The 229,946-nt window shown below is 48.1% G+C and overlaps 3 protein-coding genes across 7 annotated transcripts; 1 reads left to right on the top strand and 2 right to left on the bottom strand.

Moving 5' to 3' along the window:
- Nucleotides 1–21,630: 21,630 nt before the first annotated feature.
- LOC149370669 (uncharacterized) lies at nucleotides 21,631–71,964 on the bottom strand. Of its 3 annotated transcripts, XM_089562710.1 has the most exons (15): nucleotides 71,735–71,964; nucleotides 71,518–71,607; nucleotides 70,841–70,946; nucleotides 67,146–67,299; nucleotides 64,220–64,258; nucleotides 61,026–61,121; nucleotides 59,765–59,869; nucleotides 55,494–55,583; nucleotides 52,647–52,736; nucleotides 47,688–47,823; nucleotides 45,866–46,089; nucleotides 38,305–38,350; nucleotides 27,432–27,572; nucleotides 24,322–24,411; nucleotides 21,631–21,923 (listed from the first exon to the last, which is right to left on the bottom strand). In XM_089562710.1, the coding sequence occupies exons 2-15, from the start codon at nucleotides 71,603–71,605 to the stop codon at nucleotides 21,844–21,846; spliced, it is 1,485 nt and encodes a 494-aa protein (XP_089418836.1). In that variant the 5' UTR covers nucleotides 71,606–71,607; nucleotides 71,735–71,964; the 3' UTR covers nucleotides 21,631–21,843. The 3 variants fall into 3 exon arrangements, with proteins under 3 accessions (XP_089418836.1, XP_089418847.1, XP_089418840.1); XM_089562721.1 differs by lacking the exon at nucleotides 55,494–55,583; XM_089562714.1 differs by lacking the exon at nucleotides 64,220–64,258.
- Nucleotides 71,965–72,189: 225 nt separating this feature from the next.
- On the top strand, nucleotides 72,190–79,173 carry trus (programmed cell death 2 like trus). Its single transcript, XM_089562701.1, has 6 exons — nucleotides 72,190–72,489; nucleotides 72,940–73,112; nucleotides 75,365–76,042; nucleotides 76,820–76,936; nucleotides 77,835–77,992; nucleotides 78,938–79,173. Exons 1-6 carry the CDS (start codon nucleotides 72,391–72,393, stop codon nucleotides 79,072–79,074), a joined length of 1,362 nt encoding a protein of 453 aa, XP_089418827.1. The 5' UTR covers nucleotides 72,190–72,390; the 3' UTR covers nucleotides 79,075–79,173.
- An 8,044-nt stretch (nucleotides 79,174–87,217) lies between these two features.
- Nucleotides 87,218–163,703, bottom strand: Pask (PAS domain containing serine/threonine kinase). Of its 3 annotated transcripts, XM_089562683.1 has the most exons (19): nucleotides 163,552–163,703; nucleotides 145,985–146,162; nucleotides 117,913–118,061; nucleotides 116,920–117,169; nucleotides 115,480–115,644; nucleotides 114,024–114,167; nucleotides 112,968–113,102; nucleotides 112,095–112,400; nucleotides 111,051–111,205; nucleotides 109,573–109,903; nucleotides 105,716–105,926; nucleotides 98,057–98,329; nucleotides 97,147–97,337; nucleotides 95,714–95,881; nucleotides 94,408–94,671; nucleotides 91,463–91,645; nucleotides 91,025–91,175; nucleotides 89,706–89,843; nucleotides 87,218–88,253 (listed from the first exon to the last, which is right to left on the bottom strand). In XM_089562683.1, exons 1-19 carry the CDS (start codon nucleotides 163,575–163,577, stop codon nucleotides 87,934–87,936), a joined length of 3,738 nt encoding a protein of 1,245 aa, XP_089418809.1. In that variant the 5' UTR covers nucleotides 163,578–163,703; the 3' UTR covers nucleotides 87,218–87,933. The 3 variants fall into 3 exon arrangements, with proteins under 3 accessions (XP_089418809.1, XP_089418822.1, XP_089418817.1); XM_089562696.1 differs by lacking the exon at nucleotides 145,985–146,162 and having other exon boundaries at nucleotides 163,552–163,699; XM_089562691.1 differs by lacking the exons at nucleotides 145,985–146,162; nucleotides 163,552–163,703 and adding an exon at nucleotides 132,605–133,025.
- Nucleotides 163,704–229,946: the final 66,243 nt, after the last annotated feature.

Raw genomic sequence — 229,946 nt, 5'->3', positions numbered from 1 at the left:
TGTGCGGCGCCGGAGGTGTTCCTCGTTGGGCGTGCTGGATCAGACCTTGTTGGCAACCCAGATCACCGCTGGAGAGCCGGCTCTCCCACTGTTCTGCACTCGGTTCTTTACGAAAGCTGTCGTTTTTACTGCATTCCCACGTGATGTGGTACAACGATGGTTTGCTGCCACACCACGGGCAAGTGTCCCGATATTGCGTCGGGTAAATCTTGCTAAGGATACGCAGGTTTGGGAATGTTCCTGTCTGCAATCTTCGCCAATACACTGCCTCTAGTTGATTTAGATCAGGATGAGGCGGCGGATAGCGGATCCGTACCCCCTTATAGTAGTTGAGAATGTCTGAGTACGTAGGGCCGACTCGGTCGGGTAGATCGTCCGATTGGGAGGAAGCTCGGCTCGTATACCCTCGAGCTACCTCGTCGGCGCGTTCGTTCCCCGCTATGTCGGTGTGTCCTGGCTCCCAGTAAATGCTATGTGTGACTTTTGGTGGGGTCGCGCTCTGGAGGAGCCGGAGTGCGGCGCGACCTATGCGGCCGTTCATGTAGTTAAGGCACGCTTCTCTCGAATCTGTAAGGATGGTAAGGGACATGCTGCTTCGATAACCGGCTACCGCCGCTAGTGCTACGGCCAGCTCCTCCCCTTCGGTTACCGTGCAATCCCTCACTGAGGCGCTAGCTAATTCTTTTCGGTTGGAATCAATAACTACCGCCATTGTGCTGTTATGTGAGCTTACTGTATACGGAGCCGCGTCCGTGTATATCGTGGATTTTGTAGCTAGATTTTGTTGTACATACCTCGCCCGGGCTGCCCTACGGGCCGCATGCAAGTTGGGGTCCTTGTTCCGGGGAAGGGAGCGAACCTTTAGCGTCTGGCGAATTGCGTCCGGTATGTTCGCAGCACGATTCTCGATTTCCGCAGTTCCGCCTAGCCCCAGTCGCCTAAGAACCGAGCGCCCCATAGGAGTCTGCTGGAGCCTAGCTAACTAGCTAACTACGTGACCAGTTGGGCTTCTTCGATCTCTTCGAAGGTGTTGTGAATTCCAAGAGCCAGTAGTTTTTCGTTGGAGGTGTTCATTGGTAGATGCAGGGCTGTCTTGTAAGCTTTGCGGAGTATGGTATCTGCACTATCCACTTCTCCTTTGTTGAGGTTGAAGTACGGGAGGGCGTAACCCACGCGACTGACCACCAGGCTCTGAACCAGGCGCAGGGTATCCCCCTCTCGCATGCCGCTCCGCTTCTGCGACACGCGCGTGATCATTCTGCGGCGACCTGAGTGGTCGATTGCTTGAGAAGGCCGAGCGTACGGCCGCATCGCTGGTTGCTCTGCAGCCACATTCCCAAGACTCGTATTTTGTCTCGTTCGGGAATTAGCTGTCCTTCGAGGGAGACATTGAGGGACCCTTCCTTGTGTTTCCCTTTGTGGACTCGCAGGAGTTCGGATTTTGCGGTGCACTGACATATTCTTCCACGCAGGTAGCCGCTGCTTGCAGTCGTTCTTCTTTCTGGCCGAGCTACCCAGTGGTAACCCAGACCGTGACGTCGTCAGCGTATATTGCGTGCTGTATGCCTTCGATCTTCTCGAGTTGCCTCGCGAGTCCGATCATGGCCACGTTGAAAAGTAGTGGCGAGATGACGGACCCTTGAGGTGTGCCTTTGTTGGGGGTCGAAAATTTAGCGCTGCGAAGGTCTCTGAGCCCAACCGTTGCAGTGCGGTTGGAGAGAAAGGCCTTCACGTAGCTGTGAATCTTCTCGCCGCAGTGGAGGTTGTCGAGTCCTTCCATTACAGCCGTGTGGCTAACGTTGTCAAAGGCCCCTTTGATGTCGAGGGCCATAACCACGTTCTCGCCTACGCTCGGGACGTTGGTGAGGACTTCCTCTTTGAGTTTTAAGAGGATGTCCTGGGTGGAGAGGTGGGCTTAGATGCCGAACATACTGTGGGGGTACAGGTCTTCGTCTTCCATGTAGCTTTGGAGCCTCCGAGTAACGACTCGCTCGTAGAGCTTGCCTAGGCAGGAGGGGAGTGAGATAGGTCGGAGATTTTCGATCTGGAGTTTCTTACCCGGTTTGGGGATCATTACGACCTCTGCATGCTTCCACTCTTCAGGAACCGTTCCTGCGGCCCAGTGCCCGTTGAGGAAGGTGGTCAGTTGGCGACCGCCTCGTAGCAGAGGTTGCGTACGAGTGCGTTCTGGATCTTGTCTGCTACCGCCGCAGTGTTGCGCGCGCATGCCTTTATGGCAGCGAACACTTCTTCCCTGGTGATCGGCCTGTCTAGGTGGGTGTTCGGTTTCCCCAGGTATGGTTTCGCGTATGCCGCAGGCAAGGTCGTTCCGTAGCATTTCTCTTTGGCCTTATCTAGCAGTTCCTCTTCCGTACCCTCGAAGGTGTGGATGAGTCTGCGGATAGCTTTCCCGCTTTCGGCCCTGGTTTGGGTAGGGTCGAGGGGGGTATTCAGTATATGCCACGTTTTGGCCGTGCTGAGGGTGCCGTCCAGCGAGCTACTGAACTGCTGCCAGCTCTGCCTGGCCAGTTGGGTCGCGTACTCCTCCGCTATCTTGGTGACTTCTGCGATCTTGAGCTTGAGCTTCCTGTTAAAGCGCTGCTTCTTCCAGCGCTTGGTGAGTCATCGACGCTCCTCCCATAGCCTGAGGAGCCGAGGGTCCACCTCTGGTGTTTGCTCGGTGCGATCCACTTCCTGAGTGTACCGCTTCTGGATGTCTTTACGTTGTGGACACCAATCATCTATGGAAGTAATCCCCCCTTCCAGGTCCGCGCAAGCCTTGCGGAAAGCCGGCCAGTTGGTGATCTTGGCCGTGCCGAGCTTTTGGTGGCTGCTATCGTGGTCTTCAGGATATAGTGGTCACTGCCTAGATTCTCCAGCAGATTCTCCCACGTTGCGTGTTTCACTCCCCTGACAAACGTTAAGTCCAGACACGTATCCGGGCAGATCGAAGTGCCAAGGCGCGTGGGTTGAAGTTCGTCTGTTAAGACGGTGCATTGGATCGCTTCCGCCGCGTCCTCGACCTGTATACCTTTCTGATTATTAATGGGGTATCCCCATTGCTGTCCGCGAGCGTTGAAGTCGCCTACAATGAGCAACGAGTTGCTTTTCGCAAGTTTGCTGGCCCCTAGAAAGAGTGTATGAAAATTCGCGTCTCGCTGGCGAGGCGGGCTATAGAGGTTTATGAGAAAGACACTGTTTTCCTTACGCTTCTTTTTGGGAATAATTTCCGTCGCTAAGTGTTCAATTTTGGTGTTGGGAATTGGGCCATGGGCTATGGCTACCAACTTTTTGCTGACCAGGGTTGCCGTGCCTCCGCTATCGTAGCACGTATATCCCCTGAGTGACGGTGTCGTGTTAGTTTCCTGTAAAGCTATTATATCGGGTGTGGAGTCTTGCGTATGTAAAAACTGCATTAGGAGTCCCTGCTTTTGGTCACTTCCTTGCCGAAAAGGAAGGGTTGCCACCTTTTTGAAGTGAATGGCGATGTAACGTATTTGCTGCAATCCGCACACAAAAATCGGTGTCGACGCACGAATTTTACTGGCCAGATCGACCGGTGATGGTGACACCTGTATTTCGTTTTTTGGTCTTTTTTGCTTATAAAAACCGAGTAGACGCGTGAAAGCATGTGTTCATTCTTCAACTGGAGGGTCGTGACACTTAAGCTCCGCCTTAGAGGTATGGCACGATAGCTTTAGTTGGTTAATGGTTTGGTTTATGAGGTTTAACGTCCCAAAGCGACTAAGGCTATGAGAGACGCCGGGAAATTTCGACCGCCTGGGGTTCTTTAACGTGCACTGACATCGCACAGTACACGGGCCTCGAATTTCTCCTCCAAAGAAATTCAGCCGCCGCGGCCGTTTAGTTGGTTAATGCCCACAGATGGAGAATTCACTATTATCTGCTTAACATTCATAGATCGCGGCGAATCCTCATTCCACATGTTCCGGCGGCCGTTGTCTGCCGGCGCCACTATGACAAGTAAAGCAGCTTTTGGTTGCTAGTATGCATAGGAGTTGCTAATTGGCGACATTCATTAATGACGCCATTAGCAATCTTAAATAACTCGACGTTGTCTGCTGTGTAGCCTACTCTACGGTTCGACGCGCTCACATAAGACCTTTTATCGCAGTCAACCCAAGCTCCGCCGTTTACTGATAAAGAAAAATTGTAATATGCGGAGGGCCATAGGCCTATTACGCAATCTAATTTAAGCTATAAGATTTTTGCAAAAGTCTTGGCGAATCGGCTACAGTTTGCAATGTCGACTGCCATTGCACCTCATCAGTCATGTGGTTTCAGGGGCCGTTCCATGCATTCAAACTAATCAGCTACATATTCCCCGAACAGTTCTACAGCTTTGTAGCAACTCTGTCGAACAACTGGCAATGCTTCAAGGTGACACTGCGAAGGCCTTTGATCATGTCCAGCAAAATTTTCTGTTCTCCTTTTAGAACACGTTATTGTTAGTTCAATTGTTTTGCAAAGAAAAACGTTTTGCCACAATAATTGCTTCACCCGCTTGAGTGTGGTTGTCTTTCACAACCCGCGTCCATCTTTCCATCTGTCAAACAGGGCTGTCTATCGCCACTTCTCTTCGCATTGTATACTTAGAGCCGCTACGTGTGGTCATTTTGCAGAGAGCGCAATTCGAGGTTTCCGTATCGTAGGTAGTGAGCTCAAAATAGCTTATGCAAATGATCTGGCGTTTTTCTGCGCGGACAAGCCTAGCGTGCATGAACTGAGCAGTTAGGCGCAGTATCGAGTCGAGTTCCCACATGAACCGTTCCAAGAGTTGCAGTCCGTGGTTTGGATTGTGGGTATCTATACCAGCTGAATATGTTGGCGTGGCATGGTCGTGTACCGCCCAAGTACCTTGGCGTCGCCATTAAGCGCGTACAGGCTGTGGGAATCTGGCTTTCCGCCGTCGCCTTTGCGCGGCTGTGCCGGCCTACCGCGTCGTTTCTCCTCTTTCCCTTGCTCCCGCCTCAGGCGGTGGAGAGGCGGCTAGGTGACTAATCACTGTCATTTGGCCTCAGCTCCGCCCCGGCTCCCCAATGGCCTTTGCCATTGGCGCCTTTTGGCGGGAATTCCGGGACCCGCTTTGGTGGCCGCGCACTGCGCGACCGTCCGAGCGGGGCCCAGAGAGAGATCCCTCCGAGACAGCGTAAGGTGCGTACGTTACTGTTTGTCCGTGCCGGCCGTTGCCGTTCGGACCAGTGCTTACTCGAGCTCGCCCGCACGTGTCCTCTGACCTGCAGCGGCTCGAGCCTGTCCAGCGGGGTCCAGCGACCTCCGACAGGCGTACCTTGCGTTGTTTGCCCACTCTCTCTCGCAACCGGCCCAACGGCCGACACGAGAGCGAGATCACAGCACTGCCGCGGGGACATTCTCCTGCAGCGGCGTGCTAGCGGCGCACATTGCTCGAGTCGCTTCGTGCGCGCAGCGGAGCCTTGCTCCTCGCGCGCCCCGGGACGGGGTGACGATTGAGTGTGTGTGTACTGCTGAAGGACGACGTGAATAAACGTCTCCTTTGTGAACTTGGACGCCTATTTCTTTGCGGCGAATCGCTCTCCTCCCAGCGGAGGTTGAGTGCACCGCATCGGTGTCCCAGTGTGTGTGTGTGGTGACGGCTGATCGGGGCCCTTGGCTCGCGCGAAGCTCGAACCCGCGGTGGGTGGTGGCCTGTGTCCACTTAGAAACCCACAACTGGCGCCCAACGTGCTAAGTCATTGGCGCTTACGCCTTTGATGGCACATTAGCCGAGCAGGTCGCCTTGACGATCACGCTTGCGCACCATGTCTAACCCCCCCAGCGGGGCACTCGGCAGCTACATGTCGGCTCCCTACGGAGTTGTAGCGTCGTTTGATCCGCTGGCTGCTGTTCCTTCGAATAGCTAGACACCGTGGTTGACCGCGGCCCCCATCGGGGTTTACGGCGCCACAACCCAAAATGTCGACCACGCAGCTCCCATTGGAGCTGTACCGGGAGCACCCTGCGGTGCATCCGCTGGTCACATGCCTCAGCTGTGCAAGCTTTCCGTCCAGTGCGAAAGCAGTTCGTGTCACGCTGCCGCAACCGGCAGTTTCGAACAGCAGCAGCCGTGCCCCGCGAGCAGTCAATTCTGCTCTGGGAACGGCGAGGCGCTGGCCCGGTTCCCTGTGGAAACCACGCCGCTCATCGAACTAGGAGCCTTGCCTCCCTCGTTCGTGCAGCCCACCCAAGCCTCCACTGAGGCAGGGGTGCAGTGCGCTTAGTTGGCTGATGCGGCTCCGCGAGCCTGCGGGTCGGCTGGCGCGCTGAGCTCTCCTGATACAGCATTACGGCTTTTCCGTGCAGTGTCGAAAGGGGAGCACAAACGTGGTAGCTGACGCGCTATCCCGTGCCCCACTCGCCAGCGGCGCCTTGACGCCTGTAGGCGGAGGGGGCGAAACAGCGGACGAGCCGCCGGGCGGCAAGGAGGGGGAGCCCGCAAACGGGTTAACCCATTCCGCTAACCAGGCAAGCAGCGCTTCGCAAAGCGGACGAGAGGCAAAGCTCTTCGTGAGCGCCTCGGAGTTTCCGACGCGAACGGAAATTTTGGCTGCAAACCTGAGTGGGGACGAGACCATGCTCCCCTCTGGGATGACTGGAATCGTTTTCAGCCGTAAGAGCTACTAAAAGCCCAGCAAAATGACCCCTTTTGTCGCGAGGTGAGCGACGGTCTCAGGGAGACGGAGCGCCGTGACGCTACTTGTATTGTAGCGGGCGCAGGGGGGCAGAAGCCAGCGTGTGTCGCGGCGAACCCCGGGGATTCATATTTGCTGGACCATGATGGGCTCGTGCTGAAATACATAGCCACCGATGACGAGTCCATCGACCCGTTCTAGGTGGTTATCCCCAAAAGTCTGAGAGGCGCACTGTTGAGATTCTCTCATGACGAACCACTGGCCGGTCATTTGAGTGGCTCCAAAGTTTTTGCAAAACTGAGCCATTCGGTGACGTGGCCCGGCATGAAGCGTGACATTTTCCGCCATTGCCGTTCCTGCCATGTCTGTCAAGCGGTGAAGTCACGGGGCGGCAAGCCGCCTGGAATGATGAAACCGATTGACAGTGTGCGTCCGTGGCAGATGGCCACCTGCGATTTGATGGGGCCTTTCCCCAGGAGCAAGCAGGGGTTCATAGACCTGAAGGCCTACGCGTCACGGTCTGACGAGCTTGCGCCGGTACCCATTGGTATCAAAGGCAAGCGCAAAGGCACAACTGGTGCTGCGGAACGCAAGCGTACGGAGCACCGGTACAATCTGAGGCGACGGTCACCGGCGTGATTGATGCCGGACGGCGGACTTTTCCGCAACCGAAGGCACGCAGCCTCAGCTAGCTGGCGAGCTTTCTCGTCAGGCCCTACCCAGGTGAAGCACGGTGTGTTATTTTTTGTTGTTTTTGCAGCATGCTCAGTTCCAGCCTTGTGTGTTTATCTATTTATTTATTTGTTTTGCTTGAGTCAGTTTCTAGCCACTTTCGTTTCCTGCTTCTCTCGTCTGTTTTTGTTCTAACGGACCGATATGTACATAGGCAAACTTCAGCCCGCTCGTGGTTGCTCTTATCTTCTAGAAGGAATAGATTGGATTAGGTGTCGTTTGTACAGCGCGCCTTTTCTCATTTCCGGCCCGACTGTGGGTGGTTGGATCGTTAAGGAGCCGTGTGTCGCGGTGCGAGTTTTGTGCGGCCCGTATGGAGGGGAAGTTGGCGGGGCGTTTGGGACGATGGGGGGCGGAAAGTGCACCCTTTGACCCTCGCCGCGGCGCCTCTGGACGCTTCTGATGAGGGGATCGTTGTCGCCGACCAGCGTCCGCGCACGTGCCGGTGTATGCGTGTTTGTGGCTGTGGCTGTGTGCGCGCGTAACCATGAGCCAAGGCGACGCCTGTGAGTTGTGCCGTTGTGTCCTTCTGCGTGAGCGCGAGGATAAGGACCCCTCGCTGTGGCCAAGGTTACACATCAGGACGCCGTCGAACGTCCTCGCCCGTTTCAGCCGGCGTGAAAGGGGTGCACTAACTGTCTTGTGAACGAACGTGATGTCGTGTCCAAGGGCGCGAGGTCAGTGCTCTGCCGCGGCCCCGTCGTCATCAACGCACCCTACATCAACGGACAGAGAAGAACACCATCAGTCGTCGGCCCTCCCAACCCGTTCAACTTGAAGTCTGCGAGCGGTGAGTCGCCGACAGGCCCACTGGGCCGCGCCATCGAACTTTGAGGCTGACATCCACCTGTAACATAGCTGTACAGTTCTATTCACATCTCCTTGTGAACCGTGTATATAATCTGCAAGCTGTTTTGATTTACTGAAGCGTATGCAAGTGTTGTTTGCCTTGTTTTCCCTTTGTTTTCTTACGTTGTTCTGGCTTGAACTGAAGTGCAGCTAGTTTTTTCTTGTGTATTCATTTCTTTACTTTTTGAACTGAAGTGTATCTAGTTTTTTTGGTGTATTCATTTCTTTATTTTGGAACTGAAGTGTAGCTTATTTTTTTTGTGTGTGTATTGATTTCTTTATTTTGGCCGCGTGCTTTGCCGATGGGTAGGAGGGCATTTAAGGAGAGGGGGATGTGGGAATCTGGCTTTCCGCCGTCGCCTTTGCGCGGCTGTGCCGGCCTACCGCGTCGTTTCTCCTCTTTCCCTTGCTCCCGCCTCAGGCGGTGGAGAGGCGGCTAGGTGACTAATCACTGTCATTTGGCCTCAGCTCCGCCCCGGCTCCCCAATGGCCTTTGCCATTGCCGCCTTTTGGCGGGAATTCCGGGACCCGCTTTGGTGGCCGCGCACTGCGCGACCGTCCGAGCGGGGCCCAGAGAGAGATCCCTCCGAGACAGCGTAAGGTGCGTACGTTACTGTTTGTCCGTGCCGGCCGTTGCCGTTCGGACCAGTGCTTACTCGAGCTCGCCCGCACGTGTCCTCTGACCTGCAGCGGCTCGAGCCTGTCCAGCGGGGTCCAGCGACCTCCGACAGGCGTACCTTGCGTTGTTTGCCCACTCTCTCTCGCAACCGGCCCAACGGCCGACACGAGAGCGAGATCACAGCACTGCCGCGGGGACATTCTCCTGCAGCGGCGTGCTAGCGGCGCACATTGCTCGAGTCGCTTCGTGCGCGCAGCGGAGCCTTGCTCCTCGCGCGCCCCGGGACGGGGTGACGATTGAGTGTGTGTGTACTGCTGAAGGACGACGTGAATAAACGTCTCCTTTGTGAACTTGGAGGCCTATTTCTTTGCGGCGAATCGCTCTCCTCCCAGCGGAGGTTGAGTGCACCGCATCGGTGTCCCAGTGTGTGTGTGGTGACGGCTGATCGGGGCCCTTGGCTCGCGCGAAGCTCGAACCCGCGGTGGGTGGTGGCCTGTGTCCACTTAGAAACCCACAAGGCACAGTGAAAATTACTGGAAATATCGCGTATCGATTGTACAGCGCTATGCTCGGACATTTAATTGTCCCACATGGTCTCTCAATATTCTGCAATGCTACCACCTGTAACTTGTTTCTAGCAACAAACATTTTTAGATCGCAACCCAACCCAAGTCCCACCAATGGTTTATAGCACCTGCCATAGAAGGGCAGTGGCGCATCACTTGACCACTGCACCAGGAGTGGTAGGAAGACACCCTAGGGATCTATGAATGGAGATAATGCTCAATTCCGCATATGTCGCTATTCCCTTTGTCGCTATCCGAACAAATGTCATCCGTGACCACTGTATGTGGACACCGCGGAACCTAAGGAAAATCGGAACTGCTAGCGCGCCTAATTAGCATTTGGCCGAACTACGCAAATCGACCATAATTTTTTTTTATGTTTGCAGATTATGCACTGCGCCCGGAATTCTATTCACCGCTTCCGCAGAGTTTTTTCAACTCTTTTTTTTGGGGGGGGGGGGGGGAGGGGGGGGTTCTTCCATGAAACCCGTGCGACGTGATTATCCTTTTCGGACTTGTCAGCGCGGGTGGGCTAGGCTTAGTCCATATTTTGTAGCACGTACAACACAGGGAAGCCGCGGGAGTGAGGATCGAGGGCTCTTGGCGCTTACAGCATGGCTCAGCAGAATCAGATGTCCAAAAAACAGTGCTGTCATAATCGGACAGTCTGCCAACAATCAATAAGGAGATGCCATGAGTATATGTGCGATTGGGTTAACTTCAAACCTCTGCTTTTTTAGCATCGATTCAATCTGTGATTGAGGCAGAGATGTTAAAGAATTATAGACACCAAATCTTTGCTTGCGTATTTTCTTGTTTCAAGCAATTCGTTAGATATTGATACACAGGGACCACCCCGCGGTATTCGTCTACGACCTCTAAATAATCTATAATTAAATTTCTCCTTGACGCTGTTTCGGTTTCAACTGCAGAACGATGGCAGTGACGTGCACGTGAGGAATTAAAAATCTGCCTTCATTTCCACACCATGCCTGCTATCTTTTTATTCCCGATGCCCCAGCTCAGGAGCTCCTCGTAGCGATGGCAGATGCCGAGGCTAGCAAAAAATCTTTTCCTTCCTTTTATTATGATGTTTATTAAAACTACCACTACTACTACTACTACTACTACTACTACTACTACTACTACTACTACTACTACTACTACTACTACAATTACTCTTAGGTCGTTTTTTGTCATTCCAGGTCTTGAAAGAGGCTGGTTTAAGTGTTGTAGTGAATAAAACTTCGTATCAGTTATTATATTAGAGTTTTTCTGGTATATCACGTGACTTAAACACGAACTTGTGGAGAAAGAAAAGAACTCAGGACAGGTGGTTGCGTCACAGTTTTGAAGCCGCCACGATGGCAGCAGTCAAGTGCGGCATCCTGGACCAAGGATCGACCACGGCGCCCAGTGACCCGTAAAGGTAAAGAACACTTTAAATTTATCGATAATAAAGTTTTTTCCGTCCGTCCGTCCGTCCGTCCGTCCGTCCGTCCGTCCGTCCGTCCGTCCGTCCGTCCGTCCGTCCGTCCGTCCGTCCATCCATCCATCCATCCATCCATCCATCCATCCATCCATCCATCCATCCATCCATCCATCCATCCATCCATCCATCCACCCACCCACCCACCCACCTCACCATTGCTCCCCCTACTTGACTGCCGTCTCAGAGCGCGTGCGCGTGCATAGCAGGCATTGTAGCAGATGACGCCGCTGCTACTGGCTACGCCTCGGTCAAAGACCCCCAGTAGTCCTTGCAAAAGCGCGTAACTTCCGGCCACGGAGATAGTGCTTCCGGCACACTTTTTGGCGTGCAGCTCGGATACCGAAGGTAGTGACTGCCTCTTTTGAGTTTTCCTTTCTCCATGCACCAACTACACGTCACAACCATCGTTCGGTTAATTGATAAAACCGAAACAGCACGAGAGAAGAAATGCAAAAATGAATTATCTAGCGGCCATACTAAGACCTTCACGTGCCCGCGACCTGTATAATGTTATTATGTTAATATGTAAATAGTTTTATTACCAGTGTACTCCTCCTCCTGTCCTTTCTACTATCCCCTCACCTCTTTCTTTTCACTTCTACACACTGCCTACTATCCTTTATTTCTGCTGCCCCAGCTCAGGTGCTTCCAGCAGCGATGGCAGATGCCAGGGCTAGCAACAATCTTTTCCTTCAATTTACAATGTATAATTAAAACCACTTACTACGACTTAGCGGTCATACTCGAGTACAACGCGGTTATCTATGTATTCTAATCCTAACGCATCCTTTCAAAGAAGAAAACGCGAAGCAAAATTAGGACTCTATAGCTCTTTGAAGGTTTACCGGGGTTTAACGTCCTGAAGCCACTCATGCTATGAGGGGCACCGTAGTGAAGGGCTCCGGAAATTTAGACCACCTGGTGTTCTTTAACGTGCACTTACATCGCACAGTACACGAGCCTTTAGAATTTGGCCTCCATCGAAATTCGACCGCCGCGGCCGGAATCGAACCCGCGTCTTTAGGGTCTTTGAAGGAACCAGGTTGCGCTATAAAAAAGACAGTCACAGGAAAAAGCCAAAGACACAGACAGAGCGCAAACTATCAACTTGATAGTTGATAGTTTGCGCTCTGTCTGTCTCCTTGGCTTTTTCCTGTGGCTGTCTTTTTTTATAGCGCAACTTGGTTCCTTCAAAGCAATGCACCAACTTGCCCAACAAGAAGTTCTTCTAAACTGTCTTTAGGGTCAGCAGCCGCGCGCCATAACCACGGAGCTACCGCGGCGGTGCAGAGAGAGATGTCAAAAGGTAGTCCTGCGCGTTTGAGGGTCGGCACGGCGCAAACCCTCGAAGCTTACTTCAGGGTACGTCTTTCTCTTGTTCGGACCTGGCGAACATATTGACAGGCGCTGAGAGATATGAAACGATAAGCAAAAACCTCTCGCTTCTTTTCAGCCAACTCCCAAGCTGCCACTTCTGGATCTGTGTTTCTGCGCCGTCCGACTGTTGCTTCTTCTTCTTCTTCCATGGCAAAATCTACTTAGGCTCATACAAGCTTTCATAATAAGTAGAGTCAGCTACGCCACGCCGTACCTAAATCTCAAAGCAGCAGAGAGGAACAAAATCGACGCTCTCATAAGGAAGTGCGTCAAGAAAGCTCTAGGCCTGCCCATGTGCACATCCTCGGAAAAACTCCTATCACTGGGCATACATAACACGCTTACAGAGCTCGCAGAAGCAGTCCATACATCACAGCTAGAGAGACTCAGCATAACACATGCGGGAAGAGCCACACTAGCCAAAGTCAGACTCAAAACAGACAGGGGAGCTAGACAGAGGGAGGATATCGACATGGAGATTAGGAGCAATCTCAGGATTCCCCCTTACCCAAGAACATGCACCCAGAAATAAACAAGGAAAGAAGACAAAAACGGGCTGAGGTGATAGAACGCATCTACGGTGACAAGTCTCAGGAGGAGGTCGCCTACGTAGACGCAGTGGGTGATAGACATAGTCAGTACACGACCGCCGCGGTAGTGAACGGAGCGGGTAGCCCCATTACGGCCGCAACTATCCTAGGGACAAACACTGAGACGGCGGAGGAGGTCGCAATAGCACTAGCTTGCGTCGGTTCCAAAGCTAAATACGTCATAAGCGACAGCAAAGCTGCAGTCCAAAATTTCAGTAGAGGAAGAGCCTCTTCCCTCGCTACCAAAATTTTAAGACAAGGGACATTGAATAGAACAATCAATATAATCTGGACCCCCGCGCATGAATCTGTCCGTGGCAACGAGGCGGCCCACGAGGTGGCTCGAGATCTTTACCACCGAGCTGCACAAGACTGGCCACCGCTCGCTGATCACGGGAGAGAAGGGCGACTAATCTCCTGTCAGGAAGTTACAGAATATTACAGACAACTTCGCAGGTACTTTCCCCGCCTAGCATAACACTCAACAATCAACAGGCGGTGGCGTGGAGGCGTCTACAAACAGATGTCTACCCACACCCAATTGTAAGGAAACATATCATTCCAGAAATAGAGGACGATAAATGCAAGAAGTGCGGAGCGAGAGGGTCCCTCGACCACATAATATGGGAGTGTAGCCAATCCCCAGGCAGGGCAAACAACATGAATAGTAGAGACGCCTGGGAGACCTTGCTCCGGAGCTCGGACCCTGAGCTCCAGCTCACCGCCGTCCGACTGGCTGAAGAGGCCGCCGGGATACAAGAGGTCCTGGCCAGCATCTGACGCGACTACCCCATGCGGCCGAATCTCTCCTGATCCTCCTCCCTCAACTGAGGGTATAGGACGGGGGAGGTCTGGATGAGGTAGTCTCATTCTGTTGGACATTAAAGGTTTTTCACTCACTCACTCCATGGCGAGTGTCTGCGCCTGTTCGTTGTTGTTGTTGTTGTGATTGAGAGAAAAATGAAAAGGAAATTGCACGGGCCTGCCTACTGGCTCGAGCCGAGCCACCCCCGCTGCCACGTGCAGATAGAGGAGAGGTAAAGGATCAGAGTAAAGAGAAAAAGAAAAGACACGCGTCGCAGCAACAACCGCGTCCGCCGAAGCGGACGCTGCTGAAAAGAACAGATAAGCGGCCAAAGCCGCGCACGCTCCTCCTGTTCTATGGGCAAGCGCGCCTTATATACCCCTCCTTTCAAATGCGCACGGCTGCGGCGAAAGGTCAAACGGATGGCAAAGAGAAGCGGCGGCGCAGATGCGCAGTAGCGCGCGGGGGCGACGACGGCTGCGGCCACCTGCGCTCCGCGTGACGTCACTCGGTTTCGCGCATGCGCAGCTGTGGCAAGTCTGTAGTGTGGCTCACGCGAAGCGCGGTGTTGACGAGCCTAATGAAGTTTATCGCTTCAAAACGGAAATAAGTAAAACACATTGAGCAATATGTCTACCGCAACCATGGATTTTCAGTTACTTAAAACCGCTGTTCCGATTAGAAAATTGCGAACGTCCTTTCCACCACCTCGGTCACACGTACGCCCAGCTCCTAGAAACCAAAATCTTATACAATTTGTCTTGTTAAACGTATTCTTTTTCGGCGCCTGGTAAGTCGTTGTGCCATGTCATTTTTTAGTGGCTGCCATTTTGAAACCAAGCGCACGTTTCCGGTATGTTTCCTAAAGTACGGATAACACGAATCTGCATCTTCTCACCTGCTTGGCTTCCCGAGACTTCAATATGTTTCAAATAAGATAAAAAAAGAAAAATAAAACATCTAGGCTCCCAGCACCGAAACATTATGGTGTTACATTTTTGTCATGGTCAAATGTTGTTTCAGTGTCCTTAATACACATTTTTCTAATCTTCCTGTAATATTACACATAAACGTCAAAATAACCTTAATAAAAACATATTGCCGCGTCTACAACAATAGCCACTAGGCGGATGTTCGGCACGCAGCTCGTGCGCCACGCTGTTCGCTTCTGAATAAGTAGTTGACGTTTAGCCCTGGCCGTCTCGGTGTGCTGTCGCATCTTCTCGGTGTTGGTGGTTTTCTGCCGTCTAGACGCGAGCTACCAGCACCAACTGCTACTTGACACTGGTGGAGGTGAAATGGTGAAACAGCGCAGCACGAGCATACAGGCCCGCCAGTTGTGACGGCACACAACCAACCCTTCGCAAGAACCAGCAACGAGGGCCGCACTTCAGCTCTCACGTACACGACGGACGAAACCATCGATGTACCCGCAAACCACAAACCTCCCATAGATGTCCAGGTTAAGTCTGAACGTCTATGTACCAAAGCAAAATCTCTCAGACGTCTTATCTACCAACCTTTTTTCGTGGAAAAGCTGGAGACGTACCCACAACATTGTATCTGCCTTAACCTAGACTCCTCGTAGATATTACTTGTCACGTCCTGGGTATGTAAGTGAGATATATAATTTAAGAATTCCATATTTTTCAATCGTTCGATATTTCGTGTTGCCTTATGCGAATATTCGAGAAAGATCCGCCAATGGGCCTACTCAACTGGATGTCCGTCGGCGGGCGAACCGTATACCTTTGGCCACCTTTCGGACGGCCGACGGACGTCTACCGGCTGTTTGCGGATGTTCAGCGGACGTACAGAACATCCGAAACAGACCTCTGTAGGCCGTCCGAAGGATATCGGTGGTTGCTTGGGAACTTTGTCAATGCCAACCCATGCAGCGCGCACTACCGCCTTTAAAGAACGACAGGTGTCCACTGTTCCAGGAAGCCCAGTTATGCGCCTTTTCTTTGCTTTCGAAGCACCTGCTCTTGCGCGACTAAGGTGTCCACTGACCCAAGCGGCCAGGAGGAGGAGGTAAACTTTATTAAAGAAGAGGTCTTAGGCGCGGATTGGGGTGATGTTCAGGCCTCCCCGCGGCGGGCTCCACTTTTAGGCCGGACGCCAGGTGGCCGACCGACGATGCCGTTCGGCCTCTTCGGCCCGCTCCGCGACACGGAGTTGAACCTCCGGGTCCGAGCTGAGCAGCGCGGCCTCCCATTGAGATTGGGTAGAGAGCTGCAGACTGCGTTGGCTTGTCTTGATTACATATGAGTAGAGGATGCGCGGTATGTCTGCCTTTTGGTGTCCACAGAGGGAACAGACGGGGCTGAACTGCTCTGGGAACCAAATGGAGTACATGTAGGGATCAAAGAAATGCTGGATTTTAGAGATTATGCGCATTTCCTTTCCTTTCGAAGCTCCCGCTCTTCAGCGGTTTCGTAGGTGTCCACTGTCCCGGGGGGGGGGGGGCATTTACACGCCATTCCTTTCGTAGCTCCCGCTCTTCATCGGTTTCATAGCTTAAAGCGTGACTAAGGTTTCCATGGTCCCAGGGGGGCCAGTTACGCACTTTTCCTGTGCTTTCGAAGCTCCTGCTTTTCGTCAGTTTCGTAGCTTAAAGCGCGACTAAGGTGTCCACTGTCCCAGAAGGCCCAGTTACGCGCCTTTCCTTTCGAAGCTCCCGCTCTTTATCAGTTTCGTAGATTAAAGCGCGACTAAGGTGTCCACTGTCTCAGGGGGGGGGGGGGGCCATTTACGCACCTTTCCTTTCGAAGCTCCTGCCCTTCATCAGTTTCGTAGCTTTAAGCTAAACTAAGGTGTCCACTGTCCCAGGGGGGGGGGGGGGGCAGTTACGCACCTTTCCTTTGCTTTCGAAGCTCCCGCTCTTAGTTGGTTTCGCAGCTTAAAGCGCGATTAAGGTGTCCACTATTCCAGGGGGGGGGGGGGGGGGGTGGAGGGGCAGTTGCGCGCCTTTCCTTTCGAAGCTCCCGGTTCGTAGCTTAAAGCGCAACTAAGGTGTCCACTGTCTCAGGGGGGCCAGTTACGCACCTTTGCTTTCGAAGCTCCCGCTCTTCGTTGGTTTCGCAGCTTAAAGCGCGATTAAGGCGTCCACTATTCCAGGGGGGGGGGGGGGGGGGGCAGTTGCGCGCCTTTCCTTTCGAAGCTCCCGGTTTCGTAGCTTAACGGGTCAGTCTACTCACCGAGATGAGTGTATAAATAATGGCATATTCTGGTAGTTGGCACCCTATAACATCAATAACGAGGGAATTACTGCTCCCGGTTTAGGCAGGAATTTATATTTTATTTCGGTGTTAAAAGTCGCGTAAAAATGCATGGTGGCGACCCCAAACGTTCATTTTGTTCAAGAAGGTGGTAGTCTTTTTTTGTAGAAGCATAAGTGAATATACTACATACCATTTGTGTGCCCCAATGTCAGAGAAACGCACGTTTTGTTCTAGTAAACTGTAGAAGGCGTACCGCTCGCCTTTTCTGTAAATCACATTTACACGTGCGCAAAGTTACACGCATAGTTACACGTACGCAAAACGCAGGCACATTCCCACTTTTAGTTCAGCGTATGCTAGCAGAGACGCAAAAATAAACTCAGCCTATAGCGACACCATCTGGTTGTCAGGACGGAAACCATTGCTGTAAACAAACCGACTCTCCACTTAAGCCTAGGAACGGCAGAATCGTCACTCTAATTATTAAAATAAAGCAAATTTATCTCTTATATGCGAGATGAGACGAAGCGAAAGACCGGCGCCCCATTTATGGCCAGTGAACGCACTGAAAAAGGCAGCAACAACGAGAATTCAGTCCGAAGCGAGAGGTCCGGCTTCGATGGGCGCCGCCATGTTTGTCGCCGTGCGGCGGAAATCCAGATGGTTGCCAGATGAGACTACCATCTCATACAGATGTGTTCCCACATAAATAAATTCTATTTTAAAATGTTCTACCGCACTTCTTGGCACCGCAGCCGGCCAAAGGGTAATTTGAGTAAAGAGCTATCGGTTGCCGCAAAGAAAATATGGTCGATAAAATTCAGTAGACTGACCCTTTAAAGCGCAACTAAGGTGTCCACTGTCCCAGGGGGGCCAGTTACGCACCTTTCCTTTGCTTTCGAAGCTCCCGCTCTTCATCAGTTTCAGTTTCGTAGCTAAAGCGCGACTAAGGTGTCTACTGTCCCGGGGGGGGGGGGGGGGGGGGGGGGGGGGGGGGGGGGGCATTTACGCACTTTTCCTGTGCTTTCGAAGCTGCTGCTTCGTTGGTTTCCCAGCTTAAGGCGCGATTAAGGTGTCCACTGCCTCAAGAGACCAGTTATGCGCCCTTCCTTTGAAGCTCCCACACTAAGGTGTCCACTGTCCCAGGGGGCCAGTTATGCACCTTTCCTCTATCTGAAGGTCAAATAAAATCTCCATACAAGGTGACCTTGGCATTACCTAGCATAGTGAAGCTATCGCTTCAAAAACGGGGTGGGGGGCTTTAAGCTGGCCACTTGGTGTCTCTCTCCCTCCCGTTTTTTTTTCCTCCATGAACAGAATGCGGCAGCGGACTATGGCCCAGTGTTGCTAACAGCTGTTTAATTTGCATCCTAGTATAGTTAATGTGAAAAATTTATGCAACAGCACTTTATTACCGTAAAACAAGGTCAACCACATCCGAGTGAGCCAGTGAACCACTCAGGCCAAGGAGTGAACGACCAGGTTCTGTGCTCGCCGATACTCCTTAAACTAGTTCACGGCATTGCTGCAGTATGGAGTCCATTTCGTGAAAATCTCCAATGCACACTGCAATATGATCATTAACGTCGTCATCAGCCTGACTACGTTCACTGCAGGACAAAGATCTCTCCCATACCTAAGGTTGTCAGCTGCAGCCCTTATTCCCACAAACTTCAACTCATCTGCCCACCCAACTTTGATGATGATGCTGCATTTTTATGGTGCAAAGTATTTTCTTCGACTCAATGTGGGGGCAAAGACCAATTTCCCAAGCATTTCACCCCTAATAAGCAAAGCACCAGACCAGGGGAAAGCTTTTACCCATTGTTTCACCAGTGGGTACCCGGTGGCACTGGAGATCGAACCTCGCACCTTGGGCAAGCAAGGCAGGTGCTCAGGCCACTGCTGTGGTCGCCCACCCAACTTTCTGCCGCTCCCTGCTACGCTTGCCTTCTCTTGGTATCCAGTCCAATTACCCTTAGCAATCATCCGTTATCTTGCCTTCGCATTTCATGCCCTGCCCAAGTCTATTTCTTCTTGATGTCCTCTAGGATGTCCAAGTTTGTTCCCTGATCCACTCTTTCCTCTTCTTGTCCTTTAACTTAGACCTAGAATTTTTCTTTCCACAGCTCGCTGTGTTCTCAAATTAAGTTGAACCCCTTTCATTAGCCTCCACATTTCAGCACCATAGGTGACCCCCGTAGGTGACTGTACTGTTGCACAATCCGCTTTGGCACCACTGTTCACCAGAAGCATGGCCTGAAGACAAAAAGTGAATTTGTGAATTGCAAAATAACTATTTGCAAGAGCCATAACCCTTTATTCAATTCTTTACATAATTCTTCTTGAACAGATTCTAACATGCTCTGCTATGGGAAGGAGATTGCCTCTTGGCTGTATGCACTGCTGCAAATACATCCTTGCACTGTGATACAAGAATGACGTTTTGTTTGCCCTGCTCTTTCTTCCTCTTAGATTTGGACAGGGTGCTTGGGTTCCTCAATGCTTGGATCATCTGAACGCACGAAATGACACTACACATATACGACATTGAATCACTAGCACTCGAAAAGAAGACTGACACGTTCGTAAAAAAAATTAAAACTTGTCCGGATAATGACTTCTGCATTTTTGCAAGTCTCCTACGGTTATGGTTATATGGGGTTTTATGGCGCACAAGCAACTGTGGCTATCATGCGCCAAACACAAGGTTAGATGATGCAGTGGTGGAGCTGGCAACTGGCTTCTTGTAGCAGCTTTTGTAGCAGGAAAAATGGCATTTTGTAGCAGTATTCGAGCTTTTGTAGCACAAAAAGAAAGCTTCGTACCAAAATTTCATGCCACAAAACAGTTATTTTAAATAAAGAAGCATTGTTGTATTTCTGGAACAGGCATTTGCTCAGACGTTTTTAGCAACCACAGCCATGCAAGAGCAAGCTTCAATCCCAAATGCAGTTTAAACTGCTTGCTTCCTTAAATAGAGCCGAATATAAGCAAAACAGGAGGTTCTCCTAAAAACACAGCCGTTTTTATTCAGAAGAGCGACATAACGAGATGCTCAACAGAACTATAAAAAATGATACCGTTCTTAAAACAAACTTTCAGGTACTATTTCTTCCCTTTTCTTGATGAAACAGTGCCGCTGCGAGCTTTTCCTGTCCATTCTTCAGAAGGGCTTGTCCACTCTCAACGTCTGCAAAATGTTTAGACTTGACACCTTTTGTGAAAAGCAGCTCAGCATTGGCGATCATATTCCTGGCCAGTCTGATCTCTCCTTGTACCTTCTCTTCATTCTGACCTCTTTTCTGGGTGTCTTTGTCCTGTACATCACAGTCTTGTTTCGCTTGTTTTGCACGGGTCTCTTCCCCTGCATCCGCCTCCTACCATTGCAGCTGACGCTTCCGCGATCCTTTCACCGCTCTGATTAATCCTTGTGTCATAGGAATGGCAGCTGGATTTCGGCCGAACCGCTGGGAATATGTCATGACAGACCGAAGCCCATTTACACTTTCTATTGAAAGGGACGATCGGTCTCTCAGCACCCGCAGATTTTCACTGAAGCCCCTCTCCAAATCAGCATTGCCGTGCGAGAGGCGCAGAAGTGCTTTTACGAGTGTCGCCAACAAGAGATATTTTGGAGCCCCATCTTGCTTGAGGTCGAAATTTTTTTGCCAGAAATCATCAAGTCGTTCAGACTGTGTCTGGCTAATATCTTCTGTGGCACAGAGACTAAACTCATCCATCAGGGCGGAGACTTCGTGTGCTGCAATGACCTGTGGCAGTTCCTTGGCCAAGCTCCTCAGGTACATAGTAGACATTTCTTCTTTGATGTGGCTTGGATGTGTGCATATGAGGTATATATGCTTCAGTAGCTCCCACTGCAGTCACGGAGACATTTTCTGCCCGGTATAAGTTAGTCATAAGTTTTGTTACCTTTCAGCTTTGACAAAGACATCGAAGACGTGAAGTGTCCATCCACACAGGCAGTGCGCTGAAGTGGTGCCTTCGTTCACCTTCAGTTGCAAAGCAGCGACGGCGATGTGGCTGCCGGCAGACATCAGTTTTGCTTTCACGGAAATGAGCTTCGGTTTCGTTCTCGGCAGAGTTATTGGAGTTATTCAGAGATATTTCGGCGCAGGCGTGGCGCAAAAGTAGGCAAAAAACCGATTTTGTAGCAGCATGTAGCAGGATTTCCCATTTGGCGCAGTTTGGCGCAGCAGTTCCACCACTGATGATGTTATGTTAAGTGTATAGATGGTACATTATATTAGATTTAAAACATTGGCTTTGTTTAGAAACTTGCAAACAAGTGAAAACTTCACGAGTGTTTGCTCGCCTAAAAGCAATGCGGGATGAAATGGAACGTCTTCATTGTAAAATAGAGTAAAAATTTTTTCAAGTCTCCTACAACTTTAATAAAAAGAAAAACTGACTATACTTATACTACAATCCCTAGTGCTTTCTTTGGCTTTTAAAAACGTTGCTGCCTGCAGCTATCTGTACTCTGGTGAGGCAAAGAAACTGCACTGAGCATGCTGGCACTTGCGCTATGAATAACCCGGAAGAATCCGCAAAAGAACCTCAAAAACTGAACGCAAACTGCTTTAGTATTTCATCGCAAGCAAACATCTTGCCATTTGTTTCGCGACACAAAGTAGCTACCTGCTTGATCATATCAGTTAAAAGGCGATCCCATCACAATGGCTAGTCATGTTTCTTCCCTTTAATCTCACAAGGCCTTCAAAGGCGCTGTTACAATTCTGGAAGTGGAGCTTGCAGTAGCATTTGGCAACCCTGAGCAAATACAGCTTCCAACGGGTTGGAGTAAAATCGAAGTTGATAAAAGAATGGCACGTTGCATAATGGCATGAATCGAAGGACAACTCATTAGAAGTCTCCAGGTGCCCCGTGGCAGTCTTCAACTCCTCCAGCCAAGCCTCTCCTTGATGGAAGACTCGCCCACCACAGACCTCAAGTTCAAGGGGGTCACGGCGAAGCCTGCAAGGAGAGGGGGAAAGGGGCCAGGAAAGACAGCCTCATGTATCACAGATTTTCGTAATAAAACATGCTCACATCAACCAAACATTTGCTCATTATAAGCGATAGCATAACAGCCCCATGTCCTCGCACCCACTGCCGGTATCACACAGGTGGTACGTGGATGTATCACCTGCCCCATGGAGAGGAGGGTGAGGCCAAAGGTGGCTGCCACGGGAAGAACACTATCACCTGCCATAGTTGGCAGGTGGCGGATTTGGAGGAGACACTTAAGCTCAGTATTAAAGGTATCACACGATGGCGTAATGGGTTAATTGCCCTATACGCAGAAAGTCATTCACTACATTCATACGCCCCTGGGAGTCCTCATATCCCTCCTGGCGCAGTGGTGCAGCGGTTAAGCAATGCACCCCTGTCCTGCGATAGCAGGTGCTCCCAGTGGTGGTCCTTGCGCGGTCCTGGCTGCTCTTCTGAAGCGACCAATCATTAATTTAACTGCCACCTGCCACGATGGGCAGGTTGTGATGACACCGCAAGGTTACGTGAACAAGGTGGCCCATCTGCCAGAGCCATGCTCATGACTTTTCGCTTGCAATGCCAACGTCGACAACGCCAACACCAGATCTTTTTGGTGAACAGTGCCTTTAACGCTATCACATTAAAATTTTCTGCGTGATGAAACCTTGGGCGAGGATATACACTGACCACCTTCCTGAGGACTACTCTGTTTATAGACAACTACATCAGTGACAGCGTTTTATACCCCTGTCACACGGGCAAGTTTAGTGACACTTTCACGAAGTGTACTTCTCCAGAACGAGTGACACTTTCGGGGCGTGCTGCTACACGGAAAAATAAAGTGTCATTCGGAATTGATGGTGGTGACGATGGCTTTTCAAGTAAGGGACAAAAAATATTACTTTTCGCGCTTCAAAGCTTTAATGTACAGTAGATTCCAAACTGCAAGCAATTTTTTATGATTATCAAGGAGCTCTGTGCAATATTGGCGATTACAAAAAAGGCTTCGCAAGACGAGACAAGGCAGGAGCAGTACTTCACTTTTTGAAGCATCATGGCGACCCACGGCGATAACGTTTCTGCGTAGCTGACACAATCTGATTGGCAAAAAGTGGTGGCGACATACATGTGCATTCGAGCGCCTCCTTGGATTGCAAACACTGCACTGTTGCACCGTCACACCGAAACGGTTGCAGATGGTTGCTACGGTCGCCATGCTAGTCGCCATAGCCATACCGCTGCGGCTGCCTAAAAAATTATTGCAGCTGAAAACAAGAATGTCGGAATATGTGCAGTATATATATTTAATGGCAATGCAAATAAGTTTACATGAACAAGAGGGCAAAAAAAAATAGCTGCGTTCAATAAAACGTCATTTTTATTGCCGACGTTGTATTCTAATTTCGAAACGTTTCTACCGAGGCTATACACTTCGCCCCTCGGGAAAAGTGAAGTGAGTTCCCCAAACTCACTTCTTGCCGAGTGCGTTCAGCAGCAAGTGTCATTAAAGTTCATCATGTGACACGATGCGAATCACACTACAGGCGAGTGTCACTCATTGAAAATGACACTAAACTTGCTCGTCTGACAGGGGTATTACATGTTAAGAGGGGACACTGGTCTTTGAGACCAAAAAAATCGATTTTCAAAAAATCACATTTATGGAATCTACAGCTATTATTTTCCAGCTGCATTAATATCTTCCTTGAAGAAATCAACATGTTGACCATAATATTAAATTCATATCATTGTGTGGGCTGAATTTATGCTGGAGCAGAAAATTTAATGGCATAAAGATTTTGGACATCTGACTGTCTTAGTACGTCGATATCTCAACATCTAGGACAGACAGATGTCATACGCTTTGCTAAGGGAAGCTGAAGGCATAGTATATGCAATAATCAGAGCAGATTTGTCCAATCGCACTTCAAAAATTTATAATTTCACAAAGTTTACCGATGCATTACATTCACACCTTGAACACTGATATTCCAAGTGCTGTAAAATTACTAATGAGGGTAAAATGGAAAAATGGTTGTGATTATTGCACTCTCTACTCATCATACTATGTAGCCATAAATTAAAAATGATTTTTTATTCAGCAGTTTTTTTTTTGCACCGAGGTACTAATGAATGACTAATTAAAATTAATTATCTTGGGAACCGACTGATTTATGAGAAAGGTAATTTCATTGTTGAAATCAGTATAAAAAAACTGAGCAAGGTGGTACAGTTTCATCAGGATTGGACTAAAAATAAGAAAAATAGGTCTAAGACCAGTGTCCCCCCTTAACCTCTGGTAGGCGAAGCGAAAGGAGCGTAAGTGACATGGAGCATGCTGTTATACTTTCGGCCACATCTGTACATTACTGCTGCATACCATGCTTCAACCTGAGGTTTCGATGGCGCCTCAGTGGTGGAGTCAGGTGCAGGCGGTCATCTTCTAGCCACTGCTCGCTCTCCACGGCAGCTGCCAGGAGTCCAAAGATGGGCATGTGGCAAAAGAAAAAGAAAGCGAAAGTTAATTCCGAGGTAAACACACAATATTTTGACCAGGGCAGGGTTTGCACAATATTTAACCCAGAATTCAAGGAAAAATGAAGCAATAATCAAGGAGGGCAAAAAATATGTTTACTTGACCACACGGACTACGGCAAAAAATCTTTACCTGACCACATAGGCTAGAGAATGTTTAGACTATGAACCTTTGAGAACTCGCCACTCATTTCCTTTTTATGGACGCAGTTGCAGTTATTTTTAACCTCAGTGTCCTTAGGGAGACCACCTGTAGTGGCTTCAGCTAAGATAAATGCGTTCCACAGTTTTATCTCACTGCACAAGTTGTTGATCTTGAGCTACACTACGTTTCATTTCCAACTTTTCTGCTTGCTAGCTGCTTATTCTAATTCATTGGCATTGGAAAGGTCTCTGCAAGTGGAAATGGGACAGACAGCTGAAAGGCTAAGAACAAACTTTAATGTGTTAACCTAGGATATAATGAACCAACGTATGCCACTTCGTGCCTTTCGTGCCTGGAGCTTGGATGTAGTAAACTTAGTCCACTGACCTCGGATATATCGAACGTAAGTGTACCACCTTGGGCATAACGAACCTTAGTGCGTCAACTTCAGATGTAATGAACGTTTGGCTGTGAACACATTTAAACAGAGTACCAAGGATTGCCTAAGGTTTTTTCTTTTTGTTTTTGGTTTCTCAAGAACAGATCATATTCTTGCCTTCAACTTCCCAGTACACTGAGGAGGCTTCTACGGCTTATGACTGCACTGCAGTTGGTTTGTGTTCGGTCATGTGTTCCATATGAATTTGCTTTTGAACATTGAAGCCATTTCTGTATTACGCTGAGAACAGCTTGACTGTCCTTATGCTCATGTGCAGGAAACTTTTAATTATGCTTCTGCCGCTGCTATGTGCAAGCATTCCCGACGGTTATTTTTCAGTGCACGGGAAGCTGACAAGCTTGGAGCTTTCCAGGTTGCGTTCTGGTATGACTTACCCATGGTAGCAGCAAAAGTGTTTTTTTGGAAGAACACACACTTTACTCAAAACAGCCAACTCAAACTAGCCAGGTTGGAACCTGTGCTTTTCGCAAGGTTTGGCATTATAACAAGCACCGCACTGTGCAAAGCACGTGACAAAATGGAGGTGCAAAGCCACTTTGCATTGAACAGCATCACTGGTCCAGACTGAATCAAGGTTTCGCGGAAGTTGCTATACGAGGCTGCAGCGACCACCAGGGGAAAGCAAATACAGAAGGGGGTGGCTGGTGTCGACAATTTCAAAGGCAAAACCTGTAAAATTCAGGTCTCAAAGGACATAATTTTGTGAAGTCGGTATATCCACAGACTCATTTTTCAGCTTTTCGTCACTTTTGCTTTTCGTCATTCTCTACTTTACATTGATAGATTGCTGGGGGTCCTCACATACCACTCCTGGCGCAGTGGTGCAGCGGTTATGCGAAGCGCCACTGTTCCAGCAGGCAGCTGTTTAAAACACAGATACCGGTGGGGCTCGTGAGAGCCAGGTTGCTCTTCAGGAGCAACCTCTCACGACCAATCATGAACTCCCACCTGCCACGGTGGTCAGTTTGCTTACAATCCGGTGGACAGGTTGTGATGACGCCACAAAGGTGGCCCACCTGCCATCTAGGTTGCTCCTCTGGGGCTTTTTCGTGGATTTTTCGCTCACTACCAATGATGACACCGACTTTTCTGCGACACAGGAGCCTTAACGCTATCGTATTAGAAACTGTTGCTGAGGTTACTTTGCTGATTCAAGAAGAAACGCGACAGCATTCACGGGACACTGTGGAGCTGACAGTGAGGTGACACCAATGCGCACTGGCTAAGCGGGCTACGTCTTTGCTGAGAACATCCAGGGATGTCTCCACTCCGGGTGGCAATGGTTTCTCTGCCCACGGCTACAATCACCCACCCGTCACTCGATTAGGTCATGGCTAGGTCATGACGTTTGTGTTACTTGTGTGCCGTGCGGCCTTAAGAAATTGAGGCATTGGTCAATGTTTGTGTTGCTCTCTTCATTATTCTGTCCTCTGCGTCGTTTCGCATCAAGTATTCACACCAACTGGCCCTAACTATTATGCGTGCAATCAAACAGCTTTTTCTCGCAATTTTTGCCATCCTACACCAAAGGCAGCCACGTTGTCATTTTCAGTTTCATGCCTGAAACAGCTCTGGTCCATCTGAAAGCGCATGACTTCGACAGGACCCAAGTATCAGTTTGTATTATTTGTCTGTTGAAACGAAGCAAATTCAAATTAACCCTTTGAAGGTTTTTGCCGTATATGTACGGCGGCGGTTTTCTGTCCCGCAAGGTCTTTGCCGTACGGGTACGGTTTCGATCTTCCGTTTGAAATTTTGCGCCAAAAGAACAATGCATGCTCACTGGGGGATGCTGCCACCTCTTAGGACTTACAAGAAGTGTTTGAATTTTGTGCTGCCTTCTTACGGAGATAAGCAGAACTTATGTCTAGCTTTAGCACGGCGGCACAGACTGCGGCAACACCCCTTTTGTAGTTTTGGTTTCGCCGCGTGATCGCAACGGAGTCGCGCGAAATTTGTGTTTTCTTTTTGTCAGCACTATCTTGCAGGGGCTGCCGAAGTTGATTTCTATCTTTATTGGTGCTACTCTTAGCTTGCTTATCACCGTTGCTATTCTATTGAACATTTTCCAGTTGTGAGTGATGCTTTCACCAAAGTACTGTTCCTAATTTTTTTTTTACTATTTATTCTCGATTATATACATTTTGTAGATTTAAGATCCGCAATAAAGTAATTTGACCACCTGGGAAAGTTTTCTTCAAAATAATTTGACCCTCAAAGGGTTAAGCTCCGGCAACACTTCTACTACACACGTGGTACACAGCAAACACGTGGTGAATAACCGCCGCCGTGAAGCATCCAGAACTAGCCAGCACATGTCTGGTAGCAAAGATCACAGTAAACCACGTACCCAGACGGCTGTCCCCACGCCTCGCTGGATGGCCGTAATAGGGCTGGTTCTTGAAGGTCACGCGCTGGTCCTTGACCCACTTCTGGTTGCGACGCAGTGGGACGTGGACAAACTTGCAGGCACCACCCTGTTCATGTAACCCTGCAGCAAAAAAAACAAAAAAAAAAAACTGCTGATTTGTGTAGCTAGGCCAAATGCGAATCAGGTGCGTTAGAAGTTTGGCTTTCGCTACGGTTCCGGTGCTCAGATCCAGTGTTCACAGATTGCGGTCGTTCAGATAGCGATGATGGGTTAAAGGGACAGTGAGGAGAGCTGTATTGATATTTTTTTTTAACGCAAAATCCGATAGTTCAGCATTTCATGGCTTTGTTGCCACTTGGCCGGCAGCGAAAGATGCATTTATTTCTAATAAATTTGGATTCGGAATTGAAAAAGTTTTTCCCGCCACTCGATTCAAACTTGGGATTCTCTTATGACGACACAGGACTAAGTGATGTGAAACATGACGTGAAACATGACGTAACGCAGACTCCATGATTTCTGGTGGCCAGCAGTGCGGCCCAGCAGCAGCCGAAAAGAAAGCTCCCGCCGGCCACACGTTGAAGGCATCTATCGGCTATTGCGGCCGTCGCTACCGTCGCTTCGTTTACGTTTCCACCGGCATTTTGCCAGCATTACGATGGATCCCGCTCTCGAAGTCGTCAACGAAGTTCTCGCAAATAGACACCTTTAGCATACCGTGTACCTTGTTACCGCTAGCAGAATACCGGGAGCCCGCCTACCGCCGGTGAGCAGGCGCTGATTGGCAACAATGCTGCAGGCGCGTGTGTAGCTGCCGGGTATGTGGCGCCATCTGGCGACGTCAAGAAGATTTGCGCATGCATTGGCTGCGCCTCGGTGATTCATGGCTCTTCGTGTCCTAGTGGTGCTAGAACCATTGGTTCTAGCAACACTGTTTTTTCCTATGACGTCATCAGGCTTGTACTTGCGAGTTTGGCCTGTGGCGGCGATACCTGTATTTCGCTTCTTGCTCTTTTCTATGTTACAAGAGCTTTGTTGTCAGTTAGAGTGGCGTTTTTGTAATCAGAAGCTGGTATTCTGTCGATACAAGCCAACTTCAATTTCTCCTCAGTGTCCCTTTAACGCTCATATGCGCAGAATTGACTGTTCTCTACATTCTTAGATCTGTGGGAGTCTTCCTACTACTCCTGGCACAGTGGTGCATCGGTCAAGTGATGTGTGTGGGTATTTTAGATCACCCCTGACACATAACTGTAGTGCTTTTGTGAAAGCATGATTTCTCCAGATTCTAGCTTTTTTACATTCATTGTCATTGGTGCAGATAGTGACAACATCATCATATAAATTTAGGAGACTGCTCACAGCTCAGTTTCTTCAGACAAAGGCCACTGCCTTGCTGAAACATCAAGCAGAGTACAGTGTTTCTTCGCCATGTTTTCTTCAAGTGTGCGTGTATGCGCACACAGACATGCACACACCTGGCCAACCTGCCACAAACACACACACAACGGCTAATTACGGGGAGTGGCCACTATAAGTGCTACAGCACTAAAAAAGAAGTTGAGCAAGCATGCCATCATGACTTCCTTTTCGGACGCATTCTGCAGCTGGGCAATGGCAAGAAAAGGCGCTTTGCATGCGGCAGCCGTGTTTTGATGGAGGCGAAACACAAAGGCACCCGTGTGCTGTGCAATGTCAGGGCACGTTAAAGATGGTGGTCAAAATCATTTTGGAAACATGTCCCCTCACTCTTCTATTACAGTGACACCTTGTCAATTTGGAGAACTGGATAATTTGAACACCTCGTCCGGTCCCGCCAAACAAATGTATGAATTTAGCCTCGCTTGCGATAATTCAGACAGCCAGTGGAGCTCTCGTGTGCCAAGACCTGGGGACTGGGTGATGTGGTCGTGAACAGTTAACAGTGTGTGCGAGTGGTGCTGGTGTCCGAACAAAGTGTAAAGGCGCCATACTCATTGCCGCGTCATCAATTAAGAGGGTAGGACAGGATATTTTTTTGTTTCGCATTGCGCTCTGCCATTTTCTTCTTTTTGTTTTTGCTGTGCACGGGTCATGGTGTTTGTGTTATCACAAAGCCTGAATGCATTTTACAATATGTTGCGCTGTCTGTTTTTGCAGAGTGTGTGTGTGTGTGTGTGGGCTGCCGATGCATTCACTGTCCTAGAGAGAGACAGTGCGACAGCACGCATGCACCGTACCGCTTCCCCATTTGGTGGACCTATGAAAAATAGCTACTACTGCCAAGCAAATCTCTCACAAAGCAGTCACCGACCACAGATTTTTTTTTTCAAGAAATAAAGATATGTTGATGTGGGACACGTTGTACATTTTTTTCCGGTCCTCCTCAATCATTCAACGTTTGGTTAATTCGGACATGGCAGCTGTCGGCTCGTGCATTCACCTATCGTCCGAACGCAGCGCTGCGTCGGTTAATGACGCCGACAGGCACTTTTCTAGTCGTTCCTTTTTCCTTTTAAGAACAAGGCTCGCTGTTCCGACGCAAATGTGCGTTCCCCTCACGCCCGTGTTATTCTCGTCATGGGCTTTTTGGTGTTTGTGCCATAGAGCCTCCTCATAAGGCTTCACTGCATTTGTTTCATTTTTTTTTGCAGTATTTTTTTTCGGGTGCAGGTATGGGCCATCTTGTGTACTGACCTTTGGATAACCCCGCTTCTCTACTGGTCCCCTGAAATCTTGTTTATGCAGGTTTAAGGGGGGACATGGGTCTTAGAGCATTTTTTTTTATTTACAGACCAAATGCAATGAAACAGCACACAGTTATTCAGTGTTTTCTGCTGATTTCAAATATGCAATTTGTTTATTTCTAGGACAATTAGTTCCTGAGATATTAATATATATCATGCCATTGTCTGCTCAAACAATAGAAAAAAAATGGGCCACCAGAAATTTAATTTTAATATGTGGGTAGATACTACAATGTGTGAGGAATGCAATGCTGGAAGCAGGTTTCAGTTTTTTGTCCGTGTGGACAAATGGGCTTAAAGTTAGTTTCATGTGTGTCATGTGTTTTCTGGCACTGCATGTCTGGTTAACTCACTTGAAAACTAACTATTGCGCCCATTTGTCCACACGGACAAAAAACTGAAAACTGCTTCCAGCGTTGCATTCCTCACACATTGTAGTATCTACCCACATATTAAAATTAAATTTCTGGTGGCCCATTTTTTTTCTATTGTTTGAGCAGACAATGGCATGATATTATTAATATCTCAGGAATTAATTGGCCTAGAAATGAACAAATTGCATATTTGAAATCAGCAGAAAAACTGAATAAGTCTGTACAGTTTCATTGCATTTGGTCTGTAAATAAAAAAAATTATCTAAGACCCATGTCCCCCCTTAACATCTGAAAGCGACTCAGGCTATCAGGGATGCCGTAGTGAAGGGCTCCGGAAATTTCGACCACCTGGGGTTCTTCAACGTGCACTGCCATCGCACAGCACACGGGCCTCTAGAATTTCGCCTCCATCGAAATTCGACTGCTGTGGCCGGGATCAAACTCGCGTCTTTAGAGTCAGCAGCCAAGCGCCATAACCACTGAGCCACCGCGGCGGCCCTTGAAATCTGACTTCATGAGGTTTTACTAGACATGTTCATTTTAGTTGCTATGGGTATATCATTTAGTGGATTTCATTTTGTGTGACCACATTACAGGTTGCATACTGTTACGTTGCCTAATAAACTGGTTTACATTTTTGTGCAGGTTTTTTTTTTTTTATTTGGTGCTGAGTTAGTCGAGTTTTTATTTCAGTTTGAAGGCCATACACTATTCCGGGAAAAAATAATAATAAAATAAAAAAAAATAAGGGCAATAACATTTGCCAGTTTATCTTTCTCTGAAATATTTTTTTCTTACTGAACGGATATTCGGTATTTGATTCGTATGAGAAAAGTTTCAAAGTCGCGCACCCCTAAATACTATTTCCAATCGATCGTCAGCAGAGCACATAAAACAATGAAACTTTTTCCCCTCACAATGAACAACATTTTGGAGCAAGTCCACTTCAGTGATGTTCTTGAAAGCAAGCAGTCAATTGAATTCTTTCTTTTGTGTGTGCAACCAAATATGCCTACACAGTTCAATATCCAAATTGACTTTACCAAAAATGGCCACCAAAATCTGTCTGCACTTCCAATGGCACCGCTGACATTCTGTTTAGAATCAGAATGCACAGGCAAATCCACATAACAATGTGACTCGGCACAAGGCTGCGTGAAACAGTTTTGCTGACTGCTCCGACTCCCTGCTTGAGGCCCACGGCCTCTGGTGAGAGGCAGCTTTCGAACGGCCCGCTCTTTCGTTTGCTTCATGATAGTGTGAGTTCATTTGAGTGTGAAGTTATTGTGTGGATGGCAACAGGTAACACCATTAGACCTTTCATAAACAGTGCAGCTCCAAAGCGCTTTTGCTGCCATTTCATTGTGGAGCATGTTAAACTTAACAACCCGCTGTCGTCCCGTGTCAGTGCACTCAATTCACTTTAGCACTGCAGACGAACATTGCAGTACCGTTTTTATTTTTCTTCCTGGGGCACCTCACACAGGCATTGCTATGTACATGACGGAGTACATAACAGCAGAACAACATGTTGCCAGTATGTTTGTGCCCCACGTCGCAAAACCTCTTCGAAGAATCAGAGAAGCCAAATTTCCTCCTTTTCGTCCAGGCTCACGATTTCAAGAAGCATGTGACCCTTACTGAACGCAGCATGACACGAGTGCACGCATACCTCACTGCCATTCGCCGGTGCCAAAATGCCGACAGGCAGCACAGCCTCAGTAAGAAATCTTGCAGGATGAAGACAGGGGTGCTGACTTATATAATGAGTGCAAAAAAAAAAAAAAAAAATACGATTTTGATAGCCAGTGTAGCAGGTGATTATGTCCATTGCTTGAGTTTCTGGAGTGCCGCGGCACTGACTGTGAAATGGCAAATGAGCAAAGCTGACAAATTTTTGGAACTAAATGTTGTTCATGATCTAGGCCCAGTCCGATTGCCTGTATAAAGTTCTGGCTTGATTTCATGACAATGAAGTTTTCCGTGGGTCCTGGAAATTTCATTGTAGTGGAGTTCAACTGTACTAGTAATAGAACTATAGTAGTAGAAGTAGTACAGATGTGGCAGTAACTGTACAAGCTAGATGCAGACAAACAACAGCCGAAGGTTGGAAGGAAATCTCAATTAAAAGACAAGATGATAGTTCAATACTTACGGAAGTATGAGACAATAAAAAACCCTAAAAGGACAAGAAAGGGTCGGTACAAAAAAGACACAGCAGCTACCAGGTTATTTCATGAAAGAGCACCGGAGAATATGTGTATAGTTGCACTACAGCCAAACCCCGCAACAACTAATGCCGCTACAGCGAAACTTCCGCCACAGTGAAGTATTTCTGATTCCCTGTCAGCAAACCATACATGGCATTTTTTCGAAGCGCTAAAAGAACAAGGACGCAGAGAGAACAGACAAGGACGAGCGCTACTAGAAATGAAGTTCAGAAGGGTAGTAGTTCTAGTAGCGCTCGTCCTTGTCTGTTCCCTCTGCGTCCTTGTTCTATTAGCGCTTCAAAAAAATGTCAAATCTGCACCAACTAGCCCGATCCACTACCCTTCTGGACTTCATTTCTACAGTTGAATCCCGCCACAACGAAATCGGCGGGGCGTACGAAAAATTTCGCTGTCGCGGAATTTCGTTGTCGAGAAATTACAGACGAGTCGGCTGATCCCGGGCTGGCGTTGCATATGTCTCCTCGCCCAACGCCGCCTCTCCTCCTCCTCTTCTCTTCTTGCCCAAAGCCGCCTCTCCTCCTCCTCTTCTCGCACAACGCCGCCTGTCCTCCTCCTCCTCTCTTCTCGCCTAACGCCGCCTCTCCTCCCCTTCTCCGTTCTCTCCTCCTCCTCTTCTCCGTTCCTTCTTTCACCACCTCCTCTACTTGCCTCCTCCCCCACATCGCTTCGAGAGCCGTTGGGCCTCATCGCATCTGCACCGCTGCGTGCTACCACGGCGCTCTCGCGGGCTTGCTGCCGCCGGCCTGGCGTTGCATAAGTCAATGCTCACGCGCGCTCCAACGAAACGTCTCGATACTGCTACTCGGGGTTCAACAGACCCCTACGATGACAAAACGCCGGCTGTAAGCCGCCCTAGGCTAATATCGCAGTTGGCTGCGTCACCTTCTTGTGTTGAGCTGAAGTGCCCGACGCAAGTGCCTTACCGATGTTTTCTTTGCTCTTCAGTATCGTTGATAACGAACTCGGCGCGATGCCAAAATCTGCGGCAATAATCGACTTCTTGTTCCCGCTTTCTGCTTCGGCGATAATACGCGCTTTTTCTTCTAGTGAAAGAAATTTCCGCTTCTTCGCTGGCGGCGACATCCTAGGAATTCAGCAGAGCAGAGACGCGACGAGACCACGCTAAACGGTGCACACACAAAGGAAGAAATGGTGAAGCGGAGTGGGCTTCTTCCTGCACTCTCGCGTTTTCCTTTTTTTTTTTCTCCGACAGGACACGAAGCTCCGCCCACCGATGGCTCCGCCCACCGGTCCACACAGACTGCCTGAAACGCGCTCGGTGCCTAGCAGACGACGCGGCCGAAGACGCTAGCAGATGGCGTGCGCTGGCGCATTTTACACGCGCTTTCGAGGAGCCCCTCTTCGCTTGGAGGCCGCGAACGCTTACCAGCCAACACCGCTAGCAAGTTATCATGACGCGCTTTCGTGCTTGACAGGAAACCGCGAGCACCATGACAGCGAGCTACATCAATCGAAGAAGCCCAGCAAAGAGCCAATGAGCGGGGCGTGACGTCACTTCAAAAATCACGTGGGCATCTGGATAAAAAAAAAAAAAGCACACGAGGGTGTGCGCGAGGAGGATGTGCGATTGAGTGCGCATACCCCCCCCCCCCCCCCCCCCCAACAGTCTGCGATGCAAAAAAATTAAGGGCGGAAACGGGAAAGTCGCTCTTCAGCACTCAACTTCTGAAGAAAGACAAGACGGAGGGTCCACTCACCCGCGAAAATTCGCAAAAAAAATTCGTAGAAGCGAACACATGCTCGCAAAGTACTTCGTTTTTGAGGAAATTTAAATTTTAATAGTCCTATGGGGGTTTCACGGGGAATGCAAATTACTTCGTTGTGGCGAAAATTTCGTTGAAGCGGCGTTCGTTGTACCGGGATTCAACTGTAGTAGCGCTCCTCCTTGTCTGTTCCCTCTGCGTCCTTGTTCTATTAGCGCTTCGAAAAAATGTCAAATCTGCACCAACTAGCCCGATCCACTACCCTTCTGAACTTCATTTCTAGTAGCGCTCGTCCTTGTCTGTTCCCTCTGCGTCCTTGTTCTATTAGCGCTTCGAAAAAATGTCAAATCTGCACCAACTAGCCCGATCCACTACCCTTCTGAACTTCATTTCTAGTAGCGCTCGTCCTTGTCTGTTCCCTCTGCGTCCTTGTTCTATTAGCGCTTCGAAAAAATGTCAAATCTGCACCAACTAGCCCGATCCACTACCCTTCTGAACTGCATTTCTAGTAGCGCTCGTCCTTGTCTGTTCCCTCTGCGTCCTTGTTCTATTAGCGCTTCGAAAAAATGTCAAATCTGCACCAACTAGCCCGATCCACTACCCTTCTGAACTTCATTTCTAGTAGCGCTTGTCCTTGTCTGTTCCCTCTACGTCCTTGTTCTATTAGCGCTTCTAAAAAATGTCAAATCTGCACCAACTAGCCCGATCCACTACCCTTTTGAACTTCATTTCTAGTAGCGCTCGTCCTTGTCTGTTCCCTCTACGTCCTTGTTCTATTAGCGCTTCTAAAAAATGTCAAATCTGCACCAACTAGCCCGATCCACTACCCTTCTGAACTTCATTTCTAGTAGCGCTCGTCCTTGTCTGTTCCCTCTACGTCCTTGTTCTATTAGCGCTTCGAAAAAACGTCAAATCTGCACCAACTAGCCCGATCCACTACCCTTGTGAACTTCATTTCTAGTAGCGCTCGTCCTTGTCTGTTCCCTCTGCGTCCTTGTTCTATTAGCGCTTCGAAAAAATGTCAAATCTGCACCAACTAGCCCGATCCACTACCCTTCTGAACTGCATTTCTAGTAGCGCTCGTCCTTGTCTGTTCCCTCTGCGTCCTTGTTCTATTAGCGCTTCGAAAAAATGTCAAATCTGCACCAACTAGCCCGATCCACTACCCTTCTGAACTTCATTTCTAGTAGCGCTCGTCCTTGTCTGTTCCCTCTACGTCCTTGTTCTATTAGCGCTTCTAAAAAATGTCAAATCTGCACCAACTAGCCCGATCCACTACCCTTCTGAACTTCATTTCTAGTAGCGCTCGTCCTTGTCTGTTCCCTCTACGTCCTTGTTCTATTAGCGCTTCTAAAAAATGTCAAATCTGCACCAACTAGCCCGATCCACTACCCTTCTGAACTTCATTTCTAGTAGCGCTCGTCCTTGTCTGTTCCCTCTACGTCCTTGTTCTATTAGCGCTTCTAAAAAATGTCAAATCTGCACCAACTAGCCCGATCCACTACCCTTCTGAACTTCATTTCTAGTAGCGCTCGTCCTTGTCTGTTCCCTCTGCGTCCTTGTTCTTTTAGCGCTTCGAAAAAATGTCAAATCTGCACCAACTAGCCCGATCCACTACCCTTCTGAACTTCATTTCTAGTAGCGCTCGTCCTTGTCTGTTCCCTCTGCGTCCTTGTTCTTTTAGCGCTACGAAAAAATGTCAAATCTGCACCAACTAGCCCGATCCACTACCATACATGGCAATAGTTATTTCCCCAACAACGAACAATTTTCGGAGCGAGGTTCCGCTACAACAAATTTTTTCAGAGTAAGCAGCTGTTTTTTTGTTTTTTTTTGCACACCCAGGTACGCCCGTATGCTCGTTAGGTTTCACCAAAAAACGCTGCCGAAGTTGTTTGTGCTTTCAACAGCACAGCTGACACTGCTTGCGGTGCGGCGCACACATGCCTGTGAAGGTTTTGCCAATGGCTCAGACTCTGCACTTGCAAACCGTGGCTGTTGGTGCAAGGCATTTTTCGACTTTTCCGCTCGCTTCGCTGACAACGGCACAACGAAAATTAGTTCTGCACTGATATCAAAGTGAAGTTACTTTATCGACGGAAACCGGTGAAAATGTTGGACGTTTTACGATAAGCGGAGACCAGTTCCAAAGCGCTTTTTCTGAGGCTTCATTGCAGAGCACATTAGGCCTACAGATACTAAGCAAGCAACGCGCAAAAATTTGCTGTCGCCTGACGCCAGCCAGGGTGAACTCAAGTCTCACTTTTGCACCGCAGGCCAATGTGGTGGCAATATCTTTTTTCATTTTGGTGAACCTAGGCACTGGCCTAGTACAGAAACTGCTGCATAAATGACAGTGTGACGGTGGTTCTAGGTGGAGTCTCAATGTAACATTCTCGTTGGCATGTTCAAACAGCATGCCGCAAAATGTTGAAGAACTGAAGCAACTGCACTTCTGACATGTTGCAGGCAGTTATGGTCTATCAGCTCCCAGTGTAACATACTGTGACGAACACGAAGCTGGCAGGGGCGCGGGACGGAGCGCCCGCGCTAGGCCAGCGGCCATTAAATCATCTCATAGCCATGGTTCACCACGTCTTGTTCTTTGGCTGGCCGCCGCGTAACATTTGGTGTGAGGTGCTGGGGTCCCTTCATCGCCATCCTGGTCACGGAGCTTCGGCGTCCTGGGCCTGCCGTGGACGTCGGCCGTGAGTACCTGGTCAGCGCCGCACGGCCGTGCCCCAGCCCGCCCGACCTGAACCGACCTCGACGCTCACCCCAGCCCCGTCCCCCGCCCGGACCACACTACACGACGACCCAAGACCCGACGGACCCAAGACCCCACTGACCCAAACGTGAAGACACCGTCCCCCTGCCTCTGCCGCTCGGTGCGTCCAGAGACCTCGGCCGTCAGCTCCTGGCACCCCACGGCCCGGATGCTTCGTGGACCAGGACTCATTCTCTCATCTTTCTCATCGTGGCGGCCAGCACTGCACCATCTTCTACATATTGTTCGATCCTTCACTCAAGACCATCGCCATTTCGCCGTCTGTTCGTCACCGATCGGGACGATCGCTCGGAGGCCCCGGGTAGTGTGACGAAGACGAAGCTGGCAGGGGCGCGGGACGGAGCGCCCGCGTTAGGCCAGCGGCCATTAAATTATCTCATAGCCATGGTTCACCACGTCTCATTCTTCGGCTGGCCGCCGCGTAACAATACGTAGTTACACAGTGTAACGCAGTACGTAAGGCTACTACCATATCATACCAATACCATCCGCATCATTAGTGACAATTTCTCTGCTTACATTAAAACCTTTCATGCTGATTTCTGCTGCCTCTTCCAACAGAGCTTCAGTGTAGTATACCACTAGATTCTCTAAGCCTTCTGTTCTTGTGTACTATTTTCGCCTTTCACTCTTTCAGCCCATTTTCTTGGTGGCTGCTTACAGGGCGAGAGTTTCAGTGCTAAGAGCTCCTCTCTTTAATTTACTCCCTTTTATGAAGAAAGAACCATTTTTCAAGGCAATAAAAGCAGCAAGCAGTCTTGTACGACCTGACAGAAGTTTTCCCCATTCTGAAGTTTTGTCGTTCCGCACAAGTATTAGATTTCAAAGCTGGTTTCTGCGCACTCATATCTAATTTGTACCAGAAGAATTTCAGGACTCACAAGAACTATGAACACAGCCTTTCATTCACAGCTTTAGCACGGAGTTAAGAGTTGCACAGTTCCAAACATGTTTATCGCTTTCTCACATGCATGCACATCCAAATGAAGGTAAGAAATACGGTGCTTACTTTCATGGTACTGGTTCATATATCCTGCTCCATCCAGCAAGCTGCCCTGCCAAGGAAATAAACATAACATGCTGAACAAAAACTAATGCATAAACTGCAAAACTTACAATTACGCTGTGTTTTTTTGTGTACTCTATGTGTTAGTACAAATTGTTACACCATCCAACACTCATGCTTCGAGAATGCATGAGATGCGAGCTACTCTAAAGAATAAAAAGTAAAATAAAAGATAACGCACCACAAAGGCACCATTGGGCACATTAGTGCACTGTCAACTGCCGTTATAACCTGTGAAGATATGCACTTTAACAGCAGGTACACAGGCACCCACTGGACCAAAGCCAGTTTTTTCATCACGCACATTTACCTTCTTGCATTTACACAAGATATTTTGGGACATTTGCCTTCTTTTCTGCATTCTACAAGTAACAGAAGCTACTTCAAAGACATCTACAGTAGCCGACCAATGTTTCGGACTTTGTTTAGGAACTGTTTTTTGACTTTTCGGACTAAAATAGACATTGGCAATAATGCGGAGATCATTTTATCGACCGAAATTTGATTTTTCGACCTAATATTGATACATGCATTCGAAGAAGAGACAGAAGTAGCGCATGCGCTAGAAGAGGAAGAAGTTAGTTGGCTCTCTCGCGCGCGCTCGAACCACTAGGGGACCGCCGCAGGTTTTTCGTCTCTGCGCGGGTGTTCTTTTTGGCGTTGCACGCTACAGTTTGGTGGAGCAGTGCTGGGTACGCTTCCCGACCTGCAAACTCCGTACAGCGTCACTACGGACCTCACACCGGTTCACCAGCGACCCAGCCGCCGTCTCCGCGGAGAGTCGCCTGAATTTGGGCCCCTTCCCCCGCCAACAAGGACGACACAGCCTCGACCGCCGAGTCCAACTGACATGGCCACTGACACCAGGACCCAGCCGCCGATCCAGCCTCTACCGTCGAGTCCAACTGCCATGGCCGCTGACACCAGGCCCCTGGCGCCGATCCTTTGCCACCCACCGCGAACAGCGCCATCTTTTCACGGTGACGTGTTCGAAGACGCTGAGGACTGGCTGGAGACGTTCGAGCGGGTCGCACGCTACAATGGCTGGTGCGACGAGCGCAAGCTGAATAACGTCTACTTTGCCCTGGAAGAGTCTGCTCGGACGTGGTTTGAAAACCACGAGGCTACACTTCCCACCTGGGAGACGTTTTGCCGGAGTCTCCTGGCTACGTTCCCCAACGCTGACCGCCGGGAGAAGGCCGAAGCTGCGCTGCACTCCCGAAATCAGCGCACGAACGAAAGCGTGCGCATGTACACCGAAGACATGACCCGTCTTTTCAAGCGCGCCGACCCCAACATGACAGAGGAGAAGAAGCTGCGCCATCTCATGCGTGGGGTTAAGCAGGAGCTGTTCGCGGGCCTCGTGCGCAGCCCACCCCGCACGGTGGCGGAATTTCTAACCGAGGCGACCACGATGGAGACGACGCTGCAACAACGGGCCCGCCAGTACAACCGGGACATCAACTGCATGGTGCCCGAAGGCTTTTCGTCGTGTCTCGGTGGCAGTGCAGACACCTTGCGTGAACTAATTCGCTCCGTTGTCCGGGAGGAACTGCAACGGATCCATCTGCCTCAGGTTGCACCTGCGCCGCTGGCAGCGCTGTCCGAAGTTGTCAGGGACGAGGTGCGACAGGCTGCGCAGGCACCTCCTGTCCCCGAAGCGCCATCCCGGTTCGATGACCGACCCACGTACGCATCTGTTGTACGTCGCACGACAGGCTACGGTCCCATTACCCCAACGCCTGGCGTGAGCAACATCGGCACATGTCACGCAAGCGTGCCTGGCTACGGTGTGACCCCGTCGACCTCCGTGAGTAACATCGCCACGTATTCTGCAACCGCATCTGCTACAGCTGGGCCACGCCCTCGCAAGTCGGATTTGTGGCGTACACCGGACCGCAGGCCTCTCTGCTACCACTGTGGGGAGCCTGGTCACCTCTACCGCGCCTGTCCGTACCGCCAAGTGGGCCTTCGCGGTTTCCATCCCGACGCACCCTGCCCTCAGAACGGCGAACGACCGCATGAGATTGCACAGCATCTCTGGACACGCCAGAACCCTGCCTACTCTGGAAGGCGCGAGTCCCGTTCCCCTTCGCCTCTCCGTTATCACTCTTCCAGCCCTGGCCGCCAGAGTAGCTCTGCTGGCCGTCGCTCGCCGAGTCCGCGTCGGGAAAACTAACACCAGCGACCTCTGGAGGCAAGGCCGCTGATGTCGGGACGTGTCAAGATCCTCCATCGCGGAACCCTCGAGCCGACGATACCCGGACAGAGAGAGGCAGCGACAGTATCAGATACGCTGCATCCGATTTGCGTGTGACAATTGATGGCACTGACATTACCGCGCTGCTCGATACCGGTGCTGATTACTCTGTTATGAGCCGTGCCTTCGCTGGAGAACTTAAGAAGGTTCTGACACCGTGGACGGGGACCCCCATTCGCACCGCTGGTGGCCACCTAATTTCCCCTGTGGGCAAGTGCACGGCTAGAGTTGGGATTAGTGGTTTTACGTACGTTGGTGAATTTGTCGTACTCCCCGAGTGTTCCAGAGACTTGATTCTGGGGATCGACTTCCTGCAGTCGAACGGCGCTGTGATTGACTTTCGGGAGGCACGTGTCACGTTCTCGACCAAACAGGCCGTGGCGCGCTTTGACTCCCGCGATCCCTGCAGCAACGCTCTGCGCATTGTCGAGAACGACGTCACGGTGCCGCCGCGGTGCAGTGTTCTGGTGCTCGTGCGGAACGACCTCTTTCATGACTACGAGGGCCTAGCGGACAGCCATAGTCCACTGCTGCTTAAGCGGGGACTTGCCGTTGCAAGAGGTCTCGTCCAACTACGTGACGGCCACACCCACGTCCTCCTGACTAACTTTGCCAACGAATATCAGCACCTGGCCAAAGGCATGGCTATTGCCTTCCTCCACGACGTTGCTGAGGTTCCAGGTTTGTGCACCGTGGGAGGACCCTCTCCGGAGTATGCTGGCCCACATCACGTTCTTCAGTCAGTCAGAATAAATCCTGCCTTGCCGTCGGTTCAGAGGGATCTTCTGTCGGCCCTCTTGGCAGAATTTGCGGACTGTTTCGCTACGTGCTCGAAGGTCGGCCGAACTCCACTCGCCAAGCATCGTATCATCACTGACGAGACTACGCGACCCGTCTGCCAGCGCCCATATCGTGTTTCCCCGGTGGAGAGAGAAGCCATTCAGAATCAGGTTGCCGAGATGCTTGCAGACGATGTCATTCAGCCGTCCACCAGTCCGTGGGCATCGCCTGTGGTTCTTGTCAAAAAGAAGGACAATACTCTGCGTTTCTGCGTGGACTACAGGAAACTTAACAGCGTGACCAAAAAGGACGTTTACCCGCTGCCCAGGATAGATGACGCGCTCGACCGATTGCGGAACGCCAGATACTTCTCGTCATTGGATCTTAAAAGCGGGTACTGGCAAATCGAAGTGGACGAGAGAGACCGGGAGAAGACGGCTTTCGTGACGCCTGACGGCCTCTATGAGTTTAAAGTGCTCCCATTTGGTCTGTGCTCAGCACCGGCTACTTTCCAACGCATGATGGACACTGTCCTCTCCGGCTTGAAATGGCAGTCCTGCCTGGTGTACCTGGACGATGTCGTTATATTTTCGCCCACCTTTGACCAACACTTGGAGCGGTTGCGCATTGTGCTACAAGCGCTCAAATCCGCGCAACTCACCATCAAAGCCGAGAAATGCCATTTTGGCTTTGAGGAACTTCGCTTTCTTGGTCACGTTGTCAGCGCACAAGGTGTTCGCCCGGACCCTGACAAGACTGCTGCCGTCTCAGGTTTTCCACGCCCAACTGACAAGAAGGCCGTTCGCCGGTTTTTAGGCCTGTGCTCCTATTATAGGCGCTTTATTCAAGATTTCTCGAAAATCGCGGAACCGCTGAACGCACTGACCCGTGACGACACGACCTTCCTCTGGGGGACCGACGAAGAGGCTGCATTTGTCGAGCTTCGCAGCCGTCTGCAAAGCACTCCGATACTCGGCCATTTCGACGAGCATGCTGCCACGGACATCCACACTGACGCCAGCAATGTTGGCCTTGGTGCAATACTGATCCAGTGGCAAGACGGTGCAGAATGGGTCATCAGTTATGCTAGTCGGACACTTACGCGCTCCGAGACCAATTATTCTACGACGGAGAAAGAATGTCTTGCAGTGATATGGGCCATCTGCAAGTTCCGACCGTACCTCTACGGACGACCCTTCCGTGTGGTAAGCGACCACCACTCCTTATGCTGGCTGGCGAGCCTCAAAGACCCCTCAGGACGCTTGGCTAGATGGAGCTTACGCTTGCAAGAATACGACTTAACAGTAGTATACAAGTCTGGCCGCAAGCATCAGGATGCGGATTGTCTGTCGCGCGCGCCTATCCCAATCAATACCGAAGAAACAACCGATGATTTTCCTTTCCTGGGCTCTGTTAGTACCACCCAAATGGCGCAGCTTCAGAGGGCGGACACGGAGTTGGCGCCGCTCATCGATTACCTCGAAGGCAGTGAAGCTCCCATTCCGCGTGTTTTTCTTCGAGGGCTTCACTCCTTCACTTTACGGTCTGGTGTTCTCTACAAGCGCAACTTTGCCAACAGCGAAGAAGTGTTCCTACTCGTCGTACCATCCCAGCTGCGGTCTGAGATCTTGAGTGCCTGTCATGATGCACCATCCGCCGGCCACCTTGGAGTCAGCCGTACACTCGCGCGGATTAGACAAAAGTATTATTGGCCCAGGTTACTCCCATCGGTGCGGGCCTACGTCAAAACATGCCGTGAATGCCAACGTCGGAAGACTCCTCCATTGAAACCGGCCGGATTTCTTCACCCCGTCGATCCACCGAAGACCCCTTTCCATCAAGTGGGCATGGACCTCCTTGGCCCATTTCCGAAGTCTTCGTCTGGAAAGCGTTGGATAATCGTTGCGACTGACTACCTCACACGGTACGCTGAGACCACGTCTCTTGCCAAGGGCACTGCTGCTGAAGTGGCGCAGTTCTTCGTCCACAACATTGTCTTGCGTCATGGAGCACCCGCCGTTGTTATTACTGACCGGGGAACTGCTTTCACGGCCCGCTTAACCCAGTCCGTGATGACTCTGACGCACACGAGCCACCGACGTGCTACGGCGTATCACCCGCAGACAAACGGGTTGGTAGAGCGACTCAACCGCACACTAGCCGACATGCTATCAATGTACGTTGACGTCGAGCATCGAACTTGGGACGCCATTCTGCCGTACGTAACGTTTGCGTACAACACCGCCCTGCAGGAAACAACCCGACTGACCCCCTTTCAGCTTGTCTTCGGTCGCCAGGTGACCACTCCGTTGGATGCTATGTTGCCCGTCGACCCTTACTGCGACTCTGACGCTGACATCGACGTAGATACCTTCGTTCAGCGTGCTGAGGAAGCGCGTCAACTGGCCCGCCTGCGCATCCACCGTCAACAGGAGGCTGACGCCACTAAGTACAACTGTGGACGCCGTTTCGTCAGTTATGCTCCCGGCGACCTTGTGTGGATTTGGATACCTGTTCGTCGCCGCGGGCTCTCTGAAAAGCTGCTGCGCCGATACTTCGGCCCTTACGAAGTAGTGCGCCGCATCAGTGATGTGACTTATGCAGTTGCTCCCGCCCCGACCGCTTGTTCATCGCGCCGGTCGCACCGAACTGAAGTCGTACACGTTGTTCGCATGAAGCCTTACCACGACCGGCTACCTGACTGAACTGCGGTCCACTGCAGCTGTGTTCTACCCTTTCGCTGACTTTTCACTCCCAGCCGCATCGTGTCGATGCTGCAGAAGAGGGGGGCAGTGATACATGCATTCGAAGAAGAGACAGAAGTAGCGCATGCGCTAGAAGAGGAAGAAGTTAGTTGGCTCTCTCGCGCGCGCTCGAACCACTAGGGGACCGCCGCAGGTTTTTCGTCTCTGCGCGGGTGTTCTTTTTGGCGTTGCACGCTACAATATAGACTCAAGCGAGCATCGCTGTCACAACCAACTGGTTTTTCACTGCTGTGAAAGGTGCCACCTTCGATCTGAATGGAGTCAATCCGAGAGAACGATTTGGATAGGCTTGGCTATTTGTTCTTCATCGTTGCCACTCGAGGTAGTGGCACATTCTTCGTTGCCATTGATGTGGCCTACAAGGAAGAGCGCATGGTCACGATGAATACGGAAAAGCTGCAGCGTCTGCCAAGTCTGAGGGGAAAAGAAGGAGGGTTCCTTTCCTTGGTCTTTGCAACTTTCGTTGCTTCACGTGGTGCATACTTTGCCTTGCATTCTCAACATGACCTGAGGCCATGCTGCGCTTTCTGTTAACAGTGACGTCAGATGGCGTAGACGTAACGAAAGAAAGACTACGGCTCAAATGCAGTCTAATATTATCAACAGCAAAATCGATGAAGATTGCGACTTTCAAAGCTGGCATTTCGCAGAAAAGTGTTTTTTTTTTGAGTTCACGCATTTTTCAGACTGTTTGATTATTTGGACCATTTTTCATGTCCCACAGAGTTCGAAAAATCAGGTGGTGACTTATATACCAATGGTTCCCACCTAGAGAGTGTTCAGCACACACCACTTTTAATATCACTGTCATCACCAGGTGACATATGCTGTCCTGTTTGGTTGAAATGTTTTCCCAACCTATATGTGCTAACTATGCCATGATGCTGAACATCATTATAGCAAACAGGTAAAAAGGTAAAGCTCAATGTATCCGAAATCAACAACATACAATTCAGACATTTAAAGGATGGCAACTAAGGAGAATGTTATTAAGGAATAGGAAGGGACCTCTTCCAAAATTTTACCACCATTTTGAAGGCGCTCAGCCGCGATAAACAGTGCCAAAAGCCAGTGCGGTTGGCTTTCCCTCACAGCCCTGCCAGCACATGGCGACAGAAGGTCAGATGTCAGTTAGAGTAGCTCCGCTGCATCACAGAAGTTGCTTGGAAAATGCTACATAAGATTGAAAGCTACTGCTGTTATTACCACCTCTGTGACAGCTTATTAACAACCATTCGTGAGAAACGTCTGCCCTGGTGGTTCTGGGGCAGGGTCGACGGGTATGAATAGTGAATGCTTGCCGACCGCATGGCTAACAACCCTCCATGCTGCTAAGTCTTTGTTGGCCTTGTTGGCAAACGCGAGATAAAGGCGTGGCCCATGGCGTGAATGCTTGCCACTGGCACCACGTGACACTGTGGAGTTCGGTATATCCATTTTACATCCAAGTGCATTCAGTATACAAAGATAAGAGTAGCATGTGTTAAGTTAAAAAATTTTCAGGGGGCTTGGTAATTAGTTGCGCCCATATTCAGTATACCAAGGTTCGAATGTATGTGTGTAAGCATGTCACCTAGTGCCACACAGCTTGGCGTCAAGACCACTGTCACTGACAACCGGTGTGACACTGGAACTGATTATGTATGTCACACAATGCAAATGCCTCTTTAACTGCTTTTCACGCCATCGGACAACTCACGTCGCACTCTGCATGGAAATGGTGGGCTTGCTCCTGTATCAGGTAGATGTCGCGGAAGTCTCCGATGCCCATCTGGAAGATGTCCTGGCCCGTGAAGAGCCACATGCTGGAGGGGTTCACGCCGTGCCACATGAGCAGCTTGGCATACACGACCGCCCTGTGGCGCACCACGCCAGCCTTCTTCAGGAACCACATCCACGTGTTCACGCTGGGCTTGTGGAAACCTATACAACACGCAGCCATGCACACAAAGGAGTGGATTAGGCCAGTGAAGTGACTCAGCTTCTCGGAAATCATCAGGCCACAAAGCACGGCACTAAAACTAAGTAAAGGACAGAACTGACTCACTTTTACTTTATCATCATCACCATCATCTTCAGCCCGACTACACCCACTGCAGGACAAAGGCCGCTCGCATATCTCTCCAATTAACCCTGTCCTGTACTAACTGCGGCCATCGTATTCCCGCACATTTCTTAATCTCATCCGCCCACCTAGCTTTCTGCCGCCCCCTGCTATGCTTGCCTTCTCTTGGAATCCACTCCGTTACACTTAAGAACCAGCGGTTATCTTGCCTTCGCATTACATGCCCTGCCCAAGCCCACTTCTTCCTCTTGATTTCAACTAGGATATCATTAATGAGCGTTTGTTCCCTCACCCACTCTGCCGCTTCCGATCTCTTAACGTTACACCTATCTTTTTCTCTGTACACCCCATTTTTGTTGCATCTTAATTCACACGTGGCTACGTGGCCATTTACTCGCAAACAATGATCACAGAGTCCTTTTTTAGCCATGACACCAGGAGTTTGAATCGAGCGGTGGGGAGGTTTTTAAATCCACTTCCCCTGGCAAGAAATGAGTCTTTAGCAGCCACACCAACATCAATGTAGCGAGAAAGAGCCAAAGAATCATTTTTTTTTTTACCTAGAATAAATGTTGGATGGGGTTGTCCTTGGTGAACCTCTAAAATCTTATCTGTTCAAGTAACAATACAGAAAAAAAAAAATGCTCAGACATTTAGTTGCATTCTGGGTTGGCAATGTGACAGTATTAGAAGCTGCTGACGCCTTTCCATTGAATTTCACGTAGTTCTTTCTTTTTATGTCGTCTAGCTGATGGTTAGATGTTTCCCTAAAGGCATCTGGAGGTGATGACATCGATGAAACAAACACATACAGTAGAATCTTGGTGATACGGATCGCAAAGGGCTGCGAAAAAATTCATATCATCCAAAATTTTGCATCATCCAAACAAACAAAATTCGCATGCAGAAGCATGAAAAATGCATTCACACAGATCTGTTTACGGCTGAAAGGTTTTAGTCACGGCCGTGCAGCCACAGCTTGCTACTCGTGGTGCATAGAGCACGACCGGTGATCATGACATCAGCGATGTGCGGGCCGCACGCCACTACTCACTGCTCGAGGTGCGTGATTAGCCACTCGTGGTTAGCCACTCGCGATTAGCCGGCAGTGCCCTCAAGGGTGCGGTCGCGGCTCACGCGTTCATATCACCCAAAGTAGCGCAGAAGAGTACGGAACTTTCGAAATTAGGCGCACTGTACCCAATGCACTCCGGCCGGGGAATTTCGCGAATTCATATCAGCCATGTTCTTATCACCGAGATTCCACTGTTGATGTCATCACCCGTCTGCTGCTGTCCCTCCCAGACTCCAGCAGATGCGCAAATTTTACGACAGATGACATTTTCTTCCCAACGGAGCTTTGAACGGTACCGCATTAAAAAAGCGTCCTTTCAACAGCTAAGAAAGGGTGAAACACTGTCCAAGCCTGGAAACCCGGGCACTATCTACGCCTCACCGTTGTCATTGGCGTAATTTTGGGCAGTGGGGTACTTCTGCCGGTACCGTGGCGCTCGCCAAGTTGTTGGCGTGTTCGAGTGCCACGAGGTGCCCGACTGCTTCCCCGCATTGGCAGGAACATCCTGCAATGGTTTCTGCAAGACAGAGTGAAGGCAAGAGATAAGGTGAGATTTACAAAATGAGATCGCTGAATTCAAAAGCACGCGTTGCAAAAACAAAACTACAAGTTATATTTCCTTTTTCGCATTTTGCAAAACAACCTCACAGCAGGTGCTATTTTTACATACGCAATTTATGGGGGGGCTCGCAGCTTCCAGCAAAATGTTTTTTTTTTTAAATTTTTTGACGCATTTATTTAACAAAATTTTATGCGCATTGGAAATAGCTTTAACTACACTCACAAAATTTCACTGTTATAACACCAGAAAATTGGTTCTCATACATGTATATTTTCCTCTGAACCTTGTAAAAAAGCTACACAGTTAAGAAAATGTGAGAGAAGGCATGTTCAACATTCATTCAACAATCATTGCATTACTACTGATCTCTTACAGGTAATGACATTATAATTTTTTTTTTTTTTTGCAAAGCAGAAATGTATGTTCTAGTTATGGTCTAGTTCGAAATATATACATACATACATACATACAAGTTTTATTCTCCACAAAGAAGTGGAAGGAGGCGGAGGGAAAAGCCGTACATTTGCGGCTTGAAAAATCCTCCGCCCCCTTACAGTGTATACAGCAGCAGAGTGGGGCAATAAACAGTCGAACAATAAACAGTCGAACATAAACAATTGAACATAAGGATAGATCTGTGCGTTCATTCACACAAAGAAAGAAAAGTATGAGTAGCAAAATATTTGTACATATTTGGAAGAGACATACTGGATACATCAGCGGCTTCTTTTTCTGCAGCATTCAATAATCGCGGAAGATTATACCGGAGTGTTTGTTGTCCATAGGCAATGCGACATTTTGGAATTTTCCATCGTTCTGGAGTTCTGGTGCTGTAGGTGGGATAATTGGGCCTTAATTCTGCCATTTCAGTAAAAACTGTACTCTTTCGTTGGACGCTTAAACGGTACTGCCTGCATAATTTGTATTCGTATATATTTCTTACTTTTAACAAATTAAGCGAAGCAAAGATATGTGAAGAAGGTGTTGTGTATTCAACGTTTTCAATTATTCGTACTATTTTTTTCTGTAGCCTTTCAAGCTTCAACAGATTAGTTTTCGTTGTTGTTCCCCAAACTAAATGAGAGTAGTTTAGGTGGGAGACAAAGAGAGCGTTATAGACCATTAGTTTAACTTTTTTTGGAAGAGTATAGCGGTTGCGATTTAAAATTCCAGTTATGCAGCTCAGTTTGCTGATTATACTATTTACATGATTATTCCATTGTAAAGTTGAATTAAAATATACCCCTAACACCTTGACAGTATCTACCACATCAATGGCTGCGGATCTAAACATTACGGTTCCTTGTAACGAAATTTGTTTACTTTTTGGTCGAAAAATTACCACCTTTGTTTTGTTTGCGTTAAGTTTTAAATTATTGCTGGAAGTCCACGAGTCCAATTTGCGCAGAACATTATTTGCTTTAGTAATTCCTTCAGCTTCAGAACGTGATGGCACCAAAGCACTCGTATCGTCGGCATATATAACGAACTTGGTATCTGAGCAGATGTGTACAATATCATTAATGTACAAATTAAATAGGACAGGGCCTAAAATGCTACCCTGTGGGACTCCTGAAATTATTTTTTTGCTGTGAGAAATGAGACCATTTATGTCGACATATTGAAATCTATTTGATAGGTAACTTTTGAGCAGAGCCAAAACATGTCCCCGTATACCATAATGATGCAATTTTTCAAAAAGGATAGTGTGACTAATATAATCGAAGGCTTGGCTAAAATCAACAAAAATACCCATAACAATACATTTCTCTTCAAACTGTTTTAGAATATATTCCTTATGGTCCAACAGCGCCAGCTCTGTAGACCTGTCCCTTCTAAAACCATATTGCGAAGTAGTTATAATATTATGCTTGCTGCAGAAGCGCGATATTCTATCTAGGATGATTTTCTCTAGTCCTTTCGAGAAGGCAGGAAGAATTGACACCGGTCTGTAGTTAGATACATCATTTTTATCACCTTTCTTATATAAGGCTATCACACGGGCGACTTGCATTTTTGTTGGAAAAACAGCGGTAGAAATGCAGAGATTAAAAATGTGCGCTAGAATGGGGCTGATTATACGTATCACATACTTCACGGGTCTTATTTGTATACCATCGGCATCAACACTATGAGAATTATTTAAACTCAAAAAGAGAGAACACACTTCATTTGCATCTGTTGGTTCAAAAAATATTGTGCTAGAGTTTTTCTGCCCTGAAGTTTTGTATGATGTTGTCGGGTTTTTAGTAAAATCTCTGATTAACAAAGTAGTCATTAAAGATATTTACCATTTCTTCTCCTTTTAATATCTGTCCTTCATAAAAAATTTCTTCAACTATCTGTTTTTTCTCGCTCCGACCCATCAGTGCATTTAAGTTATTCCACATTAAGTCAGTCCGCTTTACGTTGGAACCGAACATGTTCTGATAGTATAGTTCTCTTGCTTTTCTTAGCTGCTTAGTCAAGTCATTACGAAACTTTTTGAACGTAGCGAGATCAGATGCTGTACGAGTTCGCATAAATGTTTTAAACAGGCGTTCTTTCTTTTCAATCTTCTTCAATAGGTACTTTGTCACCCACGGTTTTCGACATCTCTTATTACCCGTGTGGCGTTTGAATACGAAGTGACGTTGGTATACCGAAAGAAACAAACTCAAAAAGGCGTCATAAGCTACGTTCGCATTTGTTTCCTGAAGGATGTTGTCCCAGCAAACTGTTCCCAACTCATGATAAAAAGCTTCTAAGAGGGTAGGTGTAACAGGCTGAAAAAGATTAGACACTTTATGGTGGAAGTTTCCCCGAGTACTAAATTTTATGCTACAAAACACAGGCAGGTGATCACTAATAGGGTAAGTGAGAACACCGGAACTGACCAGGTTAGCATCATAATTTGTTATTACTAAATCTAGAATTGTTTGCGTGGACGACGTTAGCCGTGTGGGAGAAACAATATGGTTTATACAACCATTAGATAGCAATGCATTTTCAAAATCTGTTTTCTTCGCACAATTGCTACTCATATCAACATTAAAATCACCGGCAAGTATCACATTGTATCTGCTTTGGTTAACAAATGACAATAGATTATCTAAAAAAACAAAAAATTCAAGGAGAGAGCCATCCGGAGGGCGATAACAAGTTGCAATTACAACGTCTTTGATTTGCAGACAAATAATCTCAAAATTATCTGTGACACAAGAAAATTCTGAAAGCAAGGCAGGTTGTAAGAGAGAGCTTACTAGCGCAGACACACCACCACCGCGACGAGTGGTTCTATTAACAGAAAAAGTTTTCATATTAGGAAGATCAAAAGTGTCAGAACTGCTTGTTTGCCATGTTTCTGTTATCATCAGAACATCAAAACAGTTCTCAAGCTTTTTTAACAAGGACTCTAGTTCAGCAACCTTGTTGAATACAGACTGTGCATTTAAGTGAAAGCAACGAAGATAACCATGTGTCTGACCACCAAGCTCTCTTAAGAGTTCTTCTAAGGTAACATGCCCTAGGTGCGCCATTTCAAGATAAGGATCACGGGTTTCCGTCTACACGAAAAGGCATTTAGCTACCAAGTGTGGAAAGGTCACTTACGCTCTTGATAACCTTAGCGCCATCGCCACTCTTTCTACGCACCAAAATTTTCCCATTGACATGCCACACATATGCAAAGCCAGACTGTTTAGCCCACTCTTTTGTGGCTTGCAACAACACTCTCGAATAGTTGGTCATGTTTTCTGTGATGTACACTGAGTCGCCTTTTTCCTTAAGAACCACCCTTTTCTGCAGCCAAGCGTCTCGAAGATCCTGCCTTACAAAACGGGCAATCACACCTTTTGTCTTCCCTGGTTTCGCCGACATCCTATGAAGCGCGAGGGTGTCCGCCTCAGTGAGATGATTCATGCCAATCTTATCCGCCACTTCGTTGACTTTTGACAAGAGGTCCTCTCCTTCCGCCTCAGGAATGCCATGAATCTCAATGTTCAAGCGCCTGCTGCGCCACTCTAAGTCATGGACACTGAGTTGTAACTGAGTTATATCTTTTGAGCCAGCGTCTCTCTCGAGCTTGCCAATTCTGCCTTTAATTCCTTTGATTTCCTTATCCTGCGTATCAAGACGCTCTTTAATAGTGGCAAACTCTTCATGCAGCATCTGGATTGAGCTCTCTACTGCATCTAGCTTTTCGGTAAGAGGGAGAAGGGAAGTCAGTTTCCTGTTCATTTCTACAATAAGGACTTTCAGGTCGGCATCCGTATTCGAGTCACCGTTTGAGGCGTCACCCTTGCCTCCAGTCGAACGTTTACACGCTTCACACTTCCAAGCCTTCTTAGTCGACCCTCGTTTTGAAGCAAATGTTGTTTCACTCATGCCTGAACATATCGCGCCATGAAAACAAAATTCACACTCACTGCATGTAATGGCATTATCGTCATTCTTTAACTTTTCGCGACATTTGCAACACCGAGTCATGGTGACCAATATCGACTAGCAAGTTGGCAGCAGCGGCAGATAGCCAAGCAACATGCACGAACTTAATATAAAAAGGTTTGACCAACCTGTAAAACACAGCGAAGAACGGATTATTCGACGTCCGCCCCTCTCCGCCGCTGCTGCCAAAGTGCCCGGCGAAGTACGCCCCCCGTTGCAAAAGATTCCGCAGCTTCTGTGAGGTCAGCATTATCGTGCTGTCCCAACTGCCTTCCAGCAGCTGCCTCCTTTGAGGCTGGGGCCTTGGTGAGTGTGATAATGAAGCCATAATAAAGCAGAGCCAACTGACTCACCCTCGCAGGAGCAGGGGATGAGACTGGCACCTTGGGATTGCTCGCTGCCACTGGGTGTCTTGGCTGCAAAGAGCTGGTACCGCTGCTGGCCTTTTCATGCAAAGGGGACCATCACATAGTACAAGGAGCCAGTTATTACATAAGTGCACACTTACTGCCAGTGAAAAGTAAGCGAGCATATAAGTCGAACCCGGATATATCGAACCCGCATATTTCGAATTATTGGCTATATCGAACGCACAGATTACCCCCTTGAAAATACTATGTAAAAGTGTAGGACAGTTGTGTTGTATATCGAATTAAATTTTCGCCACTGAACTGGCGTCAGCGTTCAGCCTGATTCGGCGCTGTTGCTGCGAAACGGAAGGCACTGGGCTCTCGCACCTGGACAGTCTCGAGAAGATCGAGACCAGTGTTTTGAACTTCGTGTCCCAGAGGAAAAAGAAGCAGCCCAAAATTAGTGATTGTTTTTTCCGCGAAATAAAGCGCTTTCACACTGCGTGCCCATACTATGTGATTCGCGGCTGTTCCAAACGGTAAGCCATAATTTGTTATGATCGGGAGTGCAGTTTTAGCCTATATCTGTATATCGAACTATTTTCCGATCCGCTTTGAATTCGATATATCCGAGTTACACTTATAAACGTTGCATATTTTGAAACCAAAAACATCTTGAGCTCCATTCTGGTCCTAGGAATGAAAAAAAAAAAAATCGGTTAAAAAGGTTGAAGAAAACTGCTTTGCGAGGTGCGTATCTAGGCAGAAAACTGTTATGGAGAAAAACTTGCATTTGTGCGTTTAAAACAATTTTTTTAGAGTACTGCCTGGTCGGTTTCAGCAATGAAACGTCGGGACAGCATAAAAAACGAGGCATACACGTGGATGTGACAATTTTCAAATCACTTTTTTTGGCCATTTATCTTGGATTGCAAAGCCGCATCCCCCCTTTAACTATACTTTTCTGCTCCACCCAACCATTCTGAGGAGTGCAATTCATTTTCAGACCCATCTATTTACTTGTGTTGCACTTAAATCTATGCAAACATCTAGGCTGCATATCATCTCCGACATCTCCGACACCGAACGTATTATGCAGGTAATGATGACGAAATCATGCATTAAATGACCACTAAACTTTTTGATTTAACAAAGTATCGTACACTGCCGCACACAAGTCGAAATTTTTTTTTAAAAATGTCCTTCCAATGTTGGGGGGTCGACTTATAATCGGAGTCGACGTATATGCAGAGTCTTAAAAGTGGCCTATATGCGGGGTCAAAAGTAATTTCGACCGAGTCGCAGATAATATCAAACCCCATGCGCTCGTAATTCCATAATAGTTGTCAGACACGGTGCGAAACTGGATCCGCTTAAAAAAACCTGAATTTATTTGAGATATGCACCAAAGGTTTGTTTTAATACGATAGCAACTTGTTATCGACAAACCGTGGGCGTTCCACGGAAAAATTTCCAAAGGCGCAATGGGTCAACGATGCCTGGTATGGACTACCAACAGACACAGTCTCTGCGCGTTTTTCACGTGCGGCATCTCGGCACCGCTTCCGACGACCAGTGGCAGCAGTGGCTCATTAGATGATGATCGCGACTGTGTACCCACAAGCGAGGACGAGTCAGAGATGTCTCGCGAACGAATAAGTGTTTCTTTATGACTCAGCCTTCTGAAAAACTTTTTGGGCGAGCTAGGACCACAGGGTGCGGCAGCGTTGACCTAAATTCGAAGTCTAACTTTTTTTGCACAAAGGGGGTGGCGAGCTGGGGGGTCGATTTATAATCGGCAATATACGGTAATTTTACACCGCATTCGACTTAACAAAGTCCTCGTGCATCGCATGCATATACCAGGAGTCTCCTGGACAAGACTATGACAACGAAAACTTGAGGTGACACAGACTGCAATTTGCATGTGCCCTTTTATGAAAAAAATTGGCGTGGTTTAGCTCTGGTTAAACATGGTCGGTTGCGAAAGCTTAGCTTGCTTAGCTGCTTCTGATACTTCTCATTTTCGCAAACGTTCTTTTCGTTATTCCTCTGTTTCCTGGGCACGTTGTTTCTCGATATGTCGCCAAGTAACCCCTTCTGAATGGCAACATCGTCGGGCACCTGCTGGCAGGTGTCTGGCGGTTCATGCGTTTGCATCATCCACAACGGGTTGAGAAATAGTTTCACCACCTCGAACTGTAGCATAAAGTAATAACGTACTCTGGCCGGGACATTTTAAAATTTCTACCAAGGCAAAATTCGAATCAATTGTACTCGTATCATGAGATTCTACTGAATTTCCAAAGTGCCATCTACCAAGAGCATTCCTGGATCTAATTTTATTCGGACTGCTGAAATATAGGAATCTCGACTTAATGAAATTCACGATTTAAAGAATTTTTTGACTACAAGTGACTTTGTTACACTGGGGTTCAACTGTAACTCATTCAGGCAACTGCATGACTTTACACTGCCTATCAATTTTATCATTTCAAAAACTCCGCATTCATTGAGATGCTTCCTGAATCTACGTACACATAGGTGCTGAACAGCACTACTTTCACTTAATGCTGCAAAGAAACACAACAATACTATGTAGTGCTTTCCACATACCAAGAGCTAAAGCACTATAGTAGCAGTTTACTCAGGCCAGAATGCTTTCAGAATAAAAAATTTGAGGTGCTTGCCTATGCAATGGTCTAGTTCGAAATATATATTTTCTCTGAGGCCAGTATTACCATGATGTCCCAACTGCCTTCTAACAGTATTCCAACAGCTGCCTTCTTTGAGGCTGAGGCCTTGGTGTGTCTGATAATTAACGAAAATAAAGCACACCAACTAACTTACCCTCGCAGGAGTAGGGGATGAAACTGGCACTTTGGGATGGCTGGCTGCCACTGGGTGTCTTGGCTGCAAAGAGCTGGCACCGCTGCTGGCCTTTTCATGCAAACAGACCATCACATACAAAGAGCCAGTTATTACATAAGTGCACACTTACTGCCAGTGAGAAGTAAGTAAGCATATAGTATGTAGGCAGCAATAAAGGCATCCAAGTATAATGACACCATTTCCAGCAACAGCAAACAGGTAAAGAATCGTTTTCTTTTGAATTTCTCTAGTGCTGAGCATTTTTTTGTCCAGCTCTGCAGAAGCACCACAGCTAAATCTGCTTAGGAGGCATAAACCTCATAAACTTCACATCTCTAATATTCGCAAGCTAGCTCTCAAAGGATCAACAGACATGGCAGCGTCTGCACTAGCAAAAGGCCTCTGCATGCTTGCCTTATTGTTTGTTCTCCAGCCTGTCATGACGGACTGAGTAACTTGTATCAGCTGTGTGCAACACAAAGCCCAACTTTCTGATTCGATTAACAACACACAGTGAGGCAACGCCTAGCCATAATTTAAGGCACTAAAACAGGCGTGCTACATGAGCACAGTGAGCCACCACCCCTACATTTTTAATAACCAGTTGGCAAACTGCCACTGAGGTTTTTTTTTTTTTTCTAGTATCTGGGAGAGTAGTGGTGGTAACAATACCTTCCTTAGGAAATTACAACAATGACGCTTCCCCTGTTACGCTTCCAAGGATTGTGGAAAGCAATTAAAGACTACAGGTACGGCACGTTATTCCGAAGTACCACTCCCACAGTGCTTCCACTCAGCAATGTCAACCCAATGAAAGCACAGTTGTGCAACTTAATATAGCTGTATTTCCGAAGGACAAGCACTCCCAGTTACAGACACGTTGATTATTCTGATCAATTCTTCACACCAAAGACGCAAAACTATACAAAACTGCAGGTGCATAAAACAATGGCAAAAATGGCATGCGTGGCAGCTAAAAATTAGAGGTGTGTGATGCAGCTGATCTCGGATATATCCAACCTAAAGAGGATTGTGAAATATATTTTGATATCTCAATATTTCGACATATAAAAAATTTGCAAATGATAAGCATATCTGTAACCTGGACGCTAGAATACATTGCATCGATGCCAAGCATCGTTAGGCCTAGCTTGCTTTGCATCGAAGCCATTGCGGGCAGTGCTTTGGAACTAGCGACTAGTATCATAAGAACTCTGATCCTATTACTAGTACACTATAAACAGAATAATCTCTGATAGAAATTAAGGTACAGGTGGTTTTCGCGACGCCTTCGGCAGCGAAATGAGCGAAGCACGCCAGAAGAGGGCCACCGCCTAGAGGCACTGGCTCGTTAGGTTGGCTTCACCATATGACAAACTGCGCACAAACTGCTGCCTAGAGCTGATCTGGCTCCTCATGTGAAAAGCACACCTTCGTTGCATCGAATGTTTTTGTAAATGCGAGTTTGATAAATGCCAACAATAGTGCTGTACTTTTGCGTGGGAGTTTCGGGGGAATGTCCTGACCGTTTGATACATTTGAGATCAACTACACATTAAAGTTTTCAACTTGAAACAAACAATAACCATACGAGTATTTAAACTTCTCTCTTGTAAGTCTAGCATTCGAATCCACAAATAATTAAAACTCAGTGTATTAATTAGTTACTTCAGCGCAGTCTCCAAGATATAGGTTTGCAAAGTCAAAACATACTGAAGGCCATGGCAACAGAATACGTACACTCCTGCTAGTCCAGATAAAGAAGGGCCAACTTTTTCTTCTCGTTGCCCCTTCTCAGAGATTTACTTGCGCACAATGTTACAGTCTGCGGTTGAATGGAGCTTCAATTGCAAGAGTGGGCACCTATTGGCGCGTATTCTACAACCACTAACTACGTATCCAAAGCCACCACCCCAAGTTTTGCACTCATGTAACCACCGCCGGCACAGTGTTGACTTCACTGTCGCTTCTGTTGAACTGTGCTCGCACCGTTCACTTAAAAAAAAAGACAAGCATATGCACCAAAGTGCATTTTTTTCTCTGCGCACGTCCACGAGTTCACCCAAATGAAAAGGAGACACTTGGTTTCATGAACACCTTTTCTTACAGACCAGCTTCATACTCTCACAACGCAGACCACACAGATGTATCATGAGGCCCTCAGTAAAATCTCAACATCATCCATGAGCAGAATGCAACATTTCACCTTTCCACGTCCGAGTTCAGTCTTAATCAGCTGCGAGCGTGAGTCATGTTTCTACACCAAGGCCTTGCGATTGCGTTTACCGACCGGTTACAGCGGCTATCTCACTGCACAATCAAGGAATATAGCGCACGTGTGTCAACATTTGAATTTACTCTAATGGTACTTCAGCAACCAAAATCACAGAAGTGAGGACATTCTTGAAACAAGAACGCAAAACTGGACTCTACAGTTCGGTTTCAAAATTCGTTAATGGTATCTTCCTTAACAGATAAGGTAATAAACTCGCAACTGTGCATAGCATGCCAAGAAAATGAAACAGTAGCTTGGGTTACTGGACGACGGCTTGCAACCAAGAACAATAAATACCCTGCATATTTTCTCTACTTGAGACTGTGCTGATGGCCACCTACTATGCTGCATTAATTATACTTGTCTAGGGAGCAACAGAGCAGAAGGCCTCAAGCAGAACCTGCATAGGAACTGTGAGAAAGTAAAATCCCATGCAGAGTTCTCAAATTTTGTCTCCGATCTAATCTGTCCCTCACGCCTTCAATTAGCGATTTTAACCCTTCTAATCTAACTACAAGGCTGCTGGCACAGGGACCAAAGGGTGGCGCACGATTTCATTGCCTTTGGATCTCCATCTCCCTCCGACTGCTGGCCTTCCAATTGCATCATTAGAAGATTTTTTGCGTTGAGCAGTGCGCGTGCTGTGACGCCATACCGCGAAGAGGGGGATGAATGCATAGACTCATAGACCAACAACATGTTTCCAACATAACGGCACTTGCGGAAGCCGGAAATATTGTCTGCGCCATCATCTGCTGCGAAGCGCAGTTGGCTTTCACTCGCTTATCATAACGTTCTTCAAGTTAGAAGTGTCTAGGCTGTCGAGTTTCTATGACCATATTGTCACGTTGTAGTGACGGCAGTCCAGCAGTCAGGAAGACACCAAGAAGACTTGCAAACGACGCTCTTTATTTGGGCTGACTAGCGCCCCCAAAAGAACTGAATCACTTGGCGGCAGCGTAAGCAACAAACGTGCTCGTCAGTCGTCGAACTACGAATGCCCGCCGCTCGCGGCATCGTTCACTTTAAAGCCGGCAAGGAAACTTCGAGATAACAGGTCAAGATCATCTACAGTAATATGGAAAAACGTAGATGCAGCTCTTCTTGCCTATGATGAATCGAGATTAGTCCAGTCACTTCTCGCGTCACAAACAAAAATGATAACACCCCTTTCCTGCGGCCTTGAGCGCGAACGAACGGCCACTATAGTGATACGTGGCAATATTTGTGAGGAAATGCAATGCCACAACAACATGCCAGACCCAGAAGCTTGTGCGCCTTGAAACAACGCTAGCAGATAGAGTGCCTGTTGGGGGTACATCCGGCATGATCACAACATGCATTTATGATGTCAGATCTGAAATTACAATGCATACTTCTTCATGCTTTTTTAAAAAGCACTTGTCAGCAGACAACAAACAGCCACCTTCAGAAGTGCACAGCGAACTGAGAAAATATTTTTGGAACGCTTTGTTTACATCCGTTTCTATACACCGTGCTTCATCATAATAAAAGTTCTATCTTCCCAGTAGCCCCCAACTGAGGCACTTCCGGCAAGCACATATTGTGGTGTTTTAAAAATACATCCGCTTTGAAATGACGTTTCATGCTTGCGTACTTCGTTCTGAACTGCATACTCTGCTTTTCTTAATGAAGGGACGATCTTATGAGCTCACTGTGAAATAAGGCAACCACTTACAAAACTTTTCCTCTTTATGTGCATTCCTATGGGCTGCCCAATGGTGACAACAGTGCCTCCACATCTTGCCTACGTCACAGTCAACTAGGGCTGCAACTTGGGTGGTCTTAACACAGCAATATATAAGGTACTCAAGATTCGTACCCTGCGAACGTTAGTCTTGTAGGCCATGGTATATATCTGTAGTTTCAGAATTCATAATATTTATGAACACTCACAAACCCTGCACATGCTGCCTTGACACTGAAATGACCGGTGAGAGGTATGTGCCCATACCTGTGACGTGGGTGCTGGAAGCAGGTACGGGGGGTTGCTAGGGCCTGGCACAGACGGGCCTTGTCCTGGCTCTTTCTTGACTGGCATTGTCCCCCTGGCCCCGCTCTGAAGGATTGGAGAGTCCCAAAAATCGGTTGTCATCTGAATATTCAGTCACTTATATACTAGGTATTCTTCGATTTGCGAACCAAATAACTTGAGAGCTTGCTATTCAATTCATATTTGAATGTTCAAGTATTCGCACACCACTAATTTGCTTCAGACATTTACAGCTCAAGCCAGTACATCATTGACCTCGAGATATTAAAAGCAACATTTCTTGTTACTTCTCCTAATGTCGTTATGAAACAGGTCAAGCATTTCAAGCAGGCCCACTGAGGTAGTATTCAGCTGCGTAACCAGTTTCTTAGAAACAACATGCATCCTTCCCCAACGGACTTTCTAGTATGAACACAGCTTAAAAGCTCCTAATTCTACATTCTGACTGCGCTCTTTTAAAGCAAATTTGGCTAAGAAAATAGCCTGGAGTATTTAAAGATGCACTGAAGGGGAATCTAAGCTCGTCTTTTTGCAACGGGAACTCTATCTACATGTTCCCAGCATTCTTAGAAACTGATTTATTGCCCTGTGCGGCCGATTTCCCTAATTAAATCAGGTTAACCTCCGGCTCTCGCCTTTTTTTTTATTTCCCCACAGACGGTGGGAGGAGTCGACCAATGCATGGAGTGCCTTTCAAGCAGTCGCGTGGAGACTTTGCTTTCGGTTTTATTTAGTTTTTTTTAGGTTTCCGTGAATAAATAGATCTAGTCAGAGACTACACAGCTGCAAATTAGGCCCACGGAAATAAAAATACGCATGGACTTGTTGCTTTCGCCGATCACTACGTATCACTCCGCCGACGGCACAGCGGCAAGCCGCCACAGGACAGGGTGAAAGGTTGGTCAACTCCTCCCACCGTTTGCGGGGAATTCAAAAAAAAAAAAAAAAAAAAGAAGGGCTGGAGCCCGATGTTAATCTGATTTAAATTAGGGAAATCGGCCGTGCAGGGCAACAATTCGAAGTTTCCAAGAACGCTCGGAACGTGTAGATCGAGTTCCAGCGATAAAAATACAAGTTCAGATTCCTCTTCAGTGCTCCTTTAAGTCTTGTAGGCCACAGTAAATATCTATAGTTTCAAAATTCGTAATATCCCCGAACACTAAGAAACCCTGCACATGCAGCCTTGACACTGAAATGACCGGTGAGAGGTATGTGCCCATACCTGTGATGTGGGTGCTGGAAGCAGGTACGGGTTGCCTGGCACAGACGGGCCTTGTCCAGGCTCTTTCTTGACTGGCACTGCCCCTCTGGCCCCGCTCTAAAGGATTGGAGAGTCCCAAAAAATCGGTTGTCAGCTGAATATTCGGTCACCCGTATACTACTAGGTATCGAATAATTTGAGAGCTTGCTATTCGATTTGTACTCGAATATTCAAGTATTCGCACACCCATAATTTACATCACACATTTACAGCTTAAACCAAGTTTACAGCTTAAACCAATTGAGTTCAAGATATTAAAAGCAACATTTCTTGTTACCTCTCCTAATGTCGTTATGAAACAGTTCTAACATTTCAAGCAGGCCCGCTGAGGTAGTATTCATCTGCGTAACCAGTTTCTTAGAAACAACACGCATCCCTCCCTGATGGACTTTCTAGTATGAACACAGCTTAAAAGCTCCTAATTCTACACTCTGACTGCACTCTTTCAAAGCCAATTTGGCGAAGAAGATAGCCTGGAGTACTTAAGGGGGGACCCTGGTCTTGAAAAGAAAATTTTATTAATCTAGATATAGTAATGAAATTCTCAGGCCACATGTGTTTTTCTGCACTGATTCTAGATATGTCATTTAATTTCGTGTAAAACAATTCCTTGAGCACTTGTGCAATTTTTATGCAAGTATTTTGGGAAAAGTTTTGCAGAAAATTTGCTGCAGGAAACTCGCTGAAATGCATGCCATTGGGTTCTCTTGACACCAAGGAATGCAATAAGGGTAAAATTATCATCCTGGCTATCATAGAACTTGAATTATAGGGTACTGAAGCTGCCACTTCAGAAATGAGAAGAAAAGTGTGTATTCCTGTTTCTGAAGTGGCAGCTTCAGTACCCCATAACTCAAGTTATAGGATAGCCAGGATGATAATTTTACCCTTATTGCATTCCTTGGTGTCAAGAAAACCCAATGGCATGCAATTCAGCAAGTTTCCTGCAGCAAATTTTCTGCAAAACTTTTCCCAAAATACTTGCATAAAAATTGCACAAGTGCTCAAGGAATTGTTTTACACGAAATTAAATGACATATCTAGAATCAGTGCAGAAAAATACATGTGGCCTGAGAATTTTATTACTATATCTAGATTAATAAAATTTTCTTTTCAAGACCAGGGTCCCCCCTTAAGGCCCTGAGGTAGTCAGTGTGCTGGGCAACAACAGGGCCCAAAAAGAATGCAGTGACATGCTAAAAAAAAGGCTGCCTCGGGGATAAACATAACCAGTAAAACAGCAACAATGGATAAGATGGTTGGTTGGTTGGTTGGTTTATGGGGTTTAACGTCCCAAAGCGACTAAGGCTATGAGAGACGCCGTAGTGAAGGGCTCCGGAAATTTCGACCACCTGGGGTTCTTTAACGTGCACTGACATCGCACAGTACACGGGCCTCTAGAATTTCTCCTCCAAAGAAATTCTAGCCGCCGTGGCCGGGATCGAACCCACGTCTTTTGGGTCAGCAGCCGAGCACCATAGCCGCTGAGCCACCGCGGCGGCAACAATGGATAAGATGTCAAAAACCTTTCAAATGGAGCACATGCACAAGCTGCACAAAAAGTAAACTGAGCACAATGCATAACTATTTGCATACAGCGCAATGCAAAATTAAAGAATCTGTAATTGGCTCTGGCTCAATGTTATAGCACTGCTGTGGTTGCGCATGACTGGGACACACCTTGCACAACTACTATACTAAGAAGCGCGTGAATACCGTTGAACTATGCTCCACTAAATTTTTGTGCGATCTGCACATGACCCAACAGTTGAAACATGTGCTGCATGCAACAGTGAGCACATGAAGTTGTTACACTGAGGGCATCACGCAAGCCAGCGGAAACCAGCACTCCAGCTGACAACAGGAAACAAACAGCAGCAATTATGATGATGATATTATAACTTTTACAATAAGATGATAAATGCAGATCACCCTACGAACCCCAAAGAACTTTACAAGAGTAGTAATATACCACAGCGAAGCGAACGCAAACAGACTTATTGAGTGTTAGCTTTTGATCAGTTTCCATGCAGTGAACAGATCTGTGGACAAACTGGCCACACACAAGCAAACCTAAAGATGGTTTCACAGTGCAAAACACCAGTGAGACAAACAATAAGCTAGACAGCGAAAGGGACGAAGTCAAATAAAACAACTTGGCTGTCAGCAGTTTCACAAGAGTCTGTGTTCTGGAGATAGTGAATGGTTTATTCTGCAAATCCTTATGAAACCAGGGCAAAATTTGGCATGTCAATAGCGGCAGCTAGGCTGTAAACAAGTGAACATTTTACAAACTCTTCAAGCTAAAAGGACAACAGCTTGATCTAATCTATCACTCTGAAATGATTTCCTTCCCAAAGTGACTTCTTTTCACGACGTGGTAAAGTAAAGTGTATGTGGACACCTGCAGTACATTCCTTTAGAGAGCACATTGCCACTCTTGACGTGCACGGTGATACCACTGCTGTTCTTTTTGCACCAATACAGCACAAGGCGTGAGATGCACTATGCACTTAATTGCTTAGCGAGGGCCTCGGCTCTGGCAGCCTTGATGCCATAGGAAGCATAAGAGGGTTCTCACACAGCTTCCACCCTCGCCGTTCGATGACTTTCCACGTCACACCAGCGGTAACTCAGGACGTTCCACGTCCGCCGCTTATGAACGTGGGTGGCGCTGATGAACACTCTCAAGGTTAGGTTATTTGTAAACATAAATACCCCCGAAAGCAGAAGGTTTGACAGCCGTCGCTGTAGCTCAGAGGTAGAGCACCGGACGCGTAATTCGGAGGTCGTGGGTTCGGATCCCACCGGCGGCATGTGGTTGTTTTTTCTTCTGCTTTTCTAATCAACTAGCTTTAAGCGACAACATATTCAGTAATATTCTTACTTGATCAACACCACAAAAAAAAATAATAAAAAAAATCCCCTGTGCTCTGGTTTCTGTGGCTGTTGCCTTCTCTCATACGTTCAAACATGTTTACTGACCCACTTAAGATAAAAGTGCCACCTTAAAACTGTTATTTTCTGCCCCATTATTTTTGGACAAGCTGCTCATAGCATGAGTATTAGTTAATGATGATGATGAATCATAAACAAATATGGGGAAAGCTGAGACTTGACACACAGTGGCCTGGCTACAGCCATGATGTACTCACAGAGTTATCAGTGTCCCCAAACCGCGACCTTTGCGGGTTCTGAGACAGGATAAAAATAGGAAGTACCATAAAAATGCATTCTGTAACCACATGGTTACATGCAAACAGTAGAATCTGTTAAAAAAGAAAAAACATGCCAGCAATAAGGCTAACAATGTTCTTTTTGGTTCCATAGACACACCGTCGCATGGTACATCCAAGATTTTAAATTTTTTTTCCTTCAGGAGAATGAGATAGAAAGTAAAAAAAAAAAAACCCTAAGACCTAACTCGTCAGAAACATGTGACTTGGGTGTTTCTCAATGCTTCCTGTAACTCTCCTAGTAACACCTCAGCCATTCAGTCAAATTTATTCCATAATTGAAAGCCACAATCAAAAACAAATAGGACACACTATTGCCAACAACCGGCAGTGAAACCAAGACACTTTTGCTTGAGTGCGCACGGTGCTGCTTGGGATGAGTAGCACCATACTTGCAAGGTTCACAGAGAAGGCATTAGGGAGATCTAACGAAAGGGGGTGGGGGGGGGGGGGGGGGGTAAAAAAAATACTTCCCAGGAGTCGAGGGATGGAGTTTTGTACAGGCATTAAAACCTGACTGACTGACAAACTGATGTTTTTATTTATTTGCAAAGCTGCAGGAATTGCCTGTTCTGCCCAACCACTTATGCTTGCCCAAATACCAACATGCTACAAAATGTTTGATGTGGCAGACTTCCTGAGCAAGGCGGCAAGAGGTACCGCCTTGCTTAGGAAGTCCTTCGAATAGACCTGAGGGTAACAAAGCCCACCCCTATGACACCTGCCAAAAGAACGTGTCCGAGAGCCAATGGGTGAGTTTTCTTGCCATTACTGAACTGCCTCTCTCATTCAGCATTGCTGTGCAGTATAGAGAAGATTCCTAAATCTTGTCGGCGCCTTTGAGCTGGGAGATGGCGCTTCACTATACCTCCACTGCACACCAGCCCGTGGCCAGGGTATAGGAGAAGGCTATGGGCCCTACACAGCATCTGCCACAGTGGCTCAGTGAAATATGGTATATTTGAGAGTGTTACAGTGTCATTTCCACTCCTCAAAACCAATTTCCAATTTCTTTTTCCCCGAGACAGGAGCATTTTCAGAAGAATTCCGTTTCAATTCGGAAGTCTTCCAGATAGGGAGACCTGGCAAGTATGCAGAAAGATTAGAAATAAAGATGCACAAAACTAAACCAAAGAATAATAAGTTTGCAGCCACTTTTGTGGTGCAGTGGGTAGGTATGCACACAACACAAAAAACATCAGCACTCAGCAGTGGTGTAGAGTTATTACTCAGCTGCAGCCACAGCTTCTTCAGCCACAAATTTTTATTAGCCATAATGCATCTTGCAAAGTGCAGGTATCACTTGCAGCAAAATTCCAGTACAACCGAAAATGACATTCAGTGACAGATTAACCGGTTGCTCCAAGATAGACATTTGAATTCCGTCCCTTTTGCATTGAGAAATAGGGTTGGCACATGTTACTCATTATGATTGATGAAGTCTGTCCCTAGTTGCAAGCCCTGTGCACTGCCTACAGACCTTTCCATTGGGTGAGGAGGTGGTTCAAACACCTCCTCTCTGGGCTGTTGCAAAGCCCTTCCGCTGCCGCTCCACTGTGCTTACGTCAGATGCGCACAACAGCCCAGCAAGCGATATTGCGACCTCCTGGCAGCCCTCATTGAAAAGGTGAACATATATATACCACTAAAAGCCACCTAGTGGCCATTTTAGAAAGTACGCTTCGAAAAGCACAGCTGCTTTTCATTAGTCACAATAAGGACGGCCTATATTCGCAGCTGGGATTTTTGAGTTAGTTTTGCCACAGCAGGAGCAATAAGAGTGCAGCCTTGGGTAAAAGTTGCCAGCTTCTGGCACTCCTGACATTTGGGATAGCCTAATCCATATATGTGCCAGGTGTCACCTGAGACCAGCGTAAAAGATCCCAGCTGTAAAGTGTAGCTGGACTTCGCAGGATTAGTTTCATTGGCTGGTCAACCACCTCGACAATCGAATTCATACTTTTTTTTTATCCACACCTCTACTTTGCAAGCGCCTGTCATACTTTGCAAGCGCCTGTCATTCGCACAAAATGTTGAGTCTTGGCCCGATGTCAGACATTGTGCTGCGAGGCACACGATCCCGCTGAGATTGTGTGCCCCTGCAATCTGCAAAACGCTTTAAATCTTCCTTTGGAATGACGTACATCAAAAGCTCGTCAACTCGACCCCCGTTAATTCATGAATCTTGGTAATTCAAACTGCCAAGTGGTCTTGGCCAGCACCCATGTATGTCTGTGGCATTGTGTGCCCATTAGTAATTCGGACGCTACGGATCTCACACTTGTCAATTCGTACGGTTGGTTGGTTGGTTTACGGGGTTTAACGTCCCAAAGCGACTCAGGCTATGAGGGACGCCGTAGTGGAGGGCTCCGGAAATTTCAACCACCTGGGGTTCTTGGGCTCCCAAAGCAAGGCTGTGTCCAGGTATCGCCAGCACAGCAAACGGCTGTCCGAATAGCCCTATTCAAACCTGAATTCCATGCAGGAAAGTTGCAGGCACACTCCGACGTGCAAGTAATGCACATAACAGCACACTGATGACACAAAGATGACCCAGTCTCCTACAACAGTCCCACCACTTAGTGTCGCTTTTGCTTTCCTGAGCTTCACAGCAGCCCACAGCAACAGTGGTTCAAGCTGCAACGTCAGCCAGCCAACCGAGCCTAGCTGCACGCCATTTTGAACAGCTTGGCGCGTTGCTGGTCTTTTCCTTTCCTTTGCAGCGATACAAAACTCCACCCAGGTGATTCAATGCAACACAGGTAGAGATTACCGAGAAATATTCCCAACAGCTGTGAGCTATCATGCACTTAAAGAGCTTCCCGCTTCCACTGCCCTCGCCTACCTTGTGGTAAGGGTGCACCTTCCAGTGGCAGGGCCTCTGTGTCTGCTGCCTCCGCACCCTGATGGGACCTGGCTTCTGTTCGGCCACCAGTTTCCTGATGTGGGCTGTCGCAGCATTGTACGCTGCCCGGGCTATCAATTCTTCACCAGGGCCCCTGGCCATCACGGCAGGCACAACCGGAATGAAGATAATGAGAGAAATTAATACCAGAAAATAAAGAGGAAGCAGTGCAATTACATCGGGGTTTAATAGCACTTACGGTACTAGCATAGGCTCTGTGCCTCAGGATGCAATGTTAACAGAATCCTTGATGTAACAAAGTGCGCTAAGTTTACGGCGCCGTGTGCACAGAATCCATAGAACACCGTGCACATTTAGCTCCTGTATAACGAAGCAAATTTTGCCGCACTTTCAACATAATGAAACTTGAATGCTGGCTTGAAACCAATTCGAGGAAGCATTGTACCGTGTGGTCGAGTGGCTGAGCGCAATGCGTACTGAAGCGTGCATCAGAGCGCGTACATAAAAGTGGGTACTGCCTAGCTGGCAGAAGTACAGCTGCAGAGTGCATAGGCAGATAGAGATGCGATGATGAAGATCAGTGGCGAGCGCACATTCTGCCACACTGTCTTAAGGGGGGACACTGGTCTTGAAAAAAAAATTTTTATTAATGAAGCCACAGTTATGAAATCTTCAGGGAATATGTATTTTTGTGTGCTGATTCTAAACATGTCATTTACTTTCATGTAAAGCAATTCCTTGAGCACTTATGCACTTTTTATGCTAGTATTTTGCGGAGAGTTTTGAAGAAAATTTGCTGCGTGAAACTCGCTGAAATGTATGCCATTGGGTTCTCTTGACACCAAGGAATACAATAAGGGTGAAACTGTCTTCCTGCCTATCATAGAACTTAGGTTATAGAGTTCTGAAGTTGTCACTTCAGAAATGAGAAGGAAAGTGCGTATTCCTGTTACTGAAGTGGCCAGCTTCAGTACCCTATTACTCAAGTTCTATGATAGCCACGATGATAATTTTACCCTTATTGTATTCCTTGGTGTCAAGAGCACCCAATGGCATACATTTCAGCGAGTTTCCTTCAGCAAATTTTCTTCAAAACTCTCCGCAAAATACTTGCATAAAAAGTGCATAAGTGCTCAAGGAATTGTTTTACATGAAATTAAATGACATATCTAGAATCAGCGCACAAAAATACATGTGCCCTGAAGATTTCATAACTATGACTAAATTAAGAAAATTTTCTTTTCAAGACCAGTGTCCCCCCTTAAATAGGTACAGATGAGGCTAGCAAATGTGGCGTTAAACCACACGAAAACACGAGTGCCAGCACAGTCAGCAAGGTCAGCTTGCAGCTATCGATAGCCTGTTAAAAATCAGCGTTGAGTGCGGCATGCTGCCTGTGAACAGAGCCAGTGCACTGCGTTTACTGCATTGATCAATTCCTGAAACTCTGTGAAAGAACTGGAAGAGTACAGGCCGTTGGCACACCTGTTAGTCATGAGGCCATTCTTACTTCTCGCCTCACACCTCGCTCCCCACTTAGAAGGTGAGCGCACAGCGGAAAAGCAAAGAGGTGCGGGGCAGTGCCCTCCAGGTGCCAACATGGAGAAAGAGGGGTAAACAAGTTTGGCTCACTGAACTTCCTTCCTTTGTTTCCCTACCTCTTTCCCACAGGGCTGTTCACTGAATTTCCTTCCTTTGTTTCCCTACCTCTTTCCCACAGGGCTGTTCACTGAACTTCCTTCCTTTGTTTCCCTACCTCTTTCCCACAGGGCTGTTCACTGAACTTCCTTCCTTTGTTTCCCTACCTCTTTCCCACAGGGCTGTTCACTGAACTTCCTTCCTTTGTTTCCCTATGTCTTTCCCACAGGGCTGTTCATTGAACTTCCTTCCTTTGTTTCCCTACCTCTTTCCCACAGGGCTGTTCACTGAACTTCCTTCCTTTGTTTCCCTACCTCTTTCCCACAGGGCTGTTCACTGAACTTCCTTCCTTTGTTTCCCTACCTCTTTCCCACAGGGCTGTTCACTGAACTTCCTTCCTTTGTTTCCCTACCTCTTTCCCACAGGGCTGTTCACCGAACTTCCTTCCTTTGTTTCCCTACCTCTTTCCCACAGGGCTGTTCACTGAACTTCCTTCCTTTGTTTCCCTACCTCTTTCCCACAGGGCTGTTCACTGAACTTCCTTCCTTTGTTTCCCTACCTCTTTCCCACAGGGCTCTAGTGGTGGCGAGGGAACGCGCCAACGTGTTAGTGCTGTGCCTGGGGACTCCCAGTTACGAAAATGATGCCGAGGACGGAGAAACCAAATTCAAGATGGGTGCATCGACCCTATCACATGTGGGTGCGTGATGCAATAGATGCAATGGGGCATTTCACGAGTTCACAACACGGTTAAAACGCAGTGAAATTTCTATGAGCACAAAAACAACGTACAACACTAGTGTTGATTGCAAAGATCACGCAAAAGCAGCGCGATCAAGGCTTTTCCAGTGAGCGAGCCGCAACATGTTTTCAAGGATACTTTGCATGCCAGGAGATGAGTTTTGATGTAGCGAAACTATGTAATGAAGTACACTGCGGATTTTACAGACTCCATTATGCTGAGGTTTAACTGTAGTATGGTTGTCCTTGTAGGTAAAGCCACTAAATGCACGCTCGCAGTCAAAAGTTCATGGAACACAATATTAGGGGAAAAAAATCTCAATTTTGTACAGTCTTTTTACTCAACCCGAAATAGATATATACAACCCAATTCTGAGTGTGTGAAGTGCACAGAGCATTGCTGAATTTCGTGAAATGTGCCCACAGTACGAAAAGATTGAACTATAGACAGTCATCCATCCTGAACACTCGGTGCATGTCTCATGGTACTCAGCAGCTAAGTGATCCATGGTAGAGAAAGGGCAGGAACAACGGAGTTCCTGATAATACAAAACAAACTGAACAAGGGTTGATGGGGGAGACTCAGTGTGCTTTGCCAACATTTCAACAAAAGGTTTTTTTTCGTTGCTACCATAACAAAAAAAAGCTGACAAACTCAGGTTGGGTCTATGGGTTCACAGAATGGCACTCTACAACACTATGGAAGATGTTTAAAAACAGTCTACAAACAGTGCACAAGTGTTCATGAATGCTGCACACGGTTCGATTTTCTTCCATAAGGAATTCAATCACTGCTCGTAGTTTACAACATGTGTGAGACACCGAAGATATTTTCATAGATCAATATAATGGCGCGATCTGTATGACAGAGGTGATAATACACATACATATACGAACAACAAGCTCCCTAGGATGAAGCAGTGTGACCACGTTCTACATAGACACGACGCATTACTGCGCACCTCAAGAAATTTGTGATCTGAGGACAGATCAATATTAGTGCGGGGTGTGTGAGTGTGAGCTTGCATTCCAAAGCATCGTGCATGTGCGAGCACGAAGAGAAGAAAACGATGAGAACGAACAAGTAGCAATATGCATAAATCTTGTTCCAGACTCCATATCGTCTTTACTCGTCTAATTCAACATCTAACACACAGTAAGTGTTGTGCCGTGGCCACCTAACCAAGATGAACCTGCCACAACGTCTGTGACGACTATCAGCCTACTATGGTCAGACAGCGCCTATCACACAGTCAGAAAAAATTGGGCCAAGAACTATTGGCAAGAAGACTTACCTTCCAACAGCCACCACTTTAGGCATACTTCCCAGAAATGCCTCCAGGGAAGTGTGTCCAAATTCTTTGAATGGTATGCTGGTGCCGACAGTCGAGCAGTACTCCTCTGACAGTGAAGAATCAAATACAAAAATCGTTCAGTTTTTTACTCGCCAAAGTTAAGCATTGGTAGCGAGACATGCCACTGGCCAACATCCTAGATCAATGTTAAACGAATGGAGTTTTTCGACAAGCCCCTGGCGTCAATATGCGAGCACAGTGCCATTTCCCCTCTATCGAAAGTCCGCCGTGGCAGAGGTCGAACGCACAAATTCATGCTCAGTACGAGAACGACACTGTCGTTGAGCTGTAATGGCGAGGTATTAAGGCAAAAGGCAGTTCATTTTAACATGCTCCGAGTGACAAATGGCACCTTGACTCAACTTTAATCGCCATGCATTCGTTCTTTAGCTTACAGCTATGCTTCGGTTAACTGCGCAGAGGATTCTGGTGAACTTTGTTATAGTTTCACGAAGTTCGACACGTTTAGACTGCCTTTTCCTTTGCGGTTTCACTTGGCACAGCCAAATACATACACATTCTTAATGCGCTATGATTGCATCGCATTACGAAACCCCATCGGAAGAAAAAATTCAGAAAGACGCGCCAAGCTTTCCAGGTTCGTAATGCACACTTACGATCAAGGCGTCGCAAGGGGAGACCATTTTGCTCGCTTGCAAGGATGGAGCCCAAGATGGTCTCGACTTCTGCGCGGTCCGCGGACATGTCTGTAAATCAAGGAATTCGGTGACAATCTCTGCGATGACAGTCCTTCCAGCGGGAAATAAAGTGCGCGTTAAAATTGAAGGAGCCTTGCTGTCTCTAACCACAACAAAGAAACACGAGAACTGTCACCTCGCGAAATAGGTGCAGAGTGGACAGCTCTGAACGCAGCGCCTAGAGAACTTGGCGACCAGTGGCAGACACAACAGCCCTGAAGGTTACTTGCAAATGTTAGAAAACAGGCAGCAGCAAACTATTCGGCCCGCTAGCGTCCATGCAACTTGAACCTATCGCCCTGACAGCAACATCCGACCAACTGAAACAGGCGCCGAGGAGCTGCTGGCGCTGCTGGTATCGGTTGCCCACGTGCCGTTACGAGCACTACTGCACTAAAAGATGGCAATAAAAGCTACCCAATAATGTGAAAATCTTATATCTGCTAGTAGTTAGGAAATTTTGAAAATACATGAATGTAACACTCAGCGTCAGTTATTAGCTTGTACATTGTAGCACATTTAAATCATGTTTAAACAGTGTCAAAGTGACAAACAAAGTCAAGTCAATCCATAAAGGCTTGCCATCGTCTGCTACGCACCGCGTTGCTTGATCTGTTGACGGCTGACTGTCTGAACTATTCATTTTATGTTATTCGGGTCTACTCTGGCGTGTTTAATGCAACAGCATGCGGGCGTAAGGCATGTTTCAGTGTTCTGTTTTTGTATATCACGTTGACCTACTATTTATTGTGAAAAACAGCGCTCATCTACAGGCACGTGCTTCTGGGTGACATGGCTGCGTCAACGCAGCCTGTATTCCTCGGCCTAAAAGATGAGCCTGTGAAAGGCGGAAGCACGTCGTGGCAAACGAACAAAGTCGGAGGAGTACCTGTGAGTGCCGACCGTTCTGTTCCATTGCTCTTTTCGGTTTTCTCGTCTGCGGATAGTCGCTCGTTCACTGACTAACTACTTACAGTGGTGCAGCTGCGTACACAGCTGAAACGAAGTCGTAAATCGTTGGTACAGCGAGTGATGTTCATAGCTGTGTCATCATGTTTCGGATTTCTTATTTTGTGTATCAGCTCTGAGAAATAGTTGATGTGTGTGAAAGGTATTCAGTAATGGTAATTAGTAGCCCATAAAAGTAATCGTCGAGCTAGATGAACGTGGCTTGATATGTAATGAAAAAAAACAAGGGGAAACGGCCCTTTAATTAGCACCACTTATGTCCTGACGACGCCGGTTTGGGAGCGCCAAACTTCGATTCTTTCTCTGTTGCCTCATTGTGTCCCAAACGATGCTTGCCTCGATCACTGTTTGTGATACGAATCACTGTTGCAGGATTGGACGACAAGTGCCCTAAAGTCATTGCCAGAGCTCGTATGCCCTCTGTGCTCGAAGCGCCTGCTGCTAGCGCTTCAGATCTACAGCCCATTGGATAGGTGTGACTGGTACCACCGAACCATTTACATCTTCTGCTGCATTAACCCAAGTTGCTGGAACAAGCAGGAAAGGTGCGAGTCTGAGCCGTTCTTTGCGAACGCCTTTGCAAATCAAAACTCAGTAGCTTAAAGCTGTCTTGAGTAATCATATTGTTCGAATGCTCATACTCTGTTCTTTTTGATAATTTTTGCGGGCTTATACAGTCCACACAAAGAGGTTAAGGCATGCACCAAGCTCAAAATACTTTGATAAGTTTGGCCCTTTTATTAGCAATGTATTTGTTCTTCGCAACTAACTAAGCAGTCAGGACCTTTTCCTTAGCGTTTCATTGATGCTCGTCGCACAGTCTGCAGCCTGCAAAACACTTTTGTAATGCGTTGAAGAGATCAGGCTTAAAACCATAGCCGTACTCATGTGGAAAGGCCATTTGGCCCAGGCGCAAAAAACCATTGGGTCCAATTAGGGGTTCCAATGATCCACTTGGAACGTCGAATGTGTTACAGTTGTATATCTGGAACCAATTGATTTCAATTGGACATTCCAATATCAATAATAGAACCAGCTGATTCCAATTGGAACCAGTTGGAAAGCTCAATTGTACCAAATGGCCTTTCCACATGAGTGCGACTATGGTTTTAAGCCTGATCTCTTCAACGCATTACAAAAGTGTTTTGCAGGCTGCAGACTGTGCGACGAGCATCAATGAAACGCTAAGGAAAAGGTCCTGACTGCTTAGTTAGTTGCGAAGAACAAATACATTGCTAATAAAAGGGCCAAACTTATCAAAGTATTTTGAGCTTGGTGCATGCCTTAACCTCTTTGTGTGGACTGTATAAGCCCACAAAAATTATCAAAAAGAACAGAGTATGAGCATTCGAACAATATGATTACTCAATAGTTATGTGTGGCAGTGAACTTTTTCCTGTTTTATAACTAGATTTCCTCTTTGCGTGTAATATACAAAAGTAATTTCAACTTTGGTAAACAAATAGCCAAAAATTAAATTTGTTGTTTTGCTGAAACTTAATTTTTCTTTGCTTTCATTGTGGAGGGGCTTGTATACACATTATTGCTGTACTCATTCATATCTGCGGTACAAGCTGTTTTTATATAGAAGCATTTAGTTGACTGCAGTCTCTCAATATTCAGTTTCTCATTCTGTAAGTTTTCTTGAATCCTGAATGCTTCTCTGAAGTGTTACTAAACACATTCGGCAAAAAGCTTTAAAACCATCAAGAAAGATTAAAAAAGCTAGACACGAGAGAGACGGAAGCAAATAAAACTGCTTGTATGTTTGTGTGGTGCGATGAAGTCTTACCAGTACTCATGGAAACTAAGGAAAAGGGTTGAAACTAGATTGAGGACATTGCAGCGAGCTATGGAAAGGAAAGTTATTGGTGTTGGTGGGTGTAATATTAAAAGACAGGAATTGTATCATTGAAGTCAATGCAGAAATAGGGCAGAGTGGGTCAGGAGACAAACATTAGTTGGAGATATCCCAGCTGAAATCAAGAAGAAATGGGCTTAGGCGTGGCATGTAATGCCAAGGAAAGATAACCAATGGTCCCTCATGGTAACAGAACAGATCCCAAGAGACAGCAAATGGAACGGGGGCGGCAGAAGGAAGTAAGGCGGATGGATGGATAAGATTAGAAAGTTTGCAGGAAGTTGGTTACAGGTGGCACAGGACAGGGTTAATTGGAAGTCAATGGGAGAGGCCTTTGTCCTGCAGTGGATGTAGTTAAGTTGATGACAATCATGATTTCTGCATCAGTTTTGTTGCTTAGAACTATTAAGCTCTTTTTTCCTGCTTTTTTTTACTTTGTACATTTAGTAACCCCCTCTCATTAATGAATGAATAAATACAAATAATAGATTATTGTGTAAACATTAGCTTTAGTTTTTCATGATGAATACTTAATGTTGCTGTGTCTTTGTAACATATATTTAGTATTATTTATAGTTGTTTTAGAGTTAGAGAACACTAATAATCAGGTCTGTGTATAGAAATTGTGGTTAAATTTCATGTGAAAGTAGCAAAAATATTTTTTAATTGCTATAGAGTAATAAGGTACAACATTAGTTGAAAACTAATTTTTCCTCTTAGGAGTATTGGCAGGGCATGGTTATACGTTCAAATATCGTAAAATTATTGGCCCCAGGAATGAGCTCTTTTCACCCTCTGCTGGGGTAACAAATAAAAAACAAAACTTTAACTGCTTGTCAGATTAGCTTGCAGGAAACCCAAAGAGAGTAGCTGATAACACGCACTCTGACTAGGCGCAGTGTTTGAGGACCTTTAACACCGTACCTTATTGTGCAGCTGGAAGGTTATCCGGAGTCAAGAGCGCTCTGCCCCAGCGGGAGAGAGCAGTTCCTGTTCTGCAGTGAAGCCAGCCATGTCAACCGACTGGCTTGTGGGGCAAGATGACTGGGACGATGACTCGTGGAGTGACGAATCCCCACATCACCAAATGGACAGCAAAGACAGTGCTCAGAACTTGGAAGCTTGTCTGGACTCAATGAATGTCTCATCACCGACTATCGCATCACCGACTGTCTCATCGCCGACTCTCGCATCGCCGACTCTCGGATCATCGACTATCGCATCATCGACTGTCGCATCATCGACTGTCGCATCATCGACTGTCGCATCATCGACTGTCGCATCACCGACTGTTGCATCACCGACTTTTGCCTCTGGTGCCTTGCCTTCACATGAAGAAACCTCAAATGATTGTGAAATGGAAGAGGGAATCCCAGTTCAGGCTGAGTCTCTGGAATCCAGTAGGGCACTGGAAGCAATGAGTGCCTTGAAGAGCAGTGAAGAGGAGCGCAAAGCATTGCTTAAGGATCTGCAGCAAGTGACCAGTTTTAAGAGTTTTTACATTGCCGTGGTGGAAGAAAGCTCTCTGCCTGGCGAGACTCCCGCTGACGTACGTGCCAGAAAGTTGTTGCAAGACTACGAAGCTGGAGAAGGAAATGTTTTCCGGATGCCCGGGTACATGTGCTTTTCAGCTTAAATCTTAAATCCTAGTGTTCATGACTTTGGTTCTTTATCAATACACACATATGCTGTGATAGTAAAGTCATGCTAGCGAAAATTGTAGTTATTAACATTTAAAATGTTTCCAGGGCAATTTATTTTTTAAACACAAATGTGCAAAGTTTCATCACCACTGCGTACTGCTGTTTATGGGTCACTTGATTCCCTTTCACTGTTTTTTTAACCAGTTATATTGCCGTCATCTTATTTTAATGGAATACGACTTTTGCAGTTAAAAGATGTGGAGCACATTATGTAATCATTACAGTTGTTTGAATAGTAGAGGAGAGTTAGGCTGAGATGTCAACTATCTTAATCATTTTTTTTTTAACTAATCTGCTCGTGCATTTCATTTTCCATCTTCTCTTGGAGGCTGTTGTCTTTGTGGTCCCGAAGGTCCCATACTAGTACAATGCATGAAAACTGACCTGCACTGTTTATTTAGTTTGCATTGTGGCCAGCGAAAAAAAACAAAAAAAAAAACTGCCATGCTATTTGTAATTTTTTTATGGGTAGTTCAAAATATTAAGATTGTCCTTAGGATGTGGCTCTGGGAACCAACGTTACTGGTAACGTCATTCACCGGCAGCTGTAGAGAAATTGAAAATTTGCATAAACATTGTGCCTTTCTCAATTTCACATTTGTCTTTTTGAGTTCTGTGACAATGTGGTTTCAGGGGCGCGAAATCTTGATCACCACTGGTGTAACAATCTCTGTAAACTGCTTTGCAGCAAGGGGCAAGGCAGCACAACATATGCTCAGGAGACGTATGAGAAGCCGCAGTACAGCGACACCGCTTTCCACAGGTTCCACAAGCGATTGCAACGGTGCCCACAGCAGCTGATCAGGTGGGGGCTTTTCCTGCGGTGTTTCGCAGCACTTCGAGCTGAAATGTACTAATATACTGTACTGTACTCATATCGCGTGTTGCGGAAATAAACGCGCCCCGTAAAATGCTTCTTCCAGCTAAACGGGTGCATTATTCGAGCTCAAATTTCGCATAGAAATGGCATTTGGTCGGCAGAATCGTTTAATACCACGTTTGCTTGAGGTACTTACCTGATTCGAACAGAATAAGTCGGACATTCACATCGTCTGCGGCGACGACGAAGGAAAAAAGCTGCTGTATCAATTATCGCACCGGTGGCGCCATCTCGTTTGTTGGTCGTGAAGAATCAGCAAAGGAAGGGGTTTCGGGGGGTTTGAAGACGCTCTTTCAACTGGTTTTTTAATGGTCACAGAAAACTTACCTTGGCAAAACTAAGTTTTCAGCAAGTTAAGTTTTTTGTGAGCATTAAAAAACCAGTTGAAAGAGCGTCTTCAAACCCCCCGAAGCCCCCTCCTTTGCTGATTCTTCACGACCAACAAACGAGATGGCGCCACCGGTGCGGTAGCTGACAGAGCAGCCTAATTTTCTTTGTCGTCGCCGCAGACGATGTGAATATCCGACTTATTCTGTTCGAATCAGGTAAGTACCCCAAGCAAACGTGATATTAAACAATTCTGCCGACCAAATGCCACTTCTATGCGAAATTTGAGCTCGAACAATGCGCCCGTTTAGCTGAAAGAAGCATTTTACGGGGCGCGTTTATTTCCGCAACACACGATATACTGTACTCCTATGCCCAGGCAAATAAAAATGCAGTGGAAGACGCTGCACTTGTGTTGGGCATGCGCATTAATGATGCCAACAGGATATTATGTTGAACGTAACCGCTCTCACCTTACTCGTTAAAATATGCGAAGGTTTTGTTGGGAAGGAGAGCCACTGTTCATCGCCGAGCCCCCGTCATCCTGGCAGCCCGGCAAGTGTGAAAGCTGTGGAGCGAGGCGCTGCTTTGAGCTGCAAGCCATGCCGGCTCTCATCCAAAGCTTAGAAGTGGAAGGCATCACCCAGTTGCATGGTGAGGAGTGATGCCTTCATGCCACCTGGCACTCTTGAAAGAGGTGTCTGGGGCATGGTATCCTATACAGGGTGTTTCATCTAAGACTGCCAGCAATTTTTAATGATAGGCTTCTTGAATTAGAGGAACTCTTTTTTTTTTTTACGGCGTAGCATGTGTGTAGTGCGGGGCATCAGAATACAGCGAAGATTTGCTAACTAGCCTGCTAGTTAGCAAATCTTCGCTATATTCTGATGCCCCACACGACTCACAATGCTATGCCGAAAAAAAGAGTTCACTTGCACCTACAGAGTCAAGTGTTGGTGTTGGAAAATCACAAAAACACTGTCGCTGTTGAACAGGGTCAATACGGGAAGAGGATGCCACATGGGCGCCATGCCTGCATGATTGCTCTATGTTAACAGGTTTCGTGCAAAGTTTAAAAATACTCCTTCATGCTACTGTCAAAAAAAAAAAAAAAACAATTCCGAAACTAACTAAAGTACAGTCAGATTGCTCATAACGGGGCATTTTGCACCATTGTTCAAATTGAACGGTTTGGTAGACACGGTAAGGAAAGAGTTAACCAGGCTGTTAGTTGGCATGTCTTAGCTGTATTCTGATGCACCACACCACTTATAATGCTGTCCTGAAAAAAGTGCTGTACTATCTCAAAAAGTCTATTTTAAAAATAAAAAAAATAACGACCTCTATGTCACATGCATCCCTTTAAGTGTCTTCATCCAAGACGTGGGAGTTAGCGTGCCTTCTCTATTAAAAATTTATTGCTTGAGGAAATGTTCTTGCCTGCCTGTCGCCCTTTAAAGTTGCCGCTGGTGAAAGGTGATGCTTGTAGCACGCAGGACAAACTTTTAATTATTAAAAAAAATTAACGTGTGATGTGGCTCCAATTCGATGTTGCTATTGGTCTTCTTTTTGGTGATGCGGTGTTTCAATTTATTCCAGGTCCACCAGTGGAGTTTGGGACTGTGCTCTTCTATTCATGCAGTGCGAGCTGCTGGAAAGATGGAGACACTTGGAAGTCAGAGGTGGCACTCGTTCAGCCAGATCCAGACGCCGCATTTTGGGACAAATTTGGATGACACGTGGCCAAAATGCAGAGTGTCTCTTTTACACCGCAGCTGCCCGCACGTTTACCCCATTGCTGTACATATGGGCCTGAATACAATGGCTTGAATGGATTTCAAGAACCTCTCATGCTTTTATTTAAGACCGTGCACATTTTTTCAATTTGGCAGAGTAACTTTAAGTAGCACTCTGCATCTATCTATCTATATCCATCTGAGGAAGCCCTAAAAAATTCAGGGGGCACTTTGGCTCTCTAAAGTGCTGCAAGGCCTTTCCTGGCACAATGTTTGGCATTGACTGCAAGACTGTTTGTGCTGTACTAGTGCTTTATTTGACTAAACAGTTTGACTACACATTACAACTACACACTTTGACTGCCGACTCTGACTGCTTCTTTAGCACGACTCTCTCTCTGCTTCGATGAGTTCGGTTGTATCCATGCCTCTGTTCGCAGTAATGAGGTAGATAATGTGGTCACCCACGGACGCCTTACGCCCCCTGTCGGAGCGGACGGCAACTATTCTATTAGTTGTCGTCTGCTCTAAAAGGGGGCGTCAGGCATCCGTGGGTGACCTCATTACTGCGAATCCGCGCACTCTGACGTCATAACCATTTCGACCAACCGAAAAGCGTGACACCTCTGCTGACAACCTTCTGTCGACAACGATGAGGCATTAAAATCAGCTTCTGCCCAAGTTGCTCTTAAGATGCGAGGCTGTCCAAGGCATGCAACACTTTTTAAGTGCGGGCATTCACGCATAACTGTGCTGTGCCTTTTCTTATCTTACATTGCAGATGATGCACTGCACTCTGTTTCCATACGTGTCAGCCACCTTGTCTTCAACTACTCAGGACGACAACAGATTGAGGCGAACAACATAGAAAAGAGCTAAGAGGTTTTGGGGCTCCTTGAAGGGGTGTTATTCCGGAAAACGAAATTGGCTGTATGTTAAAAATTGGTACCTTTGTAAGGACACTGTCACATGATCTGGCCTTGTTACAGAGATTTTATTTGTGTATAAAACAGAAATAAAGAGAAACTGCCATCGACACTTGCATCAACTGCTTTTGTGATGCAATAATGAAGTTCGGTTGAAGTGTGGTCACTGCGAAAGTCCAGGAATGTGGTACGACAAGCTCCTTGGTCACAATGATAAGTTGCATGACATTTTTCTTATTTTGCCTTGGGTGCACTGCTTAACCCATGCTGCCAGTGCGACCATGTCAGATCAATGCTTTTTACTTCTATCACAGTAAATACCAAGCCTTACTTGCCTACAATGATTTCTGTAATGAAAGCAAGGATGATGGCATTTGTTTACTCCAAGAGTGTGACAAACTGCAAGCACTTTGCTAGAGACATCTTCCTTGTAAAAAAAAAATAATTCGTCCAGGTGTTTATAAAAATCAAATTGTAAGACCCTGATGAAAGGCAAGTAGACTCATGGAACTGCTCCTTACGGAAGCAAATGAAAAATGTGCGATATTGTCTCTACCGTCTTTTTGATGGAGCGTTTTTTTTTTTTTTGCTTACTGCGGCCGCCTTGAGAAACATGGAAAAGCAAAGATGTTTCATCATTCATGAAAGCAGAATTTGGAAGATGGAATGAGGACTTTTTTTTTTTTTCCTGTGTTACTTCATGTGATAAAAGAATGTAAGTACTAGAACATTTCTGCTGTGGCTGTAAAAGTACAAAATTACAATATAAAACCTTGGAGGCAGTAAATATTGTGTGGCAACCACGATGTGCTGGTTGAGGACTGCGCCAACCATAGTCTGTTCCTTAAACCATAAACAAAACTTGGTACACAAACACCTGACCAGAACATTCTGCTCTGTTAGATGTGTTAAATATATGCCCATTAAGATGTGTACACGTAATATGCGAATTCTACAGGGTGCCTGTATCCCCACAATTCTGAGTGAACCGTTCAGATTGCTGTTCATATGTTGGCCAATTATCATTTTCCTAGGAAATGAATTAGTTCACAACAAAACTTGTCTCTCGTATATAGCTGTGTGCAAGCTTTCATCAGTTGAAGTGAAACTTAGTCCATGGTTGTGCTTTACCGGTGAAATTATTTTTGTATGGTGCGTTCCTTTCTTGCGTACTGCACTTATTAACTCCCGTGTTTGTATGTTGCAGATCAGTGCATGCAGTCAGGGTTAAAGAAGGGGTTAAACTTTGCAATTAGCTGTGGTCTTTGTATAAAAACGCACAAATAACCTGAGATTAAATTTACTTGTAAGTAGCAGCCACATCAACGCACGATCCGATTGTTATCAATGAATATTATTGATTCGAACACATCAAATAGCATTTCGAGCCTTCTGTTGTTTGTCATGCATAACAGTTCACAACATTCAGAATGGGATTAAGCTTCAGATGCACAGAGGTCATAGTTGTACCACCAGTCACTCAAGTAGCAGGTGGCAATTATTCATTTGTCTTTGGCAGTCCTCTCCAAGATGGAGGAGCGCAGTAAAAACAAGGTAACAGTTATGCTGTACTCAATCGAGAAAGCACATGGCAGCTCTTAAAATTACCGCACATGTTAGAAATGTAGTCCAGAAGAACAGCAATTTGGGCCTTTTCGTAACTCATGACGAGGTGTGGAAGTCCAACACACAAGGACACAGCAGAGGAGTGGACGGAACAAGCGCTAACTTTTAAACAACTTTATCGAAGCTCACATTTCCTAACAAGAGCACCTTCTCATTCGTAACCTTCCGTAATCTGAAGCCTTCTCATTCGTAGCCACACTGAAATTGAAACCTAAGGGCAAGAGTGGTGGTGAGGAGGAGACAGAATAAGTAAATGCAAAAAAAATCTTTTTTTTTTTCTAAGATATCAGAAAACAGTGCTCTTTATAGCTCACATGTACTGAAGGCGTGCTAATACATGTGAGGTTGTTAAGAAGTGTGAGCGTCTATAAAGTTGTTGAAAGTTGGCGCTTGTCCCATACACTTCTCTGCTTTGTCCTTGTGTTTTTGTGCTTCCCCACCTCATCATGCTAATTTTTACCTGAAGGAAACATTAACAGCTCTGGCATTATTCTCATTTGCAACTGTGACATGTGCGGAACAGCCCTCGCAGGCTCCAAGGTTGACTAGTTTAAGTCAATGCGTACCCTAGTACTCTGTGGGATGGCATCGCAGAACACGCAACTCTGAGCAAAAAACGCGTAATGACGCAATCACAAGGCTTAGAAGTTGGAGACAAATTGGGATCAAAGACTATGAAACGGTGCTCCTTTATCCCTGCCATACCTGCATGTGGCTGGCTCTCTAGGAGCAGTCTGAACTGCTGACTGTCCTGTAGTTTCAGATTCCAGTGCGACGTGCGCTCCGGAGTTTGCTCTTGCATTGTCTACCACTCACCATGGAAAGCAACTGGCAGTGTATAGGGTTTTAACGTAGTTAAACCGAGTAGACGTGTGAAAACGTATTTAGCCTGGTTGGCTTATAGTTTTGCTTTCCTGGGTTGTCCACACGTCTAGTGACGATTACCGTATATTGTTGATTATAAGTCAACCCCCCAGCTCGCCACCCCCTTTATGCAAAAAAAAGTTAGACTCCGAATTTAGGTCAACGTTGCCGCACCCTGTGGTCCTAGCTCGCCCAAAAAGTATTTCAGAAGGCCGAGTCATAAAGAAACATTTATTTGTTCACGAGACATCTCTGACCCATCGTCGCTTGTGAGGACAGTCGCGATCATCATCATGTGAGCCACTGCTGCCGCTGGTCGTCGGAAGCGGTGTCGAGATGCTGCTGGTGGAAAACTACATCGCACGTGGTGCGACGCGCAGAAATGGCGAAAGGCATACAACACGCGAAAATGCTTCTCGGCTCATGTGACTGGTCATGTGTGGTCTAGTTTTGGATTGGATTTGTAGCCGCCCATTTGTATTAAACATTGCCAGCCCGCCAAGCTTAGGCCGTTTTTCCGTGGAACGCCCACGGTTTGTCGATAACAAGTTGCTATCGTATTAAAACAAACCTTTGGTGCATATCTTAATTAAATTGTTTTTTTTAAGAAAATCCACTTTCGCACCGTGTCTGACAGTTATTATGGAATTACGAGCGCATGGAGCATGATATTATCCGCGACTCAGTCAAAATTACTTTTGACCCCGCATATAGGAAGACTTTAAAGGTGCACTGAAGAGGAATGTGAACTTGTCTTTTTGCCGCGGGAACTCTATCTACACGTTCCGAGCCTTCTTAGAAACTGCGATTTACTGCCCTGTGTGGCTGATTTCCCCAATTAAATCGAATTAACGTCCGGCTCTCGCCTTTTTTTTTTTAATTCTGCCTTGTACGGTGGGCGGAGTCGACCAACGCGTGGAGCGCCTTTCACCCAGTCCCTTGGTGGCTTGCCGCTCTGCCATCGGCGGAGTAATACGTAGTAGTGAATAGTCCGCGCGTATTTTTATTTCTTCGGGCTTATTTTGCGGGCTGTATATCTGCAAATGAAACTATTTATTCATAGAAACCTAAAAAAAAAATAAAGCGAAAGCAAAGCCTCCACGGGACTGGGTGAAAGGCGCTCCACGCGTTGGTCGACTCCGCCCACCGTACGAGGCAGAATTTAAAAAAAAAGGCGGGAGCCGGACGTTAATTCATTTTAATTGGGGAAATCGGCCACACAGGGCAATAAGTCACAGTTTCTAAGAATGCTAGGAACGTGTGGATCGAGTTCCCGCGGCAAAAAGACATGTTCAGAATCCTCTTCAGTGCACCTTTAAGACTCCGCATATACGTCGACTCCGATTATAAGTCGACCCCCCAACTTTGGAAAGGCATTTAAAGAAAAAAACGTCGACTTATGCGCGGCAATATACGGTAAGCGTGATTGAGGTTAAGCTGATCTAATCTGTTTGTTCCACAGATGAAAGCTGATGAAGACGTTTTGCAATGCACAGCACAAGGGTGTGTTGCAGTTTTTGATCGGCTGCGGTGATAGCATAGTATACCATTGTGCAGTCATCAGCGAAGCTTATCGTATCTGTTCAAGATTCTTGGCAGAGTTTGACCCCTGAAGTAGTGCTTTCGCAATAAAACTGCCCACTTATATGTAGCAGTGCAATATCATTATATATTTAAAACTGCAAATGGAACTGATGTCACCACTGCCATGGCAGTGTTGCAAATGGCTTGCCATATGCTATGTTACACACCACAATTCAATTGTGAAAAAGGGCTGCAAATAGTTACCGTTGTCAGAGGGAGGAGTTGAAACAATGAAAGAGCACAAACACACACCTGCTTGGGCTCTGACAATATAATGTTTATTTGTCGTAATAAATACACACAGTACATACATATGTACACAGTCTCAGGCAGGACTCGCCAACACATGCTTTGCCACTGTCGCCCGCGCAGTAAAACAGCCGCATTTTTTCTTCCCTCCCCGGACCACAACAAACGGACAACAAGTGCAACCTGTGCTGCTACAAGCATCGTCAGACTAGTGGTCCTTCTTCCAACTGCTGCTTCAACCACTGCAGGTACATACGTGTGTGCTAGGGAATTCACAACAGCTCCACTGTGTGCATCAAACAGGGCAGCAACACCAAATTGGCAAACGGAGGACAAGGGCCCCAACATGAATTCAGCTACGATGAAGAAATTAAAAGCATATCTAAACGCCCACTGACACGATCAGGGAGCAACGAATTCTTGCGTTCAAGATAACGTAATTTCAGTTCAAATCAAAGCAGTGTTAAATCGCTGCTTAAAATGTAAAAAAGTAAGAAAATTGAAGATCAGTGGTTCAGTTTACAATGCAATGATATAAAAACTGGCAGCAGGCTGAAAAAAAAATTACTTTCAATAAAACTGTCGAGCACCAATGAGAACAGCCCACGAGGTTCACCTCATCAGCTCTGCGAATTTGCACGCCAGGTCATATCCCGATGGACATTGAACCTCCCATGGATGTCCTGAAGACATCCTGAACATATGTCCAGAGGAATTTCAATGCTCATTGGGTATTACAGCAACATAAAGGAGCAGAAGAGTAAGCTCTTTAACATTCATCTTTGACTAAATGCGCCCAACAATGAAGACTTATCTATTCAACAACAAACTGGAGCAAGTACGTTTAAGATCTGAAAGCTAAGCTATCGCGCACAGCTGCGAGAAACAGGAATTCGGACTTGCAACAGCACTTTGCAAAGTGAATCTAACACACTTGATGAAACTATAGGAATGGAAACTTTTGGTTCAGGCATTCCAACCTCATGATGTAGTCCGTCGCAGGATTATAGTATTTAATGCTGCTTATGGAATGATCATGAAACAAGAGTGGAATGCATGCAATCTAAAGTTACAGGCTATGCATGTGCCTAGCAAAAATAAGTGTTGCAGTAAAAGAAGCTGCTGTTTGATATGTACACACATAAACACTTCTTTTTACCTTGTCCACGCTTATCACAAGATAGAACTCTTCCTCCTATGCTCCATCAACGACTAGCTAGTTACATATATATACTATTGTGATGCAAATACTTTGCTATTCTCCATTTTTACCCTTCGCAAAATAGCACAGTCTTCTTACATTCACCCTTGGCTTGCAGCAGCACAAAGACGATCCGCTGCACTCTATCAACCTCTGGTCTGGAATGGACGTGCGTGACACACTTTTCAAACAGTGGCCACATGTACACTTGGTCTGCGTAAGCAACGCACAGGTTGCATTTCATCTCAGCACATCAGAACTCTCGGAACAAGTGCCATGCTGGATTGGTCTATGTACGAGTGCTTTCTTAATGTAAGATGCCTTTGCAGAAAAATAACTACTGCAAGCAAAACGGTGTAGTACATGTCGGGGAAGGGTGGGTTTGTTTTTCGTCAGCTTGTATCGTGTGTTGTGTAAATCAGAGAAAATCAAAAAAAAATTCTCTCGGCTTAACCGCACGTTTGTTCGGGCTCAAATTTCGCACAGAGGTTGCATTTGGTGGTCAGTTTTGTTTTATACTACATTTAGGTGGGGTACATGCCTGATTCAGCCAGAATTATTTGGAAATTCCCATCGTATGTGGCGACGACAATCCAAAACTGAAAGACATCTTAGCAATGGTACCCATGGCGCCATCTCGCACCCACCGGAGAAACCCAGCTGTGCTAAGTTGGTGAGCAAATTATCTTTGCTTGGTGCTCTCTGCTGCGAAGCAGCGCGAGACATCACCGAAAATGCGAGCGTACAGCGATCAAGAGAAGGCCATGGCCGTGACTTTGATGCGAGTCCAACTCCTCCCCACCGCCCTCCCCAGTGGAGAGCTCGTTTCTCCGATGGTTGCGAGATGGCGCCACGGGTACCACTGCTGCGAAGTCTTTCGGTTTTGGTTCGCCGTCACCGCATACGATGGGGATTTCCTGATAATTCTGACTGAATCAGGCAAGTACCTCACCTAAATATAGTATAAAACAAAACTGACCACCAAATGCAACCTCTGTGCGAAATTTGAGCCCGAAGAAACGTGCGGTTAAGCCGAGAGAATTTTTTTTCGATTTTCTCTGATTTGCGCAACAGTCGGTAGAGTACCAGAATATAAAAAAAGGAAGAAAAAGGTTGCTGTAGAACTGCATTGGTAAGCAAACACTGCATACACGATGGATTAAGCAAATCCTGCTGTGACCAAATTTACATTAGGACTGCGCAGTCGTGAACACAGCAACCATAGTTTTGAACATATATTAGAAAAAAAAAAAAATTCAAGTACGAAACTTTGATGCACAGCAAGCCCGAGAAGGGTCGCATTTTGCAACGAAAACTGTGACCTCGTATTCAAACGAACAAAGCAACACTGACAATGTGGTTGTGACCTTTCATCACATGTGACGTTTCCAGCTTACATGCTCTGCCACAATGCGGATGAAACCAAGTTTTGAAGTATTGTGGACAGAAATGCCCACAACATGGTTTGCAGTGGTAATCTGCTATCATACTTGTGTGCATTCGCTGGTATCACTAGAAAATGATCTCTTGATTTTGCAAGCACTAATCCTTGCTTTTAAATGCTCAACAAAGTTTGCCTATACTGGCCAAGGCTGCTAAGCTAGAGTTGTAAGCCTTACAGGCAAACCATACCGAGAAATTAAACTTTTCTACAAGTTATGAATTTTTTAGGAGCCGAAAAAAAAAAAAAAGGACAAGGCATTCACATTTTTATTACTGGCTTGGGTAGGTTGGTCGCACCAAGCGAAGTCATTTACACAATAAAAGGAAAAACACTGCAGCTAAAAAGTTAAAAAAATAAATAAAAAGACTATCCACGTCGAATGCACAATCCAAGGGCCCACTCATCTGCATCCTGCAGTGATGTGATGGAACAGAACGAAAGACGATTTCGAGGCTCGCTCCACTGTACAGTGGGTAGTTACAAAGCTGCCCAGTTTTGACATTCCAGTTGCTGTGACATGAACCTTGATCTGGTCACACAAAACCCTGATCCAACAGCTTTGGATAACATTCTCCCCGACCCACTGAGAGATCAAATGTCCAGTCTGTCTAGAGAAGAGCTCAAATGTAAAGAAACACGAGCATGTCGATTTCCTTCGAACGTCAGTGGGAATGGGAGGATATCTCCACCATCACGCAGCTTTGAAGTACGCCTTTAGTTCCCTTGAGATCGCTTTAAAGGTTTAGGCAGAACTAACCTGTTCCTTGCCCTAGCAGCTGCTCCAACGTAATGCGGAAATATGCAAGGAAAGTTTAAACAAGCTGCACATTCTCGTCAGCCACACAGAAAAGCAAAAAGAAAGGGGTAACCCTCGGGAGACTGTTCGGTCGACACAGTGGAAACGGGACTGCAAATGCGGAAACCTGTGTGCGTTCCATGCACATTTCTCAGCAGCTTGTGCAAACCTAGGAGCAGGCTTCCAGTTCTCTCGTGATGTCTTCCGAATTGTAAGATGCTGAACCAGCGTCTGTGGTGATGACTGTGCCAAGGTCATTGCACGACCCTTCGAGCGAAGCCAGGTTGTTGTGTGGCGCAGCTGTCGCACCAGCTTCACGCGATGACGAGGAGCGAGACCGCACTCGGCTGGTCACCGAACTGGCGCAGCTGAGGCTCCTGTGGCGTGACGACGACGGAGCGTCGCTCTTGTTCAGGTCGTAGAGGCTGCAGCTGAAGTAGATTGAGCTGTCCTGCTGGAGGTACTTGGACGGGTTGATCTCCTCTGGGGCTGCGTGGAAGCAGCACACATGACAAACCGCACACCGCTGGTGCCTCCATTGCTAAACGTCAAGCAGGGGTTCTCAAGTACAGCAAAAGCTCAGTAATTCAGCCCCTGTTCCCTGCCCAAGCCTATGCAAGTCTATGGCACTGGGCGCTTGCTAATTCGGATGCTGTGGGTCTTCCACTGGTCGATTCGAACAGGTTCCCAAAGAAAGGCTGCATCCAGGCATGACTGGTATGGCAAGAGATCACAGAAACAGGCCTCAAAACCAGAGGTACACGCTGCAGCGTCGCTCGCGCACCTCTGACGCATGCGTGAAGGCCGGCGTGACGACAAACGGATGGCCCAGTCTCCGAGAACAGTCTGACCGCATAGTTTCCGTTTCACTTTTATCAGCTTTGCGCCAACCCACAATGACGGCGGCTCGACCAGCCGGCATGAGCCAGCGAACCTAGCTCAGCTAAGCTAATGTTACAGTGGTGGGAAGGCTCACTCTGGCCACAACAGTATGCCGATATGTGGCTCTGCCACACCTAGCACGAACCTTATTTTCAAGTAATACCCCTGGGCTCGCTTTTTAAATAAATGAACGCAGAAATATGGCTGTTCACAAGAATGAGTAGTCACTAAAGCACCTCCACTGTGACCGCTAAAAGAGGCGCAGAAAAACTGACCCAGCTTTTGTACAAAATTGACCGCAACTTGGCTCCTAATCTTCTTGACAGCATACGGAACTGCGGATGGCAGCTTGTAGAAGATCAATGTTCTGTGAGCTCACTTTGAAAACCCCCGATCAAGAAAATGAATAGCAAGCTGAGACTGTAAAGTATCTGTAAATTGTGCATTAATATCACTATGTGATGTTACCCGCGGCTGAAGGTGTGATGTCTATGGTCCTTGAGATTTGCAGCATTGTTATGAAAACTACGAAGGCTGTGATGAGCCCGAAGCAAGCTGCACAAAAGCTAATTTGTTCTGTGCATTCGACAAAGTGCATGAATCCACTGCCATAAGATGTGGGCAAACTTCACTCCTAGTGTATCAAGGAGGCTTTTTTCGCGGAGACCAAATATATATGTGTACATAAAAAATGCAGAACACACCATTGCAACTCGGTTAGGTATCTACAGGGTGACATATGCAGTCACATCTGAAGACTAAAACTGACTCGAACGTGGTTATCTCTCACACACCAATCGTTAATTTACCTGCCATGGTGGGCAGTTTTCCCACAGTTCCGGTGGGTAGGCTGTGATGAAGCCAACGCCACAAGGTCGCTCACAACCCAGTGGGCACACAGAGGGACCGTGCAAACTGACAGACCATGGCTTCTCATCTGAGTGGAAACCTTAGCACTGACACACTAAAAATAACGAGATTAACGGGAGGCTAGGCTGCGCACCAAGGTTATGAGGCACGTCATACTATGGAGGGAGTCGGAAAAGGGGGAGGACTTACTAGCGTGGACGACGTCCTCGAAGCGGTAGCTCTCGGGGCAGACGGGCTGGACAGTCCATCGGTGGCGCTCTGCCTCAGCCAGCGTGCAGCGCTGCTGGGGGTCGTGGTGCAGGAGCCGCGACATGAGGTCCCACAGGTCTGCGCCATGACAGTGGCAACATCAACGATGGCTGCTCTCGACTACACCTCCACCAGGCGAGAATGAACACTGAGGACAGACTGAAGTTGGCCTGCATCTATAGATCACTGCATTCCAATGACCAACACAGTACTTTCACCACCGGCTCCATAGGCTGATGAAATAAATGTTTATCCTCCTCCTTTCTGCATCCCCGAGGCTAGGCTATGCCACCATTCGCTTTCAAATGGTAATCGCAGAGTCCTTTACAGTCTTGATGCCATTAGCTTGAATCGAGTGGCAGAAGAATTTTGGATGCAATTATCTCGGGAATAAATGCGTATCCTGACCAACATCAACACAGCCAGAAGGAGCCACAGAAATGATGTTCACTCTGAACAAAACGTGGATGCCATTGTCCTCCGTGTCCCTTTATAAAACACCACAATAAACGAAGGACAACTACGAAATGAGCTAGTGTGCTTGTGAAGTACGACAATGACAAACCCTTTCAGGTGCTTCACATAAATCATTTTACACAACGTCTGATAGGGTTAAGCCACTCGGTTGCCACAAGGCAACCAGCCAAACAGCTGTCTGCCTCAATGTCTCTTTGCCATGTTATAACGTGCATATCTCAGATTCTCTATGTGTAGGCTGTTTAACACTTACAAAACAGAGAAACAGAGAGCACGTGAAAGCCTCACTTCCTTACCTCCCAGCTACACACAGCATTCGAGAGGCATTTTGAAGCCTTTGGCAGCGTCTTACAACTGCCGGCCCCACCTGATAATGACAAAGGATGCATGAAGTGCGAGGCTTGGGGTGCAGCATGCAGGGGGTGGCGATGCAATCATGGCTTGGAACCCACCACTGATACCCCACCCATGGAACGAAGGGCAGGCCTGGGGAAGAGGCTGTTGGATGTCTCTACCTCTTCCTGCCAGTGCCCTTTTACAGTCTGCCTAGCTGGGTCTTGCCTGGTCTCACTCATCATACACTTTTTCGACGGATCCTGGCCGTCATGGGTGCCTGGGCTATGATGTTCAGGGCAACAGTTGGCATCGATGCAACACACATTCCCTCTGCATTCTCTCTGCCACACACTTCAGGCCTTGCTTCTTTCCTTCGTCTCTCCACATGTTCCCAGCACGCTTCCCATAGCTCCATGGAACTACCAGGCATTCTGTCAGTAACTTACCATTGGAAGTTGCATAGGGTGGCTTGAGCACTGCCGCAATGGTCTCCTCCACGTCGAAGAAGGGGTTCTCGCCGTAGATGAGCGTGTACAAGGTCACACCCAGGGCCCACATCTCCAGCTCGGGCCCCGCATACGGGTTGCCCTGCAGAACCTGAGGGCGAGAAGAGAGAGGGGAAACGGGAAAGCAGGGGTAATTTTTTAAAACCTTTGCTATAGCAATTTAACGCCCTTTCAAGACCAAGGGAGAGGGGAAGAGAGAAGAATGCAGGAAATATCTGCCTGACCACGATATCAGCCTTGTTTAATGAGCAAGCCAAACAGGTCCCCGTGACTGACCTACCACCTCAGTAGTGGCAAACCATCGCAGCTAAACACTATAAACACCGGAAAGACATCAGCAGTGGTGTTTCACATGCGCGCTGCACAAGACCGCCATACCTCGGGACTGCAGTACTCGACGGTGCCACAGAAGGTGGTGAAGTGGCGGTCGGGGGCCATAAATGCAGCAGAGCCAAAGTCAATGAGCTTCACGTTGAAGCGCTCATCAATGATGATGTTTTCGTCCTTAACGTCGCGGTGTAGAATGTGCAGGCCGTGCAGGTAGGACAGGGCGCTCACCACCTGGGATGGAGAAAGGTTCCAACGTGAATAAAGTTGTGCAAATAATGACATACTTTTTCAAAAAAAAAAGAAACAAATAAAAATGAAACCCACAAACAAAGTGGCAGACATTACCTTACTTAACCTGTTCCTGTGTACCGTATAGTGCGGAATATAGGTACAGTGGAACCTCGATTATACGTCCCCCGGTCATGCGACGACCCCCATTTTACGACGAATTTGTGCGGTCCCGGCAAAGCCCCCATAGAGACAATGCATTAAAAACCTCGGTTATACGACGCAAATTTTAGAAGGACCCCGCTTCGTACGACGGCTGGCTCGTACCGTCCGTCAAAAAAGGTCGTCAGCAAACGCAGGCCGGGATGTACCGTATTTTCGCGATTCTAAGCACCCCCCCTATTTTCGGAAAAAAATTTCTGAAAAAAAAAAAACTTTGCATGCGAATCTAAGCACCCCCTTTTTTGCGCGGAAGAGAGCGTTGCCGAGGCCGCCAAGTGCACTTGCTCTCTTTTTCGTCGAGCCTGTGCAGTCGGAGTCCCGAGGAAGCGCGGCCTGCGCGTTGTTGCCACTGAGAGAAGGATGAAAAGGAAAGTGCACGGGCCCGCCTACTGGCTCCAGCCAAGCCACCACCGCTGCCAAGTGCAGATAGAGGAGAGTTAAAAGATCAGAGGAAAGATAAAGAGAAAAGATAAGACGGGCCTCGCAGCAACAAATGCGTCCGCCGGAGCGGACGCTGATGAAAAAACAGATAAGCGGGCAAGGCCGCGCTCGCCGAAGCGAAGACAGCGGCTTTCACGGCGCTTTTTGTAATGGAAGTAATGGATGCCATGTGCCCCGACGATAAAAGTGGAAGTGGACAACGATGCAGAGGTTTGCGCTCCATTCCTAGTTATGCGGACGTGTTGCAGAGTGTCGACAACATCCGGCGCTTTGCTTGCGCGCGCGACGATGTTGGCGACCTACTGCCGGACGTGGCAGCCCTTGAAAGAAAGTTGATGCGCCAAGGTTGGGCAAAGGGACGTCGTGCTGAATAAGCCCTTCAAAGACCGCGTGCGTGAACTCTACAATCAGTGGATGGCGGGCGACAACCCTCCCACCGGCCGGCTGTGCAGGCCGCCTCTCGCCACTGTGGCCACCTGGGTGGCTCAGGCTTGGCGCTCGCTGCCCGACGATATGGTGGTGCGGGCATTCAAAAAATGTTGCAACTCGTTGGACGGTACCGAGGACGACATGCTGTGGGACGCAGCCAGCGCAAAGCAGTCGTCTTGGGACGAGAGCTCAGACAACTCGGACGAATGAGGAGGTGGTGGCACCAGTGAATAAAACGAAGTTTTGTGCCTCATAATTTTTATGTTGACTTTTTTTGCTTCAAGGTAAGGGGGTCGACCTATATTCCGCCTCGACCTATATTCCGCATTATACGGTATATACGTCGGTCACAAAAGAGCGAATGCATATTGCTAGTGTCACTTTAGAGAGGCTATTCCTTCAGTGATGTACAATAGAAAACAAAATGAGATATCATGTACAGCCGTGTGTACGTCGAAACCAAATGTAAGTCAACTCCTCAACTTGCAGCCTTGGCTGACTGAAACAAAAAAAATTAGCTGCAAAAATGAGTCGACTACAAGTTAAGTGGAGACTAGGGTCTTGAAATCACCAAAAAATTCAAAAATTCTGACTTTGCAAACAAAGATGTATTCGGGATCAATGCACTCTGAGGTTCCTGCCTGAAAAACTTCAAAATCTGAATTCGACCAACAACTACTAAAATATCTATACATTTCGCATATACAAAGCCCAAAAACGGTGATTTCGCAGCAAAGTGCCGCAGGGCTTTGCGCCCTTCACTTTCTACGACTGCATCCCCAATGGCCGCCATCTGGTTTTTGTTTGAAAGCCCCTTCCCGAATGCCTGGTATTACTCACTTTTGCAAAATGTTTTTTGAACATCCGCATTTGGCTGTTTTTTGGGGCCTATACACAACCTCTGAATGGCTGGCGCGTGCACTTCAAATACGATTTTCTCAGCACCCCCACCCACAACTTTCAGTCTGTTTTTGTTGTTCAGTCTGTTGCAGGCTATCCACGCACGGTGCCGATGTTTGGCAATGTGTTGTGATGCAGCATCTGTTGACAACTTGGCCCGAACATATTTACGCCCCAAGTTAATGCACTCCATGCCTGTGCACCCTTTAGTTAGCTTGAGCCAACACGTGTGTGACGCTGAAATCTGCCCATGTCAAATCTTTGCACTGAGTGCAGGCACAAAGGTGCCCTGCCTTCACTGCACCACCATGAAAGCTTCACGGTGCCCGTACGCATGCTCGGCATTTGTGTGTGACACGCTGGAAGCCGCCAAACAGAGGCGATGAAGTGGCAATGGAGCCTAGAGTCTCACTTTGGCCGGTCTGCCATCACCATTCCACGTGCGCTAAACCTAGGCTTGTCAAAATGCCGGCATGGGGTAAAGCATCACCACACGGCGACATTCACAATGGAGAATGCAGGAACTCTGCCAGCATTGCGCCATAAGAGCATAGACTGCACTGCATGGATTTCTAAGGGACCTTGGATTAGACTGGTTCAAGAAAATATAGGAGCTGGGAGAACGCAGCATCCGGGAACACAAAACTAGGGCTCTACTCTGCTGCGATATATGGGAGTCCATGATTAAATTCCCCACCCCGCGAAACAGTAAACAACATGAAAGAGCCAAGAAGCGCACCTGCAGGCAATGTGGTTGTGACGTTAGCGTATACCTGTCGGAAGATGTAAGAGGCCAGTGGCTCGTCCAGACAGGGCGCCCGGTCGATGAACTCGAAGAGGTCCATGCCCGCTCCGTGCCGCTCCATCACCATCTGGAAGTGGCTGGCATTCTCAAACACATCCAGCACCCGCACCACGTTGGGGTGGCTGAGCGTGGTGAGGAGGCTCACTTCCAGGGGCACCACCCGCCCCATCAGCCGGTCGTGCACCCAGCTCTCCTCGTACACCTTGCTCTTGCGGATGAACTTCGTGATCACCTGCGGAGGTCAGGTAATGAAGCAGCTCTGCATTGCAGCATCGTCGAAGCAGCACATATGCAGCGACAACTAGCTGTCAGAGGTACAGTACGTAAAAATGTGGAAAATTTTCCTTTCTCCTCACGGAACTACAGCAAAAGCTTGCTAAATTTTGCACAATAGTTTTCACTGATGAGTCTGGCTTGTCCAAGTCCGATAGGGGTTAATGTGTATTACGGTGCTAGGGAACCTAGGCAAGCCGCATATTCCTTTCAGGCACTTTGCACACAATTGTGTAGACCGCAAACTCGCAGCTTTTTTTAAAAGACTATTGCACCTAGCAGTGATTTCATTGTTTCAGTTGAACTGAGCACCTTTCTTGTCGTAAGTTGGTTTTTTGTGCCATGCAGCGTACGCAGTAAATAATATTTCACGTAACAGTGAGCCAGGTAGCACTTTATCCGATATTTTTGGGCACACAGATTTTGCCATGACTGAAAACATTAATTGTTTTTCCTAAATTTCGAGCGTAATGTGCATCTTCAAAACACAAAGTGATTCCACGGTCCCTACTGTGCTTACCTGACACATGAGAACATTTCGATGTTACTACTTCAAACAAATCTGATACTTTGAACGGAATTCTCCACATTGTTGTCTTTCACGCTCAAAAACTAACAAATGCCCTTTCTTGAGGCCTAAATATACTACTTAGGCAAAAAAAATAATTGATTTCAATCGAAACAAAAAATGGCACCTGAAAGGGATATTGCAGATATGCTGCTGTCTGCTATGAAGATCTGCTACCCATGGAAAGCTAGATGGAGGCAGGCTAACGCTGATAAATTTGATTGATTTACGGTTCATTTATGCACCAAAGCAACATTGTGACCCATGAGACGTGCCACAAGAGCCACTTGGGGTCCCTTTAATGAGCACTGTAACCTCTGTACATGGGTGGCAATAAGGGCAAAACCTGCAACCTTGGACTCAGCAGAACCAAAAGTCACAGGCACTCAGGCATCACAGGGCTTTCAGGCTTAGTGATGCAAGGATGACTCACAAGGAGGCGGTCTGAGTTGCGGTACGCCATCTTGACACACCCGTAGGCGCCCTTGCCAATCTGCTGCAGGGTGGTGTAGTGCTCTGAGTAGACGCCGCTCGTGTACTCAGACTCGTTCTCGGCAGACTCATCGTGCGGGGAAGGCGAGGCACCTTTCCGCTCCACAAGCTGCACGAGGGCATGGGAAAGGAGAAATTCACAACACATTTTGAAAGGCTTTTCAACAAAAAAGTGTGTCATTTAATTTGATGTGAAGCAAGTCCTTATTTTCTTATGTAACATTCTATGTAAGACTTTTCTGACAAACTCTTTTCTGAAGACTGCAGCAGGGAACTAGCCAAAATGCATGCCATTGGTTAGAATTTGACTGTAGTAGTAACTCGGGGCACTCAAAACTTGGCAATGCAAAAAGAGCACCACTTTACGCCCTGTATTTTTCTTTTCCCATAGCAAGTTGCACTCAAGAGAGTATAAATCACAGTATACACAATAAACACTTTTCATGGGGGCTCAAAGCTTGCCATCAAGTGCACACTGCTAGGTTTTTTTCGAGCCCTCCTATGTCTTGTTGTTCTTGCACAATGAATAAAAATTGAGAGATCATTTAATTGATAGATAAACTAAGTGTTTAAACTGATTCTAGTTGAAAAAAAAAAAACAGTATGCATTTAAGAGACCATAATTTTCCCGAGGTAAGGTCACTTGGTGGAATACACTGATTATACAAAAGTTTCACTGCAGAGCATTGCTTCAATTCAATCTATGTGATTTTCAATACTAAATTAAAATTATAAATGCAGATTTCATCCTCATCAGGATCTAGTTTCATGGTGTTTAACGTTCCTAAGCGACTCAGGCTATGAGAGACGCCGTAGTGGAGGGCTCCAGATAATTTCGACCACCTGGGGTTCTTTAACATGCACTGATATCGCACAGTACGTGGGCCTCTAGCGTTTCGCCTACATCGTAATGAGACTGCCATGGCTGAGATCAAACCAGAGTCTTTCTGGTCAGCAGCTGAGCGCCATAACCACTGAGGAACCACGGCGGCTCATCCTCATCAGGATGTCCAATTAGTCAAAAAAAAAAGGCAAGAGTTTTGATTCCGACCATAATCTTGAAACCACATTTTGGACAGTAGTTAATCCCTTTATTGCTTTACTGAAAACAGACTGCAGTGCTCACAGAACAGCAAATGAACAGAGGAGCCATGCATAAGCTCGTCCTTTCTGTGTTGCACTACCTTCCATCCTCATTACGATCAAAGTGTTCAAGCACCTGCCTTCCTCAGTCATCCTTACTCCACGTTCATTCCAATGACTTGATGTAATGGATCAACTGAGTGGTCACTCTCAGGTGAAACTAGACCACATCTGTGCGCAGCTTTCTTTCTCAAAGTAGTAATTCAGCTACAAGGGAAAGGCCCTGCTCACGTGATCACTGGTGTCCTCCCGAGACGCCTCGGTGTCGGAGCCAACTGAGCCCAGGGTGAGTGAGCGGAGTGGCGAGGATGGGGTCGGGTACTGTGGGGGGCACCCTTCCACCTCGAGGTCACGTGACACCCAGAGGCAGTAGATGGACGAGCCTTCCTCCAGGTCCACCCTCCGGATCTGGTACACAATGGCTGCACCCACGAGGAGCACATCTGAGCAAGCACAACACTGCAGCGAGCCCCTAGAAAGTGCCTAGCTAGCAGAGTTCGAATCTTTGTCACAGGATACGTACCCACGCAATGAGGAGAACAAGACAAGAGCTGCCCTCTACAAAAAGAGCAGTGACACAGTGAAAGTTCTGCTGCACAGCTGCAGACATAAGTAAATGGAGCAGGCAATCGGCTTCTCACATTTTCGACACGTTGCTATAGTAAGTGCCGGCAGGTAGTGGATGGTAGTGCACTTGTGAACAAAAGCGTTTCTTCATTTTCAGTAGGGAACCCGTGAATGCATTTAGAAAAAAATATTGCACTCCATTTACTTTGTCCACATGTGTACATGCTCATCTTTCCCACATCCAGTCCTAGACGAACCACAGGAAGGCTCATGCCAACAACACGAAACATACCATATTCACTTGCATGATGAATGCATTTTTTTTGTCACAAAAATTGACACTAATTTGCAAGGAGTCTGAATTATGACGTAAAAATTTCACTTAATTGCAACGATTAATGTCGGGGATGCACTTATTATGCGAGTGCTATTGTACGAAATTAAATACTACACTGTATTTATTAGCCGTGAAGACCTGTCTCCAGTCACTGAACTTATTAAAGCATCTTCCTGTCCACATGGTTCAGGCCAATAGAGACAACAATGAAATAACAAAAAGAAACAGCAGACTCACCGATGTGTGAGCCATCCCGATGCCTGCCAAGGCCTGCGTAGGATCCCTCGGCAATGCTGAGGAGTGAGTCACAGCTGCGGAATGTCTTCAGCTCTGCCTGGAAGGCACGCTCATTGGCTGCCTCGTCCGCGTCAGCGCCCGACGCAGTGGACGGATGCGAGTCGTGACGACGCGCCGGGGCCTCCTGGGTGTTCTCCTCCGAGCTGTGCATCGTGCTCGAGGTCATGGTTGATGTGGAGTGGAAGCTGTCCGATGTGGGCAGCCTCGCCTCACCTGCACAGTTTGCCACCGCAACATGACTAAACATGACTGCAACATGTCACTGCAAAATGACAAGCAACTGAATGTTCAATCTTTTTTTTCACGACCTTTATAAAAAGCACGTAATTATAGTACTAGGACTAGAACCAAACTGATATGTTCTAAAAAAATGGTGGAAAGAAAACTAAAAAAACTTATTATCCAAGCCACCTAATCTTTAAAAATCTAACTGCTGAACAAGCTATAAAATCATTTATTGACAATTTCACCACACAAAAATGTTGAACAGCTTTAGCATTTCTTTCTTGGCAGAAAGCCTGAACAGATCCTTTTTGACTGCTCGCAGAATTCAATACACATTTGTAATCTCCCTAGCGTAGAATAAACTTTGCCACACATCCGGGTCTGCCGACAGCAATGACGAAAGTTCCCTCACACCAATGCACCGCGGTGGCCGACTGTTACAGCAATTTTGCTTTCCATGCTGCGTTCACTGACCCGGCTCGCTTGCATGCGAGCGCGTCATAGATCTCAGGTACTTTGCCCCCCTTGCAGTAAGGCACGGCGAAAAAGCCTTTGTGTTTTGTCATGTCTCATCCTCATGGGAACGGCTAACTCGCGTGTAAATGCAAATTATTTTTTGATGATTTGAGGCTCTGCACTTTGGCAGTACAAAGAAGCCACCACAGCGGGAAACTGCAACTCTATGCCCCCTGGTTTAGCCCACTCGCATGCTTGCACATGTGCGGGTGGTCAGTAAATATACCGTATTTACTCGCGTAATAGGCGCACTCGCATAATAGGCGCACCCCTAGTTAGGGCGCGAAAAATCAATTTTTTTTATTTCCGCGCATAATAGGCGCACCCCGAACTTGGCACTGTGATCAATACTGTATTTACATGATTGCAATCCGACGCCCCGCCACCCCCCGCTTCCCAATCTTTATTTTAACAAAGTTTTTGCTGAACTGACTGCTAGTCCCTACTAGTGCTGCTGCCGTCGCAGCTGCTGCGGACCCACAGCACGTACAACGACATCGCGTAGAACAGCCGCACACAGTTTTTAGGGATGCTCACTTTAAACGTCTGTTTAGAAAGCTTCATCTCCAGCCGGAAACGTTCCCGACTTAGGCCCGCGAAAACCTCGGCGCTTGGAGTCGCGTACGAAAATTTAGGGACGCCGCAGTCGCAACTGCGGCACTTCTCGGCCACGTCGTATTCTCCGACCTGCCGCACGCTTGCCGCGTTCGAGAGCAAACTCCCAGCCGTGTAGCTGTTAAGGTGCTTGCCCGTCGAGCTAGAGCTAAAACATCAAAGCTCCGCGGCAAAGCCATAAACCACGATAACTATCGCGCTACCGCAAATCCCGGCACTTGACAGCAACAACAACAAAAAAAAAAAATGAGCTGGAGATGCTGATGGCGCGAGCGAGGAAAACGATGATGATGATGAGCTTGGCCTTGAGCGCCCTCCGTGGGTGGCGTCAGGAAGCTCCTGTGCGCGTGTGTGGCCTCCGCGATCAAGCGGCCATTGCGCGCAGCCGGAGCCGATCGCAGAGGCCTCGGCGCGTGCATTCCGAAAGTTTCGGTGCGGCTCTTACACGGACCTTTTTTTTTTAACATTTTCTTCGCGAAAACGGGGTGCGGCCCGTACACGAGTGCGTTTACGCGGTGTGTTCAATTTTGCGAGTCGAAAAATTTCCAGAAATTTTACCCCGCGTAACAGGCGCACCCCGAACTTTGAGCCGGGTTTTCTGGAAAAAAAGTGCGCCTATTATGCGAGTAAATACGGTAATATATGACCAGAATTTGCTGGAATTTTAAATGTAACTGAGAAACTTATCTGAGAAGGTATTAACTAGGGGTGTGCGAATATTCGAAATTTTCGAATATATTTCGAATATTATATTTTTAGTATTCGTATTCGATTCGAAATCCAAGTATTCGTGTTCTTTCGAATATTCGACCCGACGCGAATATTCGTATCTAGCCGAATATTCATTGTGAGCACCGGCGTCCATTTCAGTCCGCAAGCCCTATCGACCGAGACATAACAACATGGCGGCACCCAGAGGCAATGCGCGTGCATGAAGGAAAATTTTTCCTTCGAATTTTTCCTTCCTCCAAGGGCCATGCCGTATGCGCTGCTGAGCTTTTTTGTGGCTATACCTGCGAAGCTGCTATAGTCAGAGCTGTGCACGAAATACCTCGCAATACGTGCCAGTTCAGTGCCAAGTGAGCGGGCATTTTCTGTGGCTGGAGGAGTCGCTTCAGCTAGAAGGGAAATAATTCTGCCTGACAATGTGGAGCAGCTGGTTTTCCTTCACGACAACCTTTTATGTTCATCCCAGCAACGCGCTTTTGTGCTGATGGCAAGCTAGCCTTAATCAATGCTGTGTACTAGCCATCCTCTCTGATATTTCCACTCCTCTAAGAATAATGTTCGAGACATTGATACTTTTTGTGCAGCCACACATACCTTTTGTGTTCATTTAATCATCGATAGTTGAACTGTGATGTTCTTTGGTGCTCAAATAAATGTTTTGTAGTAGTTAAATGTGTCTGTCCTTGATTATTCGATATTCGATTCGATATTCGGAATCAAGTATTCGTATTCGTCGAAAAATTTGATATTCGCACACCCCTAGTATTAACCTAAAGAAAAAAAATAGCCAAACTCTATGGGACACCTTTATTGTGACCAATATTGGACGCATGAAATGGGAACTAACCAGAGCTGCACTGTATATTACTGGAAAAATGATGTAGCTGAGTCTTTATTTGTACGTTAGCAGGTTATGTATACTCCCTCTTCACCGCGCCTTTGCACTAAAGAAGTGAGCTAGAAAACAAGGACTATTCAGAAGATTAGTTTTAAAAGCTATAAACATGCTCCAAAAGACTTCCAAGTTCAGTTAACATGCTCTTAAAGGGACCCTGAAAAGCTCTTTGCCAAGGTTAGCAAAAGCCCACGAGAGATCGGTATTCCATCACTTGTCGGCGCACCGCAAAAATTGTTAAGCGAACTCCATCAACACCGAAGATATCGCCGATTAAAAATGATGTTCCTCCCCTCCCCCACATACCACCCTCAACTCATACACGCGGGGCTCGCTCCGAAAAAAAAAAGAAAAGACGGGCCGATGCTCCGCCCATGCATACGTCAAGCAATGGCGCTCTGCTTGTTTACTTCCGGTGGTCGCAGACACATGTGCGAAAGTGAGTGCGATTCACTGCGGTGCGCTGTTGCGAACGGCGTTGCAACGTCCGATCGCAGCTCGTCGCCTGCGTGCAACTTGCTAGATGTCAACGACGAGCCGCGCGCGGCAGACGCAACGACGGGAAGCGGGAGCCAAAGCGAGCACGGAGAGCGGCAGCGTCGTGATGACGTACAGCGCGCTCCTCAGGGCGCTCGGGGCCGAGCCACACCGGGCCGGCCTGCCAGCCTTGACGCCGGCCGCCGGCGAGTGAAAAACGCGCTAGTATTGTTTGTTCACGTTTATAGCAAGCCCTAGGATAGATGCATGTCAAAAATGCATCACTTCTGACGGTCGTTGGCCAATACCGAGCTGATCGTACAAGTGATGAATGCGATACTAGCAAATTTCATCCCATAGCCGCTTTGGCGCTGCTGCGGCGCTTCGCCTGCCTCCTGCTAGCTCCGTTGCTGAAGGCGTCGTGGAAATCGAATATATATTCTATTATGGGACGAGTTCGCAGTAAAGCGATGTGAAGAGTAGGCCTTTTGATATAGCGCAAGCGACTTCCGAAGCGCCGTCAGCGATGCGAAACCATTAGGCCTAGCGACGACTAGGGCAGCCTGGGACCAGCGCGCAGTTCGTCGCCCGGCGTTGCCGCAGTCGGTGTCGTTGCCGAAAGATCCACTTTTTAACAGACATGTTGTCGTTGCTCGAATCTAGAAAGCATCATCTCTGGTAGAATGGCTGTTTTGTATTTCCTTGTGCGAATGTCAAGTACGCCGAGCATGCCGGCCGGCCGACCGGCCTGGATCAGGTCTGCCGGCGTCATAAAAATGAGCTAAAGAGTGTTCTTGACGTAAATAATAAACCCTAGGCCAAGAAATGTGAAAAATGTGTCATTTTTGAGGATCGCTGACCAATACTGAGCTGCTGGTAAAGGTAACAACTGTGATACGAGCAAATTTCTGGCCACAACCGCCTTGCAGCTGCCGCTGGCCTGACGTTGGGGTCCGGCTCGCCTGGCGCCCGCTCGCTTCGCGGGTGAAGGCGTCGCGGAAAGTGACCATACTATTACTTTATTGTGAGATGACGCTGTTGACTGTAAAGCGATGTGTAGAGTAAGCCTTTTATTGTAGCTCAGGCGACTTGCGAAACGCCGGCCGCTGCCTCTTCGACGCGAAACGAGCTATAGACCTTATGCGAAATGCACTGCCATCTAGCGGTCGTCGCGCGCGATCCGCCATGTTGGAGGATAGCCGCCGGATTCACAGCACGTACTGGTGCACGCTCATCGCGCGCGCTCGAGTTTCACCGTCCTCAGTATGCCCACATATTGCTTACTGTCTTGCTTTACGCAGAAGGGTCACACAGACGCCCAGGGAAAAAAGGCAAGAGCACTTGATCTGAGCGCATTTCTATTTTTGGACTGCGATCCCCGACATCGGCGACACAAATGTTGCAGTACCGTCGCTACATGTCGAGACGTCGCGAAACGCATTTCGTTATCGCTATGTAGCGAACGAAATTAGAAATAAGCTTTGTAGGCACGAAGAAAATATCACACAAAAGTAGTTTTTCTCCTGCGATTGCCCGTGAAATGCTGCGATTATCGGCCTCGCAAGAGAGTAATCGTGATCAGCTGTTCAGTGGTACGGGTCGCGCTTTGTGAGAACCGTCGCTCCTAGCGTTATCCGCCGCAGCGGTTACACGCGTTAGTTTTAAGTGTGAATATTTGTTTCGACAGAAACACCAGCAAGTATCAAGTGCCCGTGGCACGGAACGTTTGTGCACTGCAAGTCAGTCAATCGTTTCTGTTAGACCAGGGAAAGGTGCCTATTTTGTGGAGCAACGGCTTGATTGCATGTAGCGATTTCACTTAACCGACTGGTTTCCACGAAACCGTGTGTTGTGTAAAAAAAAATAAAGGACCGTAAGGGAAGCCGCTCAAGCGGTACCATAGTTCCAACTAGTAGCGGGAATGCATAACGCATGTAGAATCCTCCAAAAATCTCAGTGCACAACTGCTTGCTCGTCGTGGTAAAGCCATAGACACTGCTGCATTCACGGGCTACGTGTTTTTAACGGCGATAGTCCAAGAATGGTAAACAGTTGTGTAGTGGGGTCGTGCGAGGACCTAGGGGTCTATGTGGCCGGTAATAATAATAACGTGTTTTCTTTCTCTGTCTAGGGCACTAGGGCAAACTAGGGGCTCTGGGCGCTAGAGCACTAGGGCAAACAAACAAATGCTGTATGAACTTTTCAAGGAAAATGAAAAGCGTCGCATGTTGACAGGCCACTTTTTTCCACACTGCCAACATGAGCGTGAAGTTTACTATCGTTTGCTTTCGGTGTCGACGCAACACACAGAAAACGCTACCACAACAGCAGCAATTCAAGCGGCATGCCCGTTCGCAAAAAGTATCCAACCAAATAAAAACTGACTCAAACTAGACTGAAATGCGCACATTTTTAGCCGTAAACGAAAATTACACTTGCTTCGTACATTTCTTGGTGTTCAGCGTCGGTAAACTGATGTAGGACTCCGTGAAAAACTTGTATCTCCGTACCCGGTGGCGTTCGGAAAGTGTTTTGGACGCGTAGTAAGTGTCTGCGAAGTCGCTTGGAAACTTGGGCATCAGAAACAGGTCGACTGACCATTCAGTCATGTTTACAGGCTCAAGTGACAGGAAACAAGATTTTCGAGCCAGCACAGCAGTAAGGAAGCTAACACAGGGCACGCCTAAATCCAGAGAGCAGAGGCGGAACGAGCTTCAGTCATCCTCCAACATGGCGGATTTACGCTGGTTCTTCTTTTCTCCGATAGATGGCAGCAATTTTGCATAAGGTCTATAGGCCTAGCGACGACCACGACAGCCAGGCAGCAGCAGAGCTCGTCGCTCGGAGAGCCCGCGAGCGGTGCCGTTGCCGAAAGCTCCCAACATAAGCAGGCATGCTTTGTCGCTGCTCGAGTATAGCTGGCAGTCTTTCTGATGACGATCGGTGCCGCGCCGTCCAAGTTTTCGCACATCTGTCTCCTGATTGCTGCTCGAACAGCATGGATCCGGAGCTCGAAGCGCGGCTGCGTGCAGCCACCGCTGAGATGGGCTTCGAGCCTTTCAGTACACGCCATACCGAGACCCACAGGGTGACGACAGCAGCGATATATATAATTCTAGTACACTATAGCAGCGACTCGTCGGCGCAGCTAGGAAACTCGCAAAGGCGGGCGCCGAGATTTGACGAAAACACATGCTTTTGTGAGCAGACGAATTTCCTTCTTTACCGGAAGTACCACATTAATTTCAAGAAATGCGCTGGATTCTTACCTCTGTATACGTATGTTTTAAAAAAATAATAAGCAATCAATAAAATAATATTTCAAGGAGCATCAGTGCTCAGTTTCAAATGAAATGTTGCAAAAATTGCGCGTGACGTCAATTGGCAGAGCCAATGAGAAGGGTCGCCCAGTCCATGGCCAAGGCTGCCCAGTTTACGTCAAGTGGTAGGGGCGGGTAAAAACGCGCGGTGAGGCGTCGCCCTAATCGGCTGTGAACGGCAAGTTTGAAAAAGTGTTTGTAAATTATTGGTTCCACGCGCAGCTTTCTGAATCAGACTAGAATACTCGCAGAGACCACCTCTACAGAGTTGTTGCAATAAAATATGATTGAAGAAACCATTTCAGGGTCCCTTTAATGTACTATCGCAATGGAAAGAGACACGAACAACGCAGCACCTATGGGCTCCGCTGTTCGAAGTTCTTTCGTTTGCGCTTTTACCTGGGTGGTAAGAAAAAGACGCAAGAGTCATCCTAGAATGCAATCACGGACGACTCCAGCATCTTTTTTCTTCAACTGAAGTAAAAGCACGATGAAAAGAAAAGTGAACGGAGGAGCGCCTCTGTTCAGTTCTGTTCATGTTTCTTCCCACCGCAATAGTACATCAGTACTGGCTAGACGAGGTTGAATGTACATGCTATTTACCATACTTTCCTCGTAGCAACACAAATCAGCACAAAGCATGGGACGCCAGATTAAAGACAACAGATGACCACTGGCCCTTTTCATCTGGTGTCCCTTGTCTGGCGCCGGTTTGCGTTGCTACAAAGTACTAACTCAGCTGTTACGCAGTCCTGTTGCGAATTTCTGCATAGCAGCGCTACAAGGTCACGGGGATTCGTTTCTCGGACACCGCAAACTTGCCGAGTGGCAGCAGATCGTTCTCAGCCTCCTCCTCTTCCTCGGCGAGGTCCCTCAGGGAGCGCCCCGCAGGCAGGGCGCCTTCCTCTTCCGCTGTGCTGCTCAGGCGCTGCTGTTGCTGGTGCAGCTTGGCCGACGACGAGGACAGGGCAGAAGAGATGTCCCCGTCGCCACGAAGCAGCGGGCTGCCCAGGACATCAGCACTCAGGGAGCTCTGCAAGGCAGGCAGAACAAGTCACGGAATTCAAGGAACAAAAATTTCCCAGCTCATACAGCTCTCGCATCCAAACAGCGAGCTCAAAGAGTGCTAGACATTGTCGAGGCACACAGTTCCCCAAAATCCGGTTCCAAGTGCATCAGCCACTCAATTCTGTGCCATTCTTAGAGAAGGAACATGCATGTAAATATAGAAAAGACGAAGAGGTCTTTGTTTTGTTCTATCCGTTTTTTTTTTTTTTTACTCTTTGGTTAAACCTTTTTTTTCTTTTTTCTGCTAGGGGCATGTATTTGTCTATCTATGCCATCCAGTAAAGTACCCCCTGTGATAATCAGCATGCACTAAACAGTTGTATTCGCTTTTATTTTGCACATTCTCATCCCTCCGTAATGATATACAGTCGAACCTCGATGTAACGAACCTCAATGTAACGAAATTCGCGATGTAACGCATTTTTTTCATTTCCCAATCACTTCCCCATTGAAAACCATGTATTTTTTTCGCAATTTAACGAAGTAATTTTGCTCCGCGCTTTCGATGTAACGAAGTCCTTGCGCATCGCATGCATGTGCCAGGAGCTACCTTGACAATCGAATGAGAGCTAAAAGTTTAGCCGAGACGAAACGCAGTTTGTATTTGCCCTTTTACGCGCCAATTTTGCCGGCAGTGTGCGAGAACGTACCGCCGCGCCATCTGTCGTGCGCATACAAAGCCCGCGGCATGGAAGTTTCAAGACGCGCCGCGCCATGACGCCACTGGTGAGCTGTAGACTCTGAACGTGAAAGCGCAAACCGGAATTTTCTTGCAGCGTCCGTTCGTTGTTTTTTTTTTTTTTGCGTGCGATGTCCTTGTAGGCGAGTGGCGAAGGGGGTAGAGGGGAGGCGTGGCGTGGGAGGCGCGCGCGGTGCATTCTGGGTGGGCGGCTTCGGCGCGCTCTCGGCGCGGCCCGCGCGAAATGCAGCCGGCTGCATTCCGCGTCAGAGCGCGCCGGTAGCCGCCGAACACGCTGGCGATCGGGCGCCGCTGTTTCGCGGACGTGACGTCGCCGTGCCGCGCGCGCACGCGCGCTCGCGCTACGTCGGAGTATAACCGCGCCGCGAGCACAATCCCACCGCGCTGGCGTGAGCGATGCGAACATTTTTCTTTATTTTTCTCTGATGCGTCCCCGGCTGCAAATGTTCAATGCTGATGATGATGATACCAGTAGCGACATCTTGTGGCGGCTTTCAGTACTAGGCGCTGCGCTCGTTCTTTTGCTATGCGCACACGAAAAATGATGCCGTCGCGGTGTTTGCTATCACTCATGCTCCTGATGTAGAAAAAAACATCCGGTGCCCTTGTTAGCGATACTATTACTCGATTTTCTTGTGTATTTCCTCAATAAGTGATTTACAAGTTCCCATCAACAAGCAGTGTTCCTGAACCAGTTATACTTTATTTTGACAGCTGAAACATGGGAACCTCGACGTAACGAAATTCGCGATGTAACGAAATTTACGGCTGCAAGTAGGACTTCGTTATATCGAGGTTCAACTGTAAATGAAAAATATTCATTGTTTCCGAGGTATATTTAAGAATTTCTTGATGCTAAGCCTAACCAGGTACGACGCACACTGTTGTCATAGCAACAAGTGGGTGTTGTGAGGTTTAGGGCGCAAACACTCTGAATTACTCTTCTGCACCTATGTACAAAATTGTGTAATATGTATGCGATGGTTGCAATGCTGAAACATGCTTTTGACGATGAAGGAAGGTGGCACTCGCAGGAGCATGCAGTCACTTTTTTTTGTAGCAGCACATAATGTGAGAAACCCAGAATAAAATAATGTGACAAAAATGGGTCTACAGTACAACCTCAGTACAGTGAAATCTCGATACAACGAACTTCGCGGGGTCGCGAATAATCGTTCGTTATTTTGAAATATCGTAATAACGAAAGACTCGCGAAAAAAGGTAGTAGTATTACTGGACAATGAAAATACTGTACCTTCAGGAAGGGCACACGACAAGCTATGCAATTTTCAAACAGGAACGCAAACGAGAGGTTCAGCGCTCGTTTATTTGAAGAAATCCGCGATTCTGGCGGGTGCGACACAGGCGCCCCAGGACGAACTCTTCAACGTCAACTTTTTGGAGCACAGAATCAGGCACATCGCTACAACGTCCGATGAATGTGCGAAGTTAGCCTATGGATGCAAGAACCTCCGCACTAGACACAGGTTCGGCCGCTTGGTCTGCAGGCGGCGAGTCGGCATCGTCGTCCAGTTCATTTTCTTCGCCGCGCTCTCCATACTCGCGAACGCTGCTCACGATGTCTTCTACAGTCAGGGGCAGCATTTTCCGACTCGGCGTAGTCGGCAAAAGTTAACAGAAGAGTCTACAGAGAGTTTCGCAGTGACTTCAGTCCGCACCTCTTTTGCGCTGTCGTCATCCGTGCTATCAGCGTCATCGCAGCCTTCTGTGTGAAGCGGCGATTTCACCAGGCCAGCTTTCCTCCAGCAGTTGTTGATGGTCGAGGCCTTTACGTTCCACCACACCCCAGTTACCATTTCGGCAGCCTGGCGGACATTTATGGCTGTTGGGAGTCCGAGCCGAAGGTTTAACAGCGCTGCACTAGGCGCTTCCGAAACGATGTGTTTCCTTAAGCGTGAACTGCCGTCGCTTCATCTTGACGCTGGCGCCCGCAGAATTCATCGTCAGCACAGTCAACACGCAGCGGCGAGAAACGACTAGGCCTCGCGTTCGCGGCGGCCGCACACAAAAAAAGAAAAGCGCGGAGGTAGTCTAGTCACATGCACACCCACGGCCGCTCTCGACGCGCGCGCTCTCTCGCTCTCTTAAGGAGAGAGCGCGCAGGAGAGAGCGAGAGAGAGCGCGCTCTCTCTTAAGGAGAGAGCGAGAGAGCGCGCGCGTCGAGACCGGCCGTGGCACACCGTGGGAGAAAAAAAAAAAAAACGGAGGAGGAGAGACGAGCCAACTTCCGGTTGCGAGGCGGCTTCGGATTGGACTGGATTGTATCGGATGCCTGCCCTTGGCGATTAGCAGAGCGTGTGCCTCTCGGGGAGTCGGCTCACTTCTCCGGGGTAAGTTCGTAATAATGAGGTGCATTTATAATAGGTGGGCAAATAAATTATGCTCGTTATTCTGAAATGTTCGGTATTTTGAAATTCGTAGTAGTGAAATATTTTCACATTGAAAATATAGATATTTTGGCGGGGATTTTGAAAAAGTTCGTAAATATGAAAAATTCGTTAATGTGAGGTTCGTAGTAACGAGATTATACTGTAATAGGATCACAACTGATATGAATTTCGGTACGATACAAATTTGTGAAATTCCCTGGCAAAAGTGCATTCTGTACAGTAGACAGGAGAATGCTCTCCCGTGCCGTTATGGTTTATATGTAGTCTTTGCCAAAAGTAACCAGGCTGCATGGTTTGCTTCTCATTCGTATAGTAGAACCCTCACGGCTTCCCTAAAGATCAAGAAGTTCTTTTAAGGTGAGGGCAGGGGTTCTCCTTACCATAAAGAGATTTAGAGCTTGAGGGCTAACATGACAGCCTTAATATACGATTGAGAAGCAAACTGTGCAGCCTGGTTACTTTTGGCAAAGACTGTACGTGGCAGCTGCCAGACTGCTCACCTTCAGCTTAGAAGCAGGGATCCTGCGGGGGCTGTCCGCACAGGCTGACGCAACGTTTCCATTGACGTCACCAGGTGTGCCCGGCACCTGACCTTCACCGGAAGGGCCCAGCAGTGGAGCCAAGGGCTCGGCTGCAGACGTGGACCTCTGGAAGACGCCGAGTGAGCGGCCGGAGCCACAGCAGGGGCCAATGACCGAGCCAGTCATGCTTAGGTCTTGCAGTCGCAAGGGCAGGTCATCGCCAGTCACCGAGCTGCTCCGGCTGCCATGTCCTTTCCTGCCTCCGCCGCCACCCCTCGGAGAAAAGGGTTTTCCAAGGGGGTTGTGGGGCCTGGTGGGAAGACCAAATATGGGCACATTTAGTTGGGGCACTGACAAACAAGACGCAATATCCTCCCTGATGTTCATCTGACATTAGCAGCCTGGCAAAAGACTGCACAAACCAGAAGGGGTGCTCACAAAGGCAAGACAAAAGCAGCCTTTGAGCACCATTTGGTGATACTATACGCCACCAAACCACATGCTCAGAGCAGCCTGTAGTGAGGATGGTGCGGGGAAAAAATATTAAAGAAAAACAAGTCAAGGCACCCCAACCAAAGCCTTCTATATATTTCCTATGCCTGGTCACCTGCTCTTGTGAGGCCGTTCACCACCCTCGTCTGATCGTTTCCTCTCGCACCTCCCAAAATCGCTTTTCCCGCACGTCTACAGTCACAAGCTGGTTCCCTTGCATTCCAAGCACTTTGCCTGGCCTTGTGGAGCAGGATAATAAAGTTAAATATAAAAAAAACGACATGCGACAGTCCACACAAGCGCATTTCGCTAGCATACATTGTTGAGAAAATTGTACAATGATGTAATCTGAGGGTTCAATCGATGCATGTGAAGTGAGTGACCTCAAAAAAGAATCGCTTACAAGGGAACAAAATTGTCCTAGTGCGCTTTTTTTTAACACACGCTTTACAAGGTGTCCTTTGAAAGGTGATGTATGAGACCAATGAGGCCGGGTGATCTTATTTCCCTGCAGGCCAGAGGAACCTGGCTCAGCCAGTTCGCTGTTTCAGGAACTAGCTCGACAGAAGTGCTACCTACCACAAACTTTGTTGCCATTTTTTGGGCTGCACATGCAGCAGTCCCAAAAGTATAGCAGTCAGGTCAGGAAAACCTGACCGTCCTACTGCAGCTGCGAAATTAAGGCTCACTCACATAACAGTAGTATGCGTGCAATGTAACGGCAAAATAAACCAACCTTAATTAAGTCTTATGACAGCATGAGATACAGAAGTTGTCAGTGTCCGAGCATCACTCAATGGCTTTGGAACTGCTTTTTATGAAGCTCTGCAATGGGGTTTCCCTGTCTGCGACGGCCTCAAGGTTCAGTTCAGTCTGGAGGAATATCATTCCTCGCATATGTGCTTGGAGCGGAACACCACTACAAGTGCATTGCGTCCAAATGGTCACCAGGAAGACGCACTCACCTGCAGAGCTCAGTTGTGTCAGAATCTGGCCGCTCGTCAAGAAAAGCGCACGCCCTCGAGTCTTCTTCGTCATCGTCCAGAGGTGGCAGTGGGACCGAGTCCGTGTCCAGGTACTCAAAGTCATCGTAGAATGTGGGGATCACCACAGTGATGTGCTGTCAGGAGAAGAAGGCAGGAAGGAAACACCCAAAGGGAATGCTTGAAACGAGGCAGAACTGGGCGAGGGTCTTTTTTTTACCCCCCAAAATACACTGCAACAGTTTTTGCTCGCTCAAATCCTGTGCTGCTACAATCACTCAACCTTCCACTTTCTCGATTAGAAGTTTACTATGCCAATATATATTTACAAGTATCTATTCACACAGAAAAAGTATTTGCAAACAAGCTTGCCGTAAGAACAGCTTTCTAATAAGTGACATTTGCACAACTTTCGTAAGATGTTAATTTTTGCATGTTGTATCCTACTGCAGCTGTGGCCTAGCAGATGGGAGCTACCACCTTGTCTGATTGAACAATCTGCTGGCCTGTTCCATTTCCCTGGACAAGAATTGCCCGCAAAACCCTGCCCACAATCTTTATAGCCAAAGCACAGATACCTTTGAAGGCGTATCTTCATCACTACTGATGATATCGTTACTGCTAATCCCAAGTGTGCACCAAATCAGTTCAAGTTTCATGCATAGCTATAGCAGCAAAATAATTAAGCCTAACATTCATGTCACATAATCCAAAGAACAGTCTAGATTGTTGCGAACAAAATAAGTACTAGTCACCATGCACGAATGTATGCAACAGTTTCACACCAGAATTTTCCCCTTGCTTGGTGCATTTCAATAAAATTTAGAAGTTTGAAATAAGAACATGCAATGCCATGTGGAGCCAACTTCACAGCTATAGCATGTGGCACATGATGGAAACAATGTACACAAAAATCCACATTCACCCCTACAGGTACCTGGTGATATGCACCCCTGCATGGCCAGCTTTCCAGCATGCATGCACCCATTTGCAACAAGGTCCCCCAAGACAGCAGCCGAGGCATACCTTTCCCTGGAGCTGGTTCTGCGTGTAGCCAAACAGCATGAGGGAGAAGTTTGTGTTGCACGAGTGGATCGATCCGTCCGGCAACACTGTGATCATGCCACTGATGTTGGCAAACACCCACACCACACCCTTGTAGACACTCGCCACCGACGCCGCCGGGCTGCCATCTTTCCCGGTGCTGTCGTCGCAGTTGGCACGCTCGCTCGGTTCGGCCCCGTCCTCGAAGGAGACGGGCTCGATCAAGATGCTCAGGGGAAACGTGCTGCCATCGCGAGTGCGCCCCGTGGCCTGCTGCTTGCGCACCATCTGCACAGAGGTAACAAGTAATAGTAATAATAATAATAAGTAATTGTGCCACCACTACTGCAGTATAACTGTGAAACTGGATGAGCTGTCAATGCTTTGTGGGGTACACGAGTATCACATGGTGTTGTCAGATGTTGAGAGGCTACAAAAAAAAATAGTGAAATCTTGCAGCTGTGTAAACATCACCACCAGCCTCAGTCCTGTACCAGCTGTGACCAACTTATTCCTGCAAACTTTCTAACCTAATCCGTCCGCCTGACTCTCTGCCATCCCCTACCATGTTTACCTTCCCTTGGAGTCCACTGTTCTTCCAAGGGACCATTGGTTGTGTTCCCTTCGCATTACACTCCTGGCCCATGCTCATTTGTTCCCTGTCCAACCCTGCTCTCTTGCTGTCCATTAACGTTGTGCCTGTAATTTTCTATATTTATGTGTAAACTTAGGCTGCGATAAATTTGCATCCCATAGCTCCAGATAACAGGACTACACTGCCCTGGCACTGCAAGGACTGATTGGTGGGTCTTTGCATGCCACTGCAACCCTGGGGGGTAATGAGGCAGGGATCACCTTGACCACTCCATCTTGGCAGGTGGGAAGAACGAGGGAAGGAATGATGTCGGTGATGAGGGTGCCCTCGAGCTCCGCACCATCCGAGTATCCACACAGGGCAGCCAGGCTCTTGTCTGCACTCAGAATCTGGCCCTGGCAGTGAGGGAGGCAGTGAGGATGAACACTGAGCGTACACACTTGAAACTAGATCACTTTTTTTTCTATCAACCACAGTTTCTTGCACACAGACAAGCAAAGCTATTGTCATATTTACTAGTGTAATGAGCCCACAAAGCTATTACAGTATCTACTCACGTAATTAACTGACCTTTTTCTTTTTCAGAAAAGTGAACATAAATTTTGGGGAAGGCTTCATTACGTTGGGAAAAAGGTTAACATTTTCTTTGCAAAGTTGAAATTTCATATCATTTGTCTGTCCTTGATGAAAAAAGTGCACGGTTGACAAGCCATGTCCCCACGTCACTAGTGTTCATGTGTGGCCGGTGTTTAGCATCATATGCATCAATTGGTGTTTGGTGCATCAGGGCATGATCCTACGATTTTGCAATAGTCGGCGGCAGTGGCCAATTGCAGAGAGATAAAGCAAATGTGCTGAATACCGGCCCTGAAGTGTATTCTCATTGACAAAAGTGGGAAGTGGGTTCATTGTTTGAATAAATACGGTAACTGTGCCCTAAGCAATGCTCTAAGACATTAAACACAAAAATAATAAAAAATCCTAGACAAAATTCCTCAAATCTTCATAAAGGGCACACAACAGGTAAAATTCAGTGCAAATTTTTACACACAGACTTTTCGTAGGAAATTTAAAACTTCGCAATGCATGAAGCATTGCTGGAAATATGGGAAGTAGTCCAACACCTTCAGCATAGAGCTCAGTTATTCATTATATGCATCAAATTAGGTCACCACTACAAAACAGTCCAGAAGTAATGCAAAGCTGATGTGCCATTTTGCTCTAAACAGCACAAATAGACTGGGGGACAACAGAACCTGATGAAAGTGAGAGCGAGAAGCAATGAGAATACTATAACACTGGCGTGTTGGTCCTACCCTGGCAGAGTCAAAAGTGACGACCGCAGTTGTCCGCTGCACCGGCTCCATGACGACCAGGCAGCGTGGTTCAGAATCAGATTCCAGCTTGCGCACCCACACCGACACTGGGACCACCTTTCCATCATTGTCGATGAGGTCCATCTGTGCAAACAGAAGGAATGATGCTTCCCTCGCATAGGCTGCACCCGCGAGATGTGTGGCATATCGTATTCACTCACATAACAAATGCACTATGATATTACACGCAGCTTCTATATTATATACTAGAACAAGGAAAAAGTTTAACTTGACCACAGTGCAAATTCCGCACAGTACACACACCTCCCAAATTAGCACCAATGCGCATACATTCATCTTTGCCTAATTTCTGCCATGACTGTTTTCCACAATTACATGAGCAAAGGAACATTATATTAAAAACAGTAAACTACAAATCTGCAGAAAATGATAAAAAAGAAACAATACAGTACTGTAGCTGCAACACCTTTATATATCGAAGCAACTATGAGCTTAACATAGAAAGTAACTTCAGATCTGCCATTCATTGGCCTACAGCCTGCTTCAGCACATAAATGTGTAAGGTACCCGACTCCGCAACACATTGCACGCTACAGCAAGAGACTGATCAGTTTATTAGCATACTGACACCTTTGTGGCAGTAGTATTGTGGCAGTGAAAGGTGATAATGAACAGAGCACTAAACAGCTACAACAAAGTGATCTCGCATCGAACAACACATGGTTGGTTTATGAGGTTTAACGTCCCAAAGCGACTCAGGCTATGAGGGACGTCGTAGTGGAGGGCTCTGGAAATTTCGACCACCTGGGGTTCTTTAACGTGCACTGACATCGCACAGTACACGGGCCTCGAATTTCTCCTCCAAAGAAATTCAGCCGCCGCGGCCGGGATCGAACCCGCGTCTTTCGGGTCAGCAGCTGAGCACCATAGCCACTGAGCCACCGCGGCGGCCTCGAACAACACGTGCCTTTAGGACTGTTGCTTAGCCTCTGATCTAACACGCGTGTACCAATTCAGGCTAATGCTCACTGCCATATTATGAGAGCTGCCAATGTTCTGCTGTTCCACTTGATACGAAGGTGCTGCTGAACTTCAACAAGCTTATTCAGGTTAGAAAGCACTCACAAGAGAGTGTAAACACTGACAAAAGATGAAAAAAGGCTTTTTAGAAGAAAAAATTTATGTATTTAATACCATTGGGTTACGCAGAAGTATTTGCAGACAGTACTAAAGTTTCACCGTACAGTGTCACTTATCTCGATCTATGCAATTTTTAGTGTCAAGTTAGAATGGAGATCCCCTTTTCTAATTGGTAACACCACCCTGGCTTTATCAGTACAAAGCAAGATCTTATCAGTACAAAGCAAGATTAAGCAGATCACGTGACTGGTATTTCAGCGGATGCAGCCCCGAGGAACAACAGGCCATCACTTGCCACTTTGCCAGCGATGACGACCACCTCTCCCGCAGCGTCCACATCGGCCTCGGTGAGCGCGTACTGGCCCTTCTTCATGGCTAGGAACTCGGAGAGGCGCCGGTTGCCCACCTGGGTGCTGAGAACGCCCAACAGGGCACAGGCTGCCTTGTTGGCCGTCAGGATCTGCAAGACCCAGCAGTGGCAGGACTGAGCACTGCGCTGCCTCAGTGGAAGTGCACCAGTGGCACTGGCATTAAGAGTAAAAAGTAGAAGCATGCAAAGATAAAATTTCTGGGTTGCAAAGCAAATACGAATGATAATTATTGGTTGCGAATAAAATACGAATGATAATTATTGGTTGCTAATCAAATACTTTCGAATATTAGTGTACAGCTGTTCACGCCAGCTGTACACCACCACTATAGCCTGACACGGTGTAACACAGGTTGGTTCGCCACACAAGGTTAACCCTAGCCACCAGGAAGAGAGAAGAACCAAGAAGCGAGAAGACAAAAGAGTTGTGAGAAAGAAGATAGAAAACTATAAGATAGAGGGGAGGATAGGAAAAGGTGACTGCCAATTTATCCCGGTTGGGCACGGCCGGGGGTGGCATCTACGAGAAGCTGGGGCCAAAGTGGTGAGCTTCCTCCACCGAGAGGCCTTACAAGTCCAAACGCTCGGCATCGGCTCAACCACCAGGATCCCCTTTTCCCCGGACATGGCGATGCCACGCATGGCTAAACATGGGTGCTTGGGTCCATGGTGGTGCAGTGCTCACCATCATCCCCTGGCGGGGATGTCCCTGCGGACGCTCGGGAAGGCGTGGTGTCACAACTCACCAACATCTACATGTAGCAGATTCCCCTGAGGGCTAACTGAAAACATCCGAGTCTGCACTGAAGTAGGTGGAATATAATCACCTCTGGATGGCGATCAATGTACTCCTCAGATATCTGCCGGATGAAAATCGGTTATGCTTAACTTGTTGGCTAAATCCCAAAAGAAAGAGGACAAGTTCTCACCAGGTTTGACCGGAAGACTGTGAACAAGGTACATTTCCTGCTACATTGTTCAAGACTGTTAATCTCCTTGGTCATACTGTCAACGGGGAAATGACTGTCGAAGACAGCGATTCAACCTGTGATTGTAGGTCAGCAAGCTCAGCCAAATTAGTGGTCACTGTAGAAGGAACTCAGTCATATCCTGACGAAAGGAAATCCTCAGCAGAGGATTGCATGTCTTTGACTGCTGAAGCAACCTTTTTGCTGGTTTCTTTGACCAACAATGCTTCCTCAATTTTCACCATCAACACTGCAACAGTTGTCATCAGGGAATCAAGTTTCACGCGTTTCAAATGTCGGCCACCTGGGATTCCTCAACATGCACCAAACACCAACACATGCACCAACATGCACCAAAGACTACGTACGTAGCACTCTAATCACGACCGCAGCTCACCTGCGTGGTAGAGGCATTGACGGTGACCACCGCCTTGCCCTGCTGCAGCAGAGAAGCCAGTGCCGAGGAGGGGGCTCCCAGGCCTCCGCCGCTGTAGAAGACCCAGCTGCCGCTGAGCAGATTAGTGCTGCCACCGTGCGACGGCTGCAGCTCGGGGGGTCCCGATGGCCCGCCAGCCCCGTAGCCGCTGCCCCAGCTGCCAAAGCTGAAGGCGCACAGCGCGGAGCCCCGCAGCTTGCTCAGCGAACACCTGTGGACACACACACATGGGGCGAGGCTTCTTTCAACAGCCACTCGGCCAGAAAGACAATTTGAAGGACGTCCCCTCATTCGAGCAGATCAAAGGAGAAACCATCAGACGACGACACCACTGGATGTCAGCGGAGAGCGCAAACAAGGCAGGTTACATCCAAATGCCATTTTCCTCATTTAAGACAGCTACTACTCTCATCATAAGATGTTATAAACATGAAAAGGCATAGCTGATGATCGTTGCTAAGGGGTGCATAGACAGTGAGCATACAGTGCTCAATGCACTCGGTGGATGGCCTCATAGTAGTCTATGAATAGACAAGACACTGAACAACTTCACAATGCAAAAGTGCTGAGTTGAGGTCAGGTCAGCGAACAGAAAAAAGATCCACACAGATGTGTATCATTCGCTACACTGTGAGGGCAAGGAAATTAGCCAAGTCAGAAAAGCAGGATTTTTGGCACTGGTACGGGGCACGACACTGGTGGGAGATGCAACAAATCATGGCCTGAGATCCTATAGGCAAAGATTAAAACGAGCGCCGTCCCTCCGTGTGCTGGCCAAGAAACTGCTTTTAGCCATGTCCCCCAATGCAATGCTGCCCTCCCCTAAACAAACCGACACAGAAAGAAGGAAAGGTGTGTCTCGTAGAATGAGGATCAGCCTGCAGAATCGTTTGACTGATACGCTAAAGACAAACCGCCGCACAGCACGGCATGAAAGTAACAGGCGTAGCTCACCTGCGCTGCTGCTGTGCTCCCCCACCTGCCATGGCCCCATCGGAGTGCCGGTCTGAGCGACACGCACGCACCACTCGGTCTAGTGGTGTCAGGGGGCTGCTGCCTGTCACGGGCCAGCCACGGCTATGAAGACTCTTCGGCGGTGACAGCTGCACCAAGAAGACCACACTCCGTCAGGTCATACAGTTGACAAAAAAAAATTACGGATGGCACTTAAGACTACTTACGTGTCTTGGAACACAAAAGTATTGTTTTTCCTTCCTTTTTACTTCTATTTAAAAAATTGTTTGCTCTTTCTAATGACTCATCTACTCATTAGCATACAGTCATAAGGCAACACATATACTAGGTTCACCGTTGCTTGCCAAGAAGCAATGCGGTTTGTCGCCCATGGGTTGCGATCTCGCCTCGCAATCTGAAAGTCCTGGGTTCACTTCCCTGCGCCTTCGGGAGAATTTTTTCTTTTTGATACCACGGTGACATCACCTTGGATTTTTCGTGCAGCGGTCAGTCAACATCGGGTTTTGTTGGCAATGGGCCATAGAATGCTTTCACATTAAAACGGGCCCTTTGCTCTTAACTTGGGAGTGCTGGTGTGGTGGACAGTAGTTGATGGCATTATGATGCTCAACAAGCAATAAACACACACAAGTTGCCCATAAAAATTGCATCGCATTATTTATGGCCGCTAGTACTCATATTCATCACTGTACACCCTAGCCCACTTATGGGAAATGCACCTTACGCATAAAAATGAATACTTGAGAACAGCATCACAAACACCCATCACACCTAAATAGAGATATGACATCAAAAATCTGTGCTAAGGAAAGAAGAAGAAAGGAAAAAAAGGTGCACGAGAAAATTTACCTGACCCAAGGACACCCAACATTTTACACAAAAGCAAGAAGTGTTAGTATTTGTGAGCATAAGAAGCAACACCATCAAGTTTTAACAACTATAATTGCTGCCTGAAATAGCCTCTACTTGGAAGAGTTTACACACATTTATTCAGGCACACATACAATAAACATGAAAACAGATCTGAGACTTACTAAGAACTGACTGCATGTCTCCTCTCTTTGCTCTTTTAGTCATGTCATTTTTTTATAATTTAATTATATACCTTATTATATACCTAATATACACTTTTAATTATATATACCTTAATTATATACGTTTACTACCACACAAGTAAAAAACAAGGCACTTCTTCCAGCTATGTGAGAGTTTGAAGAAAAGTAACGGAAGTAATGGTTGCAGCTGAAAAGGAAGAAACTGAATATTTCGCAATGACATTTGTCTACTTGCATGACACAGAAATGAAATGAAAAATATTCCCAGGAAGTGTCAAGACGTAGCTACATCATTTAGTGCAACAGTTATCCCACAGCTACAATGTCTTGAGATGAGCTAAGAACTACTAACATGTATGGACCATCCAAAGAGGGTCTTACCTAAACGGTGTTGCCCGTCGTGGACGTCACCTTTTTATGGCATTATTTATCAAGCAAACTATGCAGAACCCATGAAGATATATTTCTGCATGCGTATTTCTGACCCAATTCCAGTTCTTTCCTCCAACCACCACAAAAGTGAACAAAACACTGTGCACAAACAAAGACATCGCGACCTGGAATCTGTTTGGTTGCTTACACTCTGCTTCCAGCCACCAAGGACTGCATGTGCTACTAAAATTTCATGCCAGTGAAAAAAGTACTAATGATACACATGGGCAAGAAATGAAGCACTATGAACTACATGTCATTGCATACAATACAGCATACAGCCCAGAACAATCACAAAAGGAGGCAATATAAAAAGCAACACCTGAGCATCTATCTTAAACTGAATACAGTCATGAAATATATGAAGCCTTTGCATCATGTTGGGTTTAATGGCACATAGGCAACTAAGGCCACCACGTGCTAAGCTCAAGGCATAGGAAAAGCTTTCTGCAGTTTTATAGAAATGTTAACATCGATGGTGAAGAGGGCCTAAAACGTTGGTACTACCTAGTGATGACAAAGGAAAGTAATTTTAGAAACGACTATTAATAAAAGCTTTAGAGAGGGTTCGGTAACCTCAGCGGCCATCCTTGGCTGGGCAAGGGTCTGGAGGCTACCAATGAACTAAATAAAGACCCCAGCCTTTTTCTCAGGAGTGAGGAAGTGGCTGAGGTGCATTATAAAATGAAGCGAAGCACTGGGTAAGAACTCATCTCCTAAAAAGCTAAAAACACAAGACATGTCAACAATTTCATTATCAATTAAAGGGGTCATGACATCAACTTTCAAACTCAAGCTCTTTATTATGTGTCGTTCGCTATACATCTCAGAACAACTGGACGGAAATATGAGCTCATTTGGTGCAACCAATAATTTGTAATTGAATTTTTATGTTTTCTTCAGAACCGTGTGGCAGTCAGGCAACATTGGCCCGCTCGCAGTTCGTCAGGATATAAACTGACAGTCATGTGCTAGCTCACGACTGAAGGACAGAACTGCGTGTATAGTGTGGATAGGAGAGTGAGTTGTTCTTTGTTCAGGCTTGGGGTGTGGTGGGGTGAAAGGGGGAAAGCTGGAGGGGGACAAAGGCAACAGAGGCCTGTGTCCTTCCCTCTTCTGTCTGGCTGCTACCCAACACAATGTACCAGGACTGTGTGCATGGCAGTTTTGCAGCAGACCACAATGATGTCAATGACATCACTCAAGCTGCTTCAATATGGCCGCCGCTGCCAGGGGCAGAGGCTTAGAGCCGATAACTTCAAATTAAAATTTCTAGCTCAAATGTGCACGTAGAGCCCCACCCTTTTTTTTTTTTGTTCAGTATACATAATAATGTCATGGCTAGTAGCTGCAACGTAAAAGCAGGATTTGTTGGCAGACCATGTCATGACTCCTTTAAGAGCAGCGCTGGGTGAAAAGGGAAGCATTCTTTATAAAACTGAGCAAAAGTCCTTATTTCTAATTTTTTCATGTACTGAGCATGAGAATAAAATATGGTTTACTGTGAGTTAACCTCCATGTTTTTCACATAGGGATTCGTCTTGTTTTGTCAGCAGGAATTTGTGTGTCAGGTGAGCACGCCCAATGTGAAGTCGACATAAGATTACTTCTATGAAATGTTCCTGATGCCTGCATGATTTCTATTCTTTCAAGATGGGCTCAACTAAGTGTAGTTTGTTGTTAACTTCACTTTCCTAAGCCACTTGCCATTTATCTTTCAACTTAGTGTGTATTGTGAGACAGGAGACAGAGCGCAGGATGGAGCGAGCTTTAATGGCACCCGCAAGTATGGCGACCAACCCTTCGAAGAAGAAGATGATCGATGATGATGGATATGTACAGATGAAGACGAAGATCGCATGTTGTGCTTACACTTTCTCCCCTCGCGTACGAAAGCGACCGGCCCGGGCGCAGATTAGAGCACAGTAGTGCGACGGGCAAAGGGTTTGAGGCGTGAAACATGAACAATCTCGGCACCTCGGCAACGACGATCATTAACAGGATGAACAGGGGCAACGCGATAGTTCACCGGGGACGTTTGTTCGAGTACAGTATACGGACCAATATAACGGCTCAAAAATTTTTCACACAATCCCGGGGTACGCACTGGAGTCCACAGCAGTACGTCATCACCAGGGTGAAAAAATATGGCACGGTGGGAGAGATCATAGGTGTTTTTCCGGGAGGCTTGGGAGGCGTCGGTATTCAGGCGGGCAATGGCACGGCAGTAGGTGAGACGAGAAGTAAACTGTTCGTGAGAGAGTCTGGAAGAGGTTGAGGGGGCGGAGAAGAAAGACGCTTCGAGGGTGAAGGTAGGTTGACGTCCATACACAAGGAAGAATGGGGAGAAGTTGGTGGTTCTTTGCACGGCACTATTGTATGCAAAGGTAATGAAGGGAAGCATGGTGTCCCAGTTGGTGTGGTCGGGCTGGATGTAGGTGGCTAGCATATCGGACAGCGTGCGATGAAAGCGCTCTGTGAGCCCATTGGTCTGAGGGTGATAAGCTGAAGAGGTTTTGTGCACGGTTCTGGAGGCGTGAAGAACTTCGGCAAGGATGCTGGAGAGGAAGGACTTGCCGCGGTCACTAATAAGGACACGAGGAGCTCCATGGCGCAGAAGGATGGCGTTCAGGAAGAAGTGGGCGATCTCTGAAGCAGAGCCGGAAGGAACAGGGGCCGTTTCAGCGTATCTAGTTAAGTGGTCGATGGCAGTGACGATCCAACGGTTGCCCGTTGGTGTTAATGGTAAGGGACCGTAGAGGTCAATCCCAACGACTTCAAAAGGGGAGAAAGGACAGGGGAGAGGCTGTAGAAGGCCCGCAGGGGCAGACGTGCTCTGTTTACGACGTTGGCAAGAGATGCAAGACGCAATATATTTTCCAACGGCGGTTGAGAGGCCAGGCCAAAAGAAACGGCGCTTGATGCGGTCATAAGTTTTCTGAAAGCCTAAGTGGCCAGCCGGGGGATCATCATGAAAGGCCTGCAAAACTGCTCGGCGAAGAGAACGGGGTACGACAGGCACCCATGAGTCACCGAAGGGGCTGTAATTGTGCCAAAGAAGGATGTTGTCGACTAGCTTGAAAGAATTAAGTTGGCGACGTAGGCGGGCATTCGGTGGCCGCGTAGCACCGCTCAGACGGTCGATAAGAGTCCGGCAGTAAGGGTCGGCCCGCTGCGCTGAGGCGAGATCGCCAAGACTGGGAGCTGGCATCAAGTCAATGGGTGCGACGGTCAAGGTTGAAATAGCCGTCGAAGGGGTAGTTTGGCAGTTTGAGGATGCGGAGGACACGGGTTGCGGATGCGGAGGTTGGGTTTGGGCGAGGGGACAACGAGATAGCGCATCGGCGTCCTGGTGTTTCTTGCCCGATTTATAGGTGACGGTAAAGTCATATTCCTGGAGACGGAGAATCCAGCGGCCGAGGCGGCCGGACAAGTTTTTCTGCGAGGACAACCAGCACAGGGCATGATGGTCAGTGACAACTGTGAACTGGCGGCCGTACAAATAAGGGCGAAATTTCTGAATGGCCCAGACAACAGCGAGGCACTCTTGCTCAGTTATCGTGTAGTTCTGCTCCGCTGCAGTCAGTGTACGACTGGCGTAGGCGATGACTTGCTCGCACGAAGAGTGCTGCCGCTGCAGAAGAACTGCACCAATGCCGTGTCCACTGGCGTCCGTGTGTAAAATCGTTGGAGCATTGTCGTCGAAATGTGCTAGTATCGGATCAGATGTGAGAGCCTTCTTTAAGGTAGTAAAAGCGACCTCACAGGCCTCAGACCAAACAAACGGCTGGTCAGCGCAGAGGAGCTTATGCAAAGGGGCCGCAATAGAGGCAAAGTTGCGTATGAAGCGCCGGAAGTATGACGCTAGCCCCAGAAAACTGCGCAGGTCTTTGACGCGCGATGGGCGAGGAAAATGCAAAACTGCAGCCACTTTGTCGGGATCAGGCTTTACACCCTTCTGGCTAACGACGTGACCGAGTACCTTGATAGAAGTGGACGCAAAGCAACATTTCTTGGTGTTTATCTGAAGGCCGGCCTCAGAAAGTGCGCTTAATACTTCATCGAGACGAACAAGGTGTTCAGAAAAAGTCGAAGAAAAAATGACTATGTCGTCGAGGTAGCATAGGCACGTTTTCCACTTCAGGCCTCGGAGAACGGTGTCGATCATGCGCTCGAACGTGGCCGGAGCATTGCATAGGCCGAACGGCATAACGTTGAATTCGTATAATCCGTCGGGAGTGGCGAAAGCAGTTTTTTCCTTGTCGGCCTCATGCATAGGTATTTGCCAGTATCCGGATCTTAGGTCGAGACTAGAGAAAAATTGTGCACCTTGGAGACAGTCGAGGGCGTCATCAATCCGAGGCAGCGGATAAACATCTTTTCTAGTGATCTTGTTAAGGGCGCGATAGTCAACACAAAAGCGTACTGAGCCATCCTTCTTTTGAACCAGCACAACAGGCGAAGACCAAGGACTCGAAGAAGGGCGTATGATGTGGCGCTTGAGCATGTCGGCTACGTTATCTTGAATAACCTTGCGCTCACTAGAAGACACACGATACGGGCGACGGCGAATGATTCCCGAACCATCTGTGTAGATGCGATGCTTAGCTGCGGTGGTTTGGCTCAAGGTTGTTGCCTGCGTATCGAAGGAAGCGGCATGCTTGGTCAAGACGGCAAGCAATTCATCTTTTTGAGTCGGGGTGAGACCGGGGCTGATAGCAGCTGAAATAGATGCAGAGGCAGAGGCAGGGGTCGAAAGAGCGAAGCGTGATGGGGCAGAGGAAAGAACGGCCACAGGTTGAGTGGTATCCACAGAAGCGATGGCTGTGCCTTGACGCAGAAGAATGGGTTCCGGCGTAGTGTTGAAGGCAGTCAGTAGTGAAGACCCATTGGTGAAGCGGAGCAGGGACGCGACGAGAAAGATGCCCCTTGAGAGAAGACGGGGGCTTGGTGTGACGAAAACGTCCCCAGCGTTGACGTGGGCAGAAGCAACAGAGAGGACATCTTCGCAGCCGGGGTAAAGTACATGATCAGCGGTGGTAACCAGATGATGAGAAGGCAGGACAGAAACGGCAGAAAGGTCGGATTCAGAAGCCTGTAGAGTAGGGGGACAGCAGGTAATTACAGCTTGCGCAGAGTGGAGGAAGTCCCAGCCGAGGATGAGGGGATAAGCACAGGAGGGAAGCACAGCAAATACTATGTAGTGCAGGATGCCGTCGATAGTGACTCGTGCCGTACACAATCCGGAAGGACGCATTGATTCATCATTGGCAGCACGGAGAGAAGGACCACTGTAAGGGGTGCGCACCTTGCGAAGACGAGAACATAAATCAGAACTAATTACAGAAATGGCGGCGCCCATATCGATCAATGCTTCTACTACAGTGCCTTCAATGTCAACGGTTAACATGTTCGATGGCTGTACAGGAGGAATTGAGAGGGCGGCGTGTGGTGCAGTTTTACCTCCGGAAACTGCACAATTTAGTTTTCCGTGTGGCCAGTTGTCTGGGAGGATGGTGGACGTAGAGGCGACGACGAGCGGCGGAAAGGCGATGGGGAGCGGCGGCGCGACGGCCTGTCGGTCGAGGAGCGGTCCGGAGAGGTAGAGGGATAGGAGGGACGATAATTGGTATGGTCAGCAAACGGTGGGCGGTAAGCGTACGACGAGTGCGGAGCGTCTTGGGAGAAGTCCGCGTACGATGGGCGACGAGGAGGACTGGAGGCAAACGCCGGACGGTAAGCAGGCGACGAGTACGTAGCTCCGTTGCGAAAGTCTGGGTACCACTCGCGCTCGTCGCGTTGACGCCGACGGCACACACGGGCAACATGCCCTCGAATTCCGCAGTAGTGACACACCGGCCGACGTGCAGGCGGACTCCAAACAGGACACATAGCGGGGCTCGGGGACACAGAGACCGGAGTTTGCTGGACGGGCTGTGGATGCGACGGGTAATCAGCAGCAGGAGGCGTCGCAGCAACCTGGGCATAGGTAGGCACAAAACGCGGTACAGGTGGTTCCGCAGCCAAGGGGCGAGTGACCGAAGCGAGCTCGTCTTTGATGAGATCACGCAAAGGCGAGGACGACGGGGCTGGAGGCGTGTGGGAATCAACTGGCGGTAAGGTGGAGCCGTGCAGTTCCTCCCGGATAATGGAGCGAATGAGGGAGCGTAAGTCCACGTCGGGTGAAACTGGGGTGTCCCAGGTGTCTTTTAATCGAAGCGACTGAAGGTCGTCAAGACGATGGCAAGTTGTTCGGATGTCTTGGACTGACGTTGGATTCTGAGCAGCAAGCGTGTTGAAGGCAAATGAGCCAAGCCCTTTCAGAAGATGACGTACCCGATCGTTCTCTGACATAGCGCTGTTGACACGTCGACACAGGGCAAGCACGTCTTCAATGTAGGATGTGTAGGACTCACCGGGTAGCTGAACGCGGGTATCTAGCTTTTTTTTGTAGACAGCGGGGCTTGCGCCGGATGTGCCAAAGATTTGTCGGATCTGTGCCGAGAAGTGAGCCCAGTCCGGGATGGCATCTTTGTGGTTGACGAACCAAGTCTTGGCCACGGCAGTGAGGTAGAACGACACGTTTACAAGTTTCATCGCTGAGTCCCAACGATTATAGGCACTGACCTGGTTATATTGGTCGAGCCAGTCCTCGACATCGTCCCCACGGAGACCAGCAAAAATAGGAGGCTCGCGCTGGAGTGTGGTAATGGTCCAAGTGGGGTGTCCAGAAGATTGGGAAGAACCGGGTTGGCTCATCATGGCTGGCTCCAGACGGTTCGAATCGAGAGGAAGAAGAACGGGGGGCTCACCGGGAGTACGAGTGGTGTTGTCGCTGACGGTATCCATCGGTGCGGATGGTACGAGCAGGTGGCGACCGGAACGCAGCTGCAGTCTGGCGGCGGAGAGGACGCAGGGATCGAGAGCACACTCCACCACTTGTGAGACAGGAGACAGAGCGCAGGATGGAGCGAGCTTTAATGGCACCCGCAAGTATGGCGACCAACCCTTCGAAGAAGAAGATGATCGATGATGATGGATATGTACAGATGAAGACGAAGATCGCATGTTGTGCTTTGAGCGATGATGATGGATATGTACAGATGAAGACGAAGGTCGCATGTTGTGCTTACAGTATTAACTTCATGCAGTCCCTATGGGGCATGTTGACTTTTTTTTTCACCGCTGTAAGCTCGTGAAGCACCTGTGTCTGCTCTCTCATTTCCCTCTATCCTGACGTGGCTAGGCACACAGCAGAACCTTGTCCTGTGACCATATGTTGCGATTTTTTTCTATGTCGTGCATTATGTTTCTGACTAGGGCCTCAACTGCATTTACAGAATGAAGTGCGTGGAGTAGTCTCAGAGAGTCAGTGTAAATTATGCTGTTTTCAGTATTGTAATTCACTATTCTGCCACAGCTACACACACAGCATAACATTCAGCAGTAAAAATTGACGCACAGTTTGGCAATCTTACTATTTTTTCTCAATTCCCTTGTACTGCAGCACTTCTGACATATTTTCTCGATAATGAGCCACCTGCATAAAATTCTGTGTAGCTTGCATATTTTTCTTTAAGAGCCAGATGTTCCTGCAGTATATGTTCATGTGGCATTTGTTTTTTTTTGCGAAGGCGTGTTAATGTGAAGTACTGTGCGATGTCAGTGCACGTTAAAGAACCCCAGGTGGTCGAAATTTCCGGAGTCCTCCACTACGTGGCGTTTCTCATAGCCTTAGTCGCTTTGGGACGTTAAACCCCATAAACCAACCAACCAACCTAAACAGAGGGTAAGCTGTACAATGTTGGCAGTGGATTGTGTCTGGGGCCATTTCAGGTAGTGTGTCCAGCAATCCTAACTCTTGACACTTATGTTCGAAGCGTATAACAAAGGTTTTATTGATGGGGGCTTATTATTGCAGAGAGTCTCAGAAGGGTACTTTGACTATGGGATAGCAGAGGTGTTTCGGTACTTTATTTTTTGTACATGTATACACATAAACATTGTTCTGCTATCTGCAAGGGGTGGCTCATCTGACTATCCACAGGGATATTCTGCGTGCACCAGCTGGGAGACGCAAACTTAGGTTTTGTAATTTTGTACCGGATCCAGTTGTTGAAGGTAGGACGGTCTCACTGACCTACACATCCATAATCTAAGGTAAAGCGTACTAGAGAGCGGTAGTACAAGACATGTTCTATTGGATCCCCAGTGTTTTCATGACAGTACTTTTGAGTATGTTCACGGACTGCGAGGCCTTTTATTTGAGAGCGTTTATGTGAAGTAGAAATAGATTTTTTTTTTGTCGAATGTAATGCCTAGAAATTTATGTTCATTTTTTTACAAGTAATTCACTCTTGTTTGGGTGTAAAGGCTGATTAACATGCAAGCGACTGAGCATATTCGGCGGCTGAGCAGCACGTCACAGCGAAATATTTTCAACTTGTTGGAACCTCGCCGCTCGAACCGCCGTGACGACTCAAAACACGTTTTTGTGGCACGGAGGCAGGATTTGCTAGCATTTTCGCTTGCATGTGAAACAGGCTTCAGGTGGGGGCGGCTTGTAGGCCTCGTTTAAGCAAGAACAGTACAGCCACTGCTTTCTGTGCTGAAAACTGAAAACCATTCCTAGCTACCCATATCATTAATTTGTTTATTGTAAACTGTATTTGCCTCCCACGTGTTGCTACGTTTGATGATGAGCAGGCTATTTGAAGATTGTCAACACAGACTGAATACATAATGGAATTCAGAATTATTTTAGTCATGGAATTCATTTTTATAATAAAGAGTGTTGGAAAGGAAATCATTTAGGCAGTTTAAAACCTTGTCACGGATGCCAAGCTCTGCTAGGTCACAAAAAATTCCGAACCTCCAGGTTGTTATACGCTTTCTCCAGATCAAAAAAAGACAGCAAGGCAGTGTTTGTGTATAAAAGCTTCTCTTGCTGTATTTTAAAGGTGAACTAGATGGTCAGTTGCTGAGCATGCCTTTTTGAAACCACACTGATGGATGTCAAGAAGTTCATGTGCTTTAAGGACAACAGTTAATCTTATATTCAGAAAACTTTCAAAAGATTTGGCTAGACAGCTTGTAAGGGCTATTGGCCTATAGCTACTAGGAAAGGCTGGTAGCTTTCCAGGTTTCAGGAATGGTACTAGGTGGCTTTTTTCCACTGTTTTGTGAAAGAAATTCAAGGGTGCTTCTTAGGCTGGGTGGGAAGGATGGGCAAGCATTTCCTAGTGTATCTGGTCAGGTCCTAGAGCAGTTTTTTTTTGCCGGCAGACAGTACTCTACTGATTTCTTGGAGGGTAATTAGACTATTGTATTTTTCATTTGCACCTTCATTAATTGAGAATCTGTTTTTCAGCTATGTTTTAGTATTTTAAAAATAACTGGCCACAGTGTGAAGAACCTGAAACTGCAGCGAAGTGCTCCTTCAATATGTCTGCCTGTTCCCCTATACTTGTTTCTGTACCAGGTGCTGTCAAAAGAGGTGTTGTGAAAGGTGAGAAGCTGCCATTTAGTTTTCAAACTTGCTCCCACATTTTTTTGGATATTGCTGAGCTGTTTACAGAAGACATATAAGCTTTCCATGACATTTTCTGGGCATTGTGCTGAATTTACCATGGTTGTGCTTTCGCCTTTTTGAGAATGATAAGGTTCTGGTGTGTAGGGTATCTCACCAGGCTTTATTTTGTCGTTTCTTTGCCTCCTTCAATTCTCGTGTGTACCACTCTTTGTGGTTCTGGCAGACCACTCCTATGGATTTTGGAATTGACATGTGTGTGGCAGTAAGAATGCATGTTGTGAGTATTTCATTTATTTTACCTATGCTGAGATTTTCTAAAACAATATTCTCTGAACTGGCTTTTTCTCCAAACAATACCCAGTCAGCCAAATGTGGCTTCCAACACCATGGTTTTGTCAGGATGACTGTTGGTGAGGATAACAGGCTTATGATGGGAAAATGATCGCTTCCATATGGATCGTCTAAAACTTCCCATTTAAAATCGCTCAAAACAGATGGTGAAGTAAAGGACAAACCTAAACAACTCATTTTTCCCCAAGGCTGGGGAGCAGTAAGTGGATTTACCAGAGTTCAGCAAACAAATATTGCTACACAGAATAGTATCCTCTACAATCTGATCTCTGGTATCTGTTTCCTCATTTTCCCAAAACCAGGAATGTGCACTGAAGTCTCCAGCTACCAGATAAGGCTCTGGCAGTTGCTCTAAAAGGTCTCCAAACTCACTACGAGTTACACATGAAGCCTTTTGTACTCACCAATATTCTGATACTTGCGTGAGTAAGCATAGTATCCAAGTACCACGAAAAAATGCAAATATTTAATCAGGAAAAGAAAGGTACAATATTCGCCACACTTTCAGGGGGCATGTGAACTGCACCGTGAGGGAAAAGATAAAGAGGGAATTGAAAGAGGCAGACAGTAAGAGGCCTTTGCCTTGCAGTGGGCATAGTCAGGCTGATGATGATGATGATGATGATGGTGTCCTCTAGCATGCACTGAGGTCCACAGCACATAAGCATTCTACACTACTCCGTCAAATGCAGCCATGACGGGCAGGGTTTCGCTTCATGCAAACAAACCAACCCCATACCAATGAGCCACCGTGGCATGTCCAAGTATCAGAATAAATCTGCATTTCTATTTTGTGTAAGGTGGCACCAGGCCCTGATTCTGGCAGTTCCCTCCATGATCACTTCCTGCTTCTTTGAGGTTTTTATATGCTGTTTTGCCATAAAATTTGGCTCACGGTCACCTATTTGTTTTTCTGCCTGGTTAACCCTGCCCCTGAACTAATAATTATATTGTAACCAGCTTCAGTGAAAACCTTTTTGCGCGAGCTTCACTGTGGCAAAAATAAATAAAAAGGCTAGGAACGCGCACTTCACTGAACAATAGCACCAAAGTGTATCCAAAAGAACCCAGTGGTTATTTCAACAGCTATTGTCAAACAATAGAAAGCCTTAAAACCACTCCCTACGTGGGATCCATTACACACCGCAAATCAGTTTTTAAAGACCAAAGCAGAATAGCAACTGTGAGCTGTCCTGAACTCCAAAAACTCGGGTGCACAACAAACTAAACAACTGAGGGCCATCTAACACTAATAAACCATGCCAGTGTGTCTAAAGCTGAACTATTCTAGGGCAGAAACTTTTTGAGCGTGTATTCTACCAAATTTATCACAAAAAAATCTGTCTTCACTATTTCTTTTTGCTTGTTTCAATGCAACAGTTTTGCAAAGGATGCCTGCCTGAAGCCACGCCCAATTTAAAGAGTGCATGGGTGTGGTTAGCCTGTTGTTAAATATCTTCCAGCACTCAAATGAGCTCACATCACTGTGGATATGTTGTTTGAGAGTCCAGATATATTTCAATAGCAAAAATATTAAAAATAAATCATTTTTCCAGTCAACCTCCCCTACCACCCCTATTTAATTTACAGCAGAGTTAAAAATGGATGTAATGCCATCTTTTAATTGCCCAATTGGGGTATATACCGATTTTTCAGGCTACCTTCAGGATGCCAATGAAAGAGCAATATAAGCAGTAGTCAAGTAGTACACTGTGCCTAACCTAATAGGTGTGCCTATCTGTCCTTGTAAAACCACACCTACAGCACACCAGGGGCCTTTGCTTTCATGTGTATATATGTGTCGCCTACTTATCGTGGCCACCACAGTCCACTGGGCCAAATCTGTGTGCACGTCACCATCTAGCCATCTACGTGGAACACACTTTCGCATAGAGGGCAATGAAAAAATATGTTGGCGCTCCTTGGCAGGTGCAGCATATATAAGGCTCTCTCCTTCTACCGCACTAAAACAAACAGTACTTTCCAAGAGTACCTTTCATCACGTTTAGAACAGAGGCACGTCTAAAAACACGGATAAGACGTGCTAAAAAATTGCACTCATCTTGCGTTAAATTTCATTACGCATGCACCTGATAGTCCCTAATCCAGTAAAGCATTAGGGAAAAAAAAATCAGTAGGGACTGCAAGGCGTGGTGCCCATTTGTTGCAGATTGACCCACCCTGCAAAGCATATGCAACCCCCTCACTGATCAAGGAACCAAATACGATAACAGGCAGAAGCAGACGGGGGCAGTGGGCTCGATCGCTGACAGAAAAATGACAACACCCGTCGGAACACATGCCTGTCGAGGCTGCACAACAACTAAAACGATCCGATCTTCCACGCGCATCACGTATGTCAATCAAGGTCGCTCGAGATCCATATAGACCGCACCATCGGAAGGCGCGGCGGCCCGTCTCGTCAGAAGACACCGGCAACCACGAGTAGGGGGGGGGGGGGGGGGGGGGGGGGGGCGACTATGCATTATTGGGCACGGGATCTCGACACGACCTGACGACCGACGTCGCTCGACGCATGTGACGTCGGTCGCATAAAGAAGACAGTGCAGAGGACGGGAAAAACCGAGAACGATTTGGTTGAACGGAGCCAGATCGGGCACGAGCCGCGCTAACGCATAATGAATGAAGCTCGACGCGGCGCGTGTGGCGGCGGCGGCCACTGACGTCGAACGAGCCAGCGGCGCGTGCGAAGACGATTAGGTGCCAGGCGGGCGCGAGAGAAGGCAATTCCAGGGCGAAAAACTTCGTCGCGGTTCGGCGCTCTCGTGGCCGGCCGCGCTGATCGAGCTCGTTATACTTTTCCGCCGTCCTCGTACGGTGTGTGGCGCAAGGAGTAACGTCCCGTGTGCGCACAATTTCGGACACGGGACACACGTACTGCGGGACACAGAACACGCACGCACCCGAGTCTCGCCGCGTGTCTGCGCGTGGAGCCGCTATTTCGCGAGGAACAGTTATAGCAGCTGGTGCCAAGTTGCGCCTCGCGTAGCCTTAAGAACGAACCGCGGAGCGCTTGAGCAGGATGGGTTCGCCCAGTATCGCGAGCGAAACAAAGGAACCCGCTGTTTCACGTCGAGCGATCCCGCTAACGTTAAAACATCGCGCCGTCGTGATCGCGAGTCGTTAGGATGCAAGGGACTAGAGCGCTTTTTTCTTCGCTTAAGGCCTCTCTGCACTTGGTTAAAAAGAAAAGAAAAATGGTGCCCCGCTCCACCGCCGATGTCCGTAAACCCACGCGCGTGCCTCGTCTGCGGCACTTCCGCAACGTTCCGCTCCTCACCTGTCATTTTCGCCATCCACGCAGCAGCGGCGGCGTCGTCTGCTCGCGTCGAGGCTTCGGGGACGACGAAACCGCGACGCTTGACCTCCCCTTGCCGCGGCGGGTCCGGTCGCGAAGAAAAAGCGCGCACAGGCGTCGTCCGACCAGGGCCGGTTCGCGCACACGAATTAGCAGCGCTGGGCGACAGGGGCCAGGCCCGTTTGCCGTCGCAGCGCCCAGACCACCGCCACCTCCAACGCGAATCGATAGACGAGAGGGGCCGCCGGCGAGCGAGCGAGCGCGGTCAGCGGCTGTCGTCTGCTCCGCTGCTACGCGGCGGAGGCCCGACGCGGCCGCCAGGGTGCGACGTCGTCGGCGCCGCCGCTGCTCCCGCTCTGGCTAGCCATAAAGCAGCACCGACGCGAGGAGCGATGCAGGAAAAATAAAGGCGGAATGCAAACTAAAATCCACGCGGAAGCACTCTTCGTCGGAACCGACCCAGCACGCATGCGTCGCTGCTCTCACTAGGGTCCGCGGCAGCGAGCGGTTCGCTGTGTAGCAAGCAAGCAGCGAGCGACTGACTGCCCGGTCGGAGCTAGCCGAGTGCTTCCAAGCGCGACCGATCCAGCTAGCGCACGAAAGAGTGTCCGCCCGGAATAATCAACGCGCGGCTGGTGGCAGGTTCGCAGTTGTTCGGAGGGCACGCGCTGACAGAGGTGCGGAGGTCTACATTTGCATCCGACGGGCCGGATCGAAAGGCGACGGGAGCAGCGACCCTCCGAAAAGGCCCCGCTACGCAGCAGCCAGTGTTGTCGGTAACGCGTTACAAGTAACGGCGTTACCGGTAACGCGTTACTTTTTTCGGTAACTCAGTAACGTACTCGTTACCATTTCGGAGCTGTAACGGGTAACGTACTTACGTTAACATTTTCCGGTAGCGTGAGGTGTCACGTTACTAGTTACTTTTTATTTCAACTGTCCCCCCTCTGCCTCTTTTTCAGAAAAAAAAAAACGCCGAAAATGATTCTGCAAATAAACAAAATCTGCAGGTGCTCTCGATGACCCTTGTTGCAGCTGGCATGCATGCCAGAAAACACCTGCCCTTGACCACGCACTCCATCAAAAAAAAAAAAAATGCACGAACACGCATTCACACACTTGTCTTCACCCCAAAACCACTCACACACACAACTCTACAAACAGTGGACGCATGCCGAGCCACCAATGGACCATTTGCAGAAATCTGTCAGTCAGTTTGTCCGTAAGCTTGCTTTCCAACCAAAAGGTCTCAGGAAGCAGTTCCCTCTTCTGAGTGAACTCGGGAATGTCGCCAGTTTACTTCAAGTTGGCCCCTAGAGAGCCGTCGAATAAGTACAATGGGACAGCACAGAAAAGGGGATTGCAGTCAATTGGCTGTAGCACCGAAGTAGAGGAAAAAGGAAATGGGCCTTTGTTCCTGTGCCAGCAGTAGTGAGCTACGTCATTGTTAAGGTAGAAGCCTACGGCGCCAGTAGGTAATTCCCCCCGTACCGTGTCGTCTGAAGTCGGGAGGGGTTGACAATGATGACAGCGCGTCGCGCGCTTCGGACGCTGTCCAAGCCCGCGGGGATTGGGAAGAAAGACCGCGAATAGCCTTGTCAGGGCTGCAGAGGGGCCGACGACCGTTTCCGTTAAAAGGAGATTCTGGGGGGGTCAGTAAGGTCGGCGACTTCAGAAATAGCTAAGCAGTGGACTTACTGGCGCCTCTAGAGTCGGGCTCTGGCGAGCACTGGGCTCCGCCCACCTGTATGTACAGTGTCATTGCAGCAGTGTTAGTCGAAATTGGGCGAGAGCGGATTTAATGAAGCTCCGCCCAATTATTGAAGGGATAAAAACCGCTGCAAACAAAGAGCGGGAGGAGCGCGCCGAGTCCCAGTCTCGGCCGCTTTCTTACAGCCCTTCTTTTTAAAAGCCTTTTTTAGCCCGCCTTTTTCTCCAAGTTCTTGTATTCGGTCCCGTCTTCAATAAATCACGTGCTGCCCCAACCGGCAACGTGTAGCCGGACGAGCGGACGAAGACGCGAAGTGCTTTCGATCAGACAAACCGGCCAACACCGACCCCCCTTTTTTAACTGTCATACTAAACTCTAAAAATTTTCAGCGTAACAACACTGTCGCTCTAACCTTCTTCCTTCATAGTCATACCCCCCCCCCCCCCCCTCTTCTCCCCTAGCCGGAACAAGGAACAACCCACTCTCCACAGCACTGTGACACAAGACGACCTCCCTCTTTTTCCTGCCTAGACTCTGTTGCATGCAGAGTGCGACCATGCGGAGTTTTCGTTCGCTTGAAGAATATGAGCGTGTCGTCTGGGTTTGAGATCTTTTGGTTGGAAAACAAGCCTTGCAGAGAAGACGAGTTACAGTTACAGCGAAGACGCACTGATTAAAATTTATGGCCACGGAGTAACGGCAAAGTAACGTGCGTTACTTTTTTTCGGTAACGGTAACGCGTTCTTATTTTTTCAGCGTAACGAGTAACGTATTTAGTTACTTTTTTTCGGTAACGCCTACAACACTGGCAGCAGCAAACGAGAGGTATATCTCTCTTGTAGGGCGATGCTCCATCTCGTGAATTGAGAAAAACTAACCTGACTCGTCGGATTGACTGCTGCAATCATTAACCCCGCTAGCAAAAAAAACTGACGCAAAAAGCCCGCCTGTCGGCCGCTCCCAGCTAGTTTGCTGGCTAAAGAATTTAGCGCCCCTAAATGAATGAAGATGGCCCGTCTGGCGACTCCCGTCCACTTCAGTAACGAAACATGAGAACGCGCCTAACTATTCTTCGCGTCTGGCTCGAGGAGCAACTATGAAGCGAAAAGCTCGACGCGAACCTCTACCCACGCACGTACGGCACAGCTTCGGTACCGATGCTCGTGTGAGAGCAAATGTATCAAGTTTTCTTGGAACCTATCTGACCAAAGTGGCAGCAACTATACCGAAACAATGGCGAAACCGTCGCCGCGAGAGGAACCAACACATTCATTTTAGTGGCCGCGAGAACAGGGCCAAAAACTGCGAAGTTTTAGCGTTATGACGTATCGATCGATAGAGAATTCAGTGCGGTGTTAACACAAATCGCTCTCTCCATCGATTCTCAGCGTTTTCAATTGTACTACCTGCATGTGATCACAACTTGCAGATGACTGCAGAAGCAGCGAGATACATGCGGACGAGTGATAATGCATACTAAGCGGCCATCCGTAGCAGACGACTGAAGCACACGGTGCCTCACACAGAGCAGTCAGGTGTCTGTCCTTACCGTTCAAACATTCTCTCGAGAACGGAGGAGTCCAGCCATGCTTTGCCCGATTCCATTCCCTCGGCTTCCTCTTTGTCTAGCGAGCAAATGATGCTGCCGCTAACCACGCAGCGTAACACTATTCTTACAAGCTACAACACATGCGCTCCCTCAGGCAACATTCCACCTGTTTTAAGGCGGTCTAAAAGTTACGTTAAAAATATCTGCTCCAGTCACGGTTCCCTCATGTTTACTTGATTCACTCTTCATAAAGCAACGAACTCCTTCCTAGGTAACGAACTCTCAGCGACAACTAAGCTCAGTCAACATAGCTGTCTTGACCCCACTCTGCATGCCACACACTCATTCGGTCACCAATTTCATGAATGATTTCTATGGGATGCTGCCCCTCAAACGGAAGCCGAAGTCAGAAACCGAGACGAACGCCGTAAATGCCACCGAAGCGGTCGCTGACAACTCGAAGAGAAGCAAAGTAATCAATCGTAATGGATTGGTTTTGGGACGCAAGGTTGCAGATGTCCCGCGTAGGGACAGCGCCGGGGACTTTTAGAAATGGGTACGATAAGATACAGACGCGAACGACATCGTTCGCCATACGCCAGGTTCTATGACCCAACTCGCACCGCGAAACCCGAGACACACGTCTCTGCACAGCCGGAATCTACACGAATGCGATCATTTCAGGCTTACACCTACTCAATAAAGTGCCTTACTACAGTTCACACTTGCGACAAGGTCGAATTTTAAAAATGACCACGGCTTGCACCTTCGTTTACGTTTCCCTAAGCACCATTTTTTTTTTTTTCGGGAGCAGGTGAACGTCACAACAGGAAAAAAATTATCGTTTGTTCGGCCGCTCAAAAAAACTGACCACCTTCACACTGACGCCGAGTTTACGAGCCGTCATCTCCACTATCTACGAATATATGCAAAACCCAGTCATTTAGTTCTGCATTACCCAGAGCAATTAAGCTCTGGAATGATCTTCCTGGCAGCATGATCTCCCTCACTGATCCTGGAGAGTTTAAAAAATCATCTTTGTATACATTTATTGCCATAGTAATGTTCGAAATGTACCACAGTTTCATTTGCCCTTAACGTTGTTTTCTGATGTACCACTGCTTCTGTTGCCCCTGGTTACATCTTTTTCGCATATTCGTGTTTCGATTTTTTGTTTAATTTTACGTCTTCATGTTTAATGTTATTTTAACTCCGTTTTGTATCGGCTTGTTTTGTATCAGCACGTGTTCCTTTCGTCTATTTGCCTTGTACCGCGTCCGTTGTAGCGTTACTATACCGTACCGTTAATATTTGTGCATATTCCTTTTTTGATATGCCCCCCACACCCAATGCGCTTCGGGGCCTGTGAGGTACAAATAAATAAACAAAATACACCATCGCTATGTGCATGCTAAAATACGTAGCTATTTCCTCACAGCTATATCACAATCTCTCCATCCGAAAATCAGGTCGATTGTGGTTTCGTTCTTTGAGGCCGTATGCGTCACATCGGTGCACATACACAATCCGAAGGCCACTTCCATAAAACCCCTTTGATCACCATTTCTCGTTCGAGTATACATTCACGCTAAAATCACCCTGTAATCACGAGCCAGTAGTAGGCATCGTTATGCCCGGCCGGCGATCTCAACGGGACGCCCAGCCGAATGTGCTTCTCACGGAGCCACCGTAAACAGCCTCTGTTGAGTGGAATCACCTCAGCCTACGTTCTGTGGATTGGCGGCTGCCTGCGCGACCTCCCCGAGCGAATGAGCGCCGGCCACATGAGAACTTTGTTTATGTCGCGCCTCCGGACCATTCTCTCAGCACGCGCCACGGCCAGACCGAGACTACGGGGTCGTCTTCCCAAGGACTCGAGCCAGGAACGCGAACGCCGCTGGCAAGGCTCGCGCAAACAAACCTACGCCTACCCTGTGACCGTGGCCAGGCCTCCCCAGTCTCGCCCGCGGTTACGTCATGTGACCTTGTAGGACAACGTGAAGACCTCAGTAACATTTTACTCCGTTTATACAGGGCACCACTGAGATGTATCACCTCTTTCCCTCTCGCCCTTAATTTACAACATGTAAACTTTTTGAGGCGATATAGTCTGTACTGAAGCAGAGTACCCGGGTTCAAACCCGGGCCACGGTGGCCGCGTTTCGATGGAGGCGAAACGCAAAAGGAGCCCGTGTACTGTGCGATGTCGGTGCACGTTAAAGATCCCCAGGGTCAAAATTATTCCGGAGACCTCTGCTGCGGCGTCCCTCATAACCTGAGTCGCTTCGGGACGCTAAACCCCCATAAACCATAAACCAAACCTATTTGTCCCTTTCTTCTTTCACTCTCGGTCGTTATACTCCCTTCCTGTGTTCACCGAGAGTGAGACCGTTACTGAGCCTTTCCTTTCCTCAAAGATCAATTATCGTTGTTACCCATCGAACTTCAAACAGTCCACATGCTCGCTGAGTGATCGGGCACATGCCATGCCTTCCCTTTTCACGTGCAAAGGTGAAGGTCGATAAGGTGATAAGCGAAGGTGATAAGCGGATAGACATGGGGCCGCCCGTTTAGCCTCACGGAGCGGAACGTCACGTGAAGCCATCAAGTAAACTGCAAAGACTAATAAGTATACCCATGATTTCTCTGCCTTCAATGCACGTTTAGGGAAAATTATTGCAGAACATCGCTCGTGAGGCTCTCCATGCGGTTCCGAGGCATTTCTGATGGCGGTGATGAACTTTTCAGCCGCAAGGGCAGCTCTGGCCAAAGAGCGCCACGGCACAAGTACTTATCGTCTACTCAAGGTGGAGTGAAAGACCCATTTCCCAAACATTTCGGCCCCGACAAGCCAGAAACCAGGCCAGGCGAACACTTTTACCCCATTGCATCATCGGTGGGTACCACGTGGTATGGGGATCGAACCCCACACCTTCCGCACGCGAGGTTGATGCTCAAACCACTACAGGCCTCCGCTGCCGTGCCAAGGGATTTCAAGCAACAGGCGAAAGGGCATATCGGTGTCACTTCAAAGACAATGCAAGAAGCTTCCCCGTTCGGCCAGAAGTTTTTCACAGACTCGCTGCTTTTCGATCCCTTCTGTCAAATTCTTCGTAAAAAAAAAAAAAAAAAACGTTTCCCAGGAACTTCGTAAAATCAACTTTCCCAAGAACATCGTAAAATCAACTTTCAGCTGTACTTCTGTCGAAAAACAAAAAAAAAGCGATAAATCTGAACTCTACTGTGAGACGAAATGAAAGGACACTAGAAGCGCAATCACGCTCGCGACAAAAAGGCAGTCAGCTATAAAACAACTTGCACGTTCGAGATGAGTCCTTCCAACCAACCGAGCGCCGCTATAGGTCGTCAAAAGCCCAGCAGAGGAGTTGGGAATCCAGCAAGCCACCTCAGAATAGTCCAGGCCTTGCACTTCGATACCGCTATCCGTTGTAATGATCGGAGGCCCAGCCAGCGGAGAAGGGCGAGCCAGTCAGGCGCCGTCAGGTATGCGGCCAAAAGCGCTGCTGTTTCTCGGCGTTGGCGTGGACAAAGGCTCTAATCCCCTTCGCCGGCGATGCTGAATGCGGCTTTGGTGCCGGACTGCGCTCCTGGAGACTGGTAGCGGAAACAGGCGAGCCAGCCGGGCGCCATCAGGCCACTTCGGCCGAAGCGCCGCTGCTCGGGGAAGACAAAAGAGACACTGCGTGGGGCAGCTACTGGCGACGGCGTCGGCGTACACAAAGGCGTCTAATCCCCTTCGCCGGGGAGGCTGAGTGCGGCGTTTCACCCGGACTGCCGTAGACCGACGGACGAGACCCAGTGGCGACGACGGGGGGGGGGGGCGACGGCGCCGCTAACCCATTGCCCGCGTGCGCCCTGGGCAGTAGACCAAGCGGAGGGGCGACATGGCTGATTTGTCCCTTCCACCGAACTGAAGAGGTCACCGGTGTGAGCGGTCAGCGCTCGCGTCCCCATCGATCAGGATCGTCACTCAGGAGCGAACGACCTTTGGGCCTGGTCAAACAGTTCGCGACTCAGAAACGCCAAGTTCCTCCTTGCCCGTGTGTGTGTCTGTGCGGTGTGCGCGGCCACGTGGGGAGGGCGGAGCCTAAGAAGACGCTAGCAGCCCATTGGACGCTCAACCAGAGATCAGATTCCCTAGCTGGGTGCCTGGGGAATATGAACTGCATTTAAGCAGCAATCTGGGGTGCCAGATCATCTTCCCCCATTTTCTGACTTTGGTCTCCTTGCTACTGTACATAATGTAAAATAAACCTTCAAGCTTGCTATTCCTCCCGAAGGCTTCCCTCCGTAGTCTGCCTGCTTCGTCCTGCGGTGAAGACCCTGGTCCCGACCACCCCGAGCATATCACCGTCCAGCAAAGACGCCCAAATAAGTGCCCGACCGCTCCGACGCGCTGTACACGTTACGAAACTCACACCGAAGCGACACCGACACACATGGCGCAAATTTGTCGTTTGCACAAAGGGAAACACGAGCAAGGCGATTAGCACCCACAGCGTACACAGCTGCGAACAACAGTAAATCCAAGAAAGTAAAAAAGCAAGTGAAGTAACATACCCCACGCTTCAAGTACAATCACGTCAAGCTTGTTTTTCTGACAGTGACACAAACGCTGACAGACGTCTCGGCTACCGCATAACTAATCGCGAAAGTTTCCAGCGTTCTCTCTTTCGATCTCGTTCTTCGCGTGACTTGACTGAAGTTCCTTCGAACAAAGGCATGCAATCTTTTGTTTGAAGCTTGGGATTTGTATCTGGTTTTTGCTTTTTTTTTTGCGGCTGTGCATGTTGGCGGTTCCAATCGCCTTTCCTGTTTTCCTGCGTATATAAAAAAATATATCTCGTGACTAAGTAAACAGTTGCAAGTTCGCGCCTTGTTTGTCACCGTCCTTCTCTCAGCATCATTATCGTAACGAGTTCAGCGCGTCAAAGCAGTCAGGTACAGCAATCAATAAATGAATGCCAAAATTTTTGTTACGTACCTCTCATACTGCTCGCGACTGTACAATCAACCGGACCCTGTTTTCGCGCTCTCAGCTGTCAAATTAAGTTGTTTCTAGAGTCGCTCGTACATCAAATCGCACAATAGTTGTTCACATGTAAACCGAAGATGCAGCACCAGTTTCTTAAATAAAAAATAAACGTAATCACCATGCACTGCGCTGAAAGAGTGGGGTCCACTATTCACGAAGCGCGTACCAAAATACAGCGGCATGTACTAATGTAAGGTTAACGGAGTGGATTCCAAGAGAAGGCAAGCGTAGCAGGGGGCGGCAGGCTTTTTTGCCCTGCAGTGGGCGTAGTCAGGCTGATGATGATGATGATTATGTACTAATAATATGATACCTAGTATTTACGCCCGCTAAGTGCGCGCCCTCGTGGCGTAATGGCATGGGCGCGTCAGAATACCGACCAAGGAGCCTCGGCTTAGATTCGCGGCCTAGTGCAGTTTTTAATGCGGCACTAGCATTCGAAGCCCCACGCGGCCAGAATACGTCGTGGGCCATAAAATTCACAGATTGGGTGGAGGACAGTGACGTCACAGGACCGGAAGTGACGTCACTTACGGTAAAGCTTCTAATCCTATCGCTTACAGCTTCTAATGCTATCGCTTACAGCTTCTAATGCTGTCGCATTGCCAACACAACAGAATTAGGAGTCCCTGTGAATTTTTTTTTTTTTCTGCCAGCGCCGCTGCTCGCTGCTTTGCACGGGACACCTCGTACCTCGTGTACCGGGAACTGGTATCCCCGCGGAGGGAGCTGTGCTGCCGAGACCAGCTTGGCGTTCACGCGAAATGTGAGCTTTTTGCCGAATGCCGCCGATAGGAAATTTCAGCAGAGCGGAGCCAGGCAAGAGACAGGCAAGGAACAGCTGCGCATGTGCATAGCTCTCCCATACTCGACACTGGGCTGTGCAAGAATGACACCTGCCAACACCTGCCCGCAGCACTTCACGGAGTTGATGTACCGCCAAAAGTAACCCAGCAGCAGGTTTCTGCTTCTGAGGAGTATGATGAAGCCTTTACGGCGCCCCTACAGACCGAAAGGAGTCAGAGCGTGAGGACAAAGGTTCACCTTGCTTTACCCAGATACAGAGCTTAAGGGCTGCCTTAAGTGCTTCGCTACGCGGCTAAGAAAGAGACCGCCGTAGCCCGGCTACTTCTGACAAAGACGGTACAGCCTAGCCAAGTTCGAAGGTTACCACGTTTGTTCCAGCAGAAATGGGCTAGGAAATTTTCCCTGGTATGACAGTCACTTAGACCGCAACAAACATGACGGTACAGGTTAAAAAGGGTCCTTCGGTCAGCTAAGCTTATGTATTCGTTGAAGCTTGGTTTATCATGGTTTAACGTCCCAAAGCGACTCAGGCTATGAGGGACGCCGTAGTGAAGGGCTTCGGAAATTTCGACCACCTGGGGTTCTTTGACGTGCACTGACATCGCACAGCACACGGGCCTCTAGAATTTCGCCTCCATCAAAATCCGGCCGCAGCGGCCGGGATCGAACCCGCGTCTTTCGGGCCAGCAGCCGGGAGCCGTAACCACTGAGCCACCACGGCGGGGATTCGTTGAAGTGTTCTTAGGAAAGCAAACCGTGTTAGAGCAGTTTAATCCGAGTAGGCTAAGCCTGAAGCGATCACCTTCAACTCGCGTTAAGGCTGGTTCACTGGAGTGGAGTACTTGCGTGTTTAGATCAAAGTTATCAGAAATATTCGTCGTCTGCCACTACTAAGAGCCGAAACAAACGGAATACGCAGCAATGGTTCTGGTCCATATGGCTTCCTCCTCTGGGTAAACTACCACTCCTTTCATGGCGGACAAGTCGTTTCCCCAGAGTAAGCGCAAATGCGCGACCAGGACCATTGCTGCGTATTCCGCTTGTTTCGGCCCTTCGTAGTGGCAGACGACGAATATTTCTGATAACTTTGATCTAAACACGCAAGTACTCCACCACTCAACCATTACATGAACAAAAAGGAACCACGAAATGCCATTTCACGCGTCAAATTACAGCATGAATATGCCAGCGGTGTAGCCGAAAAGAACCTTTTACAAGGTGCATTTAGCAATGCAACACCCGAGACAGCTAAAGATTTGGTCGGGTGTACATATGCCGGGAGTAGCGAAGCAGATGCCCGCACAATCCAACAGCAGCAGCAACCGATCCTCGTGTGCGTCCTCGGCAGCGTAGTATACGTATCAGACAATTCGACGCCGACCTGCCTCTGCTTCGGCTCGCACCGTGCGATGCCGTCAGGCGAAATCTAATTAGGGCGCGGAAATGCAGCCGACGAGATCCGACGGCCGGGGATGCGCGGCGCGAGCTCTTGTTTGTTTACCCATACACTAAAAGGTGGGGGCACAGGGAGAACGCCAAAAGGTATCTGAATGACAGAAGAAAGAAAAAAAAAACATGAGAAAGAGCCGCGTGAAGCATTGCAGGCACATAAAGGCGCCAACCGGAAATATCCACGCTCAATATCGAGCGTCGCGTGTGCCGCTAGATCCGTCGCGCACGCTTTACGCGCAGAGTCGGCATGCGCACGGACAAAAAAAAAAAACAAAAAGGGGGAGGGGGGGGGGGGGGGGGTATTCGTCCCGCTTTTCTTGGCATCCACCTCCGCCGCGCGCTCGGCTTTCGACGAAATCTTTCCACTCTCGCTGACTTTCAGCCTGTCTTTCGGCATAGGCTTGGAAGTTCCTGCAGCCTTTGCAAAGGCTGAGATGCGATAAGGCGCAAATTTGGTTAAAGGCCGATTCACACGACGGACCGTTCGCCCGCGGCCCGCGCACTACGTGTGCATACGTCAGCACTTTGAGGGGCGCGCTGTCGGCCGCCATCCATCCACGCATCCAGCGCGCCTCTCAAAGTGCTGACGTATGCACACGTAGTGCGCGGGCCGCGGGCGAACGGTCCGTCGTGTGAATCGGCCTTAACGGACGATGTTGTGGACAAGCCTGCACGCATGGAGTAAAACCTGCACTGAAATCGACGCCTCTGTTTTGTTGGTATACTAAATAAACAAGCGTGGCGAGGAAACACGAAGTCAAGGGAACCGAACACAGCCGCCGCTATTGGGACCGCTAGGGGACGAACACAGATTGCAATAGAGAATCCTGGATTTCAGGCTTGGCACTCTCTCGCTACCGGCACGCCACCTTTTCGAAACCATCTCCCATTTTCCTTCGCGGGCGAACTTGTAGAAACGACCGCGTACGAATGCCGAGACTTTAATTTCTAAAAATGGATAGACCGATTAAACTGAAAGTTTCACTACGGCGTTGCCGCCGCGGAGGACGCCGGTAGTTGTAGTCCTTGGCAGACGCATACATGGAAACCGTGCTTGCACGGCGGAGGAGTTTTATGTCTCGTGTCGAATATATAGCTATATCCATATATGTCTCATTGCCGGAAAGTGCACTAAAATCTACATATAGCACTCGTTTCGTTATTCGCACTCGTACTGAATGCAAAAAACTATAAGTGCGGCAGAAAAAAAGATGGACCGGAGACACGTAAAAAAAAAAAAAAAAAAAAAAACGGAGTACTTACCATGGGCCATTAGGGGACATCAATCTTGTCAGATGCACACGTGCGAAGGCAACGAATGGGGCGTCCATGTTTCCAGCTACTGTCTGATTACCCTTACGCGTGGTTCACAAGTTTGATGCACGCCCCCATGCCGCTTACTACCACAGTGATGTCGACAGAAAACGCCATTTCGGAAAAATGATGTCCCACAGACCGATGACAGAAAGATGCGACAAGTTACAGAAGCGCATTTACTGAACCCGTGGATGACGCAAGCGTACCTCGGAACCGACCTAAAGTGGTACAAGACTGAATGATCCGGTAACGGTAGAAGAAAAAGGACGAAATTTTACCCACACAAACGCCAATTCAGATCTCCACGAAATGTTGATGTGCCAGCCGAGGAAAAGTGCTGGCCGAAATCGCCCGCCTAAGAAGGAGGTACAGCCGGCCACATCTTTAGCTGGCGTGCGTGGCGGCCGCGTTTTCCTTGCTCCTACAGCTTATGAAGGAGCAAACTTGCGAAAATATCAAATTTAAGCACAGGCTCACTAAGCCCTTGATTAATATTGAGCTTTCCGCAAGTTTGCTTTGTCCCAAAGCACAGGAGCACAGAAAAAGCGGCCATCGCGCACGAAAGCTAAAGATGTGGCCGGCTGTACGGCTAAATAAACATTTATGCGATCACAGCCGTAGACAGGTGCAAAGGCAGTTTGAAGTGTAATTATGGGCTTTCATTGCAAGGATACCTTTTCGGCTGCAGTAAACGTATGACCCCACCAAGAGGACAATCTGCGGTCGAAGGGACTCGTGCGCCATGCAGGAGATAAGAAATCTAAGTAAATATCCACGTAACGTAAAAAAAAAAACAGAAAAAAAAGAAACAGTCTGTGGGTCTTAACCTCCTAAAGCTGCACGCGGGCTATATGCCGTATCCCAGAATATTGCGTTTTCGCACTCCGTCGAACTGCAGCCGCCGCGGCCGAGGTTCGACCCCGCGACCTTGAGTTCAGCAGCCATACGCGAAATAAGTGGTGAAAATGACAAAGAAGGCCTTTTGTAGCAGCTTTTGCAGAAGAAATTGCAATTCGTAGCTGTACAACAGGGAAAATGGCATCTTGAAGCAGATGTTCGTTTCTCTGGGACAAAAAAAAGAAATCGAGTTTCGTAGCAAATCTCCTGCGGGAGGTGAAAAGAAGGCTGAAAGCAGAGTTTCAGCAGGCAAGTTCAAATGCTCATCGTAGCCATGCAAAAACGAGAAACCATAAAACGAAAATGCGATTTCATGGCAATGCTATGACCGAGCGACAAGTCATTAATTTAGCTACCACCTCGCACAGTGGGCAGGTTGTGATGACGCCGCAAGGAGACGGGACCTAGGCGGCCCACCTGCCTCTTAGGTTGCTCTCTGGGGACCACCTGCCACGACCATGCCCGTCATTCTTAACTCACAACGCCGACACCGGATTTTGTAGGGAACGAGGCCTTTAAAGCTATTGCGCTAAAAAGAGAAAGGAAGGCAGGAAGTGCAACAACAAGGCATACCTGCTTCCGGTTGGCGAAGATCGGAGTAACCGGCACGCAGCCACCGCCGACCCCAGCGCCGCCACACGAGGCAGAGCGGTAGCGCTGCGAGGGGGCGCCAAGCCCCACCGGCGAGGACGCCATGGTGGGCCCGTAGCATCGCTGCTGGCTGCACGCCGGGGCAGCGCCGGTGCCCGACCTGCGCGGAGAGGGGTGCGAATTCGACAACGTCGCTTCAGTGGCGCCCAACGTGGGGCCAGCTCATTCAGCAACGCCCGCAAGTGCAAGTGCATCGCGCGGGAAACGCGAGCCAGTGATTGTGCGCAGTGGCCGCTCGCGCGCACTTATTTTCGGACAATGCTTGGACATTAGCGCGCGAGCGGCGCGAACTTGATTACTTTTGTATTTTGTAAATAGTGTACAAAGCTCTCCCCTGTCCTTTCTTGCTGTCGCTCCCCTCTATACTTCTCCTCACTATCCTCTTCCTTTCCCTTTCGTTTCCGCCGGCTGCAGCTCGGGTGCTTAAGATATTAGATAGCAATTGCCGCGGCCGGCAACACTCTTTTGCTTCACTTTTTATTTTTTTAAATAAACCACTACCACCCCACCATGACGTCGCTAAGACGACAGCCCCTTTGACAATGGAGTCCTTGAATAGGACGCCACCCATCAACTCCAAGATTTCATTTTTGGTTTCGAGAAGCATTATTTTTTTACTACAGTCGAGCACACTTATAACGAACCTGACGGTTGCGCGTATTGCATTCGTTGTATCCGAGGTTCCTAGTACCCCAGAAAATGTATAGGCTACATTAGTATGCGGCTAGTGGGTGCATTAAGGTGGATTTGTTGAGATTAGTGGTGGAATGGTATGAATTAGGGGGCGGGTTCAAGTAGTGGAGATTTGGGTGGAATAAGGTCAAGAATGACTTTCAAGCCAAACACAGGGAGATACTATCCCGGTCGAGGGCTTCTTCCAGCTTATCGAGCGAGTCGATACTTTCTGGAAAGGCCCGGATGCTGAGTCGCGATGTCAATTAGTAGCCAAAATCCGTACGACAGGTTTCTACTCAGAGCCCATTGCCTATGTGACACTGGTGACGCCACCACTAGATTACGTCACACATAATTGATGACGAAGTAATGACAAATTACTAATTAGTGACTTATTACTCATTAATGACTAAACACTAATTAACTTCTAATTAATGACGCTTAAGCTTCGCCTTTAGGAGTGGAACGCGACAGCGTGTTGTAGCGCTGCCAGCAGTCCACAGAACGCCACCGCCTTGCGCATGTCGGATGACATGGCCTGGCTGAAACGCACAGCGTGGTTACGCCGGGACGACTGCGACGAGCCGGGTCGGAGCCCGATATATCTCCGTCTGGCGTGACGTCATAATCAAGGAAATTACTTGGTAACTGTCTCAGTGGTCACCCGTCAAAAGCGTGACACCTCTGCTGACAAACTTCTGTCGACAACAGTGAGGCATTAAAAGGCTTTCGGCTTAACAGCACTTACAGCTACAAAGCTATCAAAAGGTTTGAATTTCTGCGCCTAAAGTGAGAGTTGGACTTTCCATATTACGCCCAAGGAATACTTATTCAGACAAAGCTGGCGTACATTCTCTAAGCATTGCGTCATCCCCGACTGGTAAGCCGTTACAATGCCCGCCGTCATCATGCCTGCTGGAGATCCTTGAAGTTGTTTCCCAAGCTCTTCTCTCTCCAAGATCCTTGCGCCAACGATCTGCTCTCGGAGACGCGATGCAACCAACCGCCGTTCACAGCAGCTAATGCCAGGTCGGTCTACTTGTCATGGCATTCTTCAGATTCCACCATTTTGGTGCTCTTCTATAGTGCCTTCGTCATTCATGGCTCTGCGACGCTTTGCGACAAGTCCACGGTCGTATCGCCACATATGTTTGAGACTACGTCACCTGTGTTTCCTGCGCCCATTCAGCGACCGAGAAGTAGCGCATGGTGGAGAGCCTAGGTGGAGACCGGCTGGGCCAGCATGGCATATGGCGCGTGTCTTGTATCCGAAGTCCTGACATAACTGCAGTTGACTGATCACCGACCGAGCGCAATAGCTTCCCCCCTAGCACCCGCCACGTTTCTCATTCTATTTCAGACAATTTTCCGATGCCGAGTATACCTTCTCACCCGTTGGCGCTTCCTTGGCTGCCAGTTATCAACAGTTTCAATGCCACCGTTTTTATTGCTTTTCCGGGTCGCATTCTTTTTGAGCGGTGTCGATGCGGCTGGGAGACGCTCTTCGGTGTCCGGGCTTGCGAGAAGCGCGAGTTCAAAGACTGCAGGGACGAGACGACAGCCCCTCCTCGTTCGCTATAACCGAGTAGCGGGCCACAGTCGTTCGTTGCATCTGAGATGCTCTGCCACTTGCCCCCAATGCATATTTTGACGGTAGCACCGTCTTCCTTCGTAACAAGTGAGCGTTCGTTATAACTACAGCCGTTATAAGTGAGCTCCACTGTGGTACACAAGCGCGCCATGCACATGCAGTAAGCAGTTCATCCCCAAGTTCAGCACTGCACCTTATGACGGGGCCAGAACTCTGGCAACGTTCCTGGGGCGATGCGAGGCATCCCAAGCGAAAGTGCGCCATCAGAGCTTTCTGGAAACGTCATAACATGCCTGAAACTGCCCCGGAGACCGGAATGCATGGGGCAGGCAGCCGCAGCATTGAAACTGTACGCGGTTGCACTGGGCTGATCCTTTAGCTGTGCACACGGGCAGGCAGAAGTGTATCGAGATCCAAACCAATTCCGTTACCGCCACTGACAAGACGTAAAGATCGGTCCTTCGCAAGCGCGGAAGCCGGTCTTAAGAAAAACAGTGACAGCTGGCACATTCTCGGGTTTTTCCTCCGCTAAGGTCGTTTCCTTCGGCACAGAGAAGTGAAGCAGCTCGCCACGGCAGACAAAGCCTCCTCACCTGGCCCCGTCAGCCAGCGGCGAACAACGCCGTTAGTTACGCAAGCCAGAAAACCGCCAGACTGTTTCCTTTTTATTTTTTTTTAAAGCCCACCGGACATCGAAAGCCACACTTGGAGCCCGACGCAAGGTCGGAAATGAGCGGAAACGTGTTTCAGACACGAAGTACCGGGTATATTCAGACGTCGGGACCAGCCCCCGCGCTTTACACAAAATCGCGCTCCGTCGAAATGCACGGTCTCGAACAAAAAAAATGGCGCGTAGAAAGGTTGCGCAGCATTGAGCCGCGAGATGACCGTGGCCTACAACAGCGCTTGACACGTTGATCGACGCACCTGCACTCACTGAAGTCTCAGTAGCTGCACAGCTCCATTTAAAAAAACGGGCGTGAGGGGAAGCCTTTATTTTTTTTAATGAAATGCACCGGCTTACTCTTTTACTACGCCTGCTGGGAACTGAGGGCACGTGCGTCTCAAAACGCGTGCAGCCAGTACCCTACGTACAGTACCGTGATAACGGCTACGACAGGAAGAGCGTTCTTGTATACGTACTACAGTCGAACCTCGTTATAACGAAATAATGGACATAACGAAGGAATGACGATTGCCCTTGGAGACACTCTCGAAACCGGCTATAACGAAGCTACGGCTATAACGAAGTTCTTGCCGGGCCTCTCCAACTTCGTTATAACATGGTTCAATACGCTTTTAGCCCTGTTTGTACACCAGCCGTAATGGTAAAGGTATGCTGGGTTTGACGTCCAAAGGCCACACATGGGCTATCATGGAAGCCGTAGCGGAGGACTCCGGATTAATTTAGACCACGTGGGGTTCTTTTTAAGTGCACTGACAGCGGGCTACCCTGTATTTCAACTCCACCGAAAAGCGGCCTGGATTCCAGGCGTATGTAACTATAGGAACAAAACATGCGTGATCGGGGCAATGGGTGTCAGGCGCCACGACATTAACGTCGGGTCGCAGTGTCAAAATGGCGCCCTGCCCACAATCACCACCAACCGCTGGTACTTCGAGATGAATGTGTCCCTCAGGCCTATTTTCTCATTCATTTATTAGGCCTATTTTCTTATTCATTTATTATGCCTCGATCTACTATATGTCCCTCAGGCCTCTCTCAGTTCCCTGGCACTGAGGCCGCCCTTTTGAAAAACAGCCGCTTTTGTAGTGCAGTCATACTACCGATGGCAAGCACCGCGTCATGCATTGTCAAGGCTGATCGTACCAGGCCCACACATGATGATGAATAGGATTTTAGTAGCCGTGTTTGTGCAGCAGCCGTGAACGCGCACGCAACTGAAAGCTTTTTTACCTTCAAAATGAAATTAAGCCAGGGCACGGAACTGGACTAAAGCGTCCAAATCCTTCCTGAACTTCGTGCAATATTTTTGTAGAAGGTATTCGAACATTTTAAAAAGGTATTTACGAGACAAAGTGGGCGCTGAATTGGTATCTTATATTTGGATACTACGTTGAGGTATATGTTCCGTTTAATTCAAAATTAAAGCAATTAATTAAAAAAGATAAATGTCTCCCCAAGCCTACTTCGTAATACCCTTCAATGTTTGTACAGCTCTTCCATTCACGTATAGAGTTTAGTGATTCTGGAACTTATTTCTCGGCTCATGCACGTCTCAGAATCGGATCCTGGTGACGCACAACACCACAGGGTTCGACACGTGCGCTCTTGGTCCATCTAAGAAACGGATTCACGTTCAAAAACCGGGGCCTTGTTCTTCTAGATGGTGAACGGTACACCTACAGCCTCTGTCAAAAGTTCATAGAACCTAAGGAGTTTCTTTCAGAACGGCCCTGTCATGTGGTTCGCTATATGCATCGCCACCGTCCCAAATCCTTCGAAGGTGACAGGATTCGAACTCTCGACCTCAACCTTACGAAAGCTTGGACTTTCACGGACGCTACTGGAGATTCACTACACGATTCGAACCCTCGACCTCAGCCTTACGAAAGATGGGACTTTCAAGGACGCTACAAGAGATGCACTACACGTTACTCAGGAGCAAATCATTTGGGTTCACTAATTTTGACAAGTGTAAGAGATGCCCTACACGTCACTCAGAAGCAAATCATTTAGGTTCTCTACTTTTGAAAAGTGCTATACATGCTACAGAAACGAATCCGCGCTAGCGTTGACCACGCAAGAGCCTTTCGGTACGCTGCGCAAGAACAGCTGCACGTGTGTGTCCTTGCGTGGTTACACAGTAACAGGAACGATGAAAATTACCAACTATAGGAAACAAAAGGTGGTATTTTCCCGAGGCGCGTTGGAACGCAACGAACACAGCAGGCGTCGGAGAACGCCTGCACCTCCACACTACTACTGTTGATAAAAACGCCGAAAAGGCGCGCTACGAGACATTCCAAGACCGCCGCCCCCTCCTTCGCCACCCGCAGAGCCGAGCTCCTCCGCGGCCACTTCGGCCGAGACATACACACACAACAATGGCGCATTACCCGGCGCGGCTAATGGTTAGCGTGCGGCGGTCGTTGCTTGCACAGCGCTGCAGAGGTCCGCGGCGGCGGTAGTTTGGCCGCCGCACGCCAGTAGCCGTCGGCGTCATAAGCGCACGCTAGCGTGCAAGGAGTGGGGGAGGGGGAAGGGGGCGTAAGTGCTCGGCAGAACAAAGAAAGTGATGAAAGCGAAACCTGCAGCCGAGCCGAGAACGACTTTGTGCGGCGTTGGTTTTCTTTAACCTGCCTACGAGTTCTTGCGACTCTTCGAAAGCCTGAAGCAAACGTAAACTTTAGCCCAAAGAAAAAGGCGACAAGCGAGGGCCGGAGGCGGGAGAAAAGGGAGAGGAGGAGGAGGCGTCAGCTTTCGCATAGCACGACTTGTCTCCAGTTCGAAAGGTCGACAAAGAGGAGGAGGCACAGGAAGGCAAAAATAAAAGCTCGAAGACCACACAATACAACTGACTCTGGTGCCTGGGGTAGGGGGTGAAGAATAAACTATACAAAGTTTGCAGCCTGCAGTTCTAACAGCACATGATTACAGTTTGAGAAGAAGGCAAAAAAAAGCAAAAGTAAGCATGCAGCTGTGGAAATATTGGGAGGCAAGAATCTGAATAACAGTTCTACAACAAAACAATCAAACACTGTCACGGAAATGTGATTGATTATACTAGCTCACAAGCAATCATGAATAATTAACAATGCTCATAAAACTCTCGGCTACCTTCGTCGTAATTTACGTCTAGCTTCACCATCAGTTAAATTACTAGCTTATAAAACATTAATTCGGCCAAAGTTAGAATACGCATCTGCCATCTGGGACCCCGCTCAACTTAACCTAACTAACTGTATTGAACTTGCCCAAAATCTCGCCGTACGATTCATCTACTCAAACTACTCATACTCCACCAGTGTTACTTCCCTCAAAAATAATGTATGCTTACCTAACCTCAAGCAACGTCGCACAGTTGCAAGGCTGTGCTTGTACCACAAAATGTATCGTAACTTGTCTTCCAACTGTCCTATTCAGCCTGCTCATAGTTCTTCAGCCCGCACAAGCCACCAAAATGCCGTTTACCCCTGCTCGCACCGTGACCCATGCATCTCCATTCCTTCTTCATCCAAACAGCACGTGACTGGAACAGTCTTGCCACAAGTACCATCCTTCATACAAACCCGGACCACTTTAAGAAAGCCATCGAAAAAATGTTATTAACACCAGGTTGCTAGCCCACCCCTCACGTAAAGCCCTCATCCGAGGGCCCTTGAGGTATGTGTAATAAATAAATAAATAAATAAATAAATGAATAAAACAATTTCCAAAAAATTTTTAAATCCAGTTTTTTTTTTTCAGCAACGAATACATCTTTTTCTGCCAGACAAACATCAACAGAACCAGAGAGAGCAACAAAATAGACTATGAAGAACAAAATTATATGCGGTAGTCCTCAAGGTGGTCTTGGTAGCCAATGGTTCAGAAAGTCACGTTTCTGCCATATGCATACCACAAAGAGGAGACCAGCCAAACAGCTTCAGTTTTATTCCATGGCTCCACAAGTCCAAACTACAGATGGTTTCCACCGCAAATATTTTCTTTTTATTATTAAGCTAAGTGAGGTACTTTAACTTTGAACATAGCTATATTTAGGGACATGGCATTGCTTAAGTCTTAGGTTCCATTTCTGTTCATTGCTAGCATACTGAACTGAAAAGTGTAGTGAACTCTCCCTTGGCAATTCTATCGGTGACCATTACGCTAGAAAATTTGAGCCGCTCGAAATGTTACTGCTGCAAAAGGACACCAGAAACAAACTGAAACTGGCTCATAACAATGGATCATCACTTTCTTGTGACAAATCAGTTACTCTGGATAAAGACAGAGATACGCACCTTGCCAGAAAAAAAGTGAAAACAAATGAAAGGTAGCGCCACTACAGCCAGTTTCCAAATAAAAGTGCAGTTATGCATGGTCTATTTTTACCAGACTGTCTGAGGCTGACAGACTTGCACACAAGAGAAAACAACTAAGAATTACACCTCTGAAAATAAGAAAGTAAGTTTTGTTCTGCGACTGCCATTGCTCTTTTATCACACGAGGAATACAAAAACCAGAAGAAGCAAATACAAAACGAAACAAAACAAATCGATGTTCAGCGACTCTACCGCTGGACTAGTTTGCCTTTGGCTCTTAAAAGTAATTTATGCTCTTTTGGGCCCAGGTTACTAAACTGCAGCACGCAGCTCTTAGCAAGTATTTCATTGTCAGGGTCAAAAATGGGATACGAATGAGGGATGGTAACCCCAGCATGATGGCAGCAATGCAACTGACAAGCACGATTCCAATGCCTAGCTGGTGGTACCTTTATTTTCGGTTTTTAGACACTGCTGCTTACCTCGATTTGTCCTGTGATGCACTTTCATTCACACTCAGTGCCACTACCAATGCAGAAAGTTTTCATCAAGGAAAAGTACAAAACATTTTACAACCTTAAATCTGCAGTAATAAAACATATTTACCTGCCCATTAACACCAAGGGAGCCACAAAAGGCGCAAATCAGTAGTAGAGCACTGCACGGGTTACATTCTGAGGCCGTAGCCTAGCCCGGGCTACATTATCACTCTACTGAGCCCAAGTATGGCCCGCCAAGCTCGACATGAGGCCCGGCCCTGGCCCGTTCCAACAGCAGCTCAAGAGCTGTGTGCAAGCAGCCTCCTGATACACAGGGAGGGGCCAGTAAAGTAACTCGAATCGCAATATAATTTTTTAAAGAATTGGTTCCGTAAACACAAAAATAAGACAAGACAAGGTGGACCGAGCGCTCGGCTTTTTTACCAGTGGTTTCATCTGTGAAAGCCTGAAGTCCCGAGAGCCTAATGAAAAGAATTGCATACACACGCAGTAAACTCAGTATTACCTATAGATCTTTAGTCAGTCCTTTTTTACAGTCGCAATGCCTAAACATCAAAACGCCCTCCAAGACATAGCAATTGCATTTCTTACATTTTTTGTGAACATGATTTCGCGGGTTGAATTCACAGCCGCAGTGAATTACACCCCTTGCAATAAAGCCTCTATTGCAAGGGAGGGATGGCTATGAGACGAAAAGCAAACATGCCAATTTAGTGTTGGTCAAATGTTTAGGGGAATCCCCCAAGGTGGAGTAGATTTGTAATAAGGGAGTAATTACTCGTTGGCATCCACCCGAGCGCAGCCATACGGCTACAAAGGAAAGCTATACAGCTTTCTCAGAAACTTCGTAGTTAAAGAAAAATTCGTCCTGGTCCGGGGTTCGAACCCGGGACCACCGCTTCACCGGAGCAGTCGCTCTACCAATAGAGCTAACCAGGACGGCAAGCTTATGGTAGGGCGAGAGCGAATTGATCAATAACTCGAAGTGGGAACTGTGTTAGCTTTCTCAGAAACTTCGTAGTTAAAGAAAAATTCGTCCTGGTCCGGGGTTCGAACCCAGGACCCCCGCTTCACCGGAGCAGTCGCTCTACCAATTGAGCTAACCAGGACGGCAAGCTTATGGTAGGGCGACAGCGAATTGATCAATAACTCGAAGTGGGAACTGTGTCAATTCGCTCTCGCCCTACCATAAGCTTGCCGTCCTGGTTAGCTCAATTGGTAGAGCGACTGCTCCGGTGAAGCGGTGGTCCTGGGTTCGAACCCCGGACCAGGACGAATTTTTCTTTAACTACAAAGTTTCTGAGAAAGCTGTATAGCTTTCCTTTGTAGCCGTATGGCTGCTTTCGGGTGGATGCCAACGAGTAATTACTCCCTTTTTGCCAATTTAGTGCATAGATTGTGCTTGAAGACCCAAGGTGTCTTAAACCAACATGCCCTTCTCTAAAGGCGCTTCTCGTAGCACAGAGATGTTCTTAGGCAAAGGCAGACAGTCAAATAGTATCTCGCAACATACCACTGCCTATCGAGCAGTCAAATGAAGGTCCTTCTCCAGCGATTCTAATGAATATTCAAATGTCTAGTCATGAGCAAGCCAGCACAAGCCTGCGATGCTGTGCATTTTATTAGGCGAATGCATCCGTGCAAATGAACCGTGTGTCAGGAGTTACAATGCGCCACTAAGAACACTGCTGTAGTGCAGCCCACTGCTGTATTTTGCGCCTTTCCTTTCCACTTTCTCTTGTACCGCTCTACGCCGCCAGTACCGTCTGAAGTTACTTGGACATAGCACTGAGAGTGGCGCTGATTAAACTCTGTCAGCAAACAAGCTCTCTCATTTCACGGCAACAAAAAGTAGTACTAGTGGTTTATAATAAACTACTGAAAAGGTATTATAGCTGGGCTTCTTCCATTTCAGAGACACTCTGGGCAACAGGAAAAAGAGCTGTACTGTTTTTAATTTTTCCCGTGGTAAGAAAATGCAACTATAGCAGACAAAAAAAAAAGTAATTGGGGATTGAGTACTTTTTTCTGAGCCAACACCACAGCCCTGTTTCATCTGTGTCACTGCTAGTTTGACATACGTGTACGTCACACTGCAATAATCAATCAAAAGTCCTATACAGCCCTTCTATGTATGGCCCCAAGCCCGACCTGGGCCCGTGCAATGCTCCAATCAGTAGTCATGTTTGTTTTTATGTATCTCAGAGCTAGAAACAATGATTACGAAGTGCAGTGATGATTTCGTGCTGAGAAAAGTGAAGAACCAGAAAGGGATATGGCACAGCTGGCTAGAAAGTAAATGAACAATTTTAGTGCAGAGTAGCGCTAGCTCGCATTTCCTCATACAAAGCCATTATGACACAATGACGTATGTCCCGTCGAAAACAGTTTAAAGGGACACTAACGGGGAATATTAATTCAAGCCAGACTGAAAGGTTATCATCATGTGATAAAAAATTAGTCATTTTTATCAAAAACAGCTTTGAGAAGTCTGAACGTTGTAGAAAAGCAAAGTACACATGGTGACACCACTTGTGGATTCCTGCAACTGTGCCTGGTGCCATGAATTCTTCTTCAGCCACAATTGGTTTATCACTTTCTTGTGAGACGCTATTTCGGCATCAGTGGGCAGGAATTACTGACATAAGGGGAAGCAGTGCAGTACGCGTGGTCAAAAATGTGAGCAGTCTAATAATTCAACAGTAGAAACGACGCGATGGACAGAGAAAGGAGGAAAAAACAGCGCCATGTCTTTTTCTTTGCATTCTATGCACCCAGCCTGCGTATGGTCACTGTAGGAAGCAAGTATAGCACTCCAAGCTCTCAATAAAATTCATGCTCAGAAGTGGTGCCTCTGAATGACCGAAGTGCTCAAGCAAACACGCATCATAAAACTGACATAACCTTTTTCAAGTTTCGTGGCCAACTAATGTTGGTAGATTTTCTCAGCAACACAGACAGCTTTCTGCGCATAAAAAATGCCTGTAGTGTTCCCATGGAACGAATGATCTGTCTAGCGTAGTGTCTTGCTCAGGCTGCCATTTACCACCAGCATCCCTTAATTGAATCATACTATGAGACATCGAAGCACACACTAAACAGAGTGTAGCTTGAAATGAAATATAACTCTTTTCGAAGAAAAAAACATTAAATATCGCATTTAACAACATGCAAGAGATGTGGAGATTGTCGAGATGTGGTCATCAGGTGGGGTACACTGATAGCGGCCAAATTTCCTGGGAGAATGTTGTTCTACTTGATACAAGCGATTTTCAGCTCCAAATCGAAATTATAAATCCTCTTTTCATTCGTATTGGAACACTCAATCCTGTCAATATCAGGAGAGACCTTTTCATTTCCAACCGAATCTCATAACACATTTTGGTCACTTGACAGTCTCTTTATTATACCAGTATGCGACCTGTACCATTCAACTGCTCTCTTCTTGTTACTTGCAATCATATAAGGCATGGCTAAGTTCAGACATGCTGTTAACAAATGAAAACCTGGGACACAGTTTAGCAACAGAGTGAACAAACAACAAATCTAGCTATTTAAGGGTGAAGCATGATCGGGAGCTCGCTGACTTCATTAAATTAACATGAAAACTTACAACAGCAATACAAGCTTACAATAGACTGCTTACAACAGGCTTACAATAGACCTGCCTGAAAAAGCCTGAAAACAAGTTGAGGACAGCATGGCAGGATATGGAGAAAAGTAGGCTAGGCAGACAGAAAGACAGCAGCATAGATAAGAGAAACTGCAGTCACTAATATCCTAGTAGCTACCAATGGGCACAGACGGGTGATTCAATGTGGTGAACTACTCTACCACTTCCACAACTGATGGTCTGTTAGGGTAACAACGTGCATTGCAATGGAAGGAAGGATGTGGACAAGAGTAATAAAAATTGGTTGCAAATAGAACTGAATACTCTGAAATAGTTCACATATCAACACAAGTAGTTTTAGTTTGAGAAATAGCTGCAGTTTGAGTAACTTGCGAACTTTCTAAATGACACACTGCGTCCTTATAAGGGTGCCATGCGCTACTTGATGCGCTGCCCGAGATTCTTTCTTCAAGCTTTCAATAAGGCAACCTCTCTTTCTTCAGATGCCCCCCCTCTTAAGAGAGTAGATTGCTGTGGGACCAGCACAAAATGATTTTCAGAGAAAGCAGCTGGCTCTGTGGCTCTGTCAACATAGCTCGAACCACAGAGCAACTAGCCTGCATCCGTTTCAGTTTCTACATGGCCTACAAGATCGCCCAGAGAGTAAGCATTCACGAACAGCCATCTCGCAATACCAGACTTCGGTGCCGCAGTTGCTTTGCATGCGATGAAAACTGAAAATGAGCCAATTCTGTGCCCTACTGTTTCTAGCTTTTTCCGTGGAAAATATTTTTCAGTGCAAATATGCTTCTTGATCAGCACCAGCCTAAGCTAAGTACAAAACAATCTAGCATATGCAGTGCTCACTTTGTGGACAAGAAGTCACGGTGCAAAGCAAAAAGATGTCAAGCCAATGTGCACAGACTGCGTGCTAGGTCCATCCTGACTTCAGTCTAGACTTTTCCCTGACATGGCCAACATTTAGGTGGTACCCTTGATGGTTTCCTGATTTCTCCAGGTTGCTAAACATGCTGAATTATGCAAGATGTTTGTTCTTCTGGACATAACATGCAGTCGGTGCCATGTACATCAAATGTCATGTACCAGATTCCACTTTCTTGTGACAGAACACACATCGATCAGACAAGCTATATCTTGAAGGGAGGCTGAAAACTGCGTTCTGATGACAAAGACACTGCTTTCACCGAAAAAGGAGCCTTTGTATGCAAGCAAAGCTTAAAAATTGTAATAAAGGTATCACCGCCCCCAGCAATTTTCATAAGCAAAGTACGCTGTGTCCAGACAGCTTTTTGCATGCCGATCTCTGAGCTTAGGATAAGCCACCATTCACCATTCACTTCCAAATGGTAATCATGGAGCCCTTTTCAATCTCGAAGTGACGAGTTTAAGTCAAGTGGCACTGGTCAAATGAATCTAAAACGAAATGTACGTGACCGCAAAAATGCTTAGTTATAGGGTCAGTTCATTATAATGATCGCACCCTCCTATGGCCTCCTTTTTTAACGGTGCACCTCACAGAATAAGCAAATACAGCTGACCTAATCTTGTCAAGCCCGACAGCGTATGTTGTCAGAAGGCCCAGGAGTGATGCAAGAAACAGTTGCAGAATGTTGAATCCTTCTATGACTTCACGGATTGCTACCACTTTGATTCTATGACTGGTTCATAAGGTGCAAGGTCCAGTGCCCTTGACATTTCTATGATTTCTGCGCATCTGTCATCTTCAGCAACTTGGAATGTAGACATAGAAACTCATGGCAGCGATCACCTACCTACGTACATTAAGGTTGGTGGTGCTTTTCTAAGTTCCGAGCGGTGTAAGGTACGCTACACGAATTGGGATGTTTTCTCTGACACAGTAGAGAAATTGGAGCTCTCCCACATTGATTATGAAAACTTTATTGATGCTGTAGCACGTGCTAAAACGACCAGCACTAAAGTTATAACCTTACCAACAGTGTACTCAAGTGTAGATGCTGAATATGAGCGACTTCGAGCAATTCGCCGCAGAGCAGAGAGACGAGCACGCAGGACCAATAACAGAGAAGACATCAGCGTTGCTAGGCGTGCACAGAAACATGTTCAGCGCCATTTGGACAAACTCGCGAGACGGGAATGGCGATCTTTCTGCGCAAAGCTTGATCCCAGAAAGCCTCTTTCGAAGATTTGGAGCATTGTGCGCAGCCTCAGTAGTCAGCTGGCGCCATTAAATCTTTTTGAGTGCGTAGCTCTGAATGCAAATATTTCTCGTCTCGACACAGCGGAGGCTTTCTGTTCTAAGATAATTGCTCGTTCATCAGCCGTATCGGTGCCACTATCTCCCCAAAGCTTTATCTCTTCACCTAACACCGCCCTCCTTGACGAACCGTTCACTATGGATGAACTTTATGCGGCTCTGGCAACTACCAATAAAAGATCCTGCCCTGGACCAGATGGCATAAGCTACACTACCCTCTCTCACCTGACAACTAGCGCCAAGGTTCAACTCCTCGCAGTTTATAACACCTCCTGGGAGTTCGGCCGCCTTGAAATGTGTTGGAAGCGTGCGCGTGTCATACCCATCCTCAAGCCTGGAAAAGCATCAACTTACTTAAATGCCTATCGTCCTATAGCCCTTCTAAGTTGCATCGGGAAGTTGATGGAGAAAATGGTTCACTCCCGTTTAACCTGGGACCTGACGAACAGGGAAATTTATCCTCCGACCATGTCTGGTTTTCGAAAAGGACGCAGCAGCATTGACAATGTTATTGCCCTTGCCAATTGTGTCAAACGCAGCAAAGCAGTGCGGTCTATGACCATTGCAGTGTTTCTTGACGTGAAGGGAGCATTTGACAATGTCACACATGAGGCAATTCACTCAGCTTTACAATCAATTGGCATTACCGGACGAATGTATAACTGGCTGCGCGACTATCTTCACGAAAGATCGATTTTTATGTCAACAAGTGAAGGTGACACAGCTCCGCATCAAATATCTCGCGGAGTACCTCAGGGGGGTATACTAAGTCCTACCCTTTTCGATCTCTCACTTGTTGGCTTGGAAAAATGCTTGCCACCGACAGTTGAAATCTCCCTTTATGCAGATGACATCTGTATATGGTGTTCCGGACGCAATAGGCGCATTGTGCATGCCCGTCTACAGAGGGCAATAGGCTGCATTGAATTATTCTTAAGCAAGCGCGGTCTCGCCATGTCGTCCGATAAAAGCTCAGCAATTGCATTTTCAAGGCGTGATCTTTCGCGCTACGTGCTGAAAGTTGCTGGTACTCCAATACTGTACGTCACAACCCATAAATTTCTGGGGGTAATGTTTGACAGGTCACTGTCATGGTCCCCACATGTGCAACAGATGAAAGTCAAGCTCTGCTCTTACGCCTCTATTTTTCGTATGCTCTCCACCAGCAGAAGAGGCTGTTCTACACCATCATTACTTCGACTGTATGGAGCGCTCTGTGAAGGCCTTCTGCGCTACAGTCTCCCAGCTCTGGAGGGTATTTCGCAAACTAATATTAAAATCCTTGAAGCCATGCAAGCTAAAGCCTTGCGAATCTGTCTCGGCCTTCCCAAAAACACCTCCACAATGGTTACTCTAGCTGAGAGCAGACGTCTATCGGCATCAGTGCTCTTAACCCAGGAGCTCCTTCGTGCCCAGGTGCGGTTTGTGGCTCGTGTACCAAACCACCCACTCGCTGACTACTGCATGGAGGATATTTCTAACATTCTCCCATCACAGTACCAGCGTCCTGTCACAACTTCCACTGCACCTTGGAGGTATGCAGCATGGCAAATTAAGATCACAATCCCTGGCATTAAAAGAAAAACAAATACCCCCAATCCTGCACTAAAATACTTTGCGCTTGAGCACATTCATAGTTGCTACAATGCGTACCGTCACATCTACACTGATGGCTCTGTAACGTGCTTATCATCTGCGATTGGCGTCTGGATTCCGTCAACGTGCACCACAATTTCAGCGATACTCAGTCACCGCACCTCGACTACTGCTACCGAGCTGGCTGCGCTGCGTGTTGCATTTACTTACATCCTACAACAACCGCCAACAGCGTGGGTTGTCTTCAGTGACTCTCGTGCTGCACTACAGGCGATAAATTCACCAGGAAGCCTTCAGGAGCAGATCGTCGATGACTTGAATAGGTTACACACCGAGGCCTGTGAGTGACGTCACCGTGTTGTGCTTCAGTGGTTGCCCGCTCACTGTGGCCTCGCAGGCAATGATCGTGCTGACGGTGCAGCAAGATCGGCGCATGGTGACACCTCCTTGTTTCTACCGATACCTTTTCTCGTAGTGATGGCGCGAGACTTCTCGCTACTAAAGCCTGGCAGACGCAACGCTCTTTGTGGTGTGATCCGCGGTGTCAATACAGACCCCTCTTTCGCATCGACCCCGCTTGTGAATTCCGCATTCCCCGGAATTTAAATAGACGTGACTAACTGCCTGCATCGAATTCGTCTGGACGTTGCCTTTACTAAATTCTATCTTTATAAAATTGGTGTATCAAGTAGCCCTCTGTGCCCGACATGTGGTGTGCGCGAAGATATTCAACACTTGATCTGCCACTGCCAAATCTTTAATACTTATCGCAAGGCACTGTTAGGTGCTTTAGGACTTCGTCAGGACAACCCCGTGCGCCTGGAGCATGTCCTTGGACCCTGGACTGATGCGACTTCGGCTGAGCGAGGGACAAAAGCTTTCTTAGTTTTTCTAAGGGACACGGGTTTAGTGGACATACTTTGATAGTCATCTAGGGGACACGGTTTTAGTGGACATACTTTGATAATCATTGTGTGTGTGAGAGTGCGTGAGTGGTGAGTATGTTTGATGTCACCTTTTTTTTTTTTCTTTCTTTCTCTCTCTCTTTCACCCTCTTCTTTCATCCTCATCTGGAGTAGCATGCCAGGCCTATAACCAGGCAGACCTCTCCATTATCCATTAAAGTCTCTCCTCCTCCTGGTTCATAATCACTGTCAGCTTGCAATGTTTTCGCAAGGGGCCACTACGTAGCTCTTGCATGCTCCCACTAGCCATGTTGTTGCTCTCCCTGTCAGTAATTTTTGTATGTCTGTGCCCTCTTCATGCATCTTTGGATGCGCCAGGGACTACAATTTTGGATTAAGCATCGCCAAAAACCCCCTTCAAGCCAAACACTGTCACAGTCCATCAGTACCCAGTTAATCGAAGCTCCCACACGACCAAAGCACATGGTGAGAGGAGAATCGCAACGACTGAAGAGGCGTGTTCTGGCAAGCATTGAAGTTAAGAGGCATTGGCACTGCACATGCTCACAAACATGCTTGCACACGGCCTGCTCACTACGGCATAAGATGTGATTGACCACAACCCTGGTTGCAGGATGCGGCTTTTGCTTTGAAAACACGATAGGATAAAATGCTAACATTCAGTAAGAGGCAGTTACATTTCTTGTCTTGCTTTCTTCAGTTTTTTCCCCAATCGCAATAAATTCTCGCAATATAGACGATCAAGTATTTATCCAAGATGGAGTTCCAGGGGGTGAAACTTATGAGACAATACCGCGGTCATGATTTTGAACACCAAAATGAGGCTTGCACCAAAATCCCTCTATTTCTACCCCTAAGGAACACTTGACTTATCAAAAGCTGGAACCCTTTACATCGTCAACAGTCTTATCTCTCGTTCGCAAACATTCTTCGGCTGTTCCGCGCTGCACAACAATGCAAAATCACAAAGAGAGCTAGGCCTGGCTCTTTAAGATGAGTTTCAATGATGCATATAAAGAGGGGTTTTCGAGAAGACTGAAGTTTTCCGCAGCAATAAGCACTCCTCGCAAAGCTTGAAATGACAGTAAATTAATGCTGAGACCCGAATGACAACGTTTTAGTGCCTAAACCAATGCAGGCAGGCAGCTAACCCTGACAGTGGTCAATGTAGCATCATATGACAGTAAGGACGCATATAGTTCGTAAACATAGCAATGTTGCACGTCACTACTTCATTCTTCAATACTGAAAGATAGGTGCGAACAACTGCACATAGTGCAGTACCGGCCTCTGCGACGCTTTTTGCTTCTCAGCACTAGCACATACGGATGACATGACTTACGGGTTGCTGCTACTGTTTTTCTTCATGGTGCTGCATGGGTGAGTTGCCCAGATGTGTCCGGAAAATGCCTCCACGTCCACCGACGGCCTGCAGCGACTTGCCGCCTTCAGTTCGAAACAACGGTCCTTGCGCGAGCAGCAACGGCTGTACGTAGTGCACAATAAACACTAGTAAAGGGCTTTTAGCTGCTTAGCTGAACATCAGGCAAAACCACCAGGTGTGCTTGCATCGCCAAAGACACTTTCAACTCAGCTTTTGTTGAAGTTTCCAAAAATAATATAATTAAAATGTTGAAACTTAAAAATGCACATTAATTTTTTTAAATAATTTTTATTACCACTTAGTTATTGCAAAAAGTTGTTTCTTTCGCTACCATGTCTTAGGTTAAAGACGTTTGCAGCGCCAACGTCTTAAGTAGTGGTGATTGTAAAACAAAGTCGCGTAATAAAAGTTACTTTACTAACAATTTTAAGACATCAACGTTGTTTACTGCGATGCGCCTTTTGAAAACTCTCGTTCTCATGGAGGAAGTCCTCCAAGCTTGTTCCTGTCTCACGTTCACAGCTACGGTGTTCAAAGCTGTCTCTCTCAGTATTTCAACTTGTCAGTTTCGAGCCCTTAGCACTTACTGTAACGTATGGTTTTAGCTTTTTCAGCCATATAAATGCAGAGCCCGGCACAAAAATCTTTAGGACGCGTGAGCCAGAAACAAAGCAGATGGCTCAATTATTAGCCGCCCTATCGACACCACACTTCTGGAGCTGAAACTCAAACTGGTGTTCTTTGTTCTTTGGTAGTGAAATGAAATGCTTGCTGATCACGTACCGCCTATGGGCCTAGTTTGCTTTCCGAACATCTTAGAGAATTTTCTCCGTGATTGTACGTGAATGTATGTGTACGCGTGATGAACGTAGCTAAGGCGGCTGACCGCGGTGATGTGTTCGTCCTGCCTGTTCCCTTCTTTGCATGATGAGAAACTGGCTTGGCCGCCATGCAATCAGCATATTCGCACCCTTTCAACGCCCCATACTTATCTTCGCATTAATAAAAACGTTTGAAGAAGACCCGGCCCTTTGAGGAACTTTCAAGCGCGCGAAGCATAAGCGCCTCACGTTGGGAAGGGTAAGTGTCGGTAAAGAGGTAAATTATGCGTTTTTTTTCCCACTTTTTTCAATGTCAGAGGTTTTTTTTTTTTCGCTGTCAGAGGTTGTTTACGCATCCCTGCTCCTGAGGCAGGCTTTATTACAATGTAGTTATATAGCAGTTTTACAGCCAAAGCTATTGTACGGACACTAACTGTAGATTTGTTTCACGCCACCATGTAATCAACCCAAGAAGGTTAAAATACGAAAAAAAAGAACAGTATCTATACTACCTCCTGCTCTTAAAAAACAGCACCACTACCGCATTTGTATATGTATAGCCTCCTTTATTCAACGGCCAGGTCACGTGACTGGTCACAGATTCAAGCATCCAAGGATTCAAGATTGGCTGATCTTGACGCAATATAACCTAAGTCCTTCCTCCATGACCTAAGTAGATCCTTCCTACATTGGCTCCTAACACGTACGCAGAATCAACCGTTAACCAAACAGATAACAAAATTAACCAAGCCGTACGAAGGTACCTGCGCGGCTTAGCAAGTGTGATGGTGTGGCTGCTGCCGTCTATCGGATATGCGACATCCACCTGCGGATTTTTTTCCTGTCACGTCGACGCCGACGGCATTGCCGACGGCATTGCCGACGACGGCTTTTCTGCAACACGGTTCGCATACTCTGTCGAGTAAGGTCGGCTTCAAGAAAACGATTTTTCCCATATGCTTCGTATAATATATAAAAAGGTCCAGCCGCTGTCGACGATATTGGAGGAAACTAGAACATATACCTGACTGGTTTGGTCCAAGGCCATCGACAACGACTCAACAATAACGAGATACCCACTAGTGCAGCAGAGGAGGCAGAACCACAATTTTACATAATTTTATTCCGACATGAATGGCGCCCCGTGTTATCCAATCGATTTAAAGAATTGCAGACCATTCATATTGTCGTGCGCTTTTTTCAGTGATTTAACTTGGGTCTAGGTTCGATATAGCGTCCACCTTTTATTGCGTGTGCGCGTGCATACGCGCATGCACAATTGTCGAGTTTATGCGTTCGTTACTGGGCAGGTCCGTGTGATAATTAGTCCATGCAGCGTCTTGCACACAGCGCATTCTCCATCAGACGTCATCAGCCTTTGCTATTTCGCTGTTAAATACACGTCTAAGTTGCCTGATGAGTGTGTGACGCGAGCGTGTGTCACCCGATCTTTATGCATGTGTTTTCTTCGGTGAAGAAATTATGCAGTTTTCTGCTTTGCAAAGCCAAGATACTGACCAATTAGTTCATATTATATCTTTGTACAAACTCCTTTCTCCACTGACTAAGCGTAGAGGGTATAAATAGTTTGCTGGTGACAGTAACGATGTTTTTTTCTTCCTCCATGCAGTAACGCCACATCGTGTAAAAAAGGGCGAGTGAACAGTGGTTGAGAGAGCTGTCGCCTTGGGGCCGAAATAAGAAGCAGCAGCGCGGAGCTTTTCCGGATCGCTGGCAGGTGCCGCAGCCTCACCGGAGGCCGCGAGTTGTTCAACAAGACGGCGGGAAATTTGTTCACACAGTCTCGATTTTAAATTTGTTCACCACATGCACATTCCTTATAGAAATGCAGGTCGATCGTGTAGTACCAGTATTTAAGCACGGGGAGAGAAGCACTCAGCAGTTATCGTCCTATTTTTATATTACCAGTTTTCTGGAAAGGAATCTAAAAATTGTTACAAATTTTCTTCACTAGTTTACACTTCATTTTTTACACAAAGCAATTTATTTGATGACTTCCTGCTCGGTTTCAGAAAGCACCGATAAGCAGAGACCGCCACTTTAACTCAAAAAGGAATCATATTAGAAGCTTTCAGCATTAAGGAACTTATAACGAGGATCTACATAGATTTTACGAAAGTGTTTTATTTTTTCACGCATTCAGAGTTCGCGGCAATACTCATACACTGCTAAATCATATCTAGAAAATGAAACAGGTACGTTGACATGAATGGCAGTAAATCTTCCGTTTGGCTGGTTTCTTCTGGCGTTCCGCAAGGCAGCATTCTGTGACCACTCTTGTTCAGTATTTACGCCAATGACATTGTTCGCCGCAGCGACTGCGCAAAATTTGTCTCAAGCGCAGATGACACTACCCTTTTTGTTGAGGGAAAGACTATGTGTGATATTGAATGGCGATCAAATAAAGCGCTTTCTTATTTACACCAGTGGGTGAACAAAATTTGTTTAGTGATAAACCCGAATAAAAATAGGAATTTTATACTTACCGAAATTAATATAGAAGCTTACATCATTGAACCGATGGTTAGGTACAGATCGCGTAGAGATAGCTAATTTAGTGAAAATATTGACGTTCATTTTTCAAAGCATTTAACTTGGAGCCAGCATGTTGAGTACCTCTAGTCGAAAGTATGCAGCTAGAGCCGTTGGCCTTACTGGGAGACTGAGAGAAATTTTACCAAATGAAGTTAATGATCTTCTCTATAATTCCCTAATGCTATCTCTTCTTAAGTACTGTAATATTGTCTGGAGCACGACTAGCGTGATAGACTTGAAAAAATTGCACTTACTTAAACTAAATATAACGTGTTCGTTGTATTGCTAATGTATCTTTCTATCATTCTTCGGCTCCTGCTTTTTTGAAGTATAGCATTCTTTTCCGGTATTTTTTCTTTATAATTGTAAGTTACTACTAACCTATAGATCTTTTGCGAAAGAAAAAAATTACCGACGATTACGTTACTTCCTAATGCGAAATTTGAGCGCAGCAAATAAGCTGTTTCACCTTTTCGATAGTGAGTCAACCCCAGCTGCGGAGTTGGTTTCAGGGACAACGCCGCCGATGCCGACACAAACAATATGATACCCTCGCTTCCGCAGCGCTAAGAACCAGGTCTAGCCGTGGGAAGGTGGTCACGTATTCGTCGACGTGCCGGGGCCTACGTGAAATAACCGGCGCGTCGGCAACTGAAGAGCACCCTATCCGCCACACAAGAACAGGGGGGGGGGGGGGGGGGGGGGGGGGGACCCATTCCTCCTCTTTCTGCATGGCGGCGACGGTGTTCTATGCAGTCACGTTATCTTGACTCTCTAGCGGCGTCAGCGGCATCCAGCGGTATCAGTCGGTCGCTGCTAGCGCTGGGGGGATGAAAGGGGGGCGGAGCTGGTTACGAGGCCGACGACAACGCCGACGACGACGCGAAACCCAGGAACGGACGCCAAAGAGCTGCGCTCTAAAATAATCTTGTGATTTCTTTAGCACAACTACAGGAAAACATGCGACCTTGATCGACTTACTAGACACGAAGAAAAATGGTTTGTACCTACACCTCGTACATCTTACAACATGCAATCCTTCAGCTATACAATCCCCACAATACTTCGTCCAAAGTGATAGGTCCCTCAACTACATCAAGCTGCTCATCGTCGAGTCGAGGAACGTCTTCGAGTAAGCAACTGCAATATTATCCGCCATTTTGGCTTTCACAGCTCTCAAAGTGCTTGCGATAGTATTCAAATAAAACATAAAAAACATTGCCACCTTGTATTGCCAGGTGGCGCATACGAAGTAGGGCGACGACGACGAAGTAGGGCTCGCGTCGTAAGGAATCTGTCGCACCTGCCCGCACCCCGCACCTCCACCAGACTGTAGCGTACTTGCTGACGAAGGGGGCTTTAATAGCAGGCACGAAGACAGGGAAGGCCAGGCTAGCTGGGGCAGCAAAGGCGACAATATCATATGTATGCTGCATGTGCAACATCCATAATGAATTTCCAATATCTCCTTAGCACTCTGCCTTTCATCACTCAAGGCCCGACGAGATGGTGGCTCATCTAGACACTTGCACGATCTAGGCCTTATTAAGGACCTCTTACATCCAGAATACAAACTGCTATTGATATCGTCTACATAGGCACCTCATGAAGCTGAATTCAAGTACGCCCGAGCTGACGCAATTGATGTCTGTTCAGGAATGCGATTTTCGCTGAGGCCTCAATAGGCAAATTTTTTGTCTGTTTTGTCCTCTCCGCTGTAGTAGTGCGTACGTTGGGCAGACGGGCAGATGTCTAAACGTAAGGCTGTGTGGACATGCCTCTTCACTTCGTCTGCAAACTGGTGAACACTTGCCAGTGCACTGCAAGAACTGCACAGGTTCTTTCCCTTTCGAAATCGTACTCAGATTTTACGGCGTGGTAAATGATCAAATGTCGAGGGAAATCCTCGAAGCCCATGAAATCTGGAAACACAGTAGTGGCCCGTGCATTAGCACACCTTCTATTTATCTCTTTTACAAAGAACGAAAGTTTTCAAAACGTACTTAAGTTTGCACATATCAGTCTTCATGACCTTTCGCTCTTTCTCTTTTTCTTTTACTGGCTGATTTTACAGTTATCATAGTTGGTGTTATTTTTGCATTCTTTCAAGATTTGCGCATGCGTGTTGTTGCTTAGTGATGGGACATTTGTTCTTTATTCGTTTTCATTCTGTTTAAGTGTAGCACCTGTCCTGCCCTCGCCTTTCTTTGTCCTATGAAAACACTACGTTTTCGTGTAGCATAAAGTTTAAATAAATCCCTCTTTTGAAAAAGTGAGAGATCATCGCGTGACCATGTGTCTGCCAAGCAAGTAGATACAGCACGTTTAAAAGTTTCGTCTGAAAGCAGGCAGTTATTCCTTTACAGCTTCTATCGAGTATCCGATCCCATCGAGGGTGGAGTATGCGCCAACTTTACTTCACTTTTGTATATGCACTACGCAATGGTCATTGAAGAATATGGGCCGCACCCAGCAAGCAAGAATACTGGCTAACGCGTCTGCAGAAACGTGGGTTCTGTCAAGCCGAGCCCTGGAGAAATATTGATGAGTATAACGAGGATTATATCACTCATTTCTTGACTAATATCCACAAGGTCGTTTCCATATGCCAAACCTGTAAGTAAAGCAGCACTAGGGTTGTAACGCTTACACAACACTGCACGGTCCTCATTCCTAAAATCAGAATTAAAATCTCTCAACGGTATAACTTTGTGGTCCGTCCACAAATGGTCAACTAATGACAGAAAGAAGAGCCTTATATCTCGCTGCTATAGAGGGACATAAACACAAATGATCCGCCACTGTACGCCTGAAATGCTGAGGTCACAGCATATAAGACGTCCTTCATCATCCATGCAATGCGACATGGCAGTCATGTCCAGTGTGTTGCCCACGAATAGGATACACCCACCAGATAATTACGCCTCTTGAGTGGCTAACGATAATGTCGCATTCTGGCAAAAATGGCTCGATTTCAGCTTCAATCTCATCACATGGCAGCTTTGTTTCCTGGATGGTTGCCACACTTGCGGTCTGCTTCTATAAAAGGTGCCTTGACTGATGTTGTCTCCTAGACCATTACGTCACGTTCGTTCGAATTGGTTAAAATGAGACTTCGTGTGTCTAGCGGTCTATCACGTGGTGTAGCTGCCTGCTGATTTATGATAATGAGTGTGTGTAATTAGAAAGAGGTACTAATTAGGAAAGAAAAAGCAAACAACCATTAACGATATGGCTTGATACCCATAAGGCGGAGCTTAAGCGTATCCCTATTTTTTTTGCACTCACAAAGCATGCCGCGGTTGATTAATAAGTACCCACAACTAAACTGATTTGCAGAAGAATAACCTAAGGGAAGCACTGTCCACGTAGGGGATGCCGTCTTGTGTAACAACAGTGTATATTTCCCAAGCTTCACATCGGCGCCTACAAAAATTTAAATTTTGTTGCAAAGAAGAGAATGCCAGGCCATTAAAGGTGCACTGAACAGGAATCTGAACTCGTCTTTTTGCCGCCGGAACTCGATCTGCACGTTCCGAGCATTCTTAGAAACTATTTATTGCCCTGTGTGGCCGATTTCCCTAATTAAATCGAATTAACGTCCGGCTACCGCACTTTTTTTTTTTAATTCTCTCCGTACGGTGGGCGGAGTCGACCAACGCGTGGAGTGCCTTTCAGCCAGCTCCGTGGAGGCTTTGCTTTCGCTTTATTTTGTTTTTTAGGTTTCGGTATAAATAGTTTCATTCACAGGTAATATAGCCGCAAAATAAGCCCGCAGAAATAAAAATACGCGCGGACTATTTGCTTCTACGGATTACTACGTATTACTCCGCCGATGGCAGAGCGGCAAGCAGCCACGAGACTGGGTAAAAGGCACTCCACGCGTTGGTTGACTCCGCCCACTGTACGGGGAGAATTAAAAAAAAAAAAAGGCCGGAGCCGGACGTGAACTCGATTTAATTAGGGAAATCGGCCACACAGGGCAATAAGTCGAAGTTTCTAAGAATTCTCGGAACGTGTAGATTGAGTTCCCGCGGCAGAAAGACGAGTTCAGATTCCTCTTCACTGAACCTTTAACGGGTGGCGTAAAATGGAACGCAGGACAGAGTTCATTGGAGGTCAGTCGAAGAGGCCTGTGTCTTGCAGCGGACGAAGTTAGGGTGATGATGATAGAAGTGAAGCGGTATCAGAAGAAGATAATTGAAGAAAAAAGATTGTCCATATGGTAAGTGAAATGGAATTGTGCAATAGAATGGTCAAAAATGAGCTTGTCGTAAATACGCGCCTCACTGAAGCTGGAAATGCCAAACACCAAACACCAGTTTCGCTACAGAACTTACCAAGTGTTAACGTCGATTCAAGAGGGGACCCGACAGCTCTAATCATCGAAATATCTATCTATTAATTCAACCTGCTTGCTTTTGCCCTGTTATCACAAGCCTGAACAGAACGTCATAGACCCCCCCCCCCCCCCCCACCTGCCGTAGCAAAGCGTATAAGTATTTAGTTCTTCATGGTGCGCCTATGCATTCATTTTTACATACTTAAGCAACCGCACGACTCTTACTCAGCAACAGCAAGCAGGATCAGACTGATGCAGCTAGTTTGTGTCCAGTTGTGGTTGTACTCTTGGTTTCTCTAATGAATGAGCAAAACTGTATTGAACACACACTCGACATGGTCGTTGTCCCTAAATCCAGGAGAGCGTTGGACATTGGTTACTTCTAGTACACTGTACCCAACGTGATCCAGTTGCTGTTGTTGGCCTCTGGTGGAGTGGCACAGACCCACAGTGGGGGCATGGGCCAGGGTGCCTTGCACATTCAAAGAGTAGTGATAAATTGACGCAATTAAGGTAGACATTGGTGAAATTTTGCGTTAAAGGAAATAATTTGGAAAATTGTAACTAACAACGGAATCTCCCTGTTGCAGTGAAGTAATCGTGAGGATAATCGCACACTGGTTTTAGGATATATTCCAGTGGCGCTTGCCTCAAAGGATAGAAGAACTGGAAAAGAAAGAGGAAGCCCTAATCGAGCGAGGGGAAGCAACAACAAGGTATTTTTTTCTGTAGCGAGACCTACATTGGCCAGTTTCGCCGTTTCACTTACCTCCAGCAGGGGCAGTTCTGCGCATGCGCAAGGAGCGCAGTGACGTCACAGAGCTGAGCCGGCGCGCGCCTCGCCGCCGCTCCGACCGCTTCGCTTCGCCAGCTGTGCGCATGCGCGAGGAGCCGAGTGACGTCACTACGCGCGCCGCCGCCTCGCCAGCTGTGCGCATGCACGGCGCGCGCTACTGAGCATGCGCAAGGAGGTTGCGTCGCCGTACAAATGCAGGGTGAGTAGCCACGGGTTATAGTCGCTTGCCATGGAGAAGGAGAGTCAGGCCGCTGCCGAGCGACGTACGTTGGAGACTGGAGAATCTCAACTCGTCTGACCCCGAGGTTGCGGCCTGGCGGCTGGCCGCCGAGAACAGAAAGAACGATACGGCTCAAGGCCAAGCGAGAGGCTGAGACGCCGGAAAAACCAAAGCTAAACGACAAGTTGTAACCAAGTTAAACATGCACAGTCTTTGTCAAAAGTTTAGAGCCCAGGGGATTTGCTTCTAAGCCTCGCAGTGGGACTCCTGTAACAATCGTGGTAGTCCTACCCATTGGAGGAGGCAGGACCAGAAATCTTCTTACCTTCAGGAAATTTGGAGCGCTGGAGATCCATTACGAACCACACAGTGCGGCTCAGAAGCGAATCCCCTGGGCTCCAAACTTTTGACAACGGCTGTACCTCCCGCTACGTATATCCTGGCATAACTGAGCTAATCCACTGCCAATTTTTCCTCGTTAATTAATCTTTGACTTATAACCCAAAGCACAACCATTAGCTTGGCACCAGTTTACCCTCTTCTCTTGGCCCTCCTCACTGAACCCTGGCTTATCCCCCGTCGTGGGTATGTGCCATGTGACTGAGGCAACAGTAACAACAACAACAACAACAACAACAACAACAACAACAACAACAACAACAACAACAACAACAACAACAACAACAACAATAATATAGTTCCATTGACAGCCACTTCTACTGGACTCGGTAAAATGCGTGTATCAGAGTTCACGCCACCAAGAGGCTCGAGCGCTCTCTAGCAGAAAAAAGAGAAGAAGATGGGTTTTCTTCGAAGAAGGAGGCGTTGCGTTTCTTCTCTTGCCGCTGCCACCCGCTCGGAGAAGATATTGCTGGCGGTCGTCGCTGTGGCAGTGCTGTGGACCATCGTCATCGTCTACGCCATTCTCGAGGTGTCCCGCGGCCGCCCGATGCCCTTTCTCTGGCCGTCGAGGTCGTCGCAGCTGCGCGAGGCACACCAACTGCTCAGGCCGTTCCGGTCCTTCGTGGACGACTACGTCCAGCTACGCCAGAGGTCGGTGAACCCAGGATGGGCCGTCGCGGAGCAGTGTCGTTGGCCGCTCAGTGTTCTCTTCCTGGTGCACAGTGGCCCCGGTCGCCGCCGGGACCGCAGAGTCCTGCTGCGAAACACCATGTTCGAACCGCGCATTGTTAAATACTTCAACTGGACGGCCGTTTTCTTCACGCACGACCGAGAAAAATGGCCATTGGAAGCCGCTCGGGTGAAGTTGGAGGTGGAAGAACAAGGAGACCTTGTGGACTTCTCGTTGCCCACTCCGAGCATCTCAGCAAACGCGAGTAGGAGGCAACGGGCCATTCGAAGCACGCAGGCGACGCTGGACGCCCTTCGTTGGGCATTTCGTCACTGCCCTCGAGCTTGGCACGTGGTCGAAATGAGGGACAACGTGCTCCCCAAAGATCCATTCATGCTCATGCGCTACCTCAGGAATTACGTGGATCCCATTCGACCACTCATCGCCTGCCGGCTCGCGAAGACCAGGCGTCGAGGTGTCGGCTCAGCCCAGGACCGCGGTAGAGGTAGGAGGTCGTGGTATACGGAACCGTCGTCGCCGAAAGTGGTCCGCTATTGTGCTGGTTCCCCAAGAGACTACAAAGGAGCAGCAGCGGCGACAAGGGTGCTGACGAAGCCGGCGCTTCGCGGACTATATCTGGAGTCGCTGGCCAAGGCCCCGCGGTTCGTGGGCGGCGCTTACGTAACGGGCCACCTTGCGTTGGCGGCGGGTGTGAGTCATGTGGACTTCGCTGAGGCCAGCGAACGATATATCCTGCGCGAAGGAAAAACTCCAACCTTCGTGATGGTCCCTTATACTTCGACGTTCGTGGGGATGCCGTCAAACTTGACGCTGTTTAGAAAGCGGTGGTGGCGAAAGTTGCGAAGAGGTCGTCGATACTACGAGTGGACTTTCAAGGTGGCTCTTAGTGTCACTCAGGCCTCTGTAAAGTGGTAGATGCAAGGAAGCGTGTATATAACCACTGGTACCAGGGAGCCTGAGAATGAAACAAATAATTTAATGTGGTCGCGCAGTTTGTTTAGGACTCCTAGAAATGCTACAGCAATATAAACTTGGCGCTGGACCGATCATGAACACGCCGGTTTTGCAAGCGGACGCGCCTGCATCTAGACCACTTAGAATGACAATGAGTTGGTTATTTTGTAAATGCAGATGCTACAGCGACCAAGAATTTCACTGTGTTCTTCTCCTCTCTGAAGTACACCACTGGAGTTATTTTCCACTTTTTCTTTTATTTCATAAACCACGCACTTCTAATCTATTCTTGCAGGTAGTTCTTCCAATGCAGTCTTACTCACAAAGTCTTCGAAAGCATTGTGTGCGTTACTAGTTACTTCATGCATGAATTCTATATCTCAACGACTCTCATACAAGCGCTCAACTCGTTTCACAACTATTAGGCACACACCCTGTACGTTCTCGGTAATTCCTTTAGCTTTGGCTTGAAGTGTAGTTTACTCCCAAGTAGCGCAACTCGGCTTTAAAAAATGGACTACCCTTTTCGTTGTTGAAGCAAAAAGAAAAACAGAGGAAGACATCCGTTTACCTGGCTCATTGTCCCCAGGGGTTGTGACGTAAACCGAGCGTTTCGTGCCGCGTAATATCTCCACACGGTGCCCTGTTAACGAGGGCGCCGCACGCTGTCAGGTAACGCCCGCGAGCGAGGCATTATGCCACCGCATGCGTCGGCTTTAAACGCAATCTCTGGTCTTCTTGCTGCGTGTCATTTTCCCGCTATAGGACGTTGCGGCTGACACAGGGTGCACGGTTACGGGCTTTCTTTCAGTTTGCAGCGCGCACACTCTCTCAGCGATCCTACTCCGCTTTGTTATACAGGACAAAAAAAAAAAAGAATTGATGCAGGGCATGGTGTTCCTAAAGCACAGAAGTGTATTTTTACGTTCAAAACATCCAAAAATTGGCTGTGGTTTGATCAATGGCCATCCCGAGTAGAATAGCGGATGCAACGGTGGTGGTGGTGGTGGTGAAAAACATTTATAGTGCAATAAATATTTACAGAGAGGTGATTGGGGTAGGCCCTATTGGCCCTTTCCCCTAACAATACTAGGTGGAGCCCCTATTCCGGGGCCCCATTGGCAAGCAACGCCGCCCGCGTCCGGTGAACCAAGGCCTTTTGGGTCTTTAGGTCCTGACAGCCGAGCAGGGCCGCCTCCCAGTCCTCTCTGGTGGGGTTGGGGTTGGGGGGGATGGATGGGTTGGATTGACACGCCCAAACCATGTGGAAGGTGTCAGCCACCTCCCCACAGAACTGGCACGTGCCATCAAAGGATTCGTTGACAATCGCAGCGGCTGCGGCATCTCAGTGGGGCACTTTGACTGTCTAAAGTGCGTAGAGGCGAAAGCGTTTTCCGCACCACTTTGACTGCCTCTGTGGCACTGGTGACGTCACCACTGGATGATGTAACACATAATTAAGTACTAATTACTAAGTGATGACAAATCACTAATTAATGATTAATGACTAAATATTATTTAACTGCTAATTAATGGCGCTTAAGCTTCGCCTTAGGAGTGGAACGCGACAGCGTGTTGTAGCGCTGCCAGGGAGTCCACGGAACAACGCCACCACCCGTTCGGCGCGATGCCTTGCCCTTTGAACGCAGCCAATTTTTTGAGGAAAGGAAATGGAGCAGTAATTTTCTGTCATCGCGGTAGACACCTGAACCGCACCATACAGGAAGAGAGGAAGTCGAAGTGAAAGAAGAGAGAGAAAGATGAGCTGCAATGAAGAAAATTAAGATTGTATTTGAGGAAAGGAAATTACGCACTAACTGTCTCACACATCTCGGTGGACACCCGTCATCCGTTTGTAGAGGAAGAGAGGAAGTGGGAGTGAAAGAAGAAGGAGAAAGAGGGGCCGTAATGGAGAAAATGAAAATTATGTTTGAGGAAAAGAAATTACGCAGTAACTGTCTCACACTCGCTCCTCGCGCATGCGCAGTTGGGGCTCTCCGGGGCACCGCGAAATCGGTCACACCTAGCGTAGTGTGAACAATAAACTTCCGCAACAATAAACTCTCAGGGTTGCAGAGATGTGCAACTAAAACAGCTTGCGTGAAGTTCAGTCCTGAATGTTGAATAATTCTCGATCAATAATTACATAATTACATTAAGATAAGGTAAACAATGTTTATACATAGTGGTATGAAGTAAAAGATTTCTATATTTCCCCAGAAATCGCGAATACATTCCAAAACTTTAATCTTATCACCATGCTTTGGGTTCGGGTTACATGGTGCACCTTGTGTACGAACACACAGGCTGGATCCGCGCGCCGCTGCTATGATATCAGTGAGTTTATTCTCTAATTATCGCGTAAAGAAGGTCATTTCTAAAGGGCAACACCTCTATTTAAGCACTGCTCTAGTATGATGATGCTGGGACTATACCGGATGCCACGTGCAAGTCGTTTCCTACACGCGTTTTTGGAACATGGAAGGTACGAAAAGATTGCTTTGGCAGTGTCGACACTCTAAATGAATGAATGAATATTCTCGGACCAAATGAATACATGAATGAATATTCTGCGCAGTGCTATACAACAAAATAGAGGCCCGACGAAAAGCTGGAAGGGTTACTTAGGAAGTGCCTGAGGGCCTCTGAAGCAAATAAAATAAAAAAGAGAGCAACAGAGCATGTGCATATTCGTAGGCAAACATATACATAGAGCATCAAGTGACAAAATAATTAACAGCGAAATATGCGCTCATAAAGCAAGCCAATAAAAACAAGCAAAATAGTAAGCTATCAACGACCGTCCAACGGAATGCAAGACTTCGTGGATTATGTACATTAAAAGGTGAGAGCTCAAAGTAATGCTCACCTATGAAAGGAACTGACTCAGCTGCGTTGATAAAATACAACCTAAAGTCCTTGACGGGTGCTGGGTGCGTCGTTTATGCTATGATGATTTAGCGTATGTGGCAAATTGAACCGAATACTTTGGTTGCTGTGGGATGTCTTCGTTCGACGAACGTCCCGTTATTGTTTGCTTTTAGCGAAGGAGTGTTTCTTTATTTTTTTGTGAGGGAGGGGAGCTTGAGTCCAGCACGAGTTTTCAGAAAGCGCGATGCGCATTGTGGCAAGAATCTAAGCCACTACAGTAAGCGATACTCAAACGGGACGTGCTCATGAAGAGTCCTATATATCGTGGAAATAGATTTCTCGTATGAGCGAGTAGAATATTGAGGTTCGTTTCAATTGTTGCGCCTCAAACAAGGTGATAGTAGTTTATGTGTGGTTGAAATATTGCGCGATAAACTGTAAGCTTATGCTCAGGGGAAAATTCAGTCCGGCGTCTAGACAGGAAGCTTACGGATCTATAGGAAGCTTTCATATACATTAGATGGCTAGCCCATGCCACGCGAGACTGAAAAATAACATCTAGAAATTTAAACCGGTCCACATTTTTAACAGTGTTGTTTTCTAGCTTCAGGTCACTACTTACAGTAATATCCATTCTAAAGGGCCGAAAAAAGCCAGCGCTGGTCCTGCTAGAGTTAACTACCAAACCATCAGCTTTGGACCAGTTGTGAAGGACGCAAATGATCAGATTTCCCCTGTTGATTAGTTCATCGGATGAGGAGCCGCGATGTCTGAAAGGGCATGTCATCAGTGTACTGAATGCATATTATGTTATAGGCTATGTTTACAATTTAGTTTGCATATACATTTAAGACGAACGCAGCGAGAAGGTACTATAGAAGAAGACAAAAGTGGTGCACTCCACGCGGCGGGAGCAGAGCAACGGAAAACTGCGTTGCAACGCCATCTACAGGCGGCATCCGGGATCGAGACAGCCAGTGCGTGACCTTTATTATCAGCAGGCATGTCGCTTGACTCGTTTTACTGTTTCGTAGTTTAGCTCACCAAAATGACGCACTTTACCGCTGCTCCGGCTCCCGCCGCGTGGAGTATACCACTTTTGTCCCCGTAGTACCTTGCGGGACACCACATTGAATCAAAGACTGGAGGGGACAATTCAGCTCCGCCTTGAGTGTATGACGCGATGACATTATTGGGTAGTGCCCAAACATGCGGAATTGGTCATTCTCTACTTTACATTCATAGATGACAGAGAGTCCTCATACTACTCTTGGCGTATTGCTGCAGCAGTCAAGCGATGGCCCACTGCTTCGGTAGGCGGCTGTTTCAAAAGCATCAACCGGTGGGGCTCGTGAGAGTCAGCTTGCTCATTCCGAGCTGCCTATCGCGACCAATCTTTAATTTCTCTGCCACCTGCCACGGCAGGCGGGTTGTAATGACGTCACAAGGTCACGTGATCTAGGTGGCGCGCCTAGGTTGCTTGTCTGGAGATTTTTTTTTGCCCTGGTCGCTGCCGCCGCCGACTCCGGGTTTTCCGCTGGAAGGGACCTTTAACGGCATCGCAAGACTTGTAATCACTGACTGCAACTATGCGCTTACGCAAGCGAGACCGAAAAAGCTCTTGAGTTTCTCTGCAGGGTGTTCTCTGTACTCTCCGGTCAACATCAGGCCAAGACTCCAGGCAGCGAGGAAATTCAGATTCTGAGCATGTGTTTTGTGTTCCGAAAACTTCCGTGGCCCGAGTAACTATGCGATTCGTACCTGACGATGAGTGAACGTATTTATCTTTAACCCGATTCGAGTGTACACCATTTAATTTCACTTCGTCCTGTTTTACCTGGCTGGCTGGATGCGACGGCAGTTAATACGCTTCTTTGCGTCGTACTGCCAGACAGCATGCACTCATAATTGATATGACGCTGTCCAGTGTGATTCGCGCGATTAGATGTTCAGACCTGAGTGAAGGTTCGATTCGTCAGTGCCACTCAAAATACAATTCTCAAGTCAGGGTATTCCCATGAACGCATAAAAAATATTAAGCAGCCGTAAGCCTTTCTAGATTAATTTTCTATGCATATCCTTTGTTATGCCTGTCTGAACGACTTAAGAAACATGCAACAACGTAGTACGGCACAACACCATTTAAATACGTACGCGGGAGAAATCCCACTGGAATAATTATTATAATTAATCTCACGATGAAGCAGGAGAAACTTTTGCCTCCTGTTTGCAACGAGTTAATATTATATCTAGTTATTTAGCCGCTGGCGGCAGGAAACTTTAGACAAAGCAACCAACTTGCTTCGTCTAAGAAGGGTGGGCAGAACGCCCCTACTGCTACAAAATTCTTGACAAGTTGAATATGCTGGAGCACACTGACTACTTTCGGACTATCAGCGACACTTAGGCTGCATAAATGGCGCGCTGTTTTTTTTTTTAAAGTAACGCCGTAAAAGAAACACGTGGAATTATAGTGCGCCCGGGGTCAGACGAGGATATTTTATTTGGCGAATGCCTTATTGATGTGTCGAACTCAATTCGATACGACTGAAAAGTGACATAAAACTTGTTTCACAGGCAGGTCGGCACGTGTTATATGATTTCATATTTCTTCGCTTTTTCTCTTTCTCGCCTCGTTGTCTACCGAGCGCATTGTGTGCTCGTCCGTGCCAGCTGGGCCTTGGTGTCGGAAGGCCGCCGCCTGCTCCGGTGACGTAGGCGCGGCAGAAATTACGCACTCGCTGTATTTTTTTACTTATTTTCCCTCTATTTCAGGCGTGATAATGGGGCGCTCGTTGCCGAGATAAAGAGGCGCTTTGTAATGAACGCTGAGCGTCAGTGAGACCACAGCCTTCCCCGCGCCGCTACTTTGCTGCTTGCAAGAAAATGAGAAACGCCTGGGATAAAGGCGGCACAGTTCCTGACCGGGCTTTTCCAGGACTTGGCCTGCAATGACAAATGTTGCTTCTCTCTCCATTTCTGTACACGTGTTAGTTTAGAACATTGAATCAAGACGGTCCTTGAGTATATTCTAAATTCTGTCCGCATGCGCTCATAAGAACCAGTTGTTCTCGTCGCGACCCAATCCTCAGAGGAACAGAGCTCAGGAGGAGGTGGATTCACCTGTTGTTCTATAGCCGCCGCGGTGGCTGAGTGGTTTTGGTGCTCGGCTGTTGACCCGAAAGACGCGGGTTCGATCCCGGTCGAGGTGCCGCATTTTGATGGAGGGTAAAAGCTAGAGGCCAGTATACTCTGTGATGTCGGTGCACGTTAAAGAACCCCAGGTGGTGTAACTTATCCGGAGCCCTCCACTACGTCGTCCCTCATAGTTCGAATCACTTTAAGATGTTAAACCCCATGAGCCATAAACTACCACCTGCTGCTGTCTTTGTTGAAGTGCTCCTTATTTCGAGTATGGAGCATTTGATTTCAACTGACGCGGTTGTAGACATCTCACGGTATCGAGATGGCATAGTCTCGCCACAGCGTCCCCCAAAAGCGCAGTGTTTGTGACCTGTCGGCACACGACAAAGGCGGATATCTGGCTTCATTAATCTACACGTGTATATGCACTAGAGGCTAGTGATGCCCTTCCTCACTGCTGATTAAGTGCCGCTTTCAGCATGGTCGCTGCGAATGAGCGAAACCGAAACACTCTGTACTCCACACACACGACAGTCTGGGACCCCAGAGGAACGGAACTGTTCCAGCAGCCGAACGACTAGCACGCGAAGCGCCAGTTTGTTCCGCAGCGATAATTGCATCGTCATCATCATAAACATCAGTAACATCATCAGCCTAATTACGCTAATTGCAGGACAAAGGCCCCTCCCATAACTCTCCAATTAACCCTGTCCTTTGCCAACTGTGTCCACAGTATCCCCGCAAACTTGTTGATTTCATCCGCCCACCTAACTTCCTGCCGCCCCCTGGTACGCTTCCCTTCTATTGAAATACCCTCCGTTACCCTAAATGACCAGCGGTTATCTTTCCTTCGCATTACATGCCATGCTCGCGCCTATTCCAATATCATGATTACGATCACGATGTCGTTAACTCGCGTTTGTTCCCGGACCCACTCTGCTCTATTTCTCCCACGTTACACACCTGTCGCTTATTTTCCATAGCTTGCTACTCTGTACTCAAGTTCGATAGGGACTTTTATCTACGACAAACTGAGTCGCCACTTTGTCGTAAAACGAGGAATTACGCGCTTATGTCTTGTCCTTCGGCAATGCTATCCACTAGGCGAACATGCAAGAACCGGGGACACTAGAAGGAAGGAAGGAATAAGCATTTATTTAGAGGGAAAAAGAAGATGGTTGAAGCAAAGCAGGTGGAGCCTCCTCCGCCGTGGGTATGTGCCATTAAGCCTGATGACATCATCATCATCATCATCATCATCAGTGGAGTCTTTAGTCCAAGACCCCAGAGGCTCTGGCCGAGTCCGTGGAGATGGCGATGAGCGCCTCCTGGTCTTCCATGGTGACGCTGGTCAGCCGCACCTCCCACTGCTCCAAGGACGCATTAGGTGGCTTTAGGTGATGTGGTTTATAGGTGCATGTCCATGTGATATGAAGGAATGCAGCGGTAGAATTGTAGAAATTCTTGCCCATCGTACGGGTGACACTAGAGATTCTGGATTGAGTGGTAATGTAATAGCCTGGGTGTGGCGTGGCCATTGCAGGACTTGAAGTGGGTAATCATGGAGCGCGCCTTCCTTAGCTACGTTTCTGACGTAGGTCACTCTGCGTACGAATAAACGCTCGCGCGAGGGCCTTTCACCCCTCTGTGCTCCTTAAGACGTCTTAGGTCTTTCTCCTTTGCTACCATGACTATTTTTTATTCTACAATTGGCTTTTTTCTCTAAATTTTGCTCTTTGCTTGTTTTTTCGGCCCTGTTAATTTATTCTTCAGACCTTTCTCTCCGACTTTCATTTTTGGCTTTGTTTCGGCACCTGCCATGCCTTTCCTGGAGCGTCACAATAGGGGGCGGACATGGGGGCCGCAATGCTCGCGGTCTGAACAATGTCTCATGTATACTCACGTGACTAACGTGATACCGGCAGCAAGGGTTTTATGGGTCATGGGAATGAGATAGTGCTATTATTGGTACATTTGCGCCCAATGAGAACGGAGACAACTCGGAGCTTTTTCCTTTTTCTCACACCTCCAAACTGGCTTGCCTTTGGTATATGTGTAAGCTGGCCCATCAGCTCGCCCGCGACACACTTTTCCGGGCACCGTTGATCCCCTGGCCCAAGCCCTCGGAGGACGGTGGGAGACTCACCCTTCGCCGCACCATAAAAGAGGTCTACCTCGAGCTGCGCCTCGACAAACGCCTTTACCCTCCTCCTCATCCATCACTCACAGTGCCGGAGGCTCGCCTTCTTCGGCACATCCAAATGAATGCAGTTATCACCCCGTCTCGCCTCTTTCTCTATCGCTATCGATCGGACCTTTCCTGTCCCAACTGCCCCTGTATCTATGCGGACCTAGCCCATTGCCTCTTCTATTGCCCGGCTGCTCAGCGGTCGGGTTCCTAGCCCCCACCTTCTTTATCCATCACTACCTGGCTCGACTGGCTTGGCGCTGAAGGGGAGGAAGAACAGCGACTTCTGGTCGCCCAGGCGGTCGACATGCTCGGCCTGTAAATTATGGCCGAATAAAGGTCTTGTACTACTACTATATGCTGCTGCTCAAGGAAATAAACAATGCCACTCAGGATCTACACACAACTTTCTATCTTATATCCGGTGTTTAGGAAGTCGATCAAGCAAGAGGAAATGGGATTGGAAGGACGATTAGGGCACTCGCCTCATGAGGAATCATTTTGGACGATTTTATTTCACGAGGACACACACCGCAGTTCTTTCAGCCGGAGTGTCTGCAGGCCTACGCGCGTGTCAGGCTTGAACGTTGATGCACCTCTGACAACTGTTCTGTTCACTTTTATTGCCGCGCAACCATCATGCACAACAAAGCTCGTCATTTTGAGCATGAAAACATAGCTCCCTAATCTCGCCGTCTGACCATCACCATCTGCTTTAGTACGTTCTTTAGGCCGTCGTGAAATGGCGGAAACGTGCTAAAGTTTACATCATCAAGTTGTGCTAAATTAGGAGCAGGGGCTATAGGCGGGGGTCGCGCTAGACAGTCCCAGGAACTAGCCCCTCGTGGAAATTGCTGCAACAATAACAGATTCGTTGTGGTTATATGCGGGAACCTCCTACTTGTAGAAAGGAGCTTCAGAGGTGTTGTGTCCCCTTATTGCTTTTTTGTGTGTGCGCCCCCTCCTAACGACCACTCGCATTCCCCTCCTAACGACAGTTCGCATCCTCCTCCTAACGACCACTCAATCCTCCTCCTAACGACCGCTTGCCCCTCGTCGCACGCTGTCGCCGGATGCCCCCCCGCGGTGCGCCCCCGCACCCTCCTCCTGTTCTGGGAAGCCACTCCCTCCCGTGGACGCTTCTCAGCTCCCTCCTTTCTTCGGGCGGCCAGTTCGGCTCCTGCCTCGGTCGACGCTGGTCGCACCCTCATCGGCTTTAAATAAACGAAGTCTAAAAGTACCGTGTGCGTCTTTCGCTGCATTCAACACAGCGACCGGACACGACAGTGGCGACGAGAAAGTGGATTCGACCCGCGCTACGCAACGCTATTGACAAGCCATGGCTACGCGAGGGTTTCCCAATCAGATACCAGAGTTCAACGGCTCATCGTGGTCATCGTGGGTTGGACGCCTTCAGTTCTACTTTGAAGCTAACAACATCACAGACCCAGCCTTGAAGAGGGCCAACCTGCTGACGCTGTGCGGGGAGCAGACCTACGATACTGTCTGCGCCCTTATTCAGCCAAGCACACCAGCAGCAGTGTCTTACGACGACATCGTAAAAGCGCTGCAAAAGCACTACGACCCAAGGCCATCCGAGGTCTACAGCCGGGCTCGCTTCCAACGACGAGATCAACTGGGAGCAGAAACTGTGAGCGCCTACGTAGCCGCGCTCAAGAAGCTCGCTGCCGACTGCAATTTTGGAACGCTGTCGACAACAGCTACCGGGCAGGAGGGAGACGCAGCTTCTTCTGCTAACACCACCATGCTTCCCTTGGACGTGATGTTACGCGACAGATTTGTGTGCGGACTGAGTGACGAGTCACTGCAGCAGCGCCTGTTCGCTGAGAAGGACCTCACATTCAGCAAAGCTTACGACATCGCCGTTCGAGCGGAGAGCGCCGGTCACCAGCAGAGAGGGATTCGCCGGAACACCGAGCCGGTACACCAGACAAGCAACCAGGTGCGCAAGCCTTCTGTTGTTGTAAAATCGGCCAAAAAGGCACAACGCTGCTGGCGGTGTGACGACCAACACAACCCCCAGGGATGTCGATTCCAGTCAGCCACGTGTAATTTTTGCCACAAGCGAGGGCATATCGAAAGAGCATGCATTACGAAACGGAGACTTGCCAAGATAAAGTCACCTTCCCAGCCTAATCACAGCGTCAACGCCTCAGAGAATACGCCGCTATCTGATCTCCATGGAACAACATCAGCAACACCATCTGTGTTGTACGACCTGAACACCATGAATCTCGGCACGCGACCGAAGATTTTTACAGAAGTAAGCGTACATCACCAGCTGATTAAGTTCGAGGTGGACTCCGGCGCAGCCTGTACTCTGATCAGTGAGGACACGTTCCGAACTGCATGGCCATCTGACGCACCCGCCCTGCAACAAGACGACACGCACCTGCGAACGTGGTCAGGACAGAATCTGCCACTATTGGGCTCTGCCAACGTGCAGGTTAACTACAACGGCCAGACCCATACGCTACCTCTGCTTGTTGTGAAGGGCACAGGATCAAGCCTTCTAGGGAGAAACTGGTTTTCTCCACTAGGCGTGATGATATGCGGCATACACCAGACGCCGAGCCAGAACATGGTTAGTAAACATCAAAACGCCGATGCGCTAAGCCGTCTGCCACTAGACGCAACTGTTGACGAACCATTTCCACCAGGAGACGTTCTGATGTTCGAAGCACTGCCAGAACCTCCGCTTACAGCAGGCACAGTTGCAGCATCTACGCAGAAGTGCGCAGCTCTCCGGCTAGTTTACACAGCTGTTCAACAAGGCAACGTGCATAAACTCAAAGGGGTCAACTTCGACGCTTACCGCAGGCGAGCTACAGAGTTGAGCACCCATCGCGGCTGCATCATATTTGGGTCCCGAGTTGTGATGCCGAGAGAACTACGCGCACAAGCTATGTCTCTCATCCACGCCGGACATCGGGGCATCGTTGCAATGAAAAAGTGTGCCAGAAGCTACATGTGGTGGCCTGGCATTGACAACGACATCGAAACAGTGGTGCGAGAATGCAAGCCTTGCCAGAGCAGCCGGAGCGCCCCGCCGAAAGCTCCTGTCCCAGAATGGGAAAAGCCAGACACACCATGGCACACACTGCACATTGATTTTGCAGGACCAATTGAGGGCTGCACTTTCCTTGTGGTCGTAGATGCCTACACAAAGTGGCTTGAGATAAGGCAAATGGGACAGACGACTTCGGCAGCAGTCATTGACAACCTCCGATCACTATTTGCAACGTTCGGCCTGCCGCGCAAGGTAGTGTCGGACAACGGAACACCGTTTGTGTCTGCGGAGATCCTCAAGTTTTATCGCGACAACGGGATCTCATCAGTTACATCGGCCCCCTACCACCCAGCGACAAACGGACAAGCCGAGCGCTACGTAGCCGAGCTAAAACGCGCCCTTGAAAGAGATCAGACAGGCTCGCTGCAGCGCCGCCTTGCGCGCTTTCTCTTCAAGCAGCACACGACGGTTCAGAGCACAACAGGCGAGACCCCCTCGAAAATGATGTTCGAGCGTGAAATGCGAACCCAGCTCACAGCCATCCTCCCCGAGCCAAAGGCAGAGACGTTCCGGGAAGAAAAAGCAATTCCGCGCTGCGGCACGCTTAATGAGGGGCAGCGCGTCCTCGCCCGACAGTTTCTGAAAAAGCCACGCTGGGAGGAAGCTACAATTGTCAGACGCATAGGCCTGCGCTCTTGGCTCGTCAACATACATGGCACAGTAGCACGCCGACATCTCAACCAGCTGCGTAGATTTACGACGCCGTCTGAGAGCTGTCCGCCAGCGGAGAGAACACGTGCACCATCTTCCCACATAGCCTGGCACCTCTTCCCGGAAGAAGAGACTTCGCCCAGGACAGACCTAGGAGACACAGCGAACAACAGCCAGCCTACAAGTGTTTCTCCCCCGAGCGCACAAAGCCAGCGCGCCTCCACGCGTGAGCGCCGACCCCCTGCACGATACCAGGCAACTTTCTAAGGGGGAAGGAAGTGTTGTGTCCCCTTATTGCTTTTTTGTGTGTGCGCCCCCTCCTAACGACCACTCGCATTCTCCTCCTAACGACAGTTCGCATCCTCCTCCTAACGACCACTCAATCCTCCTCCTAACGACCGCTTGCCCCTCGTCGCACGCTGTCGCCGGATGCCCCCCCGCGGTGCGCCCCCGCACCCTCCTCCTGTTCTGGGAAGCCACTCCCTCCCGTGGACGCTTCTCAGCTCCCTCCTTTCTTCGGGCGGCCAGTTCGGCTCCTGCCTCGGTCGACGCTGGTCGCACCCTCATCGGCTTTAAATAAACGAAGTCTAAAAGTACCGTGTGCGTCTTTCGCTGCATTCAACACAGCGACCGGACACGACAAGAGGTTCAGCCGCACGTGCGCGTCAGGTACTTACACCTGAAAACACGCCCACCTTTCTACGCCATATTGTCCACACCTCATCCTATCAACGAAGATGGCATGTTGACGCGGTACGGTGGCCTGCGCCTAGACTGCGTTCAAGAATGGCGCACCCTTTCACCCCCTCTCCTGCCCTCTCCTACCTGAAAGCTCGAGCAAATAACCCGAGCCATATAAGCTCACTCATCCGCTCCTATGTGGACTTTCTTTCCACAGCCCCCTTTGTCTCTTCTGAATCTGCTCTGGCATCGTCGCTGAGCATGGTGCCAACCCGGGATCCCATTGTCTTCGCCGGGGCATTCTCGGCTGACGACGATGCGTAGTCCCCGACCCGGTCATTTCGTCACTTTGCCGTCCTTGTTGTTATTCTAGTGCGCATACAAATGCCCGAGTTTTATTACTTTTGTTTTCCTCGCTCTTATGCGGTGTTTACTAGGCGCCGTGGTTGTAGCGAATTGCGCCATACGGTGTCTTTTCAACCTTGGAAGCCGGCCCTTCCGTCGTTTTATGTTCTGCTGGGCAATTCTTGCTACGTATCGTGCAGACTATCCTAACAAGCAGTGCCTCTTCGTACGTTTCTGAAAAAGAAAACAAAAACAACGCAGACGAACAGAGCGAATGCTCATGCGGTGTAAAGAACAAGCAGCGCATAGAACAGTGGATAGGAAGGAATAGTGAGCAGAATATCAGAAAATGCCCGAAGCTGATTAAGGGAACCAACGTATTGGAATGCATGGCGAAATGGTTACCCGACACCTTTGTAAGGGTGCGGCAAACTTTGTAAAATCCTCCCTGTCCTCCGCAACATGTACCCCCAACATCACAAGGGCAGAAGGAAAGATTAGGCTAAAGCCCTTCACAACCAACACGGCCAATGAGAAGACATGGTCTATGTCGACGCCGCCGAATGCCTTAACCACACTGCCTTCGTAGCAGCGATGGTCAGGAATCAGGGACTACCCCTTTACACTACCTCTCACAGAGCCGTTGCGCCGGAGGAGTTTGAGGAGGACGCTATTGCCTTGGCCCTCGCCTCTTCCAGCGGCAAATATGTAATCACTAACTCCCGGACTGCGATCCGAAATTTCTGACAAGACAGGATATCCGCTGCAGCTCTCGCTAACCTCACGTCTAGCCCATGCCACAGCCGGAGACCTTACCGATCGGGCTGATAAGGGGTCCACAAATTCTATAGGAGATCTGCTCCGTTAGGGACCGCATGGTCAGGTATCACGCAACCACCCATTATTTGCTTTGCGAGAATGCTTCCTGGACACAAATCTCTCACCCGCCAACACGAGGTCATACGAAGGCAGCTGCAGACCAACTCCAGCTCTCCCCCTAACCCCGCTAAGTATGCAGCCATGTACTCGGCTACACACTCTCCCCTGTGCAAACGGTGTGGCGCCCGAGCCAGCATACGACATATTTTGTGGGACTCGATCCCCAGCAGATCCCCCACTTAAGGATCTGCAGATCAATGATATCGAACAGTGGGAGGCCGCATTGCTTAGCTGAGACCCAATCTTGCAACGCTGGGCCATGAAGCGAGCTATCGAGGTCGTCAGGACCCCCCAAAGTCTCCTGACCATCCCCACGCCACAAAGACCTCTACCTCCTTTTCTGAAATGAAGTTTATTCATCCATCCATTGCTCCTATCGAAGGCAGCAGATGTTTTAAGCTGCAAGAATGTGGATGCAGAAAAAAAAAAACTACCACACTGTTCGCCTTCTCTTTACGTAAGCTTTCGAAGTCACAGCAATAAATGCATTGCAACCTCCCCCCCCCCCCCCCCCCCCCCCCCCCCCCCCCCCCCCCCCTCCTTAGGCAATGATCCAAAAGGATTTCTATTTGAGTTGGGACTTCCTGGAACGCTGCACCCGAGGGATGTCGTGAACAGCAATGCATACCACAGCTACCGAGGAATGCACGATGTCAATAAAGGAAGAAGAAACAAGGAGGAAAGAAGCTTCGTTAGTGCAAACGGAAACCCGACCGGAGGCAGCTAACATAAAGGTGAGAACGACAGTAAGGGGTTTCAGTACTAGAAAGTATAACTTACTAACCTGACTAATTTCTCTCTGCCTCTCTTTCTCTTTTCCTTCTCGGTCTGTCGGCTTGTCCCTTTGAACTCGGTGACCCGGGAACCTCTCCATTTTCTCGGTAGGTGGCACGCTTCGCAGATCACCGTTTCCTCATGTCGTCGAAGACCGTTTTCCCTTGGCCGCAGGTCGGCTAACTTGCTCTTAATGAGATCCGCGCTATACCACTAGTTGTGTGCGGTGCAACGATAGCTATAAGAGCACCAAGCAGTGCGTCTCTCTTGGGCACAGCGAAACTGTGAACAATTCTATTTCTCTTCGTCTGTTTATGCAAGAATACTTAGTCATAGCTTACAAGAGCGCTCGGAAGAAAGATGCTAAAGTATACAATGCAAGGCTGATGAGTGACGCGGTAAGGCTTTTAATGATTTCCCCCTGATTGAGAAGTCATAGCCGCAGCTTCCGCGGCATTGCACGCATCTATTGCGAAGCTAATTCTCGTTCTTTTTATTTGCCACGAATTCTTTCGCTCGAATTGCATAATTTGCAGAGCTAGGCTTGCGAAACCCGCCCACACGGTTATAGGGCGGATAAGGTATGGGAGGGGGTTAGAGGATTCGATTGCCTTCGCGTTTTTATAGACACAACAACCCCAAAGCACCCCGCCACCATCTTGACTCATTCCCGCACGCAGACGACACGAGTTCCGCGCTTGGCAGACGACCTGTCTCCTGCCGCTTGATGTGTCATGTATATGCATGCACGCGGAAAAAGAAAAGTCAAAGCACACCGAGAGAGGTCGGAGTGCGAGGATCGTCGCGTATGTGTCATGACGTCATAACACGCCTTCTTTCCCCGCGGCGAAGGCGGCTGCGACCGGAATGCCATTAGAGGCCCGGCGCAAGCCGAAAGAAAGACAGTAAACTTCCTCCCGGTTTTGTGGCGCATAGTCAAGCGCCTGGATTTCTTTTTCTTTCGTGCTACCGCGTGTAGTACAGTGGCGACGTATGGAAACGATGCGGCTTGCCGCATGAAAAACGCCCTTTCGCGCGCTCTAGGTAGCAGAATCTTGTTATAGGGGCCCGCGTCTGAGCAGATGTATGCACGCTGCTTGTTTGACTGAGGGGGAGCGGGCTGAGGGAGGGTAGGCACGTGCTCAGTGTTCGCGGTCACCTCGTCCCCTGTCGTCTCGCTGGTGCCATACGAGTCGCCATTGCCGTGGGTCATGGCCGGAATTCGCTGGGTGCCTTCTTCGCTTTACTGCCTTTCGTGGTTTTCACCTCCCTCATGGGCGTTCTAGAAAAATGCGTGTATGGTAGAGAGGGCAAGGAACGTTACACGCTAATGCACTGGAGATGTAGGGGCGTTGAGAGGGAGGCTGAGTCGTGAAACTGAGGGAAGGAATTTGTGTGTGCGTGTGGAGGGGAGGAAGAACTTTTAGGCTGCATGCAAGAGGACACACGTGCCACTATCGTTTTCTGCAGACACAATATCAGTCGTCTGTTAGCTTTGGCTTTAATTTCTTTGTCTATATTATATCACCAAAAGCTTTCAAAGCAAGATCGATACCTCGTTTTATAACTTACTGTCATCCGTTCGCCATTGCCGTCTCCGCAGGCCCTTACAACACATTCGTCTTGTTTCTAATTACTGTGAATAACAGAGCAGAGAGAAGCTACAGATTATTTTTATTTCATAAAATCTTCAATAGCCCCATGCGCACCGCTCTTTATATTCTTCCTCCCCCAGCACGCATATCACTCCGCACCAGTCATCATTTTCCTGTGGCCCGTCCACTCTGGCGCACTGTCACCTTCACCAATTCCTTTTTTTCTCCGCACAGCTGCAGACTTGAACGGCCTTCCAAGCGACATTGTCACCATCACCAGCGCGTCCAGGTTCAATGAAAATGTAAAAAAAAAATTAAGTACAATTGTAAGAATGCTTTCTTTGTTAGTTCCCACCTCTTATGTAATACTCAAGTTATGGGGCCTTTAAGGAAATAAAATTAAATGAAATGAAATGAAATATACCTTGTCTCTGAGCTATTATTCGCAGTCAGTATGGCTCAAATATCCGTATTACTGTTGTTTGCCAGAAAAAGCTGATTCCAAGGAGACCGCAGCATCTGTAAATCCTGATGTGTGCATGCTGCATTGCCAATTTAGAACTGGGCCTCATTGAAGTGGAACTATAAGCTCATTCATTGTCTGGTGACGGTGTGTTCAAAGCAATGTGCTCGACGCTGTAAAAGCGAAACAGGTAGGTGAACATGCATCCACATAGATAAAATCGGAGACGTGGTAAAGTTTCTATTATGGAAAAGCATTCGGAGTATGGATCACGGACGGGTGGAAGGCTCCACAGGAAACACTTAATTCGGCAGCGCTGCTACTCTCCATCACTTTTGCCACCCGTTCGAGGCCGTAAGCCAGCGAGGTCACGGCTGAGCAGAAGCAAGTGGCCGGGATAATACAACGATTATAATCTAAACATATGCCACGCATTTCAGACTTCCTCAGCGAATAAACGATGCCACGCGCCGCTATCACCGGGATCTGCGATTCTGCGCGGCACGGAACGGAGTGAAGCCCAATTTAGAAGAATGGTTACGCAATACGGGTTCACGAGGCAGGGGAATTCGCAACTAAAGTGATGCTGGGAGAAACCAAACTGAAGATCTGCAATTGCGACGCCCCTGTTACTTCAAAATGGCGCGCTCCGTCAAAAATAACAATAATAATAACAATGCTTTGTTTACAGCGCAAACATTTGGTAATAATCAGGCAGGTCGAATCCGCATTGGGTTTGAATGACCGAGCTTGACTGACAGCGGGAACGCATGATATATATTGCTGCAGTTATGATACAACAATGGGACCAACTGCTAGGGTAGCTCGGCTGGGTCCAGGAATAAATACTTGTAATTAGAAGATGGATATATTAGATGATCACAATAACGTCTTAAGTTTATATTTTGTTTCTACTTGAAATGCATTTGAGGACAATCTGTCTGGATATGAGGGTATATAGCATGCGCGATTTCTTCTGCCATAGCAAGTGCGACGGCACGGGATAAGACACCGGTTTTTCGGTCTCAGGTATTTGCTAGGAACGTAGTCCACCTTGTAAATACTAGACCAACAGTCCTTTAAGACAACTGTTTCAAACAACAGAGAATAGAAATTCGGCAACCTTAGCAGTTCAAAGACACCACAGTCTGTTGCATGTTGTATATCATAATGACCGTGGATGTGGCAAAAAGGGAAAAAAGTCTGCAGCGATGCTTTGCCGGTGGCTCGTGTAAGATGGGAAGGTGGAACACATGCGGGCGTACGTTTACAGATGAACAACAAACAAGCTGCATTGGCTCAGCGCGGGAAAAAAAAGAAAATTAAAGACCAACGCGGAGCCTGACGCTTTTCATGAACACTTCATTGAGAGGCCACAAAGGCTGAACTAACACCAGGCACGCCAGGAAATTGATAGAAGCTCTTCTAGCTCAGCTGGGAGCTTGAGACGTGAAATGCACGTGTCCGTCCGACGCCATGCAAAAGGTGAGAGCAGTCGGGGCTATACCGTACCATCGCGACGTCAAAAAAGCAGACTATGAGTACTTCATAATTGAATAAGTTTTAGGCGCAAAAAACAGACAGACACATAGGTAGGTAACAGGACGAAGCGCCAATGTGTCTGTTTTTTGCGCCTAAAACCTATTCAAATATGAACCAAAACCAACTAGCCCAGCAGCAAGTGCTCTTAGACTGTGAGTACTTGCAGCGAGCTTACCTGGCTCCACAAGTTGTCTGGACGCAGGTGAAATTTCACTCCAGTAAAAAAAAAACACACAAAAAACACGCTCAGGCGCCAATGGCGGGGACCTCGCCAAACATACACTTATCGGACAAGAGCACGAAAATCGCACGCGGTGTTGAAGCCACGATGTGAGCCATCGTGTCTGAATAGCGTTTGCGGCTTCGTGGCGACCTCACTAGGTACCAGCTATAGATGACAGTTCCGGAAGATTCATTGAAGAGCGGTATCACAACCGTTCGGTACTGCGACGGTGAAAGTGCTTGTAGCGTATACATGCCCATATGACGTTTAGAAGGCTCGCTTTGTGTCCAATCCAGCATGTCTCTGGAGCTGAAGTTGCGTGCTGTGCTTGAAACCCTACAAAGCCAGACAATACCGTCCAGTTTCCCTGCACGCTCCGCGCGTTACAGGCGCAGCTCAGCCAAGCCACCACGCGGCAGGTGCGCACAGAGGGGAGGTGCAGCACTAGTCTGGTGCGCGCAGGGGAGATGTGTAGCTCTAGTCTGGCTTTGGAAGCCTGCAGCTCTGCACCCAACTTCTTCCCTATAAAGTGGCCCCACCACCGTTTGCGTCGAGCAGGGAAGCTGACTTTCAGAGTCCTACAGAGGGTGCTAACAACTGAAGTAGCTTCAAACACGTACCGTTCACATTTGAGGAAAATGGTGAGACGTACAGAGTAGCGGGTACCGGGCAGTTCTGCTACGAACGCTGAAATCTGTACCTGGCCATCCTGAAAAGTTTTACTATTCCCCATTAAAAGCATGGCGCAAAGGGAAGTTGTTAGGCATCATTCCAGTGTATTTTTTTAAAGCAGGACTTGCAGTGCGTTTACGTATGCGCTTGAAGCCTGTTACTTGAGCCTGTCCATTGTATAAGCCCCGCAACACCAAGAGCTTTACCGACTACGCAAGCGTGCACGACTGGGTCTTAAAAATGTAAAAGAAAAATGTATAAAAATTGGGCCTCGAGAGACAATGACAACGGCGGGCGTGGGGCACTGATGCAGAGAGTGACCTTACAAAAAAAAGGGGGGGGGGGGGGGGAGGGGGGAGGACATTGCCTTATTCACGTGTGTCCCGCCATAGCACGCACAGCATACACTGAGAGTACTTTGTACACACGTCCGCTTTAAACCGACGGCCCTTATATACGACACGCCAGCACGTATACGTTGGTCCACCTTCGCGTTTTACGTAACGCCGTGAGGAGGGGGCGCTCGAGACAAAAACAAAACAGAGGACGGTGCCGAGAGTCTAATCTTACTTGACACGCCGCGCAAGGACGCAGATGCAATTAAGCAAGGAATGAGTTGGTTTTTAGACGCAAGCAGCTCTGCCGTGGCTGAGTCGCGTAGGGCTGCATGCGCCCCAAAAGGTGTAAAGCAAATAAAAAAGCTTTTTTTCTTTATTTTTGTTTCGCTTTACCGTGCGAAATTCCGAGCGAGGTCAGGAGCGGCTCGTGCGTCGTGGGCAACAATGATTTCCAGCGAAAGACAACTGGATAGAGACCAAAAAAAAAAAAAGAACTAAGAGAGCATAAGACAGAAACTGCGTACACGACGATGTGCGTGCCCTCCTGTTTTCTTTTCTAGTGGAAATGACGTCACTTTGACGCAACCGGAGTCTCGGAGAAATGGCTGGACGGAGGGTAACCAACAAGAGTAGGGAGTGGACGGGCGGAGCGGTTTTGAACAAGTTGGGAAGACAAGGTCGGGGCGGCGTGCCAGTACACGAAAGGTCGCCGTGTGGCTCAACAATAATGACTTACGTGCGTCTTTGTTTCCCTCGCACTCGTCTCCTTTCGTCGGAAACCTACCCTGCACAGAAGTGAACCGAGAGATGGCGTCAGCATCGCAGTAACAAGAGAGAATAAAAAGGTGCAGTCTAAATCATGTACAGGAAGAAACAATATAGAAGGGACCCGTTTATTAGCATGTAATCAACGATTGCTTCACATGTAAGAGCGAAAAGTGCACTTTTCGTTCTCACTTAGTAGTTTTCCTCTAGACGCCTGGCCCCGTTTAATACTTGCTCAGGTTGTAGGCAGAGCAAATTTGGTGTTTGAGTGCAAACTGATTTTTTTTTGTTTTACATTGGTCGAATACGGTGCAAAAAACTTCTACGACGCTTAACCTAAGCTTATGAGTACAATGAGATAGCTTTCGAGATCCCTTCCGCGCAAGTGCTCCTTTTATAGAATCATAAATCGCGGGAAGCCCTCACACCAGTATTAGCGCAGTGGTGCAGCGATTAAGGGAAGTGCCACTGTTCTGGCAGGGGGCTGTTTAAAACAGAGCCACCGGTAGGGCATGTGAGGCCCTAGTTGCTCGTTCCGAGCTCCCGTAAGGCTCATTAGTGAGCAGATAGCTCTTCCGGAGACTGTCTATCTCTCGCTCAACGTGCTTTTTCACGCAGTGCCATTGTGCAGTGCCGTGTGCTTTTTTGTGACGGTGGCAGACGATCGCCGGGTTTTCTCGTGAACGGAACCTCTTAATCTTATCGAAATAATAAGCCTTTGCACACGTTGCTGTTGATACTATATTATGTCCGAGTATCTTGCTGGTCGGTAGCCTTTGCGGCACAATGGTTAGATTAGACGTCTATCACACCAACCTACAGCAAGCGCCCGCGGCGCACTGGCGAGCAGACGACGCGTGTCCTCAGTTATACGCTGTCTTCTTGGTACGGTGGTCGTGCCCCGCTGCCGCGCTCGTCCCGTGGCTTCGTATGGACCCGAGCATCGCTTCCGAAACATTCTGCGGTGGTAGAATTCGCCTATGTGCACCTCCGTAAACAGCGACAAGAATCGCCAGTGCACAGTTGGGAACAAAGCTCTGCTGCAGCGCAGTAAAGACGATACTGCGGGCGCCACCCCTGCCGAAGTAGCGTTGCTCCAGCTGAGCAAGGAGGGCTGTTTAGTGTCGCTATTCCCTGTGTAGGAGTGTTCGAATCGCTTTGACTGTTCAGACTTGCTATGTGTGGGGTCGAGCAAGACCATGGGCAGCGACAACGTCTGCGCTATCCGTGAGCGTTCCCTGCAAGCGTTCCTATGGAGAAGCGGTGCCATTTGGTGCTTGTTAGAACCGCAGCATATATGCCTCTGCTTCTGCTGTGAGCGGCGAGCTGTGTGATGTTGTTGTTGTCATTGCCTTGGTGGCATGGCACATACCCACGACGGGGGATTGGCCAAGGTTCAGTGAGGAGAGCCATCATCATCATCATCATCATCATCATCACCACCACCACCACCACCCTGACTACGCCGGCTGACTGCCTGATTACCTGACTACCTGACTAGCCTGACTACGCAGGGCAAAGGCCTCTCCTAATGGTTTAACTTTGGGTAAAAACTCAGAGGATTTAAAGATGGAATTATAAATCAAAAGAAAAAAAAGAATGAATTGGAAAAAGTAAACGGGCGAAAAAATTAGAGAGTTCAATACAAGAAAAACTGCTGAGATTTTGCAATGCGGAAATTTTGGATACCATTAGCAAGAGAATCTGCCGGTAGCAATTATGTAATTGTGGAGGTAATCGCAAACTTGATGCAATGCGAAACCTCTGGCGCTAGCACCGAAGGACAGAAGAAGCGGAACCGACAGAGTGAGTCCCATTTGAGTAATTGGAATTTCTAGATACGTCCTTCTCTGATATGCAAACCTCCGGCAGTAGAGTAGGAAATGCTCCAATGTTTCCACGTCTCCACAAGTCGCGCAAAGGTTTGAGGGACTTAACCCGCATCTGCATAAGTAAAGATTTAAGCGGGAGATCGTGCACCGCATGAGAGTCATCGCTACCTCACACTGCCGAGATTTACATGCACGAACCTTCCATGGGTACGTGAGATGTTGGTAGTCAAAGGTAGAAAGCAAGGGATCGTTGCACAGAGTGGTAATATATGTGTTTATTTGAGATTGCGGTTGTATTTTTTTTTCTTCCACCTCTTGACTCAACTTCGAGCCTCCCAGAGGTGGAGGAAATGGGTGCCTACGTCTGATATGCGTTAGCCGTCGATTGAACAGGGGTAGTGGTCCGATCCAGAGTCTTCTTGGATCTTCTGCACCCATGCCGGGAGAGTGGGAGTTTTGTAAATGTTTCCAGTTCCTGTAACATTACCCCGGTTGGAGTCGTCACTGTTTTCCACCGGCCGCTGCCTTTTCGGAAGGCGTTCCAATCCGAGAGTGTAATTTTGCGCCTAGGAATTCTTGAACCTACGGCTTCAATCTAGGCTTTTAAAACGCTGTAGTCATTTACTCAGTGTTTTCTCTAGGTTGGTCCACTGGCATGTGGTGGCGGCACACACCGGCGTGAAGTCTGGGCACGTGTCCCTCGTCATACTGTTACCCGTACGGGTTGGTTCGTCAGGTTCCGTGAGGAGTGCCAGCTGGTTACGAGCAATGGCAGGGGCTAGCTTGCGACCTCTATAGGCGCTTACGTCACATACCACCACAAAGGGTGCGCTGCGTTGATGTTCCCCGCCATAATCACTGGACTGTTGTGTGGTTTTGCCATGCGGAGGGTGGTTTTGAATACGTCATCGAATCAGTCTTTCTTGGCTTTTTGCGTGCTGTATACGTTAAGCGCAAATACGTACACTCACCGCAGTGGCTCGGTGGTTAGGACGCTCGGCTACTGAGCCGGAGTGCCCGGGTTCGAACCCGACCGCGGCGGCCGCGCTTCGATGGAGGTGAAACGCAAAAAGGCGCGTGTGTGCAGTGCGATGTCTGTGCACGTTAAAGATGCTGAGGTGGTCGAAACTATTCCGGAGCCCTCCACTGCGGTACATGTTTCTTCCTTTCTTCTTTCACTCTCACCTTCCTCCCTTCCATTTCGGCGCGGTTCAGGTGTCCGCCGGTGTGGTGTGACATTTTGGTCAGACGATTTTTTCAATTTGCCGCGCACCGATCCTTCTTAGAGACTAGGCACCATATCTTAGTGTAGTTTGCGGTGCCGCCGCAGTGTGGCAGCGTTTCGTAAAAATCGCTAGGGACTAGGGATCACACCCTCCCAAATCTTCCAATCATTTTTTTTTCATTCATGCATTCATAGGGCTCCAGTAGCTTGCCGGGATGATTAAGGGCTTCTTCGATTGCCTTACTAACATAATTGTACTTTTCAGGTGACGGTGACAAGCGGCGGCTAGCTGGCTTCTCAACGTCATCGTCATCATCATGACAGGTTGTGCAATCTCTCCTGATACACCCAGCGCCTGCCGCAAGGCCGCTATAAAAGTCCATCTTGTTTCGTCTCGTGTTCACTGTGTTGACTCAAAGCTGGACTGCACATCATGCACCGAACATCATGCCTTCTTGGCTGCGGCACAGATCTCTGCTCGGGAGCTAACGGCGCTATTGCAACGTCCTCCGTAAAAAGACAAGTGAACTAGCGGCGCCAGAAAGAACGGAGCCCCTTCTCCCTACCCTCCCCCTCTTGAGTTCCATTTCCGCTCTGGTCCCCTTGCGACCAAGGAAAGCAAACAATGAATACACGTTGCTGTGTGTTTGCGGTGGGGCGACGCACAGTCGAGCATTCCAGAGGTGGTAGCTCCTCAGAGGTCGTCGCGCGCGGCCCGCTTCCTTGAGCGGAAGTGCTGAAATCGGCTCGTGGGTGGGACTGACGTTGCGAAGGAAAAAGGAAAAAAAAAAAAAAAACTGAAGGCGAAAAATTAAATGACGACATCAGCGCCCATGTGAACGCGGATCACGCAGTTTCTGACGTTGCTGCCGAAATGACATTGTGCGTTTGCTCGCGATTAGCTGGGTGCAGAACGTCTGAGAAAAAACATCCGTTGTCGAATGAATTACAAGTCTAGCCTATGTTTTCTTTTTTGTTTTGCGTGGTGTTACTCGCTGAGACAAAGCAAATTAAGCCTTTACGAGAGGCCTGCATAAAGTGGTGAACAAACGAGTTTATTCTTTTTTTTCTTTTTGTAATGTGTGAGAATAAGAATTTATTACTTGACCGCATTTCATTATTGTGGCCTTCCACATAATCAGAAAGCTGGCGTGATGATCAAACGCACCTCTGTGCAGGCATTGGACGTCTAGGCTCAGCGCACTACAAAAGAACCACTTGTGGTGAGTACAGACGTCGAGGTTAGAGTATGACCTGCGGTTGCATCACGCCAGTGAGAGTCTCAACTGTCTTCAAACGTAAGCTGAAATTTCCCTAGAGAACAATGAATACAATATGGATTGCTCCACGCCAGTTTTGGCATATAAAAGGGCCAACGTATAAAAATATCCCACAAACAATACCGCGCCGTTCAAGAAATTTGAAGGGAATTAGAACCGCGCATGCGCGCCAGCTCTGCCGACAGTAAGCGGAACTCGGCGTTCGGATGTAAAGGTGCAGGCTTTCGAGGAATTGGAGATGCGGAGGAGTAGTGTGTTAGACTACGAATCTGGCACAGTAGAATCCAAACATGGGAACAATATGTCTGCACAACTTTGATGAGATTTCACGTATCGCTTGTGGCAGCACAGGACATTCTATTTCCGCCACTGCGGACGAGGGTGGCGCTGCTGCACACTATCAAGGTTACGTAACACGCAACATAAACGCCCCTGCCTCCCGTCCCCTCCCCCGCCCGAAAAGCAGAAAGTTGCACAGCCGCCAACATATAGCTCAGTTGGTACAGCACCGTAGGCTGCATGCGGAGGTCGAGGGTTCGGGTCCCACTGGCGGCATATAGTTGGTTTTTTGCTCTACTTTATAGTAAATCATATTTCACCCATAAAATGATGACACTACTAATTTCCCAATTATCAACGCTCGCACGCACGCACGCACGCACGCACACACGCACACACACGCACGCACGCACGCGCGCACGCGCACACGCGCGCGCACACACACACACACACACACACACACACACACACACACACACACACACACACACACACACACACACACACACACACACACACACACACACACACACAAATTGTCTTTTCTTGGTTTTGGTGACTGCAGGATCCCTTTCATATGTCAAAACGAAATCCTCTGTAAGTCAGCTTAATGGAACATTGATGTCAGGAACATGTCCTGCTTTTGTTTTTTGATGACACTTCTGGACACTAGAAAAAAGGAGTAATAAAGTTACGGAGAGCACTTGCGACTACTTATGTGCTTTGAATGCTGAAGCATTGTCTTATCGTGAACTCTGTTGCGAGGTTCTTTGAAGATTCCTTGCTTTTTAACGACACTCTTACTCATTAGCATACAGTTGTAAAGAATCGCATACACTAGGTTCACCTTTATTCGCCGCGGAGTTGCGCGGTTTTGTGGCCTGTGTGTTGCATGCTCGTCTCGCAATCGGGTGGTCTTTGGTTCAATCCCGCGCACATTAGGAAGGAATCTTTTCATTTTTTTTTGCTGCAGACTTCGCAATCTTGTGGTCTGGTGATGACGTCGTTCTAGAGCATGGTGACGTCACAGAGGAATTTCACACCATGGACTTCGACGGACGACGGCATCTGTGCTAATGGGAGATATAATGCATTCGCATTAAAATAAGTGTTGTAGAAATATAGCTGGTACACAGCGATTCAAAGAAAACTACGCAAACCGCTGCAAGAAGGTGGATAGACACTGCTCTGTACCAAATGTGCATAGGACACGCTAAGGCATAATCCGTCACGCATGCTTTTCCTAAGGACTTACACATGGCTTTTGTGCGCTGCCTGTGCCATTCAGGGCCAGCGAGGCTTGCAGGAACTTCTGTGCGCGCACGCGTGAACATTGCGCAACTCTCTGCTACGTGACGCGTATGCTATGCAAAAAACGTGCAACTTCTTTTGCTATCTTCTTTTTGTCACGAATACCTATTCGTAGCTCACGGTCTGTGTCCTATTACGTGTCCTCCATTGAGAAGCGACGGTGCGGAGTTCTTTGCACGCGTGAGTCGTCTCGTGTAAAGAAAAGCTGTTCACGATGCGGTGGGAAAAATTGCCGGCGCACTGTACGTCACGCGGGTGCAATTAAGGAAAAAAATGTGCTTAGGTGCACTAATGGAGATATTGCTGTTTCATACAGATGCGTCCGCTTTATTTATTTATTTATTTATTTATTTATTTTTTGGGTGTTGCAACAGGGCATGAAAAAAGTTTCATGAGTGAAGGAAACCAACTTTTGCCTAGCTGGACTTGGTGAACTCCGTTGCATCACACCCTTTCTCTGAACTGCATTTTCGAGCGTTAGCTCCAATACTAGCATTGCTCAAGGTCGCGTTACTACGAAACGCAAGGTCATTCAAGTGGGACCAGTGGGTGGTACCATTGGTACACAGATTGTGGATCACCTAATTGGCGTAGAATATTCGGAGTGGCATCAAACGGTCCAGCGCGTTACGGAGCATAAGATTACTGGTCGATTCAAAGCGCAGAATTAATAGGGATTTGCACCGACGGCCTTTGGTTCCCCAAATCGTGACTTCATGAAAATTCAAACGTCAATTACGGTCAAACTAACTGACGTACGTAGGGCATTCGAAGCGGTATCAAACGATTTCTCTTCTTCAAAAAAAGTAGATATCCGGATATAACAAAAAATTTGTACCGGATATAGCGAAATGGCTACTGACGCAATATTCGTTCGATATTGATAACACATGATTCTGATAAGCTGTCTCAGCATTTTGCACTTTTTTTTCTCATCTGATACGATCCGGTGGTATTCGAGAGTGATTCAGGTTTGAAAAGGGCTTCTCGTCGCAGACTCGCATCTGCTGAAACCTTTAAAAGGCCGCTCATGCACCTACCATGTTCAACGGCTTGTCGCGTGCCTGCTTCAGGCCGAGACGGCGCTTGACGCATTTGTTAGGCACTGGTTGAGTGGTGGTGGTGGAAAACATTTATTTACACATGCACTACTGGAGGTATTGCATCAGCTGACCCAGAGGGGGCCATCCCTTACAAGTACTAGGTGGAGGTCCCTAGTTCGGGACCCCAGTAGCGTCGGCCGCCGCCCCGGCTCGCGCGACCAAGGCTCGTTGGGCCTGCAGGTCAGAGCAGCCGAGCAGGGTCGCCTCCGAGTCCTCCCGGGTTGGGTTGGGGTGAGGGGGGATAGCAAGGTTGGAGGGGCAGGCCCACACCATGTGGTAAATGTCCGAAGACTTCTCCGCACAGTGCGGACAGCTGCCTGAGAAAGAAGGGTCGAAGTGTTTGAGAGCTGCCGGGCACAGCAAAGTATTGGTATACAGGCGAAGCAGAAGCCGCTCCTCCGCCTTTGAGTGACCTTTACACGGGCGGGGATAAAGACCGTAACCATATTGATAAAGTAAAACAATGTCTTTAAAGGAGTAAGCGGTAGTGAATTCGAGTTCCTGATCGTCGGGGTCGGAGGGGAATGTCCGGTGAGAGAGCGCGCGGGCGGCGGCGTCAGCTGCCTCATTTCCCTCAAGGCCCATGTGAGCGGGAGCCCAAACGATACGCCGGTGCGCGGGGTCCTCAGTGTAGACGCTGTTTTGGAGAATGCGGTAGGCTAGATATGGTGCCCAGCCCTGCTCTACGTTCCGACATGCCCCTCGCGAGTCGGAAATAATTGTTTTTGAATTGGAATCAGATGCAGCCAACGCAATGGCGACCTCCTCCGCGTGTGTTATGTCGCGGGCTCGGAAAGTAAGGCCGTTCACTGTTTTGGATTGGTGGACGACTGCGGCCGTGTACCATCCCCCATGGTGGGGGCTGGAGGCATCCACGTAGAATACGCCGGGTTTCGATCCATAGTGGCGGGCCAGGGCTTCCGCCCGCGCCAGGCGCCGGCCATTATGGTCTTCACGGCTCATGTTCGCGGGAAGAGGGCGCACGTGGAGGGCGCATCTCCACTGGTATGGAATACGTACGCGCTCTTCCATAAGAGTGGTGTGTTGGATGTGCAGTCGGGCAAGCAGGCGGCGACCCGACGATGTCTTTGAGAGACGTGTGTATTGGTTGGTCAAGTGGGCTTCCCGGAGCTCCCGAAATGTGTTCACCATGCCCAGCCCCAGGAGGCGCTTCACCATGCTCAGCCCCAGGGGAGGAAGATGACGGCGGTCAAGACTCAAGTCTTCATTGCCCTCTGATTCCTTGACGGGTGCAAATAAAGTTATTTCATCAACATCATCGGACCGTTGTCTGAAAAGGGACGACCGTCCCTCGGTTGTACAAAGTTACAGTGCGGCGACAGATGTCGCCCGATACAGCTGCATCACTTTTTTGAGAATTTCGCGATATTCAAGGATTCAAATTTATATAGGCTGTAGGTAAAGCATGCCGAGTGTTTTTGCACTAGCATTTAAAATAGTGACGTAATCGACGATTGAATTTTGCGCTTCTCCTCAATGCACCGGAGGAGTGCAGGAAAACTCAGCGTGACGTCATGGAAGGCATGAATTTAAATTAGCGCTGTTGTCAGCCAAACCCTGCCCTGACGCGTTAGACGCTGCCAAACAACTCTCGGCGGGGTTCGCCTTCGGTGGCGCTGTTTTCTTTCCTTCAAAGCGGGCGTTTTTGTGTTGGAAATGTACCGATACCTTCGATGACGTCATCATGCGCCCCCAACTTGGCGTTGTGCGCTGCGGAGAAGCTTGAAGGGCGCCCGGATTTTAATCGGTGGTTACTTCACTATTTCCAGTGCTAGCCCAAAAAGACTTCGCATGCTTTACCTGCAAGTTTCACACATTAGACCCTCTTAAGCTCGTTGATTTCTAAAACCTATGCAGTTTCCCTTTAATGATACAGGACCGCGACAACTGTCGCCCGACACACAAAGAAACAGAACCGCGGCAATTGTCGCCCGACACACAAAGATACAGAGCCGCGACTATTGTCGCCCACACACAGAAATGTTACAGAACGATGACTATCGAATCTCGCCACAAAAATAAAAAAAAATTGGCGGGGGCTTAGCTTTGGTTAAGCCTGGTAGGTTGCGAAAGCAAAAGCGCACCGTCTCCAACTGAAGGAACGCAGTGCGCCGCGTCTACAGGTCACGCGTGGCTAGCGGCCGCCGCTGCGCGACGACTCAAAGCGTCTTCGGTAAATTTTTTATATTTTGTTTTTGATGTTGTTGTGACTGAGAGAAAGAAAACATAATCTACAGCTGGTATGACGTCACAGCGGCAGTGGCGCCACATGTGCGCAGCGCGGCAAACACACACCGTAACACACCGCCGCGCTCCTCCTTATAGAGGCGCTGCATATGCAGTATAAAACACCTGATTTCGCAACCTACCAGGCTTAACCAAAGCTAAGCCTCCGCCAATTTTTTATCTGTGTGGTGTAGGGTTAGAACACTCGGCTATGGCCTGACAGATGCACGTGTGTGGACGCCTTGGCTGATAGCCCTATAGCGTGATATTGGTAACCATGTTGCGAAAATGTCAATTTTGTACAATTTTCTCCTTCATTTCGACAATCATATCATTAAACAATGCAGAAGTCCAGCTATTCTTCTGTTTAAAGCCACTGAAAAAATAAAGAAAGAAGGTTGGATATATTCTTCAAAAAAATCAAGTTTTTGTCATTTAAACGGGCTCTAAATTTCGGCCGCTTCCATAGAAGCGCATTGTTTAAACTTTTAACTGTTTTGGAACAAATGCTGGGCAAGGCATCGAGACACCGCTGCCTTTAGCGTGTGTAGGATATCACATAGAATCCAAATCCCGTGGACAAACCTAGTTCATTACCTGTACACTTAGTTTTACCCATTGAAGCGCCATAGGCCGCAATGCCAAACGGCGCTAGCTAGGCGCCATACCAAATTCCTGTTAACATCGCATGCACCTCATATCGATCCATAAATCTCCACACATCGCTTATTAGGTGTGAAAAGAACAGTTTCTCAGTGACCGCGCGTACGCGACCCCTTTACGCATAGAGCTTACGATCGGAGGAACTAGCGACTTGAGTGCAACGCTGATATGTGCCGCGCAGATGTGATTGTGTGGAAAACGAGGACGCTAATATAGATGGGGCGCACACCGATGGAGTAGGGGGCGTCGTGAGGGGTCTATAAAATCATACCAGTAAGACGGTAGTGAGTAATGCTGCCGTCAGTGAATGACTTAACACGAAAGAGCATGACTTGTTATAGCGCAGTGCAGTGTGGGTTAGTAATCTATTGTGGCCAGCGAAATTGCGTCATCGTTGGACCGCACAAATCCTCGCAGTTGCCAATGCGATATTAGTATTATACTGTCGGCAAGCAAAAAATGTAGCCTTTTTTTTTCTCAGCCATGCTACGCCACATGGTGGTAACCTTCAATGTACGCCTATTCCGGGAAATGATTATATCACCTTTGAGTGAGGCGTTGCCCATAAAACAATGAATGCGAGTCAAGGCAGCGTGCATTCGGCCGATAAGATGCATTCTTGTGAGCCGACAACCTTCGGCGAAGCTGTACACGTGCAGATTAGACAGAAGGCAGGTCTCATTCGTTGTCAGATGCTGAGCACGAGCAATAAACGATCCTTCAGGGTTGTTGATAAATCCAGATCTGGCTGGCACTCACCTTCGCATTGGTGCCCGGGTCGCACTTACACCAGAGTGGAACCAAGCACATCTCCATGCAGCCCTCGGGCCAGCATACTTTCCTGCTGATTCGAGCGGCTTCAAGGACAGGAAACGCTTATCTCATCACCAAAAGTCGGTCACGGACACAGAATGCTTTCTCTTCAAGTGATATTTAGACACGCCGTGAGCAGAACTGAAGCTCCGTATCTGATTGACAACGAGGGTTCAGTGCGGCTTCTCGTGCTAGAACTTGTTTCGGTCTCATGCAGTTAGGAGTGTTCGCAAGTACTTGTTGCCCTTGTTGCCAGAGGAGCCTGTTTCTCCGCCGCGTGCAACATTTTTCACAACTTTCAGCGAGAACGTGAGCAATAGAATTCGCACTGCGCCCGGATATATCAATATAAATGTAGGTTCTTAAACGCAGCTAGTTATTTTTGTCCAATGTTGGCATATTCTTCATATTTATAGCATATACCCTCGACAGCGGAAGGGTCATGGGTGCCCCTTAGTGTTCCTACGTGAGGGAGTGTGAGGGGAGGTTTCAGAATTCGGGGTGGCCCTTGAAGGGCGCCTTAAGTTTAGGGAGGATGACGGCCTCCTTAGGTAAGGTAAGGAAATGGTCTTAGGTAGGGAGCGTTTCAGAATACGGCCCTTAGTCCTTACGGGTGGCCCCGGAGTGAGCAGATGGTGAGCTACGGGATTCGCGGGGACTTTATTCCAGCGTTATACATAGATTTTTGAGCATTCTTAACGAACCCGCGACATCGTACTTTAGTTGAGCGCGCAAATCTTTGCCATTCTTAAGAATGGTGTCATCATCATACCCATGCATTATCAGCGTCACATGAAACGTGAACATAACTGAGACGCAAAAATATAAACTAAAAAGTTCGTTCTAATATGCTTGGTTTTGGTTTTATGGGGTTTAACGTCCCAAAGCGACTAAGGCTATGAGAGACGCCGTAGTGGAGGGCTCCGGAAATTTCGACCACCTGGGGTTCTTTAACGTGCGCTGACACCGCACAGTACACAGGCCTCTAGAATTTCTCCTCCAAAGAAATCCAACCGCCGCGGCCGGGATCGAACCCGCGTCTTTCGGGTCAGCAGCCGAGCACCATAACCACTGAGCCACCGCGGCGGCCGTTCTAATATGCGTGATTTGTATGCGTATGCTTTATGCGTATGCAGCATGCATGATCGCAAGGAACTTTTCAGGAAAACAAAAAAAGAAAGTATCGTCAGTGATGTCTGTCAGTGTGAACTAAGAGTTTCCAAAGAGCGACATCACAAAGGTACAGGCTGTGAAATGTGAAGGAGTGGCTGTCGGTACTGGGCTGGCGTAGAAAGTCGCGCCAATGAAGCCTGTCTTCGGTTACGACGCAATCATGATGTAAAAAATAGCGCACATGGAACACAAGGGACGGAAAGTAAACGACGCAGACAAGCGCTAACTCGCAACTGAGGTTTATTGCTGACGCGCGCAATATAAGGTAGTCACTTTAAAAACATAAAACAAAAACAGCCACAAACAGTCCCTCCTCGAAAGACCAAGTCAGAGGAAAAAATTGAAATTGAAGCATCAGGCGCCACTCATCGCTGTGGAAGATCAGTTAAAAAACCGTTATCAAAAAAGGAATTCAATGCAACGCTGAGGCTAAAAAATCGATTTCACAGTCTGCCAAGTTAACAGAGGGCTCACTGATACACGGATTCCGACATGCTGAATGTTACGACGCAAGGATTAAAATGCAATAATTTTCGGGAAAACGAACATGGCTGCTTAACAATGTAGGTGCCTCCGAAACTAATCGCGTTCTTCAGAGCAGGCAGGCTCAACAACGTTTGATGTGTAGCGAGATAAATACCGTGGTTCGCGTGAACGCATGAGCTTCTGCCCTGAGAAAGTGAGCGTGTTCTGGTCATACCCACCAGAAGCCCGCGCCACCCGCGCGCCGCGGTGAATCTCTTTGCGTGCTTGCGTATTGCGGCCATAGGACAACGTAAACTCACGTGCTCGAGAGGCCATCTGTCACTCTCGCTCCCTCGGCCCCTGTACTGTATGAAGCCCGTACAGTGAAGATGACGCCGAGATCCCCAACATCGCATTTTACAGCGTCATATTAAGGAAAAACTGGAATACACAAGCAAAAATCACAAAGAAGACTCGTGGACTACGAAGTCGACACGGGTTCGCAAGCCAATTTCTTACCGTACAGGATATTTGAGAAACTATACAGTCACGGCCGCAAATGAAGGCTAACTCACGGCTCCAGTCCTATGGGTGGAGGGGTCATCAAGCATATGGGAGTCATCAGAACCAAGCTAACCATCGGCGGATAGATCACGGGCGTCGATTTCTTCGTTGTGAAAAATGAACGCCAGGCTATACGGGAACTTGAAGCAAGCGGACGTCTAGGACTTTTCACCTGGTCGGTGAGCTCCGTCACGGCGACGGAGCGAGCAGGTGGTGCAAGAGTACAGAGAGCTTTCTTCTAGCGCCACCACTTGCGTCAAGCGCCGATTTCGCATGGTTTTTGCCGTGCCTAGCGTGCAGGCAGCGCGTAGAGTGCCACATTCCTTGCATGAACCACTACGAGATGAGCTCAATCACATGCCGAAGGATGGCATCACTGCAAAAGTAGATGAACCGACGGTCTGGGTGAGTCCTTTAGTCGTAGCAAACGTGTGCGCGTCTGGCGCGAGAAAGCGACCGTGTAACCACCGGAAGCAGGCGCGCCGCGGCGCCTTACCGCCCCAGCGGTGTTGCGGCACATCAACCATTCGCAGCAACGTCGCCTAGCCTACGACAGTGTCTAGACCAAACCCGGCAAGAATATGATTGCGCGACCGAAGACCTCGGCGGCGGTTAGCGTGCACCGACAAATCCGTCTAAGGCATAGAGTAACATAAAAGTAAAGAGCGGACACTCGGGCCCTTTCGCGGCCGAGTTCGGCGCTTCCCCGTTTCCGCCAGATGGCACTGAACGTGCAAATAAAAAAAAGAAAAAGAGTACGGTCTTGGCATATCTTGGCTTGCAGTGACGTGCGCTGCGCGCCTACGGCCGCAGTTACGTCAGCAACAGCGGCGTTTTTTAAGTGCGTCAAGCCAACGGGCAAGCACGCCCAGGCGGCAGTGTGCGACGGACCGACGGTGTGAGGGGCTGTATTTTTTTGCGGCGTCTGCAAGCTTCGTGGGCACGTCCGTTTTGTGTACTGCTGTGGTGCTGCGACGGTTGTTTCTTCCACCCCGTGAACTGTCCAACAAGAAGCTGCAGCTGTCGGCCTTAAAGGCGGCGGCGGCGGCTCTTCCTAAGCACTTCCAAAGAGGCAACAAAGCTGCGTCAAGGGCAGATGCCCACCGCCAGGTTTTGACAGTAGAGCCTCCAAGATTCCTGTTTAAGCCTATCATCTCTGAGGCCAGTGCGTTTCCCCGGGTCCGCTAGGTGCGCTGTGCACAAAAGTCGGCCGCTGGGGCCTACGGGAGTGTCCGCTCTTTACTTCTATATTACTCTATGTCTAAGGCGCTTAGATCGAGTTCACTAACGCAACTATTGGTGTTTGGGGACTATGACTCGTGTCTTAGTTGCGTCAAGGAACGAGGATGTATCGTGGATGGCGAAAACGCAAGCGTGTCCGCGGTGAAAAAACTAGCGCGTTAAGCGATACCCACCGGAAGCCCGCGCGCCGCGGCCCCCCTTTTTTTGTATGCTTACATAGTATATATTGCGGTCACAGGACAACGTTACACTCTTTCTCGAGCGAGGCCATCTGGCGCACTCACTCATGCAGTCAGTCTGCTATACATAGCTTGCACCGACGTCACATCCGGCGGCCGTTGGTTGCGAGTCGGTCATGCTGCCGAACCACCGCCAGACCGCTTCCGCTGCCTATGTTAGCTCGCAACGTGTAGATTCTCGTCCATCCGTAGATTCGGTATGGTTTTGTGTACCACCCTTGGTTGCTACGACCGTAGCGAGAGCTCCAGGTGAAAGGAGAAGCCATTTAACACGAACTTCATCTGCAATCGTAAGATAATCGTAGGCATGCAAGTGCGAGCGCTCGCTCCATGACTCAGTACGAATCTGCGCGAGCTATGTCTGGCTCGCACTAAGCGCGACGATTTGGAACCCGTCAACCCAAATTTACTTGTGTGCCGAGTGCACTTTGTGACAGGTAAGAGGCTTGTGTCGTCGACTAAATGTTTACGAAAACGTGGGAAGCAATGGCTACACTCTTGAATGTTGCTGTTATGATTGACTCGATCCAGTTTGTCTGACAACACAAACCCAGACTGGGTCCCGTGTCGCTGCATCCTAGCTACAGGAATAGGCAAGCCGGTTCGGATCGCCACGACCGCAGCGAGCAATGACGGCAGAGAAACCGGCGTGCCGAGGCCGACCGTTTCGTCTTGTTGCTTGCGCATCGCAGAGAGGCTTCTCACCCACCTGCTGTAGAAATCATTGTGTGCCTGCATTGATTCGAAGGCTTTCATTTCTTCCAACTTCACAAAGCTGGAAAGAGTACACGATATACCCCGTGGGCCACTTGAAGGAACAGATCAACGCCCACCGTCCCGTCGACTCCCGGTCCCAGCGTGTACGTATCTGTATCGTCGCAAATTTTCACTTTGTCTGCGTAGCGTATGCGCACCGATCGAATAAATTCAGACCAGTAGCCTGCACTGAATGGTTCATTCGTCTGTGGAGTAGCCATCACGTCCGAAAGATAAGAAAATAATCCAAATTGTTCGAGGAGTGGCCAGGCATCGCAGGGCGGACGGGCGGGGACGGCCGAATGGTTCGGCAGCATGGCCGCAAGCGCTTGATGGGGGCGGAAGTGACGTCACGTGCAAGCTATGTATACGAAGCTCGCCACTAAACACGGTGTGCTCCAAAACACTACTCGGCCCCACTTTTAACTTTCGACGACATGAGTCGAAACCATACGCCGTACTTATTTCTGCTTGAAATAAACAAAAAGGCATGCGACCCTTGTGGAACACAATGCAATACGACACAATAAATCAATCAATCAATCAATCAATCAATCAATCAATCAATCAATCAATCAATCAATCAATCAATCAATCAATCAATCAATCAATCAATGTCAACAAAACAGATTACAAAAACATGTTGGCATGCAGTAGAACCCCAGAACCCAGAGTTGTGGGGGGGGGGGGTTCATATCATTGCTACACTTAACAAAAAGAGCAATCAGCAAAAAATGATTGCTAAAGTTAAACAATATATAGAAGTACTAGACAAGTGAGTCGCATCATTTGCGGTATAATACGGTTGTACTACAAGTTCTACACAATATACAAGGCATGTAAAATAAAACAAGAACGCTGCATTAGCAAAGTATACCAAACCGAAAAGAGAAAATCAGTTGATTAATTGTGGCTAATAAACGTAAGGTGTTCACGCAATATTATTATAAAAGAACGATAATCTTACACTGGTTATGTTCTCAGATAGTGAATTCGAAAGTTTATCCGCTGTGTGCTGGAATGGAAATGCTTCGTAATTTGTTCTAACTGCCAGTATCAGAAGTTGTCCGGAGGGTGATCTAGGAATATATTTCTTGTCACGGTGCACGAATTTTACGGCAGAGCAATGCAAGCTGCCCTGGACTAGTTTGAATCTCAGTGCCATTTTACGGTGTTCAGCAGCCTCTTTTATCGCAAGTGCTTTTAGTAATGAATAGGCAGAACGGACGGAGTCATGCTTACGAAAGAACAGAATAACGTGTGGAGCGGCGTTTTGTGCTATTTGCAATGAAACTCACGTGGTTGGATAGGTTAGAGTGTAAACGGCGATAGCGTGAGTTATGTGGCGTTAAACAAAAGAGAGTTAGAGTGTTAGAAGTGTATTTAGTGAAAGAATGTATCGCAATTCATAAACAACTGGTATGTTCTTGAAATTTTTTTTGAAAACTTGTTCCATGTGTTGATGCCATGCCAGGCTACTGTCCAATGTTACGCCAAGAATTTTTTTTCTTGAACGCGTTTTAGCTGTTCGTAGCTTAGAGTTAATGGGCGATGTTGAAGACGCGTGTTTTTTTTTGCGTAAAATAACATGAGCAATTTCTTGACGTATTTGGCGATAGTTTGTTAATGGCTAGCGAGGCAGAAGGCGATGTAATGTTCTTTCCGCTATTTCATGCAGTTCTCTGTATCCTTTGGCTGTAATATAGATGCTAGTGTCGTTAGCGTATAGTACACAGTTCTGAGATAGGTACGACGGTAAGTCATTAATGAAAACGGTGAATAACAGCGGCCATAAAACAGATCCTTGAGGGACACCATTGTTAGCTGCCGTCATATTTGATTTTTGACCATTCACAACTACGTATTGTTACAGGTTTGATAGGTAACTTTGAATCAAATTGATTGGAATGTCCCGAAGGCCATATGTCTTAAGCATTGTTAATAGTAACGAATAGTCTGGTAAGAAATGCTTTTAACATAGCTATTCTGTATGCTGTCGATAAAAATTGTTCTTGAGAAAGAAGGAACGAAGCAGCTTTTCAAATAATTTTGAGAGGGGTGATAGGATCGCAACTGGTCGGTAGTTTCTGTGTTTAAGTTATCGCCTTTTTTTAAAAAAAAATTTGCTGGGGTTTAGCTTTGGTTAAACCTAGTAGGTTGCGTAAGCATCCATAGCGTTCCATTCGGTTTCGATAGAGGCGCGGTGCGCCCGTCTAGCAGGGTCTTGAGCGCGCCGCTCAGCAAGACGCTGTTCGAGTTCTTCATCGGCCTCCGAAGCCCGTTGTCGCTTCCTGGCTTCGTCAAGCCGACGTAACCTCCCTTTCTGTTTATCAGGCGGCATAACGACGGAGCCGGCAAGCGAGCGAACGCATTTTATACCCCCCTCCCCGTTCTCCAGCCTCCTCTCCAGACTCCGCAGCTGGCGAGAGCGCGGCGAGGGCAGCGCCTCCACTCGGCTGCGGCGCGGCTACAGCTATAGTGCGCCGCGCCTCGCGCCGCCCTTCAAGGTCAAACGTGCCTCGCGGCCGCCCCGACGCGAAGGGCTGAAATCTGTCGTAATATTGCTTTCGCAATAAAACGCCAACAATTTTTCATACCTTAATCTCACGAGGAAATACGTATTCCACTCCGAAAGCTGCTTTTAAAAAGGTCACATAAGGCAGGTGACATGCAGTCCGCAAGCGATGTTAGCATTTTGGTTGATATGAACTAACTGCCCACTGAGCCAGTATTTTTTGGATATAATATAGCATTACTGATTTCCGTATTTGTGACAGGATTAATATAGAAGGATGATGTTGGTAGTGAGTTTATAATTTCTGAAGCAATGAATTTCTTCTCTGGCTTGAGGAAGCTTGAAAGTGGACGCAGTGTTCTAAAAGTATTTACTGAATTCCTTGGATATGGACACCCGTCTGTTAATATACCTTTATTGGTATTAACTGCTTTTATATTGTATCTCCGTAAAGTTTATGAAGGCCCTCATTTATAACCATCCACTGAGCATTTGTATGGGTATCTGGGTGTTAAATCTTGTCGAAATAATGTTTCTTAGATACGTTGAGCAGCTTTCCTCGACATTTCTTGTAGGACGTATATTGGGCTTCTAGAGTAGAATTATATGGTTGCATTTAATTTTTACGCATGTTGTTTTTATGCCTAACGGGCCTTAATAGACCAACTGCAAGTTATGGCTGTTTTTTTTTAAATTTTCCTTTAGTGATCGTTCTTTCACTGTACCTGCCCCATTGTGGCGTAGTAGAGTTTGAAGAAATGAATTGTACTTCTCGTTCGCTGGGTTCACGCTATAAACAGCTTCCCAATCTTCACTGCCTACAGCGTGGGCTATGAGCTCATTATGTCCTGAACGGTAAAAGTTGTGTCATCCCTTATTTGCGGCATGGCCAATGCCGCAATGACAAAATCTGGGAAATGATCGGATATATTAGATACTATGGCTCCACTAGTGATTTCATCGGAAGAAATATTAGTAACGATGTGGTCTGTGGTAGAAAAAAGCTGCATGTTAGTGTGTTAGTGTGATAGGTGTTGTAAGGATTTTGTCAAATATATTAAGAAAATTCTCCTTTCTTTTGCGAGATGACCTGTAGACAACCCCTAGCAAAGTGTTTTCCCTTGTGCGGTAAGTAGCCGTTAGCTTCAGAAACTGCCGGAATTTCAATAAATAAGGATTCACACCAGTGAGAAGAAATGGTAATTTCGCCAGGAATGTGGTATGGTGTGTTATCTTTAATATATATAGCAACACCCCAATGACAATACGAAGAATTCGCTGCGGACCTATTCTTCCATTCTAGCTAACCAGGAAGCTTATAAGCTTCACTAGTATCCGTGAGCCACGTTTCTGATAAGCCTATAGCATGAAAGGGGTGATTTAACGCTGTGCATAAGTGACGAAGCTCATCAATATGACATTTAAAGTTTCGAATGTTCAAATGCAGTAGGGAGACAACGAGATTATTAGCTACTTGATAAGCGAAGTTACTAGGATTCGAGAGTTAATTGTCACGATAGCACATGTTGTAGGCAGGGTAAACTTCGATTCGACTGCTTTAGAAAGTGCAAGGTCGTCGTTGGACTGAATCTTATACACCTTGCTGGTGGCGTTCTTTTTTAACTTTGATAGTGCACTGATTGTACACTGACCATGATAGTGGTCATGATAAATTGCGAATTCTTTATTTTCTTTAGCTGAAGAGCTTCATTGAAAAGTGCTTTTGTTGACTGGGGAATAGGCGATCATTGAAAAAAAATCTACTTTTTGTATCGGGAAGGGCTAGATCTTTTATTGTCGGGTGTGCTTACGAGACTTACTTTGAAAGCCGATTCTTCTTCGCCCTTGAGACAAAGCGAACTGCTACATTGTTTGCCTGATGACTGTTCGGCGTAGGGACCCTACGGGCAATATCGAGGTCAGAGGGTTCTAGTGGGCAGCTGAGTTTCTTTACAACTTTCCTGACTACATCGCAAACATTTTCGTTCGCATTGCTGGGTATTCCGCGCATTTCGACGTTATTTAGTCGATAGGACTGATTAAGCTGTGAAACTTGCATTTCCGGATCGGTGTTTGTTTTTCGGAGCTCGAAAAACTTCTACTTCAGACTACGATTCTCCGATAGTATTTCATCCTGTTCGGACTCAATCTGGCCATTATCCTTGCTGAGGAAATCACAGGAAATCATGCGTCTTTTCGACAGAATGGAAAGCTGGGCTAGTTGTAGGTTGTTCATGATGAAAATTTGTGGTCGCGACCAAACAAAACACAGAGAAGAAACCACAGGACCAGCTCACAGGACAAGGCGCTTGTCCTGTGGTTTCTTCTCTGTGTTTTGTTTGGTCGCGCCCACAAATTTCATCATCCGTCTTCTGCAGTTCTCTTAGCCCCGCCTTACAGGACCGTGCTTTTTGGTCATCAAGCGTAAGTCAGCTTTTAATTCCGCTTGTAATAACATTTCGAACCGTACAGGCTTGTCTTCCTTGAATTCCTTAAATTTTCTGGCTAGTTCAGCAAGAGTGGGCATTCTGGCACACAATGCAATGCAATGCAATAAAATACAATACAACCCAACACAGCACAATAGAATACAAATTGCCTGTATTAGCGATTAACGTAAACCGTGGAAAACAAGAGAAAGCACCTACCAACAAGCATCAGTAAATTGGAGAAGGGAAATAGAGAGAGAGGGAGATTAAAATGAAGCGGTCTGGGAACTGCTGTTGTCTGAAAGTAAATGAATCCTTTACCTTCAAGGCAGCGTTAATCTCTCTTTTTCCTCCAGACAACAAAATTGAGCCGGTCACCGAGGCCTGAAGTTAAGGTACCGAGGAAAGTTTACGCGGAATGCCAACGCCTCCCCCCCCCCCCAAAAAAAAAAAAAAAAGGGAAAGAGAGAAGACGTGGAGAAACAATTTCAGAAGTATGGAAGAAGCAATAGCACCGGCATTTTTTTTTTTCAACCTAACAAAAGCCCGCACGTACGCTTCTTTTGTGGGCGCCAATTTCGTTGCACAGAGTTGATTGCTAGCGAGGCTGTCAGCCGACACCATTTCCGGAGGTAAGCTTTTCGATACGTTGCTGTCTTCGCACCGTCCTGGGACCGTGAAGCCAGGGAGAACGGAATGTACGAAAAGCAGTCAACCCAACAGCTCACTCTTCTCTTTCCCCATCTCCTCCTTTCCACCTTGCCTTAACTTCATCTCTTTTTCTCTCCCCCTCCTCCGCATGCGACACGGCTCGTTTGCGTCGCTTTTGAGAAGAAAGTAGGCTTCGCTCTGTCGCTGAGCCCTGGCGTCTTTATTTACGGCGTGCCATTATTGAGAGGCGCACGCTCGCTGGGCTGCCGCTTTCGCTTTTCAATGCAGCGGCCTCATTTCAAGGCGCTCGTAGCGGCGCGTCGAGGAGTTACGCGAGCGCAGCACGCAACCGTGAGTCTGAATAATGTATGCACGTGTGTACACTCCGTTTGGGTCTAGTGTAATGTCGTTCACGCTTGGCGTATGGGGCGCGACCTGCTCGTTAGTCAAGCCCGGGGTGAAACGACGGAAGTGGAAATCTGTGACGTGGAAAGAGACGGAACGACGGGGATGCGACGTGCTTTATCTTGCCTGTCTTGTGTTTCTGCTTAGAAGAGAAAAGCTGGCAAGGAGAGAACCGGAAGTAGTTTCAAGAGGCACTGCCTGGGTGAGGTAGTGAATTCGTCGGTAACAGTTGACTAACTTCCGGTGGCACTTTTGCTAAGCATGGTCCTACCTTTTGTTTCTTGTACATCAGACTCGTATAAAAGATTATACAGGCTAAAGTATGCGTATTTTTTTTAATGGAAAGACATTTGGAAAGAACTTTGTTTGATAATGACTTGATGGTAACAAAAGTAAACCATCATTTACGGAAAGGTAGCGCATGATGTGATTCGATGTAACTGATGCGTCGGCGACATTACCGCTCACGTCGCCGATAGAAAATACTTTGCTGGCGAAATTTATGCGGATCCAGGATCCAGTTCGGGTTTACATTTTAGTCGGCTGTATGTATCATGCTGTTTCCCATTTTAATTTTTCCTCCACTTATCCTGTATCCTTTTTTTTTTCTTTTTGTTCTTAGAGTGTCGCGGATAGTCTGTAGCTGTTTTGGTTGTTCCTTAGCATTCTGTCTCTTTGCCCCCCTCCCCTTTTTTTTCGCTTTAATCCTCCTTTTTAACCGCTCTCCAAATTTCTGACCGAACCGGAGCACATTCCTAGCCCATTTCTATGTTTGCCAGCGAATTCGTAGAAGGGAGGCACGCCGCATCGGTTTCAAAAGAGTGCACAAAGAATCCGTCGACTGCGTGAACGTGAGCACGAGACCCCGGAGCTGGTATTTTCTGTCACGAAGGACAGGGCCACAAATAGCGCAGATTCAGACCACACGGCCTCAGATCGCACTTTTTCTGTCCGGGAAACGCACAAAACAGTTTTCGGTAACGAGGTCCACTGCGTGAACGCCAGAATCCTACTTGATGCGCTTGTCGCAAGAACATGTTACAAGGAGTTGTATATGAATGCCCCAAGAAGACGTGTCTGTGCATCGCGACGCTTAGCTTGGCCACTGCGTGTATTCACAGTGTCTCATAAGGCGCGGGTGACGCGGAGTGTTTGAGTTGAGTTGCTGTATGCTAACGGTGGAATTAGCCTTGCTTATACTGCCGGAAATTGCTCACTTAAATATTAACAATATCCTAAAACTGGTCACAGCTGCCCCGCTGTGCACACAGTCGCTTATAATAGAACATAGGCCACTCCTGCAGTCACCATCTAAACACACATTCACTCACAGCACAGTATTATCCTCTCCAGAAGTCACCATCTATACACATATTCAGTCGCAGTAGAACATAGTCCACTGCAGAGCCACCACCAATGCACACTCTCAAGCACAGAATAACAGAGACCATTCCAGAAGGCACCATCTACGCACACATCAAATCACAGAAGACCATAGATCGTCCCTGCTGTCACCATTTTTATAGAGTCGAGATCAGCGTCCTCAAGGCGACGCCCTAAGCAAACCGATATAACGCTGAGTAGAGAGAGAGAGAGAGGTAAAGGAAGATGAAAGACAGGATGCTTAACTAAGTGAATATTCCGGTTGGCTGGATTGGAACAAAAGCGCGGCAGATATTAATGACAGAGCCTATAAAATGTGCTCTGTTCATTCGTTACTGGATAACCTCAGACTGTATGAGTGCTTTGCAGTCTAGAGATGGCGCTGCTGAGGAACGAAGATGCCGGCGCCCTATCAGCAAGCGGCTTGTTTGAGTATAGTTTCAAACCCATTAGCAGTGCTTGCCGACCGAGGGGTCCATTCACGGGCGCGCATTGCAGAACTCGGTGTCAATTACAAATGCTGCACTTTCCCGCATACAGCCATTGCAGGCGATGCACTCTTCATTCACGCATTACCTTACACTTGCAGCATGCACTCATTTAAAGAGCAAAGCGTCTCCTCTGTTAAAGACGCTGGTCTTTCGGAATCGTGCCGACGAATGGGATTTCGCGCCAAATACGGACGCTGTCTTTAGTTACATTCGCGGTTGTCTTCTCGCTTGGACATTCAACCGCCTTTCTTGAAATATCACCGAGCCGACCTTATATTTTCGGTGTTTAGTTCTGAATGATAGCGCTGGTTACCGCGGGTGCTATTCACTTTCAAGAGTTCTAGCTCAAAGAGCTCTTAGCCGTGGCAGAAGTAGCAACCTTTCCAACCTGAGCCGCCGCGGTGGATCAGTGGTTATGGCACTTGACTGCTGACCCGAAAGACGCGGGTTCGATCCCGGCCGCTACGGTCGAATTTCGATGGAGGCGAAATTCTAGAGGCCCGTGTACTGTGCGTTGTCAGTGCACATTAAAGAACCCCAGGTGGTCGAAATTTCTGCAATCCTTCACTCCGGCGTCCCTCATACCCTGAGTCTGTTTGGGACGTTAAACCCCCATAAACCATAAACCTTTCCAACCTGATTGTTGCCATATTGCTCACTGTTCTGCGTTTTGCATCTGACGCTACCTATCCACCGCGCCTGCGGCGGGGACGCACTGCTGATTAGTGAAAAATAAGGCGATGCCCACTGAGCGATTGAAAATTTCTTGACCGCAAGGCTGGTCCGAGCTGTGAACCTCTGCGTACACAAATGACCCCTTCCCGAGCAAAGGGTGCCAACACATGAAAAAGAGGCGCAGTCATTTCATCATCACTATCATCAACGTCAGCCCCCTTACGTAAACGATATGACGAATGCCTATCACTGACACTGTCCTGCGTCAACTGCAACCTACAAACTTTTTGACTTCACCTACGCACCTGATTCTGTGCCATCACTGCTGCATTTACCTTTTCTTCGAGTTCACTCCGTCGTCTAGACCGCCGGTTCTGAGCACTCCACATTGCACGCCCTGCTCGTGTCCATTTATTTTAATGCGAAAGCATTCCTAGGGGGTCGTGCCCCTAAGACGTGTCCGCAAGACGTGTTCGCAAGACGTGTCCGCAAAACGTGTCCGCAGCAGTTGTGACGTCCTCAGAAGAGGTAGCATCAAACGAGTGGTTGTGATAGATAGTGGATCGTGTGAGGATGCTGCGCAAATAGAAATTGTGTGGATAGGATAATTAGTTAATTAATTAGAGCAAAAGTGTCGAAAAAATGTCCAAGTAGCGCAGACTTTGATATAGTGAGTGGACGGGAAAACAGCCGTGGACGGAAAAATAGTAGAAAAATAGGCACACGAGTGAAAATAAAGTTTGAAATGAATTGAAGTGTATTTGATGAGTGATAATTAATCGAACAAAAAGTTTCATTGGCAAATTAATTAGTTAATTATCAACAGAAACCATTGGATGCTTGAATAGTCTAGACGGGGATTAGTAAGTGGACCGGAAAGCAACCACGGCGCAAAATTTGAGAAACCAAAATGGTTCATTGAGGTGAAAGAAGGTAAAATTAGAGTAAATCAATCGACCATTAATTAAAGCATAAGATAATTACGCTAATTCAGTAGTTAACATAAAGAAAATGATAACGAGAGGCAAAGAGAGGCGACGAGTGGCGAGGAGGCGTCTATGCTTTCGCATTCTCCCAGTACGGGTCGCCACAGTGATTTCTAGATTTTTTATTTCTGCTAGGCTTTTATTAACTGGTTAGCATCTCTGCTCCTTGTTGCAAAATAAGCAATACTTTCTATACGCCCCTGCCCTGCGATCGCACATGCTGGCGCCGATGCGGCTTGTGAGACCCAGTTTGCTCTTCCCGATCAACCTCAAGGTCATGAAGACGGGCTTCGGACAGATAAACAACGACGAAATCTGAGATTGTGGATTTTATTGCTAGTGCGCTAATAATGTAGTAAATCAGGGGGTCTAACATCCCGAAGTCAATAATGGGCTATGAATAGAATAGAATAGAATAGAATAGAATAGAATAGAATAGAATTTATTTAAGCTGGGTGGGACCATGTACACAAGAAAATTTTCGATTTTATGGTAATATTTGCCGAGGTACCCAAGGAGAAAAGCGCCTATCTGGCGGCTCACAGGGCCTTGTGACCGTACCGTTTAGTGCTAAGCGGGAATCTTACACAATGTTTGAACCAATAACAGCGTCATGAAGCCAACATGGCACGACAACGCGTCAAGTTAAGGAAGAAGAAAACATCCAATGCAAACTACCGACAGCCAAACACGGTACAATGTTTGAGTAAAGAACAAAGCACTGATGAAATACAAATGAAGGGCAGCTTCAAAAAACTGGCAACCACGAAGCAATGCGCTCAGACATGTTCTTCGACGACACCGCAGGACATATCAAAAACAAGTACAAGTGCTTAGGGTATGCGACACTGCATAACAAAAACGTCAAAGAAAACGATTACAGAGAACAGACTTAAACATGCAATTTTTCGCTGAATTTTCGAGCAATTACATTTTTCATTATTTGGAGACGTAGTTCTTAGGTATAACTTGCAACTGCAGCCAATAATTTTTTTGTCGCTTTTAAACCTTATTTCATCATTTCTTTCAGATCTTGATACTGTGAGGAATGCCTTAGTGAAGAGCTCTGAATTATCCGAAGCTGGGTTTCTCTAACGTGCACTGACATCGCACAGCACACTGACGTTTTTGTATTTGGCCTCCATTGAAATACGGCCGCCGCGGCCGGTATCGAGCCCGCGACCTTGGAATCAGGACCCGAACCCCAAAGCCACTCATCCACCACGGCGGATCTCTGTGGTTTTTAGATGCATACGGGCTAGTCCTTGTGGTCAAATGTCCTGGAACTTCTGTAATTTACCCCGTTTCATATAGCTTTCTTGAAAAGTTGCAATACATAGTCTTGAATAAATAAACCAGTCAAATGACGAAGGAGAGAGATGGGGCGAGGCACACTCTACGACTGTAACTAACAACTGTGTCTTGAAATTGTTAGTTTCAGTCTCAGTTTGCTCCTCCTCTCTTCTATTTCCTCCATCGTTTCACTGGTTTATTTATTCAAGACCATATAGCGTTAATTGCCTGCGAGATTTATTTTATTGTGATCTCTTTCAAAGCTCGACGTAGGCCGGTCGTTTGAAAAGCGAACCAATTATTAATTTTTGCGGTTGGCTAATGGGAAGCTCTCGGCAAAACAGCACGCATAAACTGTACACTTCAAGGAAAAGCCTGATTCTACCTACGGGCACACCAGAAGCAGTCGTATTTACACCCTTTAGGAACCTTCTCAAGGTAGAGAAAACGGCAAATACTGGCGTAACCCTCTGCAAAAACTAGCGTACGGAAGTGCGCGGATTTTCCGACTGACGGGAGCACGTATTCATCTCTGCTGGCCTATTGATTATTACGATCGACACATTTGTCCGAACAGCCCGACATCTCAATAAAAATAATAAAAAGAAACATGCAGTAAATGTAATTGCATTAGTGCGCACATAAGAACACTTTCATGCGTCCTTGAAATAGGCTTAAGCGCTAAAAGACAACAAAGTTTTCACTAACGTTTCGATCGTGGACCGGTCTTTACCAGTGAAGTACTAGGCTGTGCAATGCGATGGAGACCATGGACATGGCAAAAGCGCGCCAGGAGAGGAAGCCGATAAGGTAAAAGGAACATGGAAGTTTGGACGCCAGGATGAAAACAACGTCAATAAGAACCACAAGGAAGTTGAGAGGGACGCTGTGCCACAAACAGCAACAACGCCGACAGCTGTCTGTGCCAATAGACGCATGGTAAACAACAACAACAACAGTTTCAAGCGTCTGCGCATATTTCCTTTACAGTGCCTTAGCAGACGGCCAAAAATCCGAAGTTTCAGTCTGGACGTGTACTATAGCGTGACCAGCCTTCTTGCTGCAATAGTATCCGCCACTGCGGACTTGTCACGTTTTGCACGCTTTTTTTCCTTCATGTAAGTACAAACCGGGACAAATAGCCGTACGCACTTCTTATGATTTTCCGAATCGTCAACAGAAGCGGCGACCAGGCTTTGGCCGCACTCTAACAGCAGTCGCAAGACATTGACAATTGCGTCGCTTCCGCTGCTTGCGGTATTACGCTCACAATGCTATTGGAACATGCGTTTCCCGATAAAATTGGTAAATAGGTGCTTGAGAAAAGGAAATGGCGCAGTATCTGTCTCACATATCTCGGTGGACACCTGCACTGCGCCGTAAGAGAAGAGAGAAAAGTGGGAGTGAAATAAGAAAGAAAGAAAGAAAGGAAGAAAGAAGGAAAGAATGAGAGAAAGAATGAGAGAAAGAAAGAGAGAAAGAGAGAAAGAAAGAAAGGAAGAAAGAAGGAAAGAAAGAAAGAAGTGCTGTAGTGGAGGTCGAAGTTATTCGACGACCTGGGGATCTTTAAAGTGTACTGGCATCTCGCACAGCTCACGGGCGCCTTTTTCGTTCCGCCTCCATCGAAATGCGACCGCCGGGGTCGGGTTCGAACCCGGGTACTCCGGCTCAGTAGTCGAGCGCCTTAACCACTGAGCCACAGCGGCGGTTTCCCGTGCTCAGCCGGTTCTGGGATGGCTCTGTTGTTCGGGCAAAGTAGTGGTCGCCGTCAGTGTTTACGACGCCTGGTCAGGGACATCAAGAGGTCATACGCAGAAAAGTGTCCTCGGGCCGCAGCGCACTCACGAATCCTGTATGAAGAGAACAAAAATACACAAACTTGTCACTATGGGGAACTGCGCTGTTTTCACGTGTTTTGCATCTTACCGAATGCCAATAGGGCCTTTCTTGCGCGGTCCGCTTTATGGTGTAGGAGCTTATACAGAAGACTGACTCGAGAGAGAGAGAGAGAGAGAGAGAGAAAAACTTTAATTTAACAGGAATTCGGGGCACGCCCCACGGTCCCCGCACGACCCCACTGCACTCAAGTGTTTATGTTCCTAAGGTTCATAACACTGGCAGCACGGCCGGTGGCGATGGTCTGCACGGCCGGGTCCTCCGAGCGCAGCAGGGTCTCCCAGTCCTCCCAGCTCTTGAGGTTCTCTAGGTCCCGCGGGGGAGGGTCCGCCGGGCAGAGGGAAAGGATGTGGAGGGAAGAAGCGAAGGGTTCTGGGCATAGGGCGCAAGCAGGAGTGGGGAAGGAGGGATGATAGTGGGTTAGGGTAAGGGGCGAGGGGAGAGTATGTGTTTGTAATCTGCGCCAGTGTGTTGCGTGTCTGTTATCCAGGGAGGGGTGGGGCGGGGGGTAGAGCTGGCGAGAGGCTCTGTATGCCTGGGTCAGCTCACTGAATGAGTGCAAGCGATACTTCGTGAATCCCCGATCCGAGGCCACCTGAGCCCGGTTTAAAGAACCTCGGACTAAAAGGTTGGCGGCCTCGTTTCCGGGATTCCCGGAGTGCGCAGGCACCCATATTAGCTCCACTTGGCGGGGCGGGGGTGCATCGGGCGAGTCCAGTATGTCAAAAGGAGGGACATGAACTCGGCCTCGAGCAAAATTTAGAATCGCAGTTTTAGAGTCAGTTAAAATATACCGGGCTTCCGTGCGGGTTATAGCAAGTGCAATGGCGGCTTCCTCTGCAGCCTCTGGGGACGTGTCTGGAGGGAGAGGTAGTGTGAGGAGGGTGGATGAAGAGGAGTCCACCGCAGCTGCTGTCGCTTCATCACCCGTGCAGGCAGCGTCCACCCATACGGCGTCCGGCTCGGGGCCGTACGCTCGATGGAGTGCCTTCGCACGGGCTCTGCGGCGCTGCTCATGGTGGGACGGGTGCATATTCCTCGGGAGTGGCCTGATGAGAAGCTCTCGGTGAAGGGATCGTGGGATGGCGAGGAGGGTTGGGTCGTTGGCCGGTATTTTGATTCCCAGGGAGTCCAGGATATACCGACCTGTGGAAGTTTTTGTGAGCCTGATGTATTGGGCCTGTTGGTGGGCCTCCACCAGTTCCCCGATCGTGTTGTAGAGGCCCAGACCTAGTAATCTGTCTGTGGGTGTGTTGAGGGGAAGATGAAGTGCTACCTTGAATGCCTTGCAAATCAAAGCATCCAAAGTGTTTATGTCATGTTTGGATAGTTGTAAGTATGGGGTAGTGTACAGTACACGGCTGAGGACAAAGGCATGAATGAGGCGACATAGGTCGCGCTCCTTCATGCCTGTGTGACGTCCCGAAACCCTGCGGATGAGGTGCGATATCGCGCCTACAACCTGCTTGAGTTTCTTGAGGGTAGTGGTGTTTTTGCCGTCGTTCTGGATGTGCAGGCCCAATACACGGAGGGTGCCAACGTCAGGTACCGGGTAACGATTCAATTCAATGGCAATGGGGGAGCGGGGACAGCGGCGGTTCTTAGGCCGGATGAGGAGCAGTTCGGACTTCTCTGGGGAGCAAGACAGTCCGATGGTCCGTGCGTAATTTTGGGTGAGGGTGGCTGCTTCTTGTAAGGTGTTCTCTGTCGCCGTCACGGCCGTGGGTGGTCCACAGGGTGATATCATCGGCATAAAGAGTGTGCTTGAGGTGGGGAATAGTTGCCAATTTTCGGGCGAGGGGGATGAGGGTAATGTTAAAGAGAAAGGGGGAAAGGACGGACCATTGAGGGGTGCCGATACTCTGAAGTGTGTAGGAGGGGGAAGACAGAGGGCCGAAGTGTATCTCAGCCGTGCGGTCAGTCAGGAATGCTTGAATGTAGGCGTACGTGCGCACACCCACATTCAATGGGGATAGAGCAGTCATGATCGCCTGATGTCCAATGCGATCAAAAGCTTTGGAGAGATCCAAAGCTAAGACTGCCTTGGTGTGACCTGGAAGAAGCGGGTCAAAAAGGTCGTGTGTGAGTTGCAGCATGGCATCCTGTGCGGATAGATGAGGGCGGAATCCCACCATGCTATGCGGGTAGAGATTGTTGTCCGCCATGTGACTTGTGAGTCTCGCTAACACAACATGCTCGAGGAGCTTCCCGAGGCATGAGGTTAGCGAAATCGGGCGAAGGTTTTGAATGGTGAGTGGTTTGTTGGGTTTTGGTATAAATATTACCTTCGCGTGGCGCCAGGACTGCGGGAGGTTACCCTCCCTCCAGCACTGGTTGAAGTATTTCGTAATGTGCGTGATCGATCGGTCATTAAGATTACGGAGCATGGAATTTGTGATTTGGTCTGCACCAGGTGCGGAGTTGGCGCGGATAATCAGGAGGGCCGCTCTGACTTCCGTCTCCGTGATGTCGGTGTCGAGTGTGGGATTTGGTTGTCCTGTGTAGTGGGGTAGAGGTGTGGGGCCGCCTGGAGATGTGTACATGGTTTGAAGTGTGTCTAAAAGGGTGTCGGGATCGTCAATGTGTTCATGTGTGAGGCGTGTCACGTGGTGCTGTGCTGCTGATTTGGTGCGTGTGGGGTCAATGAGGTGTCGGAGGAGTTGCCATGCACGTTTGCTGGACAGGTTTCCGGCGATGCCGTCGCATATCTGTCCCCAGTTGGATCGACAGAGCTCCTCAGAGTGCTGTTGGATTTGTGTCTGCAGCGCGGCCAGCCGCTTTTTAAGCGTTCTGTTGTGTTTGTTGCCTTTCCAGCGTTCCAGGATGCTGTGATAAGCCTCCCAGAGGTGGGCTAGGCGTGTGTCAAGGGTCGGTGTTTCAGTTGTAGTTTCAATGTGTCGCGTGTTGTGGTGAACGTCATGCTTGAGTGATTGCACCCATGCATCGATGTCTGCGATGGGAGTGTCTGGGAGGGCGGTGCGTGCAGCGCGAAAGGCATCCCGGTTAATGAGTTCGTGTGTCATATTTGCGTGAAAGGGTGGTTTGTATGGGAGAGTGATTTGTATAATGTAATGATCACTGCCCAGTGTATGTTGTGTTCTGTTCCAGGGAACGCCGCGGATACAGCGGCTCAGCGTCAGGTCCGGACTGGTGTCCATGCTGACACTGTTGCCGATCCGCGAAGGCGTCTGAAACGTGTTGTGCACAGTGAGTTGGAGGTTCTGCAGGAGCAGCCAGAGCCTGCGAGCTCGATGTGTCGTGGTTGTGTATCCCCAGTCAGAACGCTGGCTGTTGAAGTCCCCACCGATGAGTAGGGGATGTTTCCCTGCTAGATCGTGTAGCTTTCGCAGAAGTGATTCTAGCGGCGCCATCGGCAGGGACGGGGGGTGGTATATGTTTGCTATAAATATAGAAGGAAGTGAATGTGTGTGATGTATAAATTCCGTGATCACGCAGGGCGTCTCAGACGTAATGTGATGAGTTTTGTAGGTGAGGCTGCGGTGGATGAGTGTGGACGCCCTGGGTGTGTTAGTGGTATCCGAGTGTGTAGATGTATAGCTGGGGAGGGTTGCTCGGTGTGCAGTCTCTTGGAGAAGAAGTATGTGGGGCGTGGGTGTGATGGTGGGAAGGAGAAGTTGCAGAGGTGCGCGCTTTGCCCGGAAGCCGAAGCAGTTCCAAGTTATAATGGGGAGATAATTAGTGTTCCCCCCGCCATATTGGATGGTGGGGGGATTGAGGAGGGTATTAAGACGGGTGTCAATTGGTATGTGTGGCTCAGGGAAGGTGTTTTGTGCTTGCTGAGGTAGGATGGAGGGAGTGGAGGGGGTTTGAAGTTGGGTGAAGCGATGGGTAAGATTATGTTCCAAGAGCTCCATCATCTTGGTAAGCATAGCGTCCATGCGCTGCTCAAGTTTTTCGGTGAGGGTGGCGGCAAGGTGATTGAATCTGGCCTCGAGGCCGGCGTCTAGCTCTTTCAGTTTATGGTCAAATTTTGCTTCGAGTGCTGCTAATTTAGCGTCTATTTCTGGGCGCACGGGAGGGGGTGTGGCGTCTGTGGTGCGCTGTTTCTTTGCAGGAGGGTTGCTCGAAGTGTCTGTGGATGATGAGCTCGAATTAATGACAGGGGGTGCGGGTTGAGGGGGCATGGAGGGGGCGGGGGTGCTTAGGAGGGAGGAAAGGCGGCTTACCTCTTACCTCGTCACGCAAGGCCTTGAGTTCCTGGTCTCTCGGGTCTGCCTGGGAGGACTGGGGCGGTGGGGGTTGACGGGTGGTTTTGCCGGAAACGCGGTCTGCCCAGGTGAGACGCGTGGCGTTCTTCCTGCCATTCTGCCGGCTTGTAGAAGGCGACCGGGAAGCCGTCGAGCTGCGTCTGCTGGCTGTGCCTGGTTGATCGCAGCGGGAAAGCCGCGATGTATCCGGAGGAGAGAGAGAGCGTTCTTCGGGGACGCCAGTTTGCGACCCCGTCTCTTGCATTACCCGGTGCCGGTCATATGAGGGCCTCCGCAGAGAATGCAGCTGGGGGTGCATGAGGGCACATCTTCCTTTGGGTGGGACTGCCCACAGCGGGGGCACGTATGGGATCTTGGGTGGACACACACATCTGCCCGGTGACCAGGGACGCAGCAGTTCGTTCAGGCGTCTATATGCCCTCGATAGGGTGTGCACCTGTGGAGGACTCCTCCATAAAGAACGGCGCGTGGGACAGGTCCAGCTCGGAAAGTGATTAGGATGGAACGCGTGGAGCCCATTCGGCGGGCGTCCACGATGAGTGCGTCTGGGTTGCCGGTGATCAGGTCTTGCAGGAGCTCTGTCGGGGTCTCATTCCAATAAGCATTGGAGATGACTCCGCGGACCGCTCCATCCGGCGGGGCTATGTAAGCTGCGACGGCGAAGTCCTTGCCTTGATTTTTGATGCTGATTACGCTAACCAGGGCAAGCGCGTCAGCTTTTATGGGCGTGCTTACGGTGCGCGTATTGTTTACGGGGTGTACCCTGATTTGGGTACGCGTTGGTTCGTGTAGCTGGGACGCCGCTTGAAGGATGGCTTCCCGTAGTTGTCGGGGTGAAAGCAGGTCCAGCTGCAGCCCGCCTCGTGATCTGAACACGACCTTGTAGTCTGCAGCAGGAAGCGGCGGCTGCTGCCGCGAACGCTGCGCAGCTGTGCGCGTTGCTTGCAGGTGCGCTGACTTGTCAAGGCGCGCAGACTTGGGGGCACCGGTAGCAGAGGCTGCGGCCTCCTGGCTTCGGGATGGTGAAAGGACGTCCTTGGAGCGGGCAGGCACACTAAGAATGTGCGTCCAGTCCCTTGGGTTGTAGTGGTGGGGGTGAAGAACCTCTCCCTGCACCTGCACCTCCATGATGGTGTTGGTGGCGGAAGCGTCCGACGCAGTAGGCCTAGCTCCCAGCGGAGCGAGGCCTAGCTCAGGCGAAGAGGTCACAAAGAAAGGGCCGTGGGTGCCCGAAAAATGGCGTAGTCGGGCCAAAAATTGATGGCGTGCGGCACTCACATTCGTAGATCAGTGGATGGTGAAATTTGGGCCGATGATGCTGGCGATTGGCGAATTCCGCTGTCTTTGTGCGGAGCCGATGTGGGGTGCGTCTGTACTGACTCGACGTACTTCACATTTTTGTTGGCAAGGGTGTGTTAAAAAAGCGCTAGCTCCGTGTTCATCGCCCGCTCCATAAAAAAAATAATGAAAATTATGAAAACGCCTTTTGTGACCAAGATTCGGATCCTGTGTACCATCACGTACACCAAAACGCAAGAATCCTAATTGTTTCTTTGGTGTGAAACAGTTGCGATACCGCTAAGAAAGAACTCATTACCTTAAAGCAAGTTCCAGGCACTGTAGAATGGTGCGAAGACGTAGTAATGATATGGGGACACAGGATTAAAGGGCCGTAAGGCAAATAACATCGCTGGGCCTGACAGAGAGCCCGAGTAGAAGACCTTCACCCCTTGCATGGCTGACAAAAGATGCTTCCGGTTACTCTGCAGTGTCCCCGGAGCCTAGAAAAATCGTGCCCCTAACTGATGTACCCTGTAAAGCCGACAAGGCGTCTTACCGAAACAGCGCGTCAAAGACATCATCCTCCAGAAATGTGGTCGGCTATGACAACAGCGACATGGAGGAAGGGACAATTCAGGCAGGGGCTCCTATCGACTAGGGCACGTGTCCAAGGATGAAGTACACGACGGCTGTAATGAGCCTCATGTAAAAAGGCCGCCTTCCCGGCTGTTCTCGCAGTTAGATGGGATTTTCTTTTCTTGAAATTTAAACAGCGCAACATTTTTAGACGAATGCACAGAAAGACATGACAGGACGGGCGCTGACTACAGCTGTGTTTGTTGACACGTATTTTTGTTGAACGTATAAGAAAGAGGTCAGTGAGCGCATGCGCATCTATGACTGACCAAAGAACGAAAAGGCCAAGAAAACGGGAGGAGGGGGGGGGGGAGAGGAAAGTGAGGTCGCATTTTTCCCCCTTCTTCTCGAAAAGGCCAAGAAAACAGGAGGGGGGGGGGAGAGGAAAGTGAGGTCGCATTTTTTCCCCTTCTTCTCAGGATGACAGCACATGAAGCATGGTAGATTAAGGAAAGCAAGCTGCATTTCGTCCCCTATTTTTAAGCAATGCGAATTCGCTGGTATGCTGGGGGAGAGAGGTGGGACTGACACACATTTCGCCTCTTGCCTTGATAAAAAAGTCTTCAGATATTTCCAGAGCTAATCTATTTTTGCTCCTGGTCAGGATTTTGATTTTGTGAAGCCGTGACTCACAGTTGTGATCGTTTTGATAGTTGCAAGAACGGCAATGGGCGGGGAGATTCATGCATGAATCTGATGTGTTTTCCAACGTTCCTTCATGTTCTCTGGCACGTTCATTAACACTACGCCCCGTCTGGCCAACATAACACTTTGGCACAAGAAAGGGGGATCTCACAGACCACACCCGAGGCACACCGAACGAAGGGCTTAGCGGGTTTTTTTTGCTCACGTCCGGAAGTTGAAGGGCCACTACTGCTGACCTTAGGGCACATCTTGGCCAATTTCCACGGCGCAGAGGACATCACCGGGACGCCGTACTTGTTACCGACCCTTTTTAGGTTCCGAGAAACTTTGTGGATGTATGGCATTACCACTGGTTTTCCGTTCCCGAGTCTTTTTGGTATTCGTGTCTTCTTTTGCCTTCCTTTGAATTTCTTTAGCAATGCCTCGGCCACAGCTGTCAACACGTGGTCAGGGAACTCTGCTTTGCGCAGTCTGGCTACCTCACCTCGGAAGCTCTTTTGCACCATGGGAGGGGCATGACTTGACGAGTGCGGATTCCAGAGAAAGGGTGGCAATAGACCTCTTAGCAGTTTTGATTGGGCC

The sequence above is a fragment of the Amblyomma mixtum genome, chromosome 1 (genome assembly GCF_055824585.1).
Source record: "Amblyomma mixtum isolate Tamu chromosome 1, ASM5582458v1, whole genome shotgun sequence".
NCBI lineage: Eukaryota > Metazoa > Arthropoda > Arachnida > Ixodida > Ixodidae > Amblyomma > Amblyomma mixtum.
This window is presented reverse-complemented; position numbering and strand designations above follow the sequence as displayed.

Coding starts and splice junctions, on each gene's coding strand:
- LOC149370669 (XM_089562710.1), bottom strand. CDS start 71,605: ATGTCCGCGGACCGCGCAGAAGTCGAGACCATCTTGGGCTCCATCCTT. Junction 64,259..67,145: donor AGGTGCACCCTTACCACAAG/GTAGGCGAGGGC, acceptor ATCCTGTCTCAG/AACCCGCAAAGGTCGCGGTT. Junction 47,824..52,646: donor CATCCCCTGCTCCTGCGAGG/GTGAGTCAGTTG, acceptor TCTGTCTTGCAG/AAACCATTGCAGGATGTTCC.
- trus (XM_089562701.1), top strand. CDS start 72,391: ATGGCTGCGTCAACGCAGCCTGTATTCCTCGGCCTAAAAGATGAGCCT. Junction 76,043..76,819: donor AATGTTTTCCGGATGCCCGG/GTACATGTGCTT, acceptor ACTGCTTTGCAG/CAAGGGGCAAGGCAGCACAA. Junction 76,937..77,834: donor TGCCCACAGCAGCTGATCAG/GTGGGGGCTTTT, acceptor AAATATGCGAAG/GTTTTGTTGGGAAGGAGAGC.
- Pask (XM_089562683.1), bottom strand. CDS start 163,577: ATGAAGAAAAACAGTAGCAGCAACCC. Junction 98,330..105,715: donor GAACGATCTGCTGCCACTCG/GCAAGTTTGCGG, acceptor CAAACTGTGCAG/GTGAGGCGAGGCTGCCCACA. Junction 89,844..91,024: donor ACCCTATGCAACTTCCAATG/GTAAGTTACTGA, acceptor GTCATGGCGCAG/ACCTGTGGGACCTCATGTCG.